At 42.5% G+C, this 277408-nt stretch overlaps 3 protein-coding genes and 1 long non-coding RNA gene across 9 annotated transcripts; 3 read left to right on the top strand and 1 right to left on the bottom strand.

Annotated features, from left to right (window-relative positions):
* The first annotated feature begins 22549 nt into the window (after window positions 1-22549).
* On the top strand, window positions 22550-44346 carry TIAL1 (TIA1 cytotoxic granule associated RNA binding protein like 1). 4 transcript variants are annotated; one of them, XM_076339136.1, is made up of 12 exons: window positions 22550-22758; window positions 29770-29866; window positions 33341-33439; window positions 33750-33804; window positions 34115-34202; window positions 36113-36188; window positions 38602-38710; window positions 39014-39109; window positions 39196-39280; window positions 39572-39695; window positions 40157-40296; window positions 41249-44346. In XM_076339136.1, the coding sequence occupies exons 1-12, from the start codon at window positions 22730-22732 to the stop codon at window positions 41364-41366; spliced, it is 1116 nt and encodes a 371-aa protein (XP_076195251.1). In that variant the 5' UTR covers window positions 22550-22729; the 3' UTR covers window positions 41367-44346. The 4 variants fall into 4 exon arrangements, with proteins under 4 accessions (XP_076195251.1, XP_076195250.1, XP_076195252.1 ...); XM_076339135.1 differs by having other exon boundaries at window positions 33290-33439; XM_076339137.1 differs by lacking the exon at window positions 22550-22758 and adding an exon at window positions 26536-26638 and having other exon boundaries at window positions 33290-33439.
* A 959-nt stretch (window positions 44347-45305) lies between these two features.
* Window positions 45306-48520, top strand: LOC143160861 (uncharacterized). Its single transcript, XR_012995448.1, has 3 exons — window positions 45306-46756; window positions 48074-48162; window positions 48289-48520. It is a non-coding gene; the product is annotated as an uncharacterized LOC143160861 (long non-coding RNA).
* A 5932-nt stretch (window positions 48521-54452) lies between these two features.
* On the top strand, window positions 54453-77023 carry RGS10 (regulator of G protein signaling 10). Of its 2 annotated transcripts, none has more exons than XM_076339120.1 (5): window positions 54453-54542; window positions 61037-61155; window positions 62632-62718; window positions 69499-69642; window positions 73233-77023. In XM_076339120.1, the coding sequence occupies exons 1-5, from the start codon at window positions 54494-54496 to the stop codon at window positions 73377-73379; spliced, it is 546 nt and encodes a 181-aa protein (XP_076195235.1). In that variant the 5' UTR covers window positions 54453-54493; the 3' UTR covers window positions 73380-77023. The 2 variants fall into 2 exon arrangements, with proteins under 2 accessions (XP_076195235.1, XP_076195236.1); XM_076339121.1 differs by lacking the exon at window positions 54453-54542 and adding an exon at window positions 55844-55886.
* A 22224-nt stretch (window positions 77024-99247) lies between these two features.
* GRK5 (G protein-coupled receptor kinase 5) lies at window positions 99248-274632 on the bottom strand. Of its 2 annotated transcripts, XM_076339118.1 has the most exons (16): window positions 274356-274632; window positions 204583-204678; window positions 166076-166188; window positions 156808-156885; window positions 137360-137460; window positions 132172-132264; window positions 129015-129078; window positions 128333-128473; window positions 127015-127205; window positions 122377-122414; window positions 121459-121548; window positions 119981-120189; window positions 111989-112126; window positions 109410-109547; window positions 108444-108575; window positions 99248-107233 (listed from the first exon to the last, which is right to left on the bottom strand). In XM_076339118.1, the coding sequence occupies exons 1-16, from the start codon at window positions 274405-274407 to the stop codon at window positions 107135-107137; spliced, it is 1773 nt and encodes a 590-aa protein (XP_076195233.1). In that variant the 5' UTR covers window positions 274408-274632; the 3' UTR covers window positions 99248-107134. The 2 variants fall into 2 exon arrangements, with proteins under 2 accessions (XP_076195233.1, XP_076195234.1); XM_076339119.1 differs by lacking the exons at window positions 156808-156885; window positions 166076-166188; window positions 204583-204678; window positions 274356-274632 and having other exon boundaries at window positions 132172-132268; window positions 137360-137456.
* Window positions 274633-277408: the final 2776 nt, after the last annotated feature.

Genomic DNA, 277408 nt, shown 5'->3' with positions numbered 1-277408 from the left:
TTTTTATTTCCACCTGGAATGCAACCTGCCTTAAATCAGGCAGTGAATCTGGCTGTGAACAGCGAAAACAGATTTGATTTCTGTGATCCATATGCAAAAGAAAGCAAAATTCAATCCAGAACATAGGCAGCAGAAGACAACTAGGATTTTTAGAGCTCCTCATTTTCCTAATATGATATGAATAGCGTATATAAGCTAAATTAATGTTTACAAAATAGGCATTGGTGGTTGACCATTCCCTGTTCTTCCTGAGTCAGTCAGACAGAAGCCTAAGGAGACAGCTCTTTGGTGTAAGAGGTATCTGGGTCTACCCAGTGAGCAGGATAACCTTGCCTTACTTCGTTAGAAATCAGGAGAATGAATTAGAGTCAATCTCAGCCGGCTTTTTTAATTACTGCAGTGCTCATCATCCATTAGTATTTACAGGCCTCCACCTAGTGGATAAACTGCTCTTCTGTACTCAAGGCTGCAATGGCCCAAATGTATATTGGGACATCTGGGTTACTTTTTCAAGGTTTACTAGCAAATCTCAGTCCAAAAAAGAACCATTTCCAGAGCTGAGTGTGCCCAATAGCAGGCACGGTACAGAGGCTGGGAAAAACAACTGAAAAGGGAACTTGAAAACCCTCTTTCATGAGTAAACTGATCCTTTTATAAGTAGTAGCAGAATATGGCGCATGTGGAGGCAGAAGTATTTCTCCAGTTTCTGTGGGTACTGCAACTGATTTACTGATATCGGTGCCCTGTCCCTAATCATCCCTTCAAAATATTTTTATTCCCTTGAATTGAAGAAGCAGATGCACAGCTGATAGCATCTCTGTTTCTCTACCTGGCACACTGGAGTCTCAAAGGAGGCAGCAGACTAAGAGGGAAAAAGAAACAAATGCATGTCCTTTAGTCTCTGCTCCTTCTGGCTCTCCTTGGAGCAGCGTCTGCCTGGGAATTCAGCTTTGGAAGTGCTAGCATTTCCTAGCCATACAAAGAGCTCTTTGGGTCCATGCCAGGAATGCAACCTCTCCACTTCTAGGAGTGTAGTTGGCTGCTCAGGGCTGGCTCACTGATAAGAGCAGTTGAGAAGACTTGGAAGAAGCATTCGTGCCCCCCCCCTTTCTCTTGGGAGCTGCTTCCAGCTGAGCTCTCACTCCAGGCCCCCACCAAAGCTACACCAAGGCTGCACTACCATTATTACTATTTACCTACGTAGGAAATCCATCATTCAGGGGTTCGACAGTTGTATCGGCAGGATGGGCTGATGTGAGATGGAGAGTTTCTGGACAGCGTTACTAGTTGCATCAGCTATCTGATCAACGTAGACATTTACACATCTGCTCAATGCTGCAAAGAAGCGAGTAGGCAAAACTAAAACTCCTGGGTGGCACAGAACATACACGTTATTTTAATGGAGAACATTACCTTGTCTGTGCTGAGCTTTGAACTAGCCAAGAAGTCAGGACAAATCTTCACTTGCACAATAACCTTCAGAAGATGAAATTATATACAAAACTATGCTTATAGGTATACTCATGAAAAAGTGAGTTTTGCCATGGTGAATTTTAATACAGGGTCTTGAGCAGTGAGGAAATCCAAGCAGAAAATCTTAGTCTGCATACTCCTGAAAAAAACAAAACAACATTCAGAGGAGGCACTTATAAAATTCTCCTGATCAGAGGACTGAATCCTACTCATTATAATAATTTTCCTCTAATTTCCTTGCTAATGGAGTTGGGTAAACATCCCATCTCTACCAGTGGCTCCGACTCATGTTCACATGTGAATTTGGATAGGATGGCTCAGTGATTACTGCTTATATCGATCAGCTTTGCCTCCTGCAGCACCCTCCCCCTGCAACAGGGACACAGAATGAAACATCTCCGCTATGCTGCAGTCCACAATCTGCAGATTAATCTGAACTGTCACTAATTTCCTTCTTAAATTAGAACAGGGGACTGTAATCTGTAGCTCTTGATCACCTATTATCTTCTTCTGCTCGAGGGTCAGTAATGCCTGATAGGGCAGAGAGGTAGGAAACCTGGGACTCCAACCCTGCTCAACTGCCCGAGTCAGAACTGCATCTCCAGAGTTTCAGAGGAAGACTGAAACCTGGATAATGCATAAAACGTTTAGTTCATTGCAGCAGTAGGGGAATACTCTCTAAACTTAATCAATTTTCTGAAACAGAAGATTAGATGATGCTTATCTTAGTTTGCAGAACTGCTGTTATTATAAATGGTGATAACAATCTTTTTTCCCCCTAAATTCTGGTCTGTAGTAGCTAAAAAGATTGTTTCCAATCTTTAGCTCATTTTAACCAGAACAAGGCTGTTTTCCTTTCCCAGTGTTTATATTTCTAAACAGTCCAGGGCACTGGAAAACTAGATTTTTGTTTCTAAGTGCATATTGCAAATTTTCTCATATCTTTCTATATTCTCATATTTTATTTTATTTTATTTTTGGCTGAACATCACCTACTCTGTATTCTTCTGTGGTTTAAATATCACCTCTATTAAAAAAAAAAATTACAGACGGTGCAAAACACAAAACCAGTGGATCTGATTTCCAGAGGGTTATGCTGGCATGGAAACATCCTTGCTAAGCTTTAGGACAGCACAGGCCTCCTTTTGTTCCCTGGTGCTGGGAATGTGGCCTGGTAGTTAGCTGGAGTAGATCACTTCCAGTCTTCAGCAAATCCTGAGTTGCCAAAATAGTCTGCCTTGGCAAGGTGAGCGAGCCAGAGAACAAGTCTGCCGCCCTGGTCTCTCCTTCCATCCCACAAAACCTTTTGAGATTTCTTAATTGTCAGTGATCTTCATTGAGAGGAAATCTTTACTTTTTTTGTCTTTGTGTAGAAAAATTAGAGTATCATCCCAGAACAATCCTATGCTTAGGGCAGTCACTGGATTGTGGTTCGAGTCTCTTGGCTCTTACCCAAATCAGAGACTTTAACCTTTATTTCTGTCCTGGTTTCGGCAGGGATAGAGTTAATTTTCCTTTCTAGTAGCTGGTACAGTGTTTTGGATTTAGGATGAGAACAAAGTTGATAACACACCGGTGTTTTAGTTGTTGCTAGGTAATGCTTACACTAGCCAAGGACTTTTCAGCTTCCCATGCTCTACTGACTGAGGAGGCTGGAGGTGCACAAGAAGCTGGGAGGGGGCACAGCCAAACTGGCCAAAGGGACATTCCATACCATGTGACGTCATGCTCAGTACATAAACTGGGGAAAGCTGGCCGGGGGGGCCGCTGCTCGGGGACTGGCTGGGCATCGGTCAGCGGGTGGTGAGCAATTGTGCTGTGCATCACTTGTTTTGTGTATTATTATTATTATTATCATATTATTATTATCATTTTATTTCAATTATTAAACTGTTTTTATCTCAACCCACGAGTCTTTCTAACTTGTGCTCTTCCAATTCTCTCCCCCATCCCACCGGGTGGGGGGGAGTGAGCGAGCGGCTGCGTGGTGCTTAATTGCTGACTGAGATTAAACCACGACAGTCCTTTTTGGCGCCCAACGTGGGGCTCGAAGGGTTTGAGATAATAACAGATTAACCGGAGTGTATTAAGGAACTTATATCTGTTAATAGTTGAGGGTCACAATGTTGGTTTCTCTGTTCTCGATATTGATTTGTATAATCTGCATCGCGCTCTTTTTCCTGCTGTACATGTTAAAGATTGGTGTTGGGTTTTGCAGTTTGCTGTGGTCTGCAGTGAATAGTAATGTCTCGCTTGTGAGGTTTGTTTTTAGAACATTGACCTTGACGTTTCTGTGGTATGTAAACTTCGCAATGAAGCCGTTACTGTACCATGGATACCATATCGTGGAGACAACTAGTAATTGCAGTAACTTTTCTGAGAGTTTTTTTACGGAGGAAATACAGAATGGCAGTGTCACTACCTTCTTCTATGATGTTTCCTCCTTCATTACAGTAATTTTTCAGTATTTTGAGCATCCTTGGGCAGTTAAGATACTTCTATTAATACTTCTTGGGAATATTGTTTCGGTTTTGTCTAAAGTTGGTAAGCAATTTAAGAATATCATCCAGAGATCTGCCCCAAGGCTGAATAATTATGAGTGGCAGGGTGTGTGGGACAAGATGGGCAAGTACCTAGGCCAATGGGCACCCCCAGTGTTTTGGAACTTCACCCCTGAGCAAGTGCAGAATCCTGAAAAGTTAGTAGAATATTTGGAAAAAGTATGCTGTCACCCTGGCAACTCTAGAGAGATGCAACTCATTGCAACGTGCTGGGGCCTGGCCCATGCCTACCGAGCCCTGTTCAACACCATTCAGTACCCTCAAAGGGAAGAGAAGGTCTCTGGCTCTGACAGTAAAACGACACGCACTGCGGCCACTCAGACCCGGGCAACAGGCCGTGCAGCCACTCAAACCCGGGCAACACGCACTACGGCCACTCCAACCCCGGCGACAGGCCCTGCGGCCACTCCAACCCCGGCGACATGCACTGCGGCCACTCCAACCCCGGCGACAGGCCCTGCGGCCACTCCAACCCCGGTGACATGCACTGCGGCCACTCCAACCCCGGCGACAGGCTCTGCGGCCACTCAGACCCCGGCGACAGGCCCTGCGGCCACTCAGACCCCGGCGACAGGCCCTGCGGCCACTCCAACCCCGGCGACATGCACTGCGGCCACTCCAACCCCGGCAACAGGCCCTGCGGCCACTCAGACTCCGGTGACATGCACTTGCACTGCGGCCACTCCAACCCCAGCAACAGGCCCTGCGGCCACTCAGACTCCGGTGACATGCACTTGCACTGCGGCCACTCCAACCCCGGCGACATGCACTGCGGCCACTCCAACCCCAGCGACATGCACTGCGGCCACTCCAACCCCAGCAACAGGCCCTGCGGCCACTCAGACTCCGGTGACATGCACTTGCACTGCGGCCACTCCAACCCCAGCAACACGCCCTGTGGCTGAACCAAAGAACGAGCCTGTGCCAGTATCAGTCGCCCCTGTACACAAGAAGAAATCTTGGAAGCGGAAGTCAGCTCGTTTAGTAAGGGAGGAAGAAGCTTCTTCTAAAAGGGAACCGGAGGAAGAAGTATACGAGACAGATGACCCTAGAGAAGGACCATCACGAGAACGGGAGGAGGAAAGCCGGCCGCTGATCGGGGAGGAGGAAGAGGAAGAACTCATAAACGAGACAGTGACCACCCGATCTCTATCCCTGAGTGAGCTGCGAGATATACGAAAAGATTTCAGCCGCCGTCCAGGTGAGCATATTGTCACCTGGCTGCTCCGATGCTGGGATAATGGGGCCAGTAGCCTGGAATTAGAGGGTAGGGAAGCCAAGCAGCTGGGATCCCTTTCTAGGGAAGGGGGCATTGACAAAGCAATTGGAAAAGGGACACGTATCCTCAGCCTTTGGAGGCGACTCCTGTCAAGCGTGAAGGAAAGGTATCCCTTTAAGGAAGATGTCATATGTCGCCCAAGCAAGTGGGCCACCATGGAGAAGGGTATCCAGTTTCTGAGAGAATTAGCTGTGCTGGAGGTGATTTATGATGACCTGAACAATGAACAACTATCCAAAGATCCAGACGAAGTCAAGTGCACACGACCCATGTGGCGGAAGTTTATAAGGAGCGCACCATCGTCATACGCCAATTCATTGGCAGTGATAACCTGGAAAGATGGAGAGGAACAAACGGTGGATGAATTGGCTAGTCAACTCCGGCAATACGAGGAAAGTCTTTCTTCCTCCATCGTCTCGGCTGTGGAGAAACTGTCCGAAAAACTGTCCCGGGAGATCCAGCAACTCAGAGAGGATAGGTCCTACTCCTCACCTATACGGACCAGTATCTCGGCTATTAGAGGTAAGCGTTCTTTTGCTCAAGAGAGAGAATATAAAGGATACACACCACGGGGCACCCTATGGTTTTACCTGCGTGACCACGGAGAGGACATGAGGAAGTGGGATGGGAAACCTACTGCAGCCCTAGGGGCACGGGTACGTGAATTACAAGGGAAAACAATCACAGAAAGAGGTTCTTCCAGGAAAATTGCTGCTCCAGTTTCCAGCGGGCAGTTCCCCAGAGAGAGTAGAAGGGCTGATCTTACTCTTGATCTTAATAAAGAAACTTCTGACTCATACGTACAAGAAATGAGAAACGAGTACTGTGATGAGGATTAGAGGGGCCCTGCCTCCAGCCAGGGGGAGGAAAGGGACAACCGGGTTTACTGGACTGTGTGGATTCGGTGGCCTGGCACATCAGACCCACAGAAGTATAAGGCTCTGGTAGACACCGGTGCACAGTGTACCCTAATGCCATCAAGATATATAGGAACAGAACCCATCTATATTTCTGGGGTGACGGGGGGATCCCAACAGCTATCTGTATTGGAAGCCGAAGTGAGTCTAACTGGGAATGGGTGGCAGAAGCACCCCATTGTGACTGGCCCAGATGCTCCGTGCATCCTTGGCATAGACTACCTCAGGAGAGGGTATTTCAAGGACCCAAAAGGGTACAGGTGGGCTTTTGGTATAGCTGCCTTGGAGACGGAGGAGATTAAACAGCTGTCCACCTTGCCTGGTCTCTCGGAGGACCCTTCTGTTGTGGGGTTGCTGAAGGTCGAAGACCAACAAGTGCCAATCGCTACCACCACAGTGCACCGGCGGCAATATCGCACCAACCGAGACTCCCTGATTCCCATTCATGAGCTGATTCGTCGACTGGAGAGCCAAGGAGTGATCAGCAAGACCCACTCACCCTTTAACAGTCCCATATGGCCAGTGCGGAAGTCTAATGGAGAGTGGAGACTAACAGTAGACTATCGTGGCCTAAATGAAGTCACGCCACCGCTGAGTGCTGCTGTGCCAGACATGCTAGAACTTCAATATGAATTGGAATCAAAGGCAGCCAAGTGGTATGCCACAATTGATATTGCTAATGCATTTTTCTCAATCCCTTTGGCAGCAGAGTGCAGGCCACAGTTTGCTTTCACTTGGAGGGGCGTTCAGTACACCTGGAACCGACTGCCCCAGGGGTGGAAACACAGCCCTACCATTTGCCATGGACTGATCCAGACTGCATTAGAACAGGGTGGAGCTCCAGAACACCTGCAATACATTGATGATATCATCGTGTGGGGCAACACAGCAGAAGAAGTTTTTGAAAAAGGGAAGGAAATAGTCCAAATCCTGCTGAAGGCCGGTTTTGCCATAAAACAAAGTAAGGTCAAGGGACCTGCACAGGAGATCCAGTTTTTAGGAATAAAATGGCAAGATGGACGTCGTCAGATCCCAATAGATGTGATCAACAAAATAACAGCCATGTCTCCACCAACTAGCAAAAAAGAAACACAAGCTTTCTTAGGCGTGGTGGGTTTTTGGAGAATGCACATTCCAAATTACAGTCTGATTGTAAACCCTCTCTATCAAGTGACCCGGAAGAAGAACGATTTCAAATGGGGCCCTGAGCAACGACAAGCTTTTGAACAAATTAAACGGGAGATAGTTCATGCAGTAGCCCTGGGGCCAGTCCGGGCAGGGCAAGATGTAAAAAATGTGCTCTATACCGCAGCCGGGGAGAATGGCCCTACCTGGAGCCTCTGGCAGAAAGCACCAGGGGAGACTCGAGGTCGACCCCTAGGGTTTTGGAGTCGGGGATACAGAGGATCCGAGGCCCGCTATACTCCAACTGAAAAAGAGATATTAGCAGCATATGAAGGGGTTCGAGCTGCTTCAGAAGTGATCGGCACTGAAGCACAGCTCCTCCTGGCACCCCGACTGCCGGTGCTGGGCTGGATGTTCAGAGGGAGGGTCCCCTGTACACATCATGCAACTGATGCTACATGGAGTAAGTGGGTCGCACTAATCACACAACGGGCTCGAATAGGAAACCCCAGTCGCCCAGGAATTCTGGAAGTGATCATGGATTGGCCAGAGGGCAAAGATTTTGGAATATTGCCAGAGGAGGAGGTAACGCGTGCTGAAGAGGCCCCAATGTATAATGAACTACCAGAAAATGAGAAGCAATATGCCCTGTTCACTGATGGGTCCTGTCGTCTTGTGGGAAAGCATCGGAGGTGGAAAGCTGCTGTATGGAGTCCTATGCGACAAGTTGTAGAAACGGCTGAAGGAGAAGGTGAATCAAGCCAATTTGCAGAAGTAAAGGCCATCCAGCTGGCTTTAGACATTGCTGATCGAGAAAAGTGGCCAGTGCTCTATCTCTATACTGACTCATGGATGGTGGCAAATGCCCTGTGGGGGTGGTTGCAGCAATGGAAGCAGAGCAACTGGCAGCGCAGAGGCAAACCCATCTGGGCTGCCGCATTGTGGCAAGATATTGCTGCCCGGGTGGAGAACCTGGTTGTAAAAGTCCGTCACGTAGATGCTCACGTACCCAAGAGTCGGGCCACTGAAGAACATCAAAACAACCAGCAGGTGGATCAGGCTGCTAAGATTGAAGTGGCTCAGGTGGATCTGGACTGGCAACATAAGGGTGAATTATTTCTAGCTCGGTGGGCCCATGACACCTCAGGTCACCAAGGAAGAGATGCAACATACAGATGGGCTCGTGATCGAGGGGTGGACTTGACCATGGACACTATAGCCCAGGTTATCCATGAATGCGAAACATGTGCTGCAATCAAGCAAGCCAAACGGTTAAAGCCTTTTTGGTATGGAGGACGATGGTTGAAATATAAATATGGGGAGGCCTGGCAGATCGATTATATCACACTCCCACAAACCCGCCAAGGCAAGCGCCACGTGCTTACAATGGTGGAGGCAACCACCGGATGGCTGGAAACATATCCCGTACCCCATGCCACTGCCCGGAACACTATCCTGGGCCTTGAAAAGCAAGTCCTATGGCGACATGGCACCCCAGAAAGAATTGAGTCAGACAATGGGACTCATTTCCGAAACAACCTCATAGACACCTGGGCCAAAGAGCACGGCATTGAGTGGGTATATCACATCCCCTATCATGCACCAGCTTCTGGGAAAATTGAACGATACAATGGACTGTTAAAGACTACGCTGAGAGCAATGGGTGGTGGGACGTTCAAACATTGGGATACGCATTTAGCAAAGGCCACCTGGTTAGTCAACACTCGGGGATCTGCCAATCGAGCAGGCCCTGCCCAGTCAGAACTTTTACGTACTGTAGATGGGAATAAAGTCCCTGTAGTGCACATAAAAAATATGCTGGGGAAGACAGTCTGGGTTATTCCTGCCTCGGGCAGAGGCAGACCCATCCGTGGGATTGCTTTTGCTCAAGGACCTGGGTGCACTTGGTGGATAATGCGGAAGGATGGGGAAGTCCGATGTGTGCCTCAAGGGGATTTGATTTTGGGTGAGAATAGCCAATGATCTGAATTATGTGATGTTAAGTACTAATTATAGTTATAATAGTTATACTAATAATACACAGATATACTAATAATACTAATAATATTATATGCCATACTAATGTTATTATAATAAGAATCACCCAGATTAATGAAGAATAACTTCAGTGAAACCAAGCAAAGCACAGTGATGATGGTACCAGAACTGACTTCAACCTGAAACAATCCAACACCACATACCATCTCCATTTTTTCCTGCCCTGAAAGATTATTATGACAGATGGAGCCCGAAGTCATGGACTAAATGAACTCACCGAACATTTTAGAGGGATGGCCCACAGATGAAGGGAATGATATCTGTGTATGTGTGTATATATATATATATAAAAGGGGGTGGTGATTAATGAAAATGTACTGGAAAATGTGAGACTTGAGCATGATGCAAATGGTATAGAATAAGGGGTGGATATTGTCCTGGTTTCGGCAGGGATAGAGTTAATTTTCCTTTCTAGTAGCTGGTACAGTGTTTTGGATTTAGGATGAGAACAAAGTTGATAACACACCGGTGTTTTAGTTGTTGCTAGGTAATGCTTACACTAGCCAAGGACTTTTCAGCTTCCCATGCTCTACTGACTGAGGAGGCTGGAGGTGCACAAGAAGCTGGGAGGGGGCACAGCCAAACTGGCCAAAGGGACATTCCATACCATGTGACGTCATGCTCAGTACATAAACTGGGGAAAGCTGGCCGGGGGGGCCGCTGCTCGGGGACTGGCTGGGCATCGGTCAGCGGGTGGTGAGCAATTGTGCTGTGCATCACTTGTTTTGTGTATTATTATTATTATTATCATATTATTATTATCATTTTATTTCAATTATTAAACTGTTTTTATCTCAACCCACGAGTCTTTCTAACTTGTGCTCTTCCAATTCTCTCCCCCATCCCACCGGGTGGGGGGGAGTGAGCGAGCGGCTGCGTGGTGCTTAATTGCTGACTGAGATTAAACCACGACAATTTCTTACAGCCCAGTTGAGCTCTATACCACAAGATCATTGCATGTGCTTTTTCTGTCTTTTCTCTTGTCTGAAAATTTTACTGTCAAAGCTCGTAGGCGTGAGAAAAGTTTGGTTTCAAGGAGTCAGCAGGTTCTGATGAGAAAGTTGTTTGGTGTTTTTTAAATTCCTTGGACTGTTTTGAATAGCTTCTTTTTCTTTTTTAGCCTGGTCCCAATGAAAAGGTGTTTATGCAATCCTGCTGCCTGTCTGTCAGTCACTCCTTTGAATCCATGGCCACTTTCCCACAAATCTGAGCAGGAAGAACGTTTCAAAAGCAATTGCATCCCAATACACTCCATGGAAATCAATGCAATTGCACCCCAATACACTCCATGGAAATCAACAGCTGGGCAGAGGAGAGAAACCCATATGAACATCTCCTGCAAAAGAAAGATGAGTAGAAGCCAGCTGCTCAACAGCTGGTCGCTGGCTAATCAGCATGGGCATAGCCCTGCCACGCAATATGGTATTTTTGCTCAGTGGAGAGGTTAACAGGAGCTTGGGAGAGGAAGAGGGACTAGAAATGACCAAATAATCCTTCTCATTATAAACTCAAGCACAGCCATATTTTTAACGTTAATGGTGTTTGTAAAGGTTATCTCCTGTAAGAAGGTGAGTGTGCTCCATGTGTATGTGTTTGATGAGTTTTTTTCAAGACATCAGAAAATGGGAATATATGCAAAAAGCTAGCTCCATATCTGCGTTTGCTGAAGTCCATCCTGAACTAGGTACAAATTTTTGCTTTGAAAATTATGTATTAAGCCTTTACCCTCCACTGCTTTAATCAATGGGAGCAGAACCAAGTTCTGAGACTGAAGTTCTGCACGTTTCACCATGCTTTTTAGCTCCACATCTTCACTAGGAGCAATGCCAAGTCTGAACATCCAGGAAGAACTTGCAAGAGAGGGAACTGAGCACACAACGTTTGCAGTAATACCAAGTAGGCAGCAAGACTCAGTAGAGTAATAAACACTTTAAAAGACTCTTGCATGGCTGAGCCCTTGTACTGAATACACACTTAGTGTGGGATACTGTAATCTAGTAGTGTCTAGACAAATATATCTTATATAGTTTTCTTTCTTCTCTAACATGAATGCAGTTAGAAGATTTCCCAAAAGAAAATACATTAAGAGAATTTCAGGTTGCAGGTTTACACACTCAATAGTCAAAGAATATCCAGGTGAATTTTGCACAGAATCCCTATCCTGTTTTTATAATACACAGCTGTCTGTGCACACGGTTGCTCTTTTTGCCTGTTCCAGGACGGAAGTCTTAGAAACAAAATCTTTGTAAGAGTTTTTGATGTAAGGTTGTACATTCATAGCACAGTGTATTCATGTGACAGGAAATTATGTTTTAACTGCACGATCAATGAGAGTGTAAAGAAGACACAGGAACCTAGTACAATATTCTTGTTCATCATCATTTATCATAATAAAAAAAAATGTTGAGTGATTATGAAATATGCATAATGGACAAAAATACATTTTTAAAAAAATGTCTTATGTCAGTAGTTTGGAATAACATCTCTTTTGGTTCTGAACAGGCAAATAAAGGCATACCTTATACAGTTCTGCATCATGGTTTTGGTACAACAAACTCTTGAACTGCAAGAATCAAAGCTTGAGGTAATTGTGATAAGCAGATTTAAGAAAATCATTATGTAGTCCAGGTGGTGGGAAATTTTCAACAGATTGAAGTTACAGCAGCTATGTGTTTTATAGTCTGGTTTGGAAAAAGAATATAATGGTTGTCAGTACATCTGGCAAGAATTTGTTGAAACTGAAGTCCTGTAACTTCATGTTCAGCGAAGTCCTGAGTGAAAAAAGAGTATCGGAATTGGCTCCTTTTGTTAAGATTACCAGAGCTGCAGATGAACAAAAGGGACATTGGGACCTGGTTCATCTTCCATTCACTGCACATCAAGCAGATGTCTTCTGTTAAGATGTCCAGGGTATCATATTCTCTCAGATTATTTTTGCTCAGTTTAACGACAGAAATGAAGATGCTATGAACATCCTAGCATTTGAAAGCGACTCTAGTTAAGACAGAGATACGGTCTTCAAAGTGTCTTTTTGATAGCTTCAGGAAAGCAAAACCACATCAGTCTATTTGTGTATTTAGCTCACTGATTTTGTCAGATCACATTTTGCTCCTGTTAGCCCTGTGGGATCACATCCAATGTTTTTTCAGAGTTTAGACTATGATCAAATAGGAACAGTGTGGCGTAACAGAAGGGTTTATTTTATTTTAGGATACGTGTGTGTTTTCTTGTTGCAAACTAAGAGTTGACAAATAGATGACAAATTCTGGATGGCATTTGAAGTAAACTTTCATTAAGCTGGCAGTGTCTTTATGTTTATTTTTGGTGGAATGACCTTTTGATGTGTAAAGGCCCTAGATGCTTCCTGATTAAGTTATACTTCCACATAAGAAACACTTTCATCTCAGAGGAATTATGTGGGAACAATTGATGAAGATATCTTTGGCTTTCTCACAGCCTCCGGCTCAATCTGTAAGATAATTGGGGGGGAAACGTTTACCTGACATATAAAGCTTAAATGTAATTTGCTTTTTCTTAGTTGCAGTTCCTAGCGCTGTGTGTCATTACAATCAGATGTTTTAGAAGAATTGATGGGGTCAATGAGCTACATGAAAAAACAGAACTGACTCTTCTGGCTTTGACCTGTAGGTAAGATTTCTTCCTCTTAGAAAAAGGTAATTGATGTTAAAATAAAAGAACATTTCAGTGCAGCTAAAATAAAAGAGCATTTCAATGCAGCAAACCGAGCCTTCTTTGTGTTTTCTCATTTTTTAAATTTTAAATCATTTGACTATTCCTTTTCCATTTACTTATGCATTACTGTTAATTAGCTTGCATTGCTCAGCTCCCATCCTGATCTAGCTCTGGTCTCCTACCTGTCTGCTGTGAGGAAAGAGGCTTGGGTATGTCTGTATGTGTGTGCTTAGCAGTTGCAAAATTCAAATAGCTCAGAATGTCAGCCTTTAAGCTAAGTCAGATAAAACACAAATACATTTCATTTAGATGAAGCATTAGGTTTTTGGGGGAGAAATAAAAAAAAAAACAACAAACAAACAAGGTCAGGAGTGGAAAGCATGTTCTCAGGACATGATTTAAGTTCAGGCTCCTTTTCTGGTTGTACTCCGTAATTCTGTGCTAAATCCCAGTTAGCTCACAGGAGTCTGACCAGTCTGACCAAGGGCTGGATAACAGTTATGAGGAGACCTCCGAATTTTGCCCCAGGTTTTTCTGTAACACATCTGAGAGCTTCCATATTTGAAGAGTTATTTTAAGTCTCACTGCACCTGCTGTTCTTTGGAAGGAAAATTTGATCTGTAAAGGAAGACAAATTAATTATATTTAAAAGAGATTGGATATCAAGACTAACCCTCTTGCTGTTGAAGTGAGGATGACAGAGAGTAAGAAAAGTTTGTATTAAGTCTTGTTTTCTTCCCCCTGCTTCTCAGCAGGGCTCTGACCCAGCTGTCCTGCATCTTACAGCATCGCTGCTGCTCTGCGTTGTGCCGGATGAGAATAGCCCCTCAAAAATGCTCTGACAAACTGAACTCACAAAAGTGTGCTGCACCCCAAATTTCTCCCCTCCTGCCCTGCAGCTTCCTTCTCACTTCTGGGAAAGCAGCAGTGACAGAGACTGCACTGGCTTCTGCCTCCTAGGGTGTCCCTGTTCCTAATTCCACGTTGCCCTCCTAGGGTAGCTTGCGCTACCATCCAGGTAGACCTCCAGTGGTCTAAGGTAATGATTAGGAACTCGAACCTTTGTTGTGTCTTGATTTCCTCCATAAATCTGTAAAATGCAGGTTTTGTAGAATTAAAAAAAATTTAAAAGTGTTTTGATTTTATAGCTGAGGTGAAGACAATTTAGCAAACCATCTCTGCAAAATTTCACTGCCACAGTACAGCTTCCAGACTCGCCGTATGTAATTAAGAATAAGGTATGCAAGCTAACAAGTTCTATTAGATAAGCTGCTCTTACAAAGAGATAAATCAAGAGGCTAGTTCAAAACAATTCCTTTGCTAGAGTCTATAGTTAGTGAAAACTGTTTGCAGGGAATGTTGTTTGTACCATCAGCTGCCCACTGGAATAAGTAGGGTGGTGCTGGAAAACAGAGATAACTGGGTGACCACAGATTATAAATGTTGTCTTAATTTCTCATTTAACTCCTTTATCATTTGATAACTTCTTCATTTCATTCCTAGTGCTTCCTGCCTTCTTTGTTAGTCATAGGTGTGTTGAAACAGAGGGCTGCTGGCTTGGAGCATCCAGAGACTTTGTTTGCCAGCAGTTTCTGATTAGAATTGCTGTATCTTACTTGAAAATATCACTGGTTTGTCAGGAGATGGGAGACATTAAATTTCTTTATAGACTTAAGCTTCTGTTTTCCATTTATAATACAAATTTAATGATAGTTATTTCTGTTTTGGTGAGGGGTCTTGTTATTAAGGAACGCTTCATAAAAAAAGCAGTAAAGCAGCGCTTTAGAGAGGCAAAACACTACATAAATGTTAAGTGTTAGCTCTCGTTAAATGGTACATGTAGCTGTTTGAAAAAGTCTCTTGCACAATCAAGAAGTGTCCTGAAGAACCGACCAAGTAGAGCTGAAAAGCTGATCCTTTCACTACAGCACAAGGTCAACTGTCTTGATTGTGTTTGTCCACTTACTTTGACCTCATTCTCTGGTAATAAGGCAGCTATGAAGTATCATTTAGCTCACATAACGCTCTGTCCAGATGGACTGTCAAAACTTCTTGTTTAAGCAAAAATAATCATTTAACTCTGACAAGTGGGATCTAGCACCTGTGGTCGATACTCTGACACTGATTTTTAAGTAGAACAATATGTTTCAATCAATGGGGAGCTCTGGTTATAAACAACTAAGGAATTTATTTGCAATCTTTTGGACAAGTAGGATATTGATTAGAAAGAAACATTTTAAAATCAGTCAGCCTGAACAATTTTTACACAAGGATCTTCAAGGAATGGGCTGACGTTTCTTATCCTGCTAATACTCACAATAAATTCTGGAACAGTAGGGAAATTCCAGGAAATGGATTAAACACAAATATTGTGTCAAAATTCAAAAAAGAAAGAAAAAAAAAAGAAAAGATGATTCATGTAACTTCAACCAGCTCTAAATAAATTTAAAAAAAGGCCACTTAGGAATCAGTGCCTAAAAAGTGCTTGTATGGAACATAAGCCTAGTCAATATTCCTTACAGCATTTTTTAAGGAGATTGCTGCTTTGGTTGATAAAACTATAGAATCATAGAATTATAGAATTGTTTAGGTTGGAAAAGACCTTTAAGATCATCAAGTCCAACCATTAACCTAGCACTGCCAAGTCCACCACTAAACCATGTCCCTAAGCACCACATCTATCTTCTAAATACCTCCAGGGATGGTGACTCCACCACTTCCCTGGGCAGCCTGTTCCACTGCTTGACAACACTTTTGGTGAAGAAATTTTTCCTCACGTCCAATCTAAACCTCCCCTGGCACAACTTGAGGCCATTTCCTCTCGTCCTATCACTTGTTACTTGGGAAAAGAGACCAACACCCACCTGGCTACAACCTCCTTTCAGGTAGTTGTAGAGAGCAATGAGGTCTCCCCTCAGCCTCCTCTTCTCCAGGCTAAACAACCCCAGTTCCCTCAGCCGCTCCTCATAAGACTTGTTCTCCAGACCCCTCACCAGCCTCGTTGCCCTTCTCTGGACATGCTCCAGCACCTCAACGTCCTTCTTGTAGTGAGGGGCCCAAAACTGAACACAGTATTCGAGGTGCGGCCTCACCAGTGCCGAGTACAGGGGGACGATCACTTCCCTACTCCTGCTGGCCACACTAGTTCTGATAGAAGCCAGGATGCCATTGGCCTTCTTGGCCGCCTGGGCACACTGCTGGCTCATGTTCAGCCGGCTGTCGACCAGCACCCCCAGGTCCTTTTCTGCTGGACAGCTTTCCAGCCACTCTTCCCCAAGCCTGTAGCGCTGCATGGGGTTGTTGTGGCCGAAGTGCAGGACCCGGCACTTGGCCTTGTTGAACCTCATACAGTTGGCCTGGGCCCATCGATCCAGCCTGTCCAGGTCCCTCTGCAGATCCTTCCCACCCTCGAGCAGATCAACACTCCCGCCCAACTTGGTGCCATCTGCAAACTTACTGAGGGTGCACTCGATATTAAACAGAACTGGCCCCAATACTGAGCCCTGGGGAACACCACTTGTGACCAGCTGCCAACTGGATTTAACTCCATTCACCACAATCTTTGGGCCCAGCCATCCAGCCAGTTTTTTTACCCAGCGAAGAGTACGCCCGTCCAAGCCATGGGCAGCCAGTTTCTCCAGGAGAATGCTGTGGGAAACGGTGTCAAAGGCTTTATTAAAGTCTAGGTAAACAACATCCACAGCCTTTCCCTCATCCACTAAGTGGGTCACCTTGTCATAGAAGGAGATCAGGTTAGTCAAGCAGGACCTGCCCTTCATAAATCCATGATGACTGGGCCTGATCACCTGGTTGTCCTGTATGTGCCATGTGATGACACTCAAAATGATCTGCTCCATAACCTTCCCTGGCACCGAGGTCAGACTGACAGGCCTGTAGTTCCCCAGATCCTCCTTCCGGCCCTTCTTGTAGATGGGTGTCACATTTGCTAACCTCCAGTCAACTGGGACCTCCCCAGTTAGCCAGGACTGCTGATGGCAATGATGGAAAGTGGCTTGTTGAGCACTTCCACCAGCTCCCTCAGTACCCTTGGGTGGATCCCATCCGGCCCCATAGGCTTGTGTGTGTCTAAGTGGTGTAGCAGGTCACTAACCATTTCCCCTTGGATTATGGGGGATTCATTCTGCTCCCCATCCCTGTCTTCCAGCTCAGGGGGCTGGATACCCGGAGAACAACTGGTCTTACTAATAAAGACTGAGGAAAAAAAGGCATTAAGTATGTCATCCTTTGTCACTATGTTTGCCCCCACATCCAATAAAGGATGGAGATTCGCTTTACCCCTCCTTTTGTTGCTAATGTATTTATAGAAACATTTTTAATTGTCTTTTACAGCACTAGCCAGATTAAGTTCTAGTTGGGCTTTGGCCCTTCTAATTTTCTCCCTGCATAACCTCACGACATCCTTGTAGTCCTCCTGAGCGGCCAGCCCCTTCTTCCAAAGGTCATAAACTCTCCTTTTTTTCCTGAGTTCCAGCCAAAGCTCTCTGCTCAGCCAGGCCGGCCTTCTTCCCTGCTGGCTCGTCTTTCAGCACATGGGGACAGCCTACTCCTGCTCCTTTAAGATTTCCTTCTTGAAGAATGTCCAGCCTTCCTGGACTCCTTTGCCCTTCAGGACAGCCTCCCAAGGGACCCTGTCAACCAGGCTCCTAAACAGGCCAAAGTCTGCCCTCTGGAAGTCCAAGGTGGCAGTTCTGCTGAACCCCTTCCTTACTTCTCCAAGAATTGAAAACCCTATCATTTCGTGATCGCTATGCCCAAGACAGCCTCCAACCATCACCTCACCCACAAGTCCTTCTCTGTTCACAAAAAACAGGTCCAGTGGGGCGCCTTTCCTAGTTGGCTCCCTCACCAGCTGCGTCAGGAAGTTGTCTTCCACACATTCCAGGAACCTCCTAGACTGTTTCCTCTCTGCTGTATTGTATTTCCAGCAGACGTCTGGTAAGTTGAAGTCCCCCACGAGAACAAGGGCTAGCGATTGTGAGACTTCTCCCAGCTGCTTAGGATTCAGTGTCTAAAAAGCAGTTGTATGGAGCATAAGCCTAGTCAATATTCCTTACGGCATTTTTTAAGGAGGTTGCTGCTTTGGTTGATAAAAATATCTGCAGACGTAAAATGGGCCATTGTACTTAATGAATTGTTGCCTTTCCATAACACTAAATGACATTCTGTTTAGCAAATTAGAGCTATAGAAAGGTGTCAAGGTACATATCAAACAGATTAAGACATGCTAATTAACAAATTTCAAAAAGGTACGTGTTAACGGGAAACATAATTGCATAGTGGTGTTTCCAGAGAAGTTCTCCTGGGATCAGTGCTAATCCAACACTTTGAATACTGCAAATCAGTCAGTCTTTAAATTAGCTTTCAGTACATACTTTGAGAAGATTTCCATGTCAGTGTATAATTGCTTTATAAAGTGCTTCACTCCTTGGATGCTGATGTAATTAAATCTACACCCACTTTTTGTCTACAAGTTGCTGGAACCTTACATATCTCTGAAACTGAAACAAACCTTAGTTGCTTTTTAAACTCATGTCAAGAAGACAATTTTTGTGTCAAGTGATGTTCCATTTTCTAGTAGATTGTCCAGCCATTTCCTTGACCTTCCTCTCAGCTTTGGTGAAGGTTTTCTGTGACACCCTGGACTGGTGTAAGGAACCAATGCTGGGTTCCTACCAAAGGCCTCTTTGGTTTCATGGATGGAAAAGCATGATGTGGTTTAATAAACTTCTTAAGCATTTTTGTAGTAATACATTTTGGAGTCGTTTGGCACAAATCTCCATTATCAGCTCTTCATACCGTTCCTACACTCTCAAATGACTAACAAAATAAAACAGAAGCACCAGTGCTGTAAGTTTTGATTAATACAATCTGGGAAGCTTGAACTCAGGAAATAATTTTTCCTGCATTTAAAAAAAATATTTTTTATTGCTGCATTAAACAAAAATACTTGCACTGTCAGGGACTTGGCGGTTATGATAGTGATGCAAATTATTGATGCTAGTCAGTAATGGGCACCATAATGCCATTCTGTCTCACAGCACCTCATCTGTCACACTGCGTTGTCTCTTGTAGGCTATAAGCACTGGAAACTATCATAACACTCAAAGAACACCTGTGATTTACTGCCTATATGCCAAATAACCAAACACGTGAAATAAATAATTTCACTTACTGATCTGGAGATACATGTATGTAAAAAAAATCTATATATCCAGACATGTATATCTTCTGACATGACCTTTCTCACTTGCCACTTTTGAAAAAGTTTCCCAGATGATGCTGGGAAAAAAAAAGCAGAGAAAAACAAAGTTTAAAGTGCGTGAAATGAGGACGGTTTGCGCGAAACTTTATTAAAGCTCTAGTGCAACCTTTTTTTAAGGGAAGAGGCGAATAACATTTAGTGCTGTTTTGATTGGTTTTTGGAGATAGACGGTCATTTTGCATGTGGCAGAATATTTAAAATATTTTGGTAACATAATCTTTACAAAACTACATGTCTAAAAGTGAAGATGACTGTTTTACATTGCTTCTTTAAATCAAGTGTCTCTTCTCACAGCAGTATATGGGATTAAATTATTTGTACAGATGTGTACTCCAGTTTCATTCACTTTTTTAGCCCACAGACTTTACCAGGAGGCATTGCTAACCCGCATATACTGCGCCAAGACTTCAATCTGCCAGGTATGGGTCACACAGATCCAGTAGCAAATTTTATGGGACTTACAGAGCAGCGCAAACTCCTGCTGTGCTGTTGGTTAATTTGCAGCTCCCCGTGCAGGCACTCCTGAATGCCACACAGATGGTTTGCATCAGGAGTCAGTTTTGTCCGTGCTATAGAAATATGTGTTTTACATCAGGTCTCGGACTCGGGCATATGCAGGGCACTATGCAGGCCACTCCAAAGCGATATGTAGCTGGCGTTTGCCCCCACCACCAGTACCCACCACCTCTGTCGCTGTTGTTAGTGCCTCCTTCCACTGCCACTTCCAGTGGCAGTATCTGACAAAAAAGTGTTTGATCCCTGCTGGATATGCAGATTCTTTATATGCAGATCTTTGGCTATTCAAAACCCGTGATTAGAGTATTCCAGTAATTCCTTATGTATTCAACCTTCTGTGGTTTTAATACCTTTTAAAAAGTTACTTAAGCCACCTATATCTGCATCTCTGAGCTAGAATAGCTTCTTCCAGAAATATATGCCTGGCAACAGTCTTGAGTGTTTAAGTTAAAGATAGGAAAACATTACTGTGTGAGCAGCAGGCATGAAAATATCTAGTTTGATAAGTATATAGGCAGTTTTCTTCATGATGTTACTATTTTGGAAGAGGGAGAGTATTTAAAAGTACTTGAATATTCAATATGTATACAAATTGAATTTCTTCCAGAGTAAGAGTGCTGTGATTATTCTGCGGTAACTGCACGTGAGGGTACTTGTACTCCGCCTATGCAGAGCTATTCTGATCCATGTCCTCATTGACAATTCCTAACTTAACTTCTTGCTAACTAAAGAAAAATAAAAGTTACCACAAAAAGTCTTCTAGTAAAGCTTTTTTTGTAGCAAGAACAGTTTAATGATGTTAGGAAGCATTTTTATGTTTGATGTGAAAAGAAGAGCACTTCCAGGAGAAGAGTTTCCCGAGACCATTGCTCAATGCCTCTACTGAAATTGCTGACGAAGGATGGTAACGCACAAGGCTTCTTCCTTCGAAACTACCCTGAGACGTTGTCACCGCTCCATTGTCGATTGTCCTGAGTCCCAGTCGCTGGCACTGAGTTCTGCTTTGTTCTGCTTTGTGATACCAACTTTGTTTGGGGTTCTAAATGCTAATGAATGGCGCTTTCTTCTGTGCCTGTGATAGAGGTTGGTTTCATGGTCCCAAATAACAGTGCCCTACAATATGCTCCTTGTAAAACACCTCATTATGGTGTATATGGAACAAAATGAGATGGACAGGCCTCTTTCCCCATTGTCTCTGCTCTTGGTGAGCCCCTTAAGCATTACACAGCTCCTAACAATCATAATGTGATTGTGCATATATAATATAATATATTGTGTATATAATATATTATATATGCATATAATATATTATGTCTAGAATGTGTAGTGAATGAAATTCACTAGAAGAAGGATGTCGAGGTGCTGGAGCGTGTCCAGAGAAGGGCAACAAAGCTGGTGAAGGGTCTGGAGAACAAGTCTTATGAGGAGCGGCTGAGGGAACTGGGGTTGTTTAGCCTGGAGAAAAGGAGGCTGAGGGGAGACCTCATCGCTCTCTACAACTCCCTGAAAGGAGGTTGTAGCGAGGTGGGTGTCGGTCTCTTCTCCCAAGTAACGAGCGATAGGACGAGAGGAAATGGCCTCAAGTTGCGCCAGGGGAGGTTTAGATTGGACGTGAGGAAAGATTTCTTTACTGAAAGAGTGGTGAAACATTGGAACAGGCTGCCCAGGGAAGTGGTGGAGTCACCATCTAGTGACTGAAGTATTTAAAAGACATGTGGATGCGGCGCTTAGGGACATGGTTTAGTGTGCCTGGTGGTGTTGGGTTGACGGTTGGACTCGATGATCTGAGAGGTCTTTTCCAACCTTAATGATTCCATGATTCTATAATCTTTACAAGTGATGCTGTACTTACGCACTGTTGTATCTGAAGGCAGCCAGGCTGCATTATTGGTACCGTATGTGGACAGTACGTAAAATTATGGCCTTTGCCTGTGAATGTGACATGCAGTAACATATTACAGTATAAATCAGGCTCCCCTCAGGCAAGCACACGGCAATACAATAAATATTTACAGGATGAGCCCCCTGAGGTGTATCAGATCGCTTCATTCATCATCTATGCACATGCTACCGCCATACTTCTGCATCAGTCCCCCACCGGACAGAAGCCCCCGGGGGCCTGTGGTTCAACACGGGCTTTCCCAAGGCAGCGCTCGAAGGCCGGCGCTGGCGTCACCCCGCGGGGGCCGGGCCTGGGGCCGGGGCCGGGGCCGGGCCCTGCCCCGCTCGGCCCGGGCGCTGGCGGGAGGCGGCGGCGCAGACAAGCGAATCTTCCCGGGCTGCTCGCAGCCAATCCGCGCCGCCCGGGCTCACCCCCCGCGACGGGGAGGGACGCGGGCCGCCGCGCGGCCTAACACGCCCTCTGACCCGCTCCCGCCAGGCATGCTGGGAGCGGTAGTTTCTTCCCAGCCGCGCTCCCCGTGGGGCCGCGGCGCGGCGCGCGGCCGGAGGACTACAACACCCAGAAGGCCGGTGGGCCCCGCTCGCCGTCCCGCCGCGCTCTCCCCGTCAGTGCCTACGATCCCCAGCGCGCTCCGCGGCGCGGCGGCGGGGACCGGGAAGGAGAATCCGGTCCGAGAGGGAGCGGGCCGGCGGGGCGCGGCTGCGCAGAGCGCGGCTTCCTGAGTGTCTGGTGGCGGCGGCCATTTTGTGGTGCTTCTTCCCTCTCCTGTTCGGTCTGCGGTGTCGGGACCTGGCGAGGGGGCGAGACGGAGCGGGGGGAGCCGGGGCCCTCACCCTCACCTTCCCTTCGCCTCCCTGCGCGGCGGAGCCCCCCTCCGGCGCTGCCCCCGGGTGCAGCTGAGAGCGGCGCTCGCCCACCATTATGGAAGACGACGGGCAGCCCAGGACCCTGTGAGTGGGGAGGGAGCCGCGGGGCCGGGGAAGCTCCGGGGGTGGGGAGGGAGCCCCAGCGGGCCCTGGGCGGAGAGGGGCGGGGAGGGCTGGGCCGGCGGCGGGGCGAGGCGGGGAGGGGGATGCACTCCCGGAGGCATGCGTGGCCGGGCCGCGGTGGGGGGCGGGGAGGCGCGGGCCGGGCGGGTGCGTGGAGAGGGGGGAGAGCGGGGCCGGGGGGGCGAGGAGGACGCAGGGGTCCCGGGGAGCGGAGGGAGGCGGCTAGCGGGCGGGAGAGGTGGGGAGGGTGTTTGAGGGGAGAGCGTGTGAGGGAGGGATGGGGAGCGGGGTCCGGAGCTGGTCGTGGGGAGGGGGAGCGGGTGTTGGCCGAGGAGCGGAGGGAGAGGAGACCGTGCGGCACGGGAGAGCGCAGCTGCCAGCAGCGGAGACAGGGAGGGCGCAGGCTTGCGTTGCACCGATTCAGGGCGAAAACGGGGGAAACCGGAGCTGCCGCCGTGGTGGCGGCGAGGGGACTCGGGATTTAACTAGGTCTGTATCCAGTGCCTGGGGGTGTAGGCGGGGGGGGAGCCCCGCTGCCCGGCCTGCGGGCACAAGCCTCTCCCGGGGCCGGCGCCGGGAGGAGCGGGCCGGGTCGGGTCGCCCGTCCTCGGATCCCCGCTTCACAGCGGTCCCGGCGTTAGGAAAGTTCTTTGTGTTCTCCCTGCGGTGGGTGAGATGGGGAACGCCGTAGAACGAGACTCTCTATAGCGGGCAGGGTAGGAAAAATTGCTTTTCCCTCCAGTATTTTACAGTGTGGTTCAATAACAGTCTCTTGGGCCCTGGCAAAAGAAATAACTATATGTTGGCCGTGTCTCTCTAGGCAGTGTTTAATCAGTTGGTGGCTGTCATCTGTTTAAAAATATAAATTTGAGCTTTTTTGGTTGCTGTTGAGTTCTTTTCAACTCTGCAGGTATGGTTTTGATGGGTTTTCTTTGTCCTGTTGACTTATATGAGGGGGGCTAGTATGTATGGTTAGACACTTGAGAGCACGTAATTCTGTTGTTGATTATTTTAACTAGTTCATAGATTTTCAGTTTCCAGTTGCCAGAGGATGTTACGTGCTGTATGAACAGTACAGTGTTTGGGCTGTCCATATAAGAAAGGCAGTCTCAACAGTACAACGTTCAGGCTGCCCATATGAGAAACACAGCTCAAGACAGTGCGAATGAAGTCTTTGTCTATTTAGTTTTTGGGACAGTAGCCTTCAGAAAGGCTTTCAAAGATAATTTGGATTGAAGGCCACTTTAAAGAAACTACTGAAACAGAGTAAAATATCTCTGAATTGCTTTAGTTTGTTTCTACTATCAAAATGATGACTTGGCATTTAAGGCTTTTCAAGGCAATTTGTGTTTTTTCTCCTTCCTATGTCTGCAGAAGTTTTTTTAACTTGTTTATGGTGTAGTATAAGTACTTAGTCCTTGCTCCCTGAGATGCACAGTTTAAATAAGCATATCTTAAATGCTTTTTGTGTTGACTACCCAAGTGGTCTGAGTTTGCTTGGCCCTGATAGTGGACATAGTTTTCAGAGCGTTGCTTTAGAATGAGAGGAGGGGAAAGGGCAAAGGTACACAGTGTTTTACTCATTTTTATTTTCAAGGTTCCTCTCTTCCTGATTGGCTCCTGTTTTTTTAAATCAGTGCTATATCTAGACTAAGTTTTAAGATGTTTTTTTACTGCTAACAAGTTCTGGTACTTGGGAGTGGGTTCTTCTTACTAAAGCATCCATCAATGGCCTGACTTACCCCATAGTCACTGACAAGAAAAAAAATACATTTGTACTAAGATGTCTGAAATAGCATCTCTACAGCTGCCCAAGATGTTTTATTGCACACGTGACTCTGTTTAATTTGTCAAACTAATAAACAGCACATACATTAATTTCCTAGTAGTCTTGTAGTAACCATAGTCATGTAGGGTTACTTTCTGGTAATTATTTGAGGGCTTTTTTCATAGAACACAAAAATTCTGCTGTAGCATTTCTTACATCTCCCTCTTGTCCCTACTTTTATCTGAAATATGTTTAAATTTAGACTTGCAAGTTGTGTTTTAAAGATTATTATCCTGGATACTACTTTTCATGTAGAGCAGTTATGATCTCTCATATAAATAAAACTCACTGGCCTCCAAGAACAACTAATAATAATGTTCGTTGAACTCCTTGGTTTTGTTTGTTTGTTTTTATGGGGGGGGGGGGGAAGCAAGTGAAGAACAAATTGTTTCTGTAGCTATTTGATCATGTGCATAGGCACTTGGTTGATAGTTTGTTTAAGTGATACTTTATGAATGTCTTTATTTCATTTGTTCCTTCAGGAAAGAAAAACTAAACCTGTAGGTTAGGAAGGAGTTTTCTTTTTTAACACTTGCAAGCAATTTTTTTAATTATAAAAAGAAAAACCCACCTAACCACTGTTCACCTAACATTTATGCCCATCTTAAATATCGCAGGAATAATAATTGTTTCCATTTGCAGTACTTACAGGGCTGTTATGTTGTTTTCAGTCATGATAGGTCAGTCATGAACATCTAAGTCAAAATGGTTTCTGAGGCTTAATATAGAAAATAGACACCATTTGCATTTTTATTTCTCACATTTCATAACTAGTAGGCCTTCATAGACATGTGAAGAGTAACATTCAATATTTTCTGCCAAAAAGTTTTCCTTACTGCTCTAAATAATTTGAAGATAACTTGAGAAAGGGGCCTTTTTCTAGGGTTTGTCACCCCACTTAATTCAAACGTGATACAGAAAATTCACAACGTGTAATTTTTTAGCTGGTCCTAAAATGAGCTGTGGGCTTCTGATTTTTTTTTTATAGAACACTTGAAAGCTGTTTTCTGTGAGTACTGTCGGATCTCATTCCATCACAAGCTGTATCAAAGTCCTTTTTCTACTTTAAAGTGGAAACTGAGCTACCAGAAACCTAATGTGTTGCTAATGTTACCAGCTGTCGCTGATAACCGTAAGAAAAGTTCCAAATTTGTATGTTCTTCTTATTAATGGTTTTAGAAAAAACTTCACTGAATACCTACAAGATATTATATTATTAGCCTTGCCATGGGATATTCTAAGTGTTGTGGAATTTGGATGGGGTGCAGAAGTAAGATTTCAGCTGTGAACCAGGAGCTGGATTCACTTCTCTTATACTTTCTTTCAGTTCAGTTCTCTTGTAGAGGAATACTGTCTGCTAGTGGAGTCTACAGAACGGATTTTTCTTGGTATCATTTTATTTCCAGTAGCTCATTAGCACTAGGCAGAGATGCTACTAGAATTTCTATGCGCTTTTCACCACATCAGTTACCTTAGTGCTTATCATACTTTCTTCATTTAACTATGGAATCTGCCACTTCTTGCATGTTGTCTGTGTGAGTGTGAAAACATATTTACTGTCTTTCCTCCAAGTAGTATGTAGGGGAGTTTTGTGGACCTAAAAGTAGTGGCTGTAAATGTCCCTTTCTTCCTTACCTGTCTAGGATACAATGAAAACCTTCACAAAGAGGATTTTTCTGTTCAAGCCAAAGAGTTTAATTCTAAAACTCATTACTTGCTGATATATGCTTCTTTTATTCTTTAGATAATTTTACAAGATCTCTGAATTTCAAATACAGTTTCTTACTCTTTGTGTTGTCAGCAGCATTCAAAAGTGTAATATATTGAAATTTATATTAGGAGATATATATAGATATATATACATGGTTTGGGGTTTTTTTTGTATGTGCTTATTAATTGGTATTTAAGTGCTTCAAACTTGCAGAAGGGAACAAACACTGTTGCCTGTATGCAAAAAGCCACAACTTTTGCTGCCCTGTCACATTAACCAAGACAACAGCCTATAAAAGTATAGTAAGTGCTTCTTCTCTGTTGGGTTTTATAATTTTTAAAAAGTTTGAATAATATATCCTCTAGAATGTAACAAAACAAAAAGATTGAAATACCATGCAATAGCATGTTAAAAGCCATATGTTTTCTTCAGGTGTGGTTCTGCTTATTTTGATTTCATAAAGTAGAATAGAAAATACTGTGTTATGTTATATCATGTATAAATTGAGATAGAAAGGGGAAAACTGGGTGCACCAATAGGCTGGCGATGTGTGGTGGGTGATTAGCATCAACTGAGGAAGGTTTTGTGTTTCCAGAAAGGTAAGGTTTCTGTTCCTAATATGTTCTTTCCTTAGTTATATAGTACATTGTACACTGAAGATGTTTGCTTGCATGGTGTTTTTTTAAGTCATCTTTAACTGTACTGAAGGAGGTAATGTTACTGCAACCTACTTTACTTAAAGACGTGAAAGTAACCATCAAGTCTTATTTTTTAGTGTATTGTTTCAAATTTATAGAGGTTTGTATTCCCGTATTTTACATGCAGTTCAAGAGATTTGGGTCTCTGTGGATGTTGCCCTTGTTACATGAACCTTTTATTGTGAAGTATTCTCAGCAGGTGTATTATTCATGTTTCAGAGTGTTAGCAGCTTGTGAAAGGTATTAATGCCTTCTGACTATGGTAATATTAAACATCAAAGCAGTATTTATCATATACATTTGGAGAATTAATGGACCATTAGGACTTTACATCTCATTTGAATCTAGCAATCAGGTGGTCCAGAAGTACACTGCTGATTTTTATGAAGAGGCAGCCTGTTTCATAGCTGAAGTTCATGATGCAACATTCTCATTCACAACTATCTTGATGAAGACGTAGTGGTATTGGAAAACCACCTATGTCTCTTCTAGCAGTTAGTATAATTAGCGTAATTAATGTAATCTTACCTTAATTTAATAGATTTCGAAGGAATGGCTTTTCCTGGCTTTTTTTGTCAGACCAAGAGGAACTCTTCAGATTCCTTTTCAGAATTCTTACATTTCCAAAATCCATATTAATATTATGCAGAAGAGGCTGAGATTTTGTTTTTCTATAGTGTTAATTGTACTTCTTGCTGTATATGATTTTGCAGTAGAAATAATGTTAATAGGACTTCACTATATTTAATTTCATGTCAATGCTACTGTACAGGTGCTTATATCGGTATGCTGTTAAGGCGTGATGTTAACTAATACTGTTCTACAGTGTACAAAGGAAACAAGTACTAGTAATAAGTTCACAGCAGTACTGACACTTTATGTGGGAATTCCTACTTGTAATTATATTTTCCATCTGATTTTAGTAGTATCTGCAAAGGTTAATATTTCCATTTAAAACTATTAGTGATTTACAGTTTAATCTTGGTGAATGATTAACAAAAATTTAGTTAAGGTTTCAGAAAGAAGGTACGGATAAATGTTTAACTGCCAAGTTTTCAGAATAGAGAATTGTAAAGTCTATGAGATGGGCAATTTGTCCTTTAATGGGTCTTACAGAATTTTGCAGTTTTTAACTTCTTTACTGAAAAGCTTCATAACGATACAGGCTGCAAATGTAGCTTCTGTTAATTCGTACATATTTAGTAAGAAAGTAATGAGTACGTAAAAGCTTTTAATGGATGTTTCTATATTCAGGTGATATATAAGAAACTCATTCTGGATCTTGTGTAGCATTTAAGTCCTGACTGAGAAGGTGCAGAACTGTTTCATAGTTGTTGAAAGAATAACAACATAAACAAAAATCTGTTGATATCATTGTGTGGTGTTCAGATGAAAACAGACAGTGTCCATTAATTTTGCTGAAGCTAGATGAAAGTCCAGTTGTCAAACACAGAAATTGCTTTTCAAAATTTTTAAAGGGATGTCCATTAAGCAAAAGAAGTGTGCACTTCTTAAATTAACTACAACTTAAACTGTTGTACTCAAAAAAAGAATTTGGCTTATGCATAGACTAAGAAATGCTGGTTCACGTGTATGTTCACTGAAGTGTATTAACAGCTCAGACTGACTTTAGTTTACTGTATTATGACATTCTATAATAGATTGGAGTAAAATTAATAAAATGTATATTGTTTCAACAGCTAAGTCACAAAAGTTCTGCTCATGTTATTGGTTGCATTTGAATACTTTATGTCTTGACAGGCTCACTTGTAAAGATAATGAATGTCCCTGTGCTGATGACTTTTGAGTTCTGTTGCTGTGACAAGCCTTTCTCTTAACTGATCACTTTGTTTACAATTTGATTACAAATTAGTCACTTTTTTTAAGAATTCAGTTTTGCATTCATGACTCTCTCAGCCACCTCTGTGACCTGGTTTTAGTTTTTGTGAGTGTAAAATGTAGCAGAGTATCTAGAAGTAGTTCTAAAACTCTGCTATTGGATTTCTGGCTATCTGGGTAAATCTAGGACTCTATCTAAAACTTGGAATTATTTCTAAGGTTTTATAAATAAAAAAATCAGGAAGTGTGGGTGATACTAAAATATCACTGCCAAAATTTTGGGGAGTTTTACAGAGGTGGTAGCTGTTGAGATAGATGCTGTGCGGAGCATTCCTATGGCATAATGCTGCATAAATTGCCTTGCCTATTGGTGAGTGGGCTGGTTCTCCAAATGTTCAGGAAAACAGAAAAATTGAGTTGGTTGCTTGCAAGGCAGCACAATTTATGTCTGATAGCTACTACTGAACTAATGGGAGTTAGATGTGGGTTTGTACCCAAATTCAGAAGTAGTCTTGATTAGATGCTCGGTGGGAAGAGAAACTTAAAACATCGTTGCCCAGTTGGTTGCTTGTTCTACCCAACATTCTTGAGCAATGAGCTTCCTGCCTTTGACATTTCTCTGCCAAAGAAATGATTAGCACTAGATATTGGTATCCAGTATTATGTCTGAATTAAGCTTCATGTTCTCAGTTGTGTAGCCAACTTTATAATTTAGAAACCACATGAATGCTGCATTAAAACTATATCATGAAGTAATTTGTAAACACTGTCTTTAAGATACCTGGGATATTTAAAGGGAGATTTTTCATAGTCATTTAAGATTTTAAAATCATAATTACATTTGAAAAGATGAAAATTTCTGGTTTAAAATGTTGGTTTTTTATTTCCTTGTGTAGCTATGTAGGAAACCTCTCCAGAGATGTGACTGAAGTTCTTATACTTCAGTTATTCAGCCAGATTGGACCATGCAAAAGCTGTAAAATGATAACAGAGGTAAGGCCTTCCACATCCACGGGGATAGCAAATATAATGTAACTTAGGATAAAGTTGTGCAGAATAAATGGAGTTGGGGGCTTCTTTTGACATTATTGGTAGTGGTTTTTTTAGGTTGATTGTGTTTGGCTTTTGGGATAACTTTTTGCAGAAGAGACCTGTTGTGTATAGTCCTGTACTTTTTCCTGTAGCCCTGATGTACCTTTTACCAGCTGATGATGAGATTCCACTTTATTGAAAGGATTGTTACCCCCTCTTTTCAGAACAATGTTGTTCTGATGATCAGAAACCTTATTTGTTTCAAGTGCTATTCATGGCTATTTTGTACATTTTTCACTTTATTTGAACATAAGCCTCAGTAATTCTTTTCCCTCTCAAATGCTTCTTCACTATGGATGAAAAGCGTAAAATCCTTCAAAATAAGTTCTGCTCTTCCTGAGCCTCTTCTGTGGCAGTGTGAATAGCTCTTGTCTGCACCTGTCTGTTCTTAAATTAATTTTTTCTTGAAACAAAGTGACAAAATTTCCGTAGTATTCCAGATAAGGTCTTTTGTACAAACTGGTGGTAAGTATTAATACTTTCTTCTCTCAGTTGTAAATACTCTGGTACGTTTAGGGTTGGTAGCCATTTCTGTGATCTTGTTGGCACATCCTAGGCAGCTTCTTGCTCCCTAATATTTTTCCTTCCTTGTGCATTTAAAACTGATTAACTTTGAGCAGGCAGGGACTAATCGGAACTTTTGCTAGGTTTAATCTTTGGTTCTTCAACTCTGGTTTTCTGTATGCTCTTCCTACTTTTTACTACTTCTTACGGTTCGTACTAACTTGTAATTACAGATTGCCTGAGTACAGTCACATTATTTTTTTTGTCAAGATCATTAATGAAAGTATTAAAAGGCAAGTCTTGCGACCAGACTTCTTTAGGAACACTACTAGTAACTCCTCTGTGGTTGTCTTTTCCATTCAATGTGACACACTGCTTTTTTTTTTGTTTTTTAGCTGCTTATTATCCACCTGATGCTTGTTTAATCACTCTCATCTTTGTCTTAACTAATGATTTCCCATGTGGCACTTTATTGAAACTTTTTAGTGAAGATAAGAGCTCTACCACATTTTCTATAAGGTTATTGAAGAAAGATAACTAAACAGAAGGATAACAGAGCACAGTTGTTAGTTTTTCTCTGAAGAAAGAGTTTTGATTGTCATATAGCCTTCAGAAATAAGGTACTGCTGCTCCAACCTTCAGCTGATTGAGAGGAGTTAGCATCAGTTTGATTTCTTGAGAACCAGATGAGAAATTCCAAGTCACTTTACCTTGATTGAGGCTTTGTGGTTTTAAGATTTTACATAACCATAGAAATAACAAGTGAGACATCTTTATGAAATAAAGTAGATAAACAAAAAGCTACTTGCAGCTATATTCAGTCATACAGAGGTGAACGCACTCAGCTGACCTTAGCACCTGTCACCAAGCAGTCAGCAAGTGCAGGTTGGATTCTAGGCTGGAACTGGCCTGCAGCTACAGTGCTTTTAACTGCAAAGTACCTGTCTGTACTGTCCATCTTTCTAATCAGTGTGTTGTAAACTTTTCATAGGCACTGAGTTACATTTAAGTGGTTCTTCCCTGTCCATTGTTAATACCACCATCAGTCAAGTTTATACCTGAATGTTTTCCTTTTGTGGTGTGTCCATCCCCCATCGTCGTGTGTCCCCCCCCCCCCCCCAGTGTATCAACTGTTTGCTCACTCTTTTTCATTTGTAGAATATGTGATATGAACATGTCAAGTGTTTAGAGATTTCAAGTGTTTATTTTGGGGGTATATAATACTTAGAGGGATGGTGTGACTAGCATTTACAGGTATCTTGAACACCTAAAGATCTGGGCATCTGCAAAAGAGGCTCTTCTCATGTTCAGACAAGGTCTTAGTGTGAAAGAAGACCCCCCACACACACACACAATCTAAAAGTAAAATTGCACTTCAGTTGAAGTACAAACTGCACTAATTCTGTTAAGGCCTTAAACGGGTTTCCAAAATCTTGTTTTCATTGCAGCAGGAAAGTAGTACGGGAAGAGGGGTGAATTAAGGCTTACTGTTTTGGTAGATCTGGGGTGAATATGCTTTTGGAGCACTTCATGGCTGTTGTGACTTAAACTCTTTTTTATAATCTCAGGTATACTTTCTCTTGCCGGTTCATTTTGCATCAGTTAGAGAGACCTAGTACTGACAGTGTTTAGAAGGATGACTTCAGACTACTTTATCGTTTTAGGTATATAAAGGCCTTGTGATCAGTTCAGCTATTAGATCTTAATAGCTTCCCTTCTTCAGGTGAAGATAGAACTATGTTTGAAGATGTACAATCCAGTTTTACAGGGCAGAATTAGGATTTCTTTGCCCGTGTAGGCATGCCTGAATTTCCAGAAATTAAATAGTAAAACTGGTAAAGGCCTACTCTTAACTTGTGTTAGAGCTATGCTCTGTCTGACACTGGGGGAGGTTGATGTGCAAGAATACTGATGCCAGACTAGTTTCTTTACATGCTAGACCCTTCCCTGTCCTTGTAAGAAATAATTTGTTTAGTTTAATATTAATGTTTATCATCTTTTGGTCCATGTACATGCAGAGTAGTTAAAGTAGATATTTTGGCGTAAGGCTCTAGTTCTTGTACTCATTACATCTTTTAGGCGCATTAAATCCAGTGTTAAAGTTGGCATTCTAATCATCATTTCCACTTGATCAACTTTTCTGGAAACTTTTACGTTCTTTGCACTTAATATTCTGGTACATTTAATACTTCAGTGAGCTTTGTTTGTCAGTTAGTATTTTTAAAGGTGATTCAATAGGCCATCCTACAAAAACAGGTTATACCCAAGATTTAACAGAGTAACAATCAGTTGATTAATATCTTTTTCCCTCGGTCAAACTATATTTTGAGTCCTTTTAAAGGGATATTTCCCAGTTGCTGGGTATAACATTTTTCACTTGAGACTGAGAATATGCAACTTCTAGGTTGCTGGCTGCTAGTGATTTTCAGGCAAATAAAAGGAAAGACTTCTTAAGTAGGAGGAGAGAGAAAATTGGCGAAAATGTATCTGGGGAACAAACCTTTCAAGCTTTGAGTATATACATGAGGCAGAAAACCTTTTTTGTTCTTCTCTCTATTCTTCCCCTTTTTTTCCCCCTTCCATCCAGTCTGTAGATCACTTTTCTGGTAGTTGAATTATTTTTAGTTTAGTAAACTTGAAGTACTGAGCCCTCATACAAAGTAAACTGTACTTCAGAAATTGCTAGACCTTTAATAAAAAGTCCATCTTAATAAATCTTGCATTTAAGTGTAATGTCAAAGGCTATTTCATAAATCTAATGCAAATCATTCTTAAAGTTTCTAACTATAAGTAATATATTTTCCTGGATTTTCTTCTCAGCAACCCGATAGCAGAAGGGTCAACTCTTCTGTTGGATTTTCTGTTTTGCAGCATACAAGCAATGACCCTTATTGCTTTGTGGAATTTTATGAACACAGAGATGCAGCTGCTGCATTAGCTGCTATGAATGGGAGAAAAATTTTGGGAAAGGTAAGTTGCTTACATTGTAATCTTAGATTTAAGGAATATAGGTTTGTGTAAAAATATTAATAAAAATGTGGGGCATTCATTTTGTTGAAGATGTTTACCAAGGTTAACTATTGTTAGAATAATATTTTAAAAATACTGATTTTAAAAAGTAAGTCTTGTTTAGGAAACATAGTTTGTGATGTTTTGATTACTACAGCATTTTATATTGAATGATGATTTGTAAACATTGACAGTTGTAATCCACCCTTGAATGAACTTATAAAATGTAAGAATTTTGTGAATTTATACTAAATCTTATACTTATTTTCAGGAGGTCAAAGTAAACTGGGCAACAACACCAAGTAGCCAGAAAAAAGATACATCCAGTAAGTAAAGTAATGCCACAGTATCACTTCTACACAAATACTTCACAACGTGGTAATAATTTGTCATAAATGCATTTAAACATAATTTTTCTCCTTCCCATCTTGTGTTTAATAGAATTTTGCAAACTAATTCTTCTGTTTCTGCTTTACAACTGGGGAAACTGGAGTGGACAGATTAAATTGCTGCTGCTCATCAAATGGAATCCTGGGCGTTCCTGGTTCCCAGTGCTGTGTGCAGAGCATCACTTTCTCAGGAGTTGAAATTTTAGATAGCAGTTAAATATTTGATTAGTAAATTATTTATTTTCAGATCACTTCCATGTGTTCGTTGGGGATTTAAGTCCAGAAATAACAACAGAAGACATCAAGTCAGCATTTGCTCCTTTTGGTAAAATATCGTAAGTATCATAATAAACATTTCCAATATCAGTTAGAAAATATGACAGTGAAAATTTGTTTCTGAGTTGAAATGTTACTTCTTACCTTTTTAGATAATTTTTCTGATGTTAATTTCCTTATGTTGGGTGGGTGGTAAAGAGGGGTTATTGTTTAATCTCAGTATCTATCACGATTGTAAATACAGTAATATAATTGTGCTCCGGTTTTGCTGAAAGCAATGTGCTTTTAACCTAATTTATATGTTAATGTCCTTCAACTTTTTATTAAAATTTAATTACTGTTCCTAAGTGTGACTTTTTGTTGTTCAGAATGTGTACAGAGTAGTGACTTGACAACTGGTATATGTTGCATCCTCAGTGTATTTTGTATGCATTCATACTGCGTTTCATAGGCAGTATGGAAAACTGGGCAATTAGAATATAATTTTATGAAGCAGCTAGTTGAATAACTTGTGAACGTTTTGAAAAAAGCTAATTCTTACGAGAATGAAATCTACTTCTTTGGATGATAACGGGATGAATTAAATATTATAATATTTAAATGAAAGAATGGTGGATTTACAATATGTGCACATTTCTGCCAGTTAAGAGAATGTTTCTTTAAACTTCTCATAGATAATTCAGGTGTTACTAAATCACCTGGTGTTTTAATTGAACATATTTAACACTACAAGAATCCTTGTGAGTGCTAAAGTATGTATGTCCTTAAGAGTACTGCTACAAAAAGTCTGTTAATCTTCTATCAGTTTATCTTTACAAAAATCTTTCAAAGTTGCACATGAACGTTTTTGTACTACTTTACAGGAATATATTTCTAAGAACAAAATTCTTATTTTTCTCTTGTTCTATACGCGTATTTTTAAATGAATCATAAATCTTATTTCTTACCTCTGCTATTTTGTTTACTTTGCTTTTTGTCTCTTAATGTGGTAAGTAGTACTGTTTTAAAAATCAATTTAAAGAGAATAATTCAGGTTTCTGTTTCTCAATCTATATTTATACCTGAGACCTGCAGTTTTTCTAAAGTCCAAGTCACAATTAAAAGTAATAGCATTCTGGTTATTTTGCAGAATTGCTCATAAGAATGGACAGGATCTTGAAGGCTAACTGCAAGGAACTGTGCACACTGGAACTCAGTTGTAGATTTTTTCTCATTTCTATTTATTCTTATTATACATTATTTATATATACATATTTTAGTATTTACATTTTAACATTCTATATTCAGTGCAGTTCTATATTTCCAATCATTTTAACTTACTCACTAAAAATTTCTGTGTAAATTTGTTGTTTTCGTACTGGTGTGCTTAGCATTGTTGTTAGTTTTATTCTCCTTTCTTAAATTTCTGAAAATGTCAATTTTTCAAAATTTACAGCTACCCAAACTCCAAAATGATGGTAGAGAATTGACCAAGAAAAATAAAGAAATCTGTTAACAGGCCATGTATGCCTTTTAATTCCTATTTTTTCCTCTTTTTCGATTTTTTAATATTTCATATATTTTGTATCACTAGGCAGAAGACATTTAACTATATAGAAAATGCATGGTAAATTAGATAGAATTGTTACAGTAATTTATAGTACAGTAAACCTTAGAGGACCCTAGCCAATAGAATATTAGAAAAGGAAACTTTGTTTCTCTTATACTTCAAATTTGAACATTCTAGTTTTAGCCAGTATAGGTTATGTGGATAGGTTGCATGTTTATTACATGTTATTTTTTTTTGTCCTACTGCTTTTTTCTAACAGGTAAAGAAGCAATAGGGAGAGTTCAGGAATGACTGTAGTTTTAGGGCTAACTGAATTTATAAGAAAAAATTATGCTCACAATACAGTGTGTGTGGTTCCTTTTAGTTTTTATTTTGCAGGTTATTAATATTACCCTCATATAGCTGTGCTTCTTTTCACAGGGATGCACGGGTAGTTAAAGATATGGCAACTGGAAAGTCAAAAGGCTATGGTTTTGTATCTTTTTATAACAAACTGGTGAGTAATCACAATGTAGATTTGAAATAATTGCCTATTTTCTGCTTCTAGTTTTGCTTCTTTGTTTATATATTCACTATGTATCAGACTTTCCCAAGGGAAATAAATTTGTGTGTACGGGACAAATTTACTTTAGTCAAAAACTTCCGCTATTTGTGGTTAAGGGTTGAAACAATTCAGATGACAGCGATGCTATGATAACATTGCAAAAAAAGATGCAAGAATGTTGTGAAAGAAGATTCCTGAACATAGAAAGCTTGTCTGGGTGTGTTAGGGTAGTTCAGCTTAGTCTGTGGAACCATCTCTCCTGCGGTGAGTTGGGTGCCTGGTCTGATCAGTAGTGCTTTGGGTCTCTTAGCTGTGGCACCGTGCCAGGTCCAGTGCGGTTCCCTGTGTAAGGTAGGAGCCCCTACAAAACGATGTCCTGGAGCCCTCAGTCCTGAGGAGTGCAGTGCCACGCTACACAGCAGGGTTTGGTGTTTGCCAGGTTTAGGTTCATGCCACAGCTCAATCTTTCTGGGGACCTAACGCAACCAAGTGTGTCATACAGTGAAGCATGGCTGGATTTATTTGCTTGAGCTCTGCATCTCAGTAAAGCTCTTGGTTGGTCCTTTGCTTGAGTTGTTAAAACTTTCTGAAATCCAAGATGCTTCTTTGTATTGAGTAATTAATTTGCAGCTAAGAGTGGATTCTGTACTTCTAAAGCATTTTGCTTATGCATATTGTAAAACTGAAGGTTCTTGGTTTTGTGTTGGATGGTATTACATAATGGATAATGTTATGTATGCTTAGGAAAAAAATGCTTCCGACAAGTGACTAGTATCCCTTTCTGATACAGATATTAAAGATGTTATTTGTAGAATTTAATCAGTACTGATAAAAATAGTGCTATGCCCTACCATTTATAGCAATACAATTGACTCAACAAATAATTCTTGGTAATTTGGAAGTTAAATAAATGTTTGGCAGCACAGGAAATTTGTGAAAATCAGTTGGAAAATTGAGCTGTATGTGTTTAGAGGTATGTTTAGGACAACATGGGGAAACTGTAAACCGTTTTCCTTAATAGGAAAAACACAGTTAAGGATTTTAGGCATATAAGCCTGTGTGGACTGACTTCTGACGAAGTCCTACATGTCAAGACTCTTTCTGTCTTCTGTAACAGTTTATCTGGAGCTGAATCTTAATCAGAAGAAAAAGTTGAAATTTTTCTTCAGATTTGCAAATGCCATAAGATACTACAATTGAATGCCTTGATTTAGTGTATTTTTTCCACTTATACTTCGTTTATTTTGTGTTGCAGCTGAAATAGGAAAGAGGAATAGATGCCTTATATGATAAGGGAAAAGGGGTACAAAGAAATCATATGGTTGTGTTTGGTTTCTGTGACCATAGGGGAAATGTTGTAACAGTTATACGGAATGCAAGTTACTGGATTCTTTTAAGACTGAGCTGTAAAAACTCCAATTTAAAATCTGTATTCATTCTGCAAAATTAATGGATGAATTCTAAATGCAATACTAAAAAGTACTTCTAAAATTTATGTCGTGATTGCTGTTTGTTCAAACAGCAGCTGCACCTGTAGGGTTATGGCATGACCATCCTGAGCTGGTAGTTTGCATGCCTCCAGAGGGCAGAAGAGAGGATGGGACAGGGGGGTGTGCAAATAATAAATAAAAGGAAACTTACATGCTCAGTCTATTTGTATCTCAGCATTACAGTTTCTTAGTAACTACCATTCAGCCTTCCCAGAACTTACAATTTTTCTACCTAAACTTGGCCTATTATGTTGCGTGCATATTAAGATTCTGAAAAAATACATTCAGATCTTATTATACAATGTCTCTTGCAAACACGTACTGCATGGTATAAATGTTACTTGGGTTACATCTGAAAAATTTTTCAGTGAGGTATTTTGATGATTAAAAAGTCTTTCCTGACTTTTCATCTGTTACTATTAAATATACTTTTGTGTATTGTATTTTTAATACAGTCAATTGGCAAAATAATTTGATTTTTTAAATAAAATTATAGTTGTTTTATTTCAGTAATTGCTTCTGGCATCTGTATGACCTTTGTACTTTTTTGGGCAGCCTTTAAATATTCAAATACAGATGCTTGTTGTGTAAACATAGTATATGTATGATTGTAGTTAGCTTCTAACCTGTGTGTAGGAAATGGGGGTGGGAGGAAGATTTTACCAAATCTTTTGTGAGAGCCTTCTCTGTAACTGATTGGCTTCATGTTACTTCATTCTTGGCTGCTTGCTGTGGTTGTTCAGAATTTCATGTACTTTTTAGTACTGTTACTGGTTTTGTCAACAGAATTAACTGACAACCAAGTCTTTCTTAGAAGTAGACTTGTACATCCTTCTTGTTTGGATGTGTTATAATCTTTATTTTAATCTCTTTAGGATGCAGAAAATGCTATTGTACACATGGGAGGCCAGTGGTTGGGAGGCCGTCAGATCAGAACTAACTGGGCAACACGGAAACCGCCAGCCCCCAAAAGTACACAAGAAAGTAAGACCTGTGTGTAATGCTGTGTTGCGTTTGCTCTCTTGCATGGCACTGTTCAATGGAGGAATAAAACAACATGACTCCAAAATCATGTCACTTAATTACATGTCTAGTTTGACTTCCAGATCTTAAAGAATAGATTGGTTTTTGTATATTATATCAATGTAGTGGTGGCACTACTGGTCTGTCATAAAATATTGGTTGTGTTTGTTAAATGTATAATTCATACTTGTGTACAAGGTAAGTATTTGGGACTTGGTGGTTACTGTTAGCTTACTGCTTAAAAACAGCCTTCTCTCTTTATAGATAATACAAAACAATTGAGATTTGAAGATGTAGTAAATCAGTCAAGTCCAAAAAACTGTACTGTGTACTGTGGAGGAATTGCCTCTGGGCTAACAGGTATGATTTGTTTCATTGCTTTTTTTATTATTGAAGCTTTTTGGATGCCAAGATGGTTACTAATTCAAAAACATTGTATGTTGTAGATCAACTTATGAGACAGACTTTTTCACCATTTGGGCAGATTATGGAAATAAGGGTGTTTCCAGAAAAAGGTTACTCATTTGTCAGGTATGGACAGAGAAAAATAAAATCTGTGATTTTGTTCACGTAGTAATGTTTCATCTTTCTGTAATTTCACTTGATTGAACTTCTGCTGATACATTAAAAGCTGTCACCATATGTTCATAGAGAAATTTGGAACTTTTAAATGTGGCCACCAGTCTTTTTACCTGAGAAGATGAATATCTGTGAAAGCAGATCTTTTTCTCTGGATTTCCTGTATGTATGGAGTCACTGTTTTTTAACAATCAGGTGAAAGTACTATAAAGCATAACATTAGTTTGTTTTTACGTTCTTTAGATTTTCAACCCATGAAAGTGCAGCACATGCTATTGTTTCAGTTAATGGAACCACAATTGAAGGACATGTTGTTAAATGTTATTGGGGTAAAGAGTCCCCTGATATGACTAAAAACTTCCAACAGGTAACTGCACTTTAACTTTTTCATTGTATCACAAAAGCAAGTGTATGTATCTGTAATGCCTTCCCACTTATAATAGCTAAATTTTGTGATAGTGTTCTTATGAAATTCCATGTTCTGTCTCAGTTATGTTCCAGTTGTTCATCAAATTGGGCTAGTGATTTTGATGGAATATCTGTTACTGTCTTCTGGATATGATTCAAGATAGGGAGAAACTTTGAGGTAATTCTGATTCTTGCTAGTTCACTTACTGCAGACTAGGTGACTGTGCAACCAAATATTCTTTGGTATTTCAAACACACTCAAAACACGTTTTTCAGTACAAGGATCTAATTAAGTCACAGTGTTGTCTTATTTATTTTTAGCCCTGTGATTGATATAGCCAAAAATTTTGCCTTTAGCAGCACAAAAGGAACATAATCCATCTATAGAACCTGAAGTACTATGAATTATTCTCTCCTTAGGTGGATTACAGTCAGTGGGGTCAATGGAGCCAAGTATATGGAAATCCACAACAGTACGGGCAATATATGGCTAATGGGTGGCAAGTACCATCATATGGAATGTATGGCCAAGCATGGAATCAACAGGGTTTTGGAGTAGAGTGAGTAATTGTATTTAATTTTTTAGAATATTCCAAGAATGTTATATCTGAGTTTCAGGCTCATTTGATTCAAGGATTGCACAAGGTTTCAAGCCTTAGGTGGACTCCTATGTGCTTAAAGCTTAATGTTTAACGATTACCATGGACCAAATAATGGGGTGAGTCACTCTGACTTGTACTTGATCACACATTTTGTGGGTATGGGTGTTTTGAGACTCAAGGCACAAAGACTGCTTCTGTGGTAGAGTTTCGGATGGTGGTCTTGTCTGATATCTAAAAATTTTCTGGACTCTGACTTGAAGCGGTGAATACCGGAGAGTCTGAACCAGGGAGCTCAAGTATCTACCTAAAGGGTTCATAACCCTGGAGAGAAGAAACTACATACTGACATTTTAACTTGTGCAGTTTCAGAATTCGGGTGGGCTTTTAATACTTGATCTGTTGAAGACTGAAGTCTTCACAACAACTTTTTGTTTTAACATACTTTTAAAATAAACTTCTTTGTTTATATATTTCTTCGTTATCTCTTGCCCTGATTAAACATACTAAGCCCTGATAAACCTATCGCTGGTATTCATGCTAATTAGGCGTTGGGAATTTTTTGCATTTCTGCATCACTGATGTTGACTTACAGCCACCTGCATATGTACATGCCTTTGGAGGCGGTTGTCCTATGCAACTAGTACCCAAGGTTTGTGGGGCTTTTTTTTCTTTGTTCTTAAAAAGCTTATGATATTTTCAAGAATCACATGTTGTAGCACTTAACCTGAATTACTTATTAAAGAGAAGAAAAAATTGTTCTATTTTGGTATGAATAGTAGTGTCGGAAGCCTGTTTTACGTTCTCTTTTTTTAGTCTGTTGTCTTCTAAATGACTCGACTAGCTTGCATGATTATTTTTCTTCTTTTTTTTTTTCCTTTCCTTTTTTTAACTTATCCTGTTTCTTTTTAAGCCAATCTCCATCTGCTGCCTGGATGGGTGGATTTGGTGCTCAACCTGCCCAGGGACAAGGTGCTCCTGTAATACCTAACCAAGCTGGATATGGTATGGCAAGCTACCAAACACAGTGAGCTGGGACTCTGTTTAAAAGTGTGTATTTCATGATAGGCTGCAGTTTCCAGTGACATTCTGAAGACTGGAATGTAGACAATGAAAAAAGAAAATATTTATTTTAAAAATGGAAATGTTTGGAACCTTTAGCACAGCTTTGCTTTGGTGAAGGACACAAATGTCTTCTAGTTCTGCCTTTTTAAGTTTTTGTTCATGATGGATATGAACATGTTTTTCTTTGTGTACAAAAATTAAAAATAAAGTCAATAAAGACAATTCTGACTACAAATTTTGATATAGTAGGAGAAATGGCTAATCAATTTGATCTTTAGGTTACCATTCCATTTTTTTGTTCTGTCTTCAGTGTTTTATATCACTGTGCTTTTTAAGAGAAATGACGTTGAAAAACAGCAAGTTGCTTTTAGTTGAACACACATCCTGAAATAAACTGTGGACCAATCATTACAACCTGCTAGACAGTATTGATTTTTCAAGAAACCTATGGGCATAGCTCAGAAAGTATATGTAGGTCTTGGAATAATTTTTTAAAAAAATATTTAATTTTTCTACATGCTTAAAGAAAAGTCTGATACAAAGAATAGTTGTCTACAATGAAAAACAGTACTGTCTGAGTAATTTCACATAACTTTCACTGTCCACATTCAGGCACACATTAAAACTTTTCAGAGCTGGTTTGCTTACTAAGACTGTAGTAATTTGCATTTAATTTTGAGAAGTAAAAAAGTTTTTGCAAGTATGTTGTTTGTATTCAAATCAGACAGTCATACTTATGCTTTTACATAAAGTTTGAAGGCTACACATTGTAAATATTTCATAATTACAGTGTTTCAAAAGCATGCTCAAACATAGAAGTAGCAATGTAATTATTCAAAGTAATACTTAATATACTCTACTGCTTTGAATGCAGTAGATTGACAAGAATGTGCAAGACTGACATTTCCAAAGTTGGCTATTATGTAAAGTTACATAAAGAACTATAACAAAGAGCCTTAATTTTAATTTCATAAATCTTTAATGCATCACCTTTTTGTCATTAGAAATACGGATTTTTTGCTTTACATTATTTGGTATGTAAATACCTTGGTTAACAACCTTGTAAACCTATTTCAAGGTTATTATAAGTTGTATAGTATCTTGAGTGTTTTGAAAAATCTTGATGTTTTTTAAGTCTAGAAATATTTTGCCCAAGAATTTTTTAACAAGATTGTTAAAAACATCTTATTTTAGAGACTATTCAATGTGCCATTTGGTAAATGGAGATGCAGTTGAAACAGTACACTGAGTTGTGACTTATTTTTAATTAAAGTTTTTGTCTTTATGGGTGGTTTGCATGTGATGAACCTGTACAGAGGCTGGGTTGTTTGTGTACTGAGTGTGTAAATGGATAAATCATGAAGATGTTTAAATGGTATACTTGGGTTATTTCTGAATTATTTTATGGATACATTGATATAAACTGCCTCAATAAATTTGAAGTTGAAAATGAATGTAAGTTAGATATAAGTACTGTGTCTTACCTGTGACAGCTAGGGGGTGCAAATGTTTCAGCTGTATACTGAAATACACTGAGGCAGGCACAATTAAAAAAACCGTAGGATTTGCAGTGGTAGTTCAGTAAAGCAAACTTGCATTTTAAAAGAAACGGAATGTTTGATTTTAGAGATGATAGTTCTAAATGAGTGTCTGAGAAGCTGCATATTTTCTTTTCTGTTTCTTACCATGCAGGTGTTGCAAGTTAGAATAGATTTTGAAATGGAAACTTGCAGTTTTGTTAAACCCAGCCAGGTTGTGCAAATAACTACACTTAATGCTGTAGCAAATCACATGAGGTTTTTTCCTCCTCTTTTACTTGACATGCTAATGGTACCTTGACTTTTAGATCAGGTTGAAAGCGAGATATACTGGAAGAGCAGTTTAGTCAGGTGGCTCAACTGTACCCAGAGATACTTGTAACTCTGGGCATCTAATGCATGCAATAATGACTGCAGTTAGCGTGGAACCATAAGTGCTTGTGATGACAGAATTGGCCCTTTATCTCTGTTTCTCCTTTATGGTATACATAGCGTTTTTCCGCTCAAGATAGGAATCTTGTCTACGGGACTCTTTGTTTTTCTATAAATTTTGTATATATGTGTATATCTACGCGAGGATCGGCCTATACATTGTAGTTTGGAAAAAAAATCACAAGTAAGTTTGCATTTTTGTTACTTACCTGGTTTAAAAAAAAGAAATCATGAGTCAGTAGATATATGAATTGCAAGTTACTTTAGGATTTCTTAGACTTCTTTTGAAATCTGGGGTTTCTACATAATTCTAGGTGTTTGACATACGACTGTGTTCTGGATGCATGCTGGTATGTAAGCAGTATGTTCTTTAGGCGCTACTGAAGATTTAGATGATGCAAGTACATTGCCACATAAATGCCCATATAAATGGGTGTAAGATTAAGGCAGTGATCTTTCAGGTCTCAATGTGTAGATCACCTTAAATCTGATTACTTAATATGCCTGCTGTAGAGCTGGGCCGTACCTGACCTGTATTTCAGGATGAAAGATAGGATATACTTTCTCGTTTAAGTCTTTTGTCATTGATTTTTATACAGATTTTCTTTAATGGTGATATTTCTTCGCAGACTGGTCAAGATATGGGAGTCTCCAGTGTCCTTTAATGTTTCTGTAGCACTGCAAGGAAGAGTTGTAATTTGGATTGCTTTCTACTCGGTAGCGTTCATAAATGCATCACTGACAATTTTTTGGCACCAAAGAGCCTCTTGCACCATACTGCTTTTATGAGTGACTGTTACACTGTTGTAATTTCTCTAACTACAGAAATCAACCACTACCTAACCCCTTACCACTAGGATTTGGATTTCAAAAAGTATTGATTTATCATGGCTTAAGTTGATGCGTGCAACCTGAAGCAAGGTTGTATTCTGCATTTGCAGAAAATGTTCAATAAAAGTGAAACATGATAAAGGGCTTATCCTGTATTGTCATCTGTCAAAACATTGTCCCTCTTTGCTGTAAAACTGACAGCAGGCATACAAGGCTGAACTTGTAAACTATGCACTTGCAATCATGTAAAAGATGTTTTATTTAAAATTTTTCATAGAAAACCATTTTGTATTTTGCAGAGTTGCAGTAGTAAGGCTGTAAGTCTAAGGTTACATGTAGCTTTTTATCAGTCCTGCCTCCTTGTGTATATTTGTTAACGGTTTTCAGACGTACTCTTCCTGCAGAACCTTCTTCCTTACTATGGTAACTTCATGAGACAGCTATTCACTGTATCAGAACCATTTCCTTCATTTCACTCACCAAAAAAGTCTCACAGTGAATAAGGCTTAGTTTTGCAGAAAATTAGTGATTTGTTTTTCTTGTGTTTGTACACAAGGAAGCAGACTTCAACTGTATGGACATGATTAGTGTCTGATACTACTTAATTATCTGACTGTTTTTGAACAAGGACACAAGTCTTTGTTTTAATCACGTGGAACTGTTTTCTGGTCAGCAATAAAAGATTTTGTTGCACTGTTCTTATATTGCAAGAGACAGGCAATCTTCAGTATACTTCAGAAAAATGGATGGGGTTTGTAAAGAACTGCCTTGTTCCAACTTGAATCTTCATATATAGTTTGGGATCTGGATTGCTGCTGTAATAGCAAAAGGAAGTTGTTCTTTTGAAACTGAGTGAGAATTTATTTGTTCTGATCACGTGGTGCCTGTTCAACATTGGTAGATTTAAAGGTTTCACATTGCAGTAATGTTTCTGTTCATAAAAAGGCAACTGCAAGGCAGTAGCTGCTGGGAAGGTCTTTGTCGTGTTTCGTTTCGGCCAACTTTTGTGAATCCAGTTGATTGTTTAAAAAAAAAAAATTAAAAAGCTATTTGTGTTTTTCAGTATCACATGGATAAAATCCCCCCCCCCCCCCCTTACCATCACTTCAGATCAAAGACAATGCTGAAATGTTTACTTGAATGTTTTACTTAAAAAAGAAATGGAACTTTATGTTGATGAGTGAACACGAATTCTGTCACCTTTCTGGGGATGTCTGCTGATCTAGATCATGGATGTGAATGACATCCTCTGCTCACTGACATTTAAAGGGTAATGACTCAGAAAGTTAATTTGACATCAGTAGTGATTATTTGAATACAAGTTATTCTTGCTTAAATACACAGCCACTCATGCTTTGATTAAAGTTGATCTGAATCTTCTTGGTTATTAAAGTATTCCTGATACGCTGCGGGAAGAAATACTGCTTTACCTTGTATCTTAGTATTCAAGCTGTCAATAAGACATCGGAGTTGCATAGACGGTATTTTTTTGTTCAGAAGAATACTTAATGGAGTTGTGTCAGGGAATTCAGTGTAAGCTGACTTTTCTGTAGTGATGGGTGATAACGTTCGAATATTTCCCTTTGAAAACAAGGGATCAGTTGCTATTCTTTGCATGAACCCAGGTTCTCACTGATCCCAGATGACTCGGCAGCTGTCTTTCCCAGCCACTTGCAGGGAAGGGAGGAGGAGGAAAGGGAAAAATAGCGAGACTAGGTGGGATGCATGACAGTCTAGTGTGCATGATGCAGCAGCATCAGTGCCAAGTCGTATTGTCAAACACATTTAAAATCATGACAGGCTTACGCAGATACCGCAGCAGTATCCAAAGGATTGTGATGGTTCAGACACAAACTTGCTTTATCTCCTTGCTTAAAATAATGTTGTTTAAAATTACAAAAATAGAAAACACATAACCTTTGGCCGTTTTCTTTTTGGTTCCTGAGAAAATAGACGCACATTAAACAGCCAAGCTAGAATACCTAAGTTGACTAAACAAAAAAAGAAAACTTAAAGGGGCAAATTGCGTTAAGCCTCTGAATTTGTGAACCTTTGCTTAATTTAGACCTCTTAGCTTGGCATTCTATTGTTTGCCTGTATTGACCCTTTTGTTTGTATAACTGAAGTAGTTTGAGATACGCATGGCTGCTTGTTGAATGTCTTCCCATTAAATGTATAATTTCTGGAGCAGGGGTGGGTAGGAATTGAATAGGAATCACAAATCTACCATATGAAACACTGAATAATGGCTTACTTTTCCTAGATGGAAATTGACTTAACTAGAGCCAACTCTGTAGAAGTTTAAGTATCACAGGTGATGATGAAAAGCTGCCATCCTCCATTTGAGTAGCTATTTCTTTGACCTTAATAAATGGAGAATTATTATTGGGGTGTTGTTCCATGAAAAATGCTCTTTGTGGTTTCTGCGGTCCTTTCAGTGAAGTGGATCTTTTTCGTTCCACAGATGATTTGTTTCCTTTAATGTTGGATTATCAAGCATGATGGGAAAGACCAATTGATACCATTTATTGCTTGGTTCAAATCTTCGAACTCAGGTACTGACTGCAGGGAAAATAACCCTCTTAGTTATTAAAAGGACTATTTAATTTTGCAATATACCTTTGTAGAACCATTTCTACTTGAGTTTTTTACTTGCACCTGAAAGCACAAGGATGCTACATGAATACACCTTAGACGGTAAAGATGGAATCAACTTCTTGGAGCCGCTGTTACATGCTACAGCTACCGTACCGGATCACTGTTGTACAGTCAAATGCTGGAAACATTTATGCCTTGCTGCTGGCTTTGTTTTAAGTGCAAAGCTTGTGTTCTGTAGAGAATAAATCTGTCCTGTGTATTTGCAAATATTCAGAGAAGGCTGAGATCCAACATTATTTTCTGAACTCTTGCTATCTTAGTATGAATTTGGGCTTCTTTCATTTACAGGTATGTGCTATGGTTTTGTAGGAGAAATTTCTGTTGTATTTGTGACTAATTATCTAAAACCATGGCTAATTTCAGACAGACTTTAAGAAAAATAAAATATGAATGTTTCTAGGATACTATTCCTAGATGAATCTTGCCTCCTCCTTGGATTTATGTACTCCATGGATTAAGGATATGAAAGTCCATGAAACATCTCTCAAATCACTTAAAAGGGATGTTTTCAGAAGTGAGCAAATTACTATAAACTTTGCAGTATGCGTATAACAAGACCTTGTTCTAGAAGTGTAACAGCTGTTCATATGTATTGCCAGTATATTTTTGAAATGGTCCATACCTGAGGTCAGAGGACCAACATACATTGCTGAATATATGTTGCATTTTGAAGAAGATTTAAGGCCAGTATACAAGGTGATGCTGTGTTCACGTTGACTTCTGAGAGCATTTCTTCCAGCATCTTTTTGCTTTATGGCCTTTTAATAAACAATATATAGAACCTGTCCTCCAAGATGTATATATATATTAAATTTGGCAAGGTATGCGATGTTACGCTTTAAATACATTTTACAAGGTCACAGCATCTAGCAACAAGTGTCTAACAAGCTGTATAGGTTAGAAAACTGACTTTTCATTGAAATGCTTCTACAGCAAAATCTTGCTGGAAGGTATTGCCAGAGTCTTTTCTGTCTGTATGACTTCTAAATAAAAGGAAGGCAAGATGCAGTCTCATTAGAAGTATCTAAGTATGTCCAAATCTCAGTTTACTGCGGCTGTAGAAACAGGCATTCCTTCATGACTATTTTCATTGTAGAAAATACGTATGGATACTTAAATGGTGGGCTGTGATTTAATTAGTGTTAAGGTTATGTATCTCTCACTTGTACCCTGTCTATTTTGCTGTTACTCACTTTAATTATGTATGTTTCTAGTCAACAGAGTTGTACTTGCTTCTCATGCACAAGGAGCCAATCTGTTGCATTTGCATCTGGTTCTTAGCAGAAACACACGCTGACCTCAGGTATCATTTTTAATGTTCCCCTGTATTGCAAAAATCTTTGATTTCTGTACTCTGCATGTTTTAATATTTACAGATGGATGTTGAAAGCATGTGTTAAGTATCCCCCCCTTTTTTTTGTATCTTCAGGTTCGTACCAGACTGGACATAATTCACAAAAACTGACATTTCTTTACTGTGCCCCTCCATCAGTCCTAACTACATAGAGTCCAGAGGGGCTTAGAATGCTTTTAAGGTTTTGATGATTTCTTAATTCAATTCTAGTTGAATATGTGAATATTGTTTTACCAAGTCAAGTTTTTATTGCTGTAAAATTGGTTATTCAAAACCATATTTCTTAATCTCAAGTTTTAATTCATGGTGCTACTTTATTTTCTGAAAGCTGTTTTTAAATCCTGCAGGTACCCTGGAGGGCAAAAAAAAAGACAGCGTTTGCCTTTTTGTTTTTCCCCTTCAATTTAAAGGCAATATAAAAGGAAAATAAAATTCCTTCACCTTAATTCTTTCTTCTTTATAGAACAAAGTTGAAGAAACTCGAGAAGTAAGATTAGTTTAGCAGTAAGGTTTTTATCAAACTTAAATATGCATTTAATACTAACCTAATGAAACGGTTTTACTTCCTCACTGCCAGATGCAAAGAACAACATAAAACTTTATTTTAAAAAAATTCACCCACTTAAATTGCAAGCTTTGGAACACTTGGTCTTGTTTTTTTCTCAGTGCAATTTATGAAGAGGTCTAGGTATAACTAATATAAGGTAGGAGCACTACTGGAATTACTTAGCCTGTAATTCAGTTTCTGTATGTTTAAATGTTGCTGCTACAGTTTTGCAGTCTGTATTTTGGCATGCATAAAGCTGCTGGAGTTGGAGGTATTGAGGAATGTTCCACAAGATTAGGGATAAAAGTTGACCCTGTGAACCTCCTTATACTAGAAGGTATTACAAAGGAGTAAGCCAGAGCTTTCTCTTGAGTTCAAAGTGAGGGGGTGCTGGACAAATTTCCCTGATTTATTTAGGCAAGCCTGAAATAGAATACAGTTTTCTTCCAGAATTCTCTTCAAAGCTGTTTTATGCTGTGTATCTTACAGGAAGGGTATGTTTATATTTTCTCTGTGTGTATCTTATTAAAAGATTAAAAACATGTTTTATTACCTGCTCTTTTACCCTGGTATTTGTGAATCTTCAGATAGTAAATGTATTTAGCTAAGAGTTGCAAAACTTGATTTGAAACTAAAAATAGGTTGCTGGTTTATGGTTAATATAACTAAAAAGTGACTCGACTTTGAACTGAAAAAAATACTGGATCTTAACAACATCAAATCACATTGCTTTCTCCAAAAGGAGTAGGCTTAACCACACTCTAGTGTATTCTAGCAGTGAGCCTGTCACTGATTTCTTTGTGTTTAAACTGTGAAAACATAGGAGCTAAAATACTTCGATTTGGAAAAAAAAAAAAGATCTGAGTCCCTCTAGGTTCATGATACTCGCTGTGCATTTCAGCATTGGCTGATTTGGAAGGAAAAACTTTTAAGCCATGTTTGCCAACCCATCATGAACACTTAAGATGAATGTTCATGAAGTTTGAAACCTGCATTTATGTATTGAATCTATGATTCTCTGAACAGTCTATGATTTTTATGCATGTATTCTCATGGATTAAAATGCCTTGTGTTTTCTGGCCAGAATACATTTTGCAGTGTGGCATCTAGTCTTATTTTCTGCTGTTAGCTATAATGTCACATCATACAGGGCTAGGTTTGCCCATCTGGAGAATGTATATCAACAGATCACTTTCTGTTTAAATTTCTGTGAAAACATATTTGGGCAAAATGCTGAACTGTTAGCCATATTCAAAAAGTCCTTTGAAAGTTATAAAATTATACTAAAATTATAGTAATGTTTGGTTTGGCTTTCTGAATCTCTTACAGAAGTGAGGGTGAAGTGGTTAGTCCTTGGGTTTAAGTGAAAACGAATTTTCTTAGAAATCAGTACAGTCAAAAGCATGCTCGTTTGCTTTAGATATTTTTGAGGAAACTTAAACATCTTGTCCTCTGTCTTTTCAGCTCGTAAAACCTCATTGCCAATTATGAGCCAAGATTGTTAGAAGGAAAAAAAAAAAAAAATTAAAAATTCTTGCAAGGATGCTCTGGCTTCAGTAGTACAAGCAGGAAACTTCCAGTAGAAATCCCAGTGCGTGGGCTTTTGGATCACACTAGTCTAGTCAAACTTCTCATGTGAGCTCTGTTTTTTTTCATAGCATCTGTTCTGCCACATGCCCTGGCAAAGATAATGGTGCTGGGGACAGTGGTGCCCTAAGTCTTGTACTAAGTTGAGGGAGCCAGAGGGCGTTTCCAGGTGGGACTGCAATCTGACAGGGCTGCTGGAGAACGTGCTGAATCAGCAGCTCCTACTGCTGCAGCTCTGGTAGGAGTCAGAGCTGTTCCCGGGTAACTGACTGAAGGAAACTTGGCAGCAGAAACACTATTTACTGGTGCGAGTGTCACCTCCAGAACAGGTGGCTGCAGCATAATGTAAATGAAAGTCTGTGAATCTGGCCTTTAATGTATATAGTAATACTGTGCAGTGCTGTGTTCTTGCAGTGCGTTAGAAACGTGCAGTATGACTAGAAAATAAACTTTGCAAGTCTAAAATTGGATTCTAAAGGGCTTTTTGTGTAGCAGATGGGAGTTCCCCACTTTGAAGGCCTCTCCTCATTGTTAATGTTTCAGATTTTAAGTTCTTATAGTCATGTAAATAAGAAGTACCTCTACTGAAATCAGTTACGTTATGTTGGTGTAAATGAAATCAGGGCTTTAAATCATGAGTCGGGTTTCTCATAGTCTGTTGATTAGCTTTGAGTCTTTCAACTGCAATTTGGCGTTGAAATGAGCCGCACATTTTACAAATTTTCTGTGATGTTATTCATAGTTCAGTATGTCCCAGAATAGGTTTTTGCAATGGCAACAGCTAAGCACAACTGCTTCCATTTCTTTTCAAAACCAGCTATTTAAATTTAAGTCCACCAATTACTCTTCAGGATACAAGTAAAATTTTAAAATGGAATCTTTAATCTTTGCCTGAAATCACAGATTTATCAAGTGTGTTTCAAGTGTGTTTCTGCCTTTTGGGGCATCTTGCACATTCTCGTTTTCTCCCCCCCCCCCCCCCCCGGTCCTGTTTCTACCAATGTCAATGGGAAATTTGCTGAACTTTATCCAAATTGTTAAACCTGCCCTCCTTTAGGATAATGAGCAGTCCAAGGTTTGCTGCCATGCAATATGCTGACAAGTCATGTAGGTACAGAATGGAGTGGGAGATACAAGGCTCATGAAAGCTTTTATGTTCAGTTTTAAGTGAACTTTACTATTTGAACGTTACTGAGTAGTGTTGAAAGTGGAAATAAAAGCTGAACATAAAATATAATCATATGGTATTATTTCATTGACTAAATGTATCTCTAAATTTCAGTACATTTCAGTTTTAATGGTATGCTCTTCTTTAGATGTAAGTGCAATGATTTGGTAAGTACACAGAGTGCATCTTCTGCTGTATATTACCTGGCATGGCCTGCTGTCTGGGGAACAGGTGTTTGACAGCCAAAGGTTATCAAACAAACTTGTGGGTTATGTTAGCTTAATTTTTAAGGGAAGCTTTACCCTGTGAAATTAAGGAAAAGCTGATAAGAGAGTTGTGATGCAAGGTGTAAAAATCAATGTAAGAATGTATGGATTTGGCATGTGGACACTGGCACAGTATGAATTAAGTCATCATTAAAGTTGCATGTGGCTATGTACAGGTATTGCAGCTTATTCATGGAAAAAGACAAAAAAAAATCCCCAGCAAATGAACCATGCCTGAGTATCTCCACCAAATTCACCCGGAAGGAAAATTCCCTTATGTCATTATGTCTAATGAAGCACTGAGTCTTAAACATGAGAGCAGAATATACGGAACAGGCATCGGGAACAGCGACCCTGAGCGAGCAGGCACTGGTGTGCCCACTTCGGGGTACTGTCTCTGCAGCAGTAGCCCAAATGCTAATGTTTTCAAGAAAAAAGGGGGGAAAACAAGAATCTTAGAAACAAAGTTTTGTATCAAGGGGAGGAAAGGAACAGAAAACATCCTGGCTTCTACAGGTAAATCTGTGGCAGATCTGATGGTCGGGTTTAGCAGTATACCAATGGAGTGCAAATGGGCAGCTGGGCTCTGTGGGGCCTCTTGGAGACACCAGCACAGGAACATGCACCATGGGCACAATCTTTGGTCTCCAAGCATTCTCCTATTTCTTATGTACTCTGGTCTCCAAATCCTTGAAGTTAAGTCTTAAAACTACTCCAATAACTTGTTGTCAGTACATTAGCTTGCAGATTATGTAGTTGTCCTAGAAGTACTAGTTCTTAACATTTAAAATCAAAACCTTTGGGCTTTGTGATCCGATTCTTAAAATCTGGTGATATCTGTACTGCTTCAGTGTAAATGTACTGCCCTGAAATATCTGGTGTTAATGCATATGACTGAAAAATCTTTTGGAGTGCGTGTCCCAGGTGTCTTCTCCCAAAACTGACACTATGTGTGTTCCTTTAACTTGTGCCCATCCAGGTGCCTTACCTCTCCCAGCTGTGCCACCTGGGTGGTGCTGCTCATGTGGTTTTACCCCATGCTCTTCTGATGCTTACACAGAAATGCCAGTTGTGGTCCAAATACCGTTGTGCCTGTCTCACGTCTGCTTGGAAATGCCACGTGCAGCTGTTGAGAGTTCCCTCAGCAGTATAGCAAACTTTTCTTTTCTTTTTTTTAAATCCACATCAAGAGCCAAGAAATCTCTACCAGCTAACACAGCTTTTGGCCCTGGTACTGAAGGCAGAAGTCCAGTGGTACGCAGGCCAAATCACTTCAGCTGGAAGGTATTGTGCTGTTGTTTATTTTGGAAGCACAGATGCAATTTATTCTTGTGTTCAGCGTTCTGGTGTCACCAGCTCCCAGGAATGAAATCTTGGCCTTGTGCATGTAAGTGGAAAATATCGATACGTTTCAGTGAGATGGGGAGCTGATCCAAGTTCCCTCTGTGAACAGAGCTAGTTATAAATGCATTACTGTGTGTTCGGGATGGGATTTGGCTTAGGTGGAAATAAAACAAGTGTTGATTTGTCTGCTAGCAGTGATTTCTGTGACTTTTTAGGTATCGGTGCTATTTCCAGTGGGATTTAAGCACTCCTGTTGCCTCCCACTACTGTTGCCCTGTGCTTCCTGAGGTAATTGTCTGTGGATGGCTTACAATTTTGTCAGAATTACACAAATTTGTCACACTGGCTACATGCTGGATTTTTTATTAAATATTTTGGTAAAAAGTTATTTCTGAAAGTGAAAATACCTTTGCTAAAATTGTAATCGTGCTTTTCCTGTTGAGAAATAATTGTTCTTCCATGTCTGGAAAGAGCAAAGGAGTCACCCCCAGCACGAGAAACTTGGCACTTCTATTTTGATAAGAAAGTGCACAACTTCATAAAGGTGACTGTCTTAGGGAAGTGTTTTTGTTTCTTGCACCTGCTCAGCAAAGACTTAACGGTGTCTGATGGCTGAATGCTTGGGGGAGATAGCTGCCTGATGTCCAAGAGTGCGATGAAAGAAGTAGACTGGGGAGTAGGAGGCTTGAGCCTGGGAAGAGGGAGGAAGAGAGAGAGATATGATGGATGTGGGTGAACTGAGAGAATGGTGCTGTTTGGAAGGCTAGGGAAAGGGGATGAAAGTGGGGAAGGCTGGAACAGCTGGGGCCCACAGCAAAGGGGAAGGGTGCCGTTCTTCACAGGCGCTGGAGCGAGAGTGAAGACCCACCATTGCCACGTTGCATTCGACAGTCTGTGTGCTTCACGGTAACGTGGAAATGCTGCTCCTTTTACCCCGTGGTGCGGTGCGGAGGATCGAGTGTGGAGGAGCCGGGCCCGGCCCACCGACTGTGCGAGCCCCCTCTCCAGGCTCGGGGCACCGACAGCACCGGTCCTCCGCCGTGCCGGCCTGGCCTGCGGCCGCCCCGCTTCCCCAGCCCGTCCCGCCCGGGCGGTGAGGCGTCCCTGCAGCAGGCAGGCTCTGCCTCCTCCTCACGGCCGGTTGGCGGCAGGCGGCGGGCAGGGCGCGGCCGCGGCGCCTGTCAGGAGGCGGCGGTTGGGGGGCGCCCCGCGCGCGGCGGCGGGGGCTGGGGGGGGGCGGGAGGCGGTCGGCCGTGGGGGAGCGGGGCGGGACGGGGCGGCGCGGGGCGCCTCCCCGGAGGGGAGCGGGGAAGGCGCGGCCGCCCCCTCCGGCTCCGGGCAGCGCGGGGCCGCGCAGCCGCCCCCGAGATGTTTAACCGGGCCGTAAGCCGGCTCAGCAGGAAGCGCCCGCCGTCAGGTAAGGGGGGTGGGGGCGTCCCCCCACGCGCGACCCGCGGCCCCGGGGCAGCTGCTCCCGCCTGAGGAAGTGCCGCCGGCAGGGGAAGGACTGCACTTCTCTTTCGACCGAGCGTCGGGGAAGGAAAGCGCGGCCGAGCCCTCTCCCGGCGGCGGGGGGTGGTGAGCGGGGGGGGGCCTGGCCGGGAGCGGGTCTCCCGCCCTTTCGGTGGCCCGGCGCCGCACGGGGGTTTCACACAGCCGGGCTGTCCGTCGGCCGGGGCACACCGGCTGAGGGGAGCCGAGTGAGCCCACACCCGACAGCGCTCGTTGCTCAAGTCCGTTACCTGGGCCGCGCCGGCTCCTCCGCCCGGCTCTGTGGTACCCGCGTCCAGCTGGGCTAAGCGGACTTAAACTCATCTGCAGGGTGGTTCACCTTGCTGTGGACCTGTCCCTTGATTTTCATATCGTGTCCGGCGTGGCGTGGCTCTGCCCGGGCTTGTGCCAGCGGCGGGGGCCGCCCGGGGGCCCTGGGGCCGACCCTCAGGGCAGAGAGGCTGTTACCAGCCTGATGAGGTCCGTGAACTAACCGCGCTTGGGAAAGAGGCGCGGTTCTTCCCACTCCAGCAGCTGCACGGAAGAGGGAACTGGATTCTGCTTGGGCTTATTATCAGCCAAATTTTAATTGCGAACTGCTGCCTGTCGCTGTTATTGGTAGCGAAGCAATGGCCCAGAACATCAGAGCGTGATTGTTCAAGCTCTAAATTGTCTTTGAAGAGTTTGCCTTTGGAGGAAGTGTCTTAAACTGAAATGGAAGTTACCAAGGCGTAATAAATGCAGGACTTCACAGTTCCCTCTGCAGACAGGCGTTGTAATGTGTTTGTGCTGTTATGGGGCATCTCGTGGCACGGTATCTCTGATGCTGTAAGTCTGTCGATTCAAAGGGGCTAATACGCATCATTACTAAAACAGTTGGGGTAAAAGTTACAAACTCAGAATCCTAGAAAATAATACTACGTTTTATAATGTGCAGTAAGAAGTTACAGTCTTTCTAAGAAAAGCCAAATGTAGTGTTTGTCTAGAGTTTTTTTTAATTTGTTTTTTAAAGGATATATGTCTGGTGAACACTTCCAGAGATGCTACAAAAGCGGAACGTCCCTTTAGTTTCCTTCCTTATAGTTAAAAGTGGAATCCAGCAGACATCTGTTGTTCGAGACAGTCAAAAGAGGATGTTGAGGCTCATGCTTTGAACAACCAAAGCATGCGAAGGACAACTCTTCTGTAGTGGAAAGCTCTAAAATTCAGCTGCTACTAGGAAAAAATTGTTGTGTGGGGATTCATCCAGTGGCGCTTGAATACATGGAAAGTAAGGGAATTTTCCCTTTTCAGCTGCCTATTTATGAAGTTTCCCACTGTTTCATAACCTTGGATTTATTAATTCCAGACTGGTAATTGTTGCTGGATAGGCATTCTGGTGACCGTAGGAAAATACAAGGTATTCAGAGTACTTTTAAAGTAACAATAAAGGTTCGTGGCTCGCAGCTTTATGATCCAGATGAAAAAGGGGAAAATGCAGGTGGTGTGATCAGAAGTTCTTCAGGAAGAAATTGAGAAGGCTTTTCTTAACATTGTATGTTAATGCTTAAATATAGAATAAGGAATATGCTATTTACATGGTACTTTGTCATATCTGCTGTCTGTGTGCCAGTTGTCTTTTGTTAAGAAGTTTGCAAAAGGTGTGTGTGGGAAAGAGGCAGTTAGAGTAGGCATTTAGGTAAGGGATGCATTCAACGGAATTCTGTGAAGTGTGTGAGTCTGTGCTGTTTGATATGGTGCCACGCAGGCCACTGTATCAACAGTTAGGGAATGACAGCAGCTTGGGAAACCGTTGTAGCGCGTAGCCCTTCTGGAAGGCAGATGGATTAGCATGTCTAACTCAATTAGCTGTGTCTGAATCTCTAAAAGTTTGATGGTTTTCCACATTTTTTTGTGCTTGTCAAAAGCAAGGGCCAGAACCATGAGTTTTGACCTGCAAAGTTGTGTATTTTGATGTTATTGACACTTTCTGTGGTTTCAGTCCAGGTTCCTGTTTGGAGAGTGCAAATATTTGCCACTTTTGATACCGCACTTCAACTGACAATTACAGTGTTACTAGTGCTGCACTTACCGTTACATCTATTGCTGACAAAGAACCTTTATGCGCACTCTAATGCGGCAGTACTATTCTGTGATGGGGGAAGGCAACTTCTATAAGATTCTTCCCTAAAATAATGCTCCAGCTAATGTAACTGCCTATTTGTTGGCTTAGTATAGGGTTCTTCTCTAAAATAGTGGTGCTGTTACAATAAGCACTTAATTATTTGCTGCATTTGTAGAAGCAGCTGGCCACTGCACATCATGCATGCAGTTGTGTTATGGTCATACACTCAGTGGAAGGTTTGCTTCAGCAGGGACTCTACAACTGTGCTCTGCTGTGCATGCTTTGTTGGCTTTCTCTGCCTCTTGGTTTCTAACCCGACTAAAAGATAGCAAGCACTCTCCTGTGACATTAAGAAATGTAGTTAGCCTAAGTATAATCGGTTGTACATTCTGTGTGTTACTTTTACAGAAATATTGGTGAAAGAACTGCCATTTTGTAGTACCCTTTTTGATGCACAAAATTTATCTCCCAGTTTTCAGTAACAGCAAATGTCTGCCTTCCTCATTTAAATGATCATACAAGTGGATACATTTTGGTTGTTAAACATTGGTATGGAGCTTGTTATTTCCAAGTGTGTATTATATAACTTTGTCACTAGATGATTTTAACAGGAGAAAGTTATCTTTAAAAATAGCAAACAGATAAATAGGTTTCAGGAGGGTCATTCATGTAATTACACTTATTGCAATATTGCCTTCTAAAATAAATTGTTTCAGACTTTCACTAAATTGTACTTCAGTAGAAGTATCATTTTTAGGGTAATTTAGTAACGTGTTATAGGATATGGATTTGGGGATTAGCTTTTTGAGTCGTTTGTGGGAAAACATTTTTCCTATCTTTTAAGCTGTTAAAAAAGTTCTAGAAATCACACATCAAATCTGCTAAGTGAAACCAGCATGTGGAGTGGGAAGTTATGATCCTAATTGGGGGGGTCACTTTTGTATTAGAAAAAATGTTTGTGATGGCATATTTAGTGGGGTATAATAAAAATACCCAACAATTTTAATATCCTCATAAAATTTCAGAGTGTTTCCTATTGTCATGTATCATGTGCAGCCTATTTACATTTGTGCTGAAGGGGAATGTTAATGTTTTATGGCGGTTGCAAAGGAACACCGAACATGGGGATTAAGGGTACTCAGCCCGGAGGGAGAGATCTTGATCAGTGCCATGTGCAGCACACAGACCTGAGCCCTCCAGAGCTGTTGGCATGTTCCCTGGCATGGCTTTGGCCCCTGCCAGCTGTGTTGCCCCAGGCACAGTGGGAAGGGTGGTACCAGCCAGGCGATGTCCCCAGCAGGCTGTTTGGATGCAGTTACTGTGTTTTTGGGGGACTGCTCAGGACAAGAGCTGTGCTGCACTACCTGGATCCAAGAGCGTTCTCTGGCCTTTTGTGTTTACTATATGCAGGCAGTCCAAGGGCCTGCCTCCATTGTGACACTACGGCTGGAGTTCCCTGCCTCAGTGTGAACTGATGCTGGGAGCTGTAGCCTGGGCTGAGCTGGGATTGTGGCTGCTAGTGGCACCCGCGCCAGCTCAGCAGAGCTGCCCCACACCTGCGCCATCCCATAGCCTCTGCTCTGGGGAACTCCCAGCTTGAATAAGTGAGGCAAGGGGTACATGAAAGGGTTGCATTGTATGAGCGATAGGCAAGCCTCATCTCTGTACCGCAGTACTTTTTGGGTTGTGGGGAGCTGGTTAAGTGAGGAAACAAACTGAGTAACAGAGTCCTGTACAGCAAGGCTCAGCAGAATGGGCAAGAGGAAGAAGTCGTGTAGGTCTTCCCTTCAAAACCTAATTTTTCTCTAAGGCTGTAGGAGGAGAAGGTAGGGAGAAAGGGAGCAGGGTCATAGGAGAGTGCAGGGTTTGGAGAGTGACAAGGAGGAGCAGGGGGAACGTAAACGGTGGGTGGAGTTGGGTTGTGCTGAGTCGGCTGGAAGTGAGAGGAAGCTGGGGAGAATGGTGATCAGGGAGGATGCAGAATGGCCAGCAGTAAAATGAGAGAACAGTGAAAGCAGCTGAGGGGAAGCAGATCGGTATATCCCGGGTGCATGGAAGCACTTGTTCTGGCCTTTGTCTGCTCACCAGAAATTTTTTTTAGGTTCTCATGGCACTGGGTCTGCCCTGTGTTGCATTGGCTCATTGAAATACATGTTCTTCAAAGTAATCATTAATGTTCACTTAAAATTTGCCTGGAAAAGAAACACTAGAAATAAAATCTCACTCCCATATGTTCTGTGCTAAATCATATATTAAATCAGGGAATGGCCTGGTTCTTCAGACAGCTGCCATTCTGCTTGCAGGTGAGAGTGATCATAACAAGAGATTCAAGCTCCTCAGAGGTAATTGTGTTCTGCTCCGATGTACTTGGCTATTCCCACTTAAATCTCACAGATTTTACTGAGATTAGATGCCCAGATACTTTGAGTCAGGTTCCCAAAATAAATTTTGCAAGCGATAATCAAGAACCACATCCTTTTGCATGAGGGGAGGGGAAACTGAGGCACAGTTAACTCACTGTACTCCTGTGTCATGTATGAAGTCTTCGGTAGTGGTTTGGAGACAATCCTCAGGTTCTGACTCTTGACCTTTAACTAGCAGACTGTGTGTTTCTTATATAGAGCTGTAGGTATACTTGCTGCTTTGAAGACCAGTCACAGTCCTTACCCAAATTGGTTATGATCTTGGATCCTGAAAGATTTTGTGCAGGCATAGAGTCATGCACTCATTGTGTAAGAAATTTCAGGCTGGTGCTGTAACTGCATCATAGACTGAGAGCGGGACAGGCAAAGGAGAGACAGAATTTACACATGAAAAATGTAGCCTGCAGTGACCATTTGCTTGATCGCTTTAGATGCATTCCTTTCTTTTACGTCTCTATTTACTTGGGGCGTGAGTGTAGATCTCTCAGTATTAGGCAATGGGTATGGAATCCATGGCTCCAGAAAGTTTACCTCTTTTCCAGCTTTGTAATTTCTCCTGTATAAAAAACCCACTCCTGTCAAGGGAGAAGAGGAGATGTTCATTCATTTAAAACAGTGGTCCATCTCACTGTTAGAAAAACAAATAGGCTTTACAGGTCTCTACCAACCAAAAGTCAGTAGGCTGCTGTCGTGCCAATATTTTGTAGGGCTTTAACCTTAGCATTTATCATTCTAGCTACCAACTGAAAAGGGCATCTGATAGTATAGCTCTGCATAGATATTTTTTTGAGATACTTGCTGAGGTTTAGTTTCATGGTGGAGGAAGGGTTTTTTAACAGAGCTTAAGCAGAAGTTACTAAGATCCATATTTCCACTAAGTTGGTAGGGAGAAATGAAGGGGTTATAAAAATAAACAGAAGCTGTATTGATTACAGTAAGAGTTTTGTGCACCTTTCCAGTGTGTAGTGACCTGAAGTGGAGCTCTTAGCCTGACTTTTCATGGCCTGCACTCCTGCTGTCTTCCCTGGGCATTTCATGTGTGAGAGGAAAGGAGGCCAAGCGCTTTATGTCTGTTTTAGAGTTTTTCAGATCAGCAGTAAAATTCCTGGAGTCTTCCCAAGTAATAGGTTTTCTAATGGGTAGCCAGCAAACAATTTTTTTTGGCGTCACCAGCCTTAGATGTAACGTACTTGTCCCTGTGATAAAAAAATTAAAAAATGTACACCATCTCTCTGTGAGAAGGCTGGCTGGCAGATAAGATGTGGGCACAGTCCCGTACACCTTATAAAAGCAGAATTTCAGTGGACTTGCAAACAAACAAACAAACAGAAAAAACACCCAAATACCACTTGCCCAATAGCAGGTCGACTCAGCTGGAATGAGGCTCCTCTGCCAGCTGTCTTTCCTCCCGTTAGACTGGGTTAACATATTGGACTAGTTCTCCTGCTAAACAAAGCATTATTTTTCTTTCTCTCTTTGCCTTTTTCCAACCTCCAGTGATGATTCTTTTCTTAAAAATAAATTTCATGTGTGTGACTGGCCAGGATTTGCTTTATAGAAGCCAATGTTGTTGACAGTGACAGAACAAAAGGCAAATGGTCCTTTTACTACTCAGGCTGCGGTCATTATGTTCCACATGCAAAAGGTGCTTGAACTCCTGTAAAACAGTGACAGTGCCTACTTACATGCTCATGAATTATCTAACTGCAAGGCATTTTTGCCTCCTTAAAGGCGAAGCAGAATTCAAATATGTGTGTGTGTTTATTTTCAGTTTTATGGTGTTTCCTTTAAAGAGAGCAGCTGTAATCCAAGGGTGCAGAGGGCAATGGGGAAGAAATGCAAGTGACATTCATTGCTTCTAATAAAGATGACGTTTTTTTCCATTTTTTCCAGAAATAAATGACAGCGAGGGTCACCCAAGCAGCAGCCACCAAACCTTGAAAGGAACCTCAAAATGGGCTACATCACTGGAGAACCTCCTCGAAGATCCAGAAGGAGTGAAAAGATTTAGGGTTGCTATATTAACTATGGATCTTTATATAAACTGAAATTAGGATTTAAAGCTGAGTGAGTCGCAGCATAAATGGTGCAGCTGTGCCAGTGCTGTAAGCACATAGGCATGCATCCTTCTAGATACGTACCCTGAGCAGAGGTGGCAGAGTTGGAGCTGTGGCATTTGCTGAGCTTTTGAGGTAGTGCCTTTGCCCACTGCCACTGCAGCTTGCTCTCGTAAGGCACATAGAAGACTTCTGGTTGCATCTTTCTAATCAGATATATCAGCTGTTGCAAGGATTAACAAGTTACTGTTGGATAAGTTACAGTCCTTGAGCCACTGATCTCTCTTGCCAAGCATTATTTATCACTGAGGACTGATGCTGCGCTCTTTATTCTCATACATTGTCCTTACTTAAGCAATAAATTACCACTAACAGCTCCTGAACCTGATAACTCTGTGTGGCTCTTATTCTGTGTTGCAGCAGTTGTACTGAAAAGAATTCTCTTTAAGTTTACAACAAAGTACGGGCTTGTGCAGCTCAAATGCAGGTTTGAGGCTTAATTAGGTGAGGGTGGCAAGTTGGTTTTTCAAGGCCTTCTTGCCATATTAGCTATAGGAATAGGAACTACCTACTTGAGTATGGTTTTGCCATACCAAGCACTGATAAAATGCGCTGGGATAAAATGGTTTCCTGCCAGACTGGTTTGAAAAGTGATGTAAACTGGAATTACAAAACACCATGATTTGGAATTCTTTAAAAAAAAAAGTAATCTTGGTGCTATTTAATTCTTGGTGTTTCTTAATCTCTATTTTCTAACACTTGAAAGAGAAAACTGATGATCTCGGAGCTATAAATACTTCAGTCGTTATGTTTTATAAAGAAATTTAATGTACGTTTTTCCCCATTTTAAAACATGCCTCACTTTTGGAGGAATGTGCTCTGTTTAAACACTGTCTAGAGAACACAAATACATCTTCTGCTTTAGTTTACTTAAGTGAATTTATTGCCACTGATGATCATGTTTAGAAACACTTTTATTTGTAGAGATTTTACTCATTAAAAAATCAGAAAGATACTAGATGAGAATATCAAGTGATCTGTGACTCTCATTAAAATAGTTCATTATACTCACCTGCTAATTCATATATTTTTGGATTTCCCTTTGAGTAATGACTGTAAAATTGCTCGAGTTATTTAAGGGAGACTGAAGAAACTCTTCTTCTTAGTTACTGATATGCTCCGAGATTAAACATAGCTCATCATTCTCCTGCAATGTGCTTTCAAAGTGCTGAATATATGATTGTTCATTTGTGTCTTGGTAGTGTGCAGATGCACTAATGCAGTGGTTCTGTTACGCTGTATTATGTAAACTCATACTGTGGTAAAGCTAGCCGTAGGCAGCTTCTAGTTTTAATAGCTATAGTAGGAAGAGAGAAAAACAATTGAGAAATTGGATCCTAACGTTTGTTTGTTTGTTTTTCTTTTCCCTAGGAATTTTTGAAGAAAGAATTTAGTGAAGAAAACGTTTTGTTCTGGCTAGCATGTGAAGAATTTAAGAAAACACAGGGGAAAAAACAGGTATGGTTTCCTAAATAAATTTTACTTGTTAACAAAATTTCTGTAGCAGAGCTGGAGCTATAACGTTTCTGTTGCATAACATGCTTCATGTGAGTGCAAATAAATATATTTGAAGAAATTGCACTGAAATCACGGTGGTGGAATTGTTTGGAAACAAAGCTGGTTCTAGTTCAAATCAAACCAAAATGCTGAAATTGTCAAGTTTCCCATGTTTTGAAAACTCTGAACTTTTTGTTATTGCTTGGGAATAGCAAAAGGTTTAATTCAGTGATGTTGCATCATCTTGCTTGAAAATATAAAGACATTTCATTCAGGACTTTTTTTAAAGCATAGTTGCTATTACATGAAAATATACACCATTATAATATTTTAGTGGAACATAAAAATAACAAGCAGCGCAAACAAAATGTTTTACAATACCAAAATGAAAAGTTTTGCCTTATCAAATTACAAGTTACAAAACAAAAGAAATTGAGGGTCCATTTAGACTTTTTTGTTTAAAAATTTATTCAAATTGATATATACCTGTAGAGCATTTTCATTTTCATGAAAGCTATATTTTTCTAGTAGAAAATATTCTACTGGAAATTTTTCAACCAGCCACTCCCAGTAAGTTTTTCCACTGCTTGGATCTTGGTCTACATTTAGATCCACCAGGAACACAGCATCCACTTTCACATTTAGGCTTTGAAGCCTATAGAATCAGGCCTAAAATATGTATCATGTTTTGTTTGCTTGTTTCTGGAAAAAGTTTTTTTGATTTTTTTTTTTTTTTGAGAAATTCCAAATTTATTTGATCTTTGAGATGACGATTCTGTGAGCATGAAATGAAGTAGTTTCAAAACTCCAACTGAGCACCACTGTCCTTGAGAATCAGACTCCTAAATCCCATAAGTCCTTTTTTTGAAAACCCACCTTTGTGCTTTTCATGTGTGCAGCTCTTGTTGCCAAAGGGAGCATTTTAGAAGGCAACAGGTGCAAATGTACATTCCCTTTTGCACTCTTCTGGCAAAAGGAAGCAGAGTACCATGAGGAGGTGAGGCTGGGAAAATGCCACTTAAACCTGCTTCAAATGGGACCATACGTGCTTTGAGTAACATCAGGAACGTCAGGGAATAGGAATCAGGTGGGGGAACTGAGCTAGTAGGGGCATTATAAAGTGCAGGCATAGGAAAGCTGCGTCCGGACTGCAGGATTCCTCTCTTAAGGTCAGTCAAATGTTGTCAGCTGAAACTGTTTCCCAGCAGATTTTCAACAAAAAAATCCCTGGATTTTCAACAAAACATATTTTTGAGAGGGGAGTGTACTTTCTGTAAATATTCTCTATTTTGCACTGAAAAAGCATTCCCCTCAAAACAATTTGCTTGTTTCAGTTGTGAATATTTTTTGGTATTGATAAATCCATAAAAAATTACAAAAATAGTAATTTTTGCAAGAAGAGGAAAACGCTCAGTTTGACTGCACACTTTGTAATATTTAGCACTATTTCAGCTTTGTGTATTTAGTTGCTTCCCTCTCTCATTAAGGTCCACGCATGCAGATAGTCTTCAGAAAAGAACAACTAATCGGGCTATTTTTCTGTAAGGTGCAAGGCAGAAAGAGAAATAAAGTAAATGAGATGGGATAAAAGAGGGAACTGTGCTAGATGCCACTATGATAGCAGCAGTATCAGTAGCTGGAGTGAGGCCGGGAGTCCTCCTCTCCCTTTGCCTGTAAGGGAATGTTTCAACTGCAGCCTGTCTGGGTTGCACTGGAAGCTTACCTCCTGTCTGGGCAAGCGTGGTACCGTCAGTCCCACTGACCTGGCTCTGCTTTGGCACAAGCTGCAGATCTCGTTGTTCTCAGTTTGTGACAAAGCATTTCCTTTCTTTTGTCCCCAAATGTCCATACAACATCTTGGCTGGTATGTTCAGTATGCTGGGCTGGGGATCTAGGTATTCTTGATCTCCCTACTCAATTAAAAACATTTGCTTTCTGAACTGGTGAAGTAGAGGCCAGCCTAACAGTCCACAACCAAATAGGAAGAACCCTTTGCTTTGTACAGGGCAGATATTTTTTCTTTGTATGTCGTACAGTGTCCTTGCCAAGAGGTATGTAGCCTTTTTTTTTTGCTACCCCTTGAACAGGTATCAAACTGCATTTTAAAATGGAATGAAAGTAGAAAATCCTTCTGTAAGGTCCCACGTTTTGCAATGGGATAATAATCGTATTTTCCCTTGCTAAATAATTTCCATCTTTTTAGCTCTTTTAGGATTGCACATTCTAGTACAGGAAATAGTAAACTGATGTATAGAGATAGTAGCTTAGTGAATTCTTGAATGAATTGCCAAATGAATGGACAGAGACTTAACTAGGTTCCATTTAGCTTAATTATTCAGTACCAATCATTACACAGTATGGTCAATCTGGAGTCTAGTACTGCCAAAGCTATTATAGCTGGCTAGAATAAATGGGCTTTAGAATGACACAGAGTTACAGTAAGTTTTTATAACTACTGCTTATGGATGGCTTGGTTTAGATAATTTACAAAGCTAGAAAAAGCACTAAAAATAGAAATCTTTCCAGTGTTTATGATAGCATGAAGCATGAATTTGTCTTCTGAAAGTGACTCTTGCAGAAGTCGCTTTGTATCTATATAATGGGAGCAAAGTATTCTAAAAACAACTTTTTACTTGTTTTGTAACCTGCTTCTCATTAAAACTGGTTTACCACAGAAACTAGCTCATAGACACTTAGACTTTTGGTCAGATGAAGCTGATTTCAATTTAACCTGGATTGAATGGGATTTTTTTTCTCCTATTTTTAAAGTATAAGATAAACTTTTCATTACTTGATGTGAGAGTGTTAGCATGGGGTTTTTCTTGGTCAGTTTAAGCTTGCACAAAGGTCACCACCTGGCCAGTGGATTAAGTAGCCCTTGTGCCTAGTGTTATTGTCACCCCTTCTGTGTCAGCCTGGAGCAGTGTTTGGTTTTGTATAGGCTGGTATACCATTAGGGTGGTTGGCTCAGTAAATGGTCTGTCTTTCCCTCGTGTTCTTTCTGGTCTTTGCAGGTAGATGCAGGCTCACTCTGCTCCTGCTTTCTGTTGGTTGCAAACTGTCTTAACTGCATTAGTGCCATTCTAAGAAAATATCCTGGGCCTTTCCTCAAGACTTACTAAACTTGGTTCAGTTGTTACTCTAACCACAGTCACACGGGCTCTGCCTAGAAGCTGACTTATATCAAGCCAACACAGGCAGATCTTGCAAGATGCTGTGCAGATACATCTTCTCTGTCCCCTTCCTCTTGAATGTGAGCCACTATGCAGCTAGGATTGCTAGATCATGGGACCAAAGGGAGCGCTGGCAAGAGGAAGCCAGGCTCTTGACTGTTGTGTTGGCTCTAGACTAGTGATGGGAACGTTAGTAAGGAGAAGGCAGAAATGGAGTTCAGACCAGACTGCTCCATGAGTTTGTGTTTGTTTTCCTGTTTGGGTGAGCTAATACAAAATGTATGCATGTTTCAGGGAGTGGGGGAGGTTTTTCAGCATCTGCAGAGCTAGACAGCAAGCAGACTACATTACTGGTCTAGGCGGGTTTTAGATGGACTGGATTCAGCCTATCTTCTTGCAACAGGAAAGCACAAACTCCTCCCCTCAGCTCAAGACACATCTCTGTAGTTTTTTTAAAAAAAAGGATATTCCTTTCAAATTGAAGTTAAAACAGAAATGTAATTTTTAGCGAAGATTGAGGAAGGAATTAGGTCAAGTCCACTTGTAGCAGTGAGCTCTGCTGCCACCCATATGATCCTCATCTTAGGACACATATTTAATTATTGAAATGGAAGTGGTGGGGATAAGTGAATAAAATTTAACTTTAAATATTTTATTGCAGTTAGTCATATGCTGTTGCATTTGTGACTGTTAATGAAATAAACAACATGTCCATTGTGCTACTTCCCAAGTTTTAAATGTTTCTTCTCTTGCAGCTGAGCTTTAAAAATAAATTACAGATTGTAATAAATGCTTCAAACAACAAGGAATCTTTTCAGCTATTGCAAAAACACACCAAAATACCCATGTCGAGAAGTTTTATAGAGAACAATTTCGGAACAAAGTATACCTATTCAAGAGTTTCTTCTGCCACTTCCCATGTGGAATGTAGCAATGGTTAAGCAGGACTGGGTAATGCTGCACAGCTGCTAACTGCTGGAGCCTATTCTGATGAGCATCTGGGACTTCCATTCACCTCATTTGGGAACCACACATGCTTGAGAGCTGAATTTGACCTTAGGAAAGGAAGTGGGAAAGAATATTGTATCCACTTGAAATAGTGAGGGGGATTTCTGTAGACAGAACTTTGTACTCCAAATGGGAATTTGGCACGGATGCTGGGGCGAGCACACAGATGTAAGTGAAGAGTGCCAGAAATCCTTTAATAACCACCTGTGAACAAGATCCCAGTTTAAGTGTTGTTTAAATTCCAGAGTAGAGTCCCCTGTGCTGAGGCATTAGTTAGCCTGACACAGAACAAAGAATGCCACCCACCAAACGGGGAACATCGCTGTCTCCTCTGCCTGAACCTGGCTCTCCCTGAATGTCATTTGGGGGATGTATAAAGATACTGGCAGCTTTAACTGTACTTTCTTTTTAAAAAAAAAATATTGTAGTTAAACTGATGCTGTACTACTGAAGCATAGACATAGCATAACAGTTGTTCCACATGCAGCAGAACTTGTAATGTTTAGCTATGCGTTTCCATATTTCCCCATTACTATAAAGTCAGGTCCCCTGCGTCTCTCAGATGACCCCATCTCCCTACCACAGCTCTTTCACTTCCTTTCTTCGTCATTCTTCCCCACAAAATCCAGAGATCCTCCCCATTTCACCAACCTCCCACACAATCCTCTTGTTTCCCTCCGTGTTCTTTAAACTTCCTCACAGTACTTCTAGTTTTGTGTTTCCCTTCAAGCTTTTCTCTACTCTTTCTCTGCAGTGCCCAGCTTGCTCCTGTGTTCCTTGGGCAAGCAGCACCTTGTGTTGTGGCTGACATGGAGCTATACGTGCATTGATTAGCCAGCAGCTAAGTACATGCTGGCAGTTCAAGTAGATAACTTCTGAACATATACTGCAGCTTTTCCCTTGGTGCATGTGCTGCTTTTTCTCTCCCTTTCCTTTCTCTTGCCACTCTTTTCCATTGAATCAGTAGGAGGGTAATTATTTCTCAGTCCTTTGCCCCTCTCTTAAATATGGTTGAAATTGGACAGCAGGTTCAAAAATTATTTAGGTAGGACTGACAGTCAGTAAAATCACTTATGCTTGCTCATGTGATAATAGCTAAAGTTACCTTTACTGTGTCTGCATTAGGGTATTAACTTTACCAGTTAAAGCAGTCACACCTCTGATCAATTGGATTAATTGCTCATTTAGAATAGACGTGGCTGACCCAGTCCTCCCTTGATCTGTGACACTGGAAAGATCGGAAATCATTAAAAACACTTCATTGTGGCCTAATGCACCTGACACATGATGTTCTACCCATCAGATGAATAATCTGTTTTAAAAAGGAATACTCCTGGAAAATGTGTGTCCCCTTCAGCAGTGAGAGAGTTAACTCTTTAGGCCTTGTGAATTGTCAAACATACGTAGCTTTTCTTCTAATTACCCCCAAATGTTGATTCTCAGCTGTAAAACATGAAAGAGATTCAGTGACTCCTTCATGGGCAAGGGTTTAAATGCTTTCTTCTTCAAGCCCACTTCCCATCAGACACAGCACTTTAGTTGGTGCTCATCTGGAGATGCGGTTGCTCATTAGATGTACAATGGGGAACACTGACGAGTACCTGTGGCTTGGGATCGTACAGTGCCTGCTGCTGCACAGGCCTTGTCAGTGTGCAGAATTCAGATTGCAGCAGGGAGGCTTGCCTCCTGCCTGGCTTGGCTCTCTTCTCCCCTGCTGGCTTTCTCTTATCCAACCTTCTGGTCAAGGGGGAGCTTGCGCTGAATTTCAGAGGATTATGGCCACTCATTTACTGTGTTGAAGCTTAAGGATGCTAGGTAGGGTCAAAATGTTATCACCGTTACTGATTTATCAGGAGAAGACCACTGAAACAGGATTGCTGAAATCAGGGCAAACACTAGCAAACTGCTTTATGCAAATTACACCTACCCTCATTTATCAGCTTTCAGAGGCTCTTGAGAGTCTTACCTTTACCATTAGCCAAAAAAATACTTGTTGGATTTTTTTAATCATGTATCCAGTGTTGCACGTGAGCTGCCCTGAGGTAAAAATGTAGTTATGACAAAGCATGTAGTATAACAAGTTTATCTATCAGTAGCATGGATTATACACTAATTTTGCTTAGTTTTACCTTGCAGTAAGAGTAAGCTTCCACAGTGCTTTTTCCCTCTGGGTTCCTTGCGCATGCTGGTTATCTGTTAGTAAAAATAGTCTTCTAAATAGTGAAGACAAGGCCCGGTTGATGATGCTGAGCAGTTTTACACTGCATTCTCACAGCCTGCTGTTTAACCTAAGTGCCGAATACTGGTAGCTTCTACTGTCAGTACAGGAGTTGGCCTGCAGCGATGTTTTTCCTCTGGTACAAGTGAATATACATAAATAAGATAATCTATGTATATTTGTTTTGTTGCTTGTTTTCTTTTTTAATTCAGACTATGTTTTGGTTTTAAGATGTGAACCTCAAGAAGTAAGTGACCCAGAACAGTCTCCAATAAAACATTAACAAATACAGAGAATATTCCCACAGCAAATAATTCTTTAAATAAATGTGTCTTTTTGCAGATGCAAGAAAAAGCTAAAGAAATTTACATGACTTTCCTGTCCAGTAAAGCTTCCTCCCAAGTCAATGTTGAAGGACAGTCCCGTTTGAATGAGACCATTTTGGAGACACCTCACCCTCTCATGTTTCAGAAGCTCCAGGACCAGGTGAAGTTATTTTCTTGCAGAATACAGTTTCTTTAGTTTTTGTCTGCTTTTAATGGACTCTGCTTTCTAAGCACAAGCTAGTGTAGGAAAGTTGGGAATCTGCCTACAGCTACCTGTCGCATGGATTGAATAGGTAGGCACAGACCTGGGTTGCTTCCGTATTGGCGATATCAATGCAGCCGCTCTGAGGGTGGATGCACCGTACCCCAGGTTCTTGGCCCCATCTAACTAGGGCCAATTAGGTAAGAGACTCAGTGCAACCATGCTAATTCCAGTTCAGGACTTTCCTGGAAAATTGGATGAAATTTTCTCCTGGGTTCCTCTGCCGGTAGCTTGAGAATCACCCAGCTGACTAACTTTGTGCCTACGTTTTCCTGTGTATTCACTTGCGCTGAGTCATTGCTGATGTTTGTTTCCATAGTTGCCACTGGTTTCCTTGAAAGCTCAAGATTCTTCACTTTGCTTTGTTTTGGTATTTATATCAATATGAATATAATGCAATTTACTGAAAAGCCTCCTCTTCTGTAACACACAAAACTTAAAAGAGGAGCTGGTATCTGCTTTGCCTTTTCCTATAGGTCTTGGGAGGTCTGGTAGAAATTAGGTGACACTTTGCAGGCATGTCTTTAGGTGGTAAATTTTCTTGATATTTAGCTTATTTTAAAGCCTAAGTTATGAAGTGAGTCATTCTTACCTGCAGCTTTCCAGGATTTGCAGTCTGTACTATTTTTAATTTCTGTACCATCCTCAGGACTACCTGTATTTTCCATTTGGCTCTTTTCTTTTGTGGAGAAACAGCACGCAGATTTAAATAGTGTTTTCAACCCATTTCACATCAGCTACTGAATAGTTAGTTGGGCGCTGGCTGGGTCAATTGAAGTGGTCTGAGGAGCAAAGGCTCTGCTGTCTTTCAAGCAGGTTCCAAGTCATTAGCAGTGGAAATGTCTGAAACTCGATTTCCATGTGAAGAAGCAAAGTTTTTCATGGAAGAACTTCTGACTTGGGGGAAGGGAATGAAAATGTTCTGGTAAATCTAAGCACTGCAGTTCAGGGTGGGTGATTATGAGAGTGAAGCTGGAAAGACTACTGGAGTTAAAATGTTTTGCAAATTTTACAAATGAGCATGCACATGAACAACCAGGGATTAGTAATACCTGACCTGGAAACATGCTAGACCAGTGGTAGAGGAATCCCACTAGTGTGGGAAGAAAGTCTGTGAACTTTTAAAACCAAATGCAGAGCATTTATGGGTTGTTGCAGGTTTCCACTGCTCGAAGCTTCTGCTTATTGTTGTTAGATAGTAGTTCAGGAAGAGTTATGATCTTCTCTAGTTTTCAATCCTTATAAAGTTATGAAGAGTGGTATAATCTGTTCTCTAAAGAACAGTGTTAACTACTGCTGGCACTGTGTGTCTGAAGTATAAAAAGGCAGAGCTTGAAAGCCACAGTCCGGTCTACAACATTATCGGTAGCTAGCACTTCAGTTCTCCAGACACCTACTGATTTAAATGGGGCTAGTTGTGGGGTGTGGTTCTGTGCTCATGGGATGGCCTTAAACAAATAGCTTGGAGGCAGTTGTTCATGCTGAATGAAGTGGTGTTAGAGTGGTTCATAGAAATTTGTAGATTTCAAAATACGGGGTAAATGTTCCTGCTCCACGGAGGCGATGAGAGGAGGGGAGGGAAAAAGAGAATTCTGCTTTTGCACATGATCTGTTTGTTCTGTGCATTTGGCTGACCAGACTCCAGAAGATTTTGATCTTACAGTGCTCTTTCTCTCTGGGAGATGCTTCAAATGATACCAGGAACAAGAGGGGTCTAAGTTCTTAACACTGACTTACGACGTTTTAACAGGCGATGTCTTCCTTACAATTTTTTTTCCCTTGAGTTAGTTGGATAAATTTAATTATACTGTAGTTAGCCAACACCAGAAAGTGTAATTTGACTTTGCTTAACTGCATTGATTTGGGTCTACGTCAAGAGGGTGTCTTGGGATTTTTAGTCTCCCAATATGTAGTTTATAAAGCAAGATTTCCACTGTTTTAAACATGAACTTAAATATGTAAACAAACAGTGGGTAGTAAAATGCTTCATGTAATTTATTTGTAAGGGGGATACTTCAGCAAACACACAGGCAAGAACAGTCAAGTTTTGTGTGTTTGCCTTTGTCCAGGTTCCTTGAGGATGTGAAATGAAAAAGCAGTTTGAGATTTTTTTTTTCTTCCCTCCTAACAAACAGCTGTATTACCCAGTTGTACTATCAGTTAGAAATGAGGCCTGTAAAGGTAAAGCTCCAGTTATCCACACATGCAGGTCAGAATCCAGAAATTCCTCTTGGAAATTTAGTTACTCTGAGTACCATAAAATGTAATCGGTCATGAAACATGACTCAGAGAGGCTCCGCCAGTGAAATAATAAGCAGAGGGTGATGTAGGCTTTGGTTCTGCCTCAATTGTAGTTTTGAGGTTTACTTTTTTCCTTCCCCTCTGTTTTAAGACCAGGCAAAATATAGTCCTGACCTTGACACCTGAACAGATTCCAGGCTCCTCTCCCAAGCCCTTTTGTTTTCAGAAAACACCAAATGAGTTCTAGTCTGAAATAGGTATAAACAGAAGAGAAAGCAGTTGTGTTGAAGGACGAGCCTAAGCTCCAGCCTTGGGAGAGAAAAACTGTACTCAGTGCTGACTTGACACTTCCATGCTGGCTGTATTCTGGCAGTGGGAGTAAGGCCGGATCTTGGGCTAGTGAAAAGGCTGACGGCACAAATGTAATCCATCTCCAATTTTAAACCACACTTTAACTAGTAAATTACATCTGTACCAGATCAGCTTTTTGTGGCAGGTACCTGAAACATTTCTGATCTGGCCTGAGACCCGTCTTGGCATTCGGTTGTGTAGTAATCTAAAAAGGATAGGAGGACTGGTGTAAGTTTAAGAAACATTGGTTAAACCGGTTGTTTCAGTCTAGATTCAGTTTGCAGTTTCAGTGTTTGTGTAAATTATTTAGAGGCTTTTCTTAATTATCCAGTGCTCTGCATGTATAATGAGCTATTCTGTAATGTTCAAGAGTAACTGCAGTCAGAAAGGTGCCTAAAAGATACCTCTTTTTCTTCAGCTTTGCTTCATCCCTCTGAATATCTTCCTACTACCCTGCCAGAAGGACACCCTCGATAGGTTTTGATCCTGGTGGCTCTGCAGAGCTAGGGCTTCTGTGGGAGGGGACCAGGTAATGTCCTGGCTTGTCCACACGTGCAGTCATCTGATCATCAGTTGTAAAATCCTACCTAGTGACCATGACATATGACCTTCCACTTTTCAGTATTAGGTTTTCAAAGTTGGCTATTGTGAACACCATAATCTGATTCTTAAACTAATACGGACATTATTGCAAAACAGTGACCATGGAACCTACAATATTGTTTGCTACACGCAGCCCCTTTTGAGAGTTTGAAGTGTGTTTTAATGTCATGCTTTTTAATAATGCTTTAGTACTAGCAGAACAAAAATACATTAGAATTCATATACTGTCCTTCTCATTTAAAATCTAGTTTTACTTAGGTCGTTGTTTTTGTGGTTTTTTTCCCTCCTACCAGATATTCAATCTCATGAAATATGACAGCTACAGCCGCTTCTTAAAGTCAGACGTATTCCTAAATCATAAGAAGTCTGAGGAGCAAGAGGAGAATTCACCAGAGGCTCAGACTGCAGCTAAAAGAGCATCAAGAATTTACAACACATGATAGAATGAATCTCTTCAGGAGAGGCAATACAATAACTAAATTACACTCAGGAACAGTCTAGGTTTATAGCAGTTGCATTTAGGGCTTGAAAAGCTCAAAACCTTTTTAGGAGATACTTACCTTCTTAATTGCTTGAACGACTAATTGTTTTTGCATGATGGCTAATAACCAAGCACCCATGGAAAGAAAGACTGTTTTCTAGCTGAAAGGCTGAGGTATTCCTCCATAGCATGAATTGCATTTCATATTTCACAAGTTAAAATGCTTTCAATTTTTCTATTTTCTTTTGTGAGGCATCATGATGATGAGAAACGGGAGGTAGGGTGGTTGTTTTCTAATTTTTGCCTTGTAATTTTTATTTGTGACTGGCTTTTACATCCTGAATTGCTAGGAGAAGCTATTGAGGAGTACATTTCACGTTACTTTGTGGCTGAGTCATTCATAGCAAACGTAATCATGAAGGAACAGCATCTTTCAGGGTTAAGCTCAATAGAATTCAATGCCTTCCTATGTAACTTTGTTCTTTCAAGGTGATACCTGTTTTGCTTTGCCTTTTTTTTTGAATCAAAACACTTCTCTAGTCATGATTTTCATTTCTGTATTTCTTAAATTTCCCCCATTTTTTTTCAGTAGACAGTCACCTTCTTCAGAGGATGGAATAACCTGTATTCCCTTGGGAACAAAAGCTCTAAGGTAGAGCGAATCTCTGAAGAACTTCTAACAGCCATTAGGAAACCTGACCATTAATATCCCACTCTGGGCACACTGATTTCAGCAAAGCATGTCCTGCATGTCAGCATAACAACAGTGTCAGATGCCGGTATTGGGAAGCATCTGGTCTCTCCTAGGTCTCCTGAGCAATCCTGCTCTGCACGGCAAGAATACTTTGGCAAAGGACCAACCAACAAAGTCTGGCTTTGTTTTACTAAAATCTTTCTACTAAAATCACCCTGCCTAATTTTGTTTGCCCCAGAGAAGTATTTCAGGTTTTCCTAATCGTAACTTTCGATACCTGCAGCGGAACAAGGGGTTGACATTGTGGTTTAGCCATTCTCACATCAAGCTTGACAGGAAGGGCAATTTATTTCTGCCTGGAGCAATCAAAGATGAAATGTCAGGGTGATAAAGGAAGACGCTCCCAATGAGCCTTCCATACCGTCCTGGGACTGTGTCAGAGCTGAAAAGCACATTTTGGCATACAGTTTTTCATGTGTTCGTACATTTTTTAATTAATTCACTGCAGTGTTACTAAATTGCAGTTTAAGTTGGGAAAGCATATTAGCTAAGTGCTCTATTTACCAGCTTCGCAGTGTGTAGTCTAGCTGTTTCACATTCTCTCATTATTTACTCTTTCATTTTTTGCACTGCTTTTCTCGAACTCTTGTTTATGTGCTGGGTAGTCTAAATGCACAGTTAGCTTTTGATCGTTTTATGGTTCTTTTTTGTTGGAAAGGCCAGATATGTTTTATACATTATTGTCACTATCAACATTTTTAAACTAAGTCTAGATTGTAATTTTTGAGGATGCAAACTCACTTGGTAGACTTGATTATTTCTTTTAACTCTGAGCCACTCTTGCAGGTACTGTGTAAAGAAAATTGTTTCCATGGGCTCTTCCCTAGTTAGATCTAAGAGCGGGAACAGGAGTGCTGATTCTTTCCCCAGAGCTAAATGGCCTGTTTGTTTTTAGGAAGTCAAAGAAGAGGTCAGTGCCTCCATATGCATGTTTTAAGATGTCATTCTTATGCACTGAGTTCATTTTCCTTTTATGCTCTCAAAAGATTTAACGGTGAAGTCACAATCGTGCTTCAGGCACTTTGAGCGGTATTTGACCTCATGCTTAAGTTGTATTTCAGTGTTTTGCTGAATATGAACGAAGTAAGGACGTGCATGAATCCTTTTGTTGTGATGGGCCCTAGGAAATGGGACCATCCAGTTCTGGACTTGCCAGGTATTTGTAATCTTAGGATTACCTCTTTTGAAAATTCACTGTAATAACGAACTCTTAACACCTGCCACAGCAGAGGATGGAACCTCTGATACCATTGAAGTCCTTGGGAGTGGGCTGCTTAAACACATTTAGGAGTTGGGATTTGTCTCTTCCCAGTTATTGCAGCAGAAGTCTTAGTGGTATAGAAAAATGCAGGATGAGGACCTCCATGGGAGAAATGCAGAATGAGCTCTTACCACATTCATCACGTGGATGCACAGTAGGTTATTTTTTAATCATATTGATTTTAAAAATGCATGAGGAAGGGAGAAGAGTCTTTGACTATCATGTTTTAAAATAATAATAAAAAATAAAACCGGAAGCTGTATGGACAATGGTAGGGCATTAAAGAGAGAAAGTACCTGTTTGTAGCTGCTTATAAACAACGTTTTCCTTGGCAATATGCTCCCTATCAGGTACTGTATTATTTGCTTGTGAAGAGCAAATGCCCCATAGGAGTAGAGACAAAGGTGCTTTACACTACTACCAACCAAAAGTTACTCAAATGGAAATGTATTTTTTAGCAGCATCTCAATGCCTATGATGTTTATTTCAATACCTACGATGTTTCTAAGGCAATGCACCTAAATCCACAGAATTCTTGATCTTTGAATTGCTCTTTTGCCTCAGCAGTAAAAAGTTCATTGCCCCATTGGCTGTCTTATTTGTGGTGTCTGGTTTTGGTTTGTGTTTTTAGAAGAAAACCAACAACTAGACTTGCAAGGTGCAGAAATCAAAGTTGTTTTCTTATCCATTAGATTTTCTGTATTTTCCGGTAAAAGAGCAATCATAGTAAAACCGTGCAAGCAATGTCTGTAATTGCAGCATGTACATATGTGGAGAAAGTTATTTTGCTTCTGTTGATATTATCACTGATCAAACTTACTGTGTGAAATATATGACATTTTCTCTGTGTGGCATAGAACAAATCTCACAGAGAGAAAAAGAACTGAGTTTCCCTATAAGTAAATCCTGCATTCCAGGAACAACTGTAAACATTGCATCGAGCCTCAGGCTGTAAGTGGGTACTCAGAGTTGCTTTACGTAGAGATTAAAGATAGGATCTACTTCTTTTCATAGAACTTACACCGAAGGTATGAGCACAAAAAGCAAGCAAGAGAAGTTTCATGCCTGATTGCATGCCTTAAACTCTACCCTCTTGTGTGTTTCTCAGCTAAAAATTAAAATATTCTACAAATACACCAAATCCGTGTGCTGACAGTTGTTTTATGATTTGAACTCAGTTTGGGCCAAGATCACTTCATATCCCATAGTTACCCCATTTTCTGCTTTCAGTCCCTGTTAACACAGTTGCTGCTTACATTCTGTCATAGTATGTTTTTCTCTTGGAAGATAGGAAGATGGGATGACACAGTGGGTTTCACTTCTGAGTGAGCCGTTGTCCGAACAAATTGCAGAAAGTCACTTGAACAGCAGAAGATGCTTCTTGTACCTTCTTCATCTCCTCCCATTTCTTTGTTCCCGTTGCATTTCTTCCATCGTGCTTGCTTCAAGTTGCTAACCCATTGCTGTGGAGAAGGAGGATTTGGAAAACCGTAGGGAGGGAAAGAAAGAGGTTTGAATACTCAGGTTTGGATAACAGTTCGGAACATGCTTATATTTTTACTGAAGATTCAGATTGATTTTAAGTGGGTAGCATTTGCATCTGGGTTAAAAACTAGGTCTATGATGCAGAGAGGTCCCAAATCGTTCTGTGATTCTATGACTGTGGTTCAAAGCTGAAAAGGGATGTATTCCCCCTTTTATAAGTTGTTTGTTTATAACTTTTTTCATCCTAAAACAGAGCAGCAAGTCTTACAAAGTCACCCAGTTTTGCCAAATGTCTGCCCCGAATGATTGTTTACGTGATAGTGTTCATTTCCCTGTCCCAGAGGCAGTCCCTCTTGTTTTAAATCCAACACAGCTGATGTCCAAGGGCTTCAAGGGCTCTTTTGGCAGAGCCACAGTTAAAAGCAAGCTGCAGGGCATCCTTTATCCAAAGGATCTGTGCAACTTTACTGTCTTGCCATAGGAGCGCTCAGCAGCCGCTGCATGACTGCTGATCACTCCGATTCAGGAGCTTTACTATAATTAAGTGAAAGATGCTTGTCATCGGTGCTATTATATCGTGGCTGATCAGTGTGGCAAATCCACTTCAGTCAGGAGTTAAGAAGCAGCCGATACGAAGGGGCTTGGGATGGTGGGGGAAGAAATAGGGAAAGGCGTTTTACAGAATGTGGTTGCTCTCCGGATAGATGAAATGATAGCCAAATTTAACAGCACCCTCTCCTGGTTCTTGGCAGAATAACATGTAGGAATATTGGTCTTAGAGTAAGGCTTCAAATACAGGAAGGTCACAGCTGCTTGTTTCCTCAAATGCGATGGACTTGGTGAACTTTCTGTAAGCAATAAATGCAGCTAAGTTAAAATACTATGCTAAAATACTAAAATGGCTCTGTTTTTCATTAAAGGCAGTTGGTGTTGCTTTGATCAAAACTTAAAACTTGAGGGGATCACTGTGTGTCAAAACTGATAAAAACTGCTTTGAAAGCTGGCATTATAGAGCAGATAAGGCTCTCGAGCATACTTCATGCTACAGAACAACTTCAGAAAAGGGCCAGCAGTTGTCCCTTCCCCCACAGCTGTTCCTGCCTTGGGCTGTGCTCATTTGAATCGCTCAAAGACAGGACATTTCCTAAAGGAAACAGTGACCAGCATGCTGAGTATTGTAGCCCAGGCACGGGGCACAGATGCTGTTACGTGCTTATTTCTGCCGTACTTTTCTATTGCTTTAGCTTTTCCAGAGGTACCAACCTAAAAGTCAAACACATTGCCTGTCTGCATTCCCCTGTTACTCTCTGGCCTTGTAAAGCTTGTTTCACTTTACACACAAATGTGCAAAGCAAAAAAAAAAGGTTGGCTGAGAAAAGCAGTACTGCACGGGTAGGGACAGAGAAGGGGGAGCGTTACCCACTGTTTCATGTCTCAGGCAAACACCGAAATTGCCATCAATGGGCTGTCCTGACACTGGGTGATGCATGCATGGGGGCTTTTCGTTTGCTTTGCAATATAAATTTCCAGCAGCATCTGGCTGTTTGTTTCCCTACCAGAGCATGGCTGCAGCAACCCCTCAGTGTGAATTTTCCCAAAGGAATCCCAGGTTTGTCTGCGAGCTGTTCCGCCTGGCCGGACCCCTCAGCCCAGGGGAAATCGTGGTGGTCAGTGGGGCTTCAACAGAATGACGTGCCAGCGTACAGTTCAGCTGGCATGAGCAGAGCTAAAGTTGTATCAGCGTCAACAGATGTGGTTTCCATTTTCGTCAGGCCTATCTCAGCTGCCCGTGGGATATGACTGCTTGTGAGCATTTGATTAGATAGACTTCAAGTGTTTTTCCATGTCATTAATAAGACGAGGTGGGAACTTGAAATATTTGAACAAGTTATGCTAACAATTGCAGCACTAAAGCTCTCCCAGTGTTACAAAAACTATACTAACTTGGAGGCAAGTTAAAACCTTTCAGGTTCTTTTTCAAGCTACAGTCCAGAAGAAGAGCCTAACGTAAATTTTTCTCAGTTCCTGTTCTGTATTTACTGACTTCATAATTTTTCCATGGTTTGAATGCTAGGTTTAGACATTCTTTCACAGCCACAGTACACACAACATAAAAATGTCCTTTTTGCATACCTGAAATGCTACAGAGACGGGCCTGACAGCAAAGAGTGTAGAGGACAAGCTTGATGCCCCTCTTTTAGTCTGCAAAGAGATACCGAATGATATGAAACCCCAAAAACTGAAGGACAAAAGGCAGCCCTGCTACGGCTATCACTGAGACCGAGTACCTCAGTACATGACCAAATCGCAGGGGCAGAGTTTTGGTGTTTCCTGCAGGAGCAAGTCACTCCCAAAATGAATGGGAAATCTATTTCTGCTGCTTTTCTTGCACTGTTCTGTTAGCCACTATTAAAAAACAGGATTCTCAACATCCCGACCAGGCTACTTGGCAAATCCACAGGCCTAGAGAAGACTCTTGGATTAAAATTACCAGCTACCATGTAATGAAGATAATCGGGCTCACAGAATGCCTCCGGCTGCTGCTCACTCCACATCTTTGACACCATTTCTTGTTAAGGAAGTATGAAATTACCAGGGTTTTTTTAGAGCAAAGCTTTCATCCTGAAGCCAGAAGAGTACGAGCTGTGTGTTTCATCCTTTCATCCCTTTCCCCCACCCACTTCCTTTTCTACTGCAGAGAAATAAGTGAACTCTTTGTGATCTCTGCTTTCAGACGGTTTAATCTCCCAAGCTGCTTAATAGATTATCAGCGACGTCCCAGCTAACAGATGGCTGGAAGTGACAGCAGTGCTGCAAAGAATTAAGTAAATTATTTCCATCTCAGGATTGGTCTCTTTCACTGCGTTATGTAGCTGTTAAGCGTTTTCCATCCACTCGGATGAATATTTGTGTATCATTTACGGAACATGAACAAAATCTCTCTGAACCAAAATTTCCAGCCTCATGGCAATTTGTTATTCTTGGAGTCATCATTAGGCCTTGGGCAAAGACTTAAGGGAAATCTTATCCTCTGTAGTTGGGCCAATAGCACTGTAAACTTAAAGATGATCTGTCTTTTTCTGAGCTCAAGATTAGGCAATGAACCAACCTCTCACTAAGCCACTACCAGCAGTCAGAAAAACTACTGAGTGTGGCAATTTTTTTGTAATTGTTTGTGTTTGTTATTTTGACTCTTTGCTCTGGTTGGCTAAAAAATCCCTTTCATGTGCAAGTGTGGAATGTTCTTCTGTGAGAGGAGAGCTGCCAAAACCTGAATCAGTCTTTATTTTCTTCCTTCATTTCCCCCCCACACCTCAGAAGAGAGGCTACAAGCTAGAAAAACAGAACTTGGAAGTGATGAGTTTTTTCAGGGCTCAGCATTTTCAAAGAAGGATGCCCACGGATGCGACAGACCTGCAGCAGGGTGGGGTGGGGGTGGGCAGAAAGGGAAAGCCACATAGCTGAGTGCTGCCACGAGTAGCTGTGTTCAAGGTTACGCTGTTAAGGTTCAGCTGTCCTTGTGTACATAACTGGTGTCCCAGCAAAGCTCTCAAACTGGATAGGAAAAGGGGGGGGGAATCAGTCTGTATGCAAAAAGGCCTTCATGATCTGCTAAATAAAATTGAGATAGCCAAAGCAGTGACCAAAGTGATGTAAATGAAGAAAATGGGCATTAGTCTGCATTCAGATTAATTTTGGTTTTGGTCCCGTATGGAATGACTGAAGTGGGACCAAGACTGTTAGAGCAGGGTAGCTGTAGCTACACTGTGAAAACCATCATTCACTTCACTGCAGTTTCTTAATTTGCCTATGGATGAGTTCAGCTGGGAACTAAGGTCTCCAAAAGCATGACGTGGGTATATCCTGCCAACTTTAATTTTACTTATGTGGCAGCAATCTCATATTAAGCAGCATCTTGCTTCAAGGCCCATCTTGCTTCACCAGGTTGGGAGATTATGAGCATCTGGACTACAGCAGAATGAAGCACCCACTTCCAAGAGGATGTGCAGTCCTCACACCCACCCTCTCTTCACTCTCTATGGTCTTCACCCTACTCCTTCACCCCTCCAATTTTGCATAGGCATAACCCACACTGAGATTATTACTTTTTTCCCCCTTCAAAGCTTATAAATACAGCGTGTAGCGCTGGTTGTACCTCTGGAGGGCTGATGGATCACAAGCCCTCCTAGATACCCTATAAAAATCATTTTTCATCACAGGAAAAATGCAATGATGGGAAAAAGAAGTAATTGTTACTGAGCTTTTCAAAAAAAGGAAAATCATGGCTCACAGTAATGTGAGCATCACTATTTTCCATTGAAAAGTATGTTAACTTGTTGTAAGATGTAACCTGTTCCATAACATGTTCCATGATACTTTTTTTTCTGACACTTAGATGTATTACACAGTTCTGGTGCATTCATGCACCTCTGTGGTAGCTGGCAGTGGGGATTTTGCTAACGATCCCCAGGCTTGCAGAACAGTCACATGGCAACGTGGAGCATGAACAAGGACATGTAGGAGAAAGTTGCAATACCCTTTACGAGGGTATGACCATTTTTTCTATTTGGCAATACATAGAAGCTATATAGAAAACTTCCTTTTACAAAACAGTCCTTGTCTTCAGAGATCTATAAGAAGTTAAAGGACAGGTGGGTCACATCACACTCAAATATAAAGGATGCCCCCACATACTACAGTTGCTTGTCCGGCTCCCTTAGCTCATCAAATACATTTGGTTCAAGCTGGGCAGTGCTGAACCTCGGTCAACCCTGAGAAAAAGCACTGCGAGGGAGGGAGGGTGCCCAGCGGAGCTGCTGTCTGAGCCTGCTCCTCTCAAACAGAGGCACTGTTAAACGGGACTCTGGTCGACCTCCAGCTTCCCATCACAGCACAAGAGGAACACTGTCTTACGGAGTGGAAGATACTGGTCAGAGCTGCAACAACGCAGGAGGCTTTGCAGAAAGCGTGTGAGTCATCGCTTGTGCTGGTGAGCTTCTCGGGAATTGTGGCAATGAGGATTGGGCAGGCACTTGGGGCTGGTAAAGTGACTGTTGCCTTGAGAAGAGAGCTGCTTTAAAAACAAAGAGAAGCTTTTGCTTGTGGGTTTTTTTTTTGTTTTGTTTTATTTTTCGCCAATGAGACTAGAAACTAAGGTTTCAGTCTATTCCTGTTGTAGCTGTACTGATATAGATGGAGCTACGGCAAAAGTACATTTGGCTATACCTTGCAGCAAATCATTTATGGGAGTCTAGACATGCCACAGGTTGGCATTGCCACGGCTAAATTTGCTAAGTATGCTTTCCAAATTCATGTTCCACCAAGGCTGAAATCCCATTTATTTCTACAGATAACAGCAGTAATTTAAAAGTGATTTAATCAGGTGGCACCTTTTGCATCTGCTGCAGGTTTCACTAAATTAACACCATTAATAGATTTGCATTTTGGGGACCTGTCTTAGATGCCTGTTCGAGTTGACAGAAGCCAGAGGTACAGTCTCCACCATTACATTAATGCTGGGATTTTCAGAGGCTTAAACAGTACCTGGAATTGTAGCTGGAGCCAGGGAGGGATTTGCTAAATGCCCTCCTTGCCCTGCTGCAGGATGGAAGGTTGGTTCTGCCGTATGGCCATCTTTTGTATTTCACATCTCGGAAAACTCATTTGTAAGAGAACGGTGCTCAAATCTCAGCCAGAATCATGGCAGGAGGGTGACATTGACTGATAATCAATGGAAAAAAGAAAAAAAACCCACCATAATTTTTGATATCCCGCCATCGCCTTCCTGTGACACCTCCTCCTCTGCGCCGGGAGGCGTTAACGCTCGCCCTCACGCGGAGCTGGGAACCTCTTTGGAGTCTCAGCTCTGCTTCCTTTGAGCTCGGGGGGGGGGGGGGGGGGCACACGGCAGGAGCCGTAACAAACAAAACAACCGTCCTCCCCCCGCTGCCCCAGGGACCCCCGCCCCCCCGCGCCCCTTCCCCACTCGGCGCGGCCGGCAGGGGGCGCCCTGGCGCCGCCTGCGAGCAGCGGGCGGGCAGCGGCAGCTCCGTGCTCCGCCGGCTCCGAGCCTGCAGGCAGCGCTTTGCCTGCTTGGGGGAGGCGGGAATTTGGGGTTTATGGGTTGCTGTGTGTTGCTCCGGGACAGTCTGAGGTGGAATCACAGGCGTATGTGATTTTTTTATTGCACACCCGCAAAGGAGCGCAAAGGGACAACGCGGGGCGAGTCCACATCGTACCCTGCCCCTGCCCCTCCCGGGAGCCGCCAGCACGTCAAAGGTCCATCTCCGCAAGGCCAGAGGAGCACGGGGGCAGAATGGCAGGCAGGGAAGCCAAGGTAAGGGCTCGACGGAAGGGACGCCTTGTCCTGGGCCCCTCAGGTCTGTCCCGGGAGAGCTGTCGGCCGCATTGCCCGGGCGTGAAATCCATCGGGATGAGTCAGTGCCAGAGCATCTTTTGGACTGAGGGGAGTTACTTTATGGGATGTCCAGGGGAGGAACCAAAGGTGGGGAAATGGAGGGGATGTAGGTCATTTTGGGGAGAAACAAGTGTGGGAAAATAGAGGGATAAGGGGATAAAAAGTGCTGGTCTTATCTAAATAGTTTTCTTGTTGGTACACTGGCCATGCCGTGAGCCCAGTCAGCACTGGTTGGAGGTCCTGTGTGTCTGTGGTGGCAGCAATGGGCGAGAACAGAGTGAGTGGATGTAAGTGCCAGCAACTGGAGTGGGACCAGGGGTCATGGGAGCCCATGTGTCTGTGGAGCCAGCAGCTGGAGCGAGCCTGAGTGGGCAAGTGAGTTCTAGTGCAGATCAAGCTGGCAAGTGGGTGAAGTTGCCTTTGAGCCAGGGGTATGTGTGAGTCTCTAAGGGTGAGCCCATAGGAGAAGCTGGCTGTCGGAGGGACGAGGGGAGTCCCAGCCGCTGCAGAGAGACCATGGGGTCTGGGGATCTGTATGGCCAGCCATTTATGTATTTTTATATGTATATATGTGTATGTGTGGTGTGTACGTGTGTTCTGTGTATGTCTGCCCACTGGGAATACACACTCAACCTTGCTCCCAGATGGACCTGGGGGCACAGAGCTGTGGCAGCCCTGCCTCTCCTGAGCTGTTGGATCTGGACCGATTTCCCCCAACACGTAAACACCAAGTGGGGTACTACATCCTTGCCTGCCTGCACAGGGCTGCTCAGAGCACTCTTTGTCAGTTACGGGGGAATGGCTTGCTTAGTGCTGGGTGTCAGGAGATGATGTCTGAAAGTGCTTTTAGCCCTGTGAGTTTGTAGGCAGAGCTTCTGCTCTGGCTGACCTGGACAGTGGAGGGTCCACAGAGGCTTCTCGTGAGGGTGTCATGGTTTAATACCAGCCAGCAACTAAGTACCACACAGCCATGCGCTCACTCCCCCCCGGTGGGATGGTGGAGAGAATCGGAAGAGTAAAAGTGAGAAAACTTGTGGGTTGCGATAAAGACAGTTTAATAGGTAAAGCAAAAGCCATGCACACAAGCAAAGCAAAACAGGGAAGTCATTCACCACTTCCCATTGGCAGGCAGGTGTTCAGCCATCCCCACGAAAGCAGGGCTCCATCACGTGTAACGGTTACTTGGGAAGACAAACGCCATCACTCCCAACATCCCCCCCTTCCTTCTTCTTCCCCCAGTTTATATACTGAGCATGACGTCATATGGTATGGAATATCCCTTTAGCCAGTTGGGGTCAGCTGTCCCGGCTGTGTCCCCTCCCAGCTTTTTGTGCACCCCCAGCCTACCGCTGGTGGGGTGGGGTGAGAAGCAGAAGAGGCCTTGACTCTGTGTAAGCACTGCTCAGCAGTAACTAAAACATCCCTGTGTTATCAACACTGTTTTCAGCACAAATCCAAAACATAGCCCCATACTAGCTACTATGAAGAAAATTAACTCTACCCCAGCCAAAACCAGCACATTCTGCACCCCTTATTCCATACCATATATGTCATGCTCAGGTCCCACACTATCCAATACTTCTCACTACCCACCACCCCCCTTCCCATCCTTTGATATAATACACAGATATCATTCCCCTAGTCTATGGACCACCCCTGTAAATTGTTTATAAAATGCCCACAAATGTCCACTGCGTTCATTTAGTCCATGACTTTGGGCTCCATCTGTTATGGTGGTCACTCGGAACAGGAGAGGTGGTGTGTTGCATGGAGTTACTGGGCACCAAAGCCAGCTCAGGTCGGGTCACTGCTGCACTTGCACTGCTTCTTGTAAGGTTTGTCCTCCATTGGTTCAGGTGGTTCCTGCTATAGTAATTCCTGTAACATGCAACTCAAATCACGGGTTACAACAATTTAAAGGTATATCCATTACAGAGGGGAAGAGGATATAGCTCAGGCATGCTGGAGCTCTGCTTCCCGCTTGAAGTAGGAAACACCACCTTCCTCGTGCCCCCCTTTCAAAGCTTGTTGCTTGTAGAAGGATCCCACAGTGCCAGCTGAGGTCGCAAGAGACAAGGCAGCGCAGGGGACGGCTGGAGGGAAAGCAGTACACCAAGACAGGATATTTCTGGAGGATTTTGCCTGTGTTCAGGTATTATCCATACAGTCTCAACAGGTCTCAAACAGAACAGAACCCACATGGATTTGAGGAGCTGCCTGATTTTTAACACTCCTTTGCTAACTTCAGACTGCCTTTTTATCACTCCTGCTTTCCCAGATGATTTAGCACAGGGGATCTTCCACTTTCAGTGGAAAATTATCTGGAGGGCTTAGGGTCTCCTGGGAAATGACGAGAGATAACAGTCCTGATGGTCTTCTCTGAAACTGTCCTCCCACCCACTAACAGAGAAAGCAACCATAACCAATACCTTCCTTCTCCAGCAGGAAGCAGTTGCAGGAACATTGTCCCAGCAATGACATTTTTTCTGGCCACCAAGGGAGCAGTCCTAGGGAAAGCAACCTGGGTTTTCTGATCTTGCTCTTGACTCTCATTCTCTGCCTGTGATATTTTTGGTAGCACTGATAGAACTTGACATCATGGATGGGCTTTTCACTGACTTGCAAATACTGCCCTGATACTGGAGATTGCCCTGTGTTAGCTTCTATCTGAAGAGAGAGAGTTGCAAACAGAGCTGTTTCCAGAAAGCGCAGATGATCAGAATATCAGGCACTCACTGCACGGGGGCAAAGGGCATCACTTGTTAGAATATCGACCTGTTATCACTGATGTGATATGCATCCATACTTACCTCTCTTTGCTTTCCTCTTTGTACAAGCAATTTCCACAGACAGCCATGCTGAGGTGGAGAGTTAAAGCTGAGTTCATGTACTGTCAACTTCTTTGTTTGCCACCATTTCTACAGGTGTCTTGGCCAACTGTGGCAAAGATGTACTAGACAGAGTGGTTGTGAGAACAGCAGAAAACAAGGTGGGGAGGCCAGTTTGTTTGTCTCTGTGTGAGGAGAGAGGAAATAGAGGGCAGAGCGTGCAGGGAAGATGGAGGAGAAGTCAATGGGAACAGAACTGATGGGAGGAAGGTGATGTGTTCATATCTAGACTAGTTACCAAGTGCAGCATGCAAGAGTCAGGAAAAATCAAGTAGATACCACTGAGAGAAAAAGCAGACAGGGAATCAGACCACCTGTGAGCAAGTGAGACAAGAAATCACCTGTGTTTTGGGGGTTATTATGTACTTTCCAAAAAGAGGAGAAATTACCACAGTGGAAGATGCAGGGATCCCAGCAGGTATACCTTCCCCTCTCCTTTGGCTCTGTATTGCTGATATCACTTGGTGCAGCTGATAAACCTGTCAACTCTTCATTGCTCTCATGCTTTTGTAACTCAATTTGCTACCAAAAAGCAACACCTGGTGAGGGCAGAAGGACAGAATACAGTAGTCCTGAGCCTGTTGAGGTACCCAAATGAGTGTGGGAAGGTCCCTTACTGACACTGTGCTTCAGCATGGTTAATCTGCACACAGTTTGTAGCTCAACACAGTTCAGGTACCGAACACAGACAAAATGAATGTATCTGGTGGAGCAGATCTGACCAGATCTGTATCTGGTGATGAGCAGTCACCTTGTTTATGACTTTTAATATGACTTTTGCTCTATCTTTCCTCTGCCCTGGATTTTGCTCAGCTGTAGATTTGCTAATGCCTCCTTGTGCTTTAGAAGTTGCCATGGGATGAATATGGGTAGATGAGGCACTTTGGGCTTGTGGAATAAGCACATTAGCTTAATGCGTCTGAAACACCTGGCAGTGTCAGTGCTGTCATTAAGTGTCCACCTTTAGTTTCCAGAATTAATCCCTCATAGAGGGAGGAGGCTGCTTTTATACTTTATGGAGTGCTTTTCTTGAAGATGTGCAATGTTGTAAATGTGCTACAAAACTGTCAACAGGTTCAGGTGAATTTGTTCTTAACACAGACCAGTTGCAAGCAGAGACAAGGACATCCCATGCTGAACACTGCTGTCCCAGAGGGATCAGCACTTTCCCTGTGCTTTCAGTCACCCAGCCAGGAAGCCTAGAAACCTGTATTCAAAAACAGGAAAAGAATCAAAGAAAGAAAAGCCCTGAGAGCTTTGTTCTGGGGAACACAGTGGCAAACCTCACAGCTTCACAGCTGCTTTATTCCATGACACAAAGGGTCACACCTGTCTGCTCCACTTGAAATGCTCACATGGGAAAGTTTGTGCAGAAGGATAGCAGAGTGTAAATCAGAGTATTCATCACAAATACCCGTCCCAAGTCATCTTCACATGTACTGAGAAATGTGGGTCTTCTCCTCTCGTAGCTCTGCTCTTAGATTGCATTTCCCCTCCTAGGAGTGCAGGAGTTACATTTTTTATTCTTTTTCCATCTGTTATTTAACATCCACTTCTAATACTCTACTTCCTGAACTCTAAGCATCCCTAATCCCTTTTCTGTACTCCAATCTAGAGTCAATTTAAAAAAGAATCAGAAGCACTGAGAGATATATATGTAATTGTGGCTCAGCCTAGTCAGTGAATGTTTGTTTCAGGTTTAAAGCTGGTGATTATGACAAAAATCTCTCTATCTGGGCCAGGAGTCTGGTGAAAATCCAATAGTAAACATGCCACGTGAGGCAAGCATTTGACATCTGCAAACGGGTGCCATCTGTTTCTTCCTTTAAGAGTATTAGCCATCTACGAAAGGAAGAGAGATGCATGAAACTTGGTCTGAGGTCAAAAGAGTGCGAGTGAGATCAGGGATTTGATTGTGAAGTAAAATGGTGTATAGATTCACACCCCCACAGACACTGCTTTTTTTTGCAAGTGGAGGGGACATACTTGCAATAGACACAAAGTCATACCATCCAGATTTGGGGGGAAGTCCGGATGCAGAGGCAGTGATACAGCCCAGGCTTCTTTTTAGGGCTAGACCAAAGTCTTTTCTAAATGAGGAACTGAGTAACCTCAGAAGCCAAAACTTTTGACTCAACCTTTTGCAATTCTACTTCTGCTCCCACTCCCAACCACTCATCTCTGGGCAAGAAACAGCTCATTTCTTCTCTTTTCATGACATACTTTGCTCCCGTAGTTACTAGTAAAGCCTGTTCGTCTCCTTGGTCAGAAGGTAATGGAGTTGGTGTGCTCAGCTCTTGGTGAGGTCTTTCCCACCTCTTGGCATTGCTTCAGGCCCCTAGGTTGTCACAGGAGCTTCAGCACTACTTGGCTCCCCTGCGATCCCACTTAGCTGTGGCTTACCGAGGATTTGGGACTACCTTCCCTGTCTCCGTTCTGAAGTGCTACAAACCAGCACTTTTCACAGTTTAACAAAAACTCTTTATAATTTAAAGGCTTTACATCACGCAATACTGAAGTGCTCTTGGTGCAAGATCAATGGCTGTAGGGAAGCACCAGCCTGTTCTGTAGGCACTAACTACCAGCTTACATGGCAGCTCAGAGAGGTTTTGCTGAGCCGTGGGCTGTTGCAGCAGGACTGTTGCTGGTCCTCAGGCAGACTCTGGCATGTTTATAGTACAGGACAGTGTACTGTAGCAGTGACATCCCTTTAACAGCAAGGAAGAAGGGATTTGCTGTGCAATTCACTTTGCTCTCTTTGTGAGTTTGCTTATGCTCACAGTCTTACACGAGAGCATCTTTCTGGATTTTGATGCAGGTTGTAGCAGCTTTTAAAGCTGCAGCTCCTGGAGTGAAGGAATTAGATGGAAACCTCTGGTTTCATTTAAAAATGAACAACAGCAAATGCCCCTTCATTGTGGTTAGCTCTAAAAAAATGAATTAAACCATCACAAAATGTATTCAATGCATTTGGGATTTTTGTCAGACAAAGCAGCCCATGTTGGGAATGGCAGGTTGAAGAGTATGGCAACAGCCATGCTGTGCAGAGACAAACCAAGGGTGAAGCATGGGGGGAAAGCCAGTGGTACTGAAATATTAGTAACAGCATTATACAAGTAAATACAAGTAAAAATTAGTCTCAACTTAGTGGCAGATGTGGTCGCAGATGACAACTTGGCTGCAGTGACTATGGGGTGATGGAGTTAAGACCCAGAGGAACCCAGAGTGAGCAGCAGATTTAGGACTCTGACCATTAAGAGAAGGCAAACCACATTTGACCAACCCAAGTACCTACTGTGACAAAATGACTGGTTATGTGGATGAAGGGATGTAACATGTCTTGACTTCAGTAAGAAGTCAGCAGATTACAGTCACAGAAGTTCCCCTAGTGTAGATGGTAGGAAAGGAAGTTCTTCATGTTTGTTGCATAAAACTATGTAACCTTCAAAGTGTTGTAGCTTCATGAAGCAGATACTATGGGAATGAATCCATACTTTTATAACACAGGTTAGATATCTTTAACTAGGAAATATTAATCACATTACATGTGATACAAATTATCATTAAACGAGCATAGCTTTTCTTTTTGCTGCAAGGAATTTAATAATTTATATAAAGAGTGTGACACCATGTATTTATTACTTGGTTTTGGACCCCACATCCAATTTTGGATTTGGACTTTTATTAGCATCTATGTCATTCAGTGGTACTTTGAAAAATTAAACATTTCTGTTTTGCAATTTATAATTAATTGGGAATGTTATCAATCATTCACCTAACTTACAATACTTGAAGGTTAGATATAAAAATAGACCAGTTCTTATTTGTTGAAGGGATAGCAGAGAAAATGCAAATGTTTAGCAATAGTAGGGCTTACAGAAACTTAAATAGTTCCTTGCATTATTTTTCTTTTGAGTGGTTTACTCCTAAGGCAGAAGAACTGAGATTCGTGACCACAAGCTGGTCATGCAAACTGCTATAAACAATGCTGGCTTATCTGACATGAGGAATGGTATAATAATGTGACTCTCAATTTTTAAAAAAAGACCTTTTTAAAAGAGTGTAAAGGTTAGGATATAAGGTGGGTAACTAATGAAGCCTACGTACTGCTGAAAGTCATGTTTCTTTTCACCAGAGGATCAAAGGATAATGTAAAGTTTCATGTTAAACAGGATAGAGAGCTTTGCCGAAGACAGAATTACCTTGGCCCCACTGTATGCAGTAATGATATGGTACAAGAAGGAACACGGGATTATAAAAGAACAGACTCCATGAGCTCCGATTTTAGACTGTGGGAGTAGAATCAGAACCTCCCATTAAAACGGAAACGTGGGACTTTTTTAAAGCTTCATGCAAGTCACACATTGTATGTAGCACTCACTTACTCATTAAGCACGATGAGCAATTACAGATTAAAAGCTGCTGGTGTCTCACTTCAACCAGGCAAATGCTTTCAGGGGAGAAGAGGGAATGAATTTTGATAATGAGAGGTTTTTCAGGCTGCAGGTTTGAATGGAAAGAGGGAACTCTTTGCCGTGTCAATAATAATGGTACATTTGCAGGTCCCCTGGAAAGCCTCTGCACTCACAATACATCCCATCTCCTAAAGCAACTGTGTCAATGGCAGCTATTTTGCACAGTTCTTATTTCTCTGAATCAGATGACAACTGTGGGTGGTACCATGAATACCTTGATCTGTGAAATAATAAAGCTCTCTGTCGCCAGTGAAATTAGTTCGACTCCTGCTGCTGCTGTGTTTTTCTCTCCCTCTTCTCTTTACAAGGTAAGGCAGATTCTGCCACCAGTCAGACTGCACACTACTTGTCTCTGCATGGCTGAAGCAATTTAGACCTGGAGGTAGTGACTTGGCCTGAAGACTTAAGACAAGACCCACCTCCTGCCTGTCCGCAGTGACTTATTGGTCCAGGTTTGCCTGGAATATATCCCAAAGACAACTTTGGCGCAGAGAATATCTGAAAGATCTGGGAAGGAGGAGTAGTAAATAAATAAATAAATGTTTCTGCTAAATTGGACCAGGAAAGTCTTTTAGGAGGAAATTTGGTGCCAAGAAGCCTGTTAATGCTTTGTTAGTTTCTCTCAGGTACTACTAGCAAGGCCACATTGTACTTACATATTAAGGTACCATTATGTATACAACAACAATACAGATAATCAGGGCTGCATCAGGGATGACTCATAGTTCTATTACTTGGTGAGCATCGTGATATCTCTACATGCAAATTGTTACCATCAGCCTCATATTTGAATTTGTGGGTGGCTCACACGGAGCTATGGACGCAGACCCTGATCCTGATACACTGGTGTGGGTGTGGCTGGAATGGTCACTCATACTGAGAGCTTTGCTATCTGCCTGAGAATTGTTTTACCCTCAAATAAAGAATGCCAGAGCCAAACTGGTAAAAAGTGGTGTCGCATCTTTGCATTTGGATAGGGAAGGGCTGGATGTAACTGTTTACATGAGTTCTTTACTTATGCCTGACCTGCTTTTGTCCGACAGCGTGGTGGGTGTTTGCTATTGAGGGTTCTGCCCTGAGCCTGCCAAGCCGCCATCTGCCAGATGATAGTCTAAAGCAGTAACCTGAATCCAGCTGATGGTCTCATGGATAAGAGCCAAAGCTCATTACAGCTCGCAGTCAGTGCTCTGAATACGTGTACGTAAATATTTATGGATACCCTGGGTGGATGTGGATTTCTAGCTTATCCAGGACATCCACAAATATTTGCATGCACATATTCAGAGTGTGCAAATATTTATGGATACCTTGAATAAGCTAGAAGCCCTGGAGGTTGAGAGGGTTGTAAATCCCCTCTGTCTACCTTCCACAAGCACCAGTGAGCACAGTAATCACTCGATGGCATGTCCTGGAGAAGAGGCAGTTCATCCCTCAGTGCCAATGCTCTACATGCAAACTGGCCACAGTGGGGCAGTGGATGGAGGTGCTGCCCTCCAACTGGCAGGAGATATCTGCTGTCACAATAAGGAGCCTCATGCTGTCAGAGTTCATGACATATTGCAACTACATACATTTATCTGTTTCTAGCAGATGATACCACTAACATATCTTCAAATCAAGACTGTGGAGCTGTTTCCCTGACTGCCCTTCATCTATGGTATTTAGGTTGTAAGCTGTTCAGGGCAGCTGTTGCTTCTTACTGTGAACATTTTCACAGCTTTGGCTGAAAGGATTCTTGCTCTTACCATGGCCTCTTGCCAAATCTGCACTGGTGCCGGGCTGTTTGAAGGCAGTGCATCCCTCTCCAGACACGGCTACACAAACAGCAAGGCAGTTTGGATCTCCTCAGATCTCCAGGGCTGTAATCCATCTCCAACCACACTGAGGAAACCTAGTGGCATAGGATTTCTTGGAAGGAATTTTTTGTTACAGGTGTCTACACTGTCTTTCTTGACCTGTTGGTTAATTGTGTTGACTTACTTGCCTTGTGCCTTGCTGAGCAAGCACCTTTAATGTTTTGCTGTCAGGGATCCCTAGTCAGAAGGGCAGTGATCTGCCTGCTCCGATGTAAGCCAAATGACAACTCCTGCATGTGGGCTGTTGATCTTCTCTAATTGCTGCCGTGTCAGCAGTCACATTTGGCTGTCTGAGATGACGGTATGAGACTTTGTAATCCCTGCAAATTCCTCCCTCACCTGAGCTTTTTGCATTCATGGTTTGGATTTACCGACCTTCTGTGAAGAGCTTTCAGAGGATAAAAGCGGCGTTAATGGTTAGAGGGTTCCAGACCTCAGTGAAGGCATCATTTGCCTGTGATCTCTAAGAAGCCAGTTTAGCAAGAGCTGTACTGCTCAGAGCTGTTAGACTGTCTGCTGTGTCTGCTGGCACTCAACGTTACAGATTGTCAAGGGGCTCACTAGTACGAGATTATGCATTAGAGGAAGACTAGAAGAGAGAATTATTCTGGAATACAGATTGCTTCCAAACTCTTCTGAATTGTGCTGAAATGGAGGGACCTGACTCAATGATGTGCCTGAGAACTTGCTATATAAAAGACTGTAAACCACTCCATTTTGCTGAAAACCCATCTGGGCTGGGACAATCCCATCTCTCCAGGAACTGCAGTTGCTCTTGTAGGACAATGAAACAAAGGCAGTCAAACAGTATTAGCATGTGCACCTTGCCCATCATCCCAGAATATCCAGGCTTCCAGGACATTAAGGTTTGTATGCAAAAATTCTCTTTGCAATATATGATAACTACTACCTATTCTTCTCTTAGAGTAATTAATTCCCCTACTTCCTGCTAAGTTGATATTTGATATGATAGTAAGTTTTGGGCTGTGTTTTGGTATAAAAAAGCTGAACTTGAAAGACTTTTATTCTGCCACATTATCAAGTTGTTTATTAATTTTTAAGTTGATTGTTAAGTTGATTATTAATTTTTAAACCATTTCTTAAGGTTTCAGGTAGGAAGGAGAGACTACTTTTTAGTCAAGTTTTAGTGTTCTTCAATACCTAACTTATTCCAAAAGTCCAACCACTAGGCAAGGTCATTAGATTTGCTGGGTCCCTTCCAGAATGAAGTGTGATGGAATAGTGAGAGATCAAAAACTTGATTACTTTTCAGTTTACATGGCATGTCCAACCCTCTATTTCTTGTTTGTGCTTCATGTTTTTCATTCATTACCAGTAGGCAACATGCCAAATGCTGATGATGGAGTGCCCTACTGAGACATTGCTGGGCTCTGCAACCAGATTTGTGGCTGGACCCTTAGCAAGTATCTAGACTTAATTAGCAATTGTCAAAAACTGCATGAATGATGGCTTTTTTTTATACCAAAGGCACTGTCAGGCATAATAAATGATTGCAAAATGTTCCATGATCCTGCTGTGGCTGTCATCTACACACAGTATGGCCTTTCTTTTTATTGTTGGAGACAGTAATATAATACAAAACATTTCTTCCTTCAAGCTGAACTGCTAAGGTTTTTCAGAGGAAAAGCCATGGTCTAGTCTAACTTGGTGTACAGAAACCAGCTGTTGCTCCTGGTAGCTTGAGGCAGGCTGGGGTGTCTTGGAATAGCTGTGAGAAAGGTGGAAATGGCAGAGCAGTAACTTTGAAAACCCAGGGGACATATAACTGTGGACATGGAAAGGCAATCTTTTACATGGTGAATTTCTAGCAAAATTTTCTCTTGCAGTCAATAAAAGGACTCACAGCATGGGTGTTCCCCTGAAATCAACCTAAAGACACCCACTGATGTCAATGGGGGCTGGATCAGGCCTTTCTTTGACTGTTGAAGTAACTCGGGTATTAAATTGGTTGGTTAGCAAGGAGATGGGCATCCTATGATGGGAAAGGAGGAGAAAACTCTGTGCACATCTATGATATGCTGCGGGGTAATAATAATAAACTTCATAGTTTAAAGATGTAGGAATGTATTGTATGTGAAAATTGCAATTCTTGTAATAATACTTTGCAATTCAGAGCAGAGTTACCTGGGAATAAGGAAAGGGAAAAAGGATTAAAAAAATCTTTTACAAGTGGGATCTGGTTTTACCACGGGAAACAGCAGCTACAGGCTAATGAGATTTGAAAAGGATAAACCTGAAATTCTGTTAATACAGACAGGTGAGAGATTCTGTCAGATAATTAGATTTTCAGAGACATGGAATTGTGGCAGTACATCAGAGTCAGTGGGAAGTACAAACGCTCAGCATTGTTTAACCTCAGCCCAATGGACTCCTGTTCCAGAGAAGGATTGGTACCAAACTCTAGGTCTTCAGGGAATTTGGGTTAAGAACCTAAAACCTTCTCTAACAGCTCTTTACTGTATGGAACCATATGCTTAAGATCCTTTTGCTATTTAAGGCAGCATATTTTAATTCAGATTTCCTTCTCCCTTCTGCCCCCAATCTTGCCTCTCCCTCCCCCCCCCTATTTTAAATAGTTATCAAGAAATTATTCAGAAGCTCCAGCCTTCAACCGACTTTTCCAGGATTTGGAAAGAGGAAAGAGCTCCTCATCACAGTTGAATAATTTTCCAAACAGAGCTTCATTAGTCCATTGCTTGGGGAGCTCTTCAAGAGGCTACTTGAAAGGCCACCCGACAACCAGCAGTGGCTTCCACAACAAGCCATTGCAAGAGTATTTCAACGAGAGGCTAATGGAGCTCAGGAACTATGAGAGTAAGAGGTCTAATAGGAAGAAAAAAGTATTTGCTGATAAGAACCAGAACCCCTTCCTCACCCGCAGAGGATCTCGGCACAGAAGCAGCTGCAGTGCTGTGCTAATGATTGGGCATGGCAAGGAGAGTGAAGAGTCCTGCAGCTCAGCAAATCAAGACAACAAAAAAGTGATTGAGAGTAACAATCAAGAGGAAACCCAGAATGTCCTGGACCTCTACAAGGGTGACTTCTTGGACATCATGCACATCACTGCTCCCCTAGAAGCATTTGTGCAAAAAAAATTATACTGGAGCTGGTTACAGCTTTTCATGCAGTCCTGAAAACCAGGAAGAATTGTTCCTGTTCAGCACCATTCTGACTTAAGTAGTTCATGTATGTCAGTCCACTCTGACACAGAAATGTGCTTGTTTGTGGGAGAAAATATTCTCTCATTTTGTATTCTTGATTAACATTGAATATACTTGTTTTCAATTATTTTCTGCAAAGAGTCAGTATAATTGAGACATAGTTGTGACACTATATAGAGACCAGTGTTCTAAATACATACACATATTACTTGAATTCTTAAGTTGCTTTAGAAAAAGGTGATTAGTGTCAGAGGAGCAGCTTGGTTTCCTATTGGTAGGTTTTAGTATGCAGTTTGTATTAGCTAATCTGAAGAAAGACTATTGTGTTCTGCCTAGTTACTTGCTTGTTTTAAGCCTCTTGGTTTTTATCATGTCACTTTGGCCCGACTCATTTATGGTGATGTTTTGCACAGATGCAAATAGTTGATGAGAAATGGTTTATTTTCACTCATTGCCACATGTATTCACCAGGTGGATCATTTGTAAGTGCCTGATGCATGAAGAAGCAAACACAGCCCTAAGTTTTACTTTCAAATATGATCGGCCATTATGGTTTCATTTGCAGACTCACAAACCTTTGACTTAAAAAGCACTACAAGGGCAAAGAGGAAAAAATGCTAGATTTAAGTGAGAATTATGGAATTAAGTATGAAAGAAGGCTCCTTCCCTCTTTCCTACTGTAAATATGAGAACAACATAGCAAATTCCTAATGTAATCTGAACTTCAAATTGTTTATTGTATTTCAGTGTTTATTGTGGTCATCTAAGTATACGATGTCAGCTGCAGCTGAATCTTTTTATTATGTGAAATGCCAGTATTTAATTCCACAGTACACTGACTGAATATCAAACCCAAAGCAGGGCAATTATTTTAAGCTTCTAGAAAGAACTACTACCGCCTGTGGTATCATTGGCAATCAATTCCTCATTACGGTGTTGGTCTGAGCTGATGTTTCTCTCTCTGCTTTCAGACTTCTTTTAATGTGAATTAAGCAAGCTATGCCCCTGGCTAGACCTCATCCCTTCCAGTACTGGCTTCTCTCTATCACTTTTACCTCCCTGTTACTCCCATTTCTTCAGTCCTGGTGAAACTTGCCCCAAGGTGTGTCTTGTCCCTTCTGCAGTTCATACTTCCCCTCTTCTCAATACTCACCTATTGGCAGAAATATTTCTTCTACTGCACTGCCTCCTCAGCTCTTGGGCCTCATATTTCTGTCTTTCAGAGTGTGTGAGTGAATATGTGTGGAGAGGAGAGGGCAGATTAAGGAATCTCTCACATCCCTCCTGCCAGTCTCCTCAGGAAACAACCAAGACTTTCCCCCCAAAAAAGGGAAGGGAAACAGGTAAGACTCATTCCACATCTCTTTCCCAATTCTGGGATCAATAGCATCTAAGGGACCTGAGACGGGATACTGAGAGCTCTCGGTCCTTTTTGTGTGGGAGAAAGCATTATATACTTAGGCTAAATGAATTTTTCAGAATTCACAACTGTCTTACTGCTGCAAATGGAGGGGAGCAGCCAATTAGGTGAGATTTTCCCCGAAGGAAAATATTTTTTTTAGATTTAAATGAAAGTCTGAAACATATAATGTATTAGCAGATGCTGTAGAGGGGATGCATCTGGTTTTCATTGTAAATCTGCCAGAGGTTAGTTTCTCCTCTAGGAGTGAATGCATAATAATAACATACTATTATGTGAGGGCATAATAATAACAGTGCATAAGGACAAGGGAACAATATTAATAGAACACAGGCAACCTTAATTCTTTCTTTTCTCAACCATGTGGCTTTGCACCCTTAAATATGCGCTTTTGAAGTTTAGTTTTGCAAGTCACTTCCTACCTACAAGCTTTTTAAAAAAGGCAAACTGCCTGCCTTCCCGCGCCTGATATTTTAATCATTATCACACTGCGATGACCCCAGATGCAGGTCTTCCAGAGGCATCCTGAGCCTCTCTGCAGAGCTCTGCCATATAAGCTAACAGAGGTCCATGAAACCATTGTTAGGGTGCTACTGACATTTGCTGAGAGCAGAGGAACAAATTTTCCTTGAATTAAGAAAAAAATTAGCAGTGATAAACTGCAATTAAAAAAATAGAAAATCAGGTAAAATTTACCCAAGCGTCTGTAAATGGGCTATTCAAGCTGCTCAGCCTCTGCGGCAGAGTTACTCTTCCCCACTCAGGACAAATCAGAGCACCAATTTTTAATAGGCCCTATTTTATTTTTTTTCTTTTACTGTATAACAAATACGAAATAGAATTACAAAACCCAACACATTAGACTCTGACTTGGCAGAAACTTGTATTGTCTCCTCCCCCAGAAGCACTCCATAGACCTGAAATTGCACAGTCAGGCCCATTTATGGTATTTTTCATCTGTAAAGCACCCTAAGGGATTAAAAAAGTTGACATGTTTTTTTAATTGGATTTTCTTCAAAATAGTGTAATGACTTTCCTCTGAGAAGCTGCGCATCTCATGCCAGAGATAGTGGAAAAGTCTAAGGAAGGTTACATCTCCCAAGAGGGAACACATCTAGATGTTGCTGTACAGAAAAGACATCAAGTTACAGAGAGAAGAAAACCACCAAGAACTGTTAGAGAAGGAATAAAATTTCATCTCACATCCTCTCAGACTGTTAAAATCTTGTGAAAAATGGCTTGGGTTTGTTTGGAAAGTGATAATATGCATGACCTGAATTTATGTAGTCTGTTACCTTAGGTTTTACTGAGTTTAGCTGTTGGACGTAGCTGCTGCTTTCATGCAGATAATCTGTTTTCACAATGTTCTTCCCTGAAACTTGATGCAAACACTGTTTGCCATTAGCAGTCTCATAAAAATATTCTTTATGCCTCTTTGAAAAATTCTTCTTTCTCCTCCTAAAGAAAAAGCACTGCACCACTTTCCTCCTGGTGATTTTGCAGCTACTCTTTATCATTTTACACCTTTCTGTACGGAATACTGAAGAGCACACTTGGTTGGTTGTTGTTGTTTTCCTTCTCTAGACACTTTCTCTCTGCCTAACTGGAGCTTAGGCAAAGTCCTCTGTAGGGCCTCATAAATCAGGCAGTGCTCAACTTAAAAAAATAGTTCATGTCTTCTGAAGCCTGCATCCCTACCAGTGATTTTGTCGTCCTTCCCTTGAACTTACTTTTAAGGTCGTAAAGTGTTTTGTTGGCTGACGGTTTGCAGTGCAGAGGAAGGCTGGGGATGTGAGGATGGAAGGCAAAGGAAGGACGTCTCAGCAGAAACACAACCTGCTTTCAGATGAGAATCTGAACCTCCACAAAGTGAGATGCAACCTCAGTTTTGTTTTCAGTTCCCTCAATCTCTGTGAAGATGTGATGGGACAGAAAATACAAAAGACGGTAATATTAAAACATACAAAGCCACAAAGGCATCTAGCAAGATATGGGCTGCATCCCACTCTCGCTGTAATCGTCTTCAAGATCCCAAGGACTTGAGGAAGCTCTGTTTGATGGTATGCCTCATTAAAGCAAAACATATAGTTTTCATGTATTTAAATTAAGGAATTTATTAAAAAAAAAAACAAAGCCAAAAAAACAATCAAAACAGTGGTTTGATCTAGATACAGCAGCACTGTGACATTACTAGGACATTATGTACGAAGAATCCAAGCAGCCATAGAACACAGAAGCCTTTATCTTCAGTAACAATCTCAAAATGAAACTAGCTTCATCAAACAATGTTAAAGATCTCCCTGGAAAGAGAAACAAAACCAAACAGACCCTCCCCACCCCTAACCCTTTGGATACTAGAATGATTTTTTTTTTGTACAATACCAACAGCCACTAGCTCTTCTAATTGAGAACACTTGCTTTAATTTATTACAAAAATGATCTGTTGACTCAGTTATGAAAGACAACTTTTAACATTGCTTTAGAAGTGTCTGCTCCTCTTATAGACTACAGTATTAGAAGTGCTTAAAAACATTTAATCCTGGATATGCTCTTGAAATTCAATCAGAAGGATATTCTGTGTGTGTTTATATACCAAATATGATTTTTAATTTTTAAAGCAGGTGAAAAGACTAACCCTAATATGAAACTGCAATTTTACAATTTAATTATTAGTCAGATATGGGCAACCACGTGATAGTTCATGAAATCTTTAGGTCTATCTACATTGCTCAGAAACACAAAATAAAGTTTTTACAACTTTCACCTTCAAAAGGCTAAAATGTTAAGTCTTTTAGAAGAGTGTCCAGCGTTTAAAAGAAATGCAATTAAGGGAGACCGCGTTCAATACACATGAAACATAACTCGTTTGAGCTTGCTAATAAACATATCTAACAGCTGCGTGTGGGGAGATGAGAAAGGAAAACACGTTTGTCATCCAGCCACTACCTGAAATGTTTCTTCTCTGGGAGTGAATCTTCTCTACAGGACTGCTGACTGTCCAGAAAACCTGGAGTTCCCCTTTGGAGCCCGTTGATCCCAGGCATGTGGTTGCCTCTTTTGTTTCCATAGCTGGGCCGTGAGTTGACCCAATGTTTGCCACGCGTGCATCTTTGTGACTTCACACAGCAGTTCACTTAAATGGTACCTAGGGATTCATTTGCAGGCTTGGCCAAAAAAATTGGCCAAGAACCAATGAATATTATTTTGTTCCCTTCCTCACAACTATTTCTTTCCAATATAAAAAAGATTAAGTGTTCGTGTGAATCCCACAATTACTAGCTAGCTCTTAAATAAGAAATGAATACTTTAACATTTGCGCTGTCATCTCACCTTCTGTTGGAGATGTCTTTACAGAAGCACAGTGCATTCTGTTTCAATATCTCCAAGGAACTAAGACAAACCAATAATAAAAAAAAGCCCTAATTTACAAGAGTCATCTCCCTGGTCATGTAAATAAGAGCAGCTATATTAAGCCTATTTCACTTAAATAATAATACAAAGAGTTGAAACTGATCTGTTTTATGCACAGACTCCAAAATGCTTTCTATTGATAGACAGAGAGCATCCCTCCACGTTTAAGAATGGGAAAACAAAATTGCACAGAGGTTTGCCCAGGGCAGTGAAGAAACACGTGGGCAGAATAGGAATACGAACCACCACTTCTGGCTCCAGTACATAAACCAAGGAGAATACATTTGTGCCAGCAGTAATATTCATTTTAGTGAATAGGCAGCAATCTGTTTAAAATCGTTCCTTTCATAAAGCCCATTTGTCAGTACACTAGCTTAGCTGATCCAACTGCAGCAGCTTGTATTTGTATTATCACAGAGATGTTTGGGGCAGGTGAGAGTATACTACTATAGCACACAGTTGGCTTTCACCTTCTTTGGTGGTTTCCCTAAAGGAAATAATTTGCAAAATTCTCTGAACAAATTTCTTTCTCTTTTCTTTTTGCAGTTAAGGACAGAAAGTTATTACCAGCCAGCACTGCACAAACAATATTGTTTAGTATAATTGTGTCCTGCCCAGCGCACAAAAGTGAAGAATTGTTTTAAACTTAGGCAGTCTTTGTCTCAGCTTTAGCAGGAGCGTGTTAGTCATTATTATTCTTACTCTAAATAATTAGTAGTATTTTAAATTCCAGGTCATATTTGTGGAAGGCTTGACATAGACAACTCTGGAATCTTCTGTTTTCCACGGAGCCATTGAACAGGCTGATTCTCCTGACCTTCCCTGCCAAATGTACCTCCCTGCAGCCTGAGACAGGCTGGAACCATCCTCAAGCAGGAGAGCCTTTAAGTCTGGACTTCTAAAGCTCCTGCAGGCCACTTTGTGCTTCATGCTACACACATGAAGGAAGATGGTCTACATCCCAAGGGGCAGACTAGCCCAAGGATGTTCTTTCAAAGCAAAGTCCAGTCTTTCCAAAGATTGTATGGGAAATACCTAGAAATGCCTGATGAATGATCTCCTCTGCACTGAGAGACTTAACAAGTGAGTATTACAAATATGAATTGGGGGGAGGGGGGGAGAACAACTAACTGTGGAGCAGAGGTTAAAACACCCGTATCTTGTCCACAATGAAGTCAGGTCCTGCAGCGACCAGTTCCATGGATATCCGTAAGAAGAAGCAGCTGTGCTACAAGGGTGTGCATTTATTGGTCTTCCAGAAAAGCCTACACAGGGAATTCCTGACTGAGGCTCAGATACATGGGACCAGAGACCTGTGCGATGGCTGTTCATGCAGGCTGAGTGGATACCTACTTGCCTCATCAAACTGTTCCATCTGACCCTCGTAGAGACGACATTGCCTTTGAGCCATGGGCCAGACCCTATGCTTAATATGACCTTGTGTGTGCAATTTCCAGGTTACTCAAGAAACTGTGAGCAACATATGATGAACCAAGGAAGAATATGCAGTCAATGTGTGATAACAACTGCCATTGGACACTTGCTGAAGATACACACATTATGGTAGTTTTCACACTGTCCTTCAGAGCTCACAGCTTGTCTGTCTTCCTTGTCCTGCCCATGGTTTTATGAGTATTACAGATTGGTCTCCTGGTTTTTGTTTTAGCTGAGGCATCTCTACTGAAAAAGATCAACAGCAACTGGATTTGAAATGCGAGGGTGTGACAGATGAAGCAAAGAATTCAAGCTGGATCCTGAGGTCTGGTTGAACGACGTTAAGAATCAGTGTCTTTGAATCAGACGCTTTACTGGGTCAGCCAAGTTTGATTCCCTACTGTTGATGGCACTTTTAGCCATAGTTTCTGGGGGAGGGGATGACTGCAAATTGAGATGGTATCAAACTGTTGTTACGGATAGCTGGTATTGTCTCCGAACTGCCAGTTACCAGGCATCCCTAATCAGTAGGGCCAGATGAATGCTGCGATACTGAGTTCTGCAGCTCCCTAACGCTCAGTTTGATCTCCAGTACCTCTTTGGTTTGATTATCTTCACACTTTTCCAAGCTTCACAAGCAGGTTTGTGTTCAGAAACTACATCTGATTCATGGCCATTCTTGTAAAAAATCTCTTTTTTAGATAATCTAGGTCAAGAGTGCACACGTAAGAATTGTTTGGGGTTTTTTTTTTCCTTCATTATCCCTTTTCTTTAAAAAAGCCTCTCATCCAACCAGAGAGTGGGAAAAAATGTTACAAGACTTAAGTGAACCTTGAGACACTGTAGAAAATGAATAACAAACATCTGAATCATAAAAGCCTGTAAACTAATTAGTGTTCATCAGACTACTCAGTAAAGATTTAAAAATAAAAAACATGCTTGAACAATTCAGGATCAGATTGCAAAAGATTTTTGATTCTTAAAAAGAGCTAAGTTTGTTCATCTGTCTATTTAAAACAAGCAACCAGATCTGAATGTATGCATTTTTTGGAATTTGTATTGTAATTGGAAAAGGAGATACAGAAAATTAATCAGTCTGGAAAGCTATTAAATAACTACTCCTTTCTGCTCTTTTGTTATGTGCAAACCCACCTCAAAAACTATTCACTTTGAACCAAAATACTAAAAATCCCATTGCAAATGCTTTCCAAGGTTGTATGATGAAACTATAAGTCTTTTTTTTCAGAGTTCCTGAACACCCATGGCTCCCAGTGTTTTTTGAATTTTGGCTCCATGGAGCCAGATGCCAAGTGGCTGTGGAAGCCTGGCTGTGAAGGGCACTGCCTTGGCAGGGCTTCAGCCTGAGTTCTGGACTCAGATTGCACCTAGTCACACAGTGGAAGTGAGAGGACTGTGGTCCTACTCCAGTCTTGAGTGCAAGGTGAGCTGAATAATAATAAAAAAAAGAAATAAGTAATAAAAAAGAAAATCCTGCAGGTTTTGTTGTTGTAGGCAGACCCTCACTAGAAGATTCCTAGGACTGTTCATTATCACTACTGATTTGTGATATCAATTGAGTCTTTCAGAGCATGGATACTGAAAGAGTACAACAGTTCTGCTGCCCCAGCATCATAATACTGTTTAAAGTTTGTCAGACAGGATAGCAACACTTTAGGGATGTGGCATGAAATCTTCCTCAACTGGTCTTGTTTTCTGTCTCTCCCCTTACTCACTCACTGCTCCCAAGGGGCTGGGATCCAGAGGGACTTCATCCCAGGCTTGATGCTTCAAGTGCATATAAGCATCCTTCTCCCATACCATCGTGAGGATTCAGGATATCTAACCCTAGCATAATGTCCTCCAACTATCAGGATTCACTGAATGCATCTCATCATTCGAGGACTTTGGACTGTCCCTGTGTCTCCACTGCTAGAGTCCTAGAGGTGCTGAGTAAGGAACTGTCCCAGCTGAAAGGAGAGCAGGAGAAGGCACATTTGCTATCATTCACTGTTGTCATATCAAAAAGTCATCCACCACTAGTAAAGGCTGATTGCATCTAAGAGGTATAAGGACATCTACAATCTATTTGCAATTTGTTCACCAGCTTTCAGTAAGGGGTTTGTTGTTATTAGGATTTTATTTCCCAAGTGGGAGACGGTAAAGAAAATTTAGTCTTCGTGTGCCAAATTGGTAACATGTAGGAGATGAAGCCCTTGGGCCAATAGCTGCAGTTTTATCAGATTTATCCAATGAAATATTAATGGACTAAGCCTTCCCCCAATTGTCTTTTTTCCTTCCTCATGGTGGTAAGTAGATATTATCACCCACATTTTTCTGATGGGGGAATATGCTTGTCTGTTGCTGCAAAGTGAGATAATAGCAGTAGTGGGAAAAAGAGCTTAGTCTTTCACTTTAGCCCCCATCCAGCACCCTCTTCCCCAGCATCAGTGCACAGGATGAAATCAACTGAGGGTGCACAGACACATTGTACACCATCCTATTAGAAGGTGATGTCTCAGCATGATAAAAACAAATTAGAGTTGCACAGCATTTGCAGCTCTCCAAGAAGAACTAAGATGTGCATCTTGTCTTGTCTCAGGTACACTGATATACATCAGCCATCTGGCTAAGTTCTGCTCCTCCACTTCTCACCTGAAATCAGGTGAAATCCCATGTGTCAGTGAAGAAGGCCTGTGAAATACTCCCAGAGCAAGTATGCCTTCATCCAGAGCATGCTCAAGTGACTGATCAGATTCCTGTTGACTTAGGTAGCTTTACGTCAGGCCTTGAAAACAGGACTGGAAGTAATAGCCCCATCTGTGCACAGGGGCTTTCACCTCTACAATATTTCATTCCCCTCCTGTCAGGAAGCTGAAACCATTATAGATTTAGTTTATAGCTGATACAGAGAGAGAAAATGACTCAAAGTTCTCATCTATTACTGTCTCTCTAAAATCTTGAATCTTCCATAAGATCTGCAATGCCATCATCTGACACGGGAGAGTGGCTGAAGCTCTACCTGAGCACCACCAATACAAGGAAAAGGAATTTCTGCGCCACATTGATCTGAAGGAAAAAGAGTAACAACTTCTTGGTGATATTATGGCACACTTACACAGCTTCACTACATGTCTACTAATGACCAGGAAAACTGGAGGCTTTTGAAATGATGTGGGCTTGTATCTTAACATACTTTACTCCTGATAAAGGCACCAAAGCCCCATTTCCCTTCCTTGACTTTTCTCTGTCAGCTGCTTTATGCAAATCCTGACACTGTTCTGTCTCTCTCCCTCATGACCTCAGGCTGTTTTAGTATGTAATTCCCGGGACTTTCTCACTCAGAGCTTTGTCACTACTAACCTGCATCTTTTTGCCCTTCTGCATTGGCCATATAGAACATATACGTGGTAGTCTAATGAATTTTGACTATTAAGACTTCCACTGGAACAGTGCTTCCTTGTACCCTGGGATAACTGCACTACTAGCTAACAGGGTTTTACACACACCAGGCTAATCTTCAGATGTTCCTGATGACCCAAAGGTGTAAAATCATGGGTCTACTCTAGCCGACATTGTAAAGAGCATGGTGAACATCCGTTCTGTTTTACAGAACACATTGGGTTATGGTGATCCTGTCTGCACTTGGGGGGACAAAGGTTTTCCAATTCCTGTTGAAGGGAAGTGGCGATATTTTTGATCTGGTGTTCTTAATAATAAGATAGTGGCATACTTGAGAAGAGCATGATTCTGATGCCTGAGGTACTGCTACTGATCCTGACCGATCCTGTTTATACTAGTGGGAGCAACGTTTTCGTCAATGGTTAAAGGATCCTGGACAAAGAATGATGGAACCAAAAGTGGGAGGTATTATTTCATAACTGACATTTTATTCAATTAATTTGAGGACCTAATTGAGGGGACGAGTCATGGTGTGTTTGGCATGACACATGGAAGAACTCTAAGTGCAGACACAACCTACAGGTTCTGCTACTGCTCAAAAGCAGCTCAGATCCCACTCTGAACCTCCACAGCTCAGCTCTAGAAAGCTGACATGAATCTCATGGTCAGCACAAACCAGACTATTGAATTTCTCTCTTGCTACCTGTCTAATATGAGCAACTGTGGAAAGGCCTTGGACTTTTGACTGCAGCATGGAGAACATTTAGAGTTTTGCTCTCATTTCAGCAGGTGCAGGTTTCAAGTCCTTGAAAAACAAATGGTCATTTGCTTTCCTGGTCACCCCTCACTCAGTTTTGTTCTTGCTGTCATTAGAAATGGCACAAAAACTAGTGAAGGGGAAGGGCTTAAAATAGGGTTCCCTTTCTAACCAAAAAGTTTCTGATGAGCTAACAACGTAAGTAAGTGCAAATCTCAGCTGTGCTGGTCCCATGACATCACAAACCTTAGGCATAGCAAGTAGCATTCTTGAATGCATCAAAATCTTATCTTTTAGCATTTAATGCGAGACATTACAAACCAATGAAGAGGAGAAATGTATGCAGTGTTGCTGTAAACCAAATATACAGACGTAAAATAATTAAGAATAAACTGTTCCATAAAAATGCATGTCAATAAAACCCAGTCTGATAAAGTGATTTATGAATAATTTTCTAGAATTACTAAAAAGAATGATTTCTCGTTTGAGGCTCTGGAAGTCTTGAGTCACATTTTTTTTCTTTTAAAAAATGTCTTAAAACACATGGCTTTACAGCTGCTGCTTGGAAAATATACACCTCCAAAGTCTGACTTTCATTTAAATACAAATGTACAAAATGTAAACTGAGACAATAGAGAAATTTACAAAACTTTTCTTTAAAAATAATAAAGACAAAATTCAGTTCTAGTATGATGCTATTTAAATACGTGCAAGTAGTCATGTTCATTGAATTTCTATTGCAATGTTCTAAATAGACAAATTTGATTCACACAGTCTTGAGTGCCACCTCCAAAAACAGACCTGAGTGGAAAATTCTTCTTAAAATGCGAGGCTCCACTGGAAGGAATGGATAGAAAATCTCCATTTTTGGGAGATCCTTTATTTTTCACTCAACGGTGGAGGCTCTCTCATCCATAGAAGCTCCATAGATTATAGTGGAAGGATGCAACATGTTTCATAAAACTGAGTTGGAACTAGCTGCTTCCAGTGGAGTTTGAACTTACGTGATTTGAATTTATGTGGTGATTTAAACTGGCCTTTGAATTTGGAGAACTCTTTGAATTGTTCTGATGCTGTAGAAAGAGGAAGACAACGACAATTAGATTCCCAAAATATGCCATGCTTTTTTTTTAGGCTGACATTGTTCATTTTATGGTGATAATGTACTGACTGGACTATAAGATTTCTGTTGGAAGATCTTTGCATGTAAAATATTCTTCACTTTCTTACCTGTATTCTCTCTAGGTCAGGAGGACCATGGCAGTTCTTGAGGAATGCAGCAAAGAAGACTCACTTGAGCTCCAGGAGTCAAATCAATTCACTGCAAAATGCCAGTATCTGCTAAATCTGACTAATACAGAGGATACCTGCTAATGCTCAGGCATGGTTTTAACCCTACGGAAATAGATCGGTCTAAGAACGTTATTTAGATTTGCAAATGGTGCCATGGTGCCTCATGAAAGCTGTACAGCGTGTATTCTCTGGTCTGCTCTCTTCTCCAGTGTCTTGGTTTCCTGACACGACTACCTCACTCAACATTTGCATTTTCTTTTTTTTTTAACACATAAATGAAGGGTTTTCACAAGGAACTTATCAAAACCATATAACCATTTCAAAAGGCATTTCAGCATACCACTGAAAAATAGTTTGGGTAAGAAGTTTTCAACCACTGGAAACAAAGCTGATGAAAAACGCTGGAACTTCTGGTGGTAAAAACCCCATAATCCGATTCTCTTTCTTGTTCGCTCACTCCCCCTCCCCGCAGTGGGATAGGAGAGAGAATCGGAAAAAAAAAAATTGTGTGTTGAGATAAAGACAGTTTAATAGGACAGGAAAGGAAGGGAAAATAATAATAATAATAATAATAATGATAAAAGAATATACAAAATAAGTGATGCACAATGCAATTGCTCACCACCCGCCAAACGATGCCCAGCCAGTTCCCGAGCAGCGGTCACCCCCCCTGGCCAGCTTTCCCCAGTTTATATACTAAGCATGACGTCACATGGTATGGAATGTCCCTTTGGCCAGTTTGGGTCAGCTGTCCTGGCTGTGCCCCATCCCAGCTTCTCACTGGCCAGGCATAAGAGGCTGAAAAGTCCTTGACTAGGGTAAGCACTACTTAGCGACAACTAAAACATCAGTGTGTTATCAACATTATTCTCATCCTAAATCCAAAACACAGCACTGTACCAGCTACTAGGAAGAAAATTAACTCTATCCCAGCCGAAACCAGGACAGCATCTAAGGGAGGTTCTTTGCCTTAGTCATAAAAGATCTCACCTGTCGTTTAAATATTCTCTGTAGCAATCCTTTCTTGGGTGGCTCTGGGGGGTAGCTTTTGTTTAGGTCTGGTGAAATAGTACCATTTGGTCCAAATACATTCAGTTCTTTGAAACACTCTGTTTCTATCATCTAGTGGAATACAATAAGAAAGAAAAAAAGAAATTATACATCTGCATTAAATACATTCCAAGTAGTGCTAGGTTATTCAAAGTCAGGATCAGGAACAGCAGCTTGAGCAATATGTTAGGAGAGTTAAGAGTTGGATTCCTGCTGGTGGCTATAGAAGGTAAATAGGATGTATGAAAAAGAGAGGCTGAGTCTGCTCTGCATGTTTGCACATCAGTCTTATTAGAAGTTGCCCCACAAAGCTTTCTGTTCTTTTCTTTAGCACTGTGGAGAATATTGGGTAAAGACAGGCATACTCACAAAATCCCAGTTATTAACACCCCTCTGCCCAAGTGAATCTGCTGTTTGATCCGAAGTTGGATTATGAAATCCACTGTTGGCTGTGTTTTGATATCAAACAGAAACAAAGACCCAGATCTGGAAACCCTGGAGCAGTTCAAGGTCCAGAGTCAACTTTTGTAGCTGGGACCCGCTGCAGGTACAAGACAATGGGTGAGATGAGGATCTCCAGCGGAGGAGCCTCCCATTAGGACTTCCAGCCATCCCACAGAAGTTCCTCAGAGCTGTTGTTGAAACACCTCTGTAGAAATCCAGGAGAAGGAAGTGCAGTAGGATCCTTGCCAATTTACACAAATAGGCAGAGCCAACAGATACAGTCACCTGAACCTGACATCTGTGGTACATTATAGATCTTGAAAGAGGCCATTTGTAACTTATGAAAGCATTACAGTCTGGCAAGTTATCCAGTAGCTATATATTACTGGAAATATACAGCTCCTCTTAAACCACCTGTGTTAGGGGTTTTATTGGAGTAATTTTACTGTGAGACATCCTTACCTCATTTTGCCATGGAATAGACACTGATCCTGTGGAAAACTTGGAATAGAAATCATCATCTGTTTGGTCCAGGTTGACTCCTTTCACTGTGGAGAATTGCTCGATGTCTAACACATCCTTGCAGTATACTGCTCTGGGCTATCTCAGCAGAAAAAAAAAGAAAAACAGCAAGAGAAAAAATACTTCTGAGTCTGACCATGTGCTTTCATTCACAGATTCAGTCAAGTGAGAATGCCTAACAACAAGTGACTATCTGCATCCTGCTTCTCTAGACTTGCTCTGCCCGCATGTTTATCATCAAAGGCTGACTTCACTTTAAGCATGTTAAGCTTCCCACTTTGAAGTCCTTAAAGCATCAGCGCAGCCAAAGTGGGTTTTAGTCATCCATGTAACGTATGGCTAAGAGGTGAGGGGGAAAGGACAGAAAGAGCAAGAAAACAAAAATCAAATCCTGCAGTAGGCTCTTCTTTTAGAGAGGGCACAACAGAAAATCAGAAAGTTTACGAGTGACACACTGCAGACCGCCCTGAAAAAGGACCTCAAGTAGAAGTGTCCTTCTGCTCAGATAGCTGTGGAGTTTGCAGCTTAAAAGTTTAAAGGAATGTATACTAACTGCTAAAGAAAACAGAAGAGGTTTGGCATTTTTCCATTGTTTTTATTAATAGCTCAGTTGCTGGAAGCTGTCCAGCATCACCTCTATTAACTCTTTTAACTTGGCTGCCTTTCTTCAAACAAATAGTCAAATAGCTTTGCCTTTTTAAACTGCTTAATTTTCTGGGATGACAGAGACAGAACTCTTTGCAGTGACACTGCTTTTAGCTCATATTCCAGCAGTCAGCCACAGGAAGCAGAAATAGTCATCACTGGCTACCTGTCATAGTTAGCGTGGTCATCTGCATGCCTAGAGGTAGTGTGGTCATCTGATGTGCCCATCAACAACACAGTTACCCTTCGATGCACAGGGATAATTGAGGGGTGGCTTGTGGGACTAGCCTGACCTGCTGAACTCAAGCACGTGTTGAATCCTACTGTCTACACGTGGTACCATGACTGCACAGCCCAGGGGTCCAACCATGCAGCATTTTATCTAAATCTGAGCACTGTGACCAAACAAATCAAGCTGATTCCTGACGGAAGCCCTAGTTGCTGGAGACTGCATCCCTCTGCATTCCTGATGGCTGCAATCCACAACATTTTTGTGGAGACAGAGTAGTCTAGAAGAGGATGGAGAGACATGGGTTGGATTACAACCTCTGCCATTGGCTATATAGCTTTGGGTGATTCAGCTGACTTCAGTAAAGACTTGGAAATCTATGCATGAAGTGCAAAATAAATTAAATTAGGGGCAGCTCTTGAGTTCCCAATAAATAGCCATAAAAAATTATGTGCCTCTGCTTTAGCAAATATGTCTATAAGAGGTGCCTTCTAGGCCTTACATGCCACAGTTAAGCTTTTAATACACTCTGGTGGATCCCAGATTTGAGCCCAGAATTTTCTAATTTTCTACATCAGAAAGAAATAGTAGCTTGTCTCCTATTTCTTCCCACTAAAGCAGGTTGTAACACCATGGGCTAATTGGCAGGAATAACTAGGCCGCATAGTAAAATGTAAAGCAAAACCAGAGCAGCTAAAGTAAACTTTTGTAGCGTTCAAACCACTTTGGTTTGGTTGAGTTTGCAGCAATGTGAATGAGAGCTGCCAAGATGTTACTTTCCTTAATACGTTAAAATGGCAGTGTTTACTTAGAACCATATGGGAACTTTAAGGATAGAGGGTCTAGCCAGAAAGAGAGCCCTGCAGGAGGAAAATAATCAGATAACTCTGTGCACTGGCGTGGAGACCGATACCACAAAAGGGTGGAAAAAGTTTTGTTCTTGCCAGTGCAACAAAGATTTTCAGTGTGTGCAAGACTGGTGTGTAATCCTGAGTAAGGACTCAGTGCTGGGTTCCGCACCCCATGAACACTAACAGGTTCAAAATGCTCTCTCAGGTCCAGGTCACCTCCTCTGCTTGAGGTGAGACTTGATATCTGAACCTGTTTCAGACTCTGTGTAACAAATGCCTGTTTTCATGATGATCCAGTCCATTCCTCAGTTCCGTAGAGCTTTGGACTTTGTAATTCTGTTTTCACCTCAGTATATATATCTATATATCTGTATGCATACATGTGGCTTTCATCGCTGATTGTTCCAAGCACCGCCTGGTCCTGAGCATACTTATTCTCACACTACTACAGTGGATAAGGGAATACAAAGGTTCCCAGTTTGAAGTTTGGGAACTGAGGCACGAACAGATCAAGTGGTGCCTCCAGCGTCACACAGGAAGACTGTGGTAAAGTGAGTGGGAATGAATCAAGTCCCAGGTTACCACCTATGTGGAGGCCCACCCACCCTGCATGCACACGTCTACAGAGCAGCTCTCCTCTTCCTCCCAGCCTCCCCACTCCAGCCCTACCACTTAGCACATCTTCCTAGGGCAGCTACCCATGCAGAGAGTGATGACAGCTCTAAGAGAGAGAAGTTATTTTAGAAACAAATCTCTTGAAAGAGGCCACTGGGGGTTCTTCCTATCGTACTTACATCAGGGACAAAGGGAGGATCCAGCATTCCTGCTTCTAACCGCTTGAAATTCATACTCTTGAAAAAGGGGTGCCTCTTCACTTCTGTTGCACCTTCCCCTTGACATCCCAGCCGCTGCTTCACGTCTTTGGTGAGGAGCTGAAACATGCCAAGAGGAATGGTAAGGATGTCAGAAAAGCAAGAGCTCCACAAAGATATTTTTAGCTCCAGTTGGTTTTGAATGTGCCCAGAGGGAAGTACAGAGGGGAATTGTAATTGCCAAAGTTAAATGGATTAGGACTGCGCTGTTCTACACGCTGGTGAAACCCTTTGAAAATTACCTGCTGTAAAGTGTTTACAGTCAAAATATAGGCTGTTGCTTCTGCTTACTTTCAGTGAACACTTTCAAGAAGAGGTCTGACATACCCTAATCACATATATAAATGCATATTCATAAGTCCCACATGCTTTTTCTCAGTTCTTTTTTTTTCTTGTTACTCTCGTAAGAATAATTTTCCCATGTTGCTTAGGCTGAATGACTTTACTATGAAATTGTATTTCCCTCTACCCATTGTAGTATATTCCAGTACATCACATGACACATTGAACAACCCTTTGTGCTCATGGGCTTATCTCTGCTGAACTCAAGGGGAGTTTTGTCCACAGAGCCAGTATTGGTAACCATCCTCAGTTCAGCCTTGTTTTTTTTTCAGAGAAGGGCAATGCACCACCTCTACCTGCTACAGCAAGTCCTGCCTGTTTCCTGGGTACCTGTAATGGAGCAATGGACGCTAACAGAACTCAGCATCCTTGGTCTATTAGATAAGCAGGTCCATGAACACAAACACAGGGGTTGTAGGTCCTGGAAGACCTTGTATGGATGGACTAATTGATCTGCAAGAGAACAGTTCAATGGAAGAACAATTCTGGCACAGGCTAGTTGGTGGATGAGGAGACAGAACATGTAGCCAAATCTTCACCAAAATGCCTCTTCTTTTAAATCATATATGTAGAATCAAGTAGGCTAAATCAATGTCGTAAGAGATCACATCTAAACACTTGAAGAGAGGCAGAGCTCAGCATGCAAATGACTGGTGCAGAAAGACCATCACTTGGGACAGGGACCTTTCTAAATGTACCACTGACTTCAGGCAATCTGCTGAAAAGTGAAGGTTCACAAATTTGGTTCCTTTTTGTCCTTCCATTCATCTTTGAGGAAGCCTGTGTGATGCTCTCCTAGATAGAGGAGAGAAAATATAACTCTGGACTCACCATAATCTGCCCAGAGATTTCAACTGCCTATTAAAGAGATACATAACATGTGCCTTAGCACAACAGAAAAATAAACATGGGTTGAAAACAGTCAAGGCTAGCTTTGTGGAGTCTCCACTCTGGGGGAAAAGACTACATACTTACACTGCAACATCATGGAGGAAATAAGAACCCCAGCCATTTTCCACAGGAAGGGTATGCCTCCTGGAGCCGGGCATGCAGCCAGGCAGACACCCCCACCGCTCAGCACTTTTGGTACCCTGATTTCTAAACGGCTGCTGAAGGAAGGGGCTGAGCCAGCCTGCACTGACACCAAGGCTGTGCGGCGGCCGCTGGCCCCACCACTACCCCCACCGCCGGCTGTGGAAGGGAGCGGGGCAGGAGGGGGATGCCCGGCGCGGCCCCGGCGGAGGGGAGCGCGGCTGCCGGGCGCGCCGGGGGCCGCCGGGGGGCAGCAGAGGAAAGGGCAGCGCGGCCGGGCAGCGCGGCGCAGCCGGGGCGGCGCGGGGCGGCGGCGGGGCCCGGCCGGGGGCGGCGAGCGGTTCCGCTCCCCTCGGGGAAGGATCCCGACGAGTGAGCGGCCTTGGAGCTGTGTAGGACGCTCTTCTCTGGGGCAGGAGGGGACTGGGGACTGGGTGCCCGGGGGAAGGAAACGTTCACGCCTCACCTCCTCTTCCGTCTCCAGCTTTGCTGCTCCAAAGCGGGAGCTGAAAAGCAGCGATCTCCCCTTCCCCCCTCCCCAGCTGGGCTGTGCAGACCAATCGCACTGAAATGATGAGCAAAACTCCCTGGGACCGCCTGCGCACGGAGGGGCTCAGCGCCTATGCAGGACAGTGGGGTGGTTTGGATTCTCTGATCATCCGAGTCCGTGAAGGGACTGAGCCCTTGGGACCCCGCCCGGATAAGTCCCCGGGGATCTTACTAGCTGTACCTGACAGCTAGGGCAGCCAGCAAGGTGAGCTGTACCTTGCAGTGCCTGCTGGGTCTCAGGAGAACAGGAGGCAAATAGCTTTGGGAGGGTCGGAGAAGAAAAGTGTTTCAGGAGATCAGGTAGACAATCAGGTGCAGCCCTGCAGGAGGTTGGGAATGGGGAGCCAGGCAGCTTCCCCACTAAGGCAAGGTTGTCTGGAGATGTTGCTTGTAGGCTTTCAAGCTCAGGGTATGCCCCTGTACCCTCTGGTTGTGTTGCTGTCTCAGCCACATCATCTCAATGAGAAGGAACCTTGAAAGAACTGTTTGTTGTTAATGCGAGGTTGGTACGCTTTCCTCTGGTGTCTGGCTAAAGCTGGGTTTTCTTGTCCTTATCATGGTTTACAGGGTCACAGCTCCTTAGGCTTCTCTGAATGCTGTGCTACCCCCTGGGCATCAGTGGTTTTCTTATCTGACTTCCACAGCCTCCTCAGTTCTGCATTTTTTTGCTAGGAACCTCATTTCCAGCCTGAGACAGCAAATGGCTTTGGCAATCAGTGTGCCCCATGTATGCAGAGACCATCTTCCAGCCAGTCCTGAGCAAGCTACAATGGCAGAGGCCAAGCAGCCAGAAGAGGTGGTGAAGGGGTTTGTGGGACAGAAAAGAAGAGTCTTCTGCTAGGCTCTTTCTGCCTCAGCAGCAGCAGCAGCAATAGCCAGAGGAGGCTGTATGGACTGAGGGATGGGGGAAAAGCTCGTGGTTCTGGCCACAACAGCAACTTCCAGCTTCCAGATAGCAATGTCCCTTTCTTCCTCACAGTTTCCTCTGCCTCTGCTGCTGTCTAGATGGTGACATCTGGTCTGACTGGTCACCACGACTGGCTGGTTCATAGACGGAGAAAGACTTGAAGAAACATCTCTATGCCTTGTCATCCTCTGAGCACGTAGATTCATGTGATACAGCACCATATTGATCCAGCTCATAGGAAAAGATCTTTCTCAGGGCACTTCTCTGGAGCTTGCTTTCCCTGGGTAGAAGGAAAGAGGGATGTTTTGCTTTCAAATCCTTGCATGAGACTTTGAGCTCTCATGGTCTTGAGGCAAGGTTTTTTGTTGTGGGATTTTTGTTTTTGTTTTTTTAAATCCCAACAGGCATATGGATTTAGCCTATGTAAAGAAGATGATTGCTTTGGAATTTCCAGTCAAGATCTGGTTTGCTCTATTGTGGCTGGGCAGAGAAGACAAAAGTTCTTTTGATCTTCTTATGTTGAGAGGACTTTCCTGACAGGTGGAAAGAAGAATCTGAAAGCAGAAAGACCACTTCTACTACCCATGGCTCTGATATACTTTTGGAAATGATACCTTGAAGCTTTCAGGAACAGTGCTGCTGAGGAGCAAGTTGCAGTAGGAAGGGGTAGAATTGGACTTGCCTGTAGATGATAAAGGAGACCTCTCTAGTTTCTGCTCTACAGGTCAGCTGTGAAGGGAAGAAAGGGGGTTACTTTCCTGTCTGTGCAGCCAGTAATTCTCCTGCCTCTGGACTAAGTGGGAAGACCAAGCTAATCTGGGAATTTACCCTTGCCGGGCTGTAAATGTTAGAAGTTTTTTGGAGTGTGTGGTCAGAGGATAGGGTAGTTGAGGCTAGAAAAAGGCTGAATGGGGATTCCTAGGCTCCTCCGTGATAAACAAGGGAGTATTCAGTAACCTCAGATGCAAGAAGGAAGTCTCTGGAGCATGAATACAGTTGGTCGTGGGTGGCTGGCCACTGCAGGCTGAAAGACACAAAAGTGAAGAGGCAACTGGGAATAGTCTGGGACTGAAAGCCCACAGAAAGGAGAGGATTCTCTTGCAAAGCCGTGCTGCAGGGGAGCAGCTGCTTGCCCCTTGAGGAGAGTCCCAATGGAGAAAAAATAAGAAATTCATGGAATTTGGTAAGCTGTAGCTGCAGCCAGCTCTAGAGATGGCAACAGGTGAAACCAGACACTTCTCCTGGCTTCTGTTGTGGATATCAAGAGAGAGCATGGACTAGAATATTTTCCAGAAGGGAAAGTCCTTCCTTTGTCCAAGGAATAATGAGTCTTGTACCATTTCCTGCAGCCCCAGCAGCTTTCTGCAGTAGTAAACCTGTGTAATAGCCTGAAATATGCACCACATTGGGGAATCTGACCAGGGAAAGAAAACGGAGATAACAACTGAATGTTTTGAGTCATCTCTACACTTCTGTTTAATTCACTTTCAAAGGATGTATTTAATATGAATAGAGAGCAGAACAAAAGCAACTACATCAGGCTGATGACAAGCCCTCCTGGGACAGCAGTGCAAATGACCCAATCAAACATAATTTAAGTGTAATTCTACAGCCAAAGCCTATGGAGAATTCACAGAGCTTCAGATCTGAAGATGGCTTAGGCCATCCAACCATGCATGAAGTTAATACCAAGCAGCAGAGCTTTATGTTCTGGTAACAAAGGCTCCAGAGGACACTGGATGTGTGTAAATGAGGGCAGGATTTAGTCTACAGAGTTATGGGCAAAGTGTGACTAGAACAGAACTTTCAAAGAAGAGTCTTGAGTAGCAGCAGTGAAGTTACATTAATATCTTTTTCTTGATATAAAGAACTCTCTGATACTTTCATGTCACTCATTTGATCCCCACTGGGGATTCAAACTCTGCAATGTCTGAGACTTTTTCCACGACTTTGTTTTGCTTCCTTTACAAAAAGAAACAACTGTTGTGAGGATTGCTAAAAAAAGCCAACAGTCCCCAAAGCGCTGCTTTATTTATCTTCATGTGATCAGTCAGTTCATATCCAGATCATACCATGTAATAAAAAACTCCAAGTCCTAAGATGCTAGTCCCAAAATTATAGGAGTAAGGGAAATTTTTTGTAGGGTGAGAGTGCAAAAAATTGCTGCTCATGAAAGGAGAAAAGGGGAATGGTGTGTGGAGACTCCACAGCCTCTCTGGGCAACCTGTTCTAGTATTTGACTACCCTCACCATGCAAAAGTGTTTCCTGATGTTCAGAGGCACTCTCCTGTGTTTCAGTTTGTGCCCATTGCCTCCTGTCCTGTCACTAGGCACCGAACGATGAGTTTGGCTCTGTCTTCTTTGCACCCCCCAATCAGAGATCCCTTTTGCGGAGTCAAATGGGAGCTGCAGGAATAAGAAGCGGCAGGGAGGATAGTCTGCGGGAAACGTAGACAAACAGGACACTGACAGAGTGACAGAAGAGCACAGCAATATGGGCCTGTCCAGTACTGTTGACTTGAATGCACTTCAAGTCACATCTTTGGATGCAAGACTGCACTTGTCAGGGAAAACACGCATGTACATCAATGAAGTACAAGTCATAACAACAACAAACAGGGAGCATTTCCTAGAAAGATTGGATTTTTTCACAGAAAAAACACACCATGAAGCAGTTATGTTATATGGGAACTATGGGCTGGGGAGCTTCCCAGAAAGCCAGCTGCCCCTGTTCCTAATTATTTATTATTCATCTCTGTTTCAGTCCAAAATGAGGGCTGATTTATGGGAAATGACTTACAAAATGAAACATGGAAATATGGGATGGATGATGATTTATGGGAGCTATGATATGTGCCTGCAAAAATGCAAAGGGCATAAACATCCAGGAGGGGAATGTTGACATGGGGTGACACTAAAGGGGTTTCATATGAGTAAATTAATAAAGACAATATATTTCCTGATGGAGACGCTATTAGCTCATGGAATAAGCTTTGAAGAGAAGGTTAGGAGACAAGGTGGAAAACATGTTGTTCCTCACTCCTCCCCTGAAGAGTCCACTACAGGAAAGCCTTTTGTGTTGCATCTTCGTGAAGGCTCAAGTTGGATTTATGTACTGCAACTTCATGCTTCATTTTGCAGGTATGATGGGTACTTAATTATCACTTTTTTTGTTTGCTTGTTAAGATGCTGATACAAAGCAACAAAGTTCTGGTTTTCAATATAAAGAGAAAAAAGTATTTGAGAAAATATATGTGAATCATGGATTTTTAAAAATATCACCTGATAAAATAAATGACTTTTGGATGGAAAACCACAAATGCCATCATGCTCAGTATCAGAAGTAAGGCTCTTCCAGCCTTAAGGCACAGTAATTTTAATGCATTAATGCTCAAAAATGACAGCGTTATCTTTGGATCCATTAAGAGTTTGCACAAACCACCTAAATAAACATGCCATGTGATTGGACAGTGAAGCAGTAATGATCAAGTTGTCAGGAATGATTTATATATAGTTCATGGTTCCCTGAGGCAAGGGAATGAACTGGATAACTTCCTGAAGTCCCTGACTCCCTGAAACCATAGACTCTATGGCTTGAAGATGAAAATGACCACTACAGTATAATGACTTTCACTGTCTACTCCCTTGGGAGTGGTAAGTCACCTCCAGCACTATCCCATCAATGCTACATTTAATTCTTCTCAGGTTTAAGTTCTCATGGGCTTGGTTATTTTCAAAGTATACTTTCATTCTACTATGCCTCATGCCTGCAACTAACTACAGAACAAGCAACAAGAATATAATTTTTGCCTCATGACATTTTCATTTTATGCTAACAATAGGACACGCACAAACTCTCTGCCACTCCAGCAGACGCTGCTCCTCACCTGGTGGGAGTTGAGATGCTACTAGAGAAGAGACGGCAGGCTGTTTGAGCACATTAAATGGTCTGTAAGAGCCTGTGGCTGTCCTAGATCCTCCCACGCCACCTTCACTGGGGGTTCTGAATCGCAGATTAAGGGCAGTGAATGGCTTAGAGTATCTATCAAGAGTGATGTCAGTTAATTACTACCCCTAGGATTCAGCAATGAGTTGGTGTACTGTGAGTTAATGACTTCCAGGCATGATACTTGGCAATACTACCATTATTATTTTGCAAGGAGACTTCAATATCTCTTCATGAAGCCAGCCAACCAGAATGTTGTTGATCTGCTGTTTGCTTGCCTGTTGCACAAGATATTGGTGAAACTCTCACTACCTATTTGTTGACCTTTCTTTCCCTTCATTCTCTCTCTACCAGTATACACAGATATGTCATTGTCTCCAAAGGAGACTTCACTCTTTAGCAAACAACATCAAGAAAAAGGCCACATCCCTTCCCAAATTAAAATTCAGCCTTCTAAAGATGGATGTCAACAAGACATCGATGAATTCAGACACAGCTTTGAGATTTCTCAGAGGGTTTGAGGATTTCCATTGTCAGACATGGCTATTGTGCTACGAAAATGACTCCCAGCTGAAAGAGTGAGAAAACATTTTAAAGGACAGCTCAACAGCATTAAAAAAAGCTGGATACCCTGGCACCCTGGGGGAAAAGCTGCTAACAAAGTTAGTGAGATGGGGTGGGACAACATTTGAGCGTCACAATAATTTCATTGCATAATCTTTGTCCTGCTTACCCCCAGCGCTCACCAAAGACAATGGAAGCATGGGGTTTTCAGTTCCTTGCAGGAGACAATCAGAGTCTTGCATCATCAAGTCCTTTTTATTTTTTCTACAAGATTATAAAAGACAGAAATGCATTCTTGACTGCAAACTAACATTCAAAGTCTCATGAGAATAGATACCGCTCCCTTGGCCATAAAACTTTGGAGAGGACTCGAGAAGACTGTGATGAATCTCATGGAGAAGCAAGCCCAAATAAACACAATTTGAATGAATAAGAGAATGCAGTCAACCCATCAACAGATTAACTTGGTTAGTCCTTGTCCCTTCAGCCCCTCTATGGTACTGTGTTACGGCTCAAACTGCATCAGATACAGCTTGCTAATGAAGCTGCCACACTGGACCTTCAAGCCCCTTACCATTTTACAGATGGACTTGGCCTCCTCAGAAAACTTATGGGAGTACACCTCTTCTGTCTCCAGCACTCTTCTGTCCACTTCTTCCCTCTTTACCTTCTCTTTCCTTCCACGAAATGGTGATTGCCCAGCAATCATTTCATAAACGAGACAGCCTAGCCCCCAGTAGTCAGGGCTGAGTGTGTATCTCTGGTTGTTCAACACTTCTGGAGCTGTGGAGGAGAAAGATGTGTCTGTGGAAATGCTTGATATTTACATAGGCAAAAAAATTAAATTTCTAAAAGTTCCATTTTGGTGACTGAATACACACGCACAGAGAATGGTGGGTAAAATATAAAAATACCACCTGATTTCTGTTGATGGCATTACAGAAAATGCGGCATGCTACATGCCATGTTTTTTTCTCTACATGCTACATGCCATGTGCATGCTGTCTTCTGACTTCTCTACCAAATCAGACCAATTAAAAAAACAAAAAGAAGTTGAAGCTAAGTATTAAGCAGAGGCCTAATCTTAAGAGTCCTTCCAGATTTCTCCATTTAGGGAAGAAATGACATACAAACACACATCCTGTAAACAGCAGCGACATTCCTTCAAAAGCAAATTCTTTCTTTTTGCTCAATTTATAACTTTTTTCCCCCCTTTAAAAAACAAATCCATTTATTTTGTGTTGCAACCATCCAGTGTGCTTTGGGCATATAGTCACTGTCTTGCAGGCATCCTCACTTCCATACGTGGGTACAAACACACACAGGTACGCTCACAAGCACAGTCTTAGTGTGCACGCAAACTTACACTGAGAGAACAAAATTTAGAAATGACAACTGATTTGCTTGCTTTCGTTAAAGTCTCCATATGGTGTAACAGTGGTTCATATCAGCTAGTTTCTATTTAGTCAAATAAGCATAAGCAATTTATTCCAAGAAATATGCCCACCCAAGAATGCATGAAAATAATTACACTGAATTTAGAAAACAGATCAAGTTGGATCGGGGAGTGTGTTTTTTACCAATATACAAAACTCTACTCTGCTTTTGTGCAGCCTCCCCTGCACCTAGGGGAGGACTCAAGATGACTGTGGTCAAGATGACCATAGGTGCGGACTTACCCATTTTACCATAAACATACAAATACATTCTAACTATTATACAAAGTAGCAACTAGAAAGAAACCTTTCTTTTATCCACATAACCCTCCTGAAATAAATCTACACTAAAACCACTAGCACCCCGGTTGTTGTCTCTTTTAATTTTCTTCGCTGATTTAGGATTATAGACCAGTCTCATTAAGAGCTACTGTGGTCCACCCTTTTGCCCACTTCTGATTTTCACTAGCATGACTCCGTGGTGGGTTGCTGCAGGGAACTGGACCCAGCTGAATGTGAATCTTTTTTTCTTCTTTTTCTTAAGCCTACGTGGCAGAAAGAGCTCAAAAACTCAATCTCAGCAAATTATCAAAAAGATAAGCTACTGAAGACTTACCCATATACCCTACTGTTCCTACTCTTCCACGGATTGATTCACCCTCAGGGATTTTAACAGCTAGACCCAAATCAGATATTCTAATATGGCCTGGAAGGGAAAAAGAAACAAAACACCACAAAACAGATATAATAACATGACCCGAATTAGTTCAAAAACACAACTGCACACAAAACACATCGCTGCAATATTCTTGCAATTTACTGTTCAGACATTTTAAGAAAAGACTGTTCTGAATCACTGAATTGGAGCAGTTTCATTGATAAGGAGAAGAGGAATGATTAAGGGTGTTACAATGCAGTGAAAGTAATTTTAACAGTGAGGCTATGGACTAGAGTGGATTGAGTTAGGTATTTTAAAACCAACTGAAAAAAGGCAATGAGGAGCATGCTGTAGGGAAGTATCTTGAACTGATGACAGTGGATGGATGGGCTGACGTAATTCTGCAACTCTCTGATGGCTGAAGGGGCTACATACATCTGGTCTGTAAGTCAGCATGAGATTTGATTATCGCTGCCTTCAGCAACAAACGGGTACCTGGGTTTGCATAAAAAGAGAGTTGGCTCAGCAAAGGATGAAAGTACTTTTGAAAATGGAGCGGGGAGCACAAATTCAGAAATCCCGACTTCCTTTGTGTTGTGTCAGCCTTGCAACAGTAAGGATGGAAAAACAATGGAAAAAGGCAGACGCTCCCAGCAAAGCCACGCTCTCGAGAACAGACCCTGCTGAGCAGCTCGGCTGCTTCATTCCACCCATGCGGTGAGCTCTAGCACTTCACCCACCCCAAGACAGAAGTATTAGTGTATGCTGAGCCTTTTAGTCACTTCAGAGCATTATTTGTCTTTGTGCAAAATATATCCTAAAACTAACTTAATCTACTTTCCTGTGAAAGCATCTCTGTAAACCTCTGAGACTTACCATAATCATCTAGCAGGATATTTTCTGGCTTCAAATCTCTGAAAATGAAAGATAGCAGTTATTTGTATGAAGCTGGTTTTGATAACATCATACGACAGTGTGTGAGCACATTTATTACTAGTAATAAACCAATTGAGTGTCAACTCAAACAGCAAGGAACTCATGAAACCAACACAACTTTCTACAACTCACTTCACAGATAGACTGAAACCATATGTCTTTTTCTAAACTGGAGTTACCTTTTTTCACTAAGCCAAGCTTTTAGTTCCTAATCTACTCTATAATGGACTCATCCATCTAGTCCAGTAAGCCCTGTAAATCAAGCCCTATAGTCCTGCGTGTTGTTAAATCTCTGTAACATTTTCTGTTATAAAATATTTTGTTAAAAATATTTTAAATATTAAAATATTTTATTTGCGTATGAAAATGGAAACAGCAATCTGTTGGGCTCAAATTTTCTATCCCTGGCATCTGACTCGGACCAAATATGTGAATGTGTGTACATGCACTTGTGCACATGTGTAATAATTTCAGCGAGTTTGGGAAATGAGGGGCAGAGGGGGGAATGCTGTGCCCAGATTAAGATTCTTCTTACAAACATTTGTGAAACTCTAGTGCCTATGTGGTTTGGAGCAATGCCATGAAAATTGGCAAGGTGGTCACTCTGATGTCAAAGATGTGCCTTTTACTGCTCCTGTGAAAAAAAAATTCCCAAATCTGGCCAAGTTATAAACTTCTGGGGAAAAAAAAAAAAAATCTCAGTTTTCATATATTTAGCAGAGCCTTGGCAGGTCATTCTTCTGAAAGGTTTGTTTGCACCAAACCTGCTCCACCAGTTGCTGCTTCTAGATGCTGCCCAGGCATCAAGTCCCACACTCAAGTCCCCTCGCTTGACCAAGGCTGTTTTCCAAGCCTGGGAGCTGAGCACACCTTTCCAGCCGCTGCTGCTGTTCCTGGATGCGGTGGGCTGCTGTCAAGGCAGGAGCCAGGCGGGGTCCTTCCCATCCTCCCCATGCCACTAAGCAGGGACGAGGCACAGCCTGCTGCTAGTGCAAAGCGGGAATGAAGTCAGCCTGGGAAATGGGACCTGGAGGTTTCAGAGGGAAGATGGAGACATGCTGGGCAGGGAGTGTCCCAGAAGGGCTGTGCAACCGGAGCAGGCTGTGCGACTGGAGCAGGCTGTGCTGGCTCAGGAGCCCGAATAAGGCACCAGCGCAGCCAGGTGAGGCAGGGAAAAATGCATTGCTGCAATTCACAACATCATGCCCTGACTTTTATCTGATCAACTCCTACTGAAACACAGCGTTTAGCCTGGTGCAAATCCAAGAAGCACTTGGCCTCGTCTTTTTTTAAGGCCTTCTTGCATTTGTGAACCAGCTTGATTCTGTTAGCTTCCCAGCAAGAAGCATTTCTTTTCAAAGAGCAAAGAGAGTGGGGTGTACAAGAGAAACCCTCGCAACAGGAGATCAGTGCATTGCACAGAGTCTGTGCAGGAGCCCGCCCTGTGTTTCAAGCTGTACCACTCTGGTGTTGTGAATTTTCCTGTGAATGAAGAGGGGTATTTTATAGTTTTGACAATGCCAAGATTAAAATTTCAAAACTTGTCTCGTTGTTATTTATTATTTCAAGCAAGAACATAGAGTGCTGTGAACAATCTCCTCTTCTTGCTTGCTTCAGACCCTCTTGACCTCTCAAGATAAACTTCACCAGGAGCCCAGTGGTACCAAGCCTACTTTTCAAATAAACAATACTGAAATATGTGAAGGGCAGCCTAATGCCGAGGAGAAGCTGCGATTTTGTTTAACATACCACTGTGGGCTTTCCCTGCCTACCAGCAGAAGGTTTCAAATGCTGAAGCAACATGGTTGAGGGCATTTCCTATTTATTTTTAAAAATCTATTCCAAATCCCTTAAGAACTATTTCCTTGAAGAACTCAGACTTCATTAGTTACTTCATCTTCCACTCCAGTAGTTATTAGTCCCACTTAAAGCTGTAACTGTGACCAAATGACTAGAATCCTGTGTGCAAGTTGGGATATGTTGTCTCTGAATGAGAAAATGAGAGACTCCACGAGGACTCTGAGAACAGCAGCTCAGTCCTTACAGTCCTCTGTGATTTAGGGCAATTAGGGCAGTCTTTCCTTCCCCACAGGCATCAGTTGTCATTTCTGTTTTCAGATTTCTAGTTCCTCAGGATCAAGGCTGGCTTCCTTTGCATGGCCAACACTTCCAAGTGCCAAGGAGGAACATGATTTTTGTACTGAAATGTCTCGGAGAAATAAAACTCCCCGGTGGACACAGTTACATGTAAGACTACTTCCCAATGGTACAGCTTCCCATATGTAAACTAGACTTGCCTAAATATAATGCAACATAAACTGCTGGCACTGTGCCCATGCTAGAAAGGTGGTGGTACATTGTTTGGCTGTACAGGACAGCATAAACAACTCAATTAATCACGGTGGACAAGGCTTTCCTGTATATTTGTGTAATGCCTAGGACAATGTGATCTCGATGCTGGCTGGAGCTTCCAGGCATGGCTACAGCATATATGTAAATAATTTGTATATTTGTAAAATATATATATATTAAAAATAAAAATTATATATATTTTATTATATATATAAATAATTTGAGGAGAACCAGCTTTTTATGTTTGCTTTCCATGAACAATCGACCCGTTGACCTTTACTAACATGATGGACTTGAGAAATGTAACATTAGTGCAATGTTTGGCAAGGGAATTCTGAATCAGATAAATCTGACTCTGAGCCTGGTTGTTCCCTCGGGTCACGTCCGTAGTGTGCGTCACTGGCCCATGAGATGGGGATGTATTTTCCAACGCTGTGATTTACTCAGAAGCATTTTGTTCATAGAAAATGAAATTAAGTCTGAGGAATAAGTGTTTTGTGATGAATTATTCACCTTGAGAAAATGGTAGCATTTAGCTGCTATATTTTATTGACCTATATAGCACTTCTCATGGGTCCCAAAACATGCTGCGGTATTACAAATTAGGGGTCTCTGCAGATGCTCCTAAAATACTGCTAGAAAATGTCACCTATAAGGATATAATATCATTCGTCACCAAAATGAATGTGCCATCTGAGGTGTAAACTAGCAGCTCTTTTAAGAGTAACATGAGAACAACTGCTTAAGGAAGTAGGATGCCATTTCTCTTAGAGCCACGTACTATTTCAGGTGGCCAGATCGAATTTGTTTTATTAGAAAGTGGCATTAGTTAGTATGGCATTTTACCAGCCATGTTATGAATGTACCAGTCATTTTCATCAATAAAGAATGCTTGTGATCTAGTACTTTTTAAAGAAAGACTATAATACCTCCTAAAACTTTTTTGAATGTGGTAGGATTTTTTTTAAAGAAAAGGGCAGCCAGACACGTCACTCATTATTTGATTTTTCAACTGACATTAAACACTTAATTCCATTTTGTTCCTTGAGAAAAAAAACTCCTTCTTGGGCCAGCGCCAGCTAAAGCAGCATGTTATCTGTCTGCCCTCTTTATGCCAGCTAGCAAGATCTGAGTCACAGTGAAGCAACCAAGTAGCAGTTTGCTAAAGAACTCCTCCAAGGAACAACAATATTTTAATTTCTATGTATAGAAGCATATGCATAATGCTTATTACACATGGGCATATCAAATGATCTAAAGTGTGGCTTAGTTTTTAAAAATAACATATTATTGTCTATTAATCATTGTCCTTGGAAGTTCCTTCATTAATTTACAGGACCTCTTCTGCTGTGAATGCCAGCAATAATAATTTCACAAGCTGGGATGATGAAGACAAACATTAAATGTTGTTTACAACTACATTGGTCATTGATTAAAAAAAATACATCCTCATGGAGTCACAAGAACTCTGTCTGCAATCACCCTGCTTATCCAGCAAGTAAACACTATGATGCCCTGGAAAAGTGCTTATATAGAGCTGCAAGCCAGACTGGAAGCTACGAACTTGAAATTTGTCCTTCTCGAAGCCTGTCACCACTCCGGGCAGCACCCTGCCCGCTGGCTGCACCCGCAGCGGATGGGATGCTGCCAGCAGGACGCCTCCGTTGCGTGGCTGTGAATGTGCTTCCTTCCACGGCTGGCATGCTACGGCCACCATCACGATCCAATCTAGCTAATCGACTAGTTCGTGTCCTAGAGCGTAAATCCATGCCCTGTGTCTCAAACACCCTCTTGTGCTAATTGTGCTCCCTCTGGGATAGGAGAGATGGTTTTTCCACATCTGATAATCTAATCTGCAATATAATCTAACTAATTAAAATAGAGGCTTGAATAGAATGATCTCCATTTCATACCAACTAGAAACTAGATTCCTTAATGAAATCCCTTTAAAGGAACTTTCATAATTTTCTTATGTCACCCAGTGCATGCTGAGGTAGGGTTTGGGGAGCTTTGTGTTAGTTCTGTGTAATTTAGACAGGATGTATTTAGTGGAGCAACTGCTTCCTTCCACGATTACTGAATCATACTGTATTTGTACAGGGCTCTGTGAAATTTCAGCCAAAGCACTGAGGTATCTAAGCTGTACAGCACCACAATGAGTAGGGAGGATGCAGGCAATTCTTTTCTACCCAGAAAAGATGTCCTAAGACTCTAGAGAGTGCTTACCTGTACACAGTATTTTCTCTGTGTAGGTCTTCTAAGCCACAAAGAATCTCTGCTGCATAAAACAAAGCTCTTTCCTCCTCAAAGCCTGGGTTTCCCATGTTGTAGATATGAAACTTCAGGTCACCTCCATTCATTATGGTCAGAACTAAACACAGTGCATCCTTTGTTTCATAGGCATAGGCTAAATTGACCTAGAAAAACATTTGTAGCATAGTTGTGACAGCTCAGTTAGCTGCTAAGAAGAAAGCACTAACTTTTCATTAAAGATTTTCTCTAGAAAAGGGAAAAAATACATTGACCGAATTTGATAGGGGCCTTATTACAATAGCAAACATAAATTTTAAAACTACAGAAAAATCAGATGTTAGGATTTTATAGATTAATTTGTTGAATCCAGCCTACTCATCATCAGAAACCCTCAAGGTTAATGCTCAGATAGCTTCACAGGCTGGACAAACATACTAAATCCAGACATAGTTTTCCACATAAGAGAAATCTTAACAGTCAAGGGAATCTACACCTCCTCTGCACTGTTTTGCTGGATAGCTGTCAGAAACCCATCATCTCAGTAGGTTCCCAGGAAGGCTCAGATAGCTCAGTCCTGTGGTGGTCAAACGGACCATCACTGAGGCACGAAGGTCAGCATCACCCTTGCGAGGCTCTGGTGGGTGCCCCAGGAACGATCAGACAAGCCCAAAGCTACCCATCACTTTTAACTATGTGCCATTGTCTTTGCTTCTGCCAGAGGTAAGTAAGCATCTTGCATCTGTTGTATTCATAGTGTTTCCTAAAATAAGTATAAAGAACATGACAGATGCTGAGATAACACCACCTTTTTTTTTTTTAATCTAAGGCAAGTTTTTAAAGAGACACAAGAGCTGGCAGATCTCAGGAAAGCCCTGTGTCAGGCAGACCAGCTCCACGTCACTGGCTAGATGCTCCTATTAGCCAATCTCTTCTGATCTATTTGGGTTGAATCTCCTTCAGTCTCCTCCAAGCTCCTCTCTCCCAGACACTGGGAATTCAGGTAATCACGCTGGATAAAAATAGCTCAGCCTGATGCAGCCCTGAAACATTCAAGGCTGTAAAATGCATCATGCTCCCATGGTAGTAACAGGCACCTTGTTTGGTGCATTTCTCACAGACCAGAGACTAAAATAAGACTTGGTAAAGGCACATGGAGCAGGACTAAGGTGTAAAGCGAAGGGAGTCAGCTTCTGGCACCTTTCCTGTAGCAGGAGGAGGAGGCATCGGATTCAACAAGAACAGTGCTCAGCAGGTGAGCAGTGAGCTGAGCTCTAGGGAGTTCAATACTCACTACAAACTGACTATTGACTTTTTCTAAAATCTGCTTTTCATTTAGTGCCATGGATTCGCCTTTCCTCTTTTTTATTCTCTTCTTCTCTAATCTCTTGCAGGCGTACATCTTCCCTGTCGCTCGGACTTGGCAAGCGCAGACCTGCGAATTAAACAGAACAATTGCTGGGTAAGTCGAAGCAAACGCTGTGTCTGGGTTGCACTTTACTCCTCACGATCTGATCGGATTTAGTCCTTTTAAGGTTAGAGACGGCGGCGTAGCGAATAAGGCACAGGCGGGGGCAGCTGGGGAACCGACTACTGTTTCCAAACCTGCTGTGTAATACTGGTTTAATTATTTCACTTTCCTCCGCCCGCTTCCTATCCCACCTCCTTTTGTCTGTGCAGATTGTAATCTGCTCAGCTAAAGCCTGTCCGCGCCTCCTCTGACTCTGCTGCCTAGGCAGCGACCTCGAGCCATCAGTAAAATACAAATAAGGGTGTGACCCTAATTCCACTGTGAATGCAACGGTCACATACAAAATAATTCTCAGAAGTGTTCTTTTGAGATTACAGTGTCATGAGAGGTTAAGTAAAACTGTCAGCAATTAATGAAAATCAGCCTCTGTCGCATCAGGCTCCTGTAACCTGCAGTGCCTGAGAAGTAAGAAACACTCTTAACAGAAACTTTCAGAATTTCTCACCTCCCCAAAGCCGCCTTTCCCTAGTACCCTGTACTGCCGAAACGTGTTTTTCGTTACTGGTTGCCTGGAAGAAAAGGAAATTAAAAAAAAAAAAAAAGACACACTACATTTAATGCACTCTCTGTGATTTATTTATTTCAGAGCATACTTTTGAAAAGCAAAATAGATAAATATTATATAATCACATTATTTAAAGGTAATCATATTATATAATATAATATATAATTATGTAATTACATTACTTCAATACTATGTACGGCTTGAACTTTTCAATTCCAACATATTAAGCTGTAATAAAATACAACACATTAGTGAGTCATCAGTATAATTTCTGCTAGCATCTTAGGACCAAGGAGGATTCTGAATCTCCATTATATAGTTTTGGCCTTTGTTAAGCAAAGAGGAGGCCTGAGAGCTTCCAACAAGATATTAATTCTGACGATATATAGGAATTTTGTAAGGGTAGTGCTGGGCTAACACTTTATTGCTTTGCTTGGTCTTCAAGATGAGAAAAAGAGATCCAAAATTCGATCCACCAGAAAATATTTCTGGTTTCTTGACCTTAAACAAAACAGGAAACTGACGTGAAACAAGGGAAGAAACAATCCCAGGAACCGGAGAGGTGGGTTTAGGTCCCGTCCGCAGGAGGGGAGAGCAGGAAGCCGGGCTCCAAGCCCTGGGGTACCTGCCTCCTGGGAAAGCATCACAGGCAAAAAGGGAGGGAAAGCATCTATTTCCTTTTAAGGGCCAAATTAAGGGTTAAATAAGTCTGTCTTTCTTTCTGAGGGCAGAGTGCTCCCTAACGATCACTAGACACAGTCACTATATGATCTTACAGGATTCCCACAAAACTCTGCTCTACCAAAAGGGCTCCAGCCCTACATCTAACTTATACCACATTTGTTATCATCAAAGTTTTACAACGTGACAGAAGAAGAACTCTAGATTCAGAGAGATCCAATTTTGTATCCACCGCTCCATCACTGAAGTTTTACAATTATATTAGCAGTCGATATGAATATTCCTACCAGCTTTGTTTTCCTCTGGCGGGCAGCCAGTCGGCAGAGGGAGCACGATAACATGGCTGTTCCCACAACAGTGATGATGAGGTTGATGACAATAAGGAATAAATGTTAAAGTGAATCATTTCGTTTACGTTCATTATTGTTTTTAAAAGTGGGGGAAGAAAAATACGCAGAAGGCCAAAACTAGAAGAGGAAAAGATGCTATTTTCAGGCTTCTGTGAAGATACTGCAAATGCTACTGGGGTTAAAAGCAACAATTAGCAGCAATAACTACATGCTCAGCAATGTCCCTGGAATAAATGGACTGTTTGACTCCTCCGTTGGAGCCAGCAGGCTGTCTGAAGGAGCTGTTGATCTCTCCGTGCTACTAACATCTCTTTGCTAATCCTAAAAACAGTTCTCCCAGCTTCTTAAGCCGGATAGGCACATCCAATAGCTTGTCACGTTTGTTGGGGGAATGGAAAAAACAAATCCTCAAGGCATTTGAGAAAATTCCTTATCCCAAATGTGAAAATAGATAGGAAATAGTCTGGCTAGAGATGAATCATCTGATTTTTTTTAATTGAAATGGAAGAGTAAATGCTGGATTCAGTAAAGATGGCATGTGGAGCATGTCTTGGCATGAAATGGCTCTCCCCTCTGCCCACTGCTTCCATTCCCTCCTGTGCAGCAGCTCTGTAGCTTTCCAGGGAGAGGAACTGGCTCAGCTCCTTTGATCTCCGAGGCATCATGCTGGTACACACCGCTCATGGATCTGGCCCTAACTCATCTGCCGTAATTAATTCCATTTGTGGAAACTGGGGCTTCTCTCAACTCAAGGTCACTGTTACCCAGCAGTGTATGTCTGCTACAGCCCTCACCGCCAAGGAGAAGGCAAAGGCCCCTTTCCTTGCAAATTAATACCCACTAAGGCTGCCTGGTTATTAAATGTGCTCAGAAATGTCTAGCCAATAAATACGGTGCAAGAACCTATATGGGTGTTTTTGTCTGTTTACAGTGATTTAATAATTGTAATAACTGGTCCAGACAAAAAGTCACCATATTCAGAGCGTAGCTAAGCAGAAAGACAACTGAAGTTGCTGAATGTACTTTAATCATACCTAATGTGCCTAATGTACCTAATACCATTAAATGGCCGAACACTTGAGCTTTAGAAGCCAAAACTGGCTCCCTGGTGTTTTGCGGTGGATTTCTGTTTTATTCTTTACTTCCCTAGTGAGCGGCATCTGTTTCAGTCTTGCTTGGGCACAGTGTTTGCAAACACAAAAGCCAGAGACTCGATGTGTATCTTATGTTTAGCATTCTAGATGCACAGGGGTAGGTTATAAAAAAGTGCAATGTGTCCTTCAAGCTGTGCCATGAGTAGCTCGTTGTGACAAGGCCTACAATGAAATTGGCCACAGACGTTTCTCAGATCACAGGAGATTTGGATTCCTATTTTTTATAGGTTGTAGGTCTTGCTCTATTCACTTGCCGTGCACAAGCATACTGTGCAAAAAAGGTGCCCAAGCTGCTTGCTGGAGCATGTCACCTTCAGGAGTGCGGTGTCCCTGAGAGAGAAGGGAGCGGCTGGAGAGTATTTATGGGTGTAAGCACATTCATGGACGATGAAGGAGCACTATATATATCCCAGACACTAATTGTGCTCGTTGGATGGTCACAGCTGGAGACTCAGCTCATGGTTAAATTGAGTCTAACGCCAACATAACCGTAACTTTTCTATATGGCAATTTCCTGTGGCTAAAGCCATTACCTCTTCGTGAACCTTCTAACAACGAACACTGACAAACAAATGCTAAAATTAGGAAAGCCTTCCTGGAGCTCTCTGGGAGAGCTTCCCTGGAGTACAGCTCAGGGAAATGGGGAATGAGTCTTGATGGACCTTCTTGAAGGAGAACAGTGAAAAGAGGGAGAGAATCGCTGCACAGAGAGGGCCATAAATGGCAAACATTAGGATGAGGCACAGTAATGCTGAAGAAAGGCCGAACTGCCTTTATCTTGAAGGCAAAGGGAGCAAACGTACTATCTCAGCTGTCAGATTTTGACCATATTCTACAGGTTTTGCATGGGAAGTGAAAATAAACCTTTTGTATTCGTTTTTAATTAAAAAAAAAAAAAATAGTCACACTTACCTTTCCAACCACTTCCACTGGAGAAACCTGTCAAAGTACATGCTGTTTAGGTATTCTTGGAATGGTTCCCCACTGAGGTGGTCAAGGACAGATCTATCTCAGATGAAAAGGATATATAAGCATTTTATAATCCTGAACTTGGAGCAAAAGAGAAACAAAACAAGAGGAGAAAATCCAGACTTCTTGTATGGTAGGATCGTTTTACTTCTACTTTATTTTGTACTTTATTTTACTCACGGTTTCAATTTAGGAACAAAGTGCTATGTTTGATGTATTTCATAACAGGAGGCCTTATACAAACTGAATAGTAATATGTACTGGTTATGCTTGCTGAAAATTAACAGGGCGTCTCCCACTGGCTTCAATGGACTGTCCTTCAGGGGCGTCTCCCACTGGCTGTTAGTCACTAGACAACAAATGTCTTTGCTTCTGCTAGTAAATTAACACAACACCCTCAGGAACTGAGCTCCTAAACTTTGGGGGATGTTTACATCTGGATTGAAAATTTCTGGCTGAAGCTCATTTCTGTCAAAGAGGGACCATCAGAGGGGTTATTTTGAGCAAAAAACTCAATTTCAATTCCTGCTATACAGAAGAAGTAATAATTGTCATTAAAGTCAAAGGGCTTTTCCTAACAGCTATGTGTTTTATAGAGTAAAACAGAGGAAAGAAAGTCTGAACATGTGGATTTGTTTATGGATCAAGAATTTTGGGGCTCATGCAGTGGATGCAAAGTCTTTTGCATAATCAAAGGATGAGAGAGTCCCGTGGGAGACGGTCCTGAAGGGCAAACGGGTCCAGGAAGGCTGGACGATCTTCAAGAAGGAAGTCTTAAAGGCGCAGGAGCAGGCTGTCCCTGTACGCCGTAAGAAGAACGGGCGGGGAAGACGACCGGCCTGGCTGAATGGGGAGCTCTTGCTGGGACTCAGGAAAAAAAGGAGTTTACCGCTTGTGGAAGAAGGGGCAGGCGACTCAAGAAGAGTACAGGGATCTCGTTAGGTCGTGCAGAGAAGAAATGAGAAAGGCAAAAGCCCAGCTAGAACGCAATCTGGCCACTGTCGTTAAAGACAACAAAAAAAGTTTTTACAAATATATTAATGACAAGAAGAGAGCCAAGGAGAATCTCCATCCTTTATTGGATGCAAGGGGGAACATTGTCACTGAGGATGAGGAAAAGGCTGAGGTACTCAATGCCTTCTTTGCCTCAGTCTTTAACAGGCAGACCAGTTATCCTCAGGGTACTCGGCCCCCCGAGCTGGAAGACGGGGACGGCGAGCAGGATGAACCCCCCGTAATCCAAGAGGAAGCAGTCAATGACCTGCTATGCCACCTGGACACTCACAAGTCTATGGGGCTGGATGGGATCCACCCAAGAGTGCTGAGGGAGCTGGCGGAGGTGCTCGCCAAGCCGCTCTCCATCATTTATCAGCAGTCCTGGTTAACGGGGGAGGTCCCGGACAACTGGAGGCTTGCCAATGTGACGCCCATCTACAAGAAGGGCCGGAAGGAGGATCCGGGGAACTACAGGCCTGTCAGCCTGACCTCGGCGCCGGGGAAGATTATGGAGCGGTTCATCTTGAGGGCGCTCACAAGGCATGAGCGGGACAACCAGGGGATCCAGCCTAGCCAGCACGGATTCATGAAAGGCAGGTCCTGCCTGACCAACCTGATCTCCTTCTATGACCAGGTGACCCGCCTAGTGGATGAGGGAAAGGCTGTGGATGTGGTCTACCTGGACTTCAGCAAGGCCTTTGACACTGTCTCCCACAGCATTCTCCTGGAGAAGCTGGCGGCTCACGGCTTAGACAGGTGTACTCTGCGCTGGGTCAAAAACTGGCTGGACGGCCGGGCCCAGAGAGTTGTGGTGAATGGAGTTACATCCAGTTGGCGGCCAGTCACGAGCGGTGTTCCCCAGGGCTCAGTACTGGGGCCGGTCTTGTTTAATATCTTTATTGATGATCTGGATGAGGGGATTGAGTGCACCCTCAGTAAGTTTGCAGACGACACCAAGTTGGGCAGGAGTGTTGATCTGCTCGAGGGTAGGAAGGCTCTGCAGAGGGACCTGGACAGGCTGGATCGATGGGCCCAGGCCAACTGTATGAGGTTCAACAAGGCCAAGTGCCGGGTCCTGCACTTCGGCCACAACAACCCCATGCAGCGCTACAGGCTTGGGGAAGAGTGGCTGGAAAGCTGCCTGGCGGAAAAGGACCTGGGGGTGTTGGTCAACAGCCGGCTGACCATGAGCCGGCAGTGTGCCCAGGCGGCCAAGAAGGCCAATGGCATCCTGGCCTGTATCAGAACTAGTGTGGCCAGCAGGAGTAGGGAAGTGATGGTGCCCCTGTACTCGGCACTGGTGAGGCCGCACCTCGAATACTGTGTTCAGTTTTGGGCCCCTCACTACAAGAAGGACGTCGAGGTGCTGGAGCGTGTCCAGAGAAGGGCAACGAGGCTGGTGAAGGGTCTGGAGAACAAGTCTGATGAGGAGCGGCTGAGGGAACTGGGGTTGTTTAGCCTGGAGAAAAGGAGGCTGAGGGGAGACCTCATCGCTCTCTACAACTACCTGAAAGGAGGTTGTAGCGAGGTGGGTGTCGGTCTCTTCTCCCAAGTAACGAGCGATAGGACGAGAGGAAATGGCCTCAAGTTGCACCAGGGGAGGTTTAGATTGGATGTAAGGAAAAATTTCTTTACTGAAAGAGTGGTGAAACATTGGAACAGGCTGCCCAGGGAAGTGGTGGAGTCCCCATCCCTGGAGGTATTTAAAAGACGTGTAGATGAGGCACTTAGGGACATGGTTTAGTGGGCATGGTGGTGTTGGGTTGACGGTTGGACTCGATGATCTTAGAGGTCTTTTCCAACCTCAATGATTCTATGATTTTATGATTCTATTCTATGAAAGGAATAAAAGAATAAAAAGGTCAATCTGCAAATGTGAGAAATAAGTATGTTGCTTGTGGCAGGCAACAAGCAGCCAGAGACCAACAGACATCCCATAAGGAAGGCCAAGGGTTCAGAGCTAAGAAAAGATGGGCTGAGCTGAGAAAGCTGCCTGAGATGAAGGTGGTCATGTTGTTTAACAGGGGGTTGTTGACCTGCTCGTTTTGGTTTTTCCCTTGCTTACTGGGGCTGCTGCATCCACCTCTGCTGGCACCATTGGTGGGGACAAAACTTGGTTTTGGGTGAAAAATGCCCACAAGAAATAAGTATTTCTGTCTTGGTGTATACAGACACTTGGAGTATACAGACACTAAGGGTATACAGACACATTTCTAGTTTTTGCTGGAGGAGGAAATCCTCTCTGAAGGACTACTCTGGTTTGGGAATGGACAATCTATGTCTTACCCTGGGGCAGTTCCGGACCTGAGCAAACAATTCACCATGAATAACATGTCTCCTCAGTTTAGTTCCTCCCTGTTCATGAGCTACTATTCATAGGTTTTTGGAATTTCTCAGCTGTTCAAATTTTTTTTGGTAGTAATTCTTGCACCATCAATTTAGAACAGGCAGTTAATTGCACATATTCAGTATTCAGAAGTCAAATTGTTGTCTTCATTAGCTTTTATTGGATACAGATCATACAGTTTCCCCTAAGTGGATTCAAGCTTACAAAATAAAATAAAAAGTAAGTCTTAATGAGCTTTAACAAATGACCAAATTCAAAGCCAAAATTATAGGGGAAGTTGGAGGGGGGCAGAAGCAGACAGTCAAAATATTAAAGGTCAAAGCAGAAGTTAGAGTTATATATGCATTTCTCTCACAGACTGATCTTATCTATGAAGTTGTGTCTGAAACTCATCCCTGTTCCTGCTCCTACAGGATAGCAAGCTTCATATTTGTATGTATGCCTCCCTTTTTTGGTCTGACTGTGAACTCTTCCAAAATTAACATTATTCAGTACATTTAGTAAATACCAACAACAACTTTTTAAAACTTCCTTTTGACCCCATTTCAGTCCATGTGAAATGATCAGCATATTTATTACCAAGGTCTCAATCCTGGCTCATTTATCCGTTTCAGTTGAGACGAAGGAATGGCTGTCGGTGAATACGAGCCTGAATTAAGTGGTGTCCAACGCTAGCCTATTCCATTCAGTTAATGAAAAGCTGCACGTATTTTAAAGAACAATAGCTGCCTTTCACCACTTGTTTGCTTTTTAGTTCCCCTCTTTGGCAATAACAAAGTGCATTTTAGAGGGAACTGTCAGCTTTCAAACCGATTTGAGAACTGGAAACAGGCATCAGGGGGGTTTGTGTCGAGCACAGCTCTGCCTTTGTCATTGGGACTGGCACACACAACTGGTGCGAGTTATACCAGCATCTCTACATGACACCAGACCAATGCAAGGAAATTGGTTATGTTATAAGAGAAGGCCAGAAATAACCCTCATCTCCTACCAACGCAAAGAATAACTGAAAACAGAAAAGGTCAATGAATTGAGTCAAAACAATGAATGACAGCGGAGCGAATTTTACAAATCCCCATTACATCATCCAGGGAAAACAAACCCTGCTCAGCCAGAAACCACATGGGCCAGCTTGCGATGATCCCTCCTTTTCATATTTTTATTGGTTTATGATCTACTGGCATGAATGTACTTGGGTCAGTGTTTGCAAATGCAGATTGCATACCTGGAGCTTTAGCACATAATAGTACAAATCGCCTCGCCGCTACAAAAACTGATAAGCCTTTTCCCAGACAAAGGATGAAATAATGCATGATCGTTTGAACGCCACAGACAGACAGAAAGCATTAAAAAAGCCCCATTCTCCTAGTGAAGATTTTCTGGAAAAGCCATGCAGAGCAAGTTTGCACATTCCTCTGTCTAAATGGACTGTATAGCCACTTAATTTTTATTCACTTTGAAACAGAGATGTTTTCTTTGGATACATTATCATTGTAGCTCTTTTCACACAGCATGAAATCCATGGCTGGTTTACTTGGCTAGAACACTCTGTCAAATACCTGAAACACTAAATGCCTGTGTGTAGTGTATATAATGGCATGGAAATATTTATTATATTTTGCTCAGATGAAATTACTTCACTGCTTGTCAGCAATGCCTCTAGGATTATGAACATAAACTGAAGATACATGCTTCAGGTTCAAACTGAAATGTCTCTCTTTACCTGACACATTCCTTACAAGCTGCTGACTGCAGCCCTGCGATCTTTGGGTATCAAGTTATACTTACTTTGTACAGTGAGAAAATAGCTCTTTGCAGGGGCTGTTTTCGAGTTTCTCCTCTGTCTGTTGGATAAGATCTTGACTGACTTCGGGAACGCAGGCTGGAGACTGGGGAGAGAAGAGAGGGGCACATTATCTCTGTGATGAGGTGCAGATTCTCCTCTCTTAACATGTAAAAGACACATTCATTATTTATGCCCTGAGCTGCTTCCATTCAATTCCAGTGGTTGTGTAAAAGCAAAGGAGCTTTACGTCAAACAGCAGTAAAATAGGATACCGTGGTAACTCGCTCCACATTCCTCTCTATCCTCACATTGCTTTTTTGCCTTCTCCTGTACCTTCACCTCCTTGCCCAGCCTCATGAATATGCAGGACACACTCCTTGCCAATTCTTTGAACTGCTCCCTTGCATCCCATGAAAAATGTGCTGGCCTGAACTGTGTACAGGCCATTCTCTTAAACAAAAGAGAATTTGCCCGGTGTTTTCACTTCATTGATGATTCATTGTGCTGTCTGAAAAATCCATCTTCTTTTTTTTTTTTACCAGCAAAGGAAAACAAGAGCAGAGCATTGGTATTTATTGATTTATATATAAATAATATAAGAAGATGCTCGCAAAAGTGTCTGGACACCTTAATTCATCATTAGAAGGACAAAAATAATCCAGCAATTTTAAAATAATCATGTCAAAAAGGAACTCTGCCAACCAAGCACATAAACTCTTTTCATCCTCTCCTCCCTTTAGAGAGAATGTACATTCAGTCCCTTCAAAAAGCCCTTAGCAAAGAGTGGTCTTTTGCAGTATGCCCTGATGGTTAACCAGTTTACGACCTTTGGGACTAATTATCTATAAAGACAGTTTTTAGATAGTCCACATTCTTACTCATTGACAGTATACTGTAATTATATAAAAAAGTGTATATGCATGTGTGTGTGTGCACGCGTGCGTGCCTATTTATAGACATTTCTCCCATTGACATGAAAGCCCCTTTATATAACCAATCGGATTTGGGTATTTTCAATAACTCCAGCCATAGGTGACAAAATCCTCTTTCCTTGCAGAAGCCTTAACACTCGGTAAGGTTCCTCATCCACGGCCACAACCACCAGATGTGCTGAGGTGGTGGGTCACAGAGCATCATCACTCATTCCTGAGCAGATGTTCTCATTAACTCACCCTTAGTTGGGGATATCTTGGCAAGCATTGAAATGCATTGCAGGCGGAGTTCAAAAACACTGGAAATGAGGACAGAGGAAGGGGCAGAGGTGGAGCCAGAGAAAATCTCCAGCATGGTGAAAGCTGAATTAAGTCTTTTATCTTTTCTTTCCCCCTGCTGAAATGTGAATATGATCCTGGTTGTGACATGAAAAAGTAAGTTTGTTCCACTTGAATGTTTTTAAATAGGAACATGGTTTACAGAACTGTCTGTGCATGCTGCGTAATGCAGTCTCACTGTTCAACCTTGACAGACAATCTGCAGAACATGCTGGATATCTTTGACCTCACTGAAATATGTCCTCATTTCCTCCATATATTCCTCCATTTCCTCAGCAAAAGATATCTAGGGAACACCCACTTTTAATAGCAGACAGAGTATATTGCTAATAACTAAGAAGTCTCACAGTTTCTTGAGAGGTAGATGAGCCCGCACATTATCGTCTGAAAGATGAAGAGACTGAGACGAAGCCAGGTTTTCTCAGCTTGATTGGCCACCGAGTTTGACAGGAACTGAGAACTGTAGGACAAGTCTCAGTAAATCAGACAACTTACAGAAATTCCTAACTGTAGATGTCCATGACTAAATCTAAGTCCCGGTTTTAGTTCAAGAGAGTAAGTAGAGGCAAGAGTGAAGCAGTGAAAGAACTAGGAAAAAAACCTGAAAAGTCCTCTTTTCCAGTCTTACAGCTGCTACATTGAAACTACTGGGGAAAAAAAAAAAAAAGAAAAAAGGCTTTTAAAGGAATATTCAGATAGGAACCAAAGCCTAATGATTAGCAGTGTTTCAGTTGATTTGGGCTAGGAACCCTATGAATTAATGCCTGTACTTTATACTTTGCATACTCAATGGGGTGTGCTACACAAGCTCATCAGCAACCCAAAGCTTGTATGTGGCTGCGTGAGTCCACTGCTCTGAGACCTGATTATCTTGAACATCTCTCTGATTTATAGGGTACAGAAACACCATTGAACTCCATAGTCTTTGTACTGCTGTGAATCAGGAGTGTCTTTTCTGACGTGAATGGAGCTGCACTTAAGTAAAATTGATACTAGTGCCTCTAAATGAAGTTACTACTAAATAAGTCTAAGATTTGTTCAACATTTATAGGCCAAAATTGGGATCCAAAAGCTAAGTGCTAAACCCCATAATTAGGCATTTAGACCAAGTGACCTGATTCTTGCTCATGCCAGGCAACTTCATTTCCCAATGAGAGGTAAGCTGCCTTGAGGTTAGTGTTGAAGTTCATGCACATGATGTATTATTATAGTAATAATTCCATCATATTTTGTCTGAGATCAAAGTACATTTAAAAAATAAATTATAAGCATCAGCTAAGTCTTTTTCATAGAAAGGAAACAAAATTCTTATAGGGAAAGGGGAGAAGAATGAGCAAAAGAAACTGTAAGACAATGTGGGAAGTATTTAAAAATGGCACGAACTGTTATTCCTCTCTCCAGGTTTGTGGGAGATACAGTCACCACTTGGTTTTTCAAAACCACTCACTGCTGACCTTTGAACCTTTCTTCCTCTGGACAAATTGAGAGTAAGCTAACAATATCACGGTAGGTAAAGACATAAATACACTGACATTCTGTACATGGACTAAAGCCTTACAGTGTAGTGCAAACAGTTTACTAGACCACTTCCCTTTCTGTAACAAAAAACCAATTTTTTCACAGGCTGATCATTTCCAAAGGTTTTGTAGGACCCACAAAACATTCTGTGTCATTATGCAGCCCTTCATAGTGTTCAGGGCAGAGCAGCTGCACCACGTGTATGGGAGGAGCATACCCAACCCTTTCCAACTCTGCATACAGTTCTAGGGAGCCTTTGTGTGATCCTTCCTGAGATTTTCCTTGAGACTTCATAGTTCCCACTGCTCCCATTAAATACCCATGACTGCCATTTTCCCTGTTTGAGTACTGTGCATACCTACAGCCTTCGAATGTTCAAACAAAGCCAGAAACAATTACAAGCCAAAACCCGACCCACCAACGTACTTTTGCTCCCCTGGAGAACAATTAGGTAGCGCAGGTTATAAGTGCAAGAAAGCATTTGGATCTCAAGAGCAAAAGCTTCCAAAGGTAACACTTTGGCCACTTATGGAAGAAAAAGTTGCTATTTCCCTGGAGAGGTGCAAAAGATTTCTGCAGCCCCGATGAAATGGTTATTAACGCTGTTCTCCTAGTGCATTATGGGTAATGGCTGTAAAAGCAATTACAGGGGAACAGAGACACCTTTTTGAACATATTAAATGTCCTGCGGCAGCTAGGAGAGCCATACACCGTGATTAAGACCATTACATCTGAGCGTGTGACAAAGAATACTCTGCTAATTCTTCAGAAACACCTGAAGAAACCTGTTACATTTTCCTGTATTCAAAACAAAATGCTGGGTAGTTTTAACAAGTACAGTCCTATATTTTCCCTAATGGCTATTCTGTTTCCTGAAGGCAAAGAAAGTGATTCTTGAGCTCACTTAGGCTAATGTAAATCAGAAATTATGCCAGTCAAGTCAACAGAGTAACACTAGGGTACAGCTGATGGAACCGAAACCAGATTCATGGCCCAAGACTCTGGCAGTGCGAAAAGTGCGTAATTGATCCAACAACAAAAATTTCTCTCATCACGTTATCCTTTTTGACCAGACAGTTTAATAAAAGTCCAAAAGTCCAAACTACTTTCACCAGGTTTTAATCAAAATCTCCTATCTCCTGTATCTTCTCATTTATGGCCAGAAACTGAAAACCTTATAAATATTTTGCCGGCAAAGCAACATCTCAGTTTTATGATGCCCTCTTGTTTAATTTTTAAGAAAAGAATGCAACTAGGAATTGGATTAGTGATTATCTGAGAAACAAGAAATGGCTATTCAGTTACTTCTGAGTGCCATTAACACATTGAGAAAAATGTCTCCACTTCTGAATTTTGTTTTTTCTCATTTAAAAGACAAAAGAGATCCTCCGAGCTGCTCTTCCATTTCAATAAATGGCATGAAAACAGCTGAGATGTCACACGCTTGTTCAAGGTTAGTTGTGTTCATGTCCACAAAAATTTGGAGATTGCTGTTCCTTCCAAATTAAGCCTCTGGGCCTGCAAGATGCTTTTCATATTTTGCTGAGGTTGAATGCAGCTTCTCCCCCCCTTCCTCTCCTGTTCACTAGGATGCAACCACGGATAAACAGCATGGTGGCTAGGTTTGAAGCTGGATGCAATATCACCCATAAATACCAGGTTCTTGGTGGGAACTGAGAGCGTTGCAAGCCGAATGCAATCTGGTCTTTCCTGCACTGGCACAGTTGTCCCTGGCAGCCTGAATGCCAGGAGACCCATACCACACAGCTCTGTGTGTGCTGCATCTGGTACCGTCCATGTCCTGGCACTCAGCACCTCACTGAAGTACTGAAAAGAAGCGAAATCTGATTCAGATCAGATGAAAGCTTCCAGGCTGTGTAACTCCCCATTATCTGTTATTTTGAATGTCATGTTGCATCACTATACTTTAGAATGTAAACTCTCCTTTTCTGACAGCTCTGTAAGTTTTGCTACAGGCTGCTTCACTCAGCCCTTCAAGACAGTATTTGTTGACCTTCACTGAACAGGACAGCAAAAAAATAAGCCTTCTCATAAAATCATCTCTATACGTTTGCCGTGGTACTTAAAACGTTTCTCTGATGGTGTTTCCTCTGTGACTGGACTGATCTTTTGTTGATCTATCAGCTAATCAAATTCTTTATAAAACAAGCTGAAATGCTGGCAGTACCAAGGGAGACATTCAGAAGACCTTCTCTGATTATTTTACTTTTTCATTAAAACATGTTATTTGTTCTAATTTTCCTTAAGACAGAACTTCCAAATGTTTAAAATGTATGACTTTGGTCAAGATGTAGAGCACTGTAGGTGTTGCCTCCAAGTCTGTGGAAGTGAAAGCAGGCAGCCAGCTAGCAGAGATTTGCAACTTCAGTGAGCATTTTCCTGACAACCCAGCAGTTGGGGTTAGGTTTTCTGAAACCGGGGTGGGGTGAGTAGCAGGTGTCCCTGTGTAACTGACTCCAATTATTTCCGATAGCTGTACGGAGCCCAGAGCAGATGCACACACAACACAAACCTGCATGTGCAGAGTTGGTTTATTCTGTGCAACCCTGCTGTTGCTGTGGGAAAAGTGCCCAAATGACAAAGGGAACTGAGAGGGATGTGCTGAGACTCCAGCTACAGACGCTTATCCAGTTGGCGTCACCACCATTTGAGAAAGCTATGGAGAGCTGACAAGAGCAGCAAGTGTGTGGCGGGTTGAGAAACATGCTTGGGAAAAAAAATGCCAAAGGCAAGCATTGAGGAACTAGATTTGTTTAGTCTGGAAAAGTAAGAGTGAAACATGATAAAGGTCTTTTAATATAGAAATGTTTTTAATAAAAAGGGCAGGGATCAATTATTCTGCATGTTCTGCTCTACACTGGGGGAATGATGAGAAGGAATCCACTTAATTGGACATGAAGACTTTTTTTCTAATTTTCCACACAGGGAAGCACAACAGGAATATGAATATTGTGGAATCTGTTCTCGGAGATTTGAAACACCTCTGAGGCAGACAGACATCTGTTGATGATCTAAGTGTATTTGATCTCTCCTCAATGCAAGACACTCCTGAGCCCTCTCTCAGTCCTTTGTACCAATGATTTTGCAAAACACTGGACTCTGTAAGACACAGGCCCATGGCATGGCCCTGAGAACAGATGAGGAAGAGAGTTTGTATGCTGAGTGCTCACCAAAGGAAACCTGGAGCTCTGAGCAAAGGAATAAGTATCTTTTTTGCAAATGAACAGTCCCGCTGGAAAGACACTTGTCTCAATCACCATTGTCTCTTACAAAAAAGAAATAGCTTGCAGAACCCTGAACTTCAGATCAGAAAAAGGGATAGCATTGACTTTGGTCAGACTGACTTTGCAAGAAACAGAGCAGGTCCTTAGTCTGGAGGCAATTCTTTATCCTTACACAGTGCCTTTCATCTAAGAACCTAGAAATACTAAAGCTTCATTGCATGATTAAGCCTTCATGAGCTAGGTGGCAATCTCACAATATTTTATGGAACAGTGAACAGCGAGGTTAAGAGTTGTGTTTTGCAGAAGAGTGATCATCATCTGTGACTGAAATCAAAGAAGTCTCACTGAGATAAATGAAAGCTAGAGATGCTCAGATTCCTCAAATGAGTCCATTTGTAGCTTGCAATTAGTGAATAAGGAACAGAAGCCTAGAAATACAGGCTTTCATTTTATACCAACTTTTGCCAGTGGATGTGAGTCATCACTGTATCTTAAAGCATGACTGTTCATTACTACAAAAAATGTATGAACCAGAAAGATACCACACTCTTCAGAATGAATAGACTTTATGCAAACTTTTGTCATAAACACAACTGCTTTCCTGGCAAGTTTCAGACCTGCAGCCATGATATTGAAACACGATGAGTTATTTTAAACGTCACTTGCATAAAACAAATAATGTGCAGCATATGTTATGTCTCAGGTTATGAAAATATTCCACAACAAACTAGCTTAAAACAATTAAAAATATTTCAGTCAATGGACAAAAGTTCAAGCCATAACTTCTCTTGAGCTGTCTCCGGTTCCAAGCACTTCTGTCTTAATGTTATGTGTATTTTCAGATGTTGACAGCAATTTTCCACATATAATCTATTTGCAAATCTCCACACAGATTTGCTACTAGTAGAGACCTCAAAACTATGGAAGAAACAGGCTAAAATGAACTTTGGTGTGAGATGGTGTATGATGGGGTGGGAACAGTTCATACAAAAAATCCTGGAAATACTGGCTTCATCCAGTTGTTATATTGCTGCATTTGATTTGCTCTCACACGGCTGTGACCCAAGACCAGCAACGGAGAGCAATGGTTTATGTCAGGGATGGGAAGTCTGCCACATGCAATGCCATTCCTGCTGTTGCTTTTGCAGAGTCACATCCTTCTCTAGATGTTTGAGGAAGGCTCAGCTAGCAGGGGAGTAGTTACCGGGACAGGTAGCAATGGTATGACTATCAGTGGTGACTGTCCTCAGTCCTTTGAGGTGAACACTCATAAGGAGTCATAAGGAGGACTGTAATCAGAGCAGTTACTAGAAAAAAGGAGAATAGATAGATATATGCAGCTCATGCTGGTAGGCGCAAAATAAGGGAAAGACAAGTTTATGTGCTTGGGTAATGCACGTTTTCAAAGGGGAAAGGTAATGGGAGGGAAAAGAGAGACCATGAAATTGTGCTGCTTTGTGCCTCCAAGGCTGATCTGCTACTTGTGGCTAGAGATTCACCCCAAGGACTGGCCTGTGGTATCTCCACTGGGGTCTGCACTGCTGCCCTCAGAGCAGGAACACGCCAATGCAAGGCACAGCCCAGGCTCTGCTTGCCCCACCGCAGCGAGATGTCCGGAGCCACTTTGGGTGACTCTGATGTCCCCCCACCTCCCCGCTTTGGGCAGGGACAGGCCAGTGCCAACTGGGATTCAGTCTGAGCTACAGCCTGGGAAGTACTGACCATGCAGCTGGTGACCAACAGAGGGGAAGTGTGAAGGGGCTGATAGTGAGAAATGCAGAGGAAAGCAATGGAGGAGGAGATAGAGTGTCTTGGTGGTACTCTAATTTTGGGATGTCCGGGTTAGGCATGTTTCAACCTGGTGAGGGAAAGGTTCCCAGCACTGTCACAGCACACGCAGTTTCCTGACGCTTTTTGGTGTTATGCACAAAAATGTTGGAACATTCTTTTTTCTTGCCCTGTGTCTGATCTTGTCTGTTTGGTTTTAGCTGTATATGTAGTAAACAGCCAATTCTACATCAGGAGCAGCTGCAACACTTTAAGTAATCAACTTCTGCATTTTCTTTTTCTTTTTTTTTCCTACCACAAAGTCATCTGGGTCTGTATGAGGCAAACCAGTAAAGCACAAGGCTTCATAATTCCAGGATATTTGCTTTGAGATGACAGATGTAGGAATTGGCAGTGAGGTGGACGGGGAGCATGGAGAGCAGCTGTGTTATTAGTAGCAATTTTTCTATTACGACAGCATGTAGACATTATACCTGAGAATGGGGGCCTGTAATGCCAGGCGCTGCATACACATGTCATGAGAGCTAAAGCTTCCAAAGCAAACCAATCACACTAGCCCTGGGAGTGGGAACGGGAGCCAAAGACATGAAATACCTTGTCCAGGATTATAGAGTGGGTCAATGACAGAGAAAAAAATTGAACCCGATCCTGTTCTCTGATCAAATGGTATTTTCAGCACTGAGGGCAGGATCACTTGCTAGTAGCTAACTGATGAATATCAGCAGTGCCTATCAACTATGGGGTTTGTTTTGTAGCTGCAAGCTGATCTAGAGTCATGATGAATCTGTTTTCCCTCATATTCTACTAAACTATCAAAACATGTTGACACACAGAAAAATACAATGACTTAAGACAATAGAGCCCTCAGCAAACAGCTGAACATGTTCTTCTGCCTGGAGAGGTTGTACTAATCCATCACAAAAGGCAATGCTAACCACCTCAGTTCATTAACTCATTTACTGCAGTAGATCTGATGTAGCTTCAGGCTCACTTGCTTGCTCCAGACTTGCTGGGCTGCCTCTTGGGCCTTGGCAAGCCCACTGCCAGCAAAAGGATAAGCTTCTTCTCTAGGTTTCCAGCATCCTTCATCTTTGGTGCTAGGGTACAAGTTGTAGTCTTGAACTATGCCCTTCCTTGGAGAGACTCAGCAACCACTGAGGTTTCCTTTCTGACAAGTGCATAGAAAGTATATGAAGCATTTTTCATGTCTCTCCTGTTAATCGGCAACAGGATCTGTTATCTAGCTATACCTTGTTTTTCCTGTTCTCAGTAGACCTTTTTGTAGCTGCTGTCACTGAATGCTCCTTTCTAGAAACTACATTTCTGTTCCTGATGGTGGCAAACAATAAACTGCCATGCAAATGCTGTGAGTCAAAACATTTCCTACATAAAGATCTTCAATCCAAAGTGTGGTTTCCTTGGAATGTTAAATTATTTGATTCAGAGAAATTTGGGGGTGTAACCACAACATGAGTTTTGGAGCAACAAAGGAAGAGAAAAGATTGCCTAGATCAAGAAGGAGAAATTTCTTCCTGGCTCTTATAGGTGACCAGAGGAAATCTTAAACACTCAAAGCCCCATAGAAAGTAATTTTGAAATAACAAAATGTCCCATGAGACAAAATTTAGTTGCTTCATCAGCTTCTTTTGCAAGTCCAGTGAATCAGCTGCAGACTTTATACTCTTCAATTAAATAGAAACACTCACCGCAATCCCAACCAGCTATGGGGTTTTTGGTACAGCTTAGCTTAAGAACTTAAACTGGTCACCACGGAAGCTATGCTTTTGACTTCAATTAATGAGAAACTGGGCCTCACAAGAAGTCCTTGGCAAGATATTTTTCAGTATCTTTAAACCCTAGTCCTTCCCCACTCATACTGTTTTAATAATTCTTTGGAAAACTGCTTATAGAGACTTTACCAAAGAAACAAATTTTTCCTCTTTTCTGTAGACACATAGGTTTACTGGTGTAGGGGTGCTCATAAACTAGCCAGCTGAAATTGTTTTATATATACTTGCTTTAAAGCAGGGGAAGAGAAAGTATGTTTTACTTGTTGTTGCCTTTTTTCCACTTTAAAAGCATTTTGTACACAGATTAAAGGATGAAAACACAGATGAAATAACCAGTACCAGTAGCTGTCAGCAGGATGAGGGGGGTAGCTTATGAAACAGAATAGAAAAGAAGACTAATTAATACTAACCAGGATTTTCTAGCTACCCAAAAGTTAGGGTACTCACACAATCCTTGGAATCGTCATTAGTTCAAAAGGTAACCTCTTCTGTTAGCAACCCAACTGAATCATTTCTATAGTGCATTACTACAAGCAGCCAGATGTTTGATAAAGCATTTTGGGAAAAGAACAGTATTCTCACTGTTAGTGGCAACAAAGATGATGACAATTTTGAAAGCTTCTGTTCTCAAAAAGTTTTTTTTTCTCGTCACGTGTGCTTAATAGGTGTGGATAGCATCCAGTGTCCAGCCTCTTATCAGAACCTTTCTACCTTTTAATGTCGTCCCGCACTGATGGATAGCCTAAACATTAGCAAGCAACCTTATATTGCAATAGTCATAGCTTGGCTTCCTCTGGTAAACCAAATGTCATTTGTTCCATTAAAAAAAAACCCTAAATCTATAAACACTCATTTACAACCTCAACGTTATTGAATGGCTTTCTTGCAGGAAAACAAACAGATCCCGGCTTGAATTCACTCCTCTGAGACATAAGCCTGTAAACATGAGTAACTCTTCCCTTGCAAGCGACCCTCACACTGAAGTCCACGAGCTATTTGCTTTGCATGAAGGTAGCTCATGCATGAAGGCCTGATCCAGGCTGCACTCAAGTCAATGGCTGTAGTACTAGTACTATCAGTTGCAGTGGGGATTTTGCAGAATTTGCCTTTATCTTTTTTCCTTAGCAGGTCAAAATCCTGAGGAAACACTTGAATGAAGAAATGAAAATCCAAAAGAGAGTTCGGGAAGGCCTTGAAAAGGATTAGGAGGTGAATTAAATAAACATCAGGCAGGAACCAGTGGCCCACTCACAGAAAGACTGGAAATACACACGAAAGCAAACAAAATCACTACCTAGCACTGCTGGAAACAGGGCATTCCCTAATCACCTGTGTCACACGATCCATTAATGATCACATGGTAATAGCCATCAGCAAAGAACTGAGAGGGAAGACATTTATTGTAGGAGATGACACACTGTTTGCAGTGGCCTATTCTGCTCTTCCTCAGCTTTGCTTGTTGGACAAACAGCATCTGTGCCAGGATAATAAACTTCCTATACGCTTGATTTTTGACTCAGGTCAGAGTTTGGCTTGATTAAAAAATAATAAATTAACATACAAGCTGAGGCTTGGCATGCAGGTTGAGTGAGTTTTGTAAGTGTAGTTGCATTACTGGGAAAAAAAAATTAAACATGAATAATCTGAAGTGCCACATTTCCACAACTTAAACATTCTGGTTATTTTAAAATCCAATTGTAATAAAAAGATTTTTTTAAAAAAATCATTCTTATTGTCTTTTTTTTTTACACTTACCTAGTGATATTTTAATGAATTGAAATATATTTATTTTCTGTGAAATTTAAAACATTCCTTATGGTAATGCTGTGATTCCTGGTTCCAAGTTAAAATAACACACTCTAACATTATTGGCTTAGTGATTCTTCTAGTTGCATCATCCCAGCCAAAGGTGTCAGCCTCAGGCATCTCATCTGAATTTGCCTGGCCCACCCTTGTGAGGCTACTCAGCTGTTGAAGTCTCTAGATGTTTTTCCAGAATCCTAATTTCTTATTATGAGGGAATCAGATGAGAAATAAGGTATTTTTAACTTCCATTTTCATCATGTGCCTCTTCATTCTCTTCTTTGTTGGGATCAAGCATACAGTTGCCTGCTATTGTTACCGAGTTTAGCACAATGCATCCTGAGCTCAGAGAGACATTTGTTGACCCATTACACTTTTAGCTTCAGAAATCCAAAGCTGAACCAACCAGGAAAATTGCTGCAAGTCGCAGTGGGTGGATAGAAGGGCTGTGGAGGTCAGGTGTTCACAGGGCTCCTGTACCATCGAGAAATCGTGCACAGAAACCTGTGTGGATATGCCATGCAATGTAATTTAATGTATTCTGCATTACACCTGGCATGGAATTCACCTCATTGCACTTTAATCACCTAAAAACCGAGACACTCAAAGTCTCCCTGGGCTCCCTGTATAGTCAGTGGACAGAAAGAGGCACTTCATCTTTCCTATCCAGATGCCTCCCTGTGTTTGGACAACCAAGGCTGCAATGTGTGTGTTGGGAGTGTAAGAGGCTGGACTCACCAGAGGTCTATTTTAATATCATTCTGTGCAAATGCACGAAAGCCACCTCCTGCAGATTTCTGGATGTCTTGCAAGCCAGTGTTTCAGACAGCTGGAAAAGGCTGATTCCTTTTTTCCCATGTGGGCAAAATTTTCAGGCAGAAGAGGCTATTTCTGGGGAAGCTGAATGAACCTTAAAGGCTTAGAATTAACTTCCCTGGCCATTGGATAATCCATATGAACTAAGTGATGAGGGGTACGCAGAGGGGATAGGGAAAAGATGACCCCCTGAAAACGAGAGGAGGAAACCATAATGAGCATATTCATTAGCCAAGGGCAGACAAGTACATCCTTCCCGTTCTCAGATAATCCTGAGCAGACGGCTCTTTATTTGCACAGTGTCCTCACCCCCTTCGGATGCCCTGGCTAGTCTCCGAGAGGAGTCAGAGCAGCCTGGGGGGCCTGCCCTGCCTCAGCAGACAGATGTGAGCCAGGTTTACATGTGTGGTTGACATCAATTAGCTGAAGCAAGTTTCCATTTTCCAAAGGGTCAAGTCAGTTACTCCAGCAAACACAGGGAAGCTAGAAGGCTTTTGCCCACTGACCAAGTCATCCTAATGATTTTCCTGACCACAAACAACAAACAGTTAAGAAGCTTGTGAACTTGGGAGTATAACCTCTCCAAAACAACAAGGAAGGAAAAGCAGAGCTTCAACTAATAGCACTGCTGAGCATAAAACCAGTGTAGTTAATGACTCCAGCCCAAACCTTCAACCAGTCTGACCAAACGCCTTGCAAATGCAGCCCTCCGTAAGTCTAAAGGACAGGACACAGGACTGCACAAGGACCTATTCTGGGACCGCATCACTGGGACAGAGCAGACTCCATGTTGTTTCCATAGGCTCTCATGCAGTTTGGCACCACTGCAAGAGACAGAAATCCTCAGTAAGTGTTTAGTTAACTAACATTTATATTATAAACAGTGGGCAAAGGATGAGGAAATAGGACTTGAGCAAACCGTGAGAAAATGCCTTTTAGTCTGAGACCACAGCAAAGGGACTCCTAATCAAGGCAACACTGTGATTTTTCAGATTCCTCTGCCACACTATATTACAGCCTGGCCCCAGTGACAGAAGAATGCTTATTAAAATAAATTCTGATTAGAAAGCATTAATTTGAGTAACAAGGTTGCTGTTCTGCTGCTTAGATATTTTCCCAGAATTGAACTTTGGAAAGATGAGCTTATGCAGAAAGTACGCTGAGAAAGTACTTTCCTGGACTAAGACATAGTGATCAGCAGAGATATTGATCGTGCTGTCTCTGGAACAACAAGAATTATGCATTGATTTCTCTGGAGACTGGATTATGTATCGATTATGCTAGCTGCAAAGCAGAGGCTAAAGTAATGCTATAATCTCCGGCTAAAATGGTGCCTGTAGAGTAGTGAAGTCAATAGAAAGGGGAGATGAGAAATCCATTCAGTCAAAGGGTAAAGTCCCAGGGCAATTAATTAAATGGCAAAACTCTCCTTGGCTCAAGAAAGGCCAGGATTTCTACTTAAGTATTTAGCATCCTGAAAAGTTTCCTAATAGGAACCCAAAGGACACAGTGAATAACGCTTTGAGCAAGTAAATAATTCTAGCCCATCCTGAATCCATGTAACACACTGTGTTCAGACAGGCACTTCATTCATTGCTTACTTCAACTGGGTCATTAATGAAATGCATAGGGTTTAGAAAAATTTGAAAACTAGCTGTGGAGATAACTCCCGGACCAAGCCTTAAGGGACCATCCACTCTAGCCAGTGAAAAGCAATATTGTGTTGGCCTTTTATCAGCAACATAATAAGCTTACAGGGGGACGGAGATGACGTGCTCGATATAAGTGATATAAGCTGAATTTGTACGAGAAAGGTAACAATGTAGAAAACAGTCCCTGAAGGCTCACTTTTCAAAACACAAAGCCTCTGTCTCGTATTAAACTCTGCAGACTGCTTTACAGAAGCTTAATGTTTCTTTCTTTCAGAGCTTCCCTTACAGTGACATTCAGCTTTTGTTTTGGCCATTCCAAAAACTAATTATAACACGTTCCCTAGAAGGCATTTAGTAAAACTAAACAGTTAGAGGAAGACCTGCCCTTCCAGGATTCAGTCAGAATCATTAAAAAGTGATACATGAAACTTTCCTTATGGGACATGGAAGGCTTTAGTGATCAGCGAAGATGACTCACTCAGAAGCGCAAGTGCTGAAGTTTGCATTTATTTGGGTGGTGAAAATAAGAAGGGGGAAAGAAATCTCAAGGAGAGAGCAACCAAAGGCAAAGATCCTTGGCATCAAGATTAAAGCAACGTCATGCAAAAAGAAAAATAATCTTTGCCAAGGCACAGAGCTGAAAGAGGGTGTTTGTGAGCAGGAGCCTGGACTCAGCTGCATGGCTTTGTCCAGCAGAAGGGCTCATATATAATTTTAATTTCATCTCACCCATATTACATAGATGTTTTCTTCTCCATAAAGAACTGATTTGAGAGAAGAGCACATTTTAGCCAGTAGACAAGTAGAAGGCCAGGCACTGCTGATCAGCCAGTTTCCCTTTCATGGGACTTTTCCCTCCCTTCCTTATCCTATAATTGTTCATAAAAACAAAGACTTATTTTCATTTAGCAAAATACCCATTGCTAGCCTTAGGCTGGAGTAAGGAGGTTATTGCTGTGTCCAGCTAACCTTTTGCAGCAAAGAAAGAAATTGCAAGCATGGCCTTTATTCTGTGCATTTCCTGGAGGAAAGGAGACTGAACAGGAATTCAGATAAGAAAACTAATGCTGTTGCTGTTCTTCATATTCTGTGAAGTACATTAATGGGGATAACAATACACATTAGACATCCTATTCAGTAACATTTTTAGTACACAGCTGAGTCCAAATATAAACTATAATGGCATATGGAGACCATCTTAAGAGCCATTTCAAATCAATTTAGTTTTATATAGCGTCTCTCAAAGTATCTCAAGGTGATTTACAGTGAAGAAGAAAATAATGGGCTAGTGATTTAGTAGAGTAAGGCATGGCAGCTGTCAGGCAGGAAGGCAAAAATGCTGCATGGAGATGCAAAACTCTAATTTAAAAGCAGTACAAAGGTAAACATATCTCTTTGCTGTTCCAGTAAAAGAAGCAGCCAGGTAATAAAGCCAGGCTGGGTTCAGTTTAACTCAACTGTTCCACGAAGCACTGAGGGCTTTTCCATTTACAGACAGAACTGGAACTGAAAAATGAAACATTCCCACTCAACTGTTGAGATTAGGAAAAGCCAGGAAAGAAATATTTGTGACCAATTCATTTTAGCAGTTTTACCATCATATTTCACAACCTCAGAAATTTTAGACTTCCTGTGGGTTGGACTTTTGCCCTACAGGCTTATTAAGTCAAGAAGGCAGCTTTAAGTGCCTTTTTCATGGGAACTGTTAAAGCCTCTCTTGAAGAATCAAGACTCTAGTCAAGAAACCTTGATCTTGCCAGTGTGGAAACCATTGTGCTGCTCCTGTTAAGGAAAGGCAGCCTGCAGGTGGAGTTCCCTTCAGATCACAGTACTGAAGTGGCACATGCCTCGTTGGGTCTCTTCCTCTTAATGGTCAAGGTGGCACATGCCTCATTAGGTCTCTTCCTCTTAACGGACAAGGCCCTTTCACCAGTGCTCATCCCCACATAGCCCCTGAGGAGCAGCCAGCTCACAGTTGGACCTCCTCAGAGGTTAACAATTCTTCAGAGCATGTTTCAAGGGTGGGAGGTGTCTTCAGCTACAGGACACCTCTTCTGTGGATTTTCACTCTCCTGCTCACCACTCAAGTGAAGCTGCTAAGGAAGCTGTGAAAAAGCTTGTATTTTGGCATCCTTAGCGTGAAGATAACATGTCCCTCCCATCAAATAGTTCAGAATTGCCTGTTGGATATGAATGTTTCAACAAACTTGAGGCAAGAGAGAGGGAATACTAATGTCTTCCTAGGTAACAACCTGAGTACATAGAATCATAGAACAGCCCAGGTTGGAAGGGACCTCAAAAGATCACCTGGTCCAACCTTTTGTCGGAAAGGGAGCCTAGATGAGGTTATCTTGCACCCTGTCTAATCGCATCTTGAAAACCTCCAGTGATGGGGACTCTACCATGTCCCTGGGGAGGTTGTTCCTACATGCCACTTCTCCGAGAGGCTTAAACCATCCGTTTTCCCTTCCAGGTGCCAAGACGCATTCAGAATTTGTTATCGCTGTTGCTTGTAAGCCAGGGAGACAGTGGAAGCCTGACCCGCTCATGCCATTCCTGGCATCAGCCACAACAAAGGCTGCTAGATCTCTTCTCAACTTCCCCAGTGAGCACGTAGAGGCTCTTCAGGATGTTAAAGCTGTGAAGAGCCTGAATCATGATTACTTGAAAAAGTGCCCCCTCCCTCAACCATCTTGGCAAGTGCTGAGTTTGTTTAGCAGCTTCGGGGCTGATGCTGAATGTTCTCACACAGAGCTCTCCATACGGGAATCCAATGCTCCCACACGTTTGAGTCTGCTAACTGCACAGCGCGGTGTAGCACCATCTTGCAGACAGTGGCTGTGTGTGTCACATGAGGCTATAAGCACTGGTGTGATGTCTATTCATCTGAGGAAGTATTTTCTTTTCCTTTCTGCTGTGCAAGTAGTATATGTTTTATTAAATAAAGTGCATGTTCCCTATGCAAATGAATGCACTTTAGAATGATGATATACTGACACATTGTATGTTAAATATGTATGACATTTAAAAATCTAAGCAAGAGCTAAAAATCATTTATAAATATTAAAGAGCATGAAGTCTACTTTTTGTTTTCATTTTGCTTCTTATCATGCACTCGGGAAAAATATTCCTCATATTGTAAGACTGAATTATCTGTCCAAGAACTAAACCTATAATTTTATTCTATCAGTCAAGCTGTATGTCACACTATTTTTATATCAAGACAATCAGGTTCTCTGAAGCACAGACACACACCTACTTAAAAGAAGCGTTTCCCTGAAAGTAGAAGACTGGAATCAGCGGCAATTGGTATCTTTCAAGGGACTGATAACTAAATGGAGAAATGCATCTCCTAATGAAAAGGTTTCTTTGCTGTTCAGGATGATATTCCATTAGGACATTTGGGTCCAGATTCATTCCTCTTGACTGCAAGCATCTAACATGGCTTCAAATCATTGGCTTCTAATGGCTTAAAATCTGTCCTTTAGAGGTTCTTATTTCTCTTTCTTGACAAGAAAGGACAGTAGGCCGTCTGAACTCCTAACCTGAGTACCTTAGTTAGGTATCTAAAAAGAAATGAAATTAATTCAGGCCTTGCTCTATTTTTTAAGTATTTGGTGCGTGGGAGACCTGTTAGAGAATCTAGCATTCAACCCATTGCTATGGCACAGTCAACCTTGCCTCTACAAAGTATTTTCTGCTACACAGGGCTTAAACATCCCTCTGGGAAGAAGCAGAAGTTTCCTATTAAGAAAAAAAAGTGCAGCGAGACCAATGCAGACATTAAAGCACCATTACCAGGGAGGCAGTTTTAGATTACAAGTGACAGAGCACAACTTTGTGTTTCCTTCTGCCCAAAGACGTTAAGGTAACTTGCAAATACCAGAAAAGTTTCAGAACAGACTGTAAATATCTTGTGCCCATTTTATGTACTGAGAAACCAGGTGCACAGGTCAAATATGAAGTGCAGAGCATGGCAGAGAATGGAAACTCCAGCTCTGGAGTCCCAGTAATTTCCCTTCCTTGTAACACCACCATTTTTTCTTGATGAAGAAGCAACTGCTCTCAGATTGGTCTTCACTGCACATTCACTTACCTCACTATTCCATGTGCTTCTGCTGCGCTATGGGGCTGCTGGCAAATGGACAAGGATGGCAGGAGTGCCATGGGACAGCAGGGAAGGGATTTGGCGTCTGGAAACCTGCACCAAGACCATCTGAAATGAAGCAGTGCTATCCTTCTCTCACTTTACTAGCCCTGCTATCAGCAAAATGCCTTTCTCCATTTCCAGATGAGAACTAGAGCAGTGGGAAATATTTTCCCTCAGTATTTGTCCCTCGTTCCTCTGTTGACAGAAAATTTAAGAAGACAAATGGTCATTTCGGTGGATTAAAAAAGCAGTAGAACTTCATGCCCCTAATGAATGGGCAGCGGGAACTCATACTGGCAGTGCTAAATGGCTGCACATGAAACTAGCCAGGCTCAGTAAATGAAGCCAGATCCCAGAATCCAGTCTGAGATAACTGAAAGTATGCATTGAAATTTATTGTAAGAAAATGACTGACTGGAAAAAAAGGGGTCTGCTCTGCCCCTGCACCTCCAAAACATATTGTACCATTTAAAGGCTTTAGAAAGACATCTGCCAAAAATGCAATTAATTCTCCTGAAGGTCAAATGTAATTTCTCCTGTAAAACAGTTGAAGCAGCAATTGTACATCTTGATTACTCTTATGAAATCAACTTAGGAAGAATCCTAGGATTGTTCTTGTGTTTGAAGTTGGATGTTTGTTGCTTACTGGCAGTGACTTTTTTAACCTTTGTTGCAAAGGTTAAACATGTTCAGCAAATGATCGAAACCCCCTCAAAAAAGGGTTATCCCAGTGCAGCCTGTTCAAAGTTCCCGCAGAAGATTTGTAGTTCTGTTTGGAGTGCCACCCTGTGGACACAGCTGCTACCATGAGCTCCTCTCCTTCCAACAGCCATGAGATGCAACGCTGAGGAACCGACAACGGTGGAAACAAGAACGGGTGATAGCACCTCTCAGCTCCAAAACACTCTGTCCCATGTCAGTCTTGCATGTCCCTGGCTACCCTGGGGCAAATGGTGGTGGGGGAGGAGTGGGAATTTTTGTACCAAAATACAGTGTCTGTTACCAAAGACCATTTTGGCCCATGCTTTCTACACAACAGTATATGAAATGCCACCACCTCTTTTGAGCTGGATAGGAAATAATTGTGGCATCTGTTGATAACAGCTGAGGTCTCTTGCATTACACCACAGATGTAGAGATTTGCACACCGAGAAAAGACCAGAGAAGGAGGGGGCTTCTCTGCAGACCAGATGAATTAAGCCCCTGGTAAACTCAAGTTCATCCTTAGAAGTCAATTGCTGGATTGGATTATAATTTTTTTTCTCTCTGACTGTTTGTGTAAGTCTTGCAGGTTTGTTCACTGGAGATTGCCACCATAAATTTTAGGACTCTGGTTTACAAAGCCTGTAACAACCTTGTTTAGCAAAGGTGTGCCTTGCAGCATTCCTTCAGTAATGCCACTTTGGCTGCCCCTTACCTCTGGGGTGAGGTATTTCATCATGATTTCCTTTCCTTTCTCTCCCAGCTTTTCATCTGGAGCAATTTCATATTCTGCCTGGAACAGATATAAAAAAAAAAGTCAATATTTGCACTCCTATTTCACCATTATAACTTCATTTTGGATGTGGCCTTAATGGAACGCTCTGTCTGAAAAATCTGAAGGATAAATACCATTTTCTGATGGAAGTAAAACCTATACACACAATCCTATTAAAAACCTTCCACTATATTTTGACCAAACCCTAGCGGTGCATTTTCTGAGACGATGTCTCTTAATTAACACCAATAAAATGTAATTCATTTATATTTTATAGCCTTGCCAAGCCAGCTTTCAGAAAGCATTCAGTGACTAGAAACGGCAACTTTACTTGGTTTTGCTCAAAGGGAAGATGGACACAAAAGGTGTCTTTTGACTTTTGAGTAGCAGAGAAAGTGAATGTTTGTTAATTCTTGCCACAGTGGTATTTCAAGCACCATGTGAACTCCTTCAGTAGACTGTCTTTTTGGTCAAATGTGTCCTTCCTATTTATTTACGCCTTCCCCTTGGTCTAACACTTCCCCTTGGTCTAACACTCCCTCTGCAAAGCAGAGCGATTTGCCCATCACTTTTAGTGATCCTTGACTCAGTCCCTCCAGAAGGCAGATCTAAGAGCTAATTTCTTAGGCAGATTTCTTAGCACCAAGATAAAACAAGAGAGACCATTTAGAGGAATAGACACTATAGGCAAAATTCTCCTTGACTTCCCCGGTGCATTAAAAAAGAGAGCACCACATTCCCCCCAACAAAGTTTACCTACATTTTAAAATTCTGACTATTCTACGTATTGTAGCATTACTGACTTTTGATGAGTTGCAGGACAACTTTTACATAAGAATCAAAGGAAGCATTACTTGTGCACCACGAAGACATTAATCCATGGAATTTTGGATCCATGGCAGGCATTCGAAGGAAACACGCACTGCGTGGGACTCAGCAGCTAAATGACAACGACAAGTTCTTAGAGACATTCCCACTTGGCACTGCCCAGGATACAAAGCTGTAGCCTTAGGATCAAAATATTTTCCAGAAAAAAAAAAAAAAGAAGACAGTCTAACAGCTTTCGTGACTGCTCGTATTAGAAAAAGGATCCCAGAAAGTCCTGCCAAACCAATTAAGTAATCTGGTCCAATACAAGCTGTCTGAGATGATAAATGAGGAGGAAGTTAAAAGAAAAAAAAAAAAGGTAAGTCAGACTGAACTGGCAAACACTTGGAAGAACAAATTTCAGAACTATTGCCCACTGGAAGACGTATGTACTACTCTGAGCTTGACGCAATGAATCCGAAGGCAGGCTGTAATGGATACCCTAGCTAAGCAGACCTAGGAATGACATGAAAACCACAATGTAGTAATAATGCTATTACCCATCTATCTGGCCAGTGCTGATTTAGCTATTGCAGCTTAAGTCTGAAGCTACATATTTATACATATACATAGCAGGTTGCCTGAACAATCTAGAACAACGATCTGATTTGGTTTGGCAAATGACAATGACCGCAAATAACAGAGAAACCTGTACTGCTGATGAAAAATACACCGAAAGCTAAAATCCACAAGTGCAGTACTTCTCTTTGAGTGACCATTTTGGGGATGAACTGATTACGTTCTCATAAAACTTAATACAAGGGTTTAAAAAAATCTCTCATCCAATTTCCTGTCCTTTTAGATGGTATCGGAGTATAGGTCATTTCAGCTCTTAAAGCACAGACACTCTCGAATGTTTACAGCATCTTAACAGCATTTTTCTCCATGATTCCTTGCTAGAGGATAAAGCAATGGCAAGATTAACAGAAGGAACAATTTTTTAAAAGGTCAAAGTTGCATCTTATTTGGACCTTACAGTTTATGGTTAGGTTCACAGACAAACTAGGTATTTTTCATATAAAAGAAAACAGAAACAATATATTTTAATAAAAGAAAATAATTGTACTTAAGTGTAACTGTCTGTGCAGAAGACTGCAAAGAAAGGAGAACTCCTTGGCATTGCCTCGGCATGGAAGCATCCAGGAGATCTTCTGAGCCTTCCATTCAATGCTATTTACAATTTATCCAATAATGACCATTTCTTTCTCCTTCATTTGCTTTTAGACTCTGGATCCTCATGAAATATTGGCTCCCTAGTAAATAAACCTGATTCAAAGTCATCATCTGCCATTTGAAGTGCATCAGGGAGATGTCAAAAAATCTGATGTCCTTTTTGCCACAGGTACCCTATTACATTTACATCCCATCTGAATTGTACAACAGGAAGCAAATCAGGACAGACCAGAAGAAGACAGACGTTTAGCAGGAATTGGATCAGTGTTCTGAAATGCAATTCCTGATGGGATCCAACATATGCAGAGCTAAATGCACACACACACACATATACACAGAGTATCTAATTCTGTCTCAAGATAGTTGGGAAGGAATAAAAGGAAAGTTTAATTATACTTGCATTTGACATCTCAGAAAATGCGACACTGTGGTGGTGAAGGTAGGAAGTGACAGACAAGTGAGGATGTGAGAAGGAACCATAAGCTCCAACTGTGAACAATGTTGATTTCACTGTAGCTCAAGTACTAGAAGCCCGTTTCATTTTGTTTCTAAGTTCATTATTATTTCTCCCTTCAGTGCCACTTTCGAGCTATTCGGCAACAGATACTGGTACATTTTCAGCCACGGACTGTTATTACAGGAAGAATTGCCCATGTAGACAGACAGAGTGACTTCCCCATGCTCACTCTGCCGCATGCCTGGGAAGCATACCAAGGTCCTCAACTTAATCTTGTGCTTAAATCACAAGATACATCCCCTTCTTCCACAATACTCAAAAGTACGGCTACAGTTTGCAAATCCCTAATTGCTAGAAATAACATCGTTACTTAAAATCCATGTGGAACAAAATATTTTCCATTATTCCTTTGATGAATCCAGGCATGTGTTTTAAGGCTCCTGCTCTGAAGTCTAATAGCTTCTCCATGCCCTAGTTAGGTCAGACAAGGCCCTATTCATAGCTCAAAAATGAGGGGAGGATTTACGAGCACCCTGACTGCATGGGACGAGCTGCAGGGAAGGCTCTTTCTGTGGGCAGGCACTGATCCTTCAGTCCAAATGGCGAGAGGATGTGGGCTGGCCGACGTTTGTTGCTAACTTTTCTTTTGGCTGCCGTTTCAAAGGTAGTAGTTACTTCAGTGGCTCCTGCTTCCCTAGAAGCAACCCTGGCTGAATGGGGACACAGGGGTGCAAAGTGTCCTTCCCTTCGGAGCAGCCGCCCTTAGGATGGGCTGAGCGAGATCGGATGGGAAAACGCACTTCCACTGGGAAAGGGAGCAACGTCCAGCCGTGGCTGGCTGCGGGACGGGGCTGTGGGCTCAGGGACGGCCGAGCAAGAGGTTCGGGGGCTGGAGGGTGCCTGTGACCAATAAAGAGCATCGCCAGGGGAATGGCATAGGGACCTAGCGGGGGCTCACGTCAGCAACCTTAATTCTGACACATCGTTTTATCTAGTGTTTGATTTTCATCTTAAAAACTCTCTCTCCCACAGCAGGTAGCTGATGGTTGCCTATGGGAGTGTGGCATAGCCACAGGAGTCAGTCCCTTGTACCCACCAGGAGATGGAGATGGGAACAGACACTCCCACCAGAGTGGTTTCGGCTTAGAATCATAGAATCATAGAATCATTGAGGTTGGAAAAGACCTCTAAGATCATCGAGTCCAACTGTCAACCCAACACCACCACCCACTAAACCATGTCCCTAAGCACCTCATCTACGCGTCTTTTAAATACCTCCAGGGATGGGGACTCCACCACTTCCCTGGGCAGCCTGTTCCAATGTTTAACCACTCTTTCAGTAAAGAAATTTTTCCTTACATCCAATCTAAACCTCCCCTGGCGCAACTTGAGGCCATTTCCTCTCGTCCTATCGCTCGTTACTTGGGAGAAGAGACCGACACCCACCTCGCTACAACCTCCTTTCAGGTAGTTGTAGAGAGCGATGAGGTCTCCCCTGAGCCTCCTTTTCTCCAGGCTAAACAACCCCAGTTCCCTCAGCCGCTCCTCATCAGACTTGTTCTCCAGACCCCTCACCAGCCTCGTTGCCCTTCTCTGGACACGCTCCAGCACCTCAACGTCCTTCTTGTAGTGAGGGGCCCAAAACTGAACACAGTATTCGAGGTGCGGATATTCGAGGCTTCTTGGTATAAGTCACCTCCTGAGCATCTGCATTAGGCTACTGGCATTTTGGTCCCAATTTTACACCACCACTTTCTCAGCTCCCTCCTCTGTTATCCCCAGCATCTCTCTCTGCTCCACCTCCTGCTTACTCCTTCCTCGGACTCCAGGCTCTGCCCTGTTATTACTCTGTGCTCCAGCATCTGCCCTTGCACTTGCCTCTGCTGAAGATTTAAAATCTGTGACTGAAAATTGGAAGGCAAAACCCAAACAGCTGGGATTCATAATAACTTGCATTTCTAAATGAAAAGTGAACTCGAAACCACATTTTTCATATTTAAATGCAGGGCAAAAAGAGCCCTTTTGACTGTTTAAAAACACGTTTTGAGTTAATGAGTTTGTTGATATCAACAAACTGGCATTTCTGATGGAAAAAGCCTTGAACAGCTTTAAGACACACATACACAGATGGTTTATATACCATGTAAGGGACTTAAGCAAATGAAATCTCCCTAACAGCAAGACAGGGTTTTTACAAATGGCATTAAATGGATGCTCGCTCATCCTTTTACCCCAGGTAAGTGTAATGTCTAGTGAAGCGCTCAGCTGAAAAGTCCACCTGAGGAGATCATGCCTCTCGCCCCCAGCCCCCGTGCCCAGATAGCACAAGCAGAAACAACCTGGAGAGGCAGTGGGGCTATTTTCCACCAGGGGATGTATTTCTGTGCAACTTCAGTGCAAAGAAATAACATCATACAGGCTAGAGAGAAAATAATGTCAGGTTATTTTCTCCTTGACCAGAATTAGCCACGTTCTCCTCCAGTCAGTCTAAATCTGGTCCACATTAAAATGTTAAAAGCCCTCCCCTGGAAAAAAAAAATTAAAAAATTACGGATGTGAGTAGACAAAGCAGGAAAGGGAGTCCAGAAGCTAAAGTCTTTGTTATAACAGCACACAAAAATCACAGGAGAGGAGACAGAAATGTCAGGAGCTGGCACCCCGGGAATGTGCTGTTGAGAAGGAGACAGGGGCAAGAGGTCCCTGCTGAACTGCCACCTTCTTGTGCTGGAGGCACGGGCTGCGGGGAAGGAAACGCGTCTTGCTAGCAGATTCCTTGCTCACTGATCTGCCTTTCAGCACAGGAAATGTATCTCCTAACACTTTATTTTAATGGCTGTCTTTCAACAGCTCCAAAGTTGTATGATGTCGCTAAAATATTTGTAAGCACAGCAAAGCATGCTTTAGGGCTGTGCGTGAATTCTTTCTTAAGGGCTTACAGGGGAGCTGATTTAATCATAAACCATCTCCATTTAATGATAATAGTTTACGTTCGCATAGTTCCTTCATCTGAATGACTACATAAGGGTTTGGTGAACTATTCATGGGAGATCTTTGTGTTTACATGCACACAGATAAGCACGCAATGCATTCAGAGGCACAAGTTGCAGCCATCAGTACTCTGTCATGAAATTGTTTGCACAATATCCGTAATAAGAGATGGCTCTCTGTCCTTATAGCCTTACCATACTGGCTAGGAAAAGGGGTTGCTGTTGTCCCATTTCCCAGCCAGCCAGCCACACTGATGGCCACTTACCGGTCCCACAGCAGCAGTGGGAACCAAACTCCCACAGCTCCACCAGTGCTGCACTGCAAAGCTCTGCATCTCTTCATTTTTATCGCTTTTATCATTTAATGTTGGGGCCTACTGCTTACAAACCACATATCTTTGTAGTCTGTTTTACAATTGATAGATTGTGGCTAATTACCCAAACACTGTTCTCAGAAAACATGTAGAAACTTTATGCCTCTGAGCACTTTAATCTCAATTATTGGTTGAAATTGGCCAAGGTATTCACAGGTTTCAGAGGGAACTGACAGATACACACATACATGCATGCAGAATTTAATGATAGAAATCCTCTTTTCTTCAGAAAGCAGCCTAACAACTGTTGAGCTGCACAGATATAAAAACCCAGATGCTGCTATAATTAGATTTGCAGGAGACTACATCAGACCAGGTTATTTATTTCACCCAAAAGCTGAAATAAATGTCCAGCAAAGAGGGGATTTTTTTTTTCTTTTTGCGTATTCTGGTCTGCAAGGTCTGGTTGATTTTACCGGTATTTGGAAGCAAAGGTGTGAGAGAGAGCTTGCAAAATTTAGTCTCACATAAGTATGGGAATGGAGGTTGTTGGTAGGTTGTTAAGTGTCTGACTCAGCTTCTCGTTTCCTCCCAGGAGCCCCGATCACTGCTTTCTTTGCAGGCAGTTGAGTGCACTGTTAGAAAACTGTATTAAAAATTGGGAAGCATCAATTACTGGCTTCTGCCAATGACTTACTGTGCGACCTGGTAAAGTCACTTAGCTGCGCTCTGTAAAAGAGAGGTGGTCCTACCTCTCAATGTGCAAAAAGCTCTGTGAGCCTCTCATGAACAGCTAAATATTTTCCTCTACTATTTTTTTTCTTTTTATTTGATATTACACAAAAGCTAAGTTTTGCATCTCATGTTAGAAAAATATCTAAGTCAAAAGAAAATGGAGGGTCTTGGCTTTTTCTGCTTGGGGCTTGTTACAGCAGGTGGTCTCCAAAAGGTTTCACATTCCTGGTGGTCTCAGAATAGGGCTGTAAAGTCAAACTTCTGGTCTCATTACAGGACTTCTTTGCCTAACGTAGGACTTGGCCTGAATCCCACCACTCACTCAACACAGTGTGAACCCGTTGGGTGAATTTCAGTAGCAATCATCCAATTTAATGGCTATGGGCTGTGTTGCTTGACCTTAATATTGCCTAATACAGGGATTTTCATGGGCTGGGAGCAAGCTTGTACAGAATTTGAAATCAATAAACAAAGGAGACTGCTGCTAATTAGCGTTAAAAAGAGGAGAGAAAGAGTAAATATTCAGACCTCCACACAGCCAGGCATTTTGTTCATTAAATCCTTGTACTGCCAGTCTGAGCCTAACTGGGAACAGATCGCTGGCCCAGTAAAGGTACACAGGGCAGCTCCAGCCTGCAAAAGCAACCCAGGGGTGGGTGCAAAGCACATCCTTGCAAAAGGATTTGGGGGTATCAGTCTGGGATTGCTCGGAGAGGGAGCTTTAAAACAAAGCCAGTCCCACCACAAGCTTTCGCAGGACCGGTGTCGCCTGTGCTGCATGGGTGCTGGGAAGACACGGAGTTTCAGTGCTTGGCACTGCTCCATAGGTCTTCAGGAGAATGAAATGACACAGTGCCCTCAATTCCTGCAGCCGGAGGCGGGCTGGGTAGCCGGCGCTGCTGGGAGAGGCTGGGAGAGGCTCTCGGCAGCGCTGCGGTGATGGTTATCACGCAGTGCTCTGGGGCTGGTGGTACTGGGGACACACACGGGGGGACAGTAATGTTTCTTTTTGCCCAGATGTTATTACTGCTGTCAGCTTAACTGGTACGCCCTGAGCACCTGCTGCCAGGCGTGTGCAGAGCTCACACGATGTGGGCTTGTTCTCCACAGCCCTTGGGCGCTGCTGGAACCAAAATGTGATGCCTGCCGCGGCGAGGAGGCGTGAGAAAAGAACAGAGCTTCGCTAACCCTCTCCAAACTGAGGACGGCTCTGTCTCTTCTGTCTGAAATTAAAACCACTTGGAAGCAGTCTTTTGTGACTGTCTCCCAAAGGATTTCTGCAGCTTCCTAGAGGGATGGCCATCACCCATCTCCTTGGGGCTGCGGGCATCACACCTTATGTGGCATTTCTGTGGGGATGCCAATCCCCAGACGGGTGCATGATGTTTCATCAGTGGCAGATACATCACTAGACGATGCCGGTTCAGTGCAGGACAAACACATCCAGGGTACCCAAAATGTCCTCCTGCCTGCTGGCCTTGAGCACAGCTGCACAGAGCGTTTGTCAGATGTAGCAGTTTCACGTACCTCGATGGCTAAACCTTTCACTGGGGAAAACCATGACCAGTGCTAGGAATATCAGGTAGAAGTTGTGACCAGCTAAAACTGATTTGAATAGGACTTTATCCAACACTTTCTGTGGTGCTGTAGATTTGCTGTAGATACTGCAGTACTAACATAAACTTTAAGTGACCACGTGTCCTTTCCCAGACTCTTACTTTTACAACTTCAGTGCAATCCTCATATCTCCCTATTCTTCAGAGTAGCTTCACCATGGTACAAACAAAAAAAAATTTATTCCTGTTGGTATGCATCGTTTTGCTTTTGACCGTCAGTGTTAGCCAGGGAGCAAAGGCCCCCGGACACTCATATTCAGCAGTGGCAAGTTCATCTTCCTCTCTGGTACAATTTAGCCTTTTGGCTCATCAACACCTTATCCTTCCACAGGCTCCCAGCAAGAAAGCCACTGAGAGACTTTTCCACTGTGAACAGCTTCTCCTGCTGGCACTACACACAGCCAAGTGCTGCCAGACTGGGAAAGAGCGTCAGGTCCCCTGGGGCTGGGGGGTGTTGCTCAGTGGCTGGGTTAACTGATAGCTCACTGGGGTGGAAAATGGAGCAGATTTGTTTCTTGGTGACCTCAACCAAGTCACTTCTATACCTTGTGCCTCTGTTTTCCTATTTGAAAAACCAGGATAACAATCAGGATGTCCTTTGTAAATCACCCTGAAGTCTACCAATGAAAAGGCTTGGTAAGACATAGGTATTAGAATTATCATACTCCTCACCCTCTCTTGTCAGTCCATTCATCATCTTCCCTTTCCCCCCAGTGCCTCCCAGCACTGCAGGCTTCACCCACATCAAAAGACATGACTCATAGCAGCTCAGCTGCTTGGGCGTTGACATGAAGGGAGGCTACGCCAGCACCGTGCCTGCCCTTCTCCCGCTCCAGTGGCTCGCGCTCCCCAAGGCTGGTACCAACCCCACGTGCAGCGCTGCCCCTCTACCGCCAATGATGTTGGGATGCTGATGGGGACAGTCCTGTCCGCTGCTTGCTCAGGTGCGTTAGACACAAAATCACGTCCCATGAAACAGCGATTTCTTGGGGTCAGGGGAGTCTCCTCTGTCAGGAGAGCACTGTGAAACACCCCAAAATATCACAAGAATTGACTTACCACCGAGTCAAGGAACCTAATGCAGCACTCGAGCTCGGGTCGAGTTTCACAGAACTGCCGAAAGAGAAGCCTTCCAATCGGCTGCTTTTCGCATATGCTGCAGTAATCTCTCTCTAGAGGCAATAAAGAGAAGAAGAGAAGCATGAAAATGAGAAGAGCTTTGCCTTTTGGGTTGGTTAAGAGTTTAAAGCATTGCAAGTAAGTGCAGAACTACGACCCCAAATCAGAACTGCCGCCTTCTCCCCGCCACTACATTTCAGGTATCCAAATACAGATATAATTAATGGCTTTAAGACTCAAACAAGAGAGGCTCAATTTTATAGAGCTCATATTGGTAAAAGTCCCACAAAAGCCATTCAGCTATTATGAAAAAATAATTTCACATTTTTCTGTGGTGGAAATATATGCACTCTGCAAAGGTACTGCCCAGATTGGTGGTGTTTGTGGGAATGTGGGGAGCAAATTACAAGTCCTTGAAATGTGAGTCATACATTAAAGGGTAGGGAAAGCTGGAATTTGTGGAGACGTTCCTGAATGCTTCCTAGATATGCACTAAAGTGCCCCTAACCTCTGGAAATGCTAAACCCACTTTCTACTAAACAATAATTGCAAACTATGTATTTTCAAAGGTTTCAAAATTTCTGCTATTTACTTGCTGAGCATTAACGAATGGATGGAGCATATGGCATCTAGCTGGTTTCAGTTTCACACAGCACTCCTTTACAGAACTGTATTTCCCCTTAAATGCCATTTTTAAATGACATTCCCCTGTGCTGGTGCATCCAGAACCATCACTCCCAGTAAAGCAAAAGGTCCTTTACCCGTCACAGGGACTATCTGCAGGAAAACATGGGAGAAGGGCAGGCATCATTAACTGGCATTGCACCAGTAAAATGCCAAGAGCTTTGGATATTTTTCTGGTGAGAGCAGCAAATCCCCCAGCCTGTTTGGAGCAGCAGTTCTTGCTCAAGACACGTTATTCTTCTAGAAGCACACACATGTCAAACAACATACTGTGTTTCCTTGAGCGTTCCTCTCACCACCCTCCTCGCTGCCATATGGCACTTGCTGTTATTATGGAAACAACCAGCTTCTAAACACATAACATAGCACTGCAAACAGACATACGAAACCCACACAAGTTGTCAGTGCCTTGGTTACTTCTCTCCCAGGCCTGGAGTCACTCCAGCAATGTCTTTTATTCCCCCTTTGCTTTGGCCCTCTGCACCCTTCAGCTCCATCCACTCCAAGGAGAACATCTGCAGGCACACGGCTGCGATGGAACTCGCCTTTGCCATGGAGGCACCCAGCTGAAGGGCTCACTCATCACAGGTCGCGCCCTGGGGACCATGTTCTGCAAAACCAGGACATCCCTCCTGTATGGAAAATGTTGTATGAGATGTTGGACTTGCTGACCTGTAGCTGGGTGGCAGGTGGGCAGGAGCACCCAAGGCTGCCTCTTGTAAAAGGAAGGAGGGTGCTTGCCCAGTGCTACGCCTGTGTGCAGGTATGGCTGTACTTCAGGAACTGGCTCCTGAAGCACCTACAGGGTGGTTGCTGGAGACATGGGTTGGGGCTAGCTGGACTGTGCTTTTAATTCAGTGTGGTCCTGCTCTGGTCCGGCCTTCCGAAGCAGTCTGGAACAACGTACCAGCACCATTTTGTGGCTGGCATTGCCAGTCCATTTTGGTTCAGGATATCACTCAATCTATCCAGAAGATTGCAATGCTTTGATACCCTCTAGCAAATACAACTGGATCGAAATGACTGTGTAAATCTTAACTTGACCTCCAGTCTATCTAACTATCAGCAGCAAGCCCGTGGCACTGGTTTGTTTGCATGAGCTGGAGCCTCCGGCATGGAACATCACAACACAGACATGTATGGCGAGAAAGCCAGCGGGCTCACTTGGACGCTGAGCAGCCTTGGGGGTGTCCTTGTGAGTGGTACAAGCTTATGCTGCTTGTCAGAGTGTCCTGGTTTCGGCTGGGATAGAGTTAGTTTTCTTCCTAGTAGCTGGTACAGTGCTGTGTTTGGATTTAGGATGAGAATAATGTTGATAACACACCGATGTTTTAGTTGTTGCTAAGTAGTGCTTACACTGGTCAAGGACTTCTCAGCTTCCCATGCTCTGCCGACTGAGAAGGCTGGAGGTGCACAAGAAGCTGGGAGGGGGCACGGCCGGGACAGCTGACCCAAACTGGCCAAAGGGGCATTCCATACCATGTGACGTCATGCTCAGTACATAAACTGGGGGAAAGCTGGCCGGGGGGGCCGCTGCTCGGGGACTGGCTGGGCATCGGTCGGCGGGTGGTGAGCAATTGTACTGTGCATCACTTGCTTTGTATATTCTTCTTATTATTATTACTATTATTATTTTTATTTTATTTTATTTCAATTATTAAACTGTTTTTATCTCAACCCATGAGTTTTCTCATTTTTACCCTTCCGATTCTCTCCCCCATCCCACCAGGGGAAGGGGGGAGTGAGCGAGCGGCTGTGTGGTGCTCAGTTGCCAACTGAGGTTAAACCATGACACTGAGTAGCTTTTTTAGTGAGAAGGTAATTGCTGAAGGGATGTGCAGACATGCACAGCGCTAAGGTAAGCAAAAGAGTTAGGAAAGAGCCTGAGTGGATCAAAACAGCAACTCACAATGTCCCAGAGGCTGGCATGAAGCCGGAGGCTGAGCAGCTCAGATGAGCTCTCCTGGGAGGTCTGGAGGTTGAACTACATCTGTCTAATGCTGTTTTCTGCTACCTTTACTAACTCACTCTTCTGACAGTGTGAATAAAATATACACCCTGAATATCGGTAGCACACAGCCTGCCTGATGGCAGGACTCAATCCCTCCAGAAGCCCAAACCCACAGCAAGCTTCCTCATGTTTAACAAGCAGTGCAAAAAATGTGACTGTCTGAATTTGTAACAGAATAAAACACAAAGGAACAAATACATTAATCAGCTAGTTTGACCTATATTTTCTCTTGTACAGTGCTATTTGATACACGGTGACAATGCTTGTTGTACAAAATGCAGTTAGTTTATCAAAGTTGTTATGATATGGTGACACTCACTGTAGCAGAGGATGTTCTTCTAACAAAAGGGCTAGTGGTATCAGCTAGATAAGCGTGCAAATTGCACAACCAATAACTGTACTTTATAGCATAGCAGGAAAAGAAAACAAGCAGCTAAACACTATTACATATGTGGATAAATGAAACATAAAGAAGACACAAGCACAGACTTCCTCCTACGGTACATAACTTGGCCAACACGTGAGAAGGGTGACCTGTTCATAATGAGGAAAAAGGAAATACCAGAAATAATCTCTGAAAACACAAGAACCAGAGCAGTTCCCTGGAGCCATCCACTCCTCAGTCATGTTCGTTTAAGTGCTGGATATACCAATACAGACAATAAATACATGATGCAACTGCTTTCATTCCTTGTAGGTGACACAAAATATTTTCTTAGGCCCTGATCTTGCCATTGGCCTCACTAAGTCAGCTAAAGGAGTCTGCTCTCAACTAATTCTTGGGATGCATGAGCCCTGGAGTGGACTAAGAAAGAAAAACACCTCTCTCAGCTAAAGCAGAAAAAAGGAGTGGATAGTTTTATTATAGTAAGGAAAGCAGAAGTGTTTTAACAGTATGGTCCACCCCGGAGACCTGGCTGAAGCACCCCGAGCCACGCTCACGAGCTGCTGCATGAGGGGAGGGGATGGAGAGCCAGGCGGGTACCACAGCCAGGGGCTCCCTTGGGCTGGGGCTAATCGTCGTGTTGCTCGCGGTCCGCCTGCCAGTAAAAATATCCATCCAGTTTGAAAAGTTTAAAAAATAGAAGGAATGATTTCCTGAGGAAATGGAAATGTTAAACACTTGGAAGTGAAACCATATGCTTATGATGATGAAGTGTAACTAAAACAGCTCTGAGAGCGATATCTTTGGTAGTCAGATCCTCCTGCTTCAGCGCAATCCTGTTTAACACCTGCAAAGTCACCCAAAACAAGGATGAAAAGCTGGGTGGGTCAAAGCCCTAGGAAAGCAGTCACTTCTCACTGATGCCAAACTCTTTATTTAGAAAATATCACCAGCAAATAATGTGCGCATGCAAGTGAATTCTTTATCTTCCTAACAGAGTAATGACACAGATTAATGCAGAAAAGGTATTATATAAAATGCCGTCATAAACATGCATAAGATAAATAAAGATAAATGTTTATTCTAAATTCTACTGACTCATTTTTCCCTTTACTTCGTAGCTTATGTATTGAAATAATACTACTTTAAAGAGCACCCAGTACACAGAACATACCAAAATAGTTACACCTGCATACAGAAAATGCCATCACCATTCAAAGTCTATGGCCAAATTTGTTCCCTGACAGATGCTCTGGTAAGGTTCTGAAAAATATCTAAGCACACACCTAGGAAAAATAGTCCTATTAGTAAAATTTCATACTGATCAAAACATGCCATCGATGAAGTGAAAAACACAAAACAAGGTAATAAAGAAAGTTGCTGTCGACAAAATCTCTGACTTTCAAGTAAAAGGGAAAAAAATCTAATATTTTAATTAGATGAAAAACTCCCTGTACCTTGTGAAGATTTTTTTCATCTTAATTTCCCATTTAAATACCTAGCATTTTTTTCTGGCTCAAAATATCACCTTAGCAATTTTGGAGAGAAACAGTGGTCTGCAGAGAGACCCAGTACCCCCTCTTCTTTCCCACTTGCAATATATCTGTGGGTTTTGATGGGTTAGTGGTGAGCTACAAAACTGGGCGAGGACTCCTGGCTGAAAACCAGTCTTTTCTGATGCTGTTTCATTCAGTGTAAACCGCAGGTGTCTAAGTGAGACTGCTATGGAAAGTTGTACTTCTGTTTCTGGGCAGAAGCCCTCTTTTTGAAGGGCTGCTAATCCAACCTGCAACCAGCTGGTGAGGTTTCCTCCTGTAGGTGTCTGTGGAGAGGGATGTGCTCAGTTTAAATCTCCCTATTCAAGTCTACAAAAGCCAGGAACATCTTTTCAGCTTTTTGGTCATTACTGGTGTGGCCAATGATTGCACTTATGTACTATGTATTAAGCAGCATTTTATTTTCCTTTTTAACATACTGGAATCCCAAGAGAAGATATTTCAAAGAAATGCATTGGAGAATTGCCAAGAAGACATGCACCATGTTGCTGCACGGGAAAATTTGGACTTGGCCTCTGGATCTCTGCTCTCCTTGGCATTAAATCAGCCTGGATTAAAACTGAGTAAGATCCAAATGCAATGTAATTCTGCTGCCTAAAAAACAAACAAACAAACAAAAAAACAAAAAATCCCCACCCAAACCCAAAAAACCCTCCTTAACACCTGGAAACCCTGAAGTGGATGTAGGAAGAAATAATTGTTCTTTTCCTGCTCATGCTCAATGACCCAAGACAAGAACAAATCTTCCCTTCCCAATTGTTTTTTTCTTTAAGGTGAATCAAAATCTTTCAAACAGACGTTGTTCCAAGTCTGTTCTCTTCCTCTGGCCTGCTTGAGTCCAGAACAACAGAAAGCACACCAAACTCATGGAAGAAAGCATTCGAATACAAGGGAACCTTCAGTCCCTACACTCAAGCTGGACAACAGGGAGCAGCATCAGAGCCAGAAGGGGCTAGTAGTCAGTTTGTAAGACTGTTGGCACACCAAAAGTAAGACTTTCTTTTTCCAAGCGGCTGAGGCCTGTCAAAGCAATTCCCACCAGCCCTGGGATGGATGGAAACTTCAGCTAGAGATGTCCCAAAATCGCACGCCTCCCTCTTCATTCAAACTCAGGGGGGATGCTGCTAAAAGAGATCCTAACCACCCCAGCCCAAATCTAAAACTACTTCTGGTTTTTTTGCCCATCTCTGCTTTCTACATGTAAGCTCTCCTACAGGGGCACACAATGAAAAGGAGCACAAAAGCAGGAACTAAAAGCAAGATTAAAAAATATGCAGCATGACTGGACTAAACAGACTCTCACAGCCCATCGTACAGTGTGCACTTGTAGCAATTTCCTTCTTTTTGACAAAAAAAAAAAAGACCAAAGCCTTTAAAGTTTACAGAATTGTTTTGTGTCCAGTCAGGGTACTAATGGAAAACAAATTGCGTCTTTAAACACTGAATAACCCCATTTAGAGCTCTATTAATATAAATACATTTTTCATTTAAACCCAGCAAGTCTAACACTAGTGCTTATAAATATGTCTTATAATTTACTGCTGCTCTTCTCCAGCCGAAAGTGGAATTACCACTGTCTACGTATAAACTTAATAAACAGTACATACTAAACTGCCTAGTCTTTGAGGCTGATGAAAGTTGCTTCTTATCAAAGGATCCTTTGTGGATGCTTTAAAAGGATTTAAATTGCTTTGATTGCATTATTAATAGTGTCTGTGTTGCTCTTGTATTTCAGAATAATCTGGAAAGCTGGAACATTAGCTCTTGCATTCTACAAAAGACGGTTTTCCATCTCTAATAAATATGCTTCAATACAAAAGATAATCCTTGTGTTCAAAAGCAAGACGCTGAGACTGGCCACGTTAACACTTCTGCAGACCCACTGATTACCTTCTGATTTTTCGATGGCCTTCAGTACTGGAGATGTCATGGCCAGTCAGAACTTCATAAACTTTGCTGGGAACTCATGTACTTGCAGTGAAAAATATATATGAGGTTTCTTTCTTTGAGAAACTGAAAATACAGGCCCATTTCTGATGAAGAAACATGGATATTGCTGTTTAAACTGTAGAACCTGGCCAAGTATGTGTACGGTAAGGTAGTGAGGGATCTCCTTTTCATAGTGACTACTTGGGAATGTTGCAGGAATGGGAGGAAGCAACAGAAGGAAAGTTTCTTGTCCTTTTTGTCTGTTTTCTTCTGGGGTTTTGGGTTAGTTTGGTTTGGGTTTTTGTTGTTTTGTTTTTTTTTTTTTAATACAGAAACCTGTGTTGAAATGCTGAGGACTCTCTGCTTGCCCTGTCTCCAGCAATGCATTTAAAAAGTGAGGCAAGCCAGATGGTTAGAGAATACAAGACAGGAATAAAAATGCCTCATTTCAGTTCATTCAAAAATTCCCAGGAACTGTGGCAGTAAGTCATGTTATAAAAGCCTAATACAAGCATCTAGGCTCCTGTGGGAATTCAGTTACCAGTACAACTAATATTCTGCGTCCTGCAGACCTCAGTGGCATGCTGTATTTATAAAATGGGGCTAATAGCACTGCCCTACCTCAAAGCAGCATGGCCAGAATAAGTATACTGAAGTGTGTGAGCCCAAAGTGCTACTGGATAGCCCTGTGGCTCCTTGCTATTTACTTGCAATGCAAACCCCCAGAGCGGAAATTTAGTCCAAGAGAGCACAGCAGAGTCTTTTTATACATTAACCGCTATACTGCTCCATAACTTCACCTGGCACTTCACAGAGATTAAAAATGACGACGTAGCCCCTGTCTTGGAGAGTGTTTATCTTGGCAGGGCCAGAGCTGCGCAGGTGCAGGACAGAAACTCTGAAGCCAAGGGCTGTGATGAAGTTGTGTTGCTGGTGGCAAAAGCACACTCCCTCTAACAATAAATATTTCATCTGTTTTCTTTATTTTTAATAAAATACGGAAATTGTTACAACTTATGACAGGATAATGGCTTGACAGATTCCTTATTTTAAACAGCAGCTCGTGCTGGTCTGCAGTTAAAACCAGCACTTCATTGCTATAGAAAGCTCTAGACCTTACATATGAAGCCCCGGGGAAGAACACATTTTTTGGCCTTGGCTGATTTTTTCCCCTTGAATTTAGGATTTTCTACAAAAAAAACTTGGAGACCCTCATCTACGCTGTTACAGTGAGCATTGCTTTGGCACTGGCTATCCAAGTTTAATTAATTAAAAATACAAATGCAATCAAGCTTACTTGAGACAATGGAATTATCCCAAACTGGTTTTAAGTCCTGCCAACTTAATTTTCTCTGCTTGTCAGCTGCCTTTTTTAAAACAAACAAAATTTAATCTCCTGCTCATCGAACATCTAATGTAATTACTCAGATGCAGACAGTGTTTGCTTTGTATAACTTTCCTTATTTCCACTCTTTTCATGGTTTTGGGCTACAGGGATAAACTCCACACATCACAGCAGCATTACACTGAAGATGGAAACAGTCCAAACCTTAGAGTTGGACCAATACGAAAAAAATGTTTGGAGAATATTGTAACAAATTCGCAGTTAAATACACTTCGGTGATATATATGGATCTTCTCATTTGTTTTTTGAAAGCAGCTATATTGAAGGTTTGCTCATGGAATTTTATTTGAAAGTCAAATCCCACAAACAGTTGCATAAACATGTTTGCACGAGTATTTGAACCAGAACGCGTATGTGGCTTTGTTGATTTTGGACAAAGATTTTGGCAGGAGGGATAACAACCCACCCACCCTTTTTGTAGCAGCAGCAGGAGGATCAAACGAGATCCTGTGAGCTCAATGTAGTCACCACACAGAAAAACATGAGTGGGGTCCAGAGCCTGGGGAGGGACCCTCAGCTTTCTCAGGGGAGACATTTTGTCACTCAGCCTTGTTCCACGAGCACAGTCAAATGACGAAGAGCAAATGCTCTGCCCTGTGACCAGGCTATTCACCAGTGGAAGACAAATTCTCATCCTAACAAAATCTGAGTTACTCTGCTGAGTTATTCCAGCCCTCCTCCAACACGTCTGTTATCTTCTAAAAGTTACTCGTTCAGGCAACTGCAACCTTTCCACGTGGGTCACTGATCAAGCCCTGAGTTCAAAAGCAGACTGCAGATACTGCAGGGTCAAGAGTAGGTTTAGCTTGGGAAGATGGAGCTTGCCATTAATGTTTGAGCCCCTTTAAATCACAGAAGCAAAAATATACGTTGTTGCATGAAGTACGGGGTGTAGGGAAAGATGACAAATAATTCTTACCAATAATGAAGGTGATCTTTAAGCCTGCTGAAATGGATGGAAAGTTTCCCATCGATTCCAGTGGGTCTTTGATCAAGCCTAGATTTCCCAACTCTGTCAAGCACAATTTACATGAATAAAACACACAGTCCGTCTCTCAGCTCCACAGTCAACATCAGCATGACAGTGGAAATGCACGCACCATGATTAATCGTCAGGAAATCTGGACTGTGAATGTGCAACAGGAATATTTTAAAATATTTTTTGAACTGAAAATATTAAGTACCAGGTTCTTAAACACATCCTTTCTTTTGCATTTGGCTACCAGTTAGAGTAACAGTGCACAGAAAGGGAACAAAAAGCAAAAAAGAGCAGGGAGACGGACTGACTGACTGATAGACAGACAGATGGACAAGTATGTTACACTTCTGCTAGTTAAAAAATTCAAATGACTAGTAGTAAGCTGGTTACCATTCCCATAAATTACACTTGAAAAGCACATGCCACTGGATCAATACCTTTGATGAGGTTTCCTGAGCACAGTGTCTGAACTGTTGTCTTTATGGCTGGTCACAAAGCTATTCAGGGCATGGTAGACTTCCAAACTACTTCACATTGATCACAGAAGATGCACCATCACCAAAATTTCCCAGCACTTGAATGTGGTGCTTGTTCTGTAGCCCCAGGGGAAGGGCTGCCCACACCATAACCGTGACCACCAGCCTGACTAGAAAAGGAGTTTGTCTTTATCTTCTTAAACGACTTTCAACAATGTATCTGCGGCAAGGCCAGAGGAATGGAAAAAATTGCCCAAATAAATATGAAAGCTCACCTCAGAAGCGCCCTGGGAAATTCGGGGAACAAACACTTGGTTGTTCTCATTTTGTTCTGCTTTGAATTGGGATAACAACTGGGTGATTTGTCCTCAAAGAAGGTAGCTACTGAGATTTTTTTTTGTTTGGGACTTTTATGTCCGGTCTTAAAGATTTTAACTGAATACTGAACTTATTTTCTGTCTAGTCCTGTTATTTAGACTCCTGCCTGGTGATATTCTGAGTAATACGTGCTGAAAGAAAATTTCAGTAAAAGTTGTAATTTGAATGTTTAAGGTTATGAAATCTACAGAACTGTTGCTGTTGTACATAGCACAAAATAAACATCTTGATTCCAGGAAACTAAAGGAGACATCTTGTGAATCACTTTCTTAAGACGAAAAGACTTCTGCAAAACTACTCTTTGACTTCTAAACTAGCCTAGGTAGAAATCGAAGCAGCCTTCAAGACTAAACCTTTACCAGGTCAATAAAATGGCAGAATGCATGTAGCCACCAGCACAGTCACTCTATGAATGCATATTTAAGCAGCATACATTGCTGACAAGCACATAATAAAACTATTCATGGGGATTACTAACTTTGCATGCCATTCAATAGTCACTGCAAGTTCTAAACATCTCGGCCATTTTATTAGTGATTCCTTTAACAAAATACTAGCTGCTATTAGTTGCTACTTCATTGCTAAATTTGCTTTTTTTTTTCCTTTCAGTTTTTCTCCTGATGTTTTGAAACCCCAAACTTCAAGTACAACAAAACTCCACAATCCTACACTGGTAAGTTATTTTTTTAAGTGTTTGTCAATCCCAACCTTTAAAAAATTACAAAATAAGCTCAACCATCAACCTAAATAATCAGAGACAATAATCCACTAAAAAAAAAATCGATCCTCAACAAAGGGGTATCACTGACCTTTGACAACACTGCTAAATTACCATTTAACTGGATCTTTTGCCCAAGTACAAGTAATAATTACTTGTAATAATACAGACACTGACTTTGACTTGGTTTATATTCACAGGCTGATTTGACTGCCTGCTGAGTGACAGCCCCCTCTGAGTGGGCGTGAAGGAGCTGAGCTGCTGAGTAAAATTGATATGAATAATGGAAAAGAGATTTTAAAGTCATTTAGAAACCCCAAATACACTAAAAGGAACTTGTGCAAGAGGGGGATTGCCAACGGAAAGTATTTTTTTCTCCTTCTTGACAGAAGTCTGCAGTACCAAGGATCTCTTCATACCAAATTATTGAGCTGGATGTAGAGAGCGTGGCAGCTGGTGTCCAGATACAAGAACCATGAACAGTCTTACTCAGGTCTACAAAAAAGTTGCAATTTTAGAGAGAACTTCCTCTTCATTCTTACGAAAACTGGGTTGTCATAGGGAAACTGAGAACTTTTGTAATCTTAAAGGTTATTCTAATGTTTGTATTTTTTCAGTTTCTCTCTTTTCATTTTTTCTGTCATTTCTTGGTTTAGTTTCACACTGTAATATGAATAATGTCTTACCCTTGTAAAGTGTTTTTTACCCATAACATTTTGTTTCCTAAATTTCAACATACAACCACAAATGTTCAGCAACATAAAATAATGGTGTTCAGATCTGCAAAACAAGAAGCCCAGACTATCACCTCCAAAGCTACTGAAAGAATTTCAGCAGACAGAAGACAAAATTAACAAGAACTTCAACTAGGGTTGTCTACCTCATAATTAGTGCTATGCTATTTAGATGCTGAAAACATATTTAGACATTTTACTTCTCACTTGGAAGATGATACTTCAACATGCCTTTGTACTACATGTTAGATCTGAAGAAATACATCAATAACTGAGATCCTAATGCATGTCTGAAGTGTTCTCCAGCACCTTTCCAGCCAAGTGCTGACCCACTCAGACATTGCTTCACTCAAGGATATCAACAGGTGGTCTGCACACACTGCTTGGTAAAATAAGCCGAGTATTAAAAAAACCACTGAAATCTAATCCGGTTATCTCATAAACTTCTATACCAGACTGACACATGGCAAGGAATAGCATCAGTGTGGTAAGAGCAGCATCATAACTAGATGTCATTAGTCCTATGAGAAACCTGTTCCCAAGTTATTCTGGTCAAGAACATCTAGGGAGGTGGGGTGGATCAGGCTAGAAATAAGCACGGGATTATGTCCACCTGTGGGAACTCCACAACAGCTCACACTGCCTTTTATCAGTTGGGTGACACCACCTCTCTGCGTGAAGCATCAGCTCTGTGTCCATAAATGTGAAGTGATGCTCAGAGATAAAGTGCTCTTAGGACCCTTTTCCTGGGGAAAAGGATCACCTACAGGGCAGCCACTTAGATTTTGGTTGGCCTTTCAATTCTACCACCAAAAAGAGTAGTCTCTTGTGCTTGTTCCTTCATGCTGACCTCCAGAATGGGTAGGGTAGATGCTGTATATGTTTTTTTGCTGCCTGGATATTTAGAGCAAGCTGTCTCTTCACCAGCAGTATTCTGTGGCCCATCTGCATAGCTAGACTGCTCCTGTTACTTCATTAGTGAATGCAACAGTTGCTGGGAGGAGTTCACAAAATATGGAAGTCAAGATTGCCCTGTGAAATTATACCCTTAGAGATATGCAGATTCTCCTATGAGAGCGAGATATGGGAACACTAAGTACAGTGAGCTAGGCTGGAAGAGAACCACCAGCTAAGGGTTAACACCTACATTCCCAGAACTGAGGTGCACTGTCTTCTGAGTCCTCAGGTGAGCCCAGGAATTGCACAGAAGACAGGGATTTCCTCTTCAGCAGACACATTAAATGTACTTCTATGAAAGGAAAAGGGAAAAAGGGGATGGAAAAGAAGAGCCACACGGCTGATCTGAAAGGAAAGCATGTTTGCAACGACACTGAAACATTAGAGACATTGTTCGAGTGCAGTTCATCCTTGCAAAAATATTATCCTCATCACGATGCCAAGGTCGGTGAAAGTATGGGCTACTTGCCATGGAAGTGCTGGGTATTTAGGCTAGACCTGTCATGGAGCTTATTTACTCTCTGTGCCCAACATTTCAGAGACACTCAAGTGTAGTGTTCATATCTTGGCAGGAACTTCTCATTCATGCATTTTCTCCTGGTCTCCTTTGAGGAGTCTTCATCCTCCGACATTGCAGCGGTTTAAATTTCATTGCTTGCTGAGAAAACCAACACTGATTAATTTCATCCTACTTGCATGGAAGAGGTAAAGTATGCAGGTCTCTAGCCAGGGACAAGGAAATCCCTGCTGCTTACATGCCACATTGAATAAGCAGCCCATGGTTGAGGCCATTGGACTTCAACAGTCTTCATTCCACCCGCAGGAAAGAAGCAATTAACCGTAGCAGCATGGGAAGCAAACAGGAAGTAATGCAACACATTCACTTTTGATTAGAGAATTTTTTTTTTTATAAGACATAATATTCCACAAGGAAGAATTCAGCCGTAGTGTTACATTGACACACCCCAAATTATTAAAAGAACGTGACTGAAGTTGCAAAGTTAAGCCTCAAAACCTAGGAAAAACCTAAATTAAAGTTGCTCGTGTAGCCTGAATGCCATTCCTCACTGTGCGTGCGTTCTGGTACAGTCTTTAATTACATCACTGCAAACTGTTTTTCCCACAGGACCTTTGCCTTATTCAACACACAGAACGGACAGTGCTTAGTTAATGAGCAGCTATTCAGTATTTCGTTTTCTCCTCTGGTTCAATGTGTGGCCCTAGACTTTATTTACTGCACACCAGTCAGGCCTGCTCTGAAGACAGTGATTCATTCCCCCATGGACCTTTCTGTGGCATTCTCCACTGTAGCCTTTGAATACTTCACATGTATTCATGGATTTATTTTCACACCACCTCTGGGAGATGAAGATGTCATAAGTCCAGTTTTACAGATGGGGAAATTAAACATATGAAGATTAAGGTAAAAAGTATCCACTGATTGGTGCAACTTGATTTTCTGTGTATTTAACTTCATACGCTACTCTCTCTGTTCAAAGCAAATCTTCCGTTTGCTTCAGATGCAGTTGAGACCCAAAAATCTCAAGGCAGCTACTCAGAAAATGAAAAATGCACAATTAGAGGCCAACTGTGAAAAACTCATTTTAAGTGACTTGCCTGTCATCACATAAGACCTAGTTTGACCAGAGTGTATCCCTGTCCAGTTCCCTAGCGTTTTATTCAACTACTTTGGCCATGAGACAATATCCTTTAATGCTGCAAATCCCTATTTAAATTTATCACACACCTTTTACCTCATGCAATAAATGAGTCAGTCGCTCTACCCTCCTTTATTAGACAACCCAGTTTCATCCCCAAACTAACTCAGTCTTTTCAACTGACTGCGTTAAGGCTCCTGGGCAAGAAAATTAAGCATGTGATATATACAGAGAATATGAATTTAAGCTGTATAGGCAGCCTTAATTCAAAATCCATTTTAGGTGCTCATCTAGAAATCTTAATGTTTTAACACATATTTTTGCATGTTTAATTTCCTAAGCTTTTAAGGAACTGGAAAACTGAAGAAAAAAAAATGCTGTGGGCCAACAGAGAAGTCCTTGCTCATTAGGAAGAGCACACACAAAAGGCTGGGAACTTTTGACTTGGCAACTTGAAGAATGTCCTTTCATCACAGCTTTTCCTGAGCTCGTTCCTAAGTTTTCTTCAAAACAGAACCTCCATCATGTTGATACACATACTGATACCCATACCAGCAGAGCTGAAACAGGGATGTCACTGTATCCACTTGTGCTGCTGGGAGCTGGGAAAGGAGCTGTAAATTGTGTTAGCCGATCATCCTCAGTTCTAGGGTCTCTCTGGACCATGATTCCCCATTTTTTTTTTCTTTCCCCTTCCTTCCCTAACTTCTCTCCATCTTTCCCAGCAGCTCTGCATCTCCATTCTGGTTCCCCTAAGATAAGCAAGTTTCCTCCACTTCTACATCCAATATCTCGATCTTTCTAGATAATGGGTCCCAAATCCCCCACCCACCTGATCTCAGTACCTGTCCTACACTGGCAAGATATGCAGCAGTACAAGTGGGATATGAATTTACTGCATACCAGCAGCTCTGCAACAGCTCTCCAAGTGGACACCCTTTGGGAGACATCTGCTAAGACTTTGCATCTCAGTCTGAAGTGGCTAGTTTCTTTCACTGGAGGGAAAAGCATTCAGAGATCCTCAAGATGGGATCCTTCCCTGAAATGCACTCTAGACAGCCTCTTTCCTTTTTGACTAAGAGGATGTATAGGTAGATGAGTTGCAGCAAAATACAGTTAACCTTTGTGAACTCCCTCAGCAATATGCAATGTAACTAACCTCATCTGAAAGTGGAATAAACTGTCTCACACTTAGCCTGAATGTTTAAGGGAATAGCTATAGTGGTGTTAATTCACCAGTGCTCATTCCCTCAGTGGACTGATGCTGCTTCTCTGTCTTTCTGATCAATCCTGGCTCCCACTTTCAGCCTGTTGCTTTTAATAAAAAAAAAAAAAAAAGGCACAGAAATCTTCAGCATGGAAAATTTCAGTCTACATAACTCTGGCAAAACCTTAATCTTATAATGTGCAATATTAGGCAACATTAATAATGGATGGTGCTACCCAGCCCACTAGTAACAGCAATCCTTACTCAGAAGGTTTAGCCTTGGGAGGAGCATCTTTATTATTTATTATGTGTTACAGGGCCGATTCTGTCCTGCCTGTTGATGTTTAGGACCTTGACCTGTGAGTCGTCTCACTGAATTCAGAAGGCTTGACTGGAAAATTCAAAGAGGATGCTATCTTTGAGGGTTATATGGGAATCAAAACACAAGCAGCTTCTTTTCCAGAGATTTTTTTCAGCCTAAACAGATAAACATAAACCAGCAGAATATGAGGAAAAAGAAGAGAGACTTAATAAGATTTTTGCAATGTTTTGTGTAATTTTATGATTTGTAATAATTAAGCATCTCTATCTGCTTATCAGGGATTAATATTACCTTACTTTCCTTGAACTCCGTTTAGTTCTTACATTATGCATATTCCACATGAGCGCTCTCTTCTCTCAAGATTTCTGGCACAAATATGAGCCTCTTTGGTAAGGACTCATAAGGTTATGAATGTCTGGACAGCCTGAGTAATGAAAGGCCATTTGGGGCCGAACCATTGACCACAGCTTTAACTTGCCAGGAAGGATAAAACATAGAATGTAAATTAGGTACTAATAACCCATTTTCCTTCTAAATCCTTGGTACAGATATGCAGCATGAAGTACAGATTATGTTTTGAGAGAGATTTTGGAATAATTTGCAGTTAAAAATATTGTATGGGACCTTGTGTTGTGGCCTCAGAAGAGACTGAATTGTGAGTTGTTACTGCTGCCCTTGAACCCACTTCAGTCAATGGAAAGTTTCATTGGCACCTGGATTTGTTGCTTTGGGTAGCTGCCTAGCTACCAGCAAAACCCAGCACATAATACTGTCATCAGGGAAAGAGGAATGTGCAGTCCAGCAAGCAAGACGTGCATGGAAAAGTACACTTCTCCCAGCATGTTTTGCAATCTCCATACTATTCCCTCCCCATCTTCCTTTCCACTGATCTCATCTGTGGAGATGAAGTCAAGAAGAAAATGTAGGAAGCAGCACTTGTAGGGCAAGATCATTCTACTGCCTGTCGCATGACCAACATCAGCCTTAACATAGCTTTGACCCTCTTAATGGGGCCATCCCCTTGTGAAAAAACAGATGTTCAGCTCTACTGTTTGTCAGTCAAGGGACCCAAAGGCAACTTGAGGTTGGTTGGGTGTGTTTAGTTCACACAATGAATTTGGTATTAAAGCTATGGTGTTGCATTCTGCTAGTAATAGTGTGCACTAAACTGTTGGGAAACAGTTACATGTTATGCAAGTTACAACACAATATTTCTGTTGTGTTGTTTTCAGAATACATATAAAGACATGTTCTTCACGTGTGAACTCCAGCCTCCAATTACATTACATAAGAAGGCTTGAGTCTTCAGTTCCCCCCTTAGAAACTGTCATTCTTATTCTGTTCGCTGCAACCCAACTATGAGGAAATGACGAGTTTTCCTTTTCTCAGCTGGGCCCAGGACTATCTAAAAATACAACCTGTGGAACTAGCTTCTTGAATTAATTATGTTCCAGGTAAAAATAAACCTGAAATATAAAATGGCACGCCCATGCACTTGGCCTTAATGAGATCTATAATTGCTTCTCTACTCCGTGGCACTGTCCTGGTTTCAGCAGGGATAGAGTTAATTTCCTTCCTAGTAGCTGGTACAGTGCTGTGTTTTGGATCCAGGATGAGAATAATGTTGATAACGCACCGATGTTTTAGTTGTTGCTAGGTAATGCTTACACTAGCCAAGGACTTTTTAGTTTTCCATGCTCTACTGACTGAGAAGGCTGGAGGTGCACAAGAAGCTGGGAGGGGGCACAGCCAAACTGGCCAAAGGGACATTCCATAGCATGTGACGTCATGCTCAGTACATAAACTGGGGAAAGCTGGCCGGGGGGGCCGCTGCTCGGGGACTGGCTGGGCATCGGTCGGCGGGTGGTGAGCAATTGTACTGTGCATCACTTGTTTTGTGTATTATTATTATTATTATCATATTATTATTATCATCATTTTATTTCAATTATTAAACTGTTTTTATCTCAACCCACGAGTTTTTCTCACTTGTGCTTTTCCAATTCTCTCCCCCATCCCACCAGGGGAAGGGGGGAGTGAGCGAGCGGCTGCGTGGTGCTTAGTTGCCGACTAAGGTTAAACCACGACAGTCACACATCTCTTTTATGTGAAACCCAGAATCTTGCTACCTTTCAATACGTCAGTATGCCTGACATGGCCGATTCAAGCCACTGTTCCACAGCTCAGTAATTTCTACCATTCTTTGCACTTAGAAAATAAGATAATTCAATCAACAGTTTTAAAAATGAAATAAATACCTGGTTTTGGCCTGCAAAGAGGGAAAACTGTTAGCAAAGCAGATTCTGAGGAGGAAGAACTCTGTAATTCATCAAGCTTTGGGTTATCAATCAGCCTTAAGTGGGAGACTCCAGTGGGAATACTCAAGCACTTCTACACAGGCATTTTAATATTGAAAGTACTGTGAGCAGTGGCTACAGCATACTGGGTACCCCACTCAGCCTCTTTACAAGGGGAAATCAGTGGCTACTTCACTGATATGAGACTTAGAGAAGAGACTCTGCTCCATCCTTGCAGAATTGCCTTGCTGGAATAGAGATCTGCCTGACAAATCTCCCAGAGGAGCAAAGCAGAGAAAGTGAAGTCTTGCCTCCTCATTCACTCTTCCTGTTATTAATTTGTAACATTATTACTAATAAAGATTATTTTACTGTGCTAATGCCTAATCATGGCAGAGGACCAAGATCATATGAGGGGGAGCATGGTGCTAGGCACTGAATAAACATAGAAAAACAAGGCAGTCCTGCCCAGGTGAGTGGAAAGGTTTAGAGAATACGAATAACTATTCATTGCTTTTGGACACCTGTAGGAGACACCTTCCAAGTCTTCTCAGGTTCAACCACTACTATTGATGTAGCAAAAGAGAATCATGACTTATTTAGGTAAAGGAGGAGACTCCCTAAAAACACACATTCTGGCAAAACAGAAACAGACTAAACAAGCCTCTTGAAGAAATATGCATTTGAGAAACAGCCCTGATTTAAAAGATACGGTTTTTATCCTTCACCCATTACGTGGAGCCATGGCACGGCAGCATGCTGGAGATACATCACGTGATAATTCAGGGACACTAACACTGTAGAAAAATCAACGATACTGCAAGAGTAAGCAAATAAACCTTGAGATTACAAAGGAAAAAAAGAAAAAAAATCTGGTCTGGTGCACGCTATCATTATTAACGTGAATAATGAATTCATGGTCCTTAGAGGAGAGCTGATGTGCCTCCCCACAAAGCAGGTCTTAGGGGCATATTCATTACTAGCAAAGGACAAGCTCCACAGTTGCTCTCATATAATGATCCAACAGCGGCATTTAAGTGAGCAGAATATAAACACCCAGGCTGGAATTTGGCCATTTAACATCCTACTCCTACTAAGAAATGCCATATAGGCTGCAATGTCCAAGCAGAGCAGACACAAGCTTAATTAAAAGATCTCATCTGATAGTCCCACACACAGCAAGCTACATTCTACACACAGAATTTACAGTCCTGGGCAACACAAAGTGTTGAGTTGACCCTTGCTGCAACTGCCAAATGTAGTATAGCAATTGGAGAACATTTGTTGTGGATGAAAGCAAGTGTATTTTGCCTTGGAGGGTCCCAGGTATGTTCCACAGGAAAAAAATTGTCTGCAAAAGGCCTCTCTTCCTCCCTGTTCTGTTGGTCAACTTCCCTTGTGTGTACCATCATGCTCTCAAATGAACTCACTCATAATGTGATGACAACCTCCCCATTTTTTGGATGCCAGACTTTAAATGAAAGGAAATTAGGGTGTTTGGAAGGTTGTCACCTTATCCTCTGCCAAAGACCAGGAGAATTTTCTTTCCTTTTTTTTTAGGAGCGGCCAAACCACTTTTGAATCACATAGTCAACATGGTGAGTATGGCTGACTTGCCTTAAAACAAAACTAAACACATTTACTGCACATTTACTGAATTTCATAATTGTCTGTTTGTTTTCCATATTCTACCCACCCTTTTTTTCTGCTGTCTTTCTGTACTATCGCTTTAGATGCTCAAGCCATACTATTTCTGGTCTTGTCTATCTATCTGCCTCTCTCTATCTTTACTTTTCTTGCATGCTACTCTCTCCTCCTCTCTCCTAATCCAATCTAATTTAATCTAATCTAATCTAATCTAATCTAATCTAATCTCTCCTCTTTCTTCCTTTGCTCATATTTCCTTTTCATATTTCCTGTTCAAATAGGAATACAGGTCGGCTCCTTCCAACCTCAAAGTTATGATACTAGTGTGCCTTATGGCAATTCACCAACCAACAGAGAGCTAATACAATATTTAAGAAGATAAAAATTGAATGCTGGGCTCATCATGGCATTTACTTCAATTTTGTTGGTCTAACTCCATTGAATTCAGCAGAGTTGCAATGACTGGAAAAATATGATAACCGAACAGGCTTTGGGGCTTTCGCTTATTCTGTGTGACCTCTGTTACTCCAGACAGAACCCCACAGGCATTTGCAAACCAGTGTAGACATGCCTTGTGTGTGCCTGTTTTTACTCATACCATGATATTCCCACCCTGTTCTATATATAAACTCACAGGGACTAGCCAAACTGTTTATTCTCCATTGATAACCGTTGAAGGTCTCCAACAAGAATTCTATTGCTATTCTGAATGTCACTATCTGAAATTAGCTGTAAATCTCTTTTGCTGCTTAAGCTCAAGGAAGTTCACTGATCTTGAAGTTTGGTATCTAGACAACAGTCTTCCTTAAATAGCCCATCCACAGATATAAGCTAAACAGAAAGAAAGTAGACTTGAAAAACCTTGCAGAAATGACTTCAAGACACTCTGCAGGCAAGGTCAGTGACTCTACCATAACATTGACTTAATTAATACTTTTAATTCTCAAAAGAATATTAAAATATTAATCATCACAATCATAGTGAAGCATTTAGTAAAATAAAAAAAGAGTCCTTTAACTTCTGTCTGCCATAGCCCATAGCAATACTGGTAGCCAAACAGATGTAGATATTGTACAAGGGAATGTTCAATTTATCAGTGAAGTTGGAATGGAAAATATTAAGAGCATCTGGAGACACTATTCCACATCTGCTGAGGTTAGACTGTGGAATTGTATCTAATGGAGAAACTCATAAGTAATATATAATTTTCTTGTAAGTATTAGCAATCTACATTTAAATCTACTATTGCAAATGTGTAGGCTATATAATTAATTTGTTACTGTTGAGAATAACACACAATTTAGACTGTTACTACTCGTAGGTTTGCCAGGGCCCTCCAAAGTCAGTAAGTCCTGTCCCCAGTTATTTCAGGCCATCATTATCAGAAGACACCTTAGAAAGAGAATTAAAAATGGAACTAAATACTCTTGGTATTTAGCATTTATAATGCTTCTCTATTAGACATGATGACATCAAACAGCACTTTCAATAGGTACACTACTTATAAGGCTTAAATAACAACAGAAGAGGTAGTGAGATTTTGTGTAGATGGAAGGAACGTGCAATATTGACTATGATCAATGCCTTGGAAAGTAAAAATATCTGAATCAGGGAGTAAGAATTGAAGGCACCAAAGTGTATCGAACCTATGTATCCAACACTCTTAATGTCAAAGGACTGGTCCTTGGAGAAAGGAAGACAAATCGTCATATCCTGAAGTGAATTATTTTATACTGTTCATTCCTGCATGATGCATCGGTTTTGCAATGGGGTGTTAGGAAGCAAGCCGTTATCAACGCTCCGACTGCTTTCTGTCATATACTGAATTAGCAAACAAAATGTGTTTCAAAAAGCTGTCAGTAGAGCAAAAACAGAAAGCAACAATGGACAAGGTTAGATGCTGGTCAGCATCCTACATTCATTCAGGATGCATGTAGATGCATTCTACACCTTTTACATTTAGTTATCAATATATTTTGCTTCTTCAAGCAAAGGTAAGTAGGTTTACAATTTAGAGAAAACTAGGATTCAAACCATAAGCTTCAATCAGTACAAGAGACTGTGTGAAAAAAGGTGGTGGAGAGTATTTCCAGAACACTCTTCAGGAGTGCTTCCTATCTGACTGCTGCTAGCTGACCAAAAAGATTATGGAGAGCTAGCTTCAGAAGTCAAATATAAGTAAAACATTTAAATATGCATTTACATTTTAATTTATTTAAAGTGAGGAACAGAAGAGTTGTAAGTAGTAAACTCTTGGGCCTGTTGATACGTGTTCAAGGAAAAAAAAATCATCAGTGTGGCTACATCTAATTGCTGTCATTACATTCATCACTACTTATTTGCCTTCACAGTCCATCAGGCAAACAGGTGAATTAAGATGACAATTCATCACACGGCTACTGCTGAATGCTTCAGTTGAGTTACGGTACCGGTCAGTTTTTCCTGTATGCCAGGTAGGCTAAATGGCCTGCTCTGTGACACCGGCTGTAGTCATTAATGGTAGATTGCTACTCATCTTACAGAGTAGGGGGCAGTTTGCTCTTCTCCACTGCCCCATTGCATGGCACAGCTCCATACAGTGACTTCTGAAGAGCTCCCTAGGCACAAGGAAGTACTTGCAGTAGCAACAGTCCAATGTTGTCAAGACACGTAGATTTTCGATCAACATTGCCAGGATCTGTGCAGCTGTGAACACGGCTCTGTTTCTGGCAAATTGCTGTATTCTGCAAGGACCTCAGAGGAAGCATGGAGTCTGTGATTCAATAGGATAGGACTGGGCAATTCTTTTCATAACTGCACGATAGAGAATGTCATGAGGGTAACTTCTCCAAGTGCCAACTGCCCAACAGCAACCTCATTTAGGATGTGGGAGGGAGGCTAAACTGTATCACAGGCCTTTTCTTTGAGATATTTTCTTTTTTGATTTTCTCAGAATCAAATTACACTGTTCAATGAAAATAGCTTGCGCAAATACAGGCAGCAAGTCAGCAAAGATACGACAGGAGAAAGACATAAAATTTCCAGCACAATTAAGAAAACTGGTGTTGGTTACTCTCATCAATCAAGACTGATTAGGTCAGTAAGGGTGGCAAGACCTGGCTCTAATATGGAATAATCTGCTTGCGTCTCTCACAAATGATATTTCCACTGAACAGACCCAAGACAGCATTCACTTTGCCTTAGGTGCCTGTGTTGACAGAGTCTGATTTCATCTATTCTGTCACTTGGTCCTACCCTTATAATACCCACATTTCTGTATGCAGATAATTGCCCTCTGCATCCATCATTGTGAAAAGTTTTACACATATTCCAAGATACTCCAAGAATTCATACAAAGTTCATTGATTTCATTGGGAACAATGATACTGTGTAGTTCTCCAGATCAGACAATTCATCTAATTTAAATGATTTGCTTCTCTTTTTTCACAATTCAGCATTCTTGTGTGGCATTTTAACTTGTGATCTATCTCCATTTCTTATCAGATTTTCCTGTATTCTTCACTCCAGCCTTCACATAATTTTCTGATTAAATAACTGAAATTACCTGAAATAGACCATGTCTTTCAGCCTGTAGTCAGAGGGGCCCAAAGACTTCTAAAAGCTCAGTAAGCAAGGCCCTGACCCTTGCTTACTAAGCTTTAAATTTCCCATGTAGGTATTCACATTTCAGTTGGAATATAGCTGGGTTCCTCAAATCAAGGGAAGGTAAGAAATCACTGATTAACAAACTCTGAGTTTGTTACTTCTCACAGTTAAGCAGACCACTTTTTATTTCTTGTGTCCAGTATCACATCATAGCTGCACAGCTCTATATCAGTCCAGCTACATCACAGGCACTGACTTCATTTTTGGATCCCACGATTCTCAGTGCCTATGAGTAGTCAGCAGCTGAGTTCTGGGTAAGAGTAGCAGTTTCAAAGAGCTACAATAGGTCATTAATAACAAGAAAAGCCTGAAATGAAGCCTTAAAATATCCTTTCTCTAAAATTAATAGGGCATAAGTTACACTTGCTGCAAATTAGAGACCAGGAGGTCGAAGTAAGATCTACTTTGTAGCACTCTATTTAAGTAGAATAGATCAACACCATGAAATGACAGTGCACGTACACTTTGAGACAGTAAATGCCTACCAGGCATGTTCATCTTCAGTTTGGGTGAAACCCTTCAGAAACATTAGTTGTTCCTGCTACTTCTTAATGAGCCTATGCTGCCACTCTTTTCTGGCTGTTCCCACGCACACTGCATTAAACCACCTGCAATTACACCTGTAATTCATGGACCGCTTGGGAAGGGCTATGGACAAATGGCTTCTGTTTACCCAATCAAGAGATCACGAGAGCTTCCACCAGTACAAAACCAGAGTGCCTGTTGTGGTGCTGGTTTTGTTCTTGATTTGGTTTTGCCTTTTGATGTGTTTCCATGGTGGCATTAATTTTTTACTCCTCATCTCAGCCTTATGCTGCCTGAGAGATTACAGTTTTTGTATGCACTTTCCATTGCCTTGAATTAGAGCATGATCTGGTACCACGGCCATAGCTCTGTCATTCTCAGACTCTTTAACCCCGATCTGTTTGATTCTAGGTCTGAATATGACCCAGAGGCCACATTCCTTGTGTTGACTGATAACCTCCTCTAGGCCACAGGTAACTATTTGTCCACACCAGTCCTTTCAGACAGGTCAGCTATATTTATTACAGCACATTGACCACATGGCCTTCCCCTTCTTTGGCAACAGGAGCTGCAGAGCAATGCCAAGCACCGATTCTCTGACCCCAGGGACTTCCATGGGAGGTCCGTCTCATTCCTAGCTCTCTTTCACATTTAGAGCTTTGATGGGACAGAAGGTGCATCACATCTGGACAGCACTAGATATGCTCTAGGGCAGATGAGTGACAGGCCAATCCAGTATGATTCAGGGACATAACTGGAGCTTATAAGCCTGGGGTGAGAAATAAAACTGATTTACTTATACATAATGAAAAAGCCAGCATTTATGAGAGGCCAAATTGAATGGGCTGTTTTGTCACTCAGGTTCAGGGCTGGGTTGGATTTGCCAAGTGGTTTTCTTCTTATGACTGATGAGAAAACTGTGGGTTTGACATTTGAATATGGACCTCTCTATGGTGATTCATGCCTCTGCTGGCTTCCCGCACGCTGTCTCCCCTTTCAAATCACTGAGAGCAGCACGATGCTTTTCAATGGATTTTTCTTCCCGGGTGCCCTGTTCGAGACGTGTGTTGCACACGGTCCCTGTGACTGTCATTAGCTAGTAGTTGAGTTCCAGCTCAAGTGGAAAACACCATGCCATAACAACCTAAATAACAGACATCTGCTGTCTCTGTGCCCCAGGCCACGTCACTTGCAATCACTTGAAGGGCTCAGTATCAGCTCAGCGGTGTGGGCTGGAGAGCAGCCCAAGCTGCAAACACTCCTGGTGGAAGGGTTGTCTCCTCTGGAATGCACTTCCCCACTTCAGCTCTAACAGCCTGGATTTTGTGACCTCCAGGTCATCCTGTAGGGTCCATCTGCTTTCCCAGGCTCCGAAGGGGGAGGAGAAATTTGGGAAATTATAAGGCTACTATAGGAAATGCTTAGTAGTAGCATGGCAGGAAGAGGTTGTGCCTTGAGACATTGACTCAGTGGGTAGAAATTGTACTGATACTGAGTGAATCTGCCCAGAAAGCAGAATGGGGAACTGTTACTGAGCTGAAGAAACAAACACTTACTGACTTTGTGGGACAGAAGATAGAGGATTTTTATAACCTGATAAGTAAAATTGTTCTGATTACGGTTTTAAAGTCTATAAATAAAAAAAAAAGAGAACTAGCAGGAAACATAGATCTTACAGTCGTAAAAGGGGGGGGGCGAAAAAATTCCATTAAGTGATTGTTCCAAGAGCCGCTTAAAATATTTAACGCTGATCCCTTTGCCTTCTAGCTCCTTAAAAGAAATCACCTCTTACATCATGCCATTCAAAATGAATTATGCTTTCAATTTTCCTTGTTTCCTGCTATATTCATACTAAACTATTACACTGCACGCAGGAAAAAATCCAGCAAAAGCAACTCATCTTGCTGTATGCTAGAAATGGTTTTCTTCAGATGACTTTAATGCTGAAGACAAAGGTCAGCAATTTACCCCAAACAAAGCACTGGAATTTAATCTTTCCTCTGCTTGTGAGCAGCATGCTTCTATGGCCTTCACAGCGTTCTTCAATTACATTCCTACTGGAAAGTAGGGCTTTAAAAAACCCTCTATAAAGGCTGTTCAGTTTTTTTCCTGAGAGACTTGAAGCTGTGAATACTGTATTAGGGAGCTGCCAAGTTATCTGCAGAGGTCCTCCACCATTTTACCTCTTCCAGGTTAATTGTTTAATTAACACATTCCACAAGCTGTAGGACTCCTCACAGCTGAGGATTTCTTCTGCTTTGACACATGACCATGCTGGACGATGAGGGCATGGACAGTTCGTGTCAAATCTTGCAGCCCCCTGACCAGCTTTGCCTTGCATATGGACTGTGCAGCCTGGAAACGCATCTCAGAGCAACACGTGAAACCAACAAACTGTGCTTTGAAATTGGGAAGGAAGGGGAAGACAGCTGGAAATGTGCATTATTTAAAATGCTGTAGGATGAGAAACAGATGCTGGCATGGCATCTGTGGAGTTGCAAGTTACACAGCTTATGCTGGCAGTTGGCAAGCTAAACGGGTATCAAACCCACAGCTATGCAAAAACCACCACCACAACTGGCATCCAGGCTGGCAGAGCCAGCCAAGAGCGAGCAATCATGGGCACTGAAATATTCTCTCTCTTGCTGTTGTACCTCCACCCTGGAAGGGACCAGAGCATAGCAAGGGAAATCAGACTGCACCTGCCTGGGAGATAAACACAACATTTCCCTTTCAAGGGCTATCTGTGCATTACCTGTCACCAGGACTTACATTCACTTAAATGAAGGGAAAAAAAGAAGGAAGAAAAGCAAAGGGGTGTATTTGCTCTCTAATTCAAGTCTTGATGATCCATATCTCACAGGCAGAGCCTCCGGCTGAACTCCCAGTGCTGAACTCCCAGTACCTTCTCCGCTCTGAGGCAGTCAAAGGAAAGGGTTTCTGATCCCTCCCCAATGCATGTTGTAAGTGGGTTGAGTTGGCAGCAAGATGAGATTCCCTTCCTTATTGCTGCCTACCAAAAAGGGAAACCCTGGAAAACTGCCAGATCTGGGGACTTGTTTGGGAAATACTAGTTTGCTGATGGGAGGAAAAAAAACAGATGAGGCAGAATTCCACATAATTCTGCCAGCTAAAACATTGCTTTTGACTTGCATCAGTAGAAGGAAGCTATCAGCTAATTTACACAAAGGATAAAGGCTTTTTGGGAGACATGATTTAGCATCATGACTCCCCAGCACCTAGTGAGACAGAAGGCCAGTATCACTAGGGTTTAGGAAAAAAACCTATATTCTCTCCTTGGGGATGGAGAAGGACAAGTTTTCAACTGGTCTCGTATCATATGAGAAAAGAGAAAATAAAAGATGTGACCTACGCTATGAGTTACAGTGAGCATTTATGGTGCTCTTTATAGATTTCAAGCAGTCTATAGGTGCTTACTAGTAATTGATTGCAGGTGATGGTTACTTTCCATGTAGTTCAACGGTGCTATTGAGAATAAAACCCTTTCCTTTTTTTTGAACCAGGATGGCAGGTCTCCATCAGAGCTCCTTTAGGATTTGGAACAGAGGCCAGTGCCAGAAAACTTGCGAAAACCACAGGGCTACAGGGTGGATCCATGTCTTCCCTCTCTCTGTGCTGGCCCTGTTGTAATCCCAGTCTGTACTAATGCATGAAGCCCATTGCAGCATGCAATGGGAGTAACCACAACCTTGTGTGACCTTTGCATTGGCAGCTCCTCTGCAGAGTTTGAAACTTTGCATTGTCGCCTTCCACTCCTTACGATCTTACCTAAACAAGTTGATTTTTAACTCATAAGAAAGGCTCTGGCCCCCAAGGAGACTTTGAAGTAAATTCTAAAAAAGACATTAGCCCTAGTCATAGGACTAGGGGTTGTGCATGGCAAAGAACAGGGAGAAAAGGCTGTAATTCTCCCTCCCAGCTCTGACCACTGATTCATAGTCACACTGGCATAGACAATACTGGCATAGACAATATTTTTAGAAGGTTTGGGGTTTTTTTTCCATAGAAGATAATGAGGTTATGGCGGCCCACGGACACCCACAGTCTCCTGGGCAGGGATGAAAGCAGTCTCAGAAGAGTCTCTACCTTGGAGGAAGAAAGCCTCAGTGGAGTTAAGGACAGTCATGAGGTCCACTCCCAACACATGGGCTGCTTAATAGCTGCTCTTTTCACTCTGGCTTTTTTCTCCTCTCCCAAGCCTCAGGAATACTCCCACTGACTATGCAAAGGGGATGTACCCTTATTCACCTACAGAGTCATCATCCCCAGCCCACCTGCTCTTCTGTCTTCCATTCTCCATCCTCCTTGGGCACAGACCTGGGGCACGCAGAGGCCTTCAGGAGCCAACAGTGCTGGCCCGTTCCCACCCCAGGGACAGGTTAGCTCCATCCCACGTGGGGCCCAACCTGTCACCAGCACGGAGGTCTTTCCCAAAGATATCCCACCTAGTTACTCATGCTCAGGCTTAGCAGGTTCAGCCAAGGAGATCTGAAAAGGATCTTGCTTGAAGTGGCATGGTTGCCGGTTGGCTTTGGCTGTTGGAGAGCTGATCAGCATGAATATGTCATACTCTGCTACATTAAATCAAATATTCCATGCTATTCAGTAAGTTCCCCACCATACGTTTCTCTCTTTTGTGTTTTAGAGTCAATGTTGTACCTTTGCAGGGTGTCCTTACTTACTTCTTAGACCTCACTTGAGGCTCAGTGTGTTGAAGTCACTGCTCATGAGACAAACTATACCTATGCTGAAAGGTCAAATGCCATGAACGTGATACTCAGGTGCTGAATATTGTTTGTTTGGACTGATCAGAATATTTCTGAAGTGACTTACACCAAATTCTTCCTGTGCTCAAAACCATTTTTCCCAATAAGCCATGTTTACAAATGCCAAAAATATTTTGAACCAGGAGTTATGAAAGCCTGAAAGCACTTACTTATAGAGGGCTGTTTCAACATTGCAAATACTTATATGTAGTTGAGCCAGGTCCTGTTGCTCATGAGAACGGCCTTCACCAATCTGTCAACACTGCCTTGTCCTAACTTGTCCAAGTGAGAGCTCAGAAAACCAATGTGACGTGAAGAGACCCTCAAGGTGCCACTGTGCAAATATAATGCTGGTGCAGGGCAGGAGGATGGTGAATCTGGCAAGTACAAAGAAGTTTGTAACTTTGCACAGATTATATTTTTATAGGTCATTTAATACCATAGAGACTTCCCATCTTTTGGAATTAATCAATTATTCTTCTGGAAAGGTAGAAACCTTCACATTTTTCTTAATGTACTAAATTTAATTGTGACTTAAATGTCTTGGTCTATAGCATTTTTTAAGGATTAAAAGAGTTCAGACTTTTTGTTGAGCCATTTTTACACTGAACTTTACCAATTCCAAGACAACAGGGAGGTCTTCAACAAAATCAAATACCAATCTACCTTCCTCCCAAAACTCGGGAGTTTTTCCACAGTTTGCATTATACCATCTTGCTGTATAATTTTGTTTCCCTTCCCTACATGGGACTTTGACTCATCCTTTCCATTACTTCAGCTAAGAGACAACAGTTCAGGGTAGAGAGTATTTTTATTTTACTTGTCTTAGAATTCCCTGGCATTGGTTTAGCATGGTAAAAATGCGATTAAGAAGTAAATAAAAGTACTGCCATAACCAGGAACTCTATTCAGAAATGGTCTCATAACTACTGCTTCAACCCTGCCAAGTGGGGGTTCTATTTTAATATCAATATTTAGCAGAATTCATGGCCGTGTCCCAATTTCTGATCTACAGAGCACAAAGAAATATTTCCAACTATCACCTCCAAAGTGTTTTCAAAGCAGCATATAGTGATTATCTGAAAAATAAATGGAATCTCTCAATGACTTCAGGGATTCAGCCAAACCTCCAAAAATCAGGCTTTTAACATTCCCCACGTGAATTCCCCCACACTACGTCTCAAAACCAGAATTAAAAGTTATGTGTGGGATTACCCTAAAAGCTCTCAACCCTCCTTTCCTCAAAAGCCAGAAATCAAGGGCACTAGGATAATAATGGGCCAGATTTGCACTAAGGCACTTTAGCTGCGGTCTCGCCTCAGACATGGATTTACAAGGAGTATGAATACCAACCTGTTAACCCATAAAATAATTTTCAGTGCCTTATATTATATTTAAAACTGAAATATTGTATTCACATTCATTTTATTGTCCATTTGCACTGTCAGGAAAAAATAACTAAACCAGCGGAACTGAAGTGCACAGATCAAGGACCTTCACAACGAAGGAAAAAGTACACCTCGTGCCGAAGAAGTACACTTTGTGGCAGAGTGCTTCAGTAAAAGAAGTGCTACAAAGATAGAAAGTAAATTGAAAAAGGAAGTTCAGGATTGCTTTTATATTTTGCAGATATTCAAAATTGCATATATATATATGTTTAAAAAATGTGAATTTTACTTCACTCAAAATATTTTATGGACTTTGGGGGACTTTCATATAGATAAAGACTAACACTTATTTTCTGGTTTTAAGTAAAGAATCCTTTTCACCAAAGAAGGGCATTGGAAGGAGGAAGTAAAAGACAAAAATGTGGGGTTTCAGGTTTTAACCAGAATAATAACTCCACTTTTCTACTGCACACATTTCATTCAAAAAGCCTTTTTTTTTGTTACAAAATGTTTCAACCAGGGGCTCAGTCTCTTATGTTCATCTACACTGACCTGCAGCATTTCAGCGTGCCATACTTCTAGCATGACCGTTTCTAGCAAAGCCTAAAACAAAGCCCAGCCACAATCCTAGACACCTCTATAACAACGAGCAGAAGCCAAGTCAAAATAATGCTTCCTCTACCAACTACTCCAAATGAGTTATTTTCCTCGACAAGCATTAACTTAGGTTAACCCCATCCCTCCCTAAAAGCCTGAATGCATCCCCAAACGCAAGGATTTCAGGCTGCTCATCCCATAAGTGCACTTCACAGCATCCCTGTGTAGGTCTGGTAGATCTTTTCTCTCTCTTTTGCCTCCCCACAGTTCCCTCCTTTCATTATAAGAGGGCTCCTATACAATTTAATTTCAGGGAAACTTTCTCACTGACTCCAGCAGAGCTGAACAGTCAGCCAAACCAGAGGCTTGCTTTGCCCTGCCACCTACTTCTCATCCCTACCAGCAGCAAAGTTACAAGTGAGTTCAGCGGGGAGGAGTAACGTTTTATCATAAATGTAGCCCTACCTCTCATTCCCCATATCCAGCAAATGTTAAATTGGTTTTAAAATAAATTTCCTTAACAACCAAGTACTACTATTTAACAGGACCCGTGAGCACTTCTATAGCATTTTACAATTCCAAATCACTGCATAAGTATTAATTAGCCTTAATGACTCATATTACCTAATAAGATAATGAAAAACCCTGCAGCTCACAATATCTAGTTCTATTTTCAGTGAGAGATGAAATGGATCTTTTAAAAGGGTATATTTTCTTCCAATTCCTTTTCTGCACATCCCTGTAATAACTTCTGGAAATAATTCAAAGTGTGTCGTGGCATTTTTTTTTCTTCTTAATTTGCGAAGACTAATTTATTGAACCAAATACAGTCTTTTGCCACAAAATAAAAATACACAGGTTTAGTGATAATATTTCTTCCTTAGGAGGCTTTCTATTGAGTGACCACTGGTGTGGACTCACTGTTTGCTAAGGAGATGTGGATTTGCTGCCTGTTCTTTATGGAGAATAGCAACGTCTTTCTTGGTTTCTTTCTGGGTTGCCACTGCCAAGGTAATACTTAATGGATTAAGTCTTGTGAAATAAATTCTGTAAATAGAATGTGGGCTGAGATCATTTCAACTCATTTCCCCTGCGTCCCCTTCCCGTCCTGGAAGCTGTCAAGTATAAGCAGCCTGCAAGCAGCCTGTTCTCCCAGTGTTAGTCTTGAGTCTCACTAGATGCATAAAACAGCTTGTTTTTCACATACTTTCTGTGATGGCATTAAAAAAAAATGGCAAGAAAAAAAAACAACCCTTCTCAATTCCACCCATCACTATAAACTGGATACAGCTAATCTTGCAAGGGCACCAAACATTGCTCTGTTTGTCCATCATTAGAGCACTAGAAACCTATGTTTATGATAGAATTATAGTTGAATCTGAAGGATTTTAAAGAAAGGAACTGAACCAACTGTGGGTTTGTAAACAAACAATATGGTTTTGACATCAGCTGTATCATTTCATGTGCTGGAACAGTTTCTATCATGCGGCCAGTTCCTGCCCCTGCAGAGTATCTAATTTAATTTAGATGTATTCATGATATGGGACAGCATGTCAAATCCAAGAAACTACAGGGTACTGCTGAAGGCAAGGTCTATGCTGGAAAGATTGCATAAGCTGTACTTCGAAGGAGCAACAGGCTCAAGGAAGAGAGGGGAAAGTTGTGTCTACTGTAGAGGAAAGAAAAAAAGAAAGTGAGGGGGAAGGGAAGTGTACAGAGTGGGGACTGTCAAGGGGAAGGACTTTGTTTCCTCTCTAGAAATAAATCAGTTTGAGGTTTTTTTCTGCATTAATGTTACCCAAAAAAATCTGCATAACTTTTTCCAGAGCAATAAATCCTATCTGCAGCTTTTGGCAGTTCTTCCAATTTTGCTTTCAGTCCTTTTCGGGTTCCTCTCTCTCTGTGCTCTTTCTGTACTTGCCCCACAGACAGCCGCCACGGAGGACAACTCATCTGGGGAGATTTTCTGTTAGGTACCGCTCCAGCGTCAAAGGGACTACCCACACCACAGCACCACGACCAGCCCTTGAGTCCTGGCACAATAAGTGTGACCCCAAGGGGCAATGCAGAACCCCTACAGTAGGAGACCCACTCCAGCCCCTAAGCACAGGCAGCCTGGGCTGCTAACAAACACCTAGGTTAGGACCTGACACTTGGGTGATGCAAGAACAACAGCAAGGTATCACTTTGCTGTTGCTGATAGTGACTGAAATATATCTTATGCTGCAGTTATCTAAGGGCACCGATGTGGGAAAATTTATTTTCATACAGAGCACAATTCTGATTGCTGAAAAAAAACCCATCTGTTGTCAACTGAATTTAAAGGGACTCCCTGTGTGGATAAAATGAGCCTATGTGTTTATCAGCTTGGGCCTTACATGATATCAATTTCTCTGGAAACATATTTCAATGAGCAGTATAACAATGATACAGTATGTTGCCTTTTTTTTTTTTAAACTAGAAAGTATTTTCTACTCCACTGATTCCAGTTCCCCAGGTTTGCAGAAAACCTAGTGCCTCCCAGAGGTGTTGTAGAGCTCCGTGCTGGGTACTCAGCTCTGGCTGTATGCACACACACACCACCAGCACCTTCCCGACACAGCTACCCGTATGCCTACACATTTGGAAAGAAAATAGGAGACAATTCCCCTTGCTGTTATTTCGTGCCACGGAATCCTGACTACTTGTTGAAAAGCTATTTTCAATAAAAATGTAAGTTTTTTTTCCAAGGAAAGCTGATGCTTTCTACGAAAAAAATACTTCTCAAAAACTCTGGTTTTAGCCAAAAACATGAGACCAGCCTTAGGTGTAGTATTCAGACCGATACTATAAGACAATCACAGAAGTTATAACCAGTTGTGCTCAGTTATTTACAGTGGAAGGCAAGTTGCAGTTCTTTCCTTTGATCTATTTGTTGGCTTCAGGGTTACATTTCTAAACCTTGCTTTTTAATCACTGTAAACATCAGAGCTAAAGAATTTGGTGGAGAGAAAGTTGGCTACTTCTTTGTGTTTTTGATCAACCGGGCTTCTGATGCCTCCTCTTTCCCAGTTTCAGTGCCTGAGCTTTATGAGTGACACCACCACATAGTCTCAGATTCTGGGATCTGCACAAGCACTGTATTTCTTTGCCTACATCTCCATTCCCTGAGCAGACACAGCCCCTGGGTCTGATGCCGTCCTCAGCTGAAGCGGGGTGGGGTGCCACACAGACACATTATCCGGCGATGAACATCAATATGCCATGTTGTCACTTGATCTCTCAGAGGCAGCTTCCCTCACGAGTAAGCCTGGAAACTCACACTCTTCTTTTCCAAGACCCCTCACCCAAGTGTTTATCTCTGCAGCGCTGGCAAACCTCTGAAGCCAAGGAACCCAAGAATTGCTGTTGGGAATTCATGAAAGGTGTCCCAGCACCGTGGAGCGGAGCAGAGGTGCCCAAGCTACCTTTAGATGAGATAACTGGGGTATAGTAGCAGTCTTTCTGCCGCAGGATGGAGCTCAGTGCAGGCTGCAAAGCATTTCTAGGAAGCTGGATAAATACTCAAGCATCTCTCTGTCACTGATGTCCATACTGCTGTTTCTTGATTGCTATCAGCACCCATGCTGGCGGCTCAAAGAACCTCATTTAGGTAGGTCTGAATCCCATTGCAGAGCCTGCACCATCAATATGCCTCCAGGTACATAAATTCCAAAGTGACTGAAAAAAATCACATAGGTGAAGGTCTTGATCATGTCTGAAAAAATACAATACAAAAAAAGTGGGGGGAAAAAAGAGCCAGCTTTTGTAAAAAGTGAGCATGTGAACTCTGTGGCTTCGATTTTGTCCCACTTACTCTGTTCATCATCTCTACAAAGTGTTTCTCACACAGAAGTATATTTTTAACAACACTGAAAAGAACCTGCCAGAATTGGAAGCTCAAGCTACTTTTACCCTGGATAAATGGGACGCATTTGTCACATAAGAGGTTAAATGGCACAGGGAGGATTTTTTTTCTCTTGTTAAACCAAGTATGGCAAAATTAGTATTTATGGGGCTGATCTTTCTTACTGTGAAATCTCACTGAATATAAATATTTAACATGAGAAATCATCAGAGTTCTCCTTCTGCCTGAGTACAATGCACAACCAGCAACTGCTTTACTGAAGGAGTTAAAGTTTTCTGCAACAAATGCAACAAATCGCTCTATGCAACAAACAGCAGACACATTCTGTGGCAGTTTCCCCACAAACTTCAATCTATGGGGAAAAAAAATCTTGATTTATTATATAGCATTTGGACAGTTGCGAAAGAAAATTTGCCAAAGATCAGAATAATCAACTCTTTCACCCAAGCAGTTTTTTTATGGAAGAAAAAAGCACAGAATGGGTCTGAGCAAAATAAATAAAAATTCCACACTTTTAACCAACAGAACCTTTTGCGTCATTCAGAAATATTTACAGACATCCAGAATCTTTTATCATCAAAAAGACACTCTGGCCTTTAAAATTACAACTTTTTCTTACATTTTTGTTTACTGATGGCCTTTAAACTAGTGGGTATCCCTAACTTGTGGCATCTCTTCATGCCGTGTTTGTCAAATGTAGGGATTTTTAAAGCTGCGCCTTGCTATTTTTTCCCTTCCCTTGAAACATCTCTCTTTGGCTAAGCTATCATCTGTGAATTTTAAAGATAGCAGAACACCATCTACTAGCAGCATCCATCACATGAGTTATTGGCACTAGTGCATCAAACACCAGTTTCCATCGATTGAAAGGGCCGCTAATGCCAATATTAACCTGGAAAGGGCTAGCTGTTTTAATACAATTAAATACAGCCAGGAAGGGGGCTGCAAATAGAAACATACATTAGCCATTCATAGTATACAAGTATACATATACAAGCCCCTCTCAGAGCCCAGTAAAGGTATGAGCACAGCATCCCTGTTCCACTTGCCTATTTAATTAGCACACAATGAAGGCCACTGAATTTCCCTGCAAAAGGTGTTGCGTACTTTGGACAAAAAAGAAAGGGAAAAAGAAGTTGCTTTTAAGTGCAATCCAAAAAAATAGCTCCTTGGCTAAATGGCACTTTTAATAAAGATGTTTCCAGTGTTTGTTTATTTATCAAAAAAAAGTGTTTCTCTCGGGTGTTTTGATTTTTGTTTCTGTGCACAAGAAGGAGGGGAAAAAAGGGCTTTACTAAGCAAGTCTTTCAGTAAGACACCAGATGATGGATAGTCAAACACAGAGTCTCCTGTAAACATAGACGGAACCAAAAGGTATGAACTGACTCATAATTGTGTCAACACAGGTCGCAGACCCTTGGTTTATTTCAGCCTTCCTGTTTTTCACAGATTTCTTTTCACACTACACTATTTTTTTTAAGACACAGACTCTTTTCAGTACACCTTAGTGGGGTGCAAAAGCACACACGTTTTTACACCAAGATGTGGGCATCTACACGCATATGTAGGCTGTATTGCCACAATTACAACAGCAGCATTTTCCACCCATGGCTTAACGGCTGCATTAAGCTAAGCCATGCCTTTCTTCACAGCAGTCCATGCCCGCTCTAACTCAAAAGGTCCATCCCATCCCTGCCTCCAGCTTTTCCATGGAGGCTCTTGGGAAGCATCCAGAAAAGAGGAGTACAACAAAACCTCAACAGCCTAGTCCTCCAGTTCATGCAACCCTCTAAGACTCAGTGCGATATTTTTTAACATGTGCCAAAGTGGCAAGACTGTGTCTGACCAAAAGTGCTGGGAGGCTGACACACAGCAAAGAGGTCTATGATGAGCAGAACCTACCCGTATTTGTCTTGATCTCTAAACACGTTGAATTGAGGCTGTAGCCTTTTCCTTGTATAAAGTTGTTCTTCTCTGCTGGTTGCCTATTTCCATAGAGATCAGAGGAAAAAGCCTCTCTGGGGTCTCTATTTCATTATCAAATTTGATTGGCACTGACCAGTGGGCTAAGAAGTTGTTAGAGGAGGGACTGATGGGCAGACGCACTGAGCAGTTGGATCCCCTGCAAATCATAGTACATTCCCTCACAAAATCACTTGCGGAGACACCTTGTCGCCTGTAATCTTGAGATCCTTTTAGAGGACTTGCAGAAAATAACAAATGAAGATGGGTTAAAGTCAAGGGAGTTGCTCTTTCTCAGCAGAGACAATAAAAGAAGCAGTTTAAGGCCAGACTGCAATGACCTGTACTTGTCCCTGGATGTCCACGAGCCACACAGAGCCCAGTGCATTGGATCTGCACGTGCAAGGATCCATCCTGAGCACCTCAGATCAACCACAGGTGCAAACAACTTAATGCTATAGACCCATAGAGTCTGGCTCATCCAAGATGTGTCGGATCCCCTGTATGAGCAAGGAGAAGTTTATAAACAGTGACTGTTTGTCTGGGATGTTTCAACCTCAGCTAGATTAACTGAAAAATGGTAGAGCCAGCAAGGACAGATGACCTTACTCAGGCTGAGCAGTGCCTCATTCCTGCTGTAATCACATCCAGCTAAGCGGGAAGGCTACTCAATAAAAATCAGTCACAGAACAAGGATTTGGACCTTATTTTGCATTGTGTAAAAGTCAGTTGCTAAAATTCCCAGTCAACAGGTAATCTTTGCACTGAAGCCAAATCCACCAAGAGCACAAGGGCTCTTGCCCTGTTACTTCACCAATTCATTCACAAAAAAAATGCAAAACTAATCATATTTAGGACAAAGCTGACACCAAAAAAATGCCAGAAACAGCATTTCATAAACAGTAATCACTGGCAGACTTAATTTTTTTAAGACCACTCATTTTAGGATATTACACCTTCGTAAAGAGCAAGCATTTTATCTGGTGCCATTTTCCCCTGTAGGAACCAAGGTTGATGGAACAACAGAGAGAATTCCCTATGCAAATTACAATATATTAAGTTGGATTTGCTTCCAGCAGGTTCTGTACCTTCAGAAATTTTTCCAGGGTTTGTGTGTCTGTCAAGTGGCCATAAACTGGGAAAACCTACGCTCTGCTCTCCTGCCTCCCCCTCCTTTCTTTACCTCCTTTTAGCTCTACAGCAGTAGATGAGGGAAGCAAAGTTTACTGGAGACCATGAAAAGAGTTTCAAAACATTCCACATATTTTCTCTGCAAAAACACACTGTGAATTTTGAATGTATATAGTGCCAGGGCACTGTCACTCAGACCCCAGGAGTTCACCCAAGTTAGACAAATTATGCTGCCTGTTATCTCAGTTGTTACAGTTTCTTGCCTTTCATTCATTTGCTGCCAGTGGCTGGATTTTATGTCAGTATAGCAGAGAAAAGGAGCCTCAGTTGCTGAAGTTAACCTCTTGTGGTGAGATCAGTAATACTGGGCTTTCCAGTGGAGAATTCACAAGGAGATAGCTGCTAGCCTTGTTTGCCAAGGCAGCAGTCAAAAGAACGCTGAATTTTGGCAGGTATGAGCAGGAGAAATGCTGTGTTATGGAAATGGCCACTGCAGGCTCCCTTCCAAATCTGCAGTGTTTGACCCACATCAATAAAACAAAGTAATTTAAAAAAAATTTTTACATGTCCTATAAAAAACTACATAAAGTAGTGTTGTGGTTTGAATAGAGGATGGTACTGCTGAGCAAACCTGCCTGGCAGAGGGCAGTGGCTGCCGCTTCAAACATCATAACCAGAGTATAATTAATATTAACCTTCAATTACATCAGCAATCTCTCTGCTTTCATCAAGTCTCATTTCCTCCCTGATAAAGAGCTAGTTATTACAAGGGAATGCAGGACATGATGAGGGGATTCATTTCTGAATGTCCTTTTACAGCCACGTTGGCTCTGGTAGGTACCAAGTCAAAGCATCTGTTCCATATGCCAGGTATTGTCCAACTGTAAAGTCCCTTTGGCTCCTAGAGCCTGTGTACGCGAAGGAAAGGGCCTGGCCGCTGCCAGCCCCAAGCCCTGCCTTGCAAGTGCATTAGGCCAGTCCCTCCTGCCTGATCCACAGTGCCTTGTTAGGAACCAGAAAATGTTGAGTTTGCATGGCAGCATCATGGGAGGTATATGCATTGTATGCCCATCTCTAAACTGATTCCATTTAATGATGAGTACCTTTAACGCCGTTCTGCTGAACCAGTTTTGATAGCACGTTTTATTTACGCAATTCTTCCAAAGATGGGAAAAGCTCTTACCTATTGTTCTTCGGAGATCTTCACACTGGCTAATGTGAGGGAATTTCAAGATTTCCTTCCACTTTTTGCTTTTGCCTTTGCGTTTCCCTCCACCCCCTGCAGAGAAAGAAATATCAAGATTAGATTGCTTTGAGGGCATAGCACCATCCAGAGTTTACCAGCCCAGTCACAGTTCTTACGGATATCATTAATAATTAAAGCTGAGACATTGTGGGTAGATGTACAGATCAAGTCTGAGCTTGTCTGGGCTGACACAGACCAAGGAGGTAGCATCTGGCAGAAGACCAGGTTGGTAAAGGTTGGGAGTTCAGATGGGCCCATCAGGTCCAGTTCAGATGACAGTGCTGAACTGAGCATCTCCAACATCATCTCTGACCCAACTGACAGCCATTTTGCACGCGTCCAATAATCTTGTAAAATTACAGCTCACATCTTTTCAACCTGGATCTCCGCCTTCTGGTTTTGGGATGAGCCCTGATTCCATCCCAAAAGAAGTGCTGGAAACTGAAGACCAAGATTCAGTTCTTGCCAGCCATCCCTCACGTTACATATACTGCCAACATGGCATTAGCACTGATGTTACACACTCTGGTCACTGCTGCTTCCACAGGAGGCGAACAATGGGAGAAAATTAATGCAATATCCTCATGAAGAGAAAATCTCTTTTTGGTTCTTTTTTCCCCTTCTCACTCTTCCCTGAGATTTTTTGAACTGGACTGTCCTCAAGGTGAATGACCTAGCTGGCTTCCTCCAGCTCAGGCTGAATGAGGTCCAAGACCCTCAGCCTTTCCATGCTGATGAATCTCCCTCATCAATGTCCCTTCATAAATACCCTGCTGCAGGCATCACTGGCATTTCTAGGTGCCACATCTGAGCTCGCAAAGGGGGTGCCTTCTGCAGTGGGCTCTGACCAGTCATGGTAGTGTTTCCAGCATGCCTCACTTTGCTCCTTGCTGGGATCACTAGACGATGCAGTGCCTACGGGGTTAGGCTCCCTCAGCCCAAGCAAGCCTAATGCAGGCTGACATGCTGTGTGTGCTCTCCCCCAGTGTCTGCTAGATGGGCACTCAGATCTGAAGCAGCTCAGCCTAAGAGGACATTTTTAGATTTTTCTTGTCTTTTTTTTTTACTATCATTGGGCACCTTTTTACTCCAGCCCTCCCCTGGGTTTCTCTTTTATGCCTCCACATTTTTTATGCTGCCACATCAGCATTACTGCAGAGGGCAGGAGGTGCGGTGTGGTGCTGGAGGTTTCACTCCCAGCTCGTTTGTGTGCCTGTCCTGCTCGGAGGGGCTGCACAGCCACTGGATAAAGAGTATCCCTCCGGACGTGAAAGCCCAGATGCAGGCTGAGATACTCCAAGTCACTGTATTTACTGCAATTCAGTCCCTGCACAAAAAATCTGATTCACTTCAGTCTATTTCCCATGCGCTGGCACGTCGAATGACTAATTCAGAGCTGAGTTAATTCTGTAGAGGGGCTGGTAGAGTCACAATTGCAGACTGAGGGTGTGTTGGGTACTACATTAGTAGTACTAAATTAGGAGAGCATTGACTCAAAGGGTAGCAGACCATTACAGAGAAGACATGAACCTTGGAAAAAATTGCAAAGTATTGCTCTCTGTGGGGCATTTCAGATCCTTCTGCATCTCACCTTTTATTCCTTTGCTTTTGGTGACCAATGGTTTTGTTATTGCAGAGCTTGCCTTGAATTATTTTAAACTCCTTATTGACAGGAATTTATTGTATGTCTACATTATGCAAAGTAGAGTGGAGATATCTGCACTAGCCATAAAGGAACTAGCTTGTTTAGACTACTAGGAGTACAGCTATGCTACCCTTTCCAGGAATTAGTTTCTGGCAAAGCACAGAAAGCTGCGACTGCCTCCATGCTACACAGTATTACGCAACACAGATGTACCATTTGGGTCTATAATGAACTCTGGTTCAACCTCCCCTCTTCAGTGCATCCCAAACACTGCTGCTAAAGTCATTTCCTCTCCCATCCCTCCAGCCACAGTATCAGAGAGACTGTCTTGCTCTCCTCTTGCAGCATACAACCCTTGGTCTTCCAGGCTGAAGGTCTTAGGAATGCTACAAGTCTCTGAGAAGCATTTTGTGGGCTGGGGTGGGCACTGTGATGGTCCGTTCGGCAACTTTCCTGGAGCGCATGGCTCTGCTCTGGTCGCCAGCGACTGTGGGGTTGGATTCAGCAACCCGAAGGGTCCTCCATTGGCTTTTGTCTCCCTGAAAACTAACTCCCACAATCCTGTGCAGCTGCTCCTGCTTGCCAGGCTGCCACCTCCACTCACCCTTCTTCTTCTCTTCCAGGGGCCTTCCTGCACACTCCTTGGTGCTCCTGCCCTTATGCCTCATCACACCGTACTTATACTTCTCTGCCCCCTCCCTTCACACGCTCCTCCGGGAATGATCCTTCCTCCAGGAATTCCCATTTCCTTCTCTTTGCCAGTCATTCTCTTTGGCTGCATTTTCTTCCCTGAACTATTGCTTCATGTTTTTCCTCACACTCATTTATCTTGTAAACCTTGAGTTCTCTGCCTTGATGCCAAACCTCCATGGGAATTAAATGAATTAAGTATATATTTATTAGCACGAGGGGAGGGATGGAAAGGAAGGGGAGGGCAAGGAGGGAGGGAAATAGCTGGGCTGGTGTCAGAGCAGAATGATCCCTCTTTGACAGCCACAGGGTTTGAATTTTTCTGGATTTCTGGATCCCTTCCTCAGGCTGCCAGCTCCCAGAGCAGCTTACCCCACCTCCACGTACAAACATGTGCATCTCACTTCTGCCTGCTGCCTCTCCCACTGCAGAGACCCACTCTGCTCTTACCAAGGAATAGACAGAGGGGTGCTGTAAGGGGGCAGGCAGGAGCTCTCTGCTTAAGGTATGAGCAGGCACTGGAGGCAGTACAAGAGGTATGCAGCTGCTTGGGCAGCGGTGCCTGCTAGAACAGTATTTCCAATCGTTTCTGGACACAGGAGGCAGTGGGAATAAGCCAGATGAAAGCATCCTTTAGGCCGCATTTGCTCAACACTGGTACATCTTCACCTATTGAAGGTCCACCCTCTAGACGAAATCACTGGAGATTTCAGAGCACACCTGCTTCTCCAGCCACCTTTACAAAAGTCCTCACAAAATGGTTGCATCTTTAGCAGCATCAGGCTGTGAAGGGCATTGCAAAATAGCCCTTTGCTCTAAATGACAGCTCTGAGATTTGTGCAGAGACGAAATGATTCTGCTAAGCTGGGCCAGAACGTTTTTAAAATCCATTCGATGTAATATATATATTGATATATTTACATTGGATGATGTATTTCTGACATTAAATTTCCATCAAAACTGGAGAAGGGCTCTGCGGTCCCCTGTTACAACCGCGATCGATACAGCCAGCGTGTTCTCTTCTCTTTTGTGGCCATCCTCCAAAAATAAGCAGCCTTGCCTGATGAATCATTTGCTCTTAGCTGAGTGTGAAGTAGCGTTACTGTTTTGCCTGTGACGTCTTTATGTTAAAGATTCTGATCAACTGCTTTAATCGACCTGACCTTTCCGCTCTCAGCTTTTCTTGTGGAGCCAGCAGTGTTTGCTGGCTCCAAACGTTAATTCCAGGGGGTTTGAAGGACATAATGCAGTGAGGCAGCTGAGACAGGGTAAATTGTCTAGCAAAGCTAAAAGGGGAAGTTTCTCTGAATAGGTCAGTAATTGTGCAGGTTGCAAAGGGAAGCTTTTCACACATTGCCTTGATTGCTGCCTTTGCACTGTCTATTCTGGACAGGGGGATTTGAAATCTTCAAGGCAGCTTCTCAGAGCAAGACTTGACAGATGTGCCATGTTTTAGATGTGAGTTCCTTCATATGGTGTTGGAGGGTCTGACTGCTTTAAAATCTTGGTTTGCTGATGATGACAAAAGGTGAGCTCCCAGCAACAGCATGAAACCTCAGCTCCACTCCCTTGCATACACTTAACAACTCAGCATTTGCAAACCGGGGACTGAAGCTAATTCTCTAACATGTCAACCAGTCCTACAGGAAACAAAAGCATTTGCTCAACATCCTACCTACTGAAAAATACATGGCATTTTTCATATCATCTTGTAACGCTGGATGGCAAATCTAGCTCTGATCTTGCATGCAAGGAGGGAGACATAACCAGAGGCACACATGTAAAACATTTGCGAGCAGGAGCTACCCTTAGCCTAAGGTGCTTACTTTTTTTGCCTCCATTATTCAGGATATACTTATTCTCTTAACACCTACAGGAGGTTGGAAAGTACCTGCATACTGTTAAGCCAGGGAGATATTAAGTGATTTGTCCAAAATGACATGAGAAATCAGAGACAGAGCAAGGAGCTGAAGCCAAGGCCTTGAGCCTGTTAATCCTGCTAATGACAGGATCAAGCCATGCTCCTGCGCAGCTGATTAAAGATATTTCATAACACAGAATTAAACATAATGATGGGTGAATTCATTCCAGCACCATGCCTGTAGCGTATTCCATTCGTGCCTCATGCCACCACGCAAGGTGGCTTTTAAGCATGCCTAAACCGGCTTCATACTTTTGCTCTGTTCTTGCCCAAGTTGATAAGCCTGCATCACACCCCATGCTGCCAGGCCTGGCTAACCCAAGATGGCCAAATATTGTGTTGCCTTCAACTGTATTATCTGCAATCTCGTTAACCCACAAATTAGGTAAACTATCCACAGATCACTGAAGGACGACTATAGTTTGTGTCTTCCATTTTGCAACAGTAGCTAGGATCTCATCCAAGTCCTTCCCAACAAGAGTACAGAGCTCTGTCTGCTCTGATTGCAAGGCCTTGATTACACAGCAAGCGAAAGCAGTGAAACAAACTCAAAAAAATATTAAAAGTCCAAAAATCATGGTTAGTGTCCTATTTCCACTTAAAAGAAGTGTACATTTCTTCTCCCCTTCCCCTTGCCAGCCTTCCTTTACTCACTCTCTCCCATCAAAGTGTATGCAGCTATATGGTATATATGGAATTGCCGTATTAGATTAAACGAATGGTCTGTCTAGTACAGGACGGACCGCAGGCAGCTTCAGAAGAAGATCTTAGAAAGCTGTTTCTAAAGTATTTGGAAAGCAGGAACTTTCTTCCATACCTTATTAATTAGATATGGCTAACAAAACATGAAGGTATATTGCTTCCAAAAATGTCGTCTTCTTTTTTAGAATCTATGCTACTTAAATTCAGGCTGTTCTTATGCTCCTGGTAAATGCCCTGGACTGTTGAATGCCCTTTTGCCTCATGTGGGTGTGAGTCCCAGAGATTAACCGTATATTTGTGAAGGAAAAGAATACCAATTTTAAACTGCTTATTTTCCTGAAGTTTCTCTTCCTAATGAGACAGCATGAATAAAACTTATCAGCCCATCATTTTCCCCTAAGAATTTTTCATATCTAACACATCTAGCCTCTAAAGCAAACGGTTCCACCCTTCTTAGACCTGCTTCACATGGAAGTTCACCCAGGTTCACCATTCTTTCATATTAGTCCCACCTACACTCAGCTGTACTCGCAAATAAAAATTACTTGTTTTCAAAGAATGAAAGACACTGCTTGCTCTCTGCCTTTCATCCTGCCCTTCTCATCTGGGAAAGCAGAAAAAAACCCAGGAACCCTGTTTTATCCTTACAAGATCTTAGATGATACTCCTGACTAACCTCTGCTTAAAACAAGCACTTACAAGACCATTAGAAACCTCTTTATAAATCCCCTTCTCCATCACCCCAAGGAAAAGAAGAAGAGTATGAGGGCTGGATTTTCAAAAGCAGGTAGGTGTCCACCATCCACTGGGACACAATGGCTCTGCAAACCAGTCTTTAGAGGCTCGCGTTTATAAGATACAACAAAAAGTCCACAACATGCCCTCAAAAGAGAATCACATTACATAGCTCCTCTTACCAATGCTAATCTGTCTTTATCTCCTGCAGCCTTTTTTGATGAACGTCATTCTCTGAATAGTCACAGACCATGATAACGGTTTTGTGCCCATCTTCCCTGCTGTCACGGCATGTTTGCACATAAATCATCTGCATCTTGCTACAAATACATAAGCCTAAAAACTGCTGAGTAAAACATCCCATTGCTTTTTGGAAATGAAGAGCAGATGTATTTCATGTTTAAGCCTTCAGAACCACAGAGATGGGAACTTCATAAGCAAAAATGCAAGCTTCTCCCCAGCAGAGTCAGGCTGGCTTTGCAATCTGGTTACCAGAGGGCAAAACATTTTGTAGACAACTGGCACCTAAAGTCCTATTAACGTTGGCTTACGGAAGTCACTGTTCATAAACAAGTATTTATTGCAGGAATATCTACCTATTATTTAAATAAGTAAAGTAAATACTGATGAGTGGCTGAAACATGACTTTAATAACACATTTTATATGTTAATATTAATGTCTATGTTAATAATATGCTTTAATAACATCCACTGCCCTGAAGAGACAGAGGAAGCTAAGGGATTAGTCTTTGAAGACTGATCCTCAGGGCTTGACTATCATATGTCAAGGCCATGTTGGTACTACTTTAGGAATATAAAGAAGCCTTTACATAAGCTACCTTTATGTCTGGTCAGAGCACACTGAAAAAAACACTTAACTAAACTGAAAAAACACGCCTTTAATTTTTTCTGTTGGTCTCGAGTGGGCATCCCACATTGTGGCGCTCTCCATAGAAGTCTGCCTACATCCTCCATTGGATATTTTTAATGCACATTTGAGATTATTTCAACATGGCAACATGAGCAGAAGAGACAATGCAACAAGTGAATCTGGAGCCACTGTGCTCCTTTGGAAGCTGTTTCTGGACCTGTAAGGTCTCTTGGAGGAACATGCAGAGGCTATGATGTCTGAACCTGGGGAGTATTAAAAGATTTTGTCCATCAGTGGTGTAGGTAACAGAAAACATTTGTCTGTAACACTTCAGCATCGATGAATTACTATTACTATTACTCCCATTACTATGGGAGACCAACCTTTTGAACAGAGCTGTTGAGAATCAAGGTTATCACCCTGCTACAAATGCTAAATATCTCAGTGGAGTTTTCCTCCAAACTGGAGCTGAGAGTCAGTATTTCAAAGTTCTACAAAATTCTGATTTAAAGACACTAAACCATTTCATTTTGATAACATTTGAGTCATCTCAGTTCTCTAACGTCAAAACATTATCATAGAACATATCAAATAGAGTATTAAGATATATTATATCATTGGAACAAAATGGGTACGGTAAATTGACATTCTTTACTTTGTTAAAATGATGTTTCTTTATTGTCAAAAAGAAGCTAGAAAAAGCAAATCCTTTTTTCTTTTAAGTAGACACTTTCCTGCAAACCCTTTCATTTTTGACAAAACTTCATTCTCAGAAAGGAAGATTCTTTTGTCAGAAATGTTCTCAACCATCACGTGTTTTGAAGCACACAAGAATTAAACAAGGAACGTGGCCTCCCCACATCTGAATGTTCAAGTGAATCTAAATTCCCACATTCTTTACCGGTTCCCTTAAGTTAATTTGCACAGCTGCGATTTACATTGACTGTAGGAGACCTGCTTCCCATTCTTCCAAAGAAAGAATGCAAATCCCTGCTCCAGAAATCCTGCTTGAATAGGGCTTGATAACATCTTTCCAGGAAGGAACTCTTCTTTAAGCAATGGCTTTTTAAACTTATGACCTGTTCTATATATTTATTACCCTCTTTTAGTAACACGTATGCAAGCTGCTAACCAATGCCTCCAAACCCAAAACCACAAATGCAACTCATCACCCACATATAGTCCATGTATTGCCCATTGCCCATGTAGATTGCCCAGGAGCATGTGTAGTGCTCCCGGATTCAGTGGCATTCCTCAAGCAACCCAAACGTTGTTAGGGCTGTCCCCTAAAGCCAAACTACCTTGAAGGGACTTGCAGGTCCTAGTTAGGCACTGAGAGAAATGACTAGAAGTCTAAGAAGGCTCTGCCGATTTGCTGCTCCACATTGTGCAGTTCAATGGCACAACGGGCAGCACGGGACTGGCAGAAGGAACACACTGGTACAGGCAAATACATGGGGCTCGGCTCTTCTGAAAACTCCGGTGCCAGTTCTAGAGGGAGAACATGCAAAAACCCAGCCCTGAGCAGGGAATGATGTGTGTTCTGTCTGTCCCTGTCAAAGAGCTGTGTGGGCTTTTTCTCCTGCAAATAGTTCTGCAGTCTCTAAAAAAAGAACTTAGCCTCTGTGTTCCTGACATTTGAGTTTTATAAGGAGTATTTCTGAAATGTGGGGAGGAGATCCAGCTGGATGGGAGGTGAGAAATCAGATTGTTCCTATCAACAGTCTGTAGCCAAGCTCTGAGAATTATGTTCTTTTCTGTTTTTTTGCCCTCACCTAAATAAACTTACCAACAGGGCTAAAGAAAAGAATTTTAGTAAACGTCATGAAAAATTAATTATTTGAGACACACTGTTTTATTAGGCCTGACTGATTTACTAGTTCCACCTAATTGGTAGAATCGGTAAAGCTTTGAGATGCTCTGATAAGAACCCAGAAATCCAGATGTGTTTTGCTTTCTGTACATAAATAACAGCACACTTCTTCAGTTTAGATGGTTTATGTCTGAATCACAAAAACAGCCACCAGAAAAGCAAGAAAGAAACAGTGTAGAGTCTCCATGGAGGAGGCAGAAGAGCAAGTCCCTCAAGCGTCTAGATAGTCCACCTGAGTACTCAGTCCTGCTCTCTGGCAGGCAGACAGGCAGACTCCAAACGTTTAGAGGTGCAACACACAGGTCTCAGCTATACAGAGCCTGAATGAAAGTGACTCTGCAGCCCCTTTGTGCTGCCTATGCATACAAATACTCTACCGAATCGCTACATTACCACAGTCTCTCCTCCCACGTTTAATCCCACCAGAGATCCTGGCCCAGCAAAGGTGCTGATGTGGACGCTTGAGTAAGGAGGGCACTGAGGAAGTGTTATCAGGTGTCCAGTATATCTTTATCTTGTGGCATTTCTGTACTTTTGCAGTGGTTTAGAGGATCATTACATCGGTCTTATGGTGCAGGAAGATACCGCAACAGCCATAAGAAGTGTCCTTCAATCATGCCTGGCTGGATTCACCCTTCTCTCTCAACACTTTTCAGACAGTTGATGTAAACAAGCTAGAAATCGTGAAAATTAGGCTGGGAACTTCCTGGTAACATGTGTATGGTCTATACTGCCAGAACTGTTCTAGAAGAACATCTTTTCTGTGACACTTCAGCCCTTTTGCTTCCAGAGTCAGCCAGGAAGAAAAGTACAGCATTGTAACGTGTCTTAGATTGGGTCACTTTCTGTTTGAGATCAGGATCAGCCACATCTTTCTTTACAACAAAAGCAGATAACGACCCTGTCCATCTTCCCGGCTCTCCTTGGTTGAATACCAAGTCAGAATCTCAACTACAGATGTATGCATAAAGCATAAATTGAACCCTACGTATATGACAAGCCTTCACACACTCCATAGGGGAAATGTGGAGAGGGGGATAAAACCGCCCTGAAATGCCTGGTTACAGTTGCAGTGACTGCCTAGCAGAGGGGAAAAGGTGCTGGCACACGCTTTGGAAGAAAAAAGTACTTAGTAGATGGCAGGGCAAGGGTAGAAGAGGGTGCACAGGGCTGATGCGAATGGACATGGACAGCTTTGGGGGAGACCGAGGTTGTAGCATTGCAGGAGTTTGTGGTGTGACTGATGCCAGGAGGATGGACGGGTTAAGATCACAGGGGCATGGAAACAGTGGAGGCAAAAACAAGCAAAGAGGCTTGACTCTGCATTTCACCTAAATTCTCCCCCTTACTTAGCTACAAAGCCTGGCTTTGGCCCCATCATCTTGTCCAGCAAAAATGTACCAACAGCTCCTTTCTGTGGATCTCGCTGTCACACCCTGCTAAATCACCCCTGAAATCATAGAAAACATTGTCCTCAAAAATCACTGACAGCCCAAGACATGATGGTAACACAATTGTGTGCGTCAGCATTTAGGATCATTATTGTAAAAGGTTACAGAAGGGATTCAGGTTAATGGAGGTAATCTGTGATTATCTGATGTAACAGATTGCTCTGCCAGTGACTCATTCCTTCTGCCACAATATATTGCGGGTTGCAGCTGCAAATAGCAGGCACGATGGAGCTGGCTCACAAGCTAAGACTGTCCCTGTTGTTTGGAGAAACCCCTGTAAGAGAGGGTGCCAAGCCATTGCAGGCATGTGAATGCCCAGCAGAGCTTTACCAAGGGGAGTGGGTCGTAGCGGTGTACTACAGTCACTCATTCACGGTGTTACTATAGCTACCAGTTGAAGGACTCAACTGGTAGAAGAAAAGCAGAAATAAAAAGAGAAAATTAGGAGGTAGAAGACAAAAAAGAGAAAACTTGTCGTAAAGCAAAGGAGAGGGTTCCTCTGATTAGCTAATGAAGTGCTTCAAAAGCAGCGACTGAAAAATGAGGCTTGAAGGCTGCATGGCATGTCAGATGATGCAAGCAGCTGGCCCGCTCTTGTGTCTCCTCTCTCACCCACCCACCCCAAGAGCTGGCGGTGGTGAGCACCATCTTAATAAATACAAAACAGCAGCTTTGTGCCAGGGATGGATTAACTATTTCCTCATTGCTCACAAAGTCCTGCACTTCCACTTGCTCTCCCCGCAGCCCTGGGGCCAGAATTAAAACAAGGTATTGATTTGGACCAACGGCCCCCAGGGAGCACCACGGAAACAGGCCACGATGAACAATGATCCTATCACCAGGGACTCCAGGAGAGAGCAAAACCTACGTACTGTCATAGCGTGGAAGATGAAGGAAGAAGAAGAAAACATAACCACGCAGTGATCTCACACCACCCACACCTCCCAGTGTGAAGACCCTGACTCTGGTTCAGAGCGGTGCCGGATGCCCAAGCTAGCCCAACGCACCAAAAGCAGCTGTGGCCAGGGACAGACACTTCTAATATGTACATAAATCTAAATAAATGTATAATTCCTGCTCACATGCTTTCGTGACAGCCAGCTGTTCCCTTTGCTTTCTGTTATCCTCGCTCGGAGATTAATGTCACTGTCTGGGACAGCTTATTAACAATTTTTATTACGAAGCGCATACATTTGGCTGGTGGTGGGCAAAAGCTAAGCCTTTGCATAAATACTAGGGCAGCTCGCAGGGAATGACAGAGAACAGATAGCTACAGGGTCTTTACCCTGGCTCTGAAAGCCAATAATGGCTGGAGGTCAGAGATCACCATCTTAATTGTCCGACGAATTAATGGTGACGAATGTTTGTTTCTCCTCTTGTTAAAACTGACACCAGATATTTCAGAGAAAGCAGAAGGGCACTTGGCCACAAAGGAATGTTTTGATGGCTGAAGCTAAGATTGTTGCCAGCCCATCAGAGTAGCCGGTCAAAAGAAGTCATTGTAGGAAACTGCTGCTGACTCCAGCACAAAACAGAACCTTCTGGGCCCAGTCGAGCAGCCACGGGTTATCCTGCTCGCTTTGGAAAGAGAGATTGTTTGCTTATATTTAAAAAAAAAAAAAAATCAGACCCAGATCTTTGAATATAACAAGTGTAAAAAAAAAAAAAGTTAAATTGGTGGCATGTGAGTTGCACCATAAAAATCAGTCAGAGCTTGTTTCTTCCTGTTTTGAAGAAAAATCGAGAGCAACAGAAAAAAAAAAAAAAAAAAAGTATGATAAAAAGCAAAAATTTTCTTTACATTTTCCCTCTCCAGAAAATGTTCCTCTTTCATTGTCCTGTATAACCCCTGCTCAGCAATGCATCTCTGAGTAGAAAGTGTCGTGGGAGGAATAACAAAACGGGGAAATACTAGGGGACCATTTTTATCCAGTTAGTGACATTTTGTGAAGCTGGCTAACACTTTTCTATTGAAACAACTTCTTCTGCAGTTAAGAATAAGGTCTACTTACTTATTTTCTTCTTGTTGCTCAATCTCATTTCAATTCAGATTTTCATATGAATTTGTAGAAACAAGGATGAAAGCTTCCCTTTGTTTTAAGGTGGTTATGTTAGTTTCGAGCTGTTGCGAAACAGACTGAAGGGCATATCTTTCCCGCTCATCCAAATATACATGAACCCTTCTGGTGCTTAATTTAAGCTACCTAAACAAGGAACAAGCACTTTCTGAATTTTAGAAAGTACAGTATCAACCTACCAGTCAGTTTGTGTGATCTGTAAAATGACTTCTTATGTCGTAAGTCATTCCCCTCATTATGGTACATGCTGATATCTTTAATTAATAGCGGTAATATGTAACACTGTCAACAAGGATGTGTAACATTGAATTAGGTGACTAAAGTCTAAATATTCTTTCAGCAGTGTATTTCCACAGAGGTCACATCAACCAGGGAACGGATACACTGGTTTTCAAGTAAATCTATGTGCTGAATCTCTGACTGAGCTAATTATAATGGTGCCTTTAGTATTGCTGTCTTTAAGTGTCTGCCAGCATGTCCCTAACAAACCACCAGGTTCATGTTTTTCTAGCCCAGATGGAAAAGTCTGATTATCAGCTCAGAGTCAATTCTAGCTCCAAGGCCAGTGTACTTACATCCTGTGTGAATCTGGCTTGCGGGAGATTCACAACGGAGAAGTTAGTGACAAGCCATCACCAAACTGTACATTTGCTTGCTTCTCACTTCTGCCACTCATCAATACCCAAGGGAGGAAGGCTGCTGGGTCTGTGGGGCTAAACAGTCTCCCCAAAGACTGAACATGGTCCTAAAAGGCTAAGGGAGGCATCTAGCTCAGCAATTCCAGTTTGCCTGACATGCTGCAGAGCAAGCCCTGGTGTGAGAGTGGTCTGACCTGCACAAAGGTACCTGCCCACCTGGCCTCTGCTGGACAGCTGGCCATCCCTGCAGGCCCCAGGGCCCATGTCCTACTAGCCGAGCAAAACTAACAGAGGGGCTTTTGCAGCAAAAGCCTGTAAGCTGCAGTTCTGGAAAGGGCAGTGGTCAGGGTGCAGCTCACGCCACCTGTGACAGTGCTGGTAGTACAGGGCAGTGTAGCATTGCAACGCCAGGGGCACGACCAGGTATAAAGTTGGTTGCACAGAACGTGATTCTGATAAATGAGGTATATATATTGCTTGTGTGGCACTGAGAGTCACTCTGGAGCTGAACAAACCTACAGGGAAGACACAGTCTCTGCTGCAAGAAACATTTTCTATTCAGGTGTTTTATAAAATCCATATTTTGGGTTGTTATTATCACTCCTTTCAGGGTGTCAGGGCAGAAAAAAGAAATTCAGCTATTGCTTTAGATGGTATTCTGATTTTTAAACTTACGAGAGCAAAACCCCAAGCAATTACACAGAAAATCCAAGCTTCCTTATCTCATTCAACTCCCCCAGTGATGCAGCATGCTCTGCACTGTGCAAAGCAACACAGCAGCAAACACTGATCTTCGTGTCTAAGCATCTAAGCCCAAGTGGCACATGTGCTGTTTTAGCACCTCTTGGGACCGTTCTGGGAGATAATGTAATTAATATTATTTTGGTGACGGCTATTTACCACATCCCACTGGGAAACTGCAATCTGTGCTTATGGAACTTGAACCCAATTAATACTCACTTCCTACCAATTTCAGGTGTCTCCTAATTTAAAGCTAGGTTTACCGACAAAACAGGTCAGTAACTCTTCCCAGTGAGCCAAACAGTATCTTAATCACTTGTGTTTAATAGGAAACAAATGACTGAGCACTGATAAAGTTCACCATTATGCTTTTGAGGAAAAAAAAAGTGACTACAGAACAATCTGATAACGAGAGAATTTGCTTCCTGTGTAACTCGATATTTATAAACCTTCTCAGTAAGGGGGCAAAAAGGAAATAATTTCAGCTGGCTGAAGTTAATGTTCCAAATTACATTTTAAAATAACAACAAAAATAGGACCCTGGCTGAAAACAGTGCTTATGGGAAAGATACGCAGAATCAACATGAGGCAGGAAGCTTCAAGTTCAGGGTGCCCTTTGCTCCTGTGGCTTGGGCTTTCCTGCTGCCTGCGGACATGCACTGCACCTTGCACGGCACGGTTCCACACTCGGCCTCCCCCACAGCAACAGGGGACACAGGGTGTCAGGGGTGGAAGGTGGAAGCAGGATTGTCCTGGCTGTGTTTTCTGCCTTTGATGGAATGACTGGATTTAATAGCCTCCCTCCGTCTCCAGTAAACATACAAGTGGCTCATATGCATGAAGACACGGGATTTTTTTTTCAAGCTAAGGGCTAGATTTTCAGCCTTACCATACTAAGAATATCAGTTATTTTCCATGCTTTTGTATATTTAATCCTCTTGAAATGCAGGCAATGATTGCCCTACAACCTGACTAGTGTCTCAAGAGCAGAACTAGTTCTCAACCATCATAGCCTCAAGTCCACCTATGTCAAGCACCTACAACTCCAGCTGATTTCATCGGGAGCCACGCATGCCAGCAAGCCTTTAGACAAGCCCCTTGAAAGAGGGAGAGATAAGGATCCTAACTGAGGAGTCCCCTCTGCACAAAATTGTAAGTGCAGATTGTTTCTGGAGTAAGTCCTGTTTCTAAGGCTTCCTGGTACGGAAGTTTTTCAGGGGAGAATAACGTGGGAGATGTGGAAGAGTGCTTACAGTGGTAGTAAAAATAAATATAAAATATTTGTATTTTATGCCTAAAAAGGCAGTGTTCTGAATTATTAGAAAAAGAAATGTTTATCTCCCAGAAGTAGAGAAGCAAAGACAGGGAAAAAAAGTAGAAGGTGCATCTACTTTGTTTCACATTTTCCATGTTAGTAAATGACAAAGTGGTTTGCACTTTGCTGCCTTGCCTTCAGGTATCAAGTGAAACATTTCTGAGTTGCTTTTAAAGTATATTAATAAAAATAATAAAACCAACACACCCCTTGGCTTTTCAGCAGTGCCTTCTACTTAAGGACCCAAAAGCATTTTGCAAACCAAAATAGCAAAAGCTTTTCCAGCTTAAAGATGAATTTTGCCCTCACGTAAATTAGCATGACTTTTACAGTCCTGTTGAGACACACCACAAGTACAACTGGGAAAAGAAATTATCACAGACAGTTTAAATGCACAACTTTAATTAGAAAAAACAAAATAAAACCAGACCCATTCTTCTTGAAAAGTTTTCCAGTTGATATTGTCAGAGGACCTAAGATAACTAGGACTGCTAGACCCTAGAGGGAAAAGCATTCTTTATTTTCTATTTACTCTGGTTGTTTTAAGCAGCCTAGCTTTGTAGAGAAAAAGCGCAGGTTGCTGCTGCATGCACCACGCACATGCAGGTGATCCCCTCCACCAACTCTGAACTGTTGGTCACTTGTCAGGGGGGTTGCACACCACCTTCTTACTGCTGGGAGGAGAACAAGCAGCTGGAGAGAGCAAAAAGACCTGCTGAGAAAAAAGGCTGACACTCACCCTTTACCAGACACCAGAGAATCCAATGGTGCTGATGTTTCATTACTTCCACTGCTCCCAGGACAACTTGCTTAACATTTGCTTTTTTGCAATGCCTGGAGGCAACAAATTCAGGACTTCTTTGTACAAGGCAATGCATGAACACAGATGCCATCCCCAAAGTTTCCAGCTCACAGTACGACAGCCAAAAGCACTCCCCATAACATCCTGAGCCCATTGCTGTCACTGGGGATGCTGCCTTTGCTTTCAGCAAGGGCTAGGATTTCATCTCCTGTGGCTCCAGAAGGTCACAATTTTCCCGCTCATCAACACAACTGCCTTCTGAGAAAGACCGATTTTTCAAAATGGGGTGGTATTACTGAAAAACCATTAAAAGTTGTCAGGAAAAATCAAGGACTGTAAATGCACTGTTGTCCAGAGCTGACTACATTTCAAATAGATTTAACAAAAACATGAAGATGGAAAGAACATTGAAGGGTAAGGGCGAGTCAGACCAGTTGTTTTCTTTCACTTTCACCCTGCCGTCTGTTGTCTTTCTGTCTTCCCCAGTTCCGTCCATCTCTATCATATCAAGCAGTAACTACTTGCTTCTATTTTCCAGGTTTGTCCTCTTTTCACCTCAAAACTCTTGTTGACTATCAACATCCACCAGCCTTTGATGCCACCTTCTGCCTCTGACCTGTTGCAAGCTGAACTGCTACTCCTCCACATCCTTCCAACTCTTGAAAGCAACCCTATGAATAAGGTCCTGGAGCCTGTTGCTCTTCTCTTCCCTCATTTCAGGGAAATGCCTCTAGGAGTGGACTGCAAAGTCCTGTTCCCTCTCACTTCTTCTCTCTTTCTCTGGTCCATGAACCCTAAATTCTCTTCTGCACACATGCACACCTTCACCAAGCAGGAAACCCTCACCACCAGCACCACCAGCCTAACCAGCCATCTGGTGTCTAGGACATCTAGGCCTCCCATCAGGATGAGGCAATACCTCATGTTTCCTGCATGCAGGCTCCAACAACTAGGATACGTAAGTGTGGCAGTTTTGGAAACAGTTCCTGGCCTGTATTGAACAGTCCCTGCACCAAGTTGTGCCTAAGCCCTACGTGGACATGGTGTAGGACATGTCCTAACAATAAACAGTGTGGACAACTGTGTGCCAGCATTCAACGATCCTGCCATGGCTATACTTAGTTCACTAAGGCAGATGTCCTTTGTGAAATAAAGAAGAAATCCCTTGTTGGTTGACTTGATCCTGCCCAAACTTTTGGCCACCATAAGCTGCCACCAGGACTTGGCTCTGGCCAGAACCTCCACCTCACTCCAGTGAACTCAGTTGTATTTGGACATCTTTCACCCAATGCCAACACAGGCATGCGTCCCTCTCTGAAGAATAAAATATAAGGGATGCAGCCTGGCATTTGAAATCACTGGCCGCAGGCCTGTTCATCCTCTTCAAGAGCTGACACATTAAGACAACTGAATGGAAGGAATTCATGGCAATTTGCTCACACAAAAAAAGCCAAGAATAGGACTTTAGTCTTGTCCTGAAATCCAAGAGAGATACAACAGCAGATGTCTTTCATCTATATGACCTTTTCCACTAAGACAAAAGGGAAACAGGATATTAAATCACAGTTTAAGATTTTTATGACTCTTGGCAAGCATTTATTTATTATGGGTTTGTTTGTTTTGGGACTTTGTTTTTAGGCGAAGGAGTGTTATTTTTTGCACTTTTCATGGAACCTCAGCTGAAATACCATAAAAATGTCTGAGACAAATTTCTTTTGGGTGATTTGCACATTTTCAAAGTCACAAGCTGACTCCCCTTCGAACTCGCATTGCTCAAACCAGTGTGTTTAAACCAGGACAACCATGTGACATGAAGACAGCAATTCATTTTTCACAAAGTCATGGAAAACCTTGACAGCATGTGCAGTTACATTAGGGGGACAACAAATCCTTTAACCGGCAGATCTAGATCAGGAAACATGCTTAAAGGCCGTAGCATGTCCCATGCAAATCCCTCATTGACTACAGTGGAGAACACACAGTGACAAGCAGGACACAGCACAAGGAACGTGGGAGAAAGCCCAGATTAACTGCATTTATCTCCTTAATTTGCTTATACCCTTCGCTAGAGAAGCCCTCTCCCGAGCATGCTCAGCTTACCTTACAGATGACTAAGCAGATGGGCGGATAGGGATGCTACTAGGGAAGATAATCAAGAGGAAAGGACATTAACCTCGGACCCAGGAAGGATTAGTTTTAAGTCCCCCTTCTAGCACAGACTTCTCACGTGATTTTAGGCAGAGTTAGGCTATATAAATACTTTGTGAAACTAAGGGCTCCAGCTCATGATCACAGATGGATGGTGAGATGGCTGAAGCAGATACGGGTCTGTTCACCCAGCCCCTCTGCCATGGGCTGTTACCCTTGGAGAGCATAAGATTTCATGGGCTGGCTGCCTAATTCACAGCTGCTGAAATTCACATTATCACACCAGGCTATAAACCATGACTGCAGGTATATATCCTAGCTAAAGCTACCTACGATCTCAAGTCAGAGCCCTTCCTATTGCCCTCAATCAGTTCCTAGCACATAACATGAACCAAGAGTATTTCCTAAGCCTCCCTTTGATATTGATGGGTGTAAATACATTAAAGACCAGGAAGCCCTAAAACCAGATAGAAATTTTCAGTGGAACGTTTTTCCCTCAGAAAATACCAATCAGCCATAAGTAAATGTTTCACAGATGTGTCAATTCTGATAACATTTTTTTTAAAAGAAGAAAATTAAAAAGGTTTTCAATAAGGTTAAAATAGAACTGTTTTAGCTTTTGATTCCAAACTATTTTTCACCCCTTTTAAAATACTTCATTGTATCATACTGAATGAAACATATAGGTTGAGCTCAAATATTTTTTCTCAGATTTATTTTTCATAGCAAATTAGAAATGTTTGCATTCCCTTTGTCTTAGAATAGAAATATGTTTTCTTGAAATTTGGGAAGAAGAACAAACAAACAAGCAAACCCCAAAAACAGGACAACAGCAAAACTTTTGGCCCTCAAAACCTCCCTAAGGCCCTCAGCTCTTGCAATCGCGAGGGCAGGTGAGGACAGGCTGGAACTCCGCGTGTTCTTTCTGAGTGACTAAAACACGACATGGGCCAAATGCAACCACATGATTCTTCCAAAATGAGAACACATATGGCTGAGCATTTCTGAAAAGTCAAAATCTGCTCACGCTGAAATCAATGGGCGTTTTACTCTTGACTTCTGTGGAAGCAGGGTTAAGTCAACACTGGGTAAGACGGGAAAATCCCAATCAGAGATCAAGCATAGCGTTCCCCCTAAAGATTATTCATAAAGCGTGTGTAGACGTCACAAGAAAACAGAAGGTGCTACAGAGCTGTTATTTTTAAGCTGAGGGTGAGAAAATAGGCAGTGAAGCGTAGAGCATAACTTCTTATGTTGCTTTGTCACCATTCTTGTTAAGGAACACAGAGAAATTATGTTAAGGAGAAAAAATTCATAGTTGTCTGTTTCTTCAGTCCAGAATAGACTTATTTTTTAATTTTATGTGAATTTTTACAATTTTTTTAATACTTCTGAATTTTCTGAAACTATTTCTTTCTGCATACTGTTTTTCTAAGACCCACCCAATTTGCAGAACCACCAAAACCACCCAAGAATACTTCTTTAAACTACCTAGAAGACATCAGAAGATATGTTCTCCAGTCCCTGTCTTGTACAGAATTTAAATCAGGTCCTAGCTGCCTGCAATGCTTTTGCAGAATTGGATACTGTGTCTACCTTCTTTTGCAAACAGCAATCAATTTGGAAAAGCTGAGGCAGACACTGGAGTGGATCACAGGGAGCATCTGTGCACAAAGACAGAGACCAGTTCTAATCACCAGCATCGCAGGACTGTAATCCTCAAATCCAGACATGAGCAATTATCGGTATAAGAGCATAATTTATTCCTTGTAGTCAGACACAAGATGGATATCCCATTGGGCACCAGTTAGATTGTTATACTCATTTTAGAAGGCTTAGCAAGACCACTTACCATGTATGAAACAGTACTAATAGCAGGCAGTCTGAGCCATCAGATGAGTTTAATAAAGGGCTTCACTAAAGTTAGCAATGCGCTCTCATTATGCATGGGGTCGAAAATGCTGGCATGTAAATGAAAATATAGCAGCTTCTTGGACTTTTGATACTAAAACCTTCACGTGCTGCAAATCTCTCACCCAGCATACATACCCTCACGCATGCAAACTTTCAGAGTATGTCGCTTAATTCACCATGGAAAAGAAAACACAAACAATAAAAATGTAGGATGTCAACACAAGGACCTTAGATTAATATTTAACCTAACTGACGGCACTCAGGAGTGGTCCTGTCTCAATTATTCTTAGTAATTCCCACGACTCATCTGTCTGACAATTAACAAGGAAAAAACCCAGAAACATCTGTCTGTATCTCACACCTGGAATTATAGCCACCATTTCAATAAATGCACTAGCAGTTTACACTTTGTAAGCAACAGAGCCTGATCCAATAGCCGGGACCTTCATTTGCTATCTGCTCCAGGTGATGTTCTCCAAGCACCATCCCTTCCTTCTCTGTTGCTGCTTTTCCCATCCCAGTGCTGACCAGCCTCAGCTGCCCGGTTTGTGAGGCTGGACAAAAGCAGCCACTCAGCGTGGCTTGGCCGAGGTGTAAAATATATGAGAAAGCAATTTGGTTTTGCTTAGCCCAGCAGTCCCAAGCGCAACTGCGACACCCGCGATTAGGGCTTGCGGAGAACACACATCATTACAGCTTCACCCTTGGGCATTCACCAAAAGAGAGATTTGTTTTTCTAATTGGCTCAATATTTTGAGAAGGTAAATGGTGAATAACAACAGCCTCGGCAGCAACAGGAGACAGAATGAAAGCAATACAAACCACCCATTTACGCTCTAGGCTTCATGGCGTGAGCCACATGCTGATTGACTTCCAACACCAGGAGGAAACTGTCCTGCAGAAGACATCCTCCCTCGCAGTGCCACGGGGAGTGCCCAGGGACATCTCTTTTGGATTTGGTCACCCCATTTGGCTTTTGGCCTCAGCGAACTATGGTATATTTCCATACAACTACAAACCGCATTCACAGAGCGGTAAGTTTCCTGCAGTTAGGAACTCACTTCCTTTATTGCAAAGAAGAAATAAACAGTTCTTTGAGGGAAATGGCAGTATTTCATTTGCGTGAGCTGGATGCTGTTTCAAAGTTTATGCTAAGTAAAACATTAATTTCTGCAAAGCACTTCCTCAACAAAAGCAGCTTTATAAATGGAATTTGATAGTAACAACAAATCTAATATTTCTTTCAGAGATTCTTAAACCTATATACTTGGTCCTCTCAAATACAAGGAAAAAAAAATCAAATAGCAACAACCACCATTAGGTTAAATACAATTGGTCACACTTAACCTCTGATAATTTAACTATGCAGAGTACCTTTGACTCATAAAAGCTGCAGTAAATGTAATGCAATCTATAAATATCACTGAGGCCACCGATGGCTGAGCTGCCGAGTTTGACCTCTAGGTTTCTGATTTGAATGTCCTGTGTTATGAGCACAGCGTGCTGCAGCCATTGACTGCTGTTCAGGTTCAGTACTGACAGATGTCCCTTTCCAGATCCATAAGGGGGAATGAATGAGAAGCCTCCACACCGCTCATGGCTGCCAAACAGCACATTTTTAAATGCAACTGAGAGGCGCATCCTTCTACAGCCTGCTGATACAGCTCCAAATATCTCTCCTGCAAGCAGTCTACCTTCTTTTTTTTCCATGCATGACATTGTTTCAAGTCTTTTTGCTTTTGTGCAAAAGCATAGAGCCTTCTTGCCTCAACGCCAGGGACATAATTCTCCTGTTTGCAGGGCGGAGTGTGACCTCAGTCTTCTGCTCTCCCCGAAAGAGCGTATCTTCCATTGACGTCAAGGGCTCTGCACACAGAGGGAGGGAGATAAGCATATTGGAGGCAAGATCTGCTCCGTGAATGAGAATGGAGAATTTTTGCTGTAGGAATTTACAAGCCTCTCACAGTCTCCTCTCTTGATTAAAGCCGGTGGGATTATAAATTCAGCTGCTGAGTCCTGGCTATTGGAAAGCTGCCTCACGCAGGGCGCTCTGCTGTTAACCCATCCTGATTGTTTGGGCAAGACAAAAACCACCATTACCTGAAAATAGCAGGTCAGATGTAAAAAGGGTTGTGTTGGAGGGGAGTCGCTGACAGCTCTCTGTATGGCATGTCACACCTGTGAGCTCTGAGGAGCTCTCTTAGAAAACCTACATCCTGCTTGTAGTGCAGATTTTAAGCCATACGGGCCTGTGGGTTAAATTAGGGGGGTTTATACCCAGTCTTAACCATTGTTCTCCTAAGAAAAAAAAATGGGCATGCGTATGGGGCTCAGTGTAGTGCCACAGATCAGCTCTGCGTGAACCAGTAACCTAAGCATGTAGCGCAGCATGGGGCAGAGCAGGCACACTGCGAGGGCTCCCCTCCACTAGGGAGCGGAGCTGCACCAGCTAAGAACCCCCACTAATTAGCCTGGGCACAACGTCACCCTGACGTGGCACTGCTGTTTATATGTCTGCAGCAAACCTGGTCCGTGCAGGGTCAGGGATCTTTGCATCACGCTCCGCTCCATGTGCAGACGTGCCCAGCATCAGCAAAGGGACAACAGCCTCACCTCTCAGCATGTTTCCCTCTGCAGCGGAGTTTCTCAGCCTCACTTTGCTCCTGGTTCCTCTGAGACCGAAGAACTGGGAGGTGACCTTGAGTTGCCCAGGTTAGACATACCCCAGCACCCTCAGAAATGCACCTAGAGAATACAGCACTCTGCACGAACACCAGTCTTTTGAGAAAAGCTGCTTATTACAAATATCATTACAGCAACAACAGACCAATGGCATGATCCGATTACACTATGGTGTACATTTAACCAGGATTATCTAAAGTTAAGTTTGTGTGTAAGCCTTCCCGTACTCTCACGCACAATGCTATTTCACACTTGCTTTTGTGCTGCTTTGCAGCATCCATCGGGTATGTTTTATCTTCACTTTATCATGTGCCACCTTTACAGGCGTTGTAGCTGTAAAGTAATAACGGCTGCACATCACTAGCAAGTTTTGGTGTGCAAGCAAGAGACAACATGCATTAGAAAAGATGTGTGCATAATAGCTCAATCCCAGTCTTCTGGAGCAAAATCTGGAGAGAACAGAATGCTGTCAGTATGCCAGCAAGTATAGCCAGGGATTTCATGGCTGGACTGCTGTACCTGGTGGAACGTTGTACTAGAAACTTCTATACAAGAGGTCTAGGTAGGACCCCTGAAGAAAGTGATGCCCGTCTGTGTAGATGGTGTACCACATTACAGAATTTGAGAAATATTAGTGACTGTACACTTAAATCCTGAGTGAGGATGCATAGACAAAAGGTGAATCTTCAGTCTGACCTCTTGGACTTTCTGGTGTTACATACCAGCAGAGCTAACCTCATGTGCTGTCAAAGGCTGTAAGGACCGGGAAGTAGAGCTGGTTTACAGGTTCGTGGATGAATTATATTCCACAAAGCACAAAGGTAAACATTGTGAATGAAGTATGAATGGAAAGAAACTTATAAAGGCCCTTACCAGCTCAGCCTACTTCAGGGTCAAAGCTCATTCATAAATGTTTTGGCATCGCAAAGGAAGGAACAAGATACCCATTTACAGACGACAGCCTCAGCCTCCTCCTTTCCTGTTTTCCTCGAGCCTAGACAGACCAGGGCAGGTATGTTAGAACAATATAGTAAATGATCAGCTTTGATATACATAAGACAATGCTGATGTGATTTTCAGATGATTCACATACACAGCTGTAAGTTATCAGCTAAGGTTTCTCAGCTTCGATCACAACATTCGTTCGTTGTTTCTGCTTGATACTTCAGAAAACAGCATTTGAAAATGCCTACTGAAGTGTTTAATATGAAGCTGGGGATAAGACAAGTGATAGATCATATCCTGAAGTACAAGATCTCATTTTCATTTTCTTACTCTTCCTACGCAAAACCACAAACTTTATAAATCATGATAGTACCAAGGTTTTTCAAAATCTTCCTACAAAAATATGATTCCCTGCCAAAAAGCTGCAGCAGTGAGTTCCCCGGGTTGACTGCTCTTATGTATTAATTTTTTTCAACCATTAAGTATTGCTTTGTTCTTTTCAGCATATTGGAATATGTTTAGAAGGCTGAAACGACAAGGAAAAATGTGATGCTAAAGCTTCAGTATGATTTTATGCCGTATTTTTTCTATTCTCTAGTTACCTCTTTTTTAAAAAAAGGGCACATATGAATTTCCAAAATATTCCAATCAATTAAATTAAGGCATTTCCTCCAGTTCTCCTTTTTTTTCCCCTCCCCTTAGGATTTCACATAAATTGCTGGTTGTCTAGATGCCAGGGGAAATCAAGAATTAAAATACAGAGCCATCCAAAACATCCTCAAGACCGTAGCCTGACACTGTGGTTTCTGTCAGCGACCACACTTTCGTCTTATTGGGATGCCCTTGAAAAAACCTACTGCTGTCAGAAGCAAAACCTGTGCCCAATTCATGGAATACATGAATGCAATATAAACCCTCACAGGCCAAGAAACTCCACAGACACCGTGCGGATTAGCTGTGATAACATCTTTTCCCGTAATATTGAACGGCGACAGAAATAAAAGACTAATGTTTTTAGCATTTAAAAATCTGGGGCCAGCCCAGCCCCTGAAGTAGGGCAGTGTGTGTACCGCTGCACGGGAAGAAGCTGCCCAAAAGCTGGCTTGCCTCATAGTGGAAAAATCTACCTCACGTACAGAGATCTTAGGAGGGCACAGAGCCTTCACAGCAGCACAGCATCATCTCTTTCACACTTGCTCTTCTTGCACTTCAGCCGTTAGAGACCTATGCTTCAGGCACACCTCAGCAGAGCAGCCCTTGCTGCTCTAATTTGCTCCTTAGGACGGGACCAACACAGTGCAGATCCAGGGAGGGGAAGCTTTGAATCCATGTTGTACCCATCTCCACACTTTCCTTCTCCTTTAAAATCCCCTCAGCCATAGGTGAGATCCTGTTTCCCAAGAACATGACAGATGCAGACAGCGATAGCTGGAGGGACAGGGTGTCAAATGGGTTCCTCACTGATTTAAAGAAATCCCGCAAGTAACTTGATTCACCAGGTTATACTTTTTGTATTCCAGTTCTCTTGCCTTTGCATTGCAAGCACTGCATCTCCTGACAGTGTAGGACGTTCCCCATAGGGCTTCCCTAGCTTCTCTGCTGACACATTGGTCAGTGCCATGAGATGTGCCCACTGCAGAGTGAAGGCCACATTTGAACAGATGCTAGGCAGAACGTAAAGTTTCAAAGGGCAGTGCTGGGCCACCCACACCCTGGTCAGGGGTTAGCAGGTATTGATCGATAAAATCCTTTCTGTGAATCACATGAATTTTTCAGGCCTTCCAAAGCCAGATGTTTAAATTCAGATTTTTCTCTAGTGTTGCCATACATCAAAAAGAGTAAAGCATTGTGCAGCCAAGAAATAACTGCCTCAGAAAGTGGGAGTTACAGTACTTCAAGATGTACAAAAACAAATATGCATGCATTGGGTATTTCCAAGCATCCTCTTAACCCACGTGTCCAGGACACCCTGAGAAGCATGACCCTTCAAATACCACCAAGAAGGTGGGACACAGCCATTGGGATGGCCTCCAAAGCACCCCACTGAAGCATGTCTGTGAGCGTGATGGTCAAAAAGGCAAGCAGAGATAATATACTTGAGGTGGTGACTTTGCTGGGAAGCATAGCTCAAAGCAAAAGATGGTCTATCAGTTCCTTCCTGTTCAAGGGCTTGCTTTCCAGGTGGCAGTGCCCCTTCCACATTCTTTGGGCTTGCTTCAGGGGGCAATGTCTGAAGGACCAGTGCAGAGGTGTACGTCTACCTCAGCTGCGATACCTTTCCCTAGTCACACAAGTACACTTCTCATAGCATGTTTATGTGAAACCCTACAGGGCAACATAATTGCACTCCTGTTAATTTCCTGTTCATCATTTATTACCATCTTGTGTCCCGTAGAGAGCTCCTCCTATCCCGTAAGCAGGATGTTGGTCAGTGAAGTGAGGAAGCTTCCAGGCCACCATAATCCATCCCTGGCTGAGACTCTCCTGAATGCCCTCACACAAACCCAAGCAGGGCTATTTCAAGAACTTGCGTGGTCTTATTTGTTATTGAATGTGGAGATGACACTATGCATCATATTCATCTCTGGTGCTGCTCTCACCTCGGCCAAGTGACGGTCAGGGTGAATTCATCCCCAGCCTGTCCTCGGCTGAGACGTGGGTACCACACACAGACAATAGAGAAGCTGAAAGCTCTTTGGGGCTCTGTTCACACTTTATGTTAAGCAGCGGTGTCCCATCCCCTCCCAGAAGCTCTCGGGAGTTTTCCATACTCCGTTGATCTCTTCACGCCACACTCAGCCAGGCCACAGCAGCTCGCTGCAGCCAGATGCAAGGGAGACTTCCCACAGCAAGCTCAAAGAGCCCAGTGAAAAATTTATTACAGCTCCCCCCTGCAGCCCAGATAAACCAAGAGGGAGAAGCAGCGACTCGCACAGTCACTGCTGGATGGCAGCAAGTTCAAACAGACATGCGATGGGCCACAGCCACAAAAGACCGTGAAGGAGAGCCGTGTTTCTAGCCCCAGGTGTGAGCTCTTTCCCCAGAAAACAGATTTCATGCTCCTCAGTGTTTTTTTGGCAGCCTTTGCTGAGGCCCACCGGCGAGAATAGCAAGGTGCCTCGTCAGGAGCTGGCTCCAGGCCTGTCCCCGGCCAGCCGTGCCAAGTCGGATGTGACTGCTCATCTCAGACAGCTCCTCATCCGTGGCATGGCACGGCAATGGCCCTTTCTTGCACCACATGTATGCAGCAAATGTACATCATCCCATGGAAAGACATGTCTTCAGACCTCCCAGGCTAGGACAGATTTGGCAATAGGGGTTTTCAAATATGAGACTCAAAAAAAACCAATAAAGTCTCAGGTCTGAAATGGCAGGTAGGGTGAATGTAGGTGGACCTTACTTCTCTGGGGAGATTTCAGGCTGATTATGAAGAAATGGAGCACACGGAGCAAAGAAGGACCAGCTCAACCTGCTAAAACTGTCCAGGGATTTGTCTCTTTAGGCAGAACAATGAGGTTACCCCACAGAGGTTACAGGGGTTATTTTGAAGGAAATGCTGTTGGTATACAAAGAATACCAGACACAAGACTGAAGACGACAGGCCATTAGGCTGTTCCTCAACAGTCGTCTTGGGAAGGAACACCACTTCTGCCGATTTGGTAAGCCTAAGGAACAAAGCGGTGCTCCCACGTGAAAAGTTCAAGTGTGACAAGCTGCACGTAGTGCCCCAGCTCCCTTCAGGTCTGTTTTCATCCCTGGGCCTGGGGGGAAAATGGGTGCTTTGCGCTGTGTTGAACCAGCTCAACCCCTGCTGTCAGATTCAGCACTTCAAGGAGAGCATTTGATTGCTGGTCCCCCCTTAAGCTGTACAGCAGCAGGAACAGGTCCCAGACAAAGGAAACGTTTTCCCTATGGTGCTGCCTTCAACACCTGCTGAGATTTCAGCACCACATTCCTGAACCAAAGGCACACACTTTAGGAGAGCTCACGCACCATAATGAATACGCAGTCACAGGGAAAGGGCAACAAGCACTTCATACGCTGTGACTTGCGTAGCACAGTCATTGTGCATGGTGACTTCGGCACTTTGAAGTTTAAATCTCGGTGGCAAGGAGGGGATGCGGGCTCTCTGCCTTCGGAGGCACTTTGAAAATATTGCCCAATGCTTCAAAGATTATTCTGAAGAGAACTGGATGGATCAGGGCCACCAATGCTGACACACAACATCTTCACCAGTATAAAACCAGTTCAGACTGGCAGACCATCATTTTAACACAGAGAGCCTCCTGCTATTGTCTCAGTGTAATTTAGAAAACGCAGGCGCTAACTTCAGCACTCATAAAAGTCTTATTCAATGACCAAAGGTGTTATTTTGAAATAAACAGGAGACATTGAAGATGCTACATAGAAAACACCCTAAAGAGGCTTTAAGAATAGGATTACATATTGAAACAGGCTAGATGGTACTTGTGGTGCTCCTGGTGTGTCACTCTTGGCCCTGCTCTGGTCTCGCCAGGACCACCACTACCCTTCATGAGCCCACTCATGCAGTAGAAAGGGGAGGGAGGTTTCACAGTTAAACCTGCAGTGAAGATTTGCACAGGATGACTGAAATAAAGGGAAAATTCACACTCAACAACTGATAAAGCACTAAAAAGCAACAAACTGTGATGCGCCAGTGGTAGGAATTAAGGTTGGCTGAAAGAAAATATCTAAAAGGCAGGGAACAGAGGTAGGGGAAGGAGACAGATCCTCTACAAAGACAGCGGCAGGCAAATTAGAGAAAGAACACAGAGGCGGATGTTAGAAAAATATAATGTTCCTGTGGGTGTATCACTTATCAGCCATTCTTGCACATAAAACACATTTTTTCAACATTTAGAAAAGAAAAAGAATGACTGATCTGTAATTAACAGAAATAAAGGCCTGGCCCAGATCCTAGGCTAGAATAACAGTCTTGCAAAAGTGAATTTTGCTGAAATATCAGCATTAGACAGGGCAGAGCTGCTGCAGGAAGAGGGCAAATCCAGAATAATTGGACCAGTCTGCCTACTAAGAGCCACCCAGCTGGGGACCCCATTTAATAAGCCATTTAAATCCTATTTAACAAGCCATTTAGCAACAATATGACCCCACTGAAGGGAAATCCTGGCGGAATGATTTTGCATATTTGATATGGGCACCTTTTGCATACCCTGCTGCCAATGTTTCCCTCTACGTCCTCCTTCCTGGGGCTCACTAAGGAAAGAAATCCCATAGCATAGCCACAGATGCAGTTTAGAGTTTTAAATGGGAATTGCCTTGACAATCTCTCTTGTCTTGCTGGCGCAAACCCACACTCCCTAGGAAGAAGATGTCTAACTTCATAGTTCCTCTGTGTCTCTCAGCAGCCTGCAGCCTCACAGGCCTATTTGTTTTGATGGTCATCAGCTTATGTCAAGCCATGAAAGTCTCTTTCCTACCATCAACCTGCCCCCAAATCCACTTATTCTGAATGACAAACTGCGACCCTAAGCACTCATGGCTCTAAATGACACCATCATCAGAGCAGCACCCTTTCTACAGCACACCTTTAATTACTGTGCCAACTTGACCTCTTCTACCTCCTCCTCCTGTCTCAGCCTCCTGTTTTCATCCCCAACCTGTGCCATCCGACGCAAAGCCAGGAATGCAGGCAAAGCTACCACCCCCTTAAGTGGGTTGATTCTTCAAAGCAACTAGAACAACAAAGGGCAGCAATTTATCAGGAAAACATCAGCTGTCAAGAAAAGCAAATGCAAATCATTTCTCTGCTGACTGTTCTTTTCATGACTGCTGCGCAATTGTCTTGTTGATTCCCACAGCTGGATGCTGTAGCTTTCTACTTGGTGTATGTAATTGAAATTGATGCTAGAACAACTTGAGTAAATTGAAATTGATTTCATCAACTGTGTATGTGTGTGTCAATGACACGTGTCTTTTTTTCCTCCCCTCCCATTGTCCACTAGCATGTTCTCCAGCCCAGCAGCTGTTCACATTTTGTTTGATGGCACATTTTCCCATTGGGAAATGATGCTTCCATTAAACCCAAGTGTTCCATGAGAAGGTACACAATTTGTCAACATTTTCACTAAAAATGATCAAAACAATTCAGACTTGACTGGTCTGGAATACTGCAATTTGATAAGGTCAAAATGCATCATCTTAGCTTCATCATTTAGATTTCTACGTTATTATAAAGTCATATAACTGAACACCAGCTGATACAGGTGGAAAGCTAAATATCTCAGTCTCATCAAAATATTTCACAGAAATACTAACCAATGACAAAACGTGAGAGAGGAGAAACCTTTTCTAAAAAGAAATTGCACAATTTGTGTCCATGGGAAATTTCACAGCTTCTAGTATTTGTTCTAATTGGAATCTTATTTGCTTCAATACTGCCCATGGAATAGGATTTCCATGTCCCAACCAGATCACAGCAGCCTGCAGTCCCGAGCATGGGATTACTAGACAGGGACATTTGCAGAATGGATTGCTGAAGAAACTTCTCTCTTGCCCTCACACATAGACACAAATCTTCATTGCTTCAAGGCAAAAGAAGAATGGATAGACTCTATCCGTGGTTCTGGGCTTTGCTGCAACCAAATTGCCTAGTGCCTCGCTGCTCTCATCCTTCTTTTGCCTCCTCAGCCATCTCCTCCTCCATCCTTCCATTTCCTGTCCTAGAAGCCACAGTCTTGATTGTTTAGCTCTTTTCCAGTTCAGAAGTGTGTGGGGGTCTTGCAACAGGGTTTATGGTTGTCCTGCATTTGTTTTAACCCACGCAAGGTGAAGAGTGGGCAGCGTTGCACTGCCACATGCTTGGCTAGCCATGCCTCAGGCTCAATGAGTGCCATGCATTTAACTGCACTCTTCTTGCGTCAGCTTTCACTTCTAATTTCACCTTTCTACATCCATTTTGCAAATTCCCTACATCTTCAGAAGACATTCTCTGACCCTCCAGAAGATATTTACAGTTTCTCTAACAGCTTTGCAAAACTTCAAAGAATTTTCATTTAAAATAGATTTATAGGCACCTACCTCCTGCTCCATTAACCTTTAGTGTCTCCATTTTCTTCTCTGCGTTTTGTGAGTGCATGCACTGGTGCAGGCAAATGAAAGCTAAGCATCTCTGTAGCTGTGGGCTTCTCATATGGCAGTGTCAAGAGTCTAACTACCTAGGGGGTCCTTCAAGAAATTTGTCAGGTATGAAATTTTTTTTTACAACTGATGTTTTAACATGTAATAACATGTAAATAACAAGTAAACTAAACACCAATTGTTTTGGTGCACCTGAGCAAACAATTGAAGTATAACCTAGATCAAAAATTTTTAATTACAGTATTAAAAAAGCCATTATCAACTAAATACAGCAACTGGAGAAATTACAGCTTATGAATATGCAAATTACCTGACAAAACCTTTCTGTAAATGCTTCAGTAATTTTCAGAAATAAGCCTCAAATGAGCTGCCTCTTTCATTTGCAGTTTTATTTGTTGATAAAAATCCAGTGCTCTCTACTGCATTTTTAGGAAATATTTTTAATGCATTCATCATTTAAAAGCACTTCTTATAGATGAAATGCATTAAATGTACCCGAGGTTCTCCTCCTGCATTAAAGGGCATTTTGAAGCCTGAAGTACAAGAATTTTTATTTCCTTTTAATGTTCAACATAGTAAGTGAAGACAAGTCACCTTGGGCCTCAACATCTAGCAGTCCATGATGTAGCAAAAGTGATAAAACCAAACACAAAATCAAACATCGAAATTTTATGGCCATCTAGGACAAAACTTGGGCAAGTACAGACCTCAGGGAATTTTAAGAAGCTGCACTGATGTTGCCCCACAGACTACGGTGGGAGCTTCACCTGTCTGCTCAACTGAAAGAGTGGGAGAACCTGAAGACGGGGAATATCCAGTGACACAGGTCTGCTCAAACGCTTTGCTAAGGCACTTCAGATTGTCCTGAAGATGAGCATCAGGCTGCTCTCAGCAAGGAGGCATGCTTTGAAGATGTGAGATGACTGTGTATTTTGTTCAATGGGAACCCTTCAGTCGCTTTGAAAGGAGACTGGTTCCTACCTGACCTGCTCGCCCGGAGAGCCCCAGCACTGTGGTCAAGTGCCGTATGTCCTATTCTACTACCTAAAAGGATGCAGATAGTCTCCCCAAGATCAAATGTATGAGACGGCATCTCCCCTCTCTCACCCACGACTGTAATCATCTCCGCTATTGACACAAGATTCATTAGAGAAGGAATTAGAAAAATGTGACCAATTCATATGTGTTCCAGAGAGAGCCTGCTTTTGCAATCACTCGTCTTCCTTTAACAAGATACTGAGCAGATCTCCACCTGCCCACAGCAGGGAAACCCGGCGCTGCTGAAGAACCACTTCTTGCCTCCAAGCCTGAGCCACTTTCTTTTTAGCTGCAGGAGACTTGGTGGGGAAGTCAGAACAGCCAGAGTCTGACTCACGGCAACAGCCACAGAGAGCAAGCGTGGATCTGATCTCGATTTCACAACACACATATTTTCAATGGCCGTGTGTGCTTCCACAGCATTGGCAGAGCTCCCTCACCTCCTGTGTGTTGCCTCCCCTTTTGACAGACTAGCCCTTAGGCTGGGCTTTGCTATGCGGGGAATATTTAATCCATCTGGTATGAAAGCACAAGCAGATTGCCTAGCTCTCACCTACCAGCAGACTATACTGGTTTTTATTCTGATCACTATAAGCAGGGAAACTTTAACATATCACCTAGATCTCGCTTGGGGAAAAGGAGCTTTAGAAGAGTTAGTTTGCCCCAGCATAGAGACTTCCCTAGCACGGTCCCAGGGCCTCCTTGGAAGCCACTCAAGGGTCTTTTGTTTTCACGCTTCCTCCACTGCACCCTGAACAGCCGTCACATACGTAATCCCAGCCTGAGACCCAACACATGTATTCACATCCAAAGGTCCTAAGGGCAGTCAAGGCCAGGCTGAAGGGCATGTGAATTATTTAGGTGGGATGTGTGTGATACTAGACTGTGGACCTTTATCGTCTCTAGGCTGTAAGCTGACAGCCCAAGCCTTAATTTGAAAGGTGACGTCACACGATTGATTATTTTGTTACACTCAAAATCTTGCTTTATCAGTAAAGAGGAAGAACACCATATATATAAATGTATGTATATATGTTCATATATATAAAAAAGGCCAAGTGTTTATTGTTAGAATAACTGAAGTCTTAAGACCCTAATCAGTATTAATCCAGATCTATTTTTTTATTTTATTTACAGAAAAAGAATGAATATTAGCATGGTGAGAACTGTTATACACACACATTTAGTTTCTACCCTGTTTCCTGGTGCTATCCTCTCCCTTTCCCAGTCTCTCTGGGTCCCAAGGCCAGAGGTTTCATTCTGGCATTTGGGGGTGTGGGGGTGTTTCAGTGAATCCCCATCACCTAGAGTCCTCCCCCAGCAGGAATATAATGTTCATGTTGATGTTTTCTTCTTCCTCACGCTAGGATCCACTTGGGGTCATTTTTATATGTTTGCTAACATGCTTTTACACCTTTACTCTTTCTTCATTGGTCTGTAGCTCCACGTTACATCTGCATTTACTATATATGATGGCTTTTATGTGTGCTAGATATCATTTCTTTGTTACCCGTAAAACCAGTTTTGTCCGGCTCCACGTCTGCCTTTCTTTAACTGACCACGGGTGAGTTGTTAATGGCTGTGGAGTCTCCAGTGCCAGCCCTGTGCCCTGCCGCTTATCATCCTCTGCCTGTACTCCTCTACACCACATCCTATGTCTCCACTTCCCAAGGCTCCTGTTATCATACCAAGCCTTTATTTCTCTACACTATGTTGTTATGGTAGAGTCATAAAACCGTGGTGGTATCATGCAAAGATAAACAAAAGTAAAACAAAATAGCCATAGACACGTGGCCCATTAGAAAAATTGCTGTTCCAACTAAAGCAAGTAGAAGAAAGCTGCGGGCAGGTCAAGAAAAGTTCAAACAGAGCAAGCCTGACAAGCCTCCATCCTGGGCCCTTGCAAACTCAGTGCAGAGGACGTGCATTTATTAGGCCAGGTCAGGGCATTTGAGGGAAACCAGAACAGGTTAGTAAAGCATTTGAAAACACGAGTCCTGCCCCGGTGTATCAGCGGGGTAAGTAAGAGGGGAGAGAAGGACGGTTTGAGTCAGAGGACAGTTCTGGCACAGGAACAGATGGGTGTGAAGTAGCTGTGGATAAATTCAGGTTAGAAAAAAGAAAAGCACTTAGGATCTGGAACAATAACAGCAGTGAAGGCAAAAAATCTAAGTAGTTTTAAGACGGACTGCCATCAGGTTAGAAAGGGAGTGTTTGGACATTATGTGGCAGTGGCAGGGACTGGACACAGTAATGCAGGAAGGGCTTCTCCAGGCTTACTGATTTGGGGACGGGGGAGAGGAGGGGAACCAAAGACAAGTTTTCATGAAACATTTACAGAATGTAAGTAGTGGTATAGCCCCCTAACCTGGATGATTTTTAACACGCTCTTTGGAGGTTTATATATTCTGCATAAAACGAGGAGCCACAGGAGCTATAACAACACAGAAAAGGGACAAAACCCAAGCACTTAAAAATGCAATCGAAATCCCTCTACCTAGGGACTGCTCTTCTGCAAGCAGGTATCAGGTACTAGCCACAGTTATAATGTATTTCATTTCATGAACCATATTTTTTCACAGAGATTTTCCACCATTTCCTCTAGCATTCCCTCTCATGGAGTCCACCTCACCCCACCACCTCCAACAAATGCATTAGTAAAAGCATCAGTGCAGCTAGAAAATAACACCAACACCTCACATAAACCTACAGCTTTGTCAAAGAGCTGCTGGGTTAGGCTGTTGTGGAGCTGAGGTACATAGGAAATGATCCCAGGTAAATTACCCTGATTCCTGGAAACCTGTGTCTTCCTTAGGTATATTTCTATATAGAATCATAGAATCATAGAATCATAGAATCATTGAGGTTGGAAAAGACCTCTAAGATCATCGAGTCCAACCGTCAACCCAACACCACCATGCCCACTAAACCATGTCCCTAAGTGCCTCATGTACACGTCTTTTAAGTACCTCCAGGGATGGGGACTCCACCACTTCCTTGGGCAGCCTGTTCCAATGTTTCACCACTCTTTCAGTAAAGAAATTTTTCCTTACATCCAATCTAAACCTCCCCTGCCGCAACTTGAGGCCTATTGTGCACATCAGAAGCTTCAAACATGTTTGTTCAAGCTGCTATTTTACAGCTTGACCACAGCCTCACTCTTTACAAGAGGAAGCAAAGCTTCAGAAGGTGGCAATTAGCTCTGTAGCACCAAGACACATGTGGCTTTGGTAATTTTGTGGAAGCTCTCCATGATCTGGAAATGCCTGTACTGGGGGGATGCAATTCCAGCCCTGTTTGGGGGGCTAGGGAGGGAGAGGAAGAAACTCCGGTCTAAAACAAGAATGGTAAGGAATGTTTTGGGATTTGAAAAGAAGAGAGGACAATGTCTCACCTTGCCCTGCCATGGTTTCAAGCATTGGATGATGAGAACATTAGAAAATTTAAAAAAATGGAAAAAGACAATATTTACAATGCATCTGTTCCTCCTCTATGCAAACAAAGCATGCACATACACACATAATGCACAGACATATGGATGCTTGAACAGATCCTATCCCTCTCCTCTACCTGTTGTTATTTTTTTTATTGCCTCATACTGCAATTTGGTCATAAACAGTTTATTCCTATGTTTTTCCACAGCAGCAGGATGGCAGGGCTCCAGTTTTGTTTAGGTCTTGGAGTGACAACTATGATGAACACACTACACAAAATAAAAACCTCCATAATTTAGTAATGTGACACGTAAACACACGTGAGATCCAGAGGAGACTCAGGCAGAGCCTGTGATACTCATATCACCGGAAACCGAGAATATCCTGACTATGTGCAGTTTCTCAAGAAAAGAATGTGTGTGTAATTGTCATGCTGCCCAGTAGACTTATTTGTTCATTTTCCATCTCTGAAGTAGGATGTGCATTTCCCACCTCACAGAGATGGAAAAAAACCCCAGTGACTTTCTTTTCCTGCTCTGACTGCCAGGCGACTGTCAGATCAAGGGATTAAGATACATTTTCCTCATGATCCAGCCAATCTCATCTGGCTTCGCACAGTTATTTGTAATTACTTTTCTTTTCCCTTAAAGCCAACATAACTTTCCCCTAGAATTAGAGTCAGTCATACTTCTTAATGCAGAAAACAAATGTTTTTTAACATAAAGTTCATTCTGCTCTTAAAAATAATTGATTTTCAGCACTGAAGGGAGAACAAATGACTTCATATCAGAGCGATAACATAACAAAAAAGGACTACAGTGCTGAGGCAAAGGTCCTGAGCAACAAATAAAACATCAGAGTTGATTTTTTTACATTCAGTTTTAATATTTAGCATCTTAAGGCAGCACTCGGTATACATCTTGAGAGATATGCTAAACTTAACAGGACTTAAAGATCTGGCTATAAGTGGCACTGGCATGAAGCAGAATACCCCGAGCACTCCCTGTCTCCCAGGGAAGAGAAATTACTTTTCAGCCGTCTTTCCAGTAAAGCCATCCTAGCCTGGCCCACACACGTGACTTTCTATCAGTGCAATGAGTATGTGGCAGCTGAAATGCAGAGATATTGATGGGTAATTTTATGAGTGCTTCTCCCAATAGATGCTTCTACGATGTATTTGATGGAGGGAGTGCTGAGCAATGCTGACCGTCTGCGACACCCCCTCAATTTACTGGGATGAAGAAGTGCTCAGGACCTCTCAGGACGTGTCCTCACTGACAAAGAGTGAAATGCCCTTTTCAGCTTGCTGGGAAGAAAAATAATAAAAGGCAAAAGCAACCCCTGAAACAGGGTAAGGTTCAGAGAATGGCTGTAAGACTGTGCAGTTAAAAGTCGTAATTAGCAGATGAATCCTTGGCATCCACAAGCTCTGAGTCCCTCTGATAGGAGACAGTGTTGTCACTTACTTGTGACTCATTTCCTAATAGGGAAAAATAAATAACACCGGAATCCCCAAATACCTATTTTCAGCCTTCTGATTAAACTGAGGATGTGGAAGAAGAAATGTCTCCTCTCTTGAAAGATGACAACAAAGGAATGAGATGCTCAAATATCTAACACGGATCAGTTCTTCCAAAAAAAATTGAAAGCTGAATATTAAACAGGTTCAGCTGGCCCTGTCCTAAGCAGTGGGGATCTGCTATGCTCCAGAACGACCTGAAGATCTATTTCTGCAAGCAGAGGATTATTTTTTTTTTTACAGCTTTCCTAAAATCCTAAAACACTCCTGGATGGAAAGGACACTGTAAGTGCTACTGATGCTACTGTGCTTGCAGGGATGGAGGGGGAAGTGTCAGCAGAGAGTGAAACTGGGGGTCTCTGCATGCCCAAACTCAAAGGCAGAGCCGATACAGCAGCCTGCAGAAGGTGTGTCCACCCTGGTGACTGCACTGTGGTTCCTCTGTAGAGCAACACATAACACCACCTCAGCCAGCTAACGCTGACACGGGAAATGGCAGGTCTCTCCCTATATATACACACTCCAGTTTTGGGGGCGGGGGGGGGTGGGGGGGTGGGAAAGGGAGAGGAGGGGTGTTGGAAAGAGGCAGGGTGAGTTTCCTTATGTACATAGACTTGGCAAATTGAGATTATTCAAGCAAAATTTGGATTCCAATTTTGAATGCTGGATCTCAGTGCTGACCTAAATGAAAGGCATCCAAGCCTTTAAATTCACCTATTGCTGGATACAACATTGCCTTCAGGTCTTTTAAAAAAGACTCTACCACAAAGCAGGGAAATGGAAAACACTGAAAAAAAAATAATAAAAAGTCTGCAGATGTTCTAAATTACTCATTACCAACACACACAACCCTCCCCACTCCATCTGTGGGCACCATAATTTTCGTCCTACTTCTCCCCCTCGGGTTATATAATGCTTTGCGTATTTACTTTAGTTGAAGTCTGGTAGCAATAGAATTAACCCTGGGCCAGACGACCTTTATGTAATGTGGGGCTGGTGGTGGCCAAGCCACTTGCACCTAGCATCTTAACCACAAGCAGAACGACACTGCATCCGGTCCCTCGCAGCCACGCACTCAAGCACAAGGCTGCTGCGTGCTTGCACAAAGGCGTTGCCGCTAAACAACGCTTTTCTCTCCTCCACCCTCATATTCTCGTTTTCCAGTGGTGACACAGAAGAAAGCACAAATAAGTGTTTAATACTGTCAGTTCAGCCTCACTCTGCAGAACTTGAATAGCTTCCTCCCACTCTTTTTTTTTTTTTTTTTTAAATAATACTGAAACATCCCTACCAGCCAGAGCTGGAAGGGTGAGTTCATGAAGCACTACCAACCCCTCACCCAGTGCAGCAAGGGAAGCCGGGTGAGTAGCTCACAAAAAGGAGTTGGGCATTTTGTTTCCAGTCTGGAGAAAGAATATGAGCCTGGATTGCAAGGCTCTTTGGTGTAAGGGAACTCTGGCTACAGAGACCTGGGCAGAGACCTAGGGACAGGGACAAACAGCGGGGTGCGCTTGTTTTTTGAAAAGTACAAATGCATAAAAGCACTCCTGTAAGTACAGCCTGAATCCCACCAGCAACGGCGGCCACAGAATAAACATGACAACTAGGACTTGACATTACGCACAAGCAACTATTTCTAATGTTAAAAAGCAGTATCAGAGAGCAGCCGTACTGAGCTTAATCAGCACGTACCACAAAGTACATATACACACCGTGCACTCACAGGGTACGGCACAGCCTGCACCTAAAATACGGGCCATTCAGCTGAAAGAAGGTTTTCGAGGGGCTGCAGATAACGGAGAGAGGAGTTTAATGTGAGAGATGCTAGTTTGGGTCCCTGAATAGCTGTAAGTGTCAAGATACCCCCTCGGATGCTAGCGGAGATCAGCTGGAGGTCACAGGGATGGGAGCACGGCCTCATGTGAAGGCTCAGAAAGGGTCCCTGGTAAAGCATCCCAGGACCATGGATGGAGAGCGCAGAGCAGAGGCACTGGTCACTGGAAAGCTGAGCTGGCAGGCAGGGTACTTCTGCAAGCAAGGTGAGTCAACAGCTCAGGGTTTTAAAATGCTAAGCCCTCCATTACAGGAGCGGCAAGGAGGAAGGATTTATTGCAGCTGGCATTTCTAGAGGAAAATAATTTACCTTAGCCTTTTAATGTTAAGCAATGCATACAGAGCTTGCTGAAAAAAACACCCCAAAATGACGTGAAATATCATGGTATTAGCTTTAGGAGATTAGTTGACTGAACCTTTGCTGTTTTGTTCAGACTGTAAGGTCTGGATGATGCATTAGGAAGCACACTTTTGAAATAATTTTTTCCTCAGGCATGGCATGTAAAGGTATGTATAGAATGTATGCCTATGGATGTCTACCACCCTCACATTAACAACACAATGTACCAAACTCTGTTTATTCCTTATTTTTACCTTTTTTTTTTCCAGTGGTGATAATGTTAAGAAACTGGAGCACTTGGGTTCAGCATTACAAGAAGCACTAACCACAATCTCTCTGAGCTGATCTGGCTTCCTCCTGACAGCCCTCTAAAGTTAATACAAATATGAACCTCACAAACACTGAAATAAAGAACATGGAGAGGATCCTAAGCCCAAAATTGAGCTATGGATCCCCTCCAGGCTCAGAAATGTTTTGTGTTTCTTCCAGTTACCCAGGCCAGGTCTTCAGCTGCTGCAAATAAGCAGCAGTGGGGTTGCTGTGCCCAAGCTCCTGTTCCCCATCCTCTCCAAGGAAAAGGCACAGAGCCAGGCCCCGCCGCGGGTCAGGTCCAGCCCACAAGCCGCCAGCTGCAGCTCCGCGGTCTCTCCTGACCACGGAGCATTCGCAAGACTCTCTGCAGAGCTTCCTGCCATCCCAGCGGGGACGGCGGGGAGGCAGCCGGGCTGCCAGGGCGCCCGCAGAGCGGAGCCCACCACGGGGCTGGGTGCTGCGCCAGCCCCACCGCGGCTCTGCAAAGGGGCTACGCTGAAACTCAAGGTACGCAGCAGCTGTGCACGGCTTTGAGGACAGACAGGCTGATAGGGAGGCTCTCGGCAGGGAGAAGGGGGAGCCATGAGCAGTAAGACCCAAGCAGGAGAAAGGAAAATGAACCCCACGTTTCTTTGCCTGTGCCAGCCTCACGCGTCCCTGAGAGATGTAAGCATGTACCACCTCCCCCTTGCGCAGATCCAGTCGCTGAGGTCCTCAAAGGACTTAAACATCAACTTCCCAGGGAGGTCCCCTTAATCTTTGTTTATAAAGGAGGTAAACAGAAAGCTTAAGAGAAATGCCTGTGATCTGGCTTTTCAGAAAGGCAGAAGTTAGCTGCTGCAGAGAAGTGCTGAAAACACTCGCACTCTTCTCAAAAATAAACAATCAGGAAAATTAGGCTGTCATCTGCCAAGTAACAAAACCAGTATCAAAACAAAAGAGTTCAATCCAGGGCCCTCAAGTCCTTCTCCAGCTATCTGGTAGCATTTAACGCTTTCCCTAAACGCCGCACATACACTAAGGATTTCTCCATAAAATATGGAGTCTGGCATGCAGTGGACCTTGTGCACACAAGTCTCCAAAGGACACAGGGAAAGCATTAGATGGACCCTTAGGATGTTCAGCTTCAGATGTCAGAACAATTTAAAATTAAAAGCATATCACCAGTATTTTTTTCAAGAATGGCATATAAAAGTATCCATCTACCTACGCAGCTCAAAAAAAAAAAAGGCTTGAAGCCTACAAACATCAAGTCTACAACTGCATTAATTCTTCCTCTCACTACAGAGGTGAAAACATAACCAAAAATCAAAGGGGAAATTATCAGCTTCCTCTGTATTAGAAGTCTATGAAACTAATCCACATATATGAAAGGATCTGGGGAAAAAATCTGTAGAGAAACCTGACTTGCATTTGCAAAGTCCTAAGAAGCATTGCAAACAATGGAGATTAAAAAAATCAAACTCTTTCAAAAGAAAGTAAAGCTTCTGACTCTAAAGGAGTTTTAATCCTAGGCACGTTTGGTTTCATTTCATTCAGAGCTTGAGCCAAACCACAAAATTTGGGTCTGACCATTTCCCAAAGTTCAGACCATTTTGAATCCAAAGATTTTGGTTTGGACCCAACAGTAATGCTGTTATTGTATGGGTCAAACATCTTATTATAATGATAGTAAACAGCAAGAGAAAGCTCTCAGACTGGCCAGGGCTCCCTCTGCCAGTTAATCACAGAAAATGTTCACAATAGTGGAATGAAGGATGATGCTGTGGATACCAGAACTGGCCACAAATACTGTAGCACTTACACAGCAGATCAGTGAAGTAGTACCTGTACCCTAGGTTAAACAAATTCAAAGGCTGAAGCAAAAATGCCTATTAACTGTTATTGTGGTGTCAGAAAGAGCTTTCAAGCTATTGTTGTATTCAGACCTACTCCTGACCCCATCACTTTTGGCCACCTGCTTTCAGAAGTTTCCATTCATATGTCTATGTAGACGAAGACATCTTCCATTCATCTCCCACCGCCTTACCAATACTGAGTGGAAGGGAGCGAAGATCATGCACAATTGAATTGAATTTGAATTATACTGCATACAAACTCTAGGGTGAAGGGAATGACTGTCAAACGTGGAACGGCCCTGTTTCCTGCAAGGACAGAAACAGGAGAAACAGCTACAAGCAGGGAATGCTGTAAAAAGCGCAAGAGAGGTACCCAAAGCTGAAGAATGTATCACAGCAACAACCACATACAGAAGTAAATACCTTTTATTCTTCTGTAGAAGCATAAGCTTTCCTATGAAGATCTTAAAGCACTTCTAAAAAGTCTTATGACACATCCATCCTCGTGGAAAACTGGGTTCATTGTCATTTTATCAACAGGGAAACAGAGGCAAAGGTGACAAGATGCTACAGGCTCAGCAGGGCACTGATGGAGTTTGGGCATGAAACAGAACCGGACCTCTCCCCAGCCCCTTCACTACATAACACTAATAATTTCCTAGATGAGACCTAGCTATAATATAGGTAAACAACAAAAATGTCAGTTGCCTGAAAACTTATCTCATCAATAAGCCCAAACCATGACTTCTAAAGCCTAATCATTTGGGTTTTAATTTCACTTTTATGCATTAGCAGGAGTGCAATTTTTTAATCTTGCTTTAACTTGTGAAGCTCCTCCTGCAATAAGCTGATTGAGTGGAGGGTCTCTGCCCGCACGCAAATGAAGAGCTTGACCCGGCGAGTACAAATGAGCACTAGGCTTTGTCTGCAGGAACAAGTTGTTATGGTTCATTTTAAAACCCTGAAGGAGGCACAGGATGTCTAAGGAAAACATACTGTAGGGCTGAATGAATGGGGCATCAATTTCCTTGACAGAGATGTCCTGCCTGGCTGCTTTGCTCTTCTTGTATTTTTGATACACAGTTTGGTGCCTTCATTCTGTGATAGTGGGACCTCTGCCAGGTGTTGCTACAGACATTCATAGTGAATGGCTTCAAGTGTGAAATCAACCCAGTTTTCTCTTTTTACAGAGTAGGGAACTCTCTTTGTGATCCAAATAAACCTTGAAGAAGGCTTCCAGCCAACTTCGTCACTGTTCTTACGTAACTAGACTAAGAACACTCAGTACTCAGAAGTAACAACAATTCTCCTATATACCTAAAAAACTACATTTACTTTGAACTTATCAGCAGCAAAAGCCTGTCATCTTTGGACATCATCCACTAGAACTGCCCAAGACAACTTATCTATTATTTTTGGGTGCCAACAACAATGGACTTGATATTATCCGCATTTATCAGAACGGATTTGTTACCCAAGATGCAGATAATAAAAAACAATTCCTTGCCTAGTGGGTACAAACATTTTTCTGCTGAACTAAAGTGACTTTTTATATTATATCCACACATGAAACCCATGGCTTTAAGAATCCAAAGCAATAATACTCTACATTCATTCTTCAGGGCACAGATGAACACAGCCAAAACCTGTCCACAGGGATCAGCTTCCACCTTTGCTTATGGTTAGAGCAAACAATGCAGAAGCCACAGTCACCTCTTGTCTCCACACTGATGTTCTTTCAGACGGCACCACATCCTAAACAGCTGTGTTACCCTCAGCACCAGAATCACACCCAGTTCGCAGCAGGAGCACCTGAAGATTTCAAGCTCGAGCACTACAGGACTGAGGTCCTCCAGGAGGTGCTCCAGCACAATGGATCCTGCCAGCATCAGCCCCAGCCCAGACAGTGCTGCCACTGAGGGAGTCCTACAGCCAAATCCCCTCCCGTGCCCGCCAGGGTCATCCTGACCACTACAGGCTTAGCCTAAATCCTGGCTGGCATCCACTGCTAAAAAATATAGGAGAAAAAAAAAATTGCCACCCATGTTGTGGAGTTATCACTGGAGAGTTATCTCTGCAGGGAGGGAGGGGAGCAGAGGAGGCAGGTCGCCCTGCTCTGACAGCAGAGCTCCTCCGCACCCATCCAAAGGGAGGTGGAGAAATGGGCAGAATGGGCTAAGGCAGCTCAGGGGAGGCTACACACCACCCAAATTAAGCGTCTGACTTTGGGGTCATTGGAAACACACCGAGTGAACAAGCTGTATTTCCCATCGGAGAGTTCCCAGTACAGGAGTCTCCAGCAGTGTGGGGTGGGTGCCTGCAAATGGGTGCTTCAAAGGACCTCGCTGGATGCCTGGCAGAGCAGGCAGACTGAATGCCCTGCAGCGAAGCAGCCCCGATTTCAGACAACAGAGAGCAGCTGTTTGCCAGGTATTGCAATTGCTCTTAAATTGCTGGTTTGTTTTTTTCTTCAGTGGCTTACAAAAATCTGACAAGCATCCGTAAGCAGCTGCCATCCTAAGCCAGCAAAGGCACTGCAGGGCGACCCTCAAGCACAGGCTGCTTCTGGGCAAGCTGCGAAGCCAGGCTCTCCTCCTGAAGCTGTTAACAAATTTATAACTGCTCCAGACCAGGCACAGAGGGAGAACTGTAACACGTACTCACCGCCGGGTTACGCATACACAGCCGAAACTGCTGGGTGACAGTCAAGCACAAGTCCCAGAATGTTTAACCTGCATAAAGGGCTTTAAGTTTAAAATGAAATGAAATAAAAACAGCATTTAACTGCACATACAGCTTGCTACCACCTCTGGTGGCCAAGCCAAAAGTATTAGGTAGAGTTAACTTTGGCTGACACCGCAGCATTTACTGTTTAATTTCCTGATACTTAAAAAATAATTTTTTAAAAATATCTGTATCTTGAATATATCTGTGTTACTGGGAACAGCTCCTTATTTCTTTAACAACAGCTGTGTTTCTGAATTCACATTTCACAGATTTTTCTCCTTCTAAACTCAACTCCATACAGCAGCACCCACAGCATCTTGGCAAAAACCTTGGACAAATATGTCACCAGACATTTCTGGCAGGCGGTCCTCTCACAGATAACTAGCATGCCGAGCTAAGAATAGGATTAGCTGCTTCTCTAGCTACTTTGTCCAGGTGCCTGCAGAAGGTCACTTGGTGTGGCAGTTCAGCTTCTCAGAGGGAGAACGCAGGACTGGGCTGTATCTCTAGCAAATTATTAGGAAGCATGTGGAAGAACGTGTGGGTGTTTGGGTCAAACACATCAAAAATCAGTGCTAAGCATCGCAGACTTCAGCTGTCCAGTGATCCCTGGCTACTGCGACAAAAAAACCCTTCCCAAATATTTTATTATGGGACAGTCAAAGCTTTATGCCTTCCTCAGTCATCTGGCTCTAGTTATTGTCACAAAAAAATATCCAGATTATAGAGATCAGTAGTACAGATCAAGACGCAACTTCTTTTTAGGCACAATTGCCTACAATTCTTATGTGCCTAATACAATACACAAACAGTCCACATTATATACATAATTAAAAAGTAAAACACTTCAGGCAAACAAGTTAAGCCTTCACTGGAGAGCCAGATGTAGTGCAGGTGTGCTCAAAAGATTCCTGAGTAGTATTTATCATAAAACATTTACAAGAGGTCCTAAAGCTTCGTGGTCTTTTGTAGCATTCTGCAAAACATCACTTTGTTTTTTAATTGTGAGCGTATCAAGTGGCAGGAGATAAAATGTCATACTCCTTGAAGAGACGCCTGTGGGGAAATAAGGAGAGAGGGGTTTTGTACAGGAATCAAGCGTTACAAAAGGCACAAAGCAAAGAAGGTTACGTACATGTCAGACTGTACCATGAGGCAAATGAGAGGCGATGGCACTGGGAGAAGAGCTCGTCTCGTGGACCTTGAGATAAAGAAGTAAGAACCAGAGTTTACCGCAGTAAGGCCAGCTGAGAGCCTCAAGAAAGGCTGCAGCAAAGGAAGAGGAATCACAGCTGGGAAAAAACTATTGGTTTCTCCCCCAGGAATTTCAAGTGGTTTCAGCCATTACTGCAAGGGGACTAACGCTCTGCAACTGTCTGTTACATAGGTGACTGCATATTTCTGTTTTCTGGAAGAAAATAACTACATGCAAAAATATGCACTTTGTCAAGTGGAGGCTTCCTCTCACTGTGTGCGTGCGAGTATGTAATTCCTCTCCCATTGTGTCCCGGGGACATCGATTGTCCCCCAGAACAGCCGACTGGCCAGTCTCTGATTAGGCTCCAGGCACCTTATCAGCTTGCCAAACACGCACAATTAAGATCTCAACACCAGCCTATGTCCTCATCTTATCCCCGATCCAATACTTCCCTGATGCTTTTTTCTTACGTGACTGCGTGCTGCACTTTAGATCCAAAGTTTCGGTGGGGACACGAGCCCACTGAAGACAGAAAACAAAGCGAGAGCTCCCTGCAGCTTGGCCCTGCTCCCAGCAAGATAAGGCTCCCCGAGCTGCGCGGGGACTGACGCACCCACGAATGCCCTTACGGTACTACTATCTGCTGCGGCCAGCGAGGCTTTCCTTGCTGCTGCTGGGCTGCACACCGTGGCTGCTCATGACTTCACGATAAATATGTGGCAACAGCTGTTTCCACATACACAAAGGAACCAAGGGCTATGATAAGAGACTGAAATTCTCCATGCCAAAAGGGAGACGCAGACAGAAAAGTTTGAGGGGGCACCACTTCAGATGGCCAAACACACACAGTTAAACAACTGTTTCCAGCAGGTAGGAGGAAGGGATAGAAAAGTGACCTTTCCCATTAAGAATTACATATTTGTTTTGTTTCCCTACAAGTTATTTTTTCTGGCATCGTGACATATAAAACATTTTGAACTTTCTAAGGAAACTGTTATTAAAGCACTGAACATTACTGTGAGGGCACGTTTGAAAAACAGAACAATTAGGCATTTCAAAGTTTATCTAACTTAGTCACTGGTACCCTTCAGATTTGTCACCACTAAATGCAAACCTTTTGGGGGGCAGTTTAATGATTCCTGTATACGATATGCCTGTCTATAGGAAGAAGAGACCTCTTGAAAATTTATCATTGTCTATAAGCTACCCTCCACCTCCCTGCTGCAGTCTACTAGTGCACATCCTGGAAAAAGAAGGCTTTCCAAGACAAGGGCGTTTTGTTTAAGCCTCAAGAGCCCAAATCTTTAAGAACTCACTGAGAGCAGCTCTGTGGAGCTGGGGGTCCAGCAGCCCCAGGTATGCACACAGAGCCAGAATGCTGGCAAAGCGACAGCAGAAACCGAGTCTCACGAGGAATGACGTGATATTATGTTCTTTACTTTCATTATAATTCACCATTTCAGCCCAACTTCTACCAAGTTTCCCAGAAAAATTTTGCGGAGCTACTGCCAATGTTTAAGGCTCTCCACAAATTCAGCCAGACAGAAGAGGAAATTCCACGCAGCGTGCAGAAAGTCTGAAGGAGGGGTTTCTGCTAGATAACAGGAAAGATGCGGCTGAGCTTGGGCTAGCACTTCCCTAACCACCTGCATGAACTTCGCAAAGGTGTTCAAATAGGAGGTTTCCTATTGATGCCAAGGGACTGCCTAAACAGAAAGTTAATTGTTAAAAAAGCACAGAAGAATTAGAAAGGAAACACGTTTCACTAAACGAGAAAACTGTTTTCTTCTGAGTTGCTCTATGAGAACAGTAATGGGGAATTCATTAGCTTGTTTCTACTGCAAGGGTATTGAAGGGTAGGATTCTGCCACATTTCATGCAGTCTGTGTAAGCCAATCCATCCTGTCTTATCTGAAGCCAAATCGCCTTGCCGCCTTTTAAAATAAAATGCAGAAAGTCTGTTTGAATTTTATTCAAGGTCTTGAAGAGCACAGGGCACCATGGTGAAGATCCTGCTATGCCTGGAACGTGAGGCATCTCTGACCAGAAACGCTATGGAGGCACAGAGATAAATGCCACGACTTTATTGCATTGCTTGTTAGTTTCTCAAAACAATAAACTTGAGAGTAACCATAGGTGAAGAAAGGACAGAGGATGTGATGGCATTTTTCACGGAGAAGCAAGAGAGAACAGAATAGACGGGACTGCCAATGGCTGAGACCTGGTGTACAGCCAGGTCTGCAAGTGGGTGGCTACTTTAGCTTGAGAAAGAGAGGCGCGCAGGTGCCATGGAGGAGCGCACGGGCGATAGCACAGTGCTGAAAGTCACTGCTCAGAGCCTGCCAAGCCTCTCATGCAACACTGTTTTTAGGAGCTGATGCGAGAAGTTAAAATGGGGAGGAGATAACAGCAAAAGAAGCTGGGAACTAGCTTTGATCTTAGGGGTGGAAAGTCATGATTCATGGACGAAGGCTCCACGGCTGCTGGGAGGAAGAGGAGCTTTGATTCCAGAACAAGGGGTGGTTGCTGGAAGCAGAGCACACCAGAGATGCGGCCTGAAATCCATGGGAGGAGAAGTAGGTTTGGCACATGGAGGGGCTGCAGCTGCCTGTTCAAGCATCTGTGCAAAGAAAGGTTTCTCCTGGAGTTTCTGGGTGGAAAAAAGTCATTTCGCTCCCAGGGTACAGTGTTCTCAGAAAGAAGATAAAATTCACTTCATATTTGGCTGCCAGCTGACTCGCAGCACTTCTTCAGCCCGGCAGCCCCTATCACAGGCTGGGCTGTGTCGCTCCTCAGGAGGCTGCAGAGCAGCAGAGCTCAGCCAGCTTCACCACAGCCCTGACGAAGGGCTGGCCAGAGGCTCCCATCGAGGGGTGGGTAATGCACGTCTTCAGCCAGCCCAGTGGTGGTCCAGCCCCCACAAGGAGCCAGCGTTATCAGTGTGGGCTCTTTTAACCGCCATTCACAGGCACAAGAATGAAGTACCTCCTGAAACGACCCGGAGGCAACCGATTCATCTCAGAATGATGATTTCAGGATTTCGCTAACATCAGGCCAATACCAGATCGGACGCCGCTGACTGAGGTTTGAGAAGGCTCAGGTTAGGGTTTTAACAACCCTAGCCATCCAGAAACAGGAACTTCAACGCAAGCTTAGATTTTTGCAGCAAATAACATGCCTACAGAAATCCACAAACAGGATCCCATCTCCTGACAGGTTTAAACAAACACATAAAACAAAAAACCCCCAAGCAAACCCATGGAGACATCACACCATGTACGGAACCACAAAGGGCTTTAGAGCCCAAAATCTAAACTGGGAACCCAAATAACTAGGATTTCCAAAGAATCCTATTGCTTTCATTCCCATTCAATGTTAGAAGTCTTTTCCACACAGGAAAAGGATCTATTTATGTTTCATTAGTGCCAGTTTTGTGTATACCAATAGACTGTGTGTATATAGGAAAGAGGGGAGTATGCTATGCAGCTGTGAGCTTTCTTGGCTAATTAGTTGTTTTCTCTTTCTGAGCAAAATAAATACAACAACAAAATTCAACAGGGCATAACAGCACATCTATTAAGGCTGTACATTTTCCGTCAGACTCCACTGGTATTTGTCTTAGCCACGCGTAGGCTAAGAAACCCAGTCTATGGTATCATTCATAAACAGGAGGTGCAATGACCTGCACAAATACATATACTAAACCAAATAAAATAATACCCTGACTTGACATGGAACGATGTCCAGTAATGATGCCAGAATACCAGTTAAACAGACGTTAAAGTATTTAAGAAAGAATTCCCTCCTCAGCATCAGCAGCATGAAAACATTTTGTCCTAAATATGGAAGCCTGTTACATCCACTCAAATTCAAGGATTTTATAGAAAACCATAGCCTGAGTTGTGTTACTTACTTTAAAACAAAACAAAACAAAAAAACCCACAGTTTATTTCAGCCTCAGTTTTGGAAATTATAAATGTTCCATGTTCTGAGAATGCTTTTGGAGTTCAAAACACCTAAAACGCATTAAAACTGTGCTTTTAAAACAAAACTATTGCAGCACTTCATACCCTCAAGCTTAACAACACTTTGGGCAGCAGCTGAATTACAAAGCTTTACAAAATGAAGCAAAAGAAAGTTTTCATAAATGATTTGCAAACACTAACTTCTAAATCACAGGCTGCAGCATGGTGTACTTGCAGTAAGAAGTAACACATATTTCGGGTCCCAGGCTGCCAACTGGAAAAACCCACTGGTGTTCATATACTTTGGAAACAGGTCCCAGACTAGCCCTTAACGCAGACTGACTTGTGGATGATTGCCTCATGGAACAACGATTTCAGATGAATTCTTGAAACTCTTACAGGTTTTACTTGCAAGTCACCTTCCAGAGGTTGACTCTGAAGTCACAAAGTTCTACTTTGAAGCTAGATGAACCATTCATGCGTATACATTTCCCCATGCATAAGGGTTTGGAGAACAAATTCATATTCATAGATGAAAATCAAATATCTTTAATAACCTGCCCATACACAAGTTATTTTCCTTTGCAGTAAAGAACATTGTCCCTAAATGTTTAAATTAAGTTATAAATCAGAAAACAGAAAAGGAAATATTTTCCATATGTTTAATTTTACACCATAATTATTTATTAACCAAGTCTACAGATACATGTTGCTACCCTTATGGGAGTTCAAACAATATTCTTACTATTTAAAATATGTTCTTCAATTTGCTGCTAACTGGAGACATTTATTAGTTCCATATTTCACTAGTAGTAATTATTGCTGGGAGCCATACATTATACATACATATACATCTATACAGACCACAGGGAGACACTGGTGCGGATTTAAAGCTTAGCTAGCCCTAACATTACTAAATTGTCTGAAAACGTTTGATCTATTTAAAAGAGCAGGCTGCAAATAAAACTTACTATCACCACTTTTTTTCAATACATGCTAGTATTTGATACAGCCTCACGGAAGCCAACGTGGTAACGAACTGTAACTAATAATAAGTTATAGCTGTACTTAAAAAGAGAGGAACCTCAGTCACTGCTCTGAGCATAGGCACAATCCACCAAATACTGCAACACTATTAAACCTCCCAGACCAGGAACAAGTTTTCCTGAGTTTTCTCGTTTGGGAACAAAGGTCCTAAAACTTTCTCTCTTCCTTCTTTCTACTCCCTCCCCCTGACCTGGCCAATCTGACCTCCCTGCGGGGCTGTGACCTGTCCCTAAAGGGACTTTACTGCACAACAGAAGCTGCAGCACATGAAATACTGGGACGCTATGTTACTTTCCTCAAACCCCAGGGGATGGGACATCCTATCCAGCACTGAACCTTCCTTCACCTATTCCTCTCCTGGATGCCACAAAGGCCATCACTGATCCCACAGGCCCATCGGCTGTGCTTTGCTCCAGCACTTTGCTAGGGAGCAGAAGAGAAGCCACAGCTCTCTGCAGTAAACGCTGGCACTGTCCAGGCTCACAGGTTGGGGTATAACATGGGGAGAGAGAGGAAGGGGGAAGCTCAGTTTAACTGCCTTGTCCCATACATTCTACTGCAAGAGAAGGCAAAAGCCTAGCATCATGGATCAGAGACAGCCTGGCCACATTTGACAAGTTTAGCTGGAGTGGTACCATGCCGGGAGTGTATTGCCCATCACTAGGTTTTAACTGTCCCATAAGTGCGTGACCAGCAGTATGGTTATTGCTCTGTGGACCCTGGAAAACACCGTAATGCCTGATGGAAGTGAAGAACTCATTATAATGGCTTGAGCCAGCTATGGTAGAGGCAATGTTTGTCTAAAACCTTTCCCCAGGACTTGCAGAGTCCTGGCTTTTTCCAGTGCTCCCCAAAACCCCTTGTGAGAGAAGAGGCTGTTAATGAAGCCAGCCTCTTCTTCGCTTCCTTCTGCACCTTCTGTGTCTGATGTGAAGGGTCACCACTGAATTCAGTGCAAGCATTTTGAGCAATCGGTCATGTGCTGTGACCAGGAAAATATCAGTGCGAGTGAAAAACCATGTCACAACTGTGATTCACTTCTGCACTATTAATCTTTAAATCTTTAACTTATTAATTTTGCCACCAAGTATTTTGATTGCAATTTTTAAATGCATCTAAAAAGCCAATTTATGCAGCATGAGCCCAACTTAAGATGTAGAAATTTTAAACCAGCTGACAGTGAAAGCCTACATTACTATTTCAGTGTGTGACTTGTGTTGCTGGAATGCATGCACATCATCAAATTATTAAGTTTCGCTTTGAAACCATTTGTTTTAAACAAGGTGCACATTGACTTTTTTTTTTTTTTTGGCTGGAGTGGTGCTATTTCAGCTGACCTTCTCACTTGCAACAGTGTCTCAACACAGTACTCATTTCTGCTACTCTTTATAAAAAGTTGAGATAACATTTTACCTGCATGTTCCCTACAGAGCCAAAATATTTCATCTTAGTTCAATGGGAGGAAGGAGCCTTATTGCTTGGAGCATAGTATCACTGATGAATGATATACTTGGATAAATTTTTAGGTATGGATAAGAGAAGGGGGGGAGGTCCTGAGAAGCTGTGGGTTCCCACATAACAGTTAATTCTTCAATGCTTTCCAGAGAAGTTCTTTTGTTTTTCATGTAAATGACTTTGTTTTTCATCAACAAGCATTTGAATCCCACTGCTTTCATATGGGGTGGCCAGCATGTTCCATCTCAATTTAGTTGTGAGTTCAGTAAGTAGCTACAGTAGCAGGAGCTCTCATTTTCCACTGTATTTTATCATATTTATATTTTGGAAAATCTCAGATCTTAATCTGCTCGGGTACATCGTCTGTAGGAAACAAGCAGCACTCTACAACCAACAAATACGTTTTTTCTGACAGCATCATGTCGTGGCAACTACGTTAAAACGCTTTCACAGTTGCAGAAATATTTGCAAGGATTCGAACAAGCAGAAGTTTGCTGCACGAGAGGACAACTTTCTCTGCAGGTTATAGTCAAGAGGTGAGGTGAAATAACGTGAATTATCTTCATGGGCTGCAAATGGCTGCTACAACAGGGAGCTGAAATCAGCGAGTGTGACGCTTAGCAGGTCTCAAGGGACCTTCATTCTGCTGCTGCCTCTTGCCCAGACCCCCTGTGTGACCACATGCAAGGTGCTTCTCCTTACCCTGGCGCTGTGCCTACCTGGGTCCGTAGATTAGTTAAACTTTATGTTGCTCAGAGAAGACTGCATCATCTCTCACTGCGTTTGCCAATACTGAGTAGCACTAAAGGATTTTGCATCTGCAGTACTACTATCATCAGGAGTAAACAATGAATATTTTTAAAGTTCATAAGGAGGACAGGAAACGCTAATGGCTACTTCTGTGAAATTACCGAGCTGTCGACATAGCTGCTAGCGGCTAACTTCGCAAGAGAAGGTTAAGTGCCTACATAAGGCTGTTCATACCTATATGCTTTTAACTATTGCTGAATGCAAAAATTACGAGTTTACTGTAAGGTTATAAACTTTGCAGTTGATACTATCAACTTCAAAGTGTGTACACATTCCCTTTCACACGTAAGCACAGAGCAGCCTAAAACTTAGAAGGCAAACCAGGATTTTCAAGAGCTTTCAGAAAATTTTCAAGAATTTAATTAAGCCATTCCTATTAAAAAAAGTGCAAATATTGGTGATCAAATAAGGATATTTAAGAAAATGTGAGGCGTGCTCAGAAAGACCATGATATGCTACAACAAAGAAAGCAGTCATCTCAAAAAAAATATCATGAAGAAGCAGAAAGAATTCACCTGGGTTAGTGACATTACCTAATTTTGAGAAGAAAGAAAGATCTGGACTTAATCCTGAGGTTCTCAATCAGCCAAAGTCTACAGTGACTTCAAGGGGAAATTTGCCTGGGTGTCAGCTATAGGACTGTTCCTTGATCTGCTTGGACATTAGTGTGGCACTAATCATGATTGCTCCATAAGATAATTAGTGATGACATGCATTTTTTACTTCCTTACATGGCACAGCTAATAGAAGAACCAGGCTGAAAAATTAGTCATAACAATTAAGCAGGGGATGATTCCTGAATAATTAGGGTAAGCTACTGTAGGATGTACTGATCCATGTATTACAAATTACTACAAAACAAATAAAAAATGCTGATTTATTCACAGAATATAAAAGACACATGTAGCTCTACAACAGAAGGGAACTTAATTGCATATTTTGTTTTCCATGCAACAGAAACACCTGCATTAATACCCCCTTTATTAGATCCTTGAGTTCAGCTGCTTTACAGAATATAGGTCTGTTGCAGAAGAGATTTTGACCATGAACGATTAATCAGCTGACTCAGATGCGCAAAGCTAACTGGTGGTAGAAACCATTCTCCTGTTCTCTAGCCTCATCTATCATGACTTACAAGATGAAAAAAATAAAGTCTTATATGCCAGTCCTGGGATACACAACTCAAAATTGTGCTTGGTGACCTGCTCCCACTCTGGCTTCAGTCTCCTGAGTCCTTTCCTCTTTCCAGGTGCAGGATTTACTCATGGTTAGAAAATTGCTCACCTTCTTACTGACCCCAGCCCCCTCTTAAACAGCTGCAGGTCCCTGCTACATCTCCCAGGCCAGGAAGTTTCTTGTTCTCCAGAGGCTGCACAAAGGGGCCGTACCAGTGAGCCTTCTTGCCTTGCCCTCTCCCAGGCTGGCAGTGCCTCAGCTGCCAGGGAAGAGTGCTGAGCCTATGCCAGAGGGTACATGGCACTGCATGATAATGGTGATGCAGCAGAGGGAAAGCAGTTTCCACCATTCACCCTGCCCAAAGGCTGGTTACAGCATCCTCTCAGGGAGCTTTACTCAAAATTATAGCTGGCTGCAAATATTCAAACAACTCAAGGCACTGGACAACCCCATGCAGCTCAGTTTGCCTTGCAAGCAAAGCCAGGATGAAGAAACAGGAGTTAGATCCACCAAGGACTGGATTACAACTTTAATATGCAGCCAGAGGAAGGGGCAGGGGCTGTACAGCTGCTGCAGAGGAGGACAAGCCCCGAGTCACAGCCCAGTCTTTGCTAACCCCTACAGGGGTGAGAGGGGCTCACCTGAAACTGTATTTTCTCTGCCTTGTGGAGGCAGGGTATTATGTTATCTGTATTTGGCTTGCTTCTCTGCAAGGGACTGCAGAGGTGACGAGTCCACAGCACTCGGGGACACCTTATAGCCCCTGCATGGCTGCACAGCAATGTGATTAATGTTTCAATTCTGATTAAATAGTTACCAGAGAAAAGACCATTTCCAAACAATTTCTAAACAGAGCACAGCTAGGCAAAGGAATAAGCCTCTGCAGTACTAGAAGATACACAATATTATTATGTCTTCATGAAAAACATGTAGAATAACACCACAGGCAGACGTAGATAGCTGCAGACAGGGACATTTATAAATGTTCACATGTTCACAATCACGGGTCACGTCCCATCACTTCTCACTACGTTGTAATGGTTGGTATGTGGAATACCCCTGGCCAGAAACGGAGCTGCTTGTCAAACAACGTTGCTTCATTTTTAAAAACAAGGTAGAGTCAGAGCACAAATGACCATCAGGTCTATGCCAGTTGTTACAGATTTTGTCATGGAAATCTAGGCATTTGATTACATTTTAAATATCCAGATACAGTCTGGTCAACTAGACTGATTCTTCCTATAGGCAGGTTACTGTATAGAGATGAGTTAATGGAGTCTTTTCTTTAGTCTAAAAATAGACATTCAGGACCCTGCAAGAATGGTAAAAACAGTGAATTGAAGTGTTGAGGAGAAAATTAAAAAAACCTACAGACTTCACACAGTTCTACGGCTCTGGTTGTATCTGCCCACTTTCCAAAGGAATACAAAATGGTATATTTAGTGTTTTAAAGAACATCAGGTATACAAGGCAAATAAGACAGGGCTTCACAGAGAGCCCAGAGGCTGGGAGTGGCCAAGGCTCACATCTGTGCCAGTGCACATCATCAGGTGCAGCCCAGGATGGAAAACTTGTAATGATCTTCATGTTGTCCACAACTTCTAGCTTTCCATGAACTTCTTTCAGGCAAGTCTCTATACCACCTGCTTGCTCCAGCCTGGAATGGTCACTGATGCAGACAGACCACAGCAAACTGTATTTGTGATCTCTGTGCTCACCCCATTCATACAAAGTGATTACTAATATTCCTGTATAAGCAGGGCCTTTGGCTTATTTGTCAAAAGTGAAAGGAGCTGGCACCCAAATATGTTTTCTTGTGCTTTCAGCTTAAAAAGAAAGACACCCATGGCCAGTGGGTCCAATAGAAAATGATGGTGATTTCACTGTGTTCCATTAAATAAAATTTAATACCATTGAGCTTGAATTGAGCCTTTGGCTCCTGCCCAAATTTTGAGGCTTCCTTCTTTTGAAAGAAAACAAATATACGCTTCAGGCAGAAGATCAAGACAGTGGAATAAGACAGGAGCTGTTGGGAAGATCGCCACAAAGCTGCATCGAGCCAAAGAAAGCTTCTCTCTGATACTGAAAAGAATGAATAAAAATTACAAGAACTGAGGTTATGAAAGAGAAGAGGAAAGTCATTTCCCTTCCCTCAAATCAAGAGTGAAGTACAGCATCAGGCTAAGCCTTAAGCACAATCAACACTGGGGGGAAAAAAAAAAAAGGGAAAAAAATAATCACAAGATCTTTTTAGTGACTCACACCAAGGAATACTTTCTAGACTGCAAAACCCTGAGGTAAGTAGGTAGAAAAGGAGGGGCATGTCAGCTGTGGCTCCTTTTGTAATTGTTATTACTAACTGACTGCAGCAAATGTATCAAGCAGGGTTTGTGGTGTAGAGGATGGCTTAAAATGGAGAGGATTAATATTTTATACAGTCAAAGTACCATAAAGATATTTCAAAGGATGGACAAAACTTGCAAACAAAAACGCAACTGTGGCCGCTTTTAAAATCTATTTTAAAATCGATTTTAAAATCTATTTAAGAGCTGAATTTGTACCCACTGAATAGTGTCATGGAGTGCAGTGGCATTATTCTCAGACCAAGACAAAGAGTATAAGATTCTAGTCCTAAAATTAATAGCTGTGTTTACAAGCTCTTTAAGATGCTGCCTATTTTTACTCAGTGAATCATTGCCCTTCTTTACAAAGTATATTTCATTAATCTTAGCAATGCACACAAATCTCAGTGGAGTTGCTCTGCTTACATACCAAATCTGAAGTTCTAAGTCTAAGCTATTTATCACAGTATTCAACTTTAATAAAATCTGTATTTATTGGAAGATGCCATTTCCTCACATTCTCTTAAATCAAAACAACTGATTCCTGTCAAGCTGTTCCTCTCCCTCTTCCCCCTCCCCAGAGGAAAACAGTAAGACTTATAAAAACCAAAATTCACTCCTGTGCAAAATTATGCAATCCTAAAAATTAGCTTTATCCTCCAGCTGAACTTCGTCTACTAAGACCAAATGAAACTTCATCTGCAATGAGATATTAGAGAAGTTAATACATCACTTGTTGTATTTTTTTAAAACACACATTCATTGTGGTTTGCAATCCAACGGTACTAGTGCAGATCTACGTTAGTGAAGTGTCTGCAAATTCCATCACGTTTTCAATGAAACAAGCAAAACCTCCTTAAAAAACCGTCTTCCCACAACTATCTGCTGGCATTAGGCATCAGGCCCTCTACTCATACAAAATGAGACTTTCTTTACACAAGCAGGCAAGAGCCTGGGATGTGAAGTATTTACTTTCACTGATGAGCAATTGTTCAAATTGCCTCTGTCAACAAATTGTTCACCTTATGGGACTACTCATGTCTGAAATTTATTTACCTGCTTTGGTGTTTATAGGACGGCATCTTCAGCTTGCACCTGCACTAGAAGATTCACACAGGCAGCTTTGCAGCCTTCTATGCTCCCTCTTTCGAAACGTGATGCTGCATCCTAACATCTGAGCGATAACCTCAAGCACAGAGATTAACAAAGAGCAGAGATCAAAGCTTTGCTGCCTGCTCTCCTCGGTATCTGGCCCTAGAAACATGCCAGACCCCTCACGTTTGGATCTTCCCTGCACAGAATATACATTTTAACAGAGCTTAATATCCAGTATTTCATTCCTGATTTTAATTCCTTCTCAACTTATTGTATCTAAAAATCAAAATATGTATTTTAAAAAAATCACTAAATATTTTTTAAAATTATGCCAGAGACTCTGAACAAAAGCATGCTCTGTCCTCACCTTGTAAATTATTTCTGGGCTTCTAAACAAGCTTCATGCCTTCACACAGCTGTTAAATGTTTGCTTAAAAATATATTCAGACAATCCCTTTGCAAAGGATTTGTAACATATAGACTTGAGCTTCATTTTGGAAAGGTCGTTTACACAGCACATCCATAAGTTTTAAAAAGCCGCCTTCTATTTATTCTAAACTTTCCAATTACCAGTTTGTTTATACCAACCACCACAAGGAGGTCTTAGAGAGGTCACCCAGGAAATAATATATTTCTCTATCTGCTTTCCCAACTATGCTCACGGAGCCAGAGTTTACTTCCTTCACTTGACTCCATGAATAATCCCAGCGTCATGGTATTATTCAACCTGTAAGCTGCCAATAAGCAAGAATAAACGATTAGCAACTTGAAATCATAGCAAGGTTAAACATTAAAGTGTTGTGCAGTCATATTGCACCATTACTTTTAGGCAATCTGTTTGCAGTGCAGACTGCCACAAAAGGGTTGCGAGCAGAGCATGGCTCATACCTGTGCGACACACTGGCAGTCACAAGGTGTCTAATATTTCTGATATACAGAAAAAGAGATGTGTTCCCCATAAGAGCTGGAGGCAAACAGCATCCCAAAAAAGGAAGAGAAAACAATATGCTGAATCCATCAAAGCTTGTTACTTCATAGAGTTTTCACAGCCAAATAAACATTTTGCAGCTGGAGGTCTGCACGAGCCAGAATAACAAATGTCCCCAGACCTGCTAGAGATTTCAGATTAGGCTGTCTGGTGAAAGAAGTTGATCCAGTGCACATATGCATGGACAGAGGCAAGTATTTAGTGTACGGGTCCTGAAGAATAATTACCTGAAATCACCTTTTTTTTCTTCAGGACTGGCAGGGTTGGGGGGCAGGATGGGACATTTGGGTCGGGTTTATTTTTTAAGCACGTTGTGGCCAGTGGCCTACTGGCATGTATCACACTCCTCCATAGCATTAGAAGTGATTGCTGACCTTACAACAGCTTCAGACGGTCAGAGATTTGATGGGTAGATTCGAACAGCGCCCATTTTAACAGTGTTCACCAGGGACCTCATCTTTCAGCCCTTGGTGCAACCCTGACTTTTTTGCCAATCACCAGATGTCACAGGGATGGCTCCTTCAAATACTGCCATCAGCTGGCAAATTCCAACATTTCTCATTCACAGGTTTTTGCTTTTCTTCTTCACCTCTGGAACAAGTTGGCTGTAGTCAAAGCTGCTTGGGCAGGTGGCTTTTGACGCTTTTGAACGGTGTTTTATTGGCAGTGACCTTCACCAACAATTCTTAAGAAACTAAACTGTTTCTGGAGAGGAGACCCTGTTGTGAGTCAGCAGCAATTGACAAGATAGGAAACCAGGGATAAGAATTTGACAGTGGAGCAAGGCTGCTAGTGGGGTGCCACAGATCTGCAACAGGACTTGGACTATTCAGTGTATTCATAAATGGTCTAGAAAAGAGATAAATAGCAAGATGACATTTGCTGCCAAGATGAATTTCTTTCTTCAGGACAGATGTAACAAAAACAGCCTGTGAAAAGTTGCAGGAGTATGTTGCAGTATTGAATCACTTAGAGATGGGGGGGTGGAGGGGGGCGGGAGGAGATTAAATTCTGTGTCAGACAGCACAGTATTGCATGTGAAGGAAAACAACTCTTGCTATATGCACCAAATGATGGGCTCTAAATTAAACACTGCAGCTCAGGAGACAAATTTCTGAGATCGCTGTCAGTAGGCCCAGTAATGAATACTTATGACAGTGTGGAAAAAAGCAAACGAGCATCAAGTTAAGATTGTGACAAGAACAAAGGACGAAGCGGTCAGCATTACTGTGCCACTGCCCATGGTACACACACACACGCTGTGTAGTTTTGGTCACCCATTTCAGAAAGGATACAGAATTAGAAGATGCAAAGGGACAGAGATGATAGACTTAGACCTTTCCGCCTGGAGAAAGACTAAGGATATGTGATAAAGGGTTATAAAATCATGAATGACTTAATAGAAATTAGGGCAGAAGCAATGAAATCAACATGTTTAAAAAAACCAAAAAACCACAACAGAATTATTTGCTTGATTTGCAGATAATTCCCTTTCTTTCCCCTCCAAGACACTTCTACATCTTCACAATGACTGCTTTCTGAGGTTGCCAAAACATAAGTCATACATCAACTGACAGTCCCTCATGAAGTACACATGTGGGGAAGTTTGCATGCTTTTGTTACATGATGAAACTCATTGCCACAGGAAGCTGCTCAGGCCCTAAGTGTAGTCAAAAAATGGATTCAATAAATTCATAAAGGATAGATCCCTCTATTAAGTACCATAGGGCAAAGAGACCTTCTGCTCAGGAAGTCCCTAGTGCGGGAGGCTGAAAAGGTAGGCTTGGGGAAGGATCATTCTATCCATAGGCACCTGCTGCTATTCAGTGTCAGTCAATGACACATGGCAAGCAGGAGCTTTACTCCAAACGCTTTTCTGGTCTATTACCAGCTCTCCAAACCAGAGAGCTAAAGTTTTTGTTTTGTTTTTAATTCCTGAACCATTCCTCTGTCTCTCAGTGAGCAAATAGTGAAAGGAGATGCATACTAAATGCACAGGGCTTCCAGGAAAGGTGTACTGTAACCGTGAGAGAAGCTTACATCATACGTAAGTCATCTGGATAATTCTTCCTAAAACTCGGCTGCTGGTGAAATAAACAAAGCACAAATTTTCCCAGATGCATGCTTCATGAGGAATTCTCAGTCAACGTATGATTTATAACTTGGCATCCTCAGAAAACACAAAATCATGATTCAGAGATGAAATGTAGATGTGGAATTGCTATGGAGGGAGACAGAAAGGGTTTATTCATAGATTAGTCCCAACTCCTGTATTTGTAAGCTTTTTCACTGCTTCCAAATGTTGCACTCAACAACTGTTCTTCCTTTAATAGTAAGAAGATTAAGGCTGAGTGTTCAGATTCTCTTAATTTTCCATAACTGTTAGCCAAGTAAAATTTCCTCTGCAAAACTTACAGGGTGAGCAATTGCATTTTTGCACCATGCTTCTCAACAAAAGAGGAAAGGCAGGTTTTCCCACTGGATTTCTGCTGGAGAAAGTTTTGCCATGCAAGTAGAAAGACGACCCCTACAGAAAGCAACCCTATTGATTTCTAGCATGCTTATCACTAGAATTTCTCCTGCTGGACCAAAGGCAACCAACTTCATGGAGACCCAGAGAACTGAAAAAGAAATAATAAAAAGAAATCTATAACAACCAAAACTAAAGAAGACGGGAAAAGGCACACTGGCTGAATGCAATTCCCAATCTAACCTTTATTCCCAGTAAGAAACAAAACCAAACCTATGAGAGAGCAGGAAGGAAAGCAATGGGAAGATGAAATCAGCAGAAATCCAAGACAAAATAGAATGACAAGCATTGAACAGCACCAATATGATATATATATATATCTCTCTCACACAGATATTTTGGCAACCTTGGCTAAATGATGATTTAGCCTAACATTCATTCTTCCCAACTCATCTGCTTGTTAAAGATGTCAGTTCCTTTGCACTGTCTACGGGGGTATTTTGACAGAAGCGTCACTGAGGACTCATTGGTGTTGCTTTCACTTGGCATCACTGACATCTTCCCTTTGTTTCTGAATCTCCTCTTCTTCCAGCTGCACTTCTCTCTTTTTTTACCACCTTTTTCACAAGATGAGATTCTCTATCAGTGCCTTCTGCAGATGCTGCCAAGTGAACACAACTGTAACGTCACAGTTTCTCCATTCTGGCAGGCAGTCCCTTTCCTGGGACACACTAGATGGCTAGATAGAATTGAGGGAGCAAGCTCATTCAGGCAGAGTCTAAAGCTTTCATTGGAAATAAAGACTTCCTATAGAATCATGAAGGTCTCCCATAACACATGCATGGGGAGAAAAAAAAGAACAGTTTCAATCATTTTAGATAGGAGCCTTGTCACACAGACTAAACACTGACCAAAGAACAACTGAGGATAATACAAGAGAGAAAATACATAAAGCCTTAGATGTGTCCAGTAAACTGACATTTAATCCAATCTAATTAAATGTGTTTTAAACAGTACCTCAAAGACTTCTCAAATTCAAAGGTGGTGTCAGAAACAGAGGACAGGGAAAATAAGCTAGAAAGATTAGAAAAGTGGCAAGAGTAAAATATGGGTATTTCGGTCTAGAAAAATTTAGACTACTGCAACAGAGAGAGGAAACAAAACCATCCAAATTTATTCAGTGGGAGAATAATGCTAGGAAAAGGGGAATGGTCCAGGAGCATCGGCACCTAGTAAACAGCATCCCAGAAGTCACCGTGCTGCATGCCCACACAAGGTAGAGGTTGGCTCTTTGAGTAGTTAAGCAAAAGAGGTACTGTACCAAATGTAAGGTAACTTCTAGAACTTGTAATATAACTTCAGCCTACCTGGAAAAGCCAAGCTCATAGTGAAATCATGCATTCAATGGGACCCAAGAGAATACTCAACCAATGCAAAAACAGCTGCCACTGCTTATTAACTGCCTCTTTGGCATCCTCAGGGCAACTGGGAACTCCATGAGCACTCACTGATGGGAACTACTCAAATATCCTGATGTACCCCCTCTTTGGTACTGTCTCTGCCCTAGGGTCCCCCCTACCATTTGACCAGCTTTCTCAGCTGATTTTGAGGTGGGCCAGGATGAAGAGTGGATTCAAGAGCAACTCCGGCCCTAGGCACACCTCCTAGGAACGCACTGCCGGGAATGAACTTGTCCTGAGGACCAACTGCACGAAATTTGAGGTAGACCATCCAAGCTGACAAGCTGGAAGGAGGAAAAAACAAAAGCTGTTAAACTTGGCAAGACGACAACTGATGAGAAACAGGAAGTACCTGGAGAATGAAAACTGTACAAAAGGGATTAGGCGAGTAAGGAGATCAGAGTAAAGAAAATTTAACCAGAAAAATCAAGATTTCTTGGCCTGCAAAAAAACTTCTTGAGAGACAGACCCATAAATTGAGTCATTTTTATACCAAAACTGTTTGAAACCTTAAAAAGGGCATGGAAGACAAGGGACGAAATGACATAGTAGGCCTTTCCCAATGGCTGCTAGTAGTTTGTTTCACTTCAGTTATATTGGTGCAGTTTTACTGACTGGAACAGCATTGCAGCAGTGAGAACTGACTGAAGCCTGAGCACAAACAAGCTATATTTCCAACCACCAAGCAGTCCCCCCATGAAGTCCACGGCACGACTCATGCATAGTAAACGCACTTCTAGTGATGGATATACAAATTTTTCAGCCTTCGCTGTGCCACTGAGAAGTTAGCTGTGAGTAACTATTTTCATCCTAGAGCACAGACAGTCGTCCTTCCTTCATTAATATTATTTGCATTATTCACTCCCAGGTCCAAATTGAGTCTCGAGTACTTGTGTGTATTTCTACTCCTTTTAGCCTACCCTTCTTCCCTGAATAAATGCTTATGACAGTTTCTTCAACTGTATCTGAAGTGACATTATATGAACTAGAAGCAGCTGAGCCAGTTCTACAGACCTCACAGCCTCATCCATCTTCCCCTTCACCTGTGTTTTGTTCCATCCTTTCATTTTAACAGGCAACTCTATGGATTATTTTTTTTAATGAAATAAAATACCCGTAATCTTCGCAATATTTTCTTTAGAATGATTACTTTAATTTTGGTTTATCTGCCTAATCTGCCTCACAAAGCAGTATGCATTTTTAAATTCTCCAAGCAAAATAATTACAAAGATAATACAGCAGAGTGTAATCAAACTGCAGGGTTCTTTATTTTCCTGGCCTTTTAATTTAATTTCACATCCTGTGGTCTTAAAGAAATCTTAGGATTAGATCATCTTGTTATTGTTTAGATTATGTGCCTGTAAAAATAAGGAGGAATTGATTCTCTTCTTACCCACTACCACACAGAAAACTCATACAGCATATAGAATATTTTTGAAATAGAAATCCAGGGGAAGATCTCATAGATGAGCATGAGTTGGATCCTTAGCTACCATTTTCATTGACAAAAAAGAAAAAAAGAAAAAAAAGATGGAAGGTATAGTAAAAAATATAGTAAAAACTGATGGAAGATAGTATTTCCTATCCTTTGTTTATTTGGTTGGTTTTGACTAATATTTTATAAAGACAGTAACTGCTTTGATAAAATAATTTGCTTTTAAACTTTTTCAATGCACCCATATGGATCCTGATGTGATTTGGGGGATATTTTAGCCATGGAACTAATCCCATTGACTTTAGTACCACTACTTGCACTTAAATTAGAGCTTCAGTAGCTCTCTTTGGATCACTACAAACCAGAAGTCATTCACAGAGTAACACTGGCATAAAAATAGTATAGGAGGAGAACCAGCTACATGCCTAAATACATAAGGTCAGCCAAGCAATAAAAATACAACTTCTGCCTTTACACATGAAGAAGGACCCTGCCTACATCCTAGCAGTCAGCTTTGGGCTTTATGAGGATCAGAGCACATTTGTATTAATAAGTCTGAACACACGATCGGGGCTTCAGGCCCTTCACTGCAAGTATCAATGTCCTCAGCACGCAGATGTTCATCTTTTGAGCTGGGGAAAGAGATCATTAGCAGATCTTAGCCAGCAAAGCAGTACCTGGAAAGGGAGCTCATCTTCCAAGAATTAAGATTGAAACGATGCAGGGGTGGGGTTTTGGGGGTTTTTTTTCAATAGTAACCCATTGTACTGTCCACAGGTATAAAGGATTTTTCCTTTATATAGGAAGCAAGGTCAGCCACTGAACAGGTATAATATACCCCCAGGACCTAGAAACAGCAAAGTCAGAGCTGTAGCATTCCTTCTTAGCTGCTGCTTCTTCATTGCCTTCAAAATGGAGCAGCGCACACCCATCCACCAACTCGCTGGTGACAAAGGCATGGACACTTGTGGTAGGGCCCATCTCAGGGCAAGACTGTGGTTGAGGCTTTCATTCTGGAGCTGTTTATCACAAAGACACATATGTTATCCAAGTGCTGCTGGCCTGGTAACTCTCTCAGTAGAGCATCCCTAAAACCACCTCTTTCAGACATTTTTGCCTAAGGTATCTCAGAATATTCTTAATTAATACAAAAAGCTAGATACCGTCACAAAATTATGCCATTGTCTTGTATAAATACTAAAAATTCTTTTCTGAGTGGACAATTTCAGCAACACTCAGTTAAAGCCTTCTCAGAAAAGGAACATATTGATAATGAATACAGGCAGTCTTCCTAGATTTATGACTTTGCACTTGAGGAAAGCAATCACATGAGATTAATGGAGCAGATGTAAGTAGCTCTATTCAAACCTCTATAGTTAACATTTGTTATAGAAGTTTTACTAGCTAATAGCTTCTATGTGTTAATAACCTGAGAAACCATCACAGCTCAGTACTAAATATTTTTTAAAGTGCCTACAAACCAAACAAGCTAGATAGCAATTAAGCTATAAAAATCACAGTTCCACAGCAACAACACACATGAAAGGGCATAGTCCTCTCTCTTCAGTACAGAAGTTTGGGTGGAAGAGTGTTTGGTTTCTCCAGCATTGCCACATCCCAAGACCTGCTGCCCATGACTGCAAAATGGTGTAGTCAGCCACAAGGAGAACTCCAGAAGAACAGAGTGCCCACCAAGGGCACAGCTACAGCAGCCCTAACTTGCGGTGCATCAGCCCTGCTATAAAAAAAAAAAACATGGAAAGGGATTTCAAGCCAATTCTACACACACACCCACACTTGCTCTAAGCTAGGTATGGCTACAAAAATAAGTCCCTTCTGTAAAAGGAGATCTTGAAGTCATTCAGACTTACACATTCTTTTCACAAAGGCCTGAAGAATCCTGTTTTCTGAATTTCCTTGATTAGAATATAATGAAATATTCTGGACTCTGGGATTTCTTTTCTTTTTTTTTTTCCCCCCAGAAAGAAATGGTTACATGCTTGAAAAGGAATCTCATTTTTCTAAACTACTGCTTAAAAGCACCCTGACACATCTGAAGTAACGGCTGATTCCACTCTTGGAATTTTTTTTTTAAGCTATTGCAGTGGTGAGAGCTTCTCTTGAACTCCAAAAAGAAAACTCAACGGAGTCACTGCATGCAAGTTTCCTCTGCTTATAGAGACAACATTTTCCTTACAAAGTACTTTGGTTTTTTATCAAGGGATAGAGGACAGGATCTTAGATTCTGCATTCAAAGCAACAGTTAGTGAAGTTGCTAAAGTTAAGTTGCAATAATCATATTCTCCATGGGGTTTTGGCTGTCGCTATAGTCACCTTCTTTCTTTCAAAATATGTTTTTCATTGTTCTACTGCCCTTTTTCCAATTGCTCTGCAGCCAAGTTCTTGGAAAGCAATCACGCTTCTTGTTTAGGATTTATTGCTAGTCTTTTGCCAATAAGGACATGCACAAATCTCTCCTGTAATCATCCTGCAAAAGCAAGCTAAAAATACAGCAATTTATGAACAGGCACATTTCACATGTTATATGGCATCAGTGTGCACTCATCAAAAAATTCTGAGATATATAAAAGAAGGTCACCCCTTTTGGCTAGGCCGATCAAAGGCTCTGCTTGGGTGCCATAAATAAGTTCCATTTTAGAATTCCAGTCTACCCAAAAAGAGTAAAAAAATATGCATTTGCGTTGTGTTTTAGTGGTTGAAGGTGTTCTGTTTTTTTCTCCTTTTACCAGGTTTACATGGTAAACTTTGCACTTTAGAAACCCCCAGGTCTGAGAAAAACAATAGTTTATCTTCCAAATTGGCTGTTTTAAAACTAATAACTGTGACAACTAATTTAGTTATCACTAAAACTTTAAGGTGGTGGGAATTGTCTGTCTGTCTGTACAAATTTGTAAAGGATTTTGCAATTTCAGAGTCAAGTTGTATTTGCGTTTTGAAATGTGTTTCAGGTAGTCTAAGAAAGCTCACAGACACAGAAGCAGCCGGTAACATGAGGGAAGACTGATCTTACGGCTAGGAAGGAATGGATCATGATGAAGAGTATCTAGGTAATCACCATATCCTGGTCATGCTTATCTGACCATATTGTTTGTTTTTCATACAAACATCATAGTTTAATCATCAGCCCCTTTGAAAGGCTTGTCTTTTATCAGCCTATTGCTTCTGACAGGCAGGGGTAGATGCACGACCCTTATGGATGTGTTTTAAAGCTTCTCTGGGTTAGGGCTGTTAAAAGTTCCTCTGAAATGTTGGGAGACTCAGCCCTTGGTCTCTCCTGGACCCCTCCCATTGGCTCCTTGGTTCTGATGATGTCCTCTGTCAAACAACCTTAAACCGGGAAAATGAATTGGGATTCATTCACCAACCCGGATTGACTGCTAGCAGCGTGGTGTATCTCCATTACTAATGGCTAGATGATTCTGTAGTTCAGACATGATTGCTGAGACTCAGAAACAAGACGACTAATGAAAAGATCCAGATAAATGTTTCACCACCTCATAATTTGGGGTTCTCACTCAACCTGAAATGACTGCAATTGTTATTATTTGGCTTTTCTTTTTAGGATTCTCATCTTTCTTGTCTTCCCTTCTCTGCTTATTCTTTTCCCCAGGCAATACAAGATGGTCCCAAATACCTATTTGGTTCCTATAATTAATCCAGATGTATTTTCTATTCAGTCCTAAAAGGGACTAGCGGTTTATGAAATGGGATTTTACATCCAAGAAATGAGAAATGATACTTGAGGAAACAGCATAAATTTATTCCTAATAAATTATAAATGAACTTTCAAATGCAATAAACCTCCATTTTTTATGTGTTCAGACTGGCAGACTTCTGAGTATAACAAGTAACTTACGTGTAATTTTGTGTCAAAAACTTCATATTCTGCAAAAAGATGAAGATTTCCTGAAATTTATTCTCTGCTCAAAATTATTCAGTGAAATACATTTTCGTATGTGAACTGCATTTGCTCTTTTTGTTGCTCTAATAAGATTACTCATGTATCACATGGCATCGGTTAATTCTGGGTATGCTTCTCATTGTAATCATCAGGATTCGAGTGCAAGTATTTGTATACCAGTTATAAAACTTGCTTCCTGGTATTTCAGCTAAACAATTCACTTTGCATTGGGGGTTGCTTTAGTACAACTTAGTTACAAAGGAACTTAACACAAGGGACCACAAAAAAACCGTTAGCAAGGCCAAAGCAAATGAGTTGCAAAATTTAAACCAATATTTGCTAGAAAATGTTTGTGGTGGTCACTCAGCCCTACTTCTGAGTCCCTTACAGAAGTCCTCGCCATTGGACTTAACGTTGCGGGTCTACCTAAACCTCCCTTTGAAACTAACCTGAAATTTCCCTTTTGCTACTGATACTGGGTTTGTGTTCCCCTTGCAATTGTGATAAAACTGCTTTTACTAATGTCTGCAGAATAGATCACATCATTTTCCTTCTTCTGACATTAAGTACCACATTGCAGGCACCAATCACCATGTAATTGAGCTAATATAGCTTTTACTTTTGACTTAACAAGTGGAAACAGACATGTATGTACTTGGCTTTGGCTACATGTTCACCCAGCTAAATCTATTGATGGAGTCTGCAAGACTGGGAACAAACTTATTTTTAGATACCATAATCCTCAATATATTAATTTGCTTTTGCTCTTGGTCTTCCATATGCTGTCCATCGTCTTCATCTGCAATGGCATCCACCTACATTGCTCCTTGCACATTTTAAAAACACTTTACTTGCAGCAGCTCGTAATGATAACTAAAAGTGTGGAAACACACGCAATACAGACATAATACATGTGGCTCTGATGTCAGGTAGGTAACTTGTCCTTTGTTCTTCATTTCAGAAAATTTCACACCCCCTTCAAAAAAGCTTTCAAAATAAATAAGCACCAGGCCTCAAAAAAATGTTGTTGGAGCTTCATACACGGTTAAAAGAAAAGTTGGAATACAGTTTGGAGTAGATCTTAATAATAAAGTTCTGCCATTTGGATTATAGCTAACAGCTTCTTTAATACGACTTTAACACAATAAAACAACATTACTGTTACCATCTTGCTGAGGAAGGTAGAAAAAGACCATAAAACTGAGCGGCACGTTTAAAATTATTTGCAAAATACGGTCTCTCTGAAAACAACACACAATAACTGTAATTAATACCAGTCCTTTAAAGTATTCCTAAAGTCCACTGAAATCTAAACCAGTATTGTACTGCTGGTAGCAACAACTGCATCCTAAACAATATTAAAAATTACAACAGAAAATAAAAATTCTCCATCAGAAGTCAGAAAGTTATAATTCACTGATCTGCTGAATGGAATATCACCTTTGCCCTTATTATTTATAGAGCTTTTTTGGGAGGATCTCAGGACTTTACTCTTTAGCTAAGCCTCACAAGTTCAACAGCCCATGAGTTATATAAACATTATTTTACAATCTGAACTATTTTCCCAGCAAAAGGATCGCTCCAGGGGAGGACTATTTGAATTATTTTTTTTTACAAAACTAATATTGCTTTACTCGTACTTCCATAGCTCCAGAGTGACCAAAGCTGAAGTCCACCCGAGCAGTCCCCGGCCTCGCTAGCGGGCTGTTCCAGGCACTTCAGAGGACAGCGGAAAAAAAAAGGCTGCAGGTTGTACCGCACCTAAAACCGCCCAGTCTAGCAAGTATTTTCAGGGAATAGAAGTTTGAATAAAGGCTTGGAAAAAGGTCTTATTTTAAATAGTAAGCAAGTACATAAATACATACATAAAACCGGGTGGCAACCGGCAGAAAACGGTCGCATCTTGGCAGTGATGCTGCAACCGTGAGACGCGTGGCTTGCGCGTGGCGCTCATCCTCCAGCCAGGGGGGATGCTCCCCGACGGACGGGGTCTCCGCGGGGAGCCGGGGCAAGCCCCGAGCCCCCGGCCCCGCCGCGCCCCAGCCGCGGGCAGCGCCCGGCTCCGCGCCCGCGGTGCGCCCCGGAGCCGCGGGAGGACATCCTCCCTCGGGCACGCACCGCCCTGCGCGGAGAGAGGAAACCGCGTCCCCTCCCGAAGGGAGGAAGACAGCCCTGCGAGCCCGGCCTGCTGGCGGCTACCGGGGCTCGGCTTTGCGGGTTCTTGGGGGCGGGAGCGGGGATGTTCACGAGAACCCCGCGCCGCGGCGCAGCCGGCACCCGAGCGCGTTCTTAACGCGCACCGTGCCGAGCAGCGGCTGCTCCGTGCCGGCGGCCCCAGCATCTCTCGGAGCGTCCAGCTGCCCGTCCACAGCGGCTGCCGCGGGAGGCAGCCCCCCGCTCAGCCGGCCCCCGCGGCCGGCCGCGCTCCCAGCCGCGGCGCCGGGGCTCTCCGGGGCATCCGCAGCCTGGGGGCTAAGCCCCCGGTCCCTCTGCCCGGCTCCGGCTGGGGACAAACCCCCTCTCAACAATGGGCATGTTTGCAGCAACATGATCTCACCTAATAACGCCGAATAAGGCAATGACTGTACGTTGAAGCGATACGATCCTGCCGGTCTCACCACACGGCGCGGAAAGCTATTTGCAGATTTGCTAAGCCCTTTTGAATGAATGCATCTGCAGCTGACCTTTAACAATAGACGCTGAAATAGCACAATCTGTGGGACCAGATTTGAGGAGGGGGGGCGGGAAGGGGGAAGGAAGAGATGGGTGAATATTGTAATCTCTGCAATCTCATTCACTTCCTTTCCCAAACCCCCGCACACAGGGGGGAAAGCGATATTTTCCTTTTAACCGGGGCTCAAACGAGCCGTTTCCAACGCCGGCTCGGCCACATGGCACCCCGAAAGCCGCCGCCGGCGGGACCGGCGCGCAGCCCCGCCAGTGCCCGCCCGCACCCCGCGGGCATCTCTCCGCGGAGGGGCGACTGCGACAAGGATGCTCCGGCCCCCCCCTCCCCTCCCGCCGCTCTCTCACCTTCCCTGGCTTTCAGCAAGACGGTGTTGGCAACGATGTTTTCCAGCTCCATTGACGAGCTCGGGCAGCGTAGGCAGGCAGCGGCACTGCAGCAGGACGTCACTCCCGAGGTGCGGAGTCTCCGGGCGACCACCCGCCTCCTGCCCCTAGCGCGTTATCCCCCCGTGCATGATCCCTGCCTTCCTCCCTTCTTCTCCGCGCTCCCCCGGGCGGAGGCGGCGCTCCCCGCGCTATCTGCTCCCGCGGCGCCTCGCCCCGCTACTCCATCCTCCGCCCCGCGGGCTCCCCGGTGGTTTGAGGGCTCGGGCGCTCCTGCCTCCCTCCCCCGGGGGTGTGGCACCGCGGAGCGGCCCCGCAGCCCCGCGCAGGCGCCATCCCCGCCGCTGGCTCCGCGGGGCCGGGCACGCCGGGACGTGTAGTCCTGGGGCGGCCCCGCCGCACCTGGCGCCGGCCCCGCGGCCGCGCAGCGTCCCCGCGGAGGGGCGGCGAGCGCCCGCCCAGGGGAGGGCGCGGGCACGGGCCGGCCGGAGCGTCCCCGGCGGCGGGAGCCGGCGGGTGGGGTTTCTGCGCGGCGGGGAGGAGCGGGGGGAGGCCGCGGGCCGGGCGCGGGGCGATGCGCGGAGCGATGCGCGGGGCCCCCCCCGCGGCGCGGCCCCGACGGCCGCGACGCGGCGCAGCCCTGGTGCCGGGCGCCACCCCGCGGCGGCGGCGGCCGCGGCCCGGCCCGGCCCTGCCCCGGGCCCCCAGGGCTCCCCTGCCCGGCCCGTGCCCCGGCGGGTCTCGGTGCTCGTCACCGCCTCGCAGGTGCTCACACCCGAGGGAAGGAGTCCCCGACACCCGGCAGACTTCTTCATCCTCTGCCATGCGGCGCACGCCCCTCTGCCCGGGCTCCAGGCACGGGCTTCTCGACTTTCTGGAGATCTTAAAAGTCCCCGAAGGAAGTACCCGAGGGAATCCCGTATTTTCTGCCACATCGTGGTTTTTACTCTGACAGGCAGTTGCGTGAGACATCAGCCACTTGGGGAAAGTTTGTGATTTTTAAGCGCTGTATTACAACATAAATTCTCTTCTGTCTGTATAGGACAGATGCTTGTGTCGGCGTGATTCTGATTTTCCTGGCAACAGGGTAGATTGATTCAGCAGGTCAAGCAAAGAGGAATAAAACCGACCAATTATTCTCACTAACGCTCTTCCCCCTCTGTATTTGCATTGATTAAATCCACATGAAGCAAATCAAAATAAAATGCACCTTCTCGTAAGTGGAGCATAGACACTACTTTTTTCTTCTTTTTTTATTGTACCAATCATACCTCTTTCTACAGCCAGGTAGAAATGACTTGCAATAGCAGGACTTGCAGACTGCCTAAAACACATTTTCTGAACATAGGAAATAAATGAGAAATGCATTTAATGAAGAATACCTTGGGCATTAGGATAAAATGGCTATAATAAATGCCTTTTGTACCCAATTAAGTGTCGAAGGTTAGAACTTTGAAAGTTATTGTGCGTAGCAGGTAGCACTGCTATGTACAATCTTCCACATCCTCTCTCCTATCGCTTCGAAAATGTTCAGCCTCCAGATGCCGGGCCGTGTTGTCGTTACTTTCTTTGTAATGCCAAGTTCTATATAGCAGCAGTTGTGTCTGCAAGTACTGGAAGATTTTTCTCTGATTAAATAATTCTTAAGGGAAAAATTGCTTCCTGGAAACCAGAGCCTTAGCATAGAGATGAGGTTCCTAAGGAGTATCTGCCCTGCTTGTTGTTTGACCACTTCTGTGCAAGGACTGATGCTCGCTTGTAAACAGAGCAAATTATGCTCCAGTTATAAGTGCATTTCACATCCCTGCCCAGCCTCCCACTAATGGTCATCACAAGGACACCACCAGCATCACAACATGGCTGATGTTGGAAGACACAGTTACACCTTTTATTACATACATTTTTAATGCTACAAGCAAACCCCCTCTCCAAAGGAAAAATGAACACACGTGCCTTAGTCCCCATTTTGTGAAGCAGCACTCACTGCAGCAGCAAGCTCAACTTCTGCTGGCAGCAACGGGATATCGGTGTGCTTGCCACATCTCAGGATCAGGCTGTTCAGTGGGGAGGGATTTACCTTCATGGGAGACTCTGCAGTGAGCACTGACTGTGTTTGGTCTGTAACTTTTATACAGGTGCCTGAATGAAGAGGGCAGATCTTGAAGATCTTAAGTTTGAGATGCACTTGGAAATCAGCATGTGCACCTGACGGCTCTGCTGCTCCTCTTTTATCTAATATCTATATGTACCTCTATATACACAGAGTCAGCTGCAGTGTTGCCCCATGGGACAGAAGTATGACTCCAGTGTGCTGATGTTATCCTGTATACTTTGTGAGCGTTTATTTAATTCTTGAAAGGGTAAGTAGATTTATCAAAAGAGTTACAACAGATCTATACGGTGTTCGTAAATCCCATGGAGCTACCTGTTGTTCATGAACGGTGCAGCTCTGAAGCACTTCACGTTCCTGGCAACCAAAGGCACAGTTACACAGACCCTTCAGAAACAGGGGCAGCAATCGAACAGAATGTTGTGCTGCTGCCAGGGTGTTTATTTCAACCAAGCTGCATGACTTTGCATTGAAGTGGACTAAGAGCCATCACATAACTTAAATGTGGCTGCGTGCAGGGAGTGAAAAGCTGAGCTCTGCTACCAGACTGCTGAGATTCTGCAATAACATGTTTGTCTTAGTTACACGTCTACATGGAGAGCAGAAATTCTGACTTCATGTTTCTCAGTAAGAACAATGGAGTGGGTTTTCTTAATTATTCTTACAGTATTTAACAAAATAAAACTTGTTTCCAATAAATCTGAGTCAATGTGGAGCACTAGGACATGGAAGGAGGTGTGTTCACTAGCACAATGCCCTACTTTGAAAAACAAAATCAAGATAATCAGTCCTCACTGCATCTCTCTCTCCTACTACAGTTTTTTAAGCTTGACTATACCACTGATACATGACAAGGGTCTGCTTCAGCGCAGGCCTCAGATTGATGGCCTCTTTCATGGATGTG

Source organism: Aptenodytes patagonicus, chromosome 5 (assembly GCF_965638725.1).
Source record: "Aptenodytes patagonicus chromosome 5, bAptPat1.pri.cur, whole genome shotgun sequence".
NCBI classification, from domain to species: Eukaryota; Metazoa; Chordata; class Aves; order Sphenisciformes; family Spheniscidae; genus Aptenodytes; species Aptenodytes patagonicus.
The sequence above is the reverse complement of the archived record's forward strand: the minus strand, read 5'-3'. Positions and strand labels throughout refer to the sequence as shown.

Bases quoted from the DNA above. Each gene is read 5' to 3' on its own strand.
- TIAL1 (XM_076339135.1), top strand. From the start codon at position 22,730: ATGGAAGACGACGGGCAGCCCAGGACCCT. The intron at 36,189-38,601 runs GTGAGTAATCAC...TAATCTCTTTAG, and splicing joins TATCTTTTTATAACAAACTG to GATGCAGAAAATGCTATTGT. The intron at 38,711-39,013 runs GTAAGACCTGTG...CTCTCTTTATAG, and splicing joins CCCCAAAAGTACACAAGAAA to ATAATACAAAACAATTGAGA.
- RGS10 (XM_076339120.1), top strand. From the start codon at position 54,494: ATGTTTAACCGGGCCGTAAGCCGGCTCAGCAGGAAGCGCCCGCCGTCA. The intron at 62,719-69,498 runs GTATGGTTTCCT...GTCTTTTTGCAG, and splicing joins AAACACAGGGGAAAAAACAG to ATGCAAGAAAAAGCTAAAGA. The intron at 69,643-73,232 runs GTGAAGTTATTT...CCCTCCTACCAG, and splicing joins TTCAGAAGCTCCAGGACCAG to ATATTCAATCTCATGAAATA.
- GRK5 (XM_076339118.1), bottom strand. From the start codon at position 274,407: ATGGAGCTGGAAAACATCGTTGCCAACACCGTCTTGCTGAAAGCCAGG. The intron at 204,679-274,355 runs GTGAGAGAGCGG...CTTTCTCTGCAG, and splicing joins CTTGCTGAAAGCCAGGGAAG to GGGGTGGAGGGAAACGCAAA. The intron at 107,234-108,443 runs GTGAGATCTTTT...CTCTTTCTACAG, and splicing joins AGAGAATATTTAAACGACAG to CATCAGAACAATTCAAAGAG.